The sequence below is a fragment of the Chionomys nivalis genome, chromosome 6 (assembly GCF_950005125.1).
Source record: "Chionomys nivalis chromosome 6, mChiNiv1.1, whole genome shotgun sequence".
Taxonomy (NCBI): domain Eukaryota; kingdom Metazoa; phylum Chordata; class Mammalia; order Rodentia; family Cricetidae; genus Chionomys; species Chionomys nivalis.
Genome location: NC_080091.1, coordinates 64,774,669 through 65,063,026, shown reverse-complemented (window position 1 = coordinate 65,063,026; position 288,358 = coordinate 64,774,669). Strand labels below are relative to the sequence as shown.

At 37.1% G+C, this 288,358-nt stretch overlaps 2 protein-coding genes across 6 annotated transcripts; one reads left to right on the top strand and one right to left on the bottom strand.

Annotated features, from left to right (window-relative positions):
- Window positions 1-14,207: 14,207 nt before the first annotated feature.
- Window positions 14,208-73,474, bottom strand: Dthd1 (death domain containing 1). Its single transcript, XM_057773039.1, has 10 exons — window positions 73,204-73,474; window positions 70,889-71,501; window positions 66,235-66,565; window positions 63,638-63,817; window positions 61,884-62,134; window positions 53,200-53,364; window positions 46,789-47,078; window positions 42,296-42,534; window positions 19,432-19,489; window positions 14,208-14,530 (listed from the first exon to the last, which is right to left on the bottom strand). Exons 1-10 carry the CDS (start codon window positions 73,472-73,474, stop codon window positions 14,208-14,210), a joined length of 2,721 nt encoding a protein of 906 aa, XP_057629022.1.
- Window positions 73,475-114,282: 40,808 nt separating this feature from the next.
- Window positions 114,283-284,186, top strand: Arap2 (ArfGAP with RhoGAP domain, ankyrin repeat and PH domain 2). 5 transcript variants are annotated; one of them, XM_057771582.1, is made up of 34 exons: window positions 114,284-114,792; window positions 126,244-126,298; window positions 129,671-130,704; window positions 145,928-145,986; window positions 147,115-147,191; window positions 148,031-148,122; window positions 150,230-150,580; window positions 166,884-166,953; window positions 175,171-175,291; window positions 185,443-185,621; window positions 198,639-198,754; window positions 200,614-200,813; window positions 204,255-204,340; window positions 205,015-205,197; window positions 205,629-205,803; window positions 206,229-206,363; window positions 214,711-214,855; window positions 215,729-215,831; window positions 216,485-216,683; window positions 216,855-216,918; window positions 228,277-228,440; window positions 232,392-232,604; window positions 235,725-235,830; window positions 238,470-238,617; window positions 241,244-241,312; window positions 243,742-243,816; window positions 246,641-246,758; window positions 252,831-252,959; window positions 263,258-263,385; window positions 270,090-270,172; window positions 271,116-271,151; window positions 272,898-272,961; window positions 278,242-278,376; window positions 280,629-284,186. In XM_057771582.1, the coding sequence occupies exons 3-34, from the start codon at window positions 129,809-129,811 to the stop codon at window positions 281,001-281,003; spliced, it is 5,094 nt and encodes a 1,697-aa protein (XP_057627565.1). In that variant the 5' UTR covers window positions 114,284-114,792; window positions 126,244-126,298; window positions 129,671-129,808; the 3' UTR covers window positions 281,004-284,186. The 5 variants fall into 5 exon arrangements, with proteins under 5 accessions (XP_057627568.1, XP_057627565.1, XP_057627564.1 ...); XM_057771583.1 differs by lacking the exon at window positions 114,284-114,792 and adding an exon at window positions 114,838-115,169; XM_057771581.1 differs by lacking the exon at window positions 126,244-126,298.
- Window positions 284,187-288,358: the final 4,172 nt, after the last annotated feature.

Here is a 288,358-nt window from a genome sequence, read left to right as displayed (position 1 = left end):
AAGGATCTATTTCGTATTAAAGTTTGTGAACCATCAGAAGTCAAGGGAGGACCCAGGAGGCAGATACTGAAATCATGCTAGAAAGCTGCTTACTGGCTTGCTCTGGACTTATGTTCAGTTCAGCTACCTTTCCTATTTCTCCCAAGGTCAACTTCCCAGGGATTGCAAGCACTACCTACAATGGCATGGATGCTCCCAATTCAATCACCAATCTGAAAACTGCCTTATAGGCTTGCATTCAAGTCAATCTGATGTAAGCATTTTCTCCATTGAAGTTCCCTCTTCCTAGCTGAGCCTAGCTTGTGTTATGTTGACAAAAAAAAAAAAAGAATAAAAAACTAAAAACATGTTTATGTTATTTTCTCTTTTCTTTTTTTTAACTGAAACTGAGGACTGCACCCAGGGTCTTGGTCTTGTTAGGCAAGTACTCTCCCATTGAGCTAAATTTAGAGGACTTCAGATTTACTTGTAAACTCATGAAAATCTGAATACAGGAGAGTGAGGTGTTGCCAATAGGGATTTTTCTCAAAGATAATTTCAATTTTCAGTCTGTTTATTTGATAAAGGATATAGTATGAAAGCCAGGTGCTAGTAACAGACAAATTCTGAGCCCAGTGTGCTTTATATACTGCTAGACAGGTACTAGGGTATTTACACCTATCTTTTAATTTGTTATCAGTAGTTTTTCTGTTTCTTCTCTTCATTGTGTACTGTCATGCTTTGAAATAGAAAGATGTGTGAGCAGTGCGATGTTTGCATAGAAATAACAGCACTGTTTTCCGAGACCAGTAGTAACATCTGAGACCACTCTTCCAGACTGTACTCCTCTTTTATTCAGACTTGTTTGTAAAAATATTCGGTTTGAATTTATTCTTTATGATTTTATATGATCCACAGAAGTCCTGATTTATGAAATTTTGTACTAAAAACAAAATTGAAGACAAAAAACCTGCTTATGTCTTAATTACAATAAATATTTTATGGAACAACTGAATTCCATTTTATCCTATTTGACTTCTCCATAATTCTATTTCCTTATAACTTTTATTAGAAAACACCATAATAAAATGATATGAGTACATGCTGGAGTATACTAAATGTCTCCAATGGAAAAAAAATACTTCATTTATAACATTTGTTGAGTTTGTGGTATAAATTCTGCCCGTACTTTCATTCACTGTGAGGTTGCTCATAGTGTTAAGACATCCTTCTTAGACTGCATCTCTGATCCTGCTCCTATTTTTACATCACTTTATCTGCCCATAGATGGGAAAGGGTCTCCATCAATAAGGTCTCATTGATGGGAATACACCTGCCTGCCTACACCAGTACACATTACCCAGCTCAAGGTCACTTCCTGTCAAGATATCTTCAAAGTCCCCTTTGCCAGATAAAGTTACATAGCTACAAGTTTTGGACACTCAAAGATGCATTTTTCTTCAGAATGAGATTTAATAACATAGATAATACAAATAAATATAAAATGTAAAAAGTCAATAGATGTTAACCACAGTTTTCATGATCATTATCTTTTTAAACATTTTTATGTTAGATGTTAAAAGAACAAATGTTCATTTATACAAGAAAGCTGAGCAGTAAATCCCCATACAAATAGTGATCAAATATTTAGAAAGCTCAAAGCTCATATCTTTCTCCAAGGCACCATGATTTATGTTCACAATGATTATTATAAAGTGTATCAGCAAGATCACAGACCTTCTGAAACTTCAAAGACAGATGAAATCGATCTGCTATGTTATTACTCTGTACTAGCCAATTTCCTATGTGATATAATTGGAATTTTCTTGTGAGTACAATATCAATTTTTAATAAGGAAAAGTGCCCTAAAATTTAAGAGTAAGGTGACTTTGGATGCAGGGAAAACAATAACTCATGTTAGGAACATATTCTGTTCAATAAGAATGTGGGTGAAACATAAGCAAGAACAAAGGAGCCAGGCAAGAAGCTTCCTCTAAGTTCAATAGGATTCTGACATTGCATTTTGTCTTGAACACTTGTTTCCCTCTTACTCAAAGAGGAAGTGAAAAGAGCAAGATAGGAACCTGCCAAGAACAGCATCCCCCAAAACTCATTTACCCTGACCTGGTTCCTGCAGCAGCATTATACCACCTCAGTCTTAGAACTTCACAAAACAGAACTTCTGTTTGAGGACTAAACTTCTAACCATGAGCATATGGAGGGCATCACATATTCAAAACACAATATGGGTATGTCTAGTCTTACCAATCACCTCCTTTCACTAGGAAATAAACATCATTTAGACCTTGGAATCACAGGATAGATTTCCTGGCAGTAAATGACATGTAAAATAATACTCTTTTTATTTCTTTCCCACTTCTGTACAGATTTTCTTAAAGATGGTAGAAATCAAAATATTCACACTCATTTATCTCAATATAAGACAATTTCTATTATCACAGAAAAAGTCTCTTTGACAATTTTATTATTATTGAGAATGTTAAGAGGTTCAAATAAAAGGATCATCTTTCCCTCACATCTCCAACATACTTGATTTTCCCTGTTATCAACATCTTTAATTGATCTGATGTATTTACTATCAACAATGAACCAAGAGTGACATAATGTTGACCTATAATTATGAAGAATAATACCAAGGCTCTACATATTACTCATTATCTGACCCTGTACTTTTGTTTTCTAAGATGACTACTCAGTTTAATTTTGATGTCAGGTGTTGAAGAGTTTTCCTCGTGTATTTCCAACAATGCCTCTTAATTGGGATTTGATTAATGTTTCTACATTACTAGACTGTGTTCTGGGTTTTACAAGGAAAACCCCAGATGAATAATCCCTTCATGACATCATATCATTGTACGTGTGATCAAAGAGGACTTATCTTTTTACAATTATTATTTATTTTTCCCCTCCACATGACAATTTTTGTGAACTGTTGGTGTTTTCGGATACATTTTCACTGGATTTCAGTGTGAATACATGCTGACTTAGCCTCAACTTATCTTTCTTCACTCATGTCAAGTTCACTGAGAAGTCAGTAGTTGTTATTCTTCATCTCCATTACTGTTCTTTGGCTTCTGTTTTATTTCTTTCTATAGTTTCCATCTTTGTTGAAATCTTCCATCTTTACATCCATATCCATATTTCCCAACTTTTCCTAGTGAATGTTACAATATCACCAACAAATCTTCTCTGGTGCTTCCTATGTTTTTATCATAATTGGGCTTTGCTTTGAGTTGTGCTACTTTCCTTGTTCTGCAAGATTTTTCCTCCCAGTCAAATTCCTTGGCACCTGCTAGGATATTCTTAGTAGTTAATGGTGACAGACAGAAGTAGGGTTTCTGAAGTGAACTAGCATCATGGAATCACTGACTTTCTAAGTGATCTCTGCCTTACTGGTTGCAGATCTCACATGATCTGATTCAAATTTCCCATTTATTCCATAGTGCATGCTGCATTTGCCTCTCCCTAGTTTAGTACATCTTAGCCTATGTTCAGTGTATTTTGAGGTTTACTACAGGAAACTAAAAGCTGTTTACCAAGAAAGAAGCACCAGGCAGACACTTGATCTTCCCCCAACAGGGATTTCTTCAGTTTTCCAGGCATTACTAGTAAGGAAGCTATTCTGTCTTGTTACACCAGCCTTTATCCTTTCTTCTAAGTTCCCAGTGGAGAGTCAAGAGAACATTTATCAGGAGGGTACAAATTGCTCCTTTGTTTCCAGTTGCAGCAAGCTTTATAATCTCGCACTTGAACCCACTCCACTTTTAACAATTTTCCTTAAAATTTTGACTTTAAATCTTCCCACAACTTACTATACAACCCTATGTCCATTCTGTGACCTTTTATGCATACCGTTGGTTATGGATTGTATATTTTCCTTATAAATAACTGTCCTTTCTTCAAATTCAGCCCAGTTTATAACATAAGATCTATGTTACACTCAAGAATATTTACAATTTTATTCTCGCTTTTTGAATGTAAACAATGTCTTCCCCACTTTTTATCCCTAAGCAGAAGAAAAAAGTCTCATTAATGTTTAAGTAGATTTAAAGACCCTCATTTTTCACTTAAAATATTTGAGTTTATTATGAGAATTCTACATACTGGACTTCCGGCGGGGGGGGGGGGTGCTGTGAACAGATTTTAAGAAACCTGGACTGAAGCCAGTTAATTGAGTATGTGGACTGTTATTCCAATGATATGAACTTTCTTATCTACAAAAAGGAAGATATTCCTCTCTCTTATTTTCTCAAGACTCTCCATAATTTTCCTCAGTAGTAGTTTATAATTGTTAGCAAAGCACATATTTTCAAAGGCTTTAACTTCATCTCTCAATTTTATGTAATGAAGGATTGAAATTAAAACCCAGAGATACAGATTTTTCTGGTAGCAAATTCAGTCTTGATCAATTATACAAAATGCGATTATTTAGGAAGTGGTGCTGGAAGTCCTAAAAACTACCCGAGCTTCACTGGGTGAAGAGTACTATGTTAACTCAACAACTTATCAAGGCTCTTAACAAACTGTAGAATCAGCTGCTAACTGGAATAACACAGCGGAAACACATGAGCCTTTCTCTAAATAGCACCCGTAGAATTAGAATCCCAAAATTTTAATAGGAAGTGGAATTTTTATTTTACAGGAAATGACTTCAGTCTGTATTTGAAGGCTTTCTTTTTCTAAATGTATTTTTAACTAACATAGAATTATATCCCTTTCCACACTCCATCCAGATCCTCCATGCTACCCTGACTGTAACCCACAAACATTCACACAACTTTCAAGTTCATAGGTTCTTTCTTTTAATATTATTGTTATATATACATGTATATGTATACAAAATACATAAATACAGCCTGCTACATCTATTTTTCCATTTGTGTGTATATATTTTTAAGACTGAGCCTCTCCATTGGATCAGTAAGTTGGCTTTATCCCTGGAACAAGATAATTCTTGTTCCAGCAGTTGGTAGTTGCCTTTAGTACTTTGTCTATAGTTGGGACACCACAAAAATTGCTCACTTTGATGTTATCATACCCACTGATCCTGGCTTTTGCTCTGATCTTTCTTCTGCAGCTATTTCCAGGAGAGACTGTTTCAGAGCAGACTTTCTGGAATTTGCAATTGTTATGTCCCTTCTTCCTTAGTGTCCCTCAGCCATAGATACGGGAGCTGTGATGGGATCCTGGTAATTCATTGACTTCTGCATATGCCCAGTTGTGATTTTCTTTGATACTTTCCACTTGTCAAGAGAAGTTTCTTTGATGAGAGGTCGTAGCTACACATCTTTGTTTGTATATGGATAAGAATTAAAATGTAGTAAGCTATTTGCTGGCCTAGCAAACTGATAGTAGTGGAACTTTTTCTAAGGCTCATGAACTCACTATCCCTAGGAATCTGGCTAGATTACCCGTACAGAGCTTTGTTTCTAACCTCTTCTAGAGTTTTGGAAGTTGCTTACAATGTACTTTCTGGTTTCCTAGGTAATATTATATCCTCCTGGAGTCTTTGATGGAGTTGAAGAATTTATAGTTATAGTTTTTCTTAGTTATGATAAAAGATAAAATAGTCATAAATATTGTAACTGTAATTCTTGCTTGATTCTTGTTTCTTTATATGTAATTTTACTATGTTAAGGTTTATTTCCTTTTTATTTAAAACAGAAAAGGGGAGGTGATGTGGGATTTCCCTCTGTATGATGTAAATACCATTGGTTGATAAAGAAGCTGTCGTGGGCCTGCACAGGGAATAGAGGTAGGCAGGGAAAACTAAACTGAATTCTGGGAGGAAGGAGGCAGAGTCAGAGAGAAACCATGGAGCCCCCACCAGAGACAGACGCTGGGAACTTTACCTGGTAAGCTACAGCCACATGGTGATGCACAGATTATGAAAATTGGGTTAAATTAAGATGTAAGAGTTAGTCAGAAATATGCTTAAGCTATTGGCCAAGCAGTATTTCAAATAATATAGTTTCTGTGTGATTATTTCAGGTCTGAGCTGCTGAGCAGCTGGGAACCACCAAGCAGCCTTCTCCTATACTTAAGTGTCCTCAATTATATTTGTATTTGCCATTCCCAGAAAATTTCAAAAATTTACACATTGTTCCTATAACCAATCCTACATTACATCAACAATACATTGCTTTGGTTAAAGAAACTCAAAATGCATTCTAACTTAAAGCACTGTACAGCAGTTTCTCTATGCTTTGTTTTGTTGTAGCAAATGAGTATGAGACTTTTGAGATAATCATTACTACTAGAACTGAATTTAGCAAAAAAATTACATTTGTAGTAAAATGACTATATGTCACATTCTTTCTTTTATTCTAAAATATTATTACTTAAGTACCATGCAAGGTGTTTTTCTCAATATGTAAAGGAATTTCTTTTAAAGCTCTTGCTGCTTGCTGTTATCCTCGATTTTGTGTGAGACATGGGGTCCCCCTTGTGGTTATATCGATGCATTTGCACCGACCGTTTGAAAAGGAAAGTCTCTGAAAGTGTTATAGACAGTAAAGTGAGGCTGGGGTCATTTCATGGTGGAGGCCCTCAGTGTCTGTACAAATGACCCCAAATGAGCCTAAAAAGAAATATAAATATAGTGCTTTCTACTTTAAGTCTTTTAGTGTGCAGAATATTGGAGTATAATTTAATCATTGAAAATGAAACAAAAAAGTGAATTCACATCAACTATACAATAAGTGGCTTCCTGAGGACTCAGCCCCTAGGCATGACCACAGTCAGCTCTTCTCATTTCAACACTGCAGACCTGAATTTCTTTCTTCCTGGGGGGACTGGGTGAGGAGTTCTTCCCCTGCTCCACCCTCTTATCTTGGCTCTGGGTTCCACTCTGCTCAGCCTTGTGAACAGATACATCTTCTCAAATGACATCTCCAAGGGAAAAACTCTTTGTAGTCAGCAGAGACAGAGTTTTCTCTGTTCTATTTCTTTCCTCCTATTACTCTTGGCACAGTGCTAAGTACAAAAGTTAAAAATTGCAAGAGTGCTTTGGGCAGGACACAGAACACAGTGAACACAGCCCTTCAACTTTATGAGCAAAAACATGACCTGAGGGACTTGGTGACTATCCATAGTAGAAGAGTGATTTAGAGGGCTAAGTTCTCATTGTATGAAACTGATTTTAACAACCATTCCACATGCGCCAGAATCTATTTGACCAGAAAAGAAATCGTTCGTAACCTGGCTGCCTGTGAAGGACTTTGCCATTGTGCTTTCTAGGGCCTACCTGGGGCTAAATCAAGCAAGATTTAATAGAATCAGCCACAGATTTATACTGACTTAATGTAGAACTATTTTGAAAATTACTGTGTTGGCCGGGCTGTGGTGGCGCACGCCTTTAATCCCAGCACTCGGGAGGCAGAGGCAGGCGGATCTCTGTCAGTTTGAGGCCAGCCTGGTCTACAGAGCGAGTCCCAGGACAGGCTCCAAAGCTACAGAGAAACCCTGCCTCGAAAAACAAAACAAAACAAAAAAAATTACTGTGTTATACAGGAGGATCATACAGATAACACAGATTGGGAAGGACCACCAGGGACACATCTGGAACACAGCAAAATCGGGTTTACTTACTCAGTTCAACAAAGGAGGCTGCACATCAAAGGGATGGTCAGTGTCTCATTACACGAATTAAAGAGTCATTTGAGTACATGGGGTAAGTTTATTGTTTTAATGGGCACAAATCAAAACAGAACTACATGTGCAGAGGTCAGCATCAGGTCTCCTGGGCAAAGTGGACCTCCGTGGTAACATTAAGTCTGAAATGGATATGCAGTAGCAGGCATAGAGGCCTTTCATCTGGACAAAACCTGGGTCCTAGGCTTGTAAATCGAGAATGGTTTTCTGTGTCAAAGAGGCTCCAATCCTCTAGGCAAGCAAGGGACTTTGTGACTGATACAATTTCAAGTGGTAATTCTTCTTACATTGGATAATTTGGAGTACAAAGTTTCTCTCTGTGTAAGGTATCTGCTGTCTCTTGTAGAGGATGCTTCAGAGGTATGATGTGTGGGGCAGTAGTGATTCCTATTAAATCTGTGATCAGCTTTACCTATGGCTTGTGACTGGTAGGGATAACTGTTAAAATCCACATACATTTTTCTCTTTTCAAACACGATATTTTCCCCACAAGGATATCTTGGGGAGAAAGGTGGAGCAGTTAAGAGTCCAGATTGCCTCTCAGTGTGTTCATATGTACTTGCCCATTCATTAACTTGTTAAAATACTTTTGAGTCCTTATTGTATGCCATGTCTTTTGCAAAACTCTGGGGCCGCACCAATTCACAAAGGCAAGGAATTGTGCTCAAGAAAGCTAAAAGGTGATTGGAAAAAAATATGCATCAACAGACATTTATAATAGTGTACAGACAGTCTGCGGCTGTACTTGCAGGTAAGGTTCAAAGGACATTAACCCTTTCCTGGGAATGTAGGAAACAGAAATACATTGTCAAATTTATAAGCTCTACAAGACTGATAAGTAGGTAGGGTACTAGCTCAGGGTAGAAGTAAAAGGTCTTTGAAAAAGAATCTTCTAGGGCTTTGGCTATTGTTTCTGTTTGTTTTGGGTTTTGAGGCAGGGTCGGTTAAAAGCACTGCCTATGCTTCCAAAGGTCCTGAGTTCAATTCTCAATAACCACATGGTGGCTCATAATCATCTGTAATGAGATCTGGTGCTCTCTGGAGGAAGAGACCTGGTCAGTCATCCTCATCAACTTAAACCATGAAACCAATACTGACGAGTTCAACAGAATCACCATATATGGGCTGCTTATGCATGCTTCATCATTGCCAGGACATAAATTTCAATTTTGAAATTTCTTCTTATATTGCTGAGGCTGGCCTTAAGCTTGATGTCCTGCTGTCTCAGCCTCCAGATTACTGGCATTGAGCACAGTTGCCACCACAGCCAGCTGAGTCCTGATGTCAGAGTTCTGTGTAATAGGAGTATCCGAGTGAGCAGGAGACAAGCTCCTGGTCTTTGTGTATGTGCACAGAAGAGGGCGCTGACTCACAGAGTGTAAACAAAGGTAACAAGTGAGTAAACTAGTTAATGTGCTAGATAATACACTGGAGAAGATTGGACGAGGTAGTGAGTCAAAGATCGAATGACTGACATGGCATCTCTGAAAACGTGCAGAACATGCTGTGACTTTCTGTGAGGTTAGATTACAGAAGCAATGCTTGGTTGAGCTGCTGGGAATCCCCTAGCCTACAACTGCCCTGAAACTGATCTCACCCACTGTTTCCTTCTTACCCCACGCTGTTGCATTTTTAGTGTGAGGGGACAAGACTTTGTACCTTCAATAAATCTCTCACTCCACAACAGATTTGGATTCCTCACTGAGATCAAATCTGTCTGAAGAAAAACAGTTTCTAGAAGACACCAATAGTAGCCGGAAAGTTTAGTTTGGAGCCTTCAGAACTTAAATACTCTAGGATTCCTTTTGCCTGCCCATACTTTACATCAAACCGAAGGTTGAGTCAAGTGCTTATTTCTTACCACGTTCACCTTCTCACTCACCCACCCCTGTCCTTATGGGGTAGAACCTTGTGGAAACCATGTCACTAGTCGTAGGATCTAGGGGATCTTTAACCACTTGGTGTGGAGAGAGAGATGTTTAATGTACTGAATTCATGAACCAGTTCAATTAAGTTTTTTTTATTAATTTCTTTTCTCATATATTATATCCCAGTTGCAGTTTTTTATCTTTTTTCCTAGCCCTGCCCCCATTCACTCCTCTTCCATTTCCCTTCAGAAAAAGGCAGGCCTCCCAGGGATATCAACCAAACATAGTAAATCAAGTTACAATAAAACTCGGCAGTTCCCATCATATCAAGACTGGAGGAGGCAACCCACTAGAAGTTAAGGGGTCCCAAAGGCAGGCAACAGAGTCAGAGATATCGCATGCTCCCACTATTAAGAGACCCACAAGAAGACCAAGCTACACAACTATAGCATATATGTATAGAGCCTAGGTTAGAGCCAAGAAGTTTCCCTGATTTTCGGCTCAGTTTCAATGGGCTGCTATGAGTCCAGGTTTGTTGATTCTGTGTGGTTTCTTGTGGCAACCTTGATCCTTCTGGCTCCTACAATCTTTCTTCCCTCTTCCTCCGCCCTTCCACAAAATTAACTGAGCTCAGCCTAACATTTTGTTGTGGGATTCTGCACAATCTGTTCACATTAGTTTATGAATGAAGCCTCACTGGTGAACATTCTGACAGGCTCCTGTTTTTGAGTATAGCAGAGTATCATTAGTATGATTTTTATTTTCCATCCTGGTTTGTTCTATCCTAGGTCTCTGAGCTGTCTACTCTCTGGTTCCTGGCCCTCCAGGGAGTATCTGTGGTGGGCTTCCTCTTGTGGCATGGGTCTCTAGTTGTATCATCTTTTGTTGGGCACTTCCACAATTCCTGTGCCATCAGGTTAGTTCTTTCTTTATGCAATATTCTACTTAAACTATCATAACGTCTTTCTGAGATGTACTAGTTTAGAAAAATAGACCTTTATCTGCAGAAGTTAACTCTTTTGAAAACTGAATTATGATGTTCTCAAAGCATTCATTACTTATTTAAGACCTTTCTATTTTTCTATGAAACACCTTGAATTTTGTACTCCAGATACAACCATTTAATCAAGATGACTATGGTTAAGCACCATGGGTTTTGTTAGCTTGAATAATAAATGTTGATTTTATCTAATTTGTAAAACAAGGTGCTCGATATTTAGCAAAATGATGTTGGTAGTAGGCTTTTCACTGGTGAAGCTGGTGATTAACGTAAATGGTAAAGCATCCTTAACCGTGAGTCATATAAAACAAGCATTAAGGTTAAATTAATTTTACCAGCCTACATTTCACTCTCACTCTTAGGTAGAGGAAAGAATGCATATGTTTAAAAGTATGCTAAAATAAAAATGTATGCCTATATATGCAAAGAATTTTCATATTAACACTGTATATGACAACCTGAAAATAGAATTCATTTCAATGTCAATCTAAAATAGAATATATGAATAATTTGCTGGGTGGTGGTGGTGTGTGCCTTTAATCCCAACATTTGAGAGACAGAGGCTGGCAGATCTCTATGATTCTGAGGCCAGCCCGATCAACAGAGCAAGTTCCAGGATAGCCAGGGTTACACAGAGAAGCATTGTCTTGAAAAACCAAAAAATAAAATTAATAAAAAGAATATGTGCATAATTTTATTTTTTCATAGTGAAATATTGGGTGATTATGCAAATGACCAAACTATGGCCATACACAGCAAAATGACTGCATCTCACCAGCATAAAATTGAAATAAAACCCAAACATCACAGAATACATGTCACATTTCTCAATTTAAATATTTTGCAAAATTAATGATGATATATCTTTCAGGTAAAACACTTAAAGGAATTGAAAACACACATAATTAAATAAGACATTAATATTTGAAACTATGAACTGCATACAAAAAATATGACTCCGCTTGTAAATATACACTGACATGTTTCTAGCGTGGAAGGTGAGGTTGAGATTTCAATAAGAAAGAAGTGGGATAATTGACTAAACATAATTAAAGAGCCTGTCTTAAAAGAAAAGGGAATGCATGGAAAGCTGGTGTGGGATTTTCATATGTATGCTGTGAATATGTTTTATTGCCATTGGTTAATAAAGAAGCTGCTTTTGGCCAATGGCTTAACATAATATAGCCAGACTGGAAAAGATATATAGAGAGGGTAGACAGAGTCAGAGAAGACGCCATGTCACCACTGCAGGAGACAGATGCTGGATGTGAGACAGAACCTTACCTATAGACCACAACAACGTGGAGATACACAGATTAATAGAAATGGGTTAATTTAAGATGTAAGAGATAGCTAAGAATATGATAGAATCATTGGCCAAGCAGTATTGCAATTAATTTAGTTTCAGTGTGATTACTTCGGGTCTGGGAAACCAGGAAATGAACAAGCAGCCTCTGTCTACAGGAAGCAGAAGCAATAGTTCAGCTGTTCCTCACAAGGAAGCTGGTATAAACTCCAGATCTAAAGAAAGAAACACAGCAGTTACCAAAACCCAGGAGAGTGAGGTTTCCTGGGGAGGAGTTTAGATTAGAAATACAGCTTTATATCCATAATCACAGGAAGGAAAAGTGGGACATAGTGTAACCAGCTCCCTCTCTCCATGTTTTTGCTAGATCTCTCCAGTGGGCACCCAATTGGAAGGCAGTGGTTCTACTAATTGATCCAGGTAGATTAGCACATCAGACAGAAGGCAGAAGCATAGGACTAGGGTGTGGCTGTAGGGAATTCTGGAACATTTTTATGTGTTTCCTTATTGTTTTAATGTTACAATAATATGAGAAATGCTTTAACACTGGAAAAACTATGTTAATGAGTGCTAAGGGATGTATGTATATATTTTCTTTTAAAATAAGCATTTAAAAGTATGTGAGAGGCCGGGCGGTGGTGGCGCACACCTTTAATCCCAGCACTTGGGAGGCAGAGCCAGGCGGATCTCTGTGAGTTCGAGACCAGCCTGGTCTACAAGACAAGCTCCCAAATAATCACAAAGAGGTTTATTCTTACTTATGAATGCCTGCCCTTACCTTGGCTTGTTTCTAGCCAGCTTTTCTTAACTTAAATTAGCCTGTCTATCTTTAGCCTCCAATCATTTATCTTTCCTAGTCTATATACCTTTCTTTACTCCTTTCTTTGTGGTTTGCTGTGGTCTTCCTATTTGTTGTCTCTGCCTGCCAGTCCACCTATACTTTCTCCTACTTACTGGGCATTTAGCTTTTTATTAGACCATCAGGGCTTTTAGGGAGGCAAAGTACCACAGCTTCACAGAGTTAAACAAATGTAACATAAAAGTGGCAGGATAAAACAAGCATTAAATCTGTCTGCAATTAGAAAGGCACTAAATATTTTACTTTGTTCTCTTTAGTTAAGAACGTAAACAAATATGCATTGTCCTTTTGGATGCTATGTAAAAGTATTTCTTGACAAATAACATATGACAGTCGACTGTGACTGTCTTAGAGAAGTTCTCAATACGCTTGCTGTCTGTGTAGCTTTCTTTCTGAGAATTTCTCTTCTTCTTTAACCCTCATGTTGATGCCTATATTAAAACATCTTTAGTTAATGCTACCTCTGCTTAATGCTGATTTTTACTTGTGTAATAAACAACCTCTATAAGGAATTGAAAGAGACCTTGGGTTACTGTACACAACTTCATTTTTTTCTGTATTGCTTCATTTCCCTGATAATGAGTATGAAAAGTCACCAATTCCAAGCAATCTTGTTATGAAAGAGCTTTTGGCAGAAAGAGGCTGAAGTGTTTTATACTACTAACTTATTTTAAGAGTTTCAGTGTCCTAAATTTGACATGTTTCTGCCTATCATTGGTACCTATTATTTCACATTGTCACGTGTGGGCTTCTGTCATCATGTAAATGGAATTGATTGCCTGGAGTCACAAACAACTAGTTTAATTTTATATAACAATTTTTAAAAGCCGTTCTCTAGATCATATATTTACTTCACACTTAGTAAACAACCTTGTCTATTAAACTTCAAACTGGTTGTGGTGATTTGCAAGTGAATGGCCCCCAAAGTGTGTGGCACTCTTAGGAGGTATGGTCTTGGAGAACACGTAGACTTGCTGGAGGAAATATGTCACTATGAAGGCAGACTTTGAGATTTTATATATGTTCAAGCCATGCCCAGGGTCTCAAACCATTTCCTGTTTCCATTGACCTGTAAGTCAAAATGTTGAACCCCCAGCTATTTCACCTGTATCATGTCTGCTTGCACACCATCAAGTTGCATCATGATGACAATGGACTAAACTTCTGAAAAAGTGAGCCAATGCATTTAAATGTTTTCCTTTATAAGAATTCCCATGCTCATGGTGTCTCTTCACAGAAACGGAAACCCTAACTAAGACACTGGGAAAACTCTGCTGCAAATGCCTGTAAGCCTAGCTGAACCCCTGGTGCTATTGGTTTCAGAAAACCCGTCAGTCGTCATTGAAGGTGCAGACGCCCAGAGATGCCTTTAGTTGTTTGAGGAGTCTCCTTTGTTTGCTCCAATCACTTCAATATCAAGTCAACTCACTTCAAACTGTCTTAGTAACTGGAAAAAGTTAACACCCAGTCTTTAAAATCCATGAGTCATTTTTCTAGGATAAAAGAAGAATCAACACACCTTTAATCGGCAGCCACATCCAACCAGGGCTGACGTTCCGTGAACACCTTATGCTCCCACTTGAACTTGAGCTCTTCTGCAAGATCACCCCGGCCTAGCTTGCGGAGATGGCGAGCCAGGAGGCGAATTTTGTCCATGGAAGTCGGGAGTGATCGTTTCCAGAAGAAAAGCAGGTCATGGATCTGCTCTGTCAGATCATCTGGGTGCTTGAGTTTGATGAGCTGAACTGTGCTGCGGCGCAGAGGAAGGGATGCAGTGAGGATCTCGACACCTTCTTCCGAGAGCTCCTCTGCCAACCAGTGAAGTAAATTATCCCAAAGAGCCTCTGTCAGGACACGTGTAAGGTTAGGTGAGGATAGCGAGGTTAGGATTCTTGTTTAGTCAGTTGCTGATCTAACGCTCCTCACCAGGTCATGTGAAATCTATCTGCTTTCAGGTCTAGCCTCTGAGAAAGGAAACTATGAGACTCCCAGGTAGGCTGCCGAATATCTGCCAGTACTAAGGTCATCTGAGGGTACCAGCTACTGCAGAGGCTTAGCAATGCTAGCATCCCTAGAAAGCAGAAGAGCTTGTTAAAATGATTTTTATACTCCATCCATATAATGATTGAGCAGTAAGTACTAGGGTAAGACGGGCATATGGTGTTTTTAATGAGCTCTTAGTAGATGCTGATGCTGGAGTCCAGACATGCTTGAATAGTACTGTGTTGGAGGATGTTCTCCAGATACAAGCAGATATTTTTTATTAGTACTAATATGATGAATAACTACATCAGCTATTTTCACAATTTTCACAGGGATATAACTACACATATATCCACAAAAGCCAGAGTACCCGGAATGCATTTCTATGGAAGGTCCTCTAACAAAAATTTCCAATGACCTCTGCACAATATAGACCTGCAAATATCTTGAGTAGATTTAGTATGATCAACACAGCTCTGACCAAGTCTGGAAACCTGTTCGTCTCTTGCATTTCTGATTCCATTTTGCAGTCATTATTTGTTGTGGTGTGTAATTTAGACCATCTGTCTGTGTAAGGTCCCCATGCCTTACTCTCTTCTATCACAGCCACTTTTCTCCTGGTTTGCATTCACTCTCACCTTCGACTACCTGCAAAAACTACTGAATGCACTTTCCTGTGGAGATTACTTAGGAAAAGGAGCAGATACAACCTTGTTAGGTTCCAAACAGTATTCTCCTAGCATTGGGCAAAGCACACATGTTGATGTTCACTGCACTTCATAGCTCTTCCTCTCTCCATGTCTTTCCCTCCTTCTTTTGAAATTAACAGGCATCTTCATCACCAGTCTCGCCAATAACTATTCACTCACCTAACCACAATCCCTTTGTCCTGTCTTGTGTTTCCAAAACAAATAGAAGCCAGGCTTCACATTTCATTTTCTTTCTTTCCCTTTTCTTTTCTTTCCTTTTCTTTTCTTCTCTTCTTTCCTTTCTTCCTTCCTTTCTTTTTGCATTGGTAAAAATCAAGACCAGGGTTTTCTCCATGATCAATTGTTTCTCTACTGCATCGTAGACTGTAATTCTACCACTGAGCTACATCCATCCACAGTCTGAAAAATTTTGTGCTTCATAGTCAATGAGATTCCTTCCTCCTATGTGGTCTAAATTTCTCAACATTATTACTTTCCTCTACACCCTAGACTTCCACAGCTCCAGTTCCGCTGCTCCTGTGTAGTGAGCACGTCCCTCTATCACTAGTAGCTATCTGCCATTTTCTTACTCACCCATGCAGAGTCCTTCCTGCCTTATCTCAGTGCAGCTCTAAAGGCTCACCTCTCTATACCTACGATGTTCTTAGAATCAACTTAGAATGTGTTTCCTCTTTCTCTTCATTGTTTCCTGGTTCCCAACCTTAATCCTGCTTTCTTAACATTTTCCAAACTACTTGGGCTTCCCCAAGTCATGAAAAATATATTGAATGCAACCAGCTATGCTACTTTGTATCAAGCATATTATCTGAGATGTTGACAAATGCACTTAGAAATCTTATTGTTCTAAAGTCAATTTAAAATTTTCTATACCAAGGACCAGCAAATTTTTTCTTCTGTCTTAAGCCTACTCAAACTGTCCTAGAGATATTTGGTTACTACTTACAGCCACTGGCTCTTAGTCTGCATCTTTTGTGACACCCATTGACCATGTCATCATCATCATCATCATCATCATCATCATCATCATTATTATTATTATTATTATTATATGCAGTAGCAGTATTTCATGGCTTCCTTCTTTTCTCTCTTTCCTCAGATCACTCTTCTCCCCAGTGTAACTCATTGCAACCTTCCTGTGTCAGTTCATATGAATTTTTTAAAGAGCATATTTTTTCTAAATCTAATTTTTATTCAATATTTGTGTATGTGTATGTGCCTATGGTTTACATATGAGAATGTGGTTGTACATATAACATAGTGTTTATTTGTAGGTTAGAAGATAACTGGAATTTGGAGTCAGTTCTCTCCCGTGGAGTACAGGGATTGAACTTGGGTCTTTAGGCTTACATGGAGAGCACTTCTACCTGCCAAGTCAACTTGCCAACCCGAGATATTCAATTTCTTATATCTCCCCCCAATGAATTCATATAATCTTACTTACTTACCTCTCTCTTACAGGTAACATACCTCAATCTACTATAGATTCATCTTTAGCTTTGATTTTCTTGAACATACTCTAGAATTGAAATATTTGCCTCTTTGTGAGTGATGAACTTATCTATATGGCTATAGAACAGACAACTGAGATACCATATTTATAAATCTGAAACTATCAACTTTTGGCCTTTTCTTCTTTCCAGCTGCCTGGGTCTTGATTCCATTTGTTTGCTTCTTTGATTTTTTTATTGTGGTAGTTTGACTGAGTAAGCTTAAACACTGCTAGTATTCAAATTTCTCAAAGCCCATGTCACATACTCTTATGCCTAAGTACTCTCTCAGCTTTACAGATTTCAAGTATTTCTTCTGATTTCCAGCCATATTGACACCCTATTAACCATTCTTTCTGTCATTGGGATCTTAAATATTTTACTTAAAAGACCCATGTTTCTTGGCTGGTGGTGTTATTTGGAGATGGAAGGATCCTTTGGAGGTGGAGAGTGGTGAGAAGTTAGGTCATTGGGCTTTTCTTGTTGGGGGAGCACTATGACCCTGAGGACTTCCTGTTTTTCTCCATTTTTTCCTGATGGGATGAGATGAACAAAACTCCTCTGCCGTATCTCACCACAATGTACTCTACTGCCAGAAAGTCATGGTGAAACTCAGCCAAAACAAGCTTTTCTCATTTTAAATATTTTTGACATTTATTTGTTTTGTTTCACATGTGTTCGTGTTTTGACTGTGTGTATGGCATACCATGTGCATGCAGTACTAACACGGGCCAAAAGAGGTTGTCATATTCCCTGTAACTGGAGTTACATATAGTTGTTAGCCACCATGTGGGTACTGGGAATCAAATGAGTTCCTTTGCATAAGTAACAAGTACTCTTAACCATTGAGCCCTTTCCCATTTTAAAATAGATTTCCTCAGTAATTCTGTCACAGTATTGGAATACTGACCACTACAAAGTTCTGTCTTCTTGCTGAAAGGAATTAAAGTTCTCATTCATATTCTTGCTATTAATTTTGGCTTGCTTTTGAATTTGACACAGCTAATAAGAATTTGAGACTTGATCTGATCTTGTTAATCACTTTTACTAAATCTATTGAAAGTCAATTCTATTGTCTAAGCTTTTTAATTTGAGTATTTTAAACACTTAATTGTTTCTTTGTTGTGCAGGCAAGCTGTGAGCTCACTGTGCACTGTGAATGGGGCAGAGTGCAGAATATTCTTCCCACAAGGTGGCCTTCTAGGAAGAATTGCATAAGGTATGATGAATGCACTGGAAAGCAAGGTCATGGAGGAAATGCCCTGGTCTGTTCTCATTAACCCCATGACATGGCCAAGATGATAAGACATAACACCAGGTGTATGCACTTGTATTTGCTTAATCTATCTGTAAACATCACCCTATCCTTTGTTTGCCTTAATAAAATTGAGAACTGTTTTGTTCGCACTACTCTTTTAGAATTCTGAAGCCTGGAGTCTCCTAGTTTGTCTCCATTCAGATCTTTAGAACATATCCTTTGTCTTTCAGACATAGCCTTCCTGGTCTTGGGACAGGTCAACAACCCAAGTCTAATCCCATCTATGATCATTCTTCCATCTGAAGCTTTGATGATACCTGGAACTTCCTAATACACATAATAAGGAGTGCCATGTTTTTGTACAATCTGATGGTCATTGACAACAACAAATACTGTGTTTTTATTTAAACATCAAATTTCTTTAAAAATTAACATCATTAAACTTTCTGAGATTTCACTCACTTCAGCTATGCAAACTTTGCCTGCTCTCTTTTAAAATGTATTTATTTGATAAATAATAATAAATAATAAAGTTTATTCCTATTCTTTATACAATGCAGATGAGGAGTGCCTGCATTTTCTGCACTAACCCATAAGGACTGCTTAATTAGGTTTCCGATTTATTCCTGGTTGACCTAGTAAAGTATAGTGAACAATATGATAAATTTGATGAGCACAAATTACAGAATTAGTAGACTTTACATAATTAAATAATATATTTAAAACGTAAATAGAATAAGCCTGTCAAGTCCTATTTGGAAATTTGCATCTTTGTTAAGTAGCTACATTCTTATTAATATGAAACCTAACTAATTATAAATGACCACAACCAAATCTTTTCCCTCTGGTTTCAGAGCTCAAAGAGCTCAGCATTACACAATGAAGCCTTCTCTTTTTTGTTGCAATGGAATGCACACCTCAATTTCATCTTTACTGACACCTAAGACAATCCTTAATTGACAACCGATACTGACACATGGAAATTGGAGTTGAAGTTGAACAATTTTGCAATGCTACAAAACTATAGTGTATTTACCAAATCTAGAATTTCTATGTGAGCAAAATGCTTTATAAAGCTCATATTTCTATGAATTACAATATAGTTCTAATCATATATATATATATATATATTTGTAAATGCTATTTGAGGTTACATGTACATGAATTCTCAAAGAAGTCCATTGATGGGTTTTCCTGCAATGATTAAGTGTTACTCTCTTACTTCTTTTATATAAAAGAACTCAGTTACATGTAAACTCTATGACAATAAAAAGTAATTTGACCAGGACAAGGAGAAGGGTCCTTACCTAGAGGGTCTGTGGACACTCTTTTGGTGCTCTGTGGTCGGTTGATTACTTTTTCATGCTGCTCAGAAAAGGGAAGCACAGTAAGTGAAGGAAGTTAAACACTGAAGAACAAGCTCAGTCTCCACCCAAACCTCACCCTTGTTGGCAGGACTCAAGCTGCACACCTTGCAAACTGAGACTGTGTGTGTGTGTGTGTGGGGGGGGTGTTCACCAGTAGTTCTCCTGTGTTAGCTCAAAGTACAACAAACCAGATGTTTCAAAAATTTTACACTTAGTCACATTTAAGCATCACCATAGAAACCACATGAAGTCCAAACAAAGCTAAAATTGAGGATAATTTGAAAGACAATAGCATAAAGCACCCCCTGAACTCTATGCCCAAACCATGATATTTCATAAAATCCATGTATGCCAAGAACTGGGCCTTAACACTCAACTCGGAACTTGGTACCCAGCAGAGATTGACACAACAGTTTATGTGAATGTTATGTATATGAGATACAAGAAACAGTTGTTATGCATATATCTTAAAACACATTTTTCATAACTAATCACATAGTTCATCATTCCTTTTGAAACTACCTGAATAACAGTTTGTACACAGTTAATGTGGAAGAGTGAAAAATAACATATCACATGAAGCAAAAATGTCTGGTTTTAAACAGCTAATTAGAGGCTGAGAAGCAATGTTTCTTTGAAGCATTTGACATCTCAATCTCTGTGAAAGATAGTTCTTAAGACTGCGTCACAAAATCTTGAACACAGTTCATTGCAGCTTCATCTATAATGACAAAAAAATGAATGACCAAGATTGTCTTAAAGAGGTGAGCACTACTCCAATTATGGAAGAGTACTTACTAAAAAACCAAAGACAAATAATTGAAGGACAAAGAAGGATAAAAATTGAAAGATGCCACTTTCTAAATAGAAGTGCCATAGACTATTATGCTAACTGCAAAACTTTTGTTTTGAAAAGTGACATATTCCAGTTTCTCTGAGATCATGTTCCTAAAATGACATTTTTTTCAAACATGGGAAAAATTGCTAGTGATTTCTGATAGGTAGGGATCAAGGAGACATGACAATAAAGGGGAATAAAGAGGGCATTGTGGTAATGAACTAATCCTGAATCTTGATGGTATGATGGGTATGCCATTCATCAAGCTATAAGGTAGCAGAGAGCTACACACAAACATGTATTGATGTCACCTTCCTGACTTTGACAATATACCGCATTTACATGGAGTACAGATGCTAAGGAACATTGGTTGTAGAATAAATAATTCTCTCTACTACCTTTCCAACTTCCTAAAAATCTATCTTTCCTTTTCCTTTTCCTCTCCTCTCCTCTTCTCTCTCTCTCTCTCTCTCTCTCTCTCTCTCTCTCTCTCTCTCTCTCTCTTTTCGTGTGTGTATGTGTGTGTGCAATGGAACTGAACCAATGGCAACATGCATACTAGCAAATGTTCTAACACCGAGGTTGAGGTACACTGCCAGCATCCCGTTTTTTTATTTAAAAAAATCCTACTTCACAGCAATGACAATAAGAACAATAAATGTACTATATGTCAATATGTAGCACACCTTATGTACTTAAAACAATAAGTTCACTGAATCTGAATACTTGCTTTGTAGGAATGCTTTTCATAGAAGTTCTATGGAAGAATATAAAACAAATTAAGAAGTTTCATAGGAGGAAATTAAGAAATAAATATATGTTCAGGTATATTGTATTGTACCACTTCAATCTAAATTAACTTGGATCTAACGACTATATGACAGACCCTTTAAAACTGAAATATAAATGTCAATTTATTTATACTTTTAAATTCAATTTATGTGTGTGTAAACATCTGTGTGTGCTTGCATGAACGTACACACTCAAACATGTGCAGGGACCCATTGAGGCTTTGGTATCAGATGCCATGAAGCTAGAGTTACATATGTAGGTATCTGCGAACCAACATATGTGGCTACTGGGATCTGCACTCTGGTCCTTTTGATTAAGCAGCAAATATTGCTAAACACTGAGTCATCTTGTCACCGCCATAAACAGTGCAACAGAATTTGCCTCCCCATTAATGGACCTTGCATGGACTAAGCCAATGGCAAGATATAGGTATCAAATTGCTTTCTTTCTTTATGTATCAGTAAATTTTTTCCTGCTCCCAGGATATTGTTCTTTGTTCACAGAAGTCTCATAGGACCTTGACACTTGAAAATGTTTCTGATGCCTAAATACAGAGGGGTTTTCACACATATGTGCATCCAGTTTTCCCATAAAGGATACAGTTTAATATTTGGGATTACAATATGATTACATTTCTCTCTTGGATTTCCTCTAACCAAACCCTCCTATATACACCCTATCCACTCTCCTTCAAATTTATGACCTCTTCATTCATTAATAGTTACTGCATGTAAATATTTCTATACATATATATTCCTAAATATAACCTCCTCAGTATGTATAATATTACTTCTGTATGTATACCAAGTGGTCAGTCTTGAAATCATAAGGGATGTTTAATGTCACCTTCCTGTGCTTTACTTGCCCCTCCCCAGTCCCTCTTACTGCTTACTGCTCCATCCATTCTCTGCATTGTGCACAGTTCTTGTCCTTACGCTATTTTGCCTGGAGCATTGCCTTTCAGACTTCCTGGTGTCCAGAACAGCCCCCAAGGCCAAATAGAGACTGCATGCCCTCATACAGTCTTTGTAATGATCCCAGTGTCCCCACACCATTCTTTACAGAAACAAACAGCTCCACTTTTATACTTTCTGCTTTTTCATTTTTTCTGCTCAGATGATACCAACCTATTACCCCAGCTACATACTAAAGGAAGCTGTGTTATTTTTATTAATAGCCTTTTTGTATGTTAGCTAGTATATTTTGGCATGTTGACTATAATTTCTTTATCACTTTCAACTTTCGTGGTACATGAAGATTGTTGAATAAATCAAGAGATGGCTCTAAGCTTTCAAAGTTTTTTCTTCAATACACTACTCTCTTACAAAGGAGACTAGCAACACTTATGTGGGGACATTTACCGACGACAACCCTCTTAAGGATATCAGCATAAACCATAAATAATTTGGATATGTATAGGTACATATTTATACTGCTATTTATAAGTCATTTCTCATAAAAAGTCAATAAAAAGAACTGAAACCCAAAAGAGCCACTTAGGCTTGAAGAGGGTATGAGTATTGAGTTTTAAGGCTTCTATTATCAGGATTCTAAGCACTGCTGACTATTCTTTCTGCCTAAGAATAATCTTCTTATTGAACTATTCAAGTTTACTAAAGAATTTAGCGGAGCTCATATCTGTGGGTTGAGTTGCTTCTCTGTGTAATTTTCAACAAACTAACATAGAGTTATCTTTTAAGCTCTCTAGTTTTAAGTCCTTTGGCACCTCCCATTTCCCCCCTTGTAGGTCTTTTCGCTCTCTAAGAACAAGTCTGATCAGTCTTGGCTTTCCTTGTTATGTTAGTATTTTCTGTACATTGACATCACAAACTGTTGTGTTATTGCAATATATGTACATATGCATATCTACATTGATAGATGGTAGGTAGATAGATAGATAGATGATAGATAGATAGATAGATAGATAGATAGATAGATAGATAGATAGATATCATACTGTTTTATAGACCCTAGAATTAATTCTTCCTAACTGTTCACTGGTTCTGTTTATAGCAATGGAGATTCAGACAGAGAGCCTGTAAAGCCTTTTAAATGCCATGGCTTGGGTCAGTTTAAGTCACCTTTTTTATCACACAAGTTTGGAAAGAACTGGGTGTCATTTTTGCATGTACGAAGGGTTTCTATAGCACTAACATTCTAATAGGTGAGTGTCTGAAGTTTCATCTGTAATTATGATGTAAACAGAGGTTTAGGTAAACAGAAACCCCATCAGTCAATGTCACCATTACACAGTAACCTCAGAAATAGTGTTCTATCCTGTGTCTCACAGCAGCTCTGCACTAAGCTATTGTGGACCATTTGAGCTTAGACAGTGCTTTGATCTGGAAAATACTCAGCATTTCAGTATCAGTTATGACTTACATCCATTGTAACGTGTTTTCAGGGAGCTTATGATGTTGCATTCAGTAAGTAGCCAAGCCAACATCACTATAGAAATGCATGTGTGAGAATAAAGGAAAAAACATTGCAGAGGAAGAATGAGCCATTGTGGGCTGGATTTAGGGTGATTTGTTTGGTGACATCATATTATCATTGTACCCTCCAACCTAAATGGTTGAATGTGGGTTATAGTTGAGAACAAAGCAAAGATGATGGGGTGATCCAAGTCCAAGTTCTACCACAATAACTGATAAAACACAAAATGAAGCTTTAAAAGGAAGAAATTCGGGGAAACTAAATCACTTAGACTATTTTGTACATGTCTTAAGTGGTTAAGTAGAAACAATGATATAAAAATATGTCTTTGAGACCTGGAGCAATACTCTATTTTAATTATACCTTAGGTGGTAAACTAACTTCAAAGGCATCTAGGAAAATAGTGTTGTAATTTGACAGATGTAGAAGTAATAAATGATAAATTTGTCTTATTTAATTTCTAGTGCATTCCAATTGGGGTTTTCGAAAGAAGAATATTTTTATCAGATAATTATGCTAGAGATTCCCTGTTCTTTTGAGTATCCTGACCCATTGACGCTGTATAGTAGAATGAATAACAGCACTTAATCATGAATATCAACTTAGAGGTCCTTATAGTGTCTTGTGGTAACAGCTATTTCATCTAGCTCTACCTCACACTCCTCACACTTCAACCATCTTGCCACAGATTTTTTTTGGGTAACCAAGTAATTAGTTATGTTACTAAAATACACACAAGTTTATTTTAGCAACAGACAATAGACGAAAGCATGTATCTAATTAGTATCTGTCTGCATATCTTTAGGATATATTTAATGAACTAGCAATAGATCCAAAATATATCTAACTAGTACTCATCTGCATATCTTTAGCATGGGTTTTTATTAGAAGCTTTAAACCACAAAACAGGCAAGTTCTGGATTTGACTGTTAAGGTAATTTGAATGAGAATGGCCTCCATTGGCTTACATACTTGAGTAATACTTGGTCTTTGGTAGCTGTTTGGGGAGCATTCGAAGGGACATTCTTGTTGGAGAAAGTATCACTAGGTGATAGGCAGTTATAAAGCTTCAAAACCCTTCCACTCTTTCCTGTGTGCTCTGTCTACCTTCTGCTGTGGAAAGGGTTATGAGCTCTCTGCTGTTGTTCTAGCTACATGCCTTCATGTCTTCACTCTGCCACCATAAATTTTAGCCCTCTGAAACTGTAAATGCAATTAACCATTTTATTTTATAAATTGCACTGCTCATAGTGTTTTGTAAGAGCAATAGAGAAGTAAACAATACAACTGCTTACTTTAATCAATTTATTTTGTGAGAATGATTCTTTAATAATAATTATCATTTGCATTAGAGCGCAGTTATAGCAAAATAATTGTAAGCCACTTTCTTAGGTTTGTAACTGACGGTTTACAATGATTTATTAATGATTTCATACTATAGGCAAGCTAGATAGACTTTTAATCAAATAAGTAATCTGTTATAAAACTAATATTGACAGAAATTCTATGATCTTTATAGGCTCATCATAACTGTCTGTCAAATAATAACTTATTGCAATATTGTCCCAGTCTATGCTTTGTAACATTATTTCATTCCAAAAATAAGACAGTAGTTTGATTAATTATCATTTCTATTTCACAAATGTAAACTTATGAAGTCAACATGGATAGGAAATTACAAAACTAGATTTAAAACCTTTTTTTTAAACTCTAATTAGAAGATAATGTTCTCTGAAACATATTTGGCAATGATTTTGATTAGTAACCATAGGTTAGGAGTTACTCTAAAGAATACAACCTGTAATCTTTGCAGCAAAATGCAGTTTCGTGAGTATCTGATGAAGTAGTTATTATGCATGCTTTACAGATGAAGAGAACAGAGTTAAAGAAAGAAAACAATCTGGTCAAAAATATCCATTCAAAACGACAGACATACCATTCAGCCTACTATCTATAATAAAAATTTGATCCCACATTTGTAACTGTAAGTTAAAACTTGCATATAAAATTAATATAGCATATAATTTTGCATTTAGTTATTCCAGTAACTTCTACATTGCGTACATCATTCATACATTTGCTTTGTATGGACTTTGCTTCTTTGGACTTGGAGGTAGTATGAGATGGAGGTTTAAAACGTGACTACTGGCACTACTACTCATTTAGTTGTGACCTTGAGCAAAATATTCCCTTTTTCCTTGGTTCCTCACTTTAAGCAAGAATAATAGCAACTGTTCCCCAGTGACGTTGAAAGGAGACACTGAATTATATCATGCCCCTTTAAAGCATGGCATAATATACAACAAAGTGCTCAAAATATTACCAGCCATGACTTGTTTATTCTTAAAAAATTACTATTTGCTGCCTGCTTAACAGGAAGTTCACTTATATAAACAAAAGGAAGCTCTAAAAATAAGTGCAATTAAAACAAAACAACATTGCTAAATTCTGTTGCTAGCCGAGATTTCTGAACCTGAGAACAATTCACAGCTAAGAAGGGAGTTTTGCAAGTGATAGAGACATTAACACCAGCCTGTGTTCTATTCACAAGATCAGAGGAAGGGACTAAAAAGAGAACAGCTGCATCACCAAGTGGATTTATTTTTTATTTTCGGGTAATGACATCACTCAGGATAAATAGGTATGGACAGTGTTTATGTCTTTCCAAGCTCTAGAGAAAACATTTTAATGGCATGGGAGTAATGAGTCACCAAGGGAGCTAGACTCTTCTACATCAGAGAAAGCCAGATCTGGCGGGTAGAGGGATGGCTGTAGTGTCTGCTCAACTGTCTGTAAGAGCTCTATCCCTATAGGAATAGAACAAAAAAAATCATACCAGCGTGTCCATGTGACTAAGCTCTTAAAACCAACATGATTATGGAAGATTGCTTCTGTTGTGGGAGCTGAGAATTCCCAGGTGAGCAGATTAACCACGATCCAAGACTTTACTCCAAAGCTGAGTTTCAACAAGAGTTTGGTTATGGTGTCTTGGAGGCCTGCTATTTTTCTAAAGGCAAATGGAAGGGGAGTGGATCTGGGAAAGAGGAGAGAGGAGCTGGGAAGAGTGAAGTGGGGGAAAACTATGGTCAGGATGTATTGTTTGAGAGAAGAATCTATTTTCAATAATAGATAAATAAGCAAATAAATAAATAAAATTGCTCATTCCCTTCTCGGGGGGTAGACAAAGACTCCAAAAGAGGATGGCAGAAGCAAAATGCTATGACTGGGTACTATTATGACCCTGTCTTTTACAAATCAGAAGAAAAGAAAAAAATGAGTTTCTCATTGAATATAGAACATAAGCTTGTTGGTGCTTATTACAGAGGAAGCAAATGTATTGTGATCAATTATTGTACTCACCCTTTAGAAATGTATTTGCAAGTATTTTTTTGTAGATAAAACGGTAGGTCATATTTTATTTTATTTAAAATTTTTCTACAAGAAGAAATAATACCATCAAATCAAGGTGTAAAATGATTGAAGAAATGCTTAGTAAAGTTCTTTCCGCATATTCTTTATTTTGTAGCACATTTATGTGTTTACACACCAGCATACCCAAAGATTTTTTTTAATATTTATTATGTATACAATATTCTGTCTGTGTGTATATCTGCAGGCCAGAAGAGGGCACCAGACCTCATTACAGATGGCTGTGAGCCACCATGTGGTTGCTGGGAACTAAACTCAAGACCTTTGGAAGAGCAGGCAATGCTCTTAACTACTGAGCCATCTCTCCAGCCCATACCCAAAGATTTTTAAATAAAGAAATTAAAAGGCACCATCATGGGCTAATAACCTGTGGTTGTTGTCACATAGACATTCTGATAACTCTATAATCAGCATAGAACTTCGCTGACAACCTATAAAAAGATGATCTGCACTCACAACGAAAGGAAGTACCATTCCATGGAGGGGCATAAAGACCATCCTGAACCTACAGGCAAGTAAAATCATCAGAGAACAAAATATCAAGAGCAGAGCCATTTTTTTCTTTTAATCTAGATAGATCTCAAAAGGAAATAAATTGAACAATTAAGTTTGGAAATGAAAGCCAGGTGCCGCCAGTATGGAAGTGCCCTGAAGCCTCACTGGCCTTGCTCAGACTCTTCTTTGTTTTAAGCCTATTCTTATTTCTATGCAGCAGGTTTTACAATTGCTTCTTCATTACTTTTACCATTGTTTAAAATTGAAGCTTAATTTTATTTTTTAAGGTATAATGTTATTATGCTTTTTTGACTAAGAAAAAAATGGATATGTTCCCTTACCTAGATAAATCTAGTCACAAAGGAAGATAGCGTTCAGGCCCTTTAAGAAGATGAATCAATTCAGGAAAAACTGAAGGAATCTAAGGAGCTTGGAAGGTGGGAAGAGCTACCTCTACCAATGGCTGCATTTGTAAAATGAGATGATACCTAGATAGTTCAGAAAACATAGAGGAGTATTTAAAGACAATCAAAATATAGTCAGTCTGTAATAGAATCCTCTGGGTCTTAAATTGGTAATTCTGGCTTCAGAGTTTCTCATTTGTTTTTATTGAAAAAAATGAGAAAAGCAGAAGATATGTTATGGAAATTAATGGAACATTTCACATATACCAGAACTTCAAAAATATTCACACTTGATATTATGAGTTTTTAAACCTACTCAGAATCCCAAGTTGCTTTTGCAAAAATCAGGTCTCTTTGACCCACAAATTCAGCTATATGAAAGGTGTTATTCATTTTTATAAAACTGCTCAAGAAAACAGGAAAAAAGCAATTCATTAGAATTTATACTACACCCAACAACTTTTTTGATGGCTCCACTTTAAGATTATACTCCTTAAAGATTTGTCAACCAGAAGATCCACCAGGGTGGCTAAATTCTGAGAATAATTATTTCTAGAATATTTTAAATGATTTTTGATTTCCTGATTTGTTTTATTTTGTCTTTAATGGGCTCATAGGTAGGAACAAACTTTCTGATAACAGTGAAATTAAAGTTACCAGAAAGGCTTGGACATTCACAAACATAGTCCTAAGTCTTACACAAAACTTCCCACAATAACCATGACTTCCCAGTCATGAGAGGCTTTTGTCTGTTAGCTGAGTAGAAAATAGATTAAGCTTTTGTCAGTTATTAAAACACATTTCAATTGTTCAAGATTTCTATTAGTATGTATTCATTTATTAAATAATGAGTTCAGTAAAATATTATTAAAGGCATCTGAGGAGAGAATATTAAAATGAATGAGGTCCTCTATCCCCAATAAACTTAGTCACACCTGGTGTCATGGTCAGGTGTGCTGACACTAGAATCAGATCAATCTGGTCTGTTGTACTATTAAATTAGATGGACTATTTCTCCTGAGGGGAAAATTTCACTGTTCATCTATTTCTTCAGCAATGTACGTTTTTCAGAAAACCATATAACATGGGTAAATGTTTAACCCAATTTCTATCGGAGTATGACAATCAGTATTACTAATTATTTTATATAAATAATAATTGCAATGGGCCACACATTAGCGTATGTGCACATACTTTGGTAACAGTTATTCCTCAGCATCTATGACCAAGTTTCCTTTTCATTGTTTAGTAGATGGTAGGGTTTCTCTAAGGAGGCGACAACAGTTCCAAGTGCAAAAGCCACTGCTAACGTAAGAACTTATGGCAAGAGATCTGGAAGTGGTCATAATTATGATGAGTAATAGAAATGGAGCAAAAGATGTTACTCAGGGCAAGGCATCTTGTAAAGGCTATAGGGGCAAAAGAATGGGAGTTGTAAAGGGCTTCAATGCCAAGGTGACCATGGGTATCAACTGCCTATTGAAGAGTCCTCGTAAAAATGATAAAAAAAAATGATAAATTTCTCATTGAACTTTGAGAAATCCCTTGCTTTCAGTTATGTAAAGGCTGGTCTAGAGTAGAAAATGGCACTGATCACAGGTCCTCAAGGGAAAATAGTTCCAGTGGGTCTATACTAAGAACAGAGATGAATGTAAATCTGAATAATAAAACACTGCACTGATCATACGACAATGGGTCACACCAGTTGCCAAAGGCGCCTTCCCACAGCTTCTTCTATTTTCCAATGTACTTCTATCTCCTAGCTCCACCCACATCCACAAGTCCTTGTTGTCTCCATTCCTAAACATCTGTGTCCTTGTTCTCTTCTTACCAACATCACCATCTTATCCATGAATTATTTAACTGTCTCTTTCATTTACTGATAGTAACTCATCTCCCGAATATATTTCCATCTATTACAATGATACTGCAAACAAAGTTTTACCATTTACTCTCCTGGTTAAATTTCTCCAATGGCTTGTTATAGTTATTCCTATTCTATTAAATACATATAAATTAAAATTAAATTAAATTGCTATAAAATTAAATTTAGTTTTAAACTAGAAACCTGGGGTTATTTGTTTATTATGTACTACATACTGTCTCTCTGGGTGGATGTTCTCTGGGTCATAAAAATCCATAACATCCTCCTGAAGAATTAGATAGGTGACCCAAACATGGAATTCAAATCCCTCCATAATCAATTCTCAACTTATTTCAATATGATGTTTCCAGGACTTTCACTCAGTCCTCAAAGGTCCCATTACATGTTCCTGAAATACACCTAGTGCTTTCCCAGTAGAAGTTTCTGTCCACACTGTGCTACTTTCTCTTAACCCTCTCTAGATTCAAATTTCTTTTTGGTATACAAATTATAGCCCACTTATTGAAGAGTTAACATCATCCATATATAAGCAAGAATGTACTATATATGCCTTTTTGAGTCTTTGTTATCTCACCTAAGATTATTTTTAGAGTTCTATCCATTTACTGTAAATTTTATAACACTTTTACTTATTGTTGTTTTGGGTTTTCATTTTCTTGCTGTTTATAGCTGATTAATAGCCTCTGTGAAAATGTATATTTTCTTTATCCATTGATATGTTGATGACAACTAGGCTATTTCAAACTTCTGACTATTATGAATAGAATGGCAATGAACATGTTTAAGCAAGTGTCTCTGTAGTAGGATGAATTGTCCTTTGGATATATGTCTACTAGTGGTATAGCTGAATCTTATGGTAGTGAGAGTTCCAGCTTCCTTGAAATTGTAAGAGCCAGAGGGGATGGAGGACACTAAGGAAACAGGGCTCTCTAAATCAGCATGATTTATCTGTGTTCAATGAGATGTGTAGATGTTATCTTCAGCAATAGAACCTTACTATCTATTTGTGGAGCACGACAACTGTCTTGGCAATAGCCTGGGTTGTTGGGAGTTACCATGCTGTTTCTTTGACCAACAACTCCATTTTATGTAACACATTCTAGAGCAATGGAGATTTCAATTGTTGGTGAAAGATGTCTCATTGGAGCTCTGTCTCCTGGGTTATTTGGTGATTCAATACCTACCAAGCCTTTGTGACACATCCCAAAGTTACCCTAGCACATGTTGTGTGACGAAACACTTTCTGAGAGAATGCAACACACATGACTATTTATCCCAGATGGCGAACCTGTGACAGACCAAAATGCTAATACCATCAAAGCCCTACTTGGTGAACCAATGAGATTTATTGGGTTCCATAGAGGAATGCAAGTGACGGGTTACTTACAGGAGGAGAAGCAACTCAAAGACATCTGCATCACAAGGTCCGGCCCAGCATGGGTGATAACTCACAAAGCTGAGAACCCAGAGCACACTGCACAGCCTGCAGGCAGCTAAACAGGTTGGAGAATCTCTGTCAGGTGCCTCAGCTGATCCAAACTTCTTCTAGCAGCTTGACTGGTTTCTGCTTCTTCCAGACTGGCATCAGAGGCTGCTTTGCTTATCTGAGAGTTCTTTGCGGCTCAGCTTCCTCCTCTGAGGGGACTCTCAGGTTTTATTGCTTACTCCAACAGGGGGAGGCCTAGTGAGTCCTGTCAGTTTTAGGCACTTTCTGAAGTTATTTTGAGTTATTTACTTCCTGTTTAAAGAGTTTCTCAGGATAGAATGCTTCAGTCTGAGAGAAAATGTTACATAATAGCAAACAAGATTCAGCAAGTCTCTGAAACAGTCTATCTCAGCTCTATAGGGCAATTTATCATAAGTCCTTTTCTGTGGATTTTGTTGTATTGTTGTATTTGGTTCCTATTTATCTCTTATATTGTTTTATAACTTTAAAATGTTTTCATCTTAAATAAAAGCTACCTTGAGGTTTTGTCTTATATCAGTCAAAACGACCAAGATCAATAAAATAAATGGCAGTTCTTGCTGACAAGGATGTAGGGTAAGTTCTTGCTGGTGGTAATGTAAACGTCTACAGCCATTATGGACATCAGCTTGGCAGTTCCAAGGAAGCTGGGACTCTCACTACCATAAAATTCAGCTATACCACCAGTAGACGTATATCCAAAGGACAATTCATCCTACTACAGAGACACTTGCTTAAACATGTTCACTGTCATTCTATTCATAATAGTCAGAAGTTTGAAATAGCCTAGCTGTCAACAACATATCAATGGATAAAGAAAATATACAATTTCACAGTGGCTATTAATCAGCTGTAAACAACAAGAAAATGAAAACCCAAAACAACAATAAGTAAAAGTGATATAAAATTTACAGTAAATAGATGGAACTATAAAAATAATCTTGAGTGGGGTAACAAAGACTCAAAAAGAGATATATAGTACATGCTTGCTTATATATGAATGATGTTAACTCTTCAATAATTGGGCTATAGTTTGTATACCCACAATGGTTGGGTAGGAGCAAGGAACTGGGTGGAGGAATCTCTCAAGAAAGGGGATATAGAAAAGAGGGCTATAGATAGATGGGAGAGTTGACCTGGAATGATGGAAAATGGAGAGAAGTAGAAAGAAGGTGTTAAAGAGTAATATATTACCTATTATCCAGCAGGTTTAGCTAAAACTAGGGCCCACTCGAGGAGTTGTATAGAAAACTAATACAGTGGAAGCGTCTTCATATATTTACATATATGAAAGGAATCCAAATTGAATAACCAAATAACCCGGGAGACAATGCTCCAATGAGACATCTTTCACCAACAATTGAAATCTCCATTGCCTTGGAATGTGTTACATAGAATGGAGTTGTTGATCAAAGGAACACCATGGTAACTCCCAACAACCCAGGCTATTGCCAAGACAGTTGTTGTGCTCCACAAATAGATAGTAAGGTTCTATTGCTGAAGATAACATCTACACATCTCATTGAACACAGATAAATCATGCTGATTTAGAGAGCCTTGTTTCCTTAGTGTCCTCCATCCCCTCTGGCTCTTACAAATTCTCTGCCTCCTCTTTCGCTTGATTCCCTGATCTCTGAGGGGAGGGATTTGATGGGGACATCCAACTTAGAACTGAGTGTTCCAAGCTCTCTTTCAGAACAACTTATCATAGTATTTTAGTTTATTAAGATCTTAGTAAATTTATTCTCTGACTGATAAAGGGTGGAGCATAAAGCAATGGATACATTCCTGAAATTGCCTTTACTATAGAAAACATATGGAAAATTCTAAAACTGCCATAAATTCAATGTTTCTACAAAAATCAAATTACCCTTGGTTTTCTGATAGACTTTAAAGTATTTATGTATGTGAGTGTGTGTGTTTATGTTTCCCTAACTTTTTTCTTATTATCCAGAAACAGAATAATAAATTCCACTTTTTCAAATAGTATTTTATTTATTCTAAAAATTGTACACACATATACACTCTATCTTAAGCATATCTATATTTCAAAGTCCCACTCCTTTAACTTTTTCCTGATATCCCCAAACATTTTCTTTCTAACTTTTTAAAAAATTTATAACCCACTAAGTGCAACACCCATTTGTGCTATTGAGGCTTTAGTTATTAATCCTAATTAATTTTTATAAAAGCACCACATCTGAAAATTGTAAGAAAGCTGTCTGTGACCATAAGCATTTTTCCTATTCCAGAATCTATTCATCTATTTACTTAAGAATACTTTAATGGTTCAGGCTGTTAGGAAAAATATGTTTTAAAAATCATCCTTGTAGGGTAGGAAGAATGCAATGAACATCCAAAATCAAGAGAAAGTGATGCTGCCGGCAAACCAAGGCTTGCAGCGCATCCACACCCTTCCGGTCTTCAACATGGTGTGCTATTTAATGTGGAGGAAGCGCAAATGCTGACAGTACCTTTTTTTTTTTTTTAACTAGAAGTGGTGTGATGAAATGTCATGAGTTCACAGGGGTTTTTTGACTGTTTGTTTTTTTGTTTTTAAGGAAGTTCAATCTCAGCAGAACTTGGTCTGTGTTCTTTATATAAGCCTGTCATTGAGGTATTACTGGGAACTCCAGTCTCAGGTACACTTCAGCCACGAGACTGAAGGCGTCCCTATTCAAAGCAAAACCGCTGAACAGGTGGGGGAAAGACAATGTAGTCACAGCCCAAGCTGACGAAAGCAACCAAATATCATATAGTCAGCCATCTGGGAAATTTCAGAAGCACACGCTCTAGCACCAAACATTCTAACCACTTCCTTCCACCCCAAAACTCTTCATCTATTTTTTAAAGGTGCTTTCTTTCTTCCAGCGTACAAATGCATATAATATCAATAGAAAGTTCTAGAGCATCTCTGAAAAAGCGTGTTTAAGGCACAACTGAGGAAATGATTTATAGGCAAACTATCGTCCTTTGTGGCCACATATTTTACACATATTGCTGACATAGTCATTTTTAGAAAAGCATCTTGATTACCAGGTACCACTAAGACCCTTTGATTGTTCTTGTGGACTTTGTAGCTACCATTGCATATTATCCATGATGATGTTTCTTAAAGGCATCGCAGAGGCTAGGAATCTACTGTTTTCTTTACCTCATCTAATACTCTCTGAGGAAGGTAGATAAAGAGGCTTCTCATCGTGAATTCCTCTTCAGCCCAGAAGTTAACTCACTGTTGGCCTTCTGTGACTGTCCTAATTTAACAAACATGCCACTAATTTTGTTTATCCTCAGATGCTAATATGTTTTCTTCTTTGACTTTTCTCATTTTCTTCTCTCACTTTTATTATCTGTAATATAAACTATATTTATTAATGCACTCAAGTAACCAGCATTTGTTTAACATGTAATCTAGGCCAAGCATTGCTCTACATCCGTGTTACTAGACAATGATGGAACAGAACAAAGCTTCCTGCAGTCATAGAGCTTATTGACAGTTTTACTGCTTGTCGGTGTTCCTGCAGCAAACCTAACACATGAGGCTCCAGTGCTTTAGAGGGAACAAAGTTAAAGTAGGCTAGGGAGGGGCTAGAGTATTGGATTAAGAGAACAGAAATGTATTACCTATTAAACAGATTCAGAGGAGGATTTAGAGAATGTAAAATTTGACCAAGCAATGAAAATTGATCTATTGGCATATAGATAGATATTAGGAGGACCATTTAGGTCAGAGTAATCACTAACACAGAGATTTAAATCAGAAGACTGTGGTGTGCTCTAGAAGCAGGAACAGAATAACTGTGGGATTGGAGCTGAACAAGTGAAGCAGATGAGATACAAGGATTTGGAATCAGTGGGCACCTAGGTCACATTGAGACTTTTGCAGTAGCTGTCCCTTATGAGTGGTTTGTAGTTTCTGGTCTCAGTATCTTCCAGCCTCTCTGGTAACATGGTCAATTAAGGTTAATAGAATTAAATGGAAATTCTCAAAAATAAAAAATCCTAAATCTTAAGGAACTTTTATTATACTAAATTATCAATTGTTCCATTTAATTGATAGTTGTGCTTGCTAATATCTTACTCTGTGTAATTTATAAAGTACAACTTTATCATAGCAACATATACATAAAAAAGCCCATTCCCTTAGGTTTTGATAATTTCTAGCACCCACTGGAAATCACGGAACATATTTCCATCACATGAGTGGAGCCCTTGCTCTAAGAGAAACAAGAATCATTGCAGGGTTTGCAGCAGTCATATGATCTGAATGATGCTTTAAAGATACCGCTTCCTAAAAACAAAAGATGGACCGCAGAGAAGCAAAGGAAGGTTTAGACTGTTATCATTTTTCTTCATTGTCATCTTAGGGGAATTTGGAGTTGCCTGGGAGACATACCTCTAATGTCTGGGAGAGTGGATACATTGAAGTTAGAAGGAGAAGGGAAGACTCACTCTGAATATGGGCTTCAAAATCCCATGCAATAGGGGTCTCACACTGGATTGGAAGGTAAAGTGGAGAAAGGAAGTTAAACCCTGCATTTGTTTCTGTATGACTCCTGAAACACACCAATGAGTGAACACCGCAATGCTCTACCTACCAACCACGCTTGTCACCAAGCCTCGGTGTCACGATGGGCTTTTCCATCTCTAACTGTGAACCAGAACAAATCTTCATATCTTACTTTTCACAAGGTATTCAGTTGCAGTGACAAGAGAAGTAAATAATATACGATCCATACCGGATCACTATTGTATATGTGGCCCTTAGCATACAAAACAAGATTTTATTAAGGAATTAATATATGAATGAGCAAAGTAGGAAAGTTGAAGGATATAAGATATTCTCACAAGCAGGAAGTAAACACACAAAAATTACAAATAATCATCATTGTTTGAGAAGCCTCACAGTGCATTAATATTATACCTTGTGTTTACTTGTGTGCAAATATGTATGACTGTATACACACATAACACATACTGACCTCCTGATGACACAGTGTGTCTTTGAGATGCTTATTTTTCAAATATTCTTGAAGTCTTGACCTTACAGGTAAAAAGAACATTCAGATTTTATTTACCCTGTAACAAATCACTTAGCTCTCTAGACCTTCTCAAGGTACTAGGGTGGACTTGTTTGTGGTAGAGTTTATATATTAGTGTGCTTTAAATTAGAATCATTTAAGGGGATATGGTTTTCGAACTGTTCTAAGTGGCGCTTAATATTATAGTGTCTTGTATTAATGGAAAGTAAGCCACAACATTTATTCTGTTAGAAGTATTTACTGTTTGCCTTCTGTGCATACTTCTATTCACTGAAAAGTAACACATTTTCATGCTGCTTATCTGAGCTGGAGGTATTTTTCTTACTCTAAATTTTGTGGAAGTAGTCTGTTCTCACGAAACAAAGGTCACAGTTTCAGTTCCCGTTGAGGTACACATTAGTGATAAAAGGGGAGAAAAGCTTCAGCAGCCACAGATTCCTTCTCAGCCCTGAGGAACTCATTTGCAGAGGCTTTGTGTAAAGCTATGGCCAAGAATGTGAGTCTGGAAAGCCCTGTACAAACCCATCCGGGAGGAAAGTAAAGTACAGATGGCATATTGATAGTCAATTAGTCTATGAAAAGCAGCAGATATTTAAGACACTCTATCTTTAACATGATGATGTAGTTTCAAGATGGCAAGTTTCAAGTTTGCCGAATTGTAACACTAGTAGAAATGACCTCATTGATCTAGTCTCTTATAAAGACACTCTGAAATTGTGCTGTCAGATACATGGTAGAGTTGTGTAGAAAAACCTGAAAGTTTGTGTGGTCAATCATGCCTTCCCAGGTGGAGAAACAAAGCCCTCCAGGAGAGATGTCTTCTAAATGCGACCGGAAGAGGACAGGGTGGAGGAAAGAGAGAAGGAAAGATGAGGAGATAAGAAGAAAAGAAAGAAGGAAGGGAGAGAGGGACGGACATTCTGAAATATTCAGAAAGTAGTTTCACAACATGCTTATTTAGAAAAATGCTAGTGTGTTCCCGCATTGGAGGATATCTTTTCTAGCCATGTGCTTTTGATCAATGTTATAGTACCAGGTCTGTTATAGTACCAGGTCTGTATTCCTACATATAGAGTGGCCTTCACACCCAATTTTAGAGCAGTTGGTTGTCTCTAAAATAATAGGGGTGGTGGCACTAATGAACCAGGAGGTATCTTGCCTGGCAGGTCAGTATTGCAGCAAACATGGTCTATAGCTGAGTGAGTTCACTTTCCCAGAAACTTGAATAGCACATACTAGCACTGTGGCTAGTTAGCAGAGGGAGGGGTGGAGTGAGGGAGCCCCACTCAGTTCCATTTTGATTTCTGTGTTTTATAATCAGAGCATGTAGTATATTCAAGATACTTTTTCAATATATTCTGGTAGGGAACCAAGAGCAATGATGATAGGCTGTTTTGGATCCTCTGAGACTTTTCTGGTCAACATCTCCTAGGGAGGCATCCCACATCTAATAAAGATTTTGCTTAAAAGCCTATGGCTTCTTAGAACAGAATTAGTCATCCATAAAGGAAAAGTATGTCCATTCCAAACTTTTTAAAAACTTATTTTTTAATTGTATGAGGCAAGGCCATAGGCTTTTACATGCTTTTACATGTACCTTTACCTTTTGGTAGCCCTCCAAATTCCACCATTTCCCCAATCCTACTTAAGTGTTTTCATGCTGATGCAGCAATATTTATTATTTATTTTATATTTGTTAATTCCCTGACTTAGTGCTTCCCTCTCAGTGTTCCTTTCTTGCTTCCTAGTAGACATTTATTATTTATTTATTTATTTGTTTATTTATTTATTTATTTATTTATTTGGTTTTTCGAGACAGGGTTTCTCTGTAGCTTTGGTGCCCATCACGGAACTAGCTCTTGTAGACCAGGCTGGCCTCGAACTCCCAGAGATCCGCCTGCCTCTGCCTCCCGAGTGCTAGGATTAAAGGCGTGCGCCACCACCGCCTGGCGACCTTTATATTTTTCTCCATAACTAGTTCTACTTTCAGTATGGGACAGATACATGGATTTCTGAGGAGGGTGGCTATTAATTCGGAAACTCATATTTGTTCAAAAGGATGAGAAGCAGTGACAAATGGGTGCTCAGTCTTAAACAACATAACACACACACACACCACACACACATGTGCACGCGCCTGAAGGCGCAGAAGAGAGGTCAAAAAGAAGTTAATGGACAGAGAATGGGAAAGTGAACCACATATTGCTGTCATCCAGATCTGACATTGTTCTTGCAAGCCTGAGCAGTAACTATGGACACCTGCATGAGACTGGGCTCTTGCAATTTCCAGCACGGATACAGGAGATCCTCATGAGGCCTAGTTCCTGCCTGAAGAGTGAACGACTGTTCACAGCTGCTAGAGGAGCATGTATCATTTTCTCTATGGTGCAGCCACTAGGGGACTAAATGGAAAGAAGACAGTAATGGGAGGAAAAGGAAAGGGAATCACAAGATAAAGGCGAGTACAAAAATAAAAACAATAAATAATTTATGTCTATCAAACAGTTAGAATTTAAAAAAAAGTATGTGTCTCCCATTTAAAACACCCATACCTTTGTACATATAACATACAAATGCATATATCTGTAATAGAATTTCTGAGGGGTTGATAATGACTCCAGAGAATGTCTAAAAGATTCTCAGTGAAGGCAATAAAAACAGTAATGTGGAAAAGCGTTCGTTGAGAAGGAATAAGCAAGGCATTGCCATGAAATGCGGTAACCAGAAAGAGATAAAGTACAGAATCCATTCCTGCACATATGAGGAACACCGAGCTTAGACTAGATGGTGAAGTTAGGACAGCTCCCTGGGAAAGGTCACACTGAGGCAGGGGTTCAAGAGGAAGTCAACAGGAGCAGGCTACTGGGTGAGAAGTGTGTGTCAGAGTCAGAGCAGGAAAAGAGCTCGTGACACATTTATGGTGATCACTTACAAACTCTCACAGGGGAAAAATGTCCATAAACTCCTAAATTGACCACCTTGGCTAATCCACCTTATGATTTCAAGAATCACACAGGCCATGGAGAAAATATGGATAACTGAAAGTTCAATTTATGTCACGTTTGTATTGAAATTCCTTTTTCTGTACATAAGCTCTCTCTTCCCACAGCTTGGCACAGTGGAAGTAAAGTCCTGGCACTGTATACGAGAAGGTCCTACTGTGCTCAGCTTTGTCTCCCTCTGATCGTGGCATAGCTGCAGAAGAACGACCCCGCTCTCTGGAAGAAGCATGCTCAGTTAAGCAGCCTGGGGAGCAGTCCTCATGGGCATTCTCCACGCCTAACCTTTATGTGTTAACGCACATCATCGCCTCAGGGTGACAGGCAAGGGCTTGCACAACTAAGCTCTAAGATCTTAACCTGAGAAAGTCCAAGGGTTCCATCCAGTCCGCAGTTGGGTTCCCTAGGGAAGCTAATGAGGGCTGTACACAAAGCACCTCTCCCGTGTAATCACACGTATTTCATGCCTGATCCGAGTCAGGTTGTCTTCTCACCAGTTAGGACAGGAACTGGGTAGGACAGACAAGGTCTAAATACAGCAAATAAACCTAAAGATGGTTGCAAGTTAAAAGATACCTAGTAGATGGGGGGACAAGGACAGCAAATAGCATGTGTGCAGGGACCTGAACGTTGAAGAGCCAAATACAGGAGATGATTCAAATTCTTCCTTCCTAGGTATTCTGAAACAATGTTTGAGGTGATGGCTAACTAATTATCGCAACTTGATCATGTATGTATCAAAAATTCTACATCATAAATATGTATATTTCTCAGTTACTGCTGATGGTGATTGAAGCCAGAACCTCACATATGCTAAACACATGCTCTATAACTTAGTACACCCCATATAGTACATAAATTATTATGCACATTAGACTCAAAATAAGAGCTAAAGAGACTGCTGAGTGGGCAAAGGAGAGAACCAGCATCCCCAAATTATCCCCAGACCTCTACTGTGGCATGTATATATATATGACACATAGGGACATACAACACACTATATATTATATGATATATTTAATATATGATATATATATAAATAAAATTGGGCTGAGTGTTCATTTAGATGACTATACTGTTCTGAACATTAAGCTCCTCTTCACGGAGGCTGCGTTAGTTTTGCTTTGGTTTGGCTGGTGTCCATGACATGCTATTTGCTAACTTTTTCTAATAGTTGGCCTATACTCTTTCCTTTTTTAAAAAACTTGGCCTAAAACTTTTAGGGAAAATCTAGATACCTGCAACTCTATTCTGCTTTCTGGTGTAAGAATAGAAGTGATGTCTGCTAAGAAGCAGCAGCAAAGTGATTGCTGAACACCTGAGGATCAGATTTCCTGAGTTGGATTCCTTCCTCTGCACTTGGCTCTAGGACCCCAGACAACGTGACTGAACCTGCTCTGTCTCCACTTCCAGTAACACAAGAACAATGGCACCGACAGATTCGGTAAGGATTTAAGGACAGTACATGTAAAAGCACTTAAAAGCATTTTTGTATTTTAGAAATTATGGTAATGGCTTTAACTGAAATGTGAATTTCTGCTAAGATATTTCTATCATCCCAAGCGAAAGCATTCCATTTCCTTGCTCTAGGCCAGTTTTCCCCTTGTGTCTAGTGGTTAAAGTCCCAAGAACAAAACAGGTTAGAAAAAAGTGACACAATCATCACAAAAGACCTACTGTTTTCAGCTTCCTGAGATGCTCTTTTTAACTTCTGGACAACTATTAAGGCATTATTTCTACCAATATCTAATTAGTTATAATATTCTAATGTACTTTTATGTACATGTTTTAAATACTCTATTAGGTTCTATTTATCTAGGAAAGTGCTAGGCCACAGAAAAAGGGTTTGAGATGTATATTTCAATTTAGCACTTACTTAAGGAAAAATAAGATTGATTTATAGAATATATTATTTAACCTGATCAAACCAAAATATTATAAATATGCCATTTCATCATTATAAACAGTTTATGATTCATTCAAATCTCTTTATTGGATCTATCTGACAGAGGATATCCCCTTTGAGATTAGCCATATATCGCTCCATGTTTGAGGATAGCCACGTGGGCAGTAGCTACCATTCCCGACAACACAGCTTCTGACTACATTTTCTATCTATAGCTCTGTATTAATGATAACATGTAGAAGAGCATGTCTCTTTCAGAAGTGCAATTAATATTCATTAATTAAGATCAGTACAAAGACTGATTGTGATGGTTTACACCTGTAATCCTAGCACTTGGGATCTAAGCAAGGGGATTTGGGGTTCAAGGTCATCCTCAGCTATGTAGTGAGTTTAAGTATAGTCTGAGCTATATGATACCTAAAAATGTACAAAATCTGTATATGAAAAACATGTTCTTTGATTCAAAACACAGACGGTAAGAATAGACTAAAATAATCTAGTTTTCTTTAAAAGTAACAAATGTCTTTGCAAGACAGTAATATCATATGATTTTTCAGATTATTTCCATTAAGAATATAGTTATACTTATTTATAGAAAGAAATTTCTTATACAATAATAAAATGTTTATATATTTTTATGTGTTTGACTTTTCTGGGAGATAGTTTCACCCGACTTTCTGTCAGGAGGCAGATTATCAACTAATAAAAATTTGTAAACGTGCTGGAGTGATTTAGTCTTAGTGAAGTTATTTTGATGCTAGTCCCATGATCTGTCCTTCAAGTACGTTCTGAAATGCACTCAGTGTTTTCACAAATGATGTCTCAGTTTTTTAGATGTAGTTACAGAAGATGAATGACATTGTTTCCATGGTCATTAACAACCTGTTGTGAAGAACCAATCAACTTCCATTGCTCTAGTGAGAAAAACTAACATCAGCAACAGCAGAAACCTGATACACATTCCGTCACTCTAGAATTGGCCCTGCCTACTCCTTTATCAAATTTATTATTATGTGTTTTAACCTTCTGTAGCCCTTTGCTTGCAGAACTGATTGTAATAGGGAATTACAAAGAAGCAACAAAAGTTGTTAGATAGGAAGATCAATAACTTACCTTGGGCAATTTCAATGGTAATTTGCAAACTGGCAACTGGTAAAGATTTTCATGAAGGGATTGTTCCAAGCTAGGGACAGTCTTCTCTCTGGGTAACTTATAAACCACAATGGCACCTTTATAATGAGGGCAGCTATAGTTCCCAAATTCATCCACCTCTTTGATGTGGAGTTCTAGCCTCGGTTTTCTTTGCAGGTGGAAAATGAGTTTGTAGTCTTTCCCATAATCCTTCCCATTGCCTAAAAAGAGATGCATTTGTCACCAATAATGGTTTTTGAAAATCCAAGTGACTTTTCCTTTATCAAATCTAGTGACAGTGATTTCCTATGCCGTCCTTTGTTAACATACAACCTAAGAGCAATGGCGGGGTTATTGTAGGTCATTAGGAAGATTTCTCACCTGTGATTGGACCACATATTCTCTCGAAGCTCTTACATGGAATTATTTTTGCTTTTCTTTTGCCTGTCCATGATTTTCCATCAAGAGACTTTTGGAGAAATATTCACATTTTCCAGTATTTAGAAAGTTTTCCTCACTTTCCAAGAATTATCTTTCTCCTCCTCTGTGCTGTTCTTATCACACTGTGCACTGCCATGACCTCACATTGAATATTTTAGTACTGCATTCTCCTGGGACATGTGGCTACTTAAGTGTAAATTAAAATTAAATTAAAGACCATTAAAAATTCAACTCTTTGACTTCCTAGATGATTCAATTATTTGTAAAGTTGTGCTTGCCACAATGAGTGATTTCCTGACTTCAATCCACAGATCCCATGTGATGGAAGGAGAAAACAAACCCCTACAAATGTCCTATGATCTACACACACACACACACACACACACACACAATGTTTAAAAACTTACGGGAGAAGGGGTGTGTTTCTTAAGAAGGGTTCACGTTAGTATTTTTTATGATAAATTGTTTGGAGTGATTAAAATGTGACCTAAATTGTAAATTAAAGTTTTCAGATCCCTTGAGTAAATCCAGGTGAGGTCTGTGTTTCCCACCCCAAGAATTATCAGAAGAAACAACACTACTCCGGTCCTAGTAAACTATGACTTAGGAAATTTCTTTGTTGTTGCTGCTGCTGTTTTATCTCTTCTTTCCCTGTGAGATTTACAATTACTTACAAGTGATGACTAATATGCAGGATACATACAATGTAGATAACCCTAAATTGGTTAAATTCAGATCTAGACTCTGTAACCCTATCATTGCTAGTCAACACCTTATAAAAATTACTAGTATCTGTAAAGGAATGTTAAAGGTCACATCTATAAATTAAATACTGATACAACTATTGATGATTTATCAGTAACAAATGGTTGGCCTTATAAACAACTTATGTAATTTTTAAAAATTTGGGCTTGTGTCGTTAAGAAAGAACACTATATTCTGAGGGCCATCAGTCTCTAATAAAAAGGAACAAAAGGTTAAAAAACATAAAAGGAATAACAGTATTTTTCCTCTTCCTCTAACACATATAAAGAAGTAAAAATGAAAGAGACATTTCAAACTCACAAAGGACAGTTTTGACTGGTTGACCTTTGGAGAGTGTTTTCCCTTCTCACCATATAACTCACATAGTCCTTAGTAGACAACTGAAACGATCACTATTGCAGAAATACTTGCCATGTTAAAAAAAATTATCTTTTGCGAGTAACTGGAGTTTTCTTACAGCAATACATAATTGTTCTCAGAAGCGAGGGTTACATGTCTTTTTTTATGTCATAGGCAATACACACACATGAAGAAGTGCTTTCCCTAGAAAAGTCAGATGAGGAAGCGAAAGTGCTAGTTATACCAGGAAACTAAGTATCCTGAAGCAGTGTCGCTGGGTGTTTTTTGATTCTTGCCCACCATCCACAACTTCTACGCAAAGGTCTACCAAGGTCTTACAAAAATGGCTCAATTACAGAAGTGACTCATTAACTGATCTCTTCAACTCTCACAGTGAAGCTAATTCTTAACAGAGCTGTGGTCTAGCTTGTCATGTCACCCCTCTGTGAAGCACTCATCACAACTGGCACAATCTTTGCAATGGTCCTAGGGATGATCATTCTTCATCTCCTGGTACCGCTCCTCGTGCCTTCTGATCCTAGGTGCTGGGGGTTGCATGGTGCCCCCAACTAGACTGCCTTCTTCCGATGGGGGTCTTTATAGAGAAATTCACATTAAGTGAGTAAATAGAAAGTGGCATCTGTGACAGGGGACACAAAAGAAAAGGTGAACATCTGTGAAAATAAAATAAGCAGGAATGATGTGATGAGAGAGAATAAGGAAGACTTCCTCGAACATGACCACTGAGAAGATGAAATGGGAGCCATTAGGGTTGGAGAGAAGGCATCAGGGAGGAGATGAAGGCCTAACAGGAAGAGGACACCTGCGATTATCTCAGCTTCCCAGATTTTGATGGAGAGATAGGGATCAGCTCTTTGTGGAGAGTCCTGTTCCTCCTAGATCCAGAAATTTCTAATGAGGATCCCAATATGAACAAGAATCTCCTGGAAATGGGCAATAGAAATAATATGGGTATCTTGCCTGCCTCAGTTTCTTTGAATGATAGATCATCTCCATCTCTCGTAGACAAGCTGGCATACATGCTGCCAGTCTTTCGGTGTCTTAATTTAGCATGGGACCCTTGTCAGTGAAAACAACAAGTTCCCTGCCTGGGAAGACAGCAGCTCAGTCCTGTTTAGCTGCCTCTTAGGTATTACAGAAAAATCATTTGTACCATTAGTTAGGGTGGAGTATTTCTGAGCTCTGACTATCTCTCTTTAGAGAGTTTCCTTGGGTTTGCAGTGTGGTTTCTGCTTTAGAAGTTAAGTAGGAAGGTGTCATTCACATCCTGCCTTTCTCCCCTCCTCCAATGACAGAGCTGCTGTATGTAAGAATGGAGGAGACAGTTTAGACTTGGAGATATTGGGTAATAAAGAGTCTCACTTATCCTTGTGAGGGCCAGGACTGGCTTCAAACCTCATTTTTTTTTGTGAGCTACAACTACCACATAAGATTTGGGGGCCCTTTTCTGAATGAGAGCTAGTAGGCATCATGGATTCAATGTTATGCATATTGATTTATAAATATACAACAATTACATCAAGTCAAGGGTGTAGCAAGCTTCCTGATTCAGAAATCTCCACAAAATTGGAAATTGAGTAGCTTATGAAAACAAACGTCCAGATGGCAAATCCTCTGAAGACCTTTCATTCTGTGTCTTTAGCTAGCGCTTTACTTTTCTTCTCTTTTCTTCTTTCACTTCCCCTTTCACTGCCTTTTATCTTCTTCACCTCACTAAGCACTCACTTCTCCCTCCCCTCCAGTACTTCCCATGGCTACCACTTCATTCTTTTCCCTCAGCACTCTCATAGCTTATACATTCTCTACAGTCAATAAAAGATGGTGTTGTGAGGCTTAGAGGACATCAGACAAGGAAGTCCCCTGAACTTCCGGTGAAAAGTATCTCCTGAGAATATGAACAAAACCTAAACCTGGCAGTCAATCATTTCTAATTTGAATGAGGTTTATAACAGAAATGAAATTAACACTGGGTAAATGTGGGAATGAGAAATCTGAGGAGTGTGTCACCCTCATTCAATATTCCTAAGCATCGTTTGTACCTCAGACCACTTTCCAAATGCAGAACACACTTCTGAGAATATAATTTAAAACAAGCAACATAAAACGTATTTTTATGTTTCATTTATGGGTCTACTGACCCATGCTAGTTTCTTGAAGGATACATTAAAGACTATGTAGATAACTGTCGGTGCAATGTAAGCCCATATAGTTCAGAAGAATAACAGACAGATGCTCCTGGACTTGTGATGCTGTCGCTTTCTTACAAATGTAACAAATTGAAAATATCATGTCAAAACCGCACTTAATATACTTCAAATACTTAGCACCATGGCTTAGCAGCCCAATATATGACAGAATATTAGTTCTTTCTCCTTGAGACTGGGTGACCTACTAAGACCTGTGACGTCACAGACTATATCATTCCTGAAACCACTAAACTGGAGAAAGATCAAAACCCAAAATGTGTTATTTCTACTTCAATGTCTATTACTATTGCTTACCATAAAGCCAACTTTTCTATGTCAAATAATCATAAGTGAGAGGTCACCTGTCACATGACATGCTTCTCAATAGATTATTATTACTGTGTGTAAACATTCACATTACCGAGTGGAAGCAGGGAGCATTTAGAAGAGAAGAAGCTGTCACAGGGAAGAGGTGAAACTAGTTTAAATTCATGGGGACAATCACGAAGAAGACTGTTTCTAAAAGAATGTCACTTACAATCTGTCTGTAAAGACACATGTGCTTCTTTGCAGAAAAAGAATAGTGCCTAGATAGACTAGTGTCTAAATGTTTCCTAAATTCTCTAAAAGAAAGTCTTTCTTAGTAATACAAGTTTAGGGTATTGCAGTTAAGGTTTGTGCTGTATAGCTCTAGACTATATAAGACAATTTCCTCATACTTACTTGAGCCAAATATGTTTCCAGTAAACCTTAAAAGAAGTTGTTCTCCTTCTCTTACTTGGAAATGTCTAGATGATTCTGGAAGTCCTCCAAACCCTTCCGAGCGCAAGTTCTTCAGTGCCAGATTTAACTCCTTAGAAGGTACCACTAAAATAACCACTCTGTGTGGATTGTCCTTCTGGTGGGACAGAACAATGCAGGCCGTGGTGCTGAGGAAGGCTTCCTCTAAAGACTTCACAAAAGAAACCAAGTGGCTATTGTCCACTGTGGAAGACAGGTGGAGCACAATAAACCTGTGTGAAGAGAAAGAGTCAAGACTCAAGGGGTATAAGAAGCAATGAAATACCACAGACCCAAGGAAAAAGTTACTTTTCTTATTTTTTTCCTTTTTATTGTTTATTTATTTATTAAAGATTTCTGCCTTCTCCCCGCCACCACCCCCCATTTCCCTCCCCCTCCCCTATCAAGTCCCCCTCCCTCATCATCCCTAAGAGTAATCCGGGTTTCCTGCCCTGTGGGAAGTCCAAGGACCAACCACCTCCATCCAGGTCTAGTAAGGTGAGCATCCAAACTGCCTAGGCTCCCACAAAGCCAGTATGTGCAGTAGGATCAAAAACCCATTGCCATTGTTCTTGAGTTCTCAGCATGGGATAAAAGTTACTTTTCTTAACTTGCTCTTAAAGCAAACATTCTGATGATCAACTACCTATATTAATGAGGGGCTTTAGTGAAATCCCAGGCAGTCAAGAAACTGGTTCATATCAGCTAAGTTCTTTGTTGTTTTTGTCTGTGTGTGTTTTACACACGTTGTTTGTGTGGGTGTGTACATCTGTACATTTGGTTGTGTGGGCACATGGATGTGCATTTATGTGGAGGTCAGAGATCAATGTTAGATGTTAGTTATCTCTCTATTGCTTTCCACCTTATTATTTGAGATATAATGTCTCATAGAGTGTCTTGGTGGACCTAAGAGAGTTCATCAGATCCCCTAGTCTTGCTGGCCAATGAGTTCCAAAGATCTGCCTGCCACCGCTCTCCTCAATACTGGAGTTGCAGATGTGAGCTGTCATGCTAAGGTGTTTGAATGCTGGGGGACTGAACTGAGGTCCTCTTGCTTGCATGGCAGTAACTTTACTGACTGAGACCTCTCCCTAGGTCTCAAGCTAAATTCTAAAACATAGTCTTGACTATTGTTGAGTGATTTATTCTTGCTCTGTAGCCCAGCTAGCCATGAATACACAACCGTCCTTCCTCAGACTGATGAGATTACAAGTCAGCATTACCTACCCCTTCTAAAACATAGCCTTAAAGTAATAATCCTGTATCAGTTGGGTTCTAGAAATAGTCCCTTGTTTTCATTATAGAGTCATGCATCTCATATCATTTCAATCAATGACTGACCGCACATATATATTTATATAAAATATATATAAGGGAGCTGAGAAACTCTATTGCTTAGTGATGTTGCAGTCTTAACACCACAGTACAAGCTTATTACCCATATCTCTATGGTGATGGTGGTATGAAAAAACTATTGCCCTGCCAAGTGTATGAAATTTCAGCAATACAGTTATGTACAGTACATGATTCTTGATGAAAACAATAAGCAACTATATCACTTCATTTTGAATTTAATATATTTTCTTATTAGTTTAGATTGTACTCCTATCTACATAAGGTTTGCCATCCACAAGGGACTCAGAAAAAGGCACTGCTATCATAAGAGATGGCAGTTCCAGCTATGTTGTTGCCCCGGAAGACCTTTTAATGGACAAAGTAAAAAGGTAAATATCAGTATTTGGGTGACTCTGATGCTATGTAGTCCTAGAATAATGTCAACTTGTGCCTTAAACTTTAACAACAAATTAAATTAAATAAATCTATATGGATTGGTTTATATCAGTAATTCCAGCAGTAAGGAGGTAGAGGCAGGAGAATTTCCATGAATGTGTAAATAGAAAGTTCCAGAGTGTACAGTGAGAGCTAGCAAGATCCTGTCTCAAACAATACAAAATAAATAAATGAATAACAATTTAAAATAGAAATGTGCAGAGAATGAAAAGGGTAGACGAAGGCATATAGAGATTTCTCAGTGGTTAAGATCACATTCTGTGCTAGTATAGGACACAAGTTAGGTTCCTAGCACTGACGTCAGGATGCTCAAAACCACCAGTACTCTCAGCCTCAAGGAATCATACACTCTCTTCTGGACTTCACAGATCCCCAAACTCTTAAAAAAAAATAAAAGAAAACAATGTAAGGGAAACAGTTATATAGCCAAACAGTATGTTTTTGTTTTAAGCTAATTGATAGTATAAATAATCCAAAATTCTAACATTTGAAATATATGAAATAATAAAATAATAATAAGCAATATTGTTTATGATTGAAGAAACATATAATATATTTAGTCTCACCTATGTCACAGTGTTTATAAATCATGTACAGTGTAGACTAGCTTCCTGGATTAAGATTCAGTGTTCAATGATATTCCCAGAACCATGCTCTGACCTGCAAGCTCCATTCAGGGTAAATGCACTATATAGGTACACTTTTAAAAACATCTTTTATCCTATATTTTTACTATGCTGAAAGTTGTTTGATAAACCAGCTATTTTATGTTTAAATAAGCTTCAACCATGCACTCTCAGATTTATTACAGACTAAGCCACTCAGGCTTGTGTAAGTATGCTATGTTCTTTATAAGAATGTGCAGTTGGCAAGGTTTGAAATTTTCACTATTCAGTAATTAAACAGGGTAAAGCACTTACACTCTGTTGCAGAGTATCAAAGTAATACTTCAAAGAACGGAAGCAAAGTATGTTCAAAAATTCTATGTCTGTAACACGTGTAGGTGGGGATGAAATACTAATCTTCAATCCTGTGATATGAGAATTTTTGTGACGGGTCATGTTTTGAGATTAATTTTTGTCCCACCCTAAATCTTATCCTCAAATACTAGTGCTCATGTAACATTTTATGTCACTACAAGAAGTGTATAAATTCTCCTGTGCCCATGTGTTGTAGAGTACTTCCCACTTTCTCTTCTATCAGGTTCAGTGTGTTTGGACTGATATTGAGGTCTTTAATCCATTTGGACTTGAGTTTTGTGCATGGTGATAGATATGGATCTATTTTCATTCTTCTACAGATTGACTTCCAGTTTTGCCAGCACAATTTGTTGAAGATGCTCTCTTTTTTCCATTGTATACTTTTAGCTCCTTTATCGAAAATCAGGTGTTCATAGGTTTGTGGGCTAAAGTCAGGGACTTCTATTCTATTCCATTGGTCGACTTCTCTGTTTTTATGCCAGTACCAAGCCGTTTTCAGTACTGTAGCTCTGTAATAGAGTTTGAAGTCAGGGATGGTAATGCCTCCAGACGATCCTTTATTGTATAAGATTGTTTTGGCTATCCTGGGTTTTTTGTTTTTCCATATAAAGTTGATTATTGTCTTCTCCAGATCTGTGAAGAATTTTGATGGGATTTTGATGGGGATTGCGTTGAATCTATAGATTGCTTTTGGTAGAATTGCCATTTTTACTATGTTGATCCTCCCAATCCAAGAGCAAGGGAGGTCCTTCCATTTTCTGGTGTCCTCTTCAATTTCTTTCTTCAAAGACTTAAAGTTCTTGCCAAATAGATCTTTCACTTCCTTGGTCAGAGTTACCCCAAGGTATTTTATGCTATTTGTGGCTATCGTGAAAGGTGATGCTTCTCTGATTTCCCTCTCTGCTTCCTTATCCTTAGTGTATAGGAAGGCAACTGATTTTTTGGAGTTGATTTTGTATCCTGCCACATTACCAAAGGTGTTTATCATACAACACATGGACACAGGAGAACACTTCCTACGTATAACCCCAGCAGCACAAACACTAAGGACATCATTGAATAAATGGGACCTCCTGAGACTGAGAAGCTTCTGTAAAGCAAAGGACACTGTCACTAAGACAGAAAGGCAACCCACTGACTGGGAGAAGATCTTCACCAACCCCGCAACTGACAAAGGTCTGATATCCAAAATATACAAAGAACTCAAGAAATTAGACCGTAAAAGGTTAATCAATCCAATTATAAAATGGGGCACTGAGCTGAACAGAGACTTTTCAACAGAAGAAGTTCAAATGGCCAAAAGACACTTAAGATCGTGCTCAACTTCCTTAGCAATCAGGGAAATGCAAATCAAGACAACATTAAGATACCATCTTACACCGGTCAGAATGGCTAAAATCAAAAACACCAATGATAGCCTCTGCTGGAGAGGTTGTGGAGAAAGGGGCACTCTCATCCATTGCTGGTGGGAATGCAAACTTGTGCAACCACTTTGGAAAGCAGTGTGGCGGTTTCTCAGGAAAGTCGGGTTCAACCTACCTCTCGACCCAGCAATACCACTATTGGGAATATACCCAAGAGATGCCCAAACATACAACAAAAGTATATGCTCAACTATGTTCATAGCAGCATTGTTTGTAATAGCCAGAACCTGGAAACAACCTAGATGTCCTTCAATGGAAGAATGGATGAAGAAAGTATGGAATATATACATATTAGAGTACTACTCAGCAGTAAAAAACAATGACTTCTTGAATTTTGCATACAAATGGACGGAAATTGAAAACACTATCCTGAGTGAGGTAAGCCAGACCCAAAAAGAGGAACATGGGATGTACTCACTCATATTTGGTTTCTAGCCATAAATAAAGGACATTGAGACTATAATTCGTGATTCTAGAGAAGCTAAATAAGAAGGTGAACCCAAAGAAAAACATATAAGCATCCCCCTGAATATTAACCTTCATCAGGCGATGAAAGAAGACAGAGACAGAGACCAACACTGGAGCACTGGACTGAAGTCTCACGATCCAAAGGAGGAACAGAATTAGAGTGAGCACGAGCAAGGAACTCAGGACTGCGAGGGGTGCACCCACACACTGAGGCAATGGGGATGTTCTATCGGGAACTCACCAAGGCCAGCTGGCCGGGGACTGAAAAAGCATGGGACAAAACCGGTCTCGCTGAACATAATGGACAATGAGGACTACTGAGAACTGAAGAACAATGGCAATGGGTTCTTGATCCTATTGCACGTAATGGCTTTGTGGGAGCCCAGGTAGTTAAGATGCTCACCTTAATAGACCTGGATGGAGGTGGGTGGTCCTTGGACCTCCCACAGGGCAGAGAAACCTGCTTGCTCTATGGGCTGAGGAGGAAGGAAGACTTGATTGGGGGAGGGGGAGGGAATGGGAGGTGGTGGCGGGGAAGAGGCAGAAATCTTTAATAATTAAATAAATTAATTAATAAAAAAAAAAGAAGTGTATAAATTAAGGTAAAGTCACTAGGATGACCCCAACTCAGTATTATTGCTGTGCTTCAAGGAGGAGTTTTTAATATAAAAGAAGCATGCAGAAAACACTGTGTAAGGAGGAAGAGGGCCATTTATAAGCCAAGGACAGGCTTCCAGTAGATTCTCAAAGGGAGCAAACCCTATAAAGATTCTGATTGGAGACACTGAGCCTCTAGAACTGTAAGATAATAGATTTGTGACATTTTGTTACAGCACTCTTGGGAAGCTGATATAGACTTGGATCCCAGAAAGGGATAAGTTAACCATTGTTTGTTCTCCAGAGAACAGAAGCTCTCATCCAGAGCAGGCTTCTCTCATAGACAAGGACTGTCAGGTGTAACTTTCAAAGCCAACCATTGTGGTATTTTAGAGCTCCCCTGAAGCACCAGGCTGGAGGAAATCCAACCAAAACCAGCTTTCCCATCATCCTCCATGGTTTCCTCTTTTTCTTTCATTCCCTCATATGGTCTTCCAGAAAAGCCTTCCTCAACTAGTCACTTGCCCTCTCATCTCACACTGTGTTTCTGCAAAATTTGGCCTGGGATAATCATAGAGGGAAGGTCGTCATTATGAAATAAAGCCTATCTTTAGACATGTATGTGATTGCCTTTCCTCATGAGTGTTTACTCCTCATGTACCTTAAAACCGTCTAAAAAGCTCCTTTAATGGGCCGTCTAGAAAACATGGAAATAAGAAAGCTAAATGAAGGAACTGAAATAACAAATTCAGGTTATATCTACATAGTTATGAGATGAGCATAATACGAACAGTTAATTGCTATCCTGTGGAATTTAAGAAATGAAGGTGCTGTTTTGAAACTATTTTGGTGTTAAGAGAAACCTATAAAAATAAACCTATGCTGCAAGTCGTTTCGAAAGTCCTAGTTAAACTATCAGGAGCAAAATTGCAGTGGATCCATGTCAATTGTGGTTTGCCTTTTAAGTGCACTCCAAAAGACAGCTTATGTTTCTATCTGAGTAATAAAAATATAATCCTTGGATTCCATTCCTACCCATTAATTACAGGCTGGAATAGAGTGTCATCGCCTCTGAATGTTTCCTATGGTCTTACCTCTCTAAGTGTTCACATAATTCAAAAGACACCAAGCCATTTTGGACAGTTCTCACCACAACGTCATCAATCCCAAACCAACCACTGTCTCTGCTTCTGAATCCTAGCAGTTTCAAATTTTCGCAAGTGTTGTTACCAGGTTTTCTGAGGGCGGCACTCTTGGTCCTATAAAATGGGAGCAGAAATGGGTAAAAGATTACGTAGCACAAATCCCACTTAAAACATCGACTTTTCATGAAGTGACTAAGCCAGTAATAACCCATCATGAGTATGCTATGTATTACTAATTACTTCTGACTTCAAGAATAGAAAGATGGGATGGTTATAGCTGTTGCTTACCAAAGTATTCATATGCTATCAGAGTATTACCTCTTTACAGCATGGACCATCGGGGCGGTACAAGAAGGTAGAACGAGTGAGTTAGGAGCAAATGTAATAATATTCAAGGATATTTGCAAAGTAAAATGCTGGTGTGAAAGAATAGATTTGAAGAATGAAATACATTTTACTAATGGTACAAAGAGGATTAAAAGGGGACTCTTAGAAACATAAAAAACCAAGAGATAAAGTGTGGATGCTTTAGAGATACTCAAGAATGATTTATAGCATGCTAGGTAAAACCATGGACTCCAACACTATTTCTTCTCCTGGCTAGGACAGAAGTCTCTTATAATGATAACTGTCATTTGTTATCATGTATAGTCATTTGGTTATCACATTAAAAGAATACTGTCTTTATTATAGGATTACATATGCAAGAATTGATACTTATGAAGCAGTCATTGAAAGTGTTAAGTGGTATTAATATTCCCATACAACTTTTTACACATTCTTAAATGCTTTTCGTGTTTATATAATATGTCCCTTCCAAAGATTGACAGCTTTAAGTACTGCATGATACTGCTTGCCAACTAGAGATCATTCAACAGACCAGTTTCTAAGAGTCAGGTAACATGGTTTCCTTTATTTGGCATTTGGCTATGCAGGAATGCAGAGACTGTGGCTTATCCTTTTCCTTTGGTGGCAATGCTCTGGACTAAGGAAATTAATTAAATGTGTGAATATTAAGAAGAGCATCTAGTTGTTAGGGGAATAAGGAAAAAAATCAATGTGAAAGAGACAATGGAGTCTTCAGAGAGTAAATAAGAGGTCTTTCAATGAATTATCTTCTTGCATTCATTTAAGCAGCATCTGTTCTTCACAGCCAAATATGAAAATCCATTGATATTGGACATTCTTTGAGGAAAATATCCTGCAACCTGCTGGGAGACAGAAACAATCTAGCAAGCTACTAAAATCAAGATTTCTTTCTGTCTCTATCTCTGTCTCTGTCTCTGTCTGTCTCTGTCTCTGTGCATTTGTGTGATGTGGTGGTAGTGGTGGTAGTGGTGGTGGTGTGTGTGTATGGTGTGTGTGTTTATAAGTAGAATTATAAAACTTACCTCAGTTTCACAGACCAATATGTCCCATGACTCAGAAACAAAGAATTGGTCCAAACCTAAATTATTTTGAAAATCCTCTATTGGTTTTTCAGGACTTAGAATAATATAAAAATTAGGAAAATTGGCTATCAGATGTTAGAATATAATCACAGATATAGTAGATTTTTTTAATCCCTGAAGCTGAAAATTAATTCACATAGGAGGATAGACTCACACTGAATCGTTCTAGAAATCAATTCCATTAAATACATTGCAGATCCTTCCCTAAACCCACCCTAAGTAGTAACTACACTTTTTTTCTACCAATGCTCTTAAGTTTCCATGAGACTGAAAAGTGTAGTGAAAGTGCATAGTTCCTGACTCAGGACAGACAATAACTTAAGTCAAATTGTGCATCTGGCATTCATGAACAATGGCCACTAAAATAGTGGCTAACCCTTTGCTTGAGTGCACAGTGGGGTTGCATGTCTCCATCAAAAGAGTTCAGTGGGACCACATAACTATTTCCAGTTAACTAATTGGAAATTAAAGAGGTATTTGCCACCTCGAGGCCATCTGGTGGTGCGTCTATCTAAAGCTGTTCTACAGCTAGCATGGCAGCCAAAAACTGTTTATTCTATGTTTAAGTACATGCATTATAAGTGAGAAGGAGTCTTTCATAGCCATGGAATGAGATAGAAAGACTTGTTATATAAGTATAATGAGATACAAAGGACTGTTGAGAGTTTCGTTATCTCTTCATAACAGGCTGACCTGTACTGTATGTTCCTTCTGGATCCAGTTATGAGTTTCTGAGATATTTGGGATAGGCATCCATACATATAAATGAGGGAAATTCCTATCTTTCTCTGACTTGAATTATGAGATGTAGTAGATATCATCTGCATGAGGTAAAAACATGTCAGGAAATATAACTGTCTGAAGAAAGAACACAAACGAGATACTATGTTTTATTCCCAGCACACAAAACATAAATAAATAAAGGTACAGCACTTTTTTATTAAAGACTTTGTTTGCTTTTCTGTGATCTAAAAAGTGTCCTTAATAGCCAAGGCTAATAGCATATACCTGCACTCTTAGTACTGGGGAGGCTGAGGTAGGAGAGCAGAGAATGTGAGGCCAGTACAGCTGAACAGCAGATACCAGAAGAGCTATATAACAAGAGTCTGTCTCAAAAACACAAGAAAAAACAGCCCTGAATTATCAATCAGAATGTGAAGAAATAGACACAAAGTATCTTTAAGTCAAACAACCACATTGTATATCCATATCTCCTAGGATTAACAGCTCTCTAATTAGACTATGCCCTTAACCACTTATGCACTATGAGCAAACTTTGAACAATAATGTTGCCTAAAAATGACAGGTACTTGGTCGAGATCAAAAAATGACAACATTCTGATGTTAAGGCATTCTCCAAAATATATGAACAAGGACTGAAGAGATAGTTCAGTTAGCATAACATGGAGAATGAGCATAGGTCCTGACTCCCAGGACCTATGACAATGACAGGTAGGTAGATATGCCTGCTCTTTTATAATCCCACTGGTCAGGAGATAGACATAAAGAATCCTTGAAGCAAACTGATTGGACAGGCTAGTTGATTCAGTCTGTTCCACATTCAGTCAACCATGTTGGTACCATGTCAGTCAACAAAGTGAAGAGTAATCGAGGAAGATACCCAACATCAGCTTAAGATCTCCACACGCATGTCCAGTTGTATACAAACTCTTACAGCTGCATTTAGGAAAAATTAAAATAAATAAAATATATACCACTTTCTAAAAATGGTTTATTTAAAAATGTTCATCTCTTCCCCAAACAGAATCAGGCTCTTTGAAGACACTGACTAAAATAAATATGCTACTAATGTCTAAGAAAACATGTACCGCATGCAATCACATCATCAAATTCTCATATCACATTTGACTTTCAGAACATTCCCTTTGTGGTTTACATAATGTATGAGCCTTTAAATGTGAATGTCATTAACGTTTTAGGATTAACTTTTTCTCAGAAAGCTAATTTAATTATTAATGTCCTGATTTTTACAAAGAACTTCTTTACTCAAAAATTGAAAACAATTCTCATTTTAAATTATGCATGTTTTGATGGAGCTGTTTTAAAAAGAAGTGTTTCATGACTATTACTTTTGTTAACTTGACACAAGACAGAGTTACCCAGGAAGAGAAACCTCAAATGCAAAATGTTTCCATCAGATTGTCTGTAGGTAATTCTGCAGGGAGTTTTCTTGATTCGTGTTTGATATGCAACAGACCACTGTGGGTGGTGCCACATTTGGGCAAGTGGTCCTGGGTTGTGTACAAGAGCAGGCTGGACAAGTTATGGAGAGAGGAAGACACCAGCACTCCTTGATGGGCTCTGTTTCAGTTACTGCCCAGTTTTTCTTCAGTGATGATGCACTATGGTGTGGAAGTGTAAGCCAGATAAACCCTTTCCTCTCCAAGTTGCTTTTGGTCACAATGTTCATCACAGTAATAGGAACACTAAGACAGAAAGTAAATGGACCAGAAATGTGTGTAAGTCATATTGGCTAGGGTGTATGACATACTGAGGAAATTCCGGTGGTCTATTTTCTACATAGTTTTGTATTTAGTTTGCAAATTCGTGATCATTTTCTGGGTCAAATTGTGCACTCTGAGTTTAATATTTGTTTACCAGTATAATCTCTATGGATTTCAATTCAATGATTGATAATGAAAGTTAAGGTTTATTTTTTTCCTTTTCCTGATTCAACTATTCTGTTTAAATGATCAAGTCATAAGCTTTTGGGGTCTTGCTTAATTGTCAATGTTCCTAGTCCCATTTACACTTATCAAGGACTCCATAATCTAATTTACCACATGTCTGTTCATGATAGCTGAGGATTCCTCATGATCTGTCAACATTAGAACAACCACCAGCTCATTCCTCTACTCCAAGCATTATTTTTCAAAAATATAAAAAACACTCTTTAAGGTTAAGTTCCATAAAAGTCAGGTACTATTCCCTGAGACTGTGCTCCCAAAGACACTGCATGCTAAGCACTAACATAAACGTTTGTTTTTTCAAAAGTGAAATTATATACATTGTCAACCTGTCTTAATGATCAGCATGATCTACTCATTCAAATTTCTTTATTTGTGGTTTTTTTTCTTCCCAGTAGGTTTCACAATATCTAACTTAACAAAGAAGAAATATTTCTATAATGCTGTACTTCATGGAAAAAGAACGGTGGTGACTCCAATCAATTTTTATTCAGAAATCTCTTGTTTCTAACCTGACTATTTATATACCCATCCCCTAGGCAATGAATACCGCATACCAAGGAGTATACAAAGGAGGTAACATTTGTTAAGATTCTTTTGGGTAAAGGAAAAAATAAATACACTTTACCAAACTATAAAATGAAGCAATTAATATTAATGCATGTTTATTAGTGCAGCAAATAGAGAAAGTAGAAAAATTCTATATAGAAGAAAAATCATCTTTACCTATTTTTTTCTTCATCTTAACTTTCTTTTTCTATACTACCAGTGAGCATATTTTTCAAAGCAACAGAAAATTTATTTTTTATGTTAAAATGTGAACAAACCAAGAATTTGATGTTGCTGTTTCTTGAGTCCAAAGCTCTTCTCATGCCAATGACCGTGCATTCAGAGGAAAAGCTCAGCCTACTTAGGGTTAAAAGTTTCCTTATCGCAGTGACACTAACATGGAAATCTCCTATTGAGTCGACTTGGACAGAAAGGTAATCCCTAGACACTAGGTTGATTTTGCTCAGACAATCTGCCAAGGAGATGGGATGATAGATGTGCAGCCCAGGGTACATTGTCTCAAGGCTGACATTACTATTACTGTATGTTTGCCAATTTTCCTTAATTCCTTTAATACCACATAAAGACATTCAGAAGAGTGTCCCTTTATAAAACGTTCTGCTTATAGTCACTTCAATATTTTATTTCGGTGAGTGGGGAGACATACTATTAAAGAGTGTTCAACTGGGAGGTTTCCCCTTGATTTTCCCAAACAGGCTTTGCAAATCATAGGAACTTACTACTCTTAAACGCAAACATTTTGACATGTTTGAAAACTTTACAAAACAATAGCTTCAGTTTTAATCAATGAAAAACATTCTATTTACTCCATAGCTGACGAAGCCAATGTTTCATAAACATTGTCGTTATTCTAATACGCGGGACTTTCCTGTATAGATCAGACAATACTAGCACCTAAGGATAGAACAGCATGCATATGTTTCTATCTAAGCATTACCATTTCTTTCTGAAGTTGATTCTCTAATACATATAACACATATACATATAACACAGAATGATAAGTAACAAGTTGGGAATGGGTAATCTGAGAGTCTTTCCTCAATAAAGCAAACTGATTAGATGATAATAAATATGATTTTTAAATATAATATTTTGGCTTTCATAAGACAAGGGACTAAAAAAATTCCCCAAATTTTCTACAATAAAAATATGTGTAAGGTCAGAGTTACAGCAGAAGAAACAATCAGACTGGAATGAAGGGATTTCCATATGGACAAACACCCTTCCAAAAAATCAAGAAATAGGAGGCAGCAGCAGTAAGCAATATCTGAATAAGCAGAATATGAGCTCTTCATCCTTGGGATCACAGGCACACTGAAAAGATGAACTTGAAGGTTTAGCATATTGAAACTTTTGAAAATAGTCCCTTTGAAGTAGGAGTTGGATCTCAACAGAGACAGAAATAAATGCCATCTGAGGAAATTGGCTCCATTTCATGCCAGCAGAAATCCTATGGTACACATCCAGGCATTCAAGTTACCAAATAAAGATAAAGAGCCATGACTGACAGTTTACAAAAGAAATGGCCACAGATAGGAATTCTCAAGACTACGGAGTAAGTAGCAAGGAACTATTAAGAATCTAGGAAATTTTAATAGGTAACAAATAGAAATAAGAGAATTTAGAAGAAGATATTATAAACGATGATTCAAATATCATCTTAAAAGTATTTTACAGCCGGGCGGTGGTGGCGCACGCCTTTAATCCCAGCACTTGGGAGGCAGAGGCAGGTGGATCTCTGTGAGTTCGAGACCAGCCTGGTCTACAGAGCTAGTTCCAGGACAGGCTCCAAAACCACAGAGAAACCCTGTCTCGAAAAACCAAAAAAAAAAAAAAAAGTATATTTTACAGGTCAGAATATTTTTAACAATGGGGTGTTTTGAACTGGAATGGGAAAAATTATATGTCACATTTCTATCTATCTATCTATCATCTATCTATCTATCTATCTATCTATCTATCTATCTATCTATCATCTATCTATCTATCTATCTATCTATCTATCTATCTATCTATCTGTCATCTATCTCTCTACCTTCAGCTGCTGAAGTTGAGTAACAAAATTGATGTCTATTTTTTCGTTCTCTATCATTTGTCTTACAGTAAAGAATGTTTATTTTCTCTTCTTGTCACAAACCAACATAGTGTTGCCCAAACTTCTGAAGCTGCAAGCATAATAGGAACAAGAATATAAATCTTAACCCAAAAAAATGATGGCAAGTCAATGAAGAGGAAGCATGTGGGTTCAGTTCATGACTGCATCATCTACTAGTTAGCAGACTTGCAATGGTTCTTCATGTCACTATACCTAAGTCTCACACTGATGCGGCAATGCAGGCAACAATATACAAAACAAATATGCTGCAGAAGGACTCTTGGGTAGTAGTAACTATTACTCTTGTTTTTCAAGACATGTCCTTTCGTGTTTAATGAATGGGAGTATCCACTTTTGCTTTCTCTGTTAGCAAAGAAAAATAATGCTAAATTAAAAAAATACAAATTAAAATCAGGTTTAAGGTCCTACAATATATTCTATTTGTTAGCCTTTCATTTTTTATTTATTCTGACTGGTGAATATATATATATATATATATATATATATATATATATATATATATTTGACTTTATTCATAACGATGTTTGATTATATAACTTGGGTAAAGGAATACACTTGTAAATAGATATAAATTCAAATTTAATAAATAAATACATAAATTTTGAGACAGGATTTCTCTGCGTAGCTCTGGCTGTCCTGGAACTTGCTCTGTATACCAGGTTGGCCTTGAATTCACAGAGATCCTCCATCTGACATAAGCATCACCACCACCCAGACATTTTAATTTATTTTTAAAAGATCAAATTTATCTTATTTGATCATTGAATGAAAAAATTATAAGTGCTATGTTGCATTCTCATAATTAACCATATCATAGATTCTTAAAAGGTTTAATCTTGTATCTATATTATTAATAAGCCGCATTTTTTCACAACCTGCATAAGATTGAACAAGGCCCCACTGAATGTGGATGTCAGTTGTGTGGCTCGGGCAGTTTGTGGGGCCACTAGCAGTGGAATTAGGATTTATCCCTAGTGCATGAACTGGCTCTTTGGAGCCCATTCCCTATGGAGGGATATCTTGTTCAGCCTAGAGTCAGGGCTGATGGAGGAAGGTCATTGGCTAATAAAGAAACTGCCTTGGCCCATCTGATAGGGCAGAATTTAGATAGGTGGAGTAAACAGAATAGAATGCTGGGAGGAATAGGAAGTGAGCTCAGACTCGACAGCTCTGTTCTCTGGAGCAGACGCCATGCTCCCCTCTCCCCGGCAGACACGACCAGGATGGACGTAGGCTAGAATCTTCCGGGTAAGCGCTCCTTGGGGTGCTACACACATGAATAGAAATGGGCCAAGCAGTGTTTAAAAGAATACAGTTTGTGTGTCATTATTTTGGGGCATAAGCTAGCCATGCGACCGGGAGCTGGGGCAGCATGAACACAGCCCACAGCTCCTTCAACACAGGGCGAGGGCTTGGTCCTGCCTCAAGTGATGGGACAGACTTTGTTGACTCCCCAAGGGAAGCCTCACCCTCTCTAAAGAGTGAATGGGGGGTGGGTAGAAGGTAGGGGGAGTGAGAGGACTGGAGGAAGAGTGAACTGGGATTGGTATGTAAAGTAAGATTGTTTTAAAAATAAAAAAAATTAAATGAAAAAAAGCATAATATTTTCGCATGACACAGTTTTGAGTCCATGAGAACTGAAAGTCTTTCCTGTTGTGGGTCAATAATGAGAACATTCTTCACACTATTTTCCTCCGATTTGTAAATATGAGCCATTGATTATAGTTAATCATGGAAGCTTCTTTGTCTCCCGTAAAATTCGTTAGCAATAGGAGGTCTCTGACTCACCTGTTGAAGTATGAAGGTGTTGGCAGGCTTCTGTGCATTGTGGCACTCTCTGGTCTCCTGTGATCTTGTTCAGACTCAAGATTCTTTTTTTCAGGGAGAAGGGAACACGGCAGGAACACTGTGACTGGTTTCTGAAAAGGATGAGTGGATGGATGCTGGATGTGAATAAGAGGACTTGTGGACTGTACTGAATAGGAAGAATCTTGATGTGCTTTTAAATACGACACCAGAGAAGGATCGACTGGCTGAATCTAAACAAAAAGGAAGGAAAAATATGCCCGTGGATATAACCTCAAACACATATATGCACACATACATTCAGAAGATGCAAGTGTTAGTATGTTCCTAAAACATTTTTTCTGTAAATTTAAGGGAATACATTGTTATGTTTTTCTCTGTACATTCTTGCCTGGAAATAGAACTCTTTATGTAAAAGCACACAATTGAGTAAAATCTCTTAAAATGTTGCTTCCTATTCACACATTCATGCACATGCACACTTAAACACACAAACTCATGCATGCACTCACACATACACACACACATGTATACACACTCACAAACACAAAACACATGTGTTTATTTATGCATATATATGTTTGTGTATGTGTGTGTTTTAGAAACACACTTAACTATAAACATCATGATCAAGAAAATAATAATGGCATTTCATGTTAGATCATGTGAACAACAAAAGTTGAATAAAAGCTACATTAGCTCAAAGTTTGCAGAAAATATTTTCAAAGGAAATACTGCAATCAGGCTTTCTTCCCAATCTTTCTCCTTACTTTTTGTGATAGAAAATAGGAGAAATAGGAAAGAGAGAATGGGGAAAACAAAGCTGGAATGAGAAGGAATATCATTGGAGAATATAAATCTTCTGGGATGTATATTGATATAGTATTACATGTTATGAATATAGTGCTTGTGTACATTAAATCATTGTTTCAAAAAATCTGATTTTTCTTTAGTAGATAGAACCCAAAAATCTAGGTAATAACCATTTAAACAGACTAGTACCTTCTTTTTTTTTAATTTCTTTTTTTTAATTTATTAGATTTTTAAAAAAAAAATACCAATCCAAGTTCCCATTCCCTCCCCTCCTCCCATTCCCTCCACACACCTTCACACCCTACCCCATCTAATCCTCAGAGAAGCCAAGGCACATTGCTTTGTGGAAGGTCCAAGGCCCTCCCTACTACATCTAGGCTGAGCAAGGTACACTTCCAAAGAGAACAGGAACCCAAAAAACAGTACATGCAGTAGGGATAAATCCTGGTGCCACTGCCAGTGGCCCCTCAGTCTGTCCCAGCCATGCGACTGTCAACCACATTCAGAGACACTAGTTTGGTCCTATGCTTGTTCCTTCCCAGTCCAGCTGGAGTTGGTCAGCTCCTATTAGCTCAGGTCAGTCAGTAGCTTCTTATCTTTATTAATTCATTTGGAAATCTGGATTTATAGAAGTGCCCCCAAATTTATCAGTAGTTGTTATATAGGTATTCATCAAATGTTTGCCAACAAATATAAACTAGTAATACATAAAACTATTTAGAAAAGCCTTGCAAAGAGAAGCAGAGATGTGCTTTCCGATGTGCTAAAAATGTTGACTGTGTCATTCAACTCATCATAGATGAGCCCAAGTACAAGAGAAGATGAGCTTTATGGCTACAGGAGAAACCTACATCCTCTGCATCTTTAGGACCATGCTTGACCCACTAGACAGGATATAATTGATTTCCCTTTTTACTTTTTACCTTTAGTTGTACAAGCACTGGTGAGCTGAAAACTCCTGCAGGATAACTGAAGGATACGCGGGCATCCACAGTTGACTTCAGAGTGAGCCCTTTTTTTGTTACCATGAAAGACTGTTTCTTTAAACACGACACTACTGAAAACATACCCAACTTGTAAATGTTCACGGCAGCACAAGCTCCCTATATGGAGTAAAAAACACTTTACTCAAGCAAGCAGTTAGAATTATTTTTGGAAAATACATATATAACACATATTCTGTTGGCTGTCAAAACAAACAAAATATGTGTATGCTACCCATAAAATCCCCCATGGTGTGAAGGAATCTCATTCACTGAGTGTGGATGACCCTCTCCTGAGGCAAAAGATAAGTAGATGTTAAGACTTTCTTAAGCTTGGTCTTTTCAACAGAGAAATGAGAAAGAAATGAATTTGTTTTGTAACAAGTTAAATCTTCATATAATAGGCAGCTATGACAGCTTCACAAGTTTTAGTTACTTCTGGAATCTTAGCCATTTTGGCTAGAATGATTTTCTTTTCTTTCTTTCTTTCTTTTTCTTTTCTTTTTTTTTTTGGACAGAATAAATTTTATTTGTAGATCTTGTCTAGAACTTCCTATGGTATTTTACAGAATTCTAGGGAAAAGATTTTATCACTTGAGCATTTTACTCTAACATTGCAGCAAATGTGTTGTTGGAAAAATTCTTCCTTCTGACAGATCACAGCATCTTCAGAAGCCATAATAAAGTTATTGTCTCTATTTCTTTATGCAGTTGAAACAGATAACTGCAGAGTATCACACTGCTCCTTTCTTGTGCATCTATATTCAAATAAATAATCATATATCTAACCATGCACTCATCAGTTTTTATCGTGCAAAATGGAACTGAGTCCATGAAAGAGAGGAAATGATCTATGTATGTAATGATCTGTGTATATAATAACCAATGCTTTAAACAAGGAGGCAAACTAAGAAGCAATTTTCTCTTTTCATGCTTCTCACAATACCAGCTAGTCTCCACCCAGCATGAGTGGATAAGAGCGTACGCACACACACAAACATTTCAGGGTTCTTCACAATGGAAAATAATCTATCATTTGAAAGCTGACTAAGGGAAACATTTCCCAATCTCATGGTTGGGAAAATTCTGAGCACAATGATCTGTCTTCAGTAGCCAGAGGGAAAGTAGTGAGAAGAAAAGGTCTCCTGGGAACAAGTGGTGGTTGCTGAGCACTGAGGCAACATTTGGCAGATACTGGGGAAACTAAAAAGGCTTTTGGGAATTAGAGCGTTTAAATGTCATAGGACCCACATAAAACTTTGGAAGGAATCCAGAATTCAAATGTTCCCGAGCTAAAATTAGCAGTAACAATCATTAGATTACTATGTAAAGAAAAGTACAGTTTTTGGTAGACAATGAACCTCTTAATTTTTCTTGTGTCTTGATTATTCATTTACAAAACCTCATTTGAGCCCATCTGGGAAAGGCTCTTGTACTGAGAGCGGTTTCTAAAGTACTTGTTATAAAGGACACATAGACTCGCCAAGATTAAGAAGCCTACTCTAGAGCAATGCTAATCAGACTCCCATATTCATAGGCGCCTAGTCTAAATCTAATAAGATGAATACAAATAATGAGAACAGATGTGGCTTTCTTATCTAACTATATAACCTAGATTTGATTTGTAAACAAACCATAAGGACAGAATATATTATTTGCATAGAAAAAGATTAACACCGTAATTAGTTAAAAATAAATTCAGTAGACTACAGAAAACCCATAACTTGAGTCCTCATCAACTCTCTAATACTAAATGTAGCAATTCTGGGTTCTGTCTCAGCAACATTTTAATTTTTGACATAGATATCCTTAATAATATTACAATAAAATCCATTTCAAATGGTGAAAACGTATTAACAACTCACTGTGTAAAGGTTTTCCCATTTTCTTCAGCGGTTTGTTTATTTAATTTTTGCCATATTACCAGGCAGGCATTACTATAATATTTTTCAAATAGAAAAATTGGGTCACAGAGAGGTGTCTTGATCCAGCTAAGCTCCACTGCAGCCAAATATGGAAACCAGATTTCTTCCTTTACTACCCACAAATAACTACCAAATATAGATTCTTCAATGCTTAAACTAATTCCACTTATAAATTTAATAAAGTAATCAAACCATGCACATACACAGTGTTTCCATTTTATAGATATTCTTCCAACTTGTGAATCATAAAAACCAAAACTATAACATCTTAAGATTCTAATACTTCAGTATAGGCAGTTGTCAAACACGTTAGATATGTTTATGAAGTTAGTATAAACCATGAAGTTAATTAATTAAACTATGATGTTGGTTGCTTTCTAGGAGACAAAATTAATATTTATTGAGTGAGTCCTAGGCCCATTCTCTATGACTATATTTTCTACTGTTTGGACCTCATAGACTGTATTTAGGAAAAAAATCATGAATGTTCTAACACTAATGTGTCCACACTTATACAATGCAAGAATTATTATTACACTACAACAGAATATTTTGAATTATAAGAAGAAAAGAAAAACAACAAGTGTAGTTGTCGTTCAGGCCCTTACTGACCTTATAACCACCCCTCAGTCCTTCCAGTGAATTTGGAGTTAGGTAGCTTGACTGAAAGGTTGTGTCAGACATTTTCACCATTATGTCTCTGTAATTTCCCTTATAGTTTGCCTTGAATGGAATCGCAATGCATATTGGGAATGGAATTTTCTTTTCCTTATCGGAGCATTCAACAGTGACGACATTGCTGACCAACTCTTCGTTATCACTCACTATAAAGGAACTCATGCCACTCACTATGTGGCAGTCAACCTGCTGCAGGACATAAAATGGGGCGGTAATGTAACAAGACACTTGAGGGTCAGCTCCATCACTCAGCACGTCAAGATACCTGCAGGGAAAACAAAGTGAGCTTCATTTTTAACTAGTGTATCCATGCACTTTATAGGCAAATGCACAAGGCCACAATGTTTGAGGCACATTGCTTGATGTGAACTTTAGCCCTCCCATTTTCTTTATCTTTGTACTCAAACACCACAATTTCCTCTAATATGGGGTGAAAATGATAATCTACTTCACAGGAAATTTTGTGTTAAATGTATTTTTCTACAGTAATTTTAAAGAACGATGTCCTCACATTGTAAGGAAGCTATCTATACTGTATTAATATTGGCTAAGAAGAAAAGCTATAATTGTTTTTGACTAATTTTATTACCAGAGTCATTGCTTTATTCCTCACTATTATTCATTCTATAATAAAGTGAAAAATAAATAATGTTTTTAAAGAAATGAATGTAACTTTGGAGAGCGATACCTTTATGGTTAAGTCCTCTAATATTGCAAGAATGGATTCTTTTTCTGATGATTTGAAAGTGAAAAACAGAAAAGAGAGAAGTCCCAGCAATCATCCAGTTTTACTGAAAGCAAAAGTACGCATACACATGCATGCACATGAACGAGAGAAAGAAAGAGAGAGAGAGAGAGAGAGAGAGAGAGAGAGAGAGAGAGAGAGAGAGAGAGAGAGAGAGGATTAAAAACAGTGCAGAGTGTATTCAGACTCTATACGATTAGGGGTGGCGTGGATTCACTTTCTTACTAAGAACTGGCTAGTTTGGGTTATTGCAGGACCCTGAATAACCCAGACAAAAAATAAAAGCTACCTGCTCCCTTTCACAGGTTCACCCCTGACTCCCCACCTCTCCTGGGAGACTTGAAAATTCTGAACAGTTCCTTTTGTAGGGAAAAAGGTCAGCAAGTCCTTGACTTGGAGAGGAAGAAGAATGAGGAAGTTGCCCATCTTAAATGCTTAAGTCTAAAGTACACTTATCTACCTTAAACCTGTCTTCCTGCCGACCAAGGATCTGTATGACTCCTATTGCCTCAAGAAGAAGTAATGAAGATGAAGTACAGAAATTGCTCAGGTACACTAGATAAAATAGTGATATTTATTTAATTTTTTGTACATTAGTCCTATTAAATAGGAATAGATTATTTCTAATCCTCAGATTATCATTTGAAAAGTTTATTGTAACTATTTAATTTTCCTCAACATCATCTTTGCAAAGATTTTTAGAATCTTATTAATTTGAATTCAAATTTGAGACCAGGCATTTCCTATTTGCCTCTAAATATCACAACCTCTCAGAATAGTCAGTAGTTTAATGCTTTCTGTTGGCAAGGTTTGAACCACAAAGTTTTATCTAAATTTGTATAGCTTCTGTGTCAAGTACTACTATCTTAACTATTTTACAGATAGGGAAACAATTAGTTTTAGAACTAATAGTTGACTCTGTGCATCTTTAGTATGGAAGTAGAAGCTCTCCAATATTGTCATGCCTTTTTCAAATCTTTCCTGAGTACTGACTACTCTATCCATTGCAACTTGACACTAATATCTAATCTATCATCTTGGGAAGTTTGAATGAGATATATTATTTTAAACCTCTTTAATACTAACTTAATAACAATTTGATCTCTGTGTTAATATCATCAACTTGGAGTTCTCTTCTTGATGATATTTATTTCACATTAGAGAAATAATGAGAACAAAGGCAATGTTGAAGATAAATGCCAGGATCTCTGTCATCATAGCATTATTATTATTATTATTATTATTATTATTATTATTATTATTATTATTTTGGTTTTTCGAGACAGGGTTTCTCTGTGGTTTTGGAGCCTGTCCTGGAACTAGCTCTTGTAGACCAGGCTGGTCTAGAACTCACAAGTGCTGGGATTAAAGGCGTGCGCCACCACCGCCCGGCCACAGCATTATTTTTTTCAGTTATACACTAATAAAGTTTTAGCTGCTTTTTGTTTACTGCTAGTACAACTTGAAGTTTACTATTAAATACAACTTACATTCTCATAAAGAAATGTAATACAACATTTAACTCATAGAGGTTTTCTATTTATGTAAACAATTCTGAACTTAGAAAAAGATCTCCAGCATGCTGATCTGTTTAACGTTTTTGTTAGAGATAATGATAATTGAGAAAAAAACATTATTCAGCAGAAGATTCAGTGAACCAGCTTCATATAAGTTCAGAAATGCTCTCTTCTGTATCATAGAAACAATCTCAGTGTAGCCAGCCTCTATGAGGTGTGGTTCCCGAATAACAGATAAAAATGTAAAGGAGATATGTAAGTAAATACATTCTCCATAGTGCTAACAAAATGTGACTTGTTTTGTTATTAAATAGATTACTCTGGTTTACTTTTCCCCTTTCTTTACACATTAGTACAGCTACCTCCAAAGGATGGGGCTTATGGAAAAGTAAAGGTTGAAAAAACACAAAAGTTCCCAAGCAAGGTTTTGTTTATCACATATACTTTTATGTGGTGTGTGATGGCTTAGTAGCCTGGGAACTGCAATGAAGAGTCATCTTCACAAATATGCAAGCCAAGCACATTTGGTTCAATGCCACAAAGGAAGTCACTAACCAGGGAACACCTAAAGGAGGTGTTAGAGGGAGTGGTGCAGGCAGTGACTCACTAGCTGGTGTTTTGAGTCATTTCTCAATGGGAGGATACGAAACATCAATGTTTTTCTCAAATGAAATGGGCAACCACATATTGACAATTTTAGAGGTTGTTTGTCAGGGGCAATAATTCTTGCAAACCATGCAGGTCTGCATGCATTGAGAGATTCATCTATAGAACTCATTAAATTCTCTTTGCTGTGGATACACTACTATCTTTCTTTCCTTTTTTTATAATGTCCCATGGTCAGTGTAAGTAAAGCACCTGCTGAAGAACATACACGCGGTGATGTTTTCCTGGGAACGGTGCTGTGCATCTATATAGTTGATCAGCAGCATGTTATGGATCCAGGTGAGAACAGAAACGAGGAGGGATAGGATTGTGAAAGTAGCTGGGCATTACGTCAAATAATATGCTAACATCAAGCTTAGTGTGAAATATGGATGAGTGACTCGATGCTAGGCCCTTCTGTGGATTGTCTCGTTTGCTATCAAATGCTCCACAGAAGGAGAAAGTACTCTTATAAGTGAGAAACTGAGACCAAAGAACAAATACACAGATAAAAAGAAAGAAAGGGAAAACACAAGTTGCCCAGGGACAAAAAGCTGACTCATAAGGAGACAACAAATAAAAATGAATTTTTTTTCTGCTCCCTAAATATTTTCCCACTATGACACATTGCTAAGGAAGATGTTGTATTTATATGGAAAAACATAATTAGAAAATATCAATTTATACGAATCAAGAATTATTGTTACCTTACAGTTGGGAGGGGGAAGATAGTTCATAAAATACCTCAGTCTTGTTCCCCTTTTTATTCCATGGGCTTTTAAAGTATTTAGGAAGAAAAAACAAAAGACTCCTGAAAATTTTCTGAGCTAAATAGATATGAGCATCACATTTGCCTTTAAGAATCCTGAAAAGCCTACCCACAAATCCCCTGGAGCTCTGAAGACAGAGTTTAAAGACTGATGACAATTATATTGAAGATATCCATATTATGTATTTTGTAGTTATGACATGTGTATTTATTGGTTACATAATCATGTTAGCAAATTGTCTTTTAATTTTTTTTAACATTCTGAAAACTCTTTTTTTCTATTAAAATTGAACTTTGTTTGGAAAAGTGTTCATGTTCTGAACAATTGTTTTGAACTACTAATATAACTAATTATTTTTTCACCAGAACACCAGTTGATTTGAATGTCTCCTGAAACTATGAAGAACAGAGTGATATTAGCAATAGCAGCTACATAAATCTCTGTGGGGTGGTTTTAACCTGAATCACTAATTTACAGTAACTTTTAGAGACATGACCCAAAATTATGAAACTTCATTGCATATTCCCTCATATCTAATATGTTGAGATTTTATCCCACAGGGAACTGTGTTAGGACACAGGGCCTTTGAGGGACCTAATTAGGTCATAGCACAGTCCTCATGCATGGGATTAGTGTCATTAATAAAGAAAGGGCCTTGAAGCTGGTTCACACCATTTGAGAATACAATAAGAAGGCACTGTCAGTGAATCAGTGAGCTGTCAGTTAATACTGAATCTCCTGTGCCTTGTTTGTCTCCCTACCTCTAGAACTGTAAGAAATTAGCTTCTTTCACTCAAAACAAACCAGTCTGTGGTAATCTGTCATAGCAGCAGGATGAAGGCATTTAGGAACAACAGAAATAAAAGTAGAAATAGGCATATATAAGCATTTCTCATGGTGCCTTTACTCACTCCTTTTCCATTATGATATTCTTTTGTTTTAGACTCTCTGACTCATTATGAAGACTCTTCCCGTCCTTACTGGAGACATCCCATGCTGTTGGGGATGTGGTAATCTCTTCTCCTTGGCTTTCTGAGATCTCTCGAGTGTCTCTTGCTGTTGTCTGCATTACATCATGAATGTCTCCCTTGTTGCCATTTATGTTCTCAGAAGTCATGTGTTCTATTTGTTTTTCATCTTCATTTTCTGCATTATCTGGGAACACTGTGCTCTGTGACTCTTCTTGCCCTATTACATTTCCACTCAATGATGCATTGTTTTCGTTTTCCCCTAATTCAGAATATATCTGAGTTTTATTTTCTTTGAACTGGACTTGGTTTGTGTAATGACTTTCCCCTGCATTTGCAGGAGAAACAGTAGCTGTTTCCATGACATTTAGTTCCCTTCTTGGAGCAATGTCTGTTGCTTTGGTGTCTTGAATGGCCGATATTGTCTGCTGTGGAGTACGGTCCTCATGCATGCTGCATAAATTACACATCTCCTTTTCTTCTTTCCGTAGAAGCATAGCAGTGTTCCCCAAATGTTCATTCATTCTCATGAGGCAGTCTATGAAAGCAATAATTTCTGCACATGTACACACAAAGAAAAAGTAAAAACAAAGTCAAATTATACTTCTGCACAGATGAAGAAAATATTTGCACACTTTGCCAGCTTTTAACACTTATGTAACTAGAAGGAAAGCAATCTCTGTTTTAAACATAGCAGCCAAAATTTGAAACTGACCCTTTTCGCCCACGAGTATGCCTTAAACTTTATTTTTTTAAAAAAACATGAGCATACTCCCAAATAGGATGAAAGCAACAACTCCTCAATGATTTGGTGTATTTGACAGTTGTTTGCCTTGGAAGATACTATATAATATCAATTGTCCATTTCAAATATCAAACATAAATTTATCTGAACATCCCAAGACAGGTTAATAGCAGAAAAGCAACAGCTATGTTATCTATGATGACACAGATGCTGTATTTTGTCGAGAAATTCAATCCTCCCCCTACTGAGCATGTGATTATTAAAATATGTCAAATTGTTCATTCAAAGAGTAACTTTGACCATATTATTCTCTGACTGGATCCTGCAGTGGCTAATCAATGACACCCAAACTAAGACAAACTGCTTTGATCTAAGCCGAAGCATCATCAATAGCTGAGTCACTCCACTTGTCACTCCATCTCGAGTTCATCCCAAGCTCTCATCTTTGCAGCTTGCTTCTCCAGCTTCTTTCCGGCTGGACCTTTCCATCCTCTCGTCTCTGAGCTGGGAGTCTGTATCTGATGTCCACACATCTCACTGTCACCAAATCACCTTGCACTAGTCTGGGCTTGCCTCTGCACTGCAGTTCTGACAACTTTGTCTTTGTCTTGCGTCTGAGATCCCATGTTTATTTTGAGCTCATCCCTTTTGGTAGCTGACTACTTGCCTTGACATGTCTAGGACTGTGTTCAATCCCTCTAGAGACTGACTGGTCCTAAGCTCCTGCTTCTGATCCTGGGGTCACACAGGTTTGGGACAGATTCTCTGAGGTTCACTATTTGTCCTTTGTGTTGTCTTCTTGGGATTCCTGTCTGATGAAGACTGTCTGCTCACCGTGACACTATATGTCCGAGAGCTGGATTTCATAATGCCACCCAGATATTCTGAAAACATTGCTGTTATGTTCATATTCTTCTGATGCTACTTTCTCCATACTTACTGTACTTTTTAGCACACACACACCTGGTCATATTCCTAGGAATTTACATCCAGCCTTCGGTGTGTAGGCATCCAGTTTCTTCTAGCTCATCCAGTCTTTCCAGTGTTTTTGTAATTAATAGGACTAGGCTCAAATGACTCTGGAGTTAGAACATGCTATTCCAATTTAGAAAAACTGCCTCTTCTGCTTTAATTAGTCCTGAACTTTTCTACCTCTAAGGCTTGGGTCTTGCAAATAACAGACAAAGCTCCTGAATTTCCAGTTGCATGACTCCAGTTCGTCGTTGAGGGGTCAGTTTAAATAGCACTATTTCCCAGCAGAGTCTAAATTTCCTTCCTCAAAATGTGATCCATCTACCGGAGAAGGCTGAAAACACTTCATCTGTGCCCAAGCAGGAGGAGCATCTGAATCCTGTGAAATATTGCCTTCCCCTACTTTCTCTATAATAGCAGCAGTCTCTTCTCGACAGATTCTACCTCCGTTGTGTTTCTATACATAGCTCCTCTTAAATACTGACCAGATGAGCATTTCAAAAGAAAGTATAAACCCAAGCAAACAAAATAAACTACTTGCCTTGTCTCCAGATATGTTGATTATCCTTGTCAAGTAATATATACAGCTGCTGGCAGGTGGACTGAAGGGTCCCCGCTGTGTGTTCCAACAGTTGAAGAAGGGCTTCATTGAGCCCTTGACCCAAAAAGATTACTGTGGCTACCCAAGTGGCTCCACCAGCCACCTCACAGAGATTATCACCCAGGAGCGCCTGCTTTAACATTTGGTTTTGTCTCCAAATCTGCTTCAATATTTGCCCTAATTTACCTAAGCCCATGTCTTCTGTATCCATTTCTAAGCTCCAAAAATAATATATTTGTCTCCTGCCAAGAAAACCTAAAGGTTTAGCACATTCAGACTTGGCAATGGTTATTTCTCCTAAAATCTCGGAGATGATCCAAGTCAGCTAGCCAAACATTCTTCTGCAACCTAAGAATTTATTCGGCTTGTTGTTGACGAATGAGAAGTTCCTAGGTGACCAGAAGAGGGGCGTTCCTGAGCCCAAGTGCTATTGTGTACACAATAGATTAATCACCGGGACAGAGTTAGCTCGCATAATCATATGTCCATGTAAAATTTACAAATTAAATATGCTATAGAAACCCCACATGCTCTTTCACTTTTGCAGTAGCAAAATATATATCCCAGGTTGAAGATCAACTTTACAATGAAAGTAAACTATTATTTTTTTCTTTTCTATTTTATTACAATACTGATAACAAAATTTATGTGTATATTTTTATAAATACTTATTAATTAAAAATATGTTTGCTTTAAATTGATTTTGGTATATAGAAATAAGATCTAGATACATAAGATTAGCTTTAAAATTATAATTTCTTGGAACTGGATGTAGCTACACGTGGGGTCTTTTTAACTTGCAGACATGTGCAAATATTTAAAATTAAATAAAGAGTCAAAAGAGGTCCAGCATAGTGACTTATGATTCTAATAACAGTATTTTGGAGTTAGGGGCAGGATGATTGCTTCAAGTTCAAGATCAGTCAGAGTTCCATAGTGAGACATAGTCACAAACAATCACAGCGAGATTTAAAAGAAAAAACTTTCCTCTGCTGGAGCATAGCCTAACTACCATGGTTTAGTAACTATAATTACTACTTTCTTGTAGGTAAGTGTACATCAAGATTGCGATAGGAGCTTGGTCTCTGCTCTTCCCTTTGATAATTTCTCTCTAATTGTGTCAAGTGCTTCTTTACAAAAAGAAAGCATCCTTGAAGATTGGCTTCCTCTGAGCTGCCAAGGAGTATTTACTACCACTATAATTAAAATTTGGATATAGTGTGTTCTCACTGTGATCCTGTCCAGTTGGCACATTATCCATGGGATCTTTGCACTGCAGAGCATGACACAGGGGAGGCTGAGGTGTACTGCGAACTGACTGCTTCCTCTCCTCCAACACTCCCTTTTCTAAGAAAAGAGAACACACAACCAAAGGAGAAAGGTCTGTGAGTTTAAAAACAACATATGTTCCCTAGAGGCCCTGGATGGAAATAAAATCTTTCCGAAGGGGCCTAGAATGCTTTTCTCCCACCAACAGCATCATTTCATCCCATGTGTAGAAGTTCTTAGGGCATCACTCAGGATTTGTGAACCACTGGGGTAAACAGTCCCAGGGAATGAAGCAGGAAGAATGAATGCTCAGACCTGTAGCCTGCACAAACTGTCATGGTACATAGATTCCAAAGGACAATGAAAAGAACACAGAAGAGTTGGGGGCTCCAGAATGCATCTCTTTTTAAGATAAGTAATAACTGCTGAGAGAGGAAGAAATTGTCGCCTGCTAGGATGAGTCCCTCATTGGGTATCCAATACCAAAGAGTCATCACTGAAATCATATACATATAAACAACAATAAATGGATTCAAGAAATTGTATCTATACACTTTTGTGTTTATATGTGTGCATACACACACACAAACCTATACACACAGGAAAGACAACAATAATTGAGGAAGACGGAGCTGCAAATTTGGGAGGGAGAGAGGGCACATGTGGCAAGGGACTTGGAGAAAAGAGAGCCAGGAAATGATGCAATCTTATTTTCATTTTTAAAAATTACAAATTAAGTTTTATTTTCCAGTGAAAATGTCTTTTTTGAAATTTTAAATCACATCATAGAAAAGATTACATTAAAGTGTTTTACGTTATTTTCAGATTTTAAGGCATGCTGGTTTGTATCTTACCCTGCTTTTTTGGCTAAGTCCTAAAATACATATACAATTTCCCAGATCATATACAAATGGCTTTTATTCAAGACTGAAAATCTTTCTTCAGTATGTACTGTGAGCCACGATTTCAGGCCGTTTGTGAGAGGCAGATACACGAATAAACAATTACAATATAATAAGCATATTATTAATACAGTTTAGACTGTTGAAAGCTAGATCCAAAACATGAAAGCTTAACTGATGGAGGTATTTAGATTAGGAACCTAAGGATTGCCAGGCTACAAAACACAAGGAAAGACTGTTTTTGGTTAGAAATTACCTTATTGAAAGAACGGGTATGAGAAATTACAGAGTGGCATAGGAGTAGAAAGGTATGGCTTTAGGGAAAAGCTTAGTCAAGAGGGATGGGAAACCTTGCATCCAGAATTCTGGAGAGACTAGTGAAATCAGAATTTGGTTTTGTGAATAGAAGGGAGAGGTTACATATTCTGAACCAAGTAGCAAAAATGATCAGTCTGTGCAGCATGCCACATATGGCCCTGATGTCATAGATTTAATTGTTGGGAGGCTTCAGGGTCTACATAAAAGCAGTTACAGGGCAAGCAACAAAAGCAGATGTCTTGAAAGCAGATTGGATTTGAAGTAGAGTACATAGAGTTTACTAAACCATCATATAGACTGAAAGAAGTTGAAAGCGCTGGCTATATACCTCTTTATTAACTGGTAACTGATTTAAAAAAAAAACATTTTTGGCAATGGAATAGAACTAAGCCATTTTACTTAGGTCACTTCCTAGCTGGTAAATGTATTAAGAAATATAAGAGGGACTTTAGGTTTGGTGGATTGGAATTTGATTGATTTTATGTCAGTACCTTTCAAGTTAGTTCAGGAAAATCATCGAGACTGTGTTGGAAATATAGCAAATATGGCAGAAGAGTATTGGCAAAAATTTGAGCATTTTTTGTAAATATGTAGTGAATGAATCCCAAGTATAGAAGGCAATGAAGAAGACCTTATACCATATATACTTTAAATATTGAACAAAACAATATTAAATACAAGATCATAGGTCTATTTATGCTTATTTCCTCATAGATGTGTGAAAAACCTTCTCTGTCATGATAAGAACGCTTGAAACCTTCTTCCCTAGTTCCAGCACCACTTGCTCATTTCAGGTCTACACTTGTGTTCTGTCTAGTTTCTAAAGAATAGGAAATGTTTGCAAAATAAAATCTACCAGAGATCATGCTGCATGCACTTGTTAAAGCAGGCATCCACATGCTTATGCATTTTGTTGTCAATTAATTGATGTCACTGACCACAAAAATCCTGACATTTACAGTAGAGACGCCCAAATAAATCAACTGCAAAAGTTCACCTGAATGGTTTTCACACTTCTTTAGACTCATCATTGCTGAGGCTTATTAAGACTGCTTCTGATTTCCTACTAAGCATCCTTTATTTCGCTAACGTGAAACAAATTAACTCATGGTCTTGAATGCATATAAAATATAAGGTGAGAACGATGATAGTACATGAAAGTACTCAATCAGATATAAAATCAGGGAATAGGATAGTTACTAGTAGTTTCTGTAGAGAAATAAAACTATAATAGCAGGATAAATTATTGATTCAAAACAAAGGATGAAAAGAATAAAGTGTTTATTGATGGCTAGTGGTGCATAGTTCAGATGTCAGCACAAGAACTTTAAATATAAACTATGTGTAAATATTGTCAATGTGCTTATTAGTTTTAAAATGTTTCAAAAGATCACAATATGGAGGAGCGAGGGACTTGTTGGAGGGTGGTGAGGAAGGAGTTTGAGTGAGAACTAAGAGTAATGGTGTATGTTTATGAAGACATGAAGATGCCTCGATAAATCTTACTATTATGCATATTAAAATAAATAACATAAAGTAAGTAAATAAATCAAATAGTAACAGTCAAAGTCAACACTTTTGGTTTTAGAGACAGATTTGATGCTCCTCTTTTTTGTTTTACTCTGCTTCTTCCTTGAATCCTCAGAAAAGGAGAAAGAACAATATATAAATTCCACTAGGAAAAGAAAATGAACTGTAGAAGAAAGAGGTCAACAGAGGCCAAGACATTTGAAAGTAGTGAACTATGTGACAGTGGAGGAGAATTGAAACTCAAGAACATAAATGGTGAAACACAGGCTGGCATTCACCAGAGATGCTCACCAAGTCCCAGCACAGGCAGTAGGTAGTTTTTGTTGTCACTGCTTGAAGCGGGCAGATTTCTAGGACCGGACCCCACCATCTGTTTCACTTAGTCAGGACACTGCCTTTTCCCTACTCACTGAAACTTGAGATTCTTTATATAAAGAACATCAGTAGAAAAGCTGAAGACCTTGTTTTAGCACCAATTTGTTGAGAGAGTCCATGCCAACCACAGAGCTAAGTGAAAACCTGAAGGCTTTGCTTTTTCTCTTTCTTTCTTTCTTTCTTTCTTTCTTTCTTTCTTTCTTTCTTTCTTTCTTTCTTTCTTTCTCTCTCTCTCTCTCTCTCTCTCTCTCTCTCTCTCTCTCTTTCTCTCTCTCTCTTTCTTTCTTTCTTTCTTTCTTTCTTTCTTCCTTTCTTCCTTCCTTCCTTCCTCCCTCCCTCCCCTCTCCCTCCTTTCTTCCTTCCTTCCTTCCCTCTATCCTTCCTTCCTTCCCTTGTTTCTCTCTTTTTTTCTTTTTCTTTTTTATTGGAAATGCATGCTTTTTTCACAAAATAGATTCTGATTATTGTTTCCTCTCCCCCAATTCCTCCAAGATCCCTTCCTCCATCCTGTTCCACACCCTCTTTTTTCTCTCATTAGAAAATGAACTGGCAATTAAAGAAATATTAAATAGCGAGAATCTGCTCTGTTGTTCTGCTCACCTCTGAGAGTGTAGATGGATGATTACAACCTCCTAGACGAGTCTTGGCCATAGCATCAACTGGGATTGAATCATTCAATGCGCCTCTCCAACTCCAAGCCCTTCAGAACCTGCACAGCCTGCATAAGGCTGTTCAACCAATAATGAGTCTCTTAGTCTTAAGCCCTACCTGTGAATGTCAAGCTTGCAAACAGTCCATTTCATGCCTCACTTTTAAATACGGGGAAATAGCCAATGATGTCAGGCATCTACAAAAGTCTCTAGAGTAAAACTAGCGACTAAAGTAAAAAAACCCAAATAAAGCATTTGAAAGAAATAGAGTCACAAAAATGAAGAGAAGAAAATACCAACCAGATATTTAATTTTATAAATTTATAATTTTATAAATACCAGGTACTTAAATTTATCAGACTCTAGGAAAGTGTACACCTTCTCCCATCAAACCAGAAAAGATTTTCTTTGCAAAAATGATAAATTTGTCTCTTGAGAAAGAACTCAGAAATTAAAAATATTAATGGAAAAAATTGAAACTAGTATATGGTCAGAAAAAAAAACAGTTAAAAAGACCTGTAGAAAGATCAAAGGAAAAAGTCAGAGATTGATACTTAGAGGTTGGGGAAAGGAGATTTAGTGAGATAGTCCAATTAATGTGAATTCTAGAAAAAAAAAAAAACAGAACAAATATAAATGTGTTCCAGAGAAATTACGGGTAAGCTCACATATAGTATAAAACAATGGTGAAGCCAGGATAAAATTAACTTTTGAGGAGGTTGTGCACTTATAGTCTACTGTGTAACACTGATATGACCAATATTTACAAAGCAAAAGTGATAAAAAAAAGATTTGTCATTGTTTAAAATAAGTATTATAAGCCTGTTACTAAGAAGGGTTCAGGAAGTGTTTATCTGATAAGTACATATAGGGAGGTATATGTGACAGCAAAAGCGCTTATTACTCAAAGAACCCTTTCTCTTTATAACTAAATATGCCAAAACACAAAAATTAATATTTAAGAATCTAAAGTCCTTGCCATATAAACATGAGAACCAGAGTGAGGACATACAGAACCCACATAAATGCTAGATGGGTATTCATCATGCCTGTGAATTCAGAATTTGAAAAACAAAGGCAGAGATCTCTGGAGCAATCTAAATAATCAGACTGTCTGCATCATTCATCTCTGGTTTTATTTAAGAGAACCTGCCTCAATGAATGAGGTGGGGAGCAATCATTGAAGACACATGGGGTCAGTCTTGGGACTCTGTACATTAGTGCATACACATACGCATACATACTTCTGCTCATGCACATGCAAACACACATGGGTCACACATAAGCATGCTTTAAAATGTGCTCTTCAATGTGATGGCCTCTGGAAAGAAGGCCACAAATTGAAAAGCAACTCTTGACTTCTTGAGACTGGTCTAGTGTTGCCTGGTTTGCTAGGCGCTGCTGTGAAAGTCACAGCTAACAGTTGGCATTCTCACATTGAAAAACAAAAGATCTTAATATAACCCCAATATCCTGCTCTGGCTTTCACAGCTAGAAGTTGGCAATCTCACATTGCTCACATTGAAAAAATTATATATATATATATCTTAGAGCTCAATATCATGTGGAAACAAGAAAAAACCAAGATCCCCATATAATCACATATAAATACAGGCAATATGGGATCATTGCCTAATCCATGAAATACCACATGTACCTTTCTCCTAGCATCTGTGCTAGCTGCTTTCAAACAAATGCGTCTGCAATCTCATTATAGTCTGGTCTTCCTGCAGAGACTTAGTGAGGATTGGGCATGGAGTGTAATTCAGTGGTAAAGCATTTGTCAGCACTTACCTAAAGGCCTTAAATTCCATTCTCAGCACCAAATGAAAAATAAATGTATTGAGACATTGATACATCCAATAAAAAGCAGAAATGTCCCCTATTTTACATACCATTCAAATTCAGAATGAAACGGTCTCCAAAACACCTTGTCAAAGCACATATCAGATCATCAGATGAGACACCTCACTGCTCTTCACAGCAAGTTTTCCCTCACTTAATTCATGGAACTTGGTTGTTCTCTTTGATCACTTTCAGGTATTCATGGTAGTCTTTGATAAATATTTGAGCATTTGAGATGGAAGGAACACAAGTTTGAGTGATCTATTGTTTTCCTTTAGAATTATTATACTATATGACTCTTTAAATGATATGGCTATATTCTCTAAGCATAAAGGTATATGCATACATTATGAAAGAACTTGATTCAGTCTTGTCATCCCTATAGATCTCTTGGCAAGGTATTAACATTGGCATAATATACCGCATCTGTGGAATTACTTCAAAGGACTTAACGTAGACTCTGTTGACTTTATAAAGAAAAGAATTATCATTTGAAAATACTTTGAATCCAGTGCCAAATGTTTAATAGTGAACAAAAATCTAATTGGCTGGACAAGACTTTCAGAGGTGGAGTGATCTGCAATTGAATGTGACCTGGAGCCAAGTACCTCATCTGAATAGAGTTCCAGGCACAAGCCAAAGCCAACAATTGTTTGGTGATTCAGACAAAGATGAAATGTCATAAAATTCCCACATATTCTTTTTAAAATATTACCATACCTTTCATCTATCTTTAAAACAAAACAAACAAAAATCTCTCTTAATGACATAAATATTATCAAATATTTTGAAACATTTCATAAACGTAAGAATCTTCTTACACAATTCCTAAAATTACAGTCTAAGGTTTATGAAGGTGACTGACTGGCTACTTGCTAGTGATTTTAAAGCAAATTAAACTACCCGAAACTCAGTTTTGTAGGTGTACATGCCAAAACGAAATGGTAATGGAACAATTTAATCATATATTTCAAACATCTTTCATTTTAGTCATTTTGTGCATACTAATGAGACACAGAAGTAAAATAGTTTGTTCAAACCAAGTCACCCAATTTGGAAAATTATAGGAGACTTGTTGACAGAGATGTTTTTATTCCTTTGTATGTCAGTGAATTCATGAATGTTTACCATTCAATTAAGCAAATTTACCAACGTTTAACATTCAAATATAAATGTGAGTGATTCTGAGATGGTTTTTTACATATAGATGTTTAGTGTTGAAACTTCATTCTCCTTGGGCAAGTTCCTCAATTGTAACAAAAAGCAACGGTTTATTCTATTCTGCATGTCAGGAGGTATCCTTGACTTGACAAGCAATTATGTATTCAATGATTTTATTTGCAAATATCTTTTCCAATGGCATTAATGGTCTCCAAAGGGAATGTCAGTGTTTCAGATTACAGCCTTGCCACCCTGAGTCATTGTTGTGTTTGTGAAGACTCTGACTTTGTACAGTCATGGGCTTATCACATGAAGCCATGAAATAACTTGCCTGTGAACTGAAAACTAGACAGCTTTCCCCTCTGCCAAAGTTTTTTGAAACAGATTTTCACAAGAGGGTGTGCCCAATGCATTGTCACACTGTCCTTTGCTGTCTCAGTGTTTTGAGTGCTTGTTTGGCCTTCCTTGTGTTGATGTTTCTCAGGCTACGATTGTGGGTTGGAACAACAGATCCAGGAAAAAAAAAGAGACACAAATGAATACAGGATATTTTCTACAAAAGCGAGGAAGAAAGTGATTCATATGTTTTAACTTGAACATACTTCACTTATTTCACCAGGTCGCTTCTAGGTGATTTTTGCCTTTGTATTCTCTAAGTCTTATCACAATAAAAGTTCTCTTCTACCTACCCCATGACAGCCTAGAAACTGTAATCCCAGACATACTCAAAGACTCCTCCCTTGAAAGTTGAACTGTCATCAGAAATCTGATTCCCTACACTGCAAAATATAAACATAAGATTTCCTCACACTGCCAAAAAAAAAAAATCTTCTTTGCAATAAGATAGTTCATAAGCATTAAGGGCACACTTACCATCATAAAACTGTCTGCAGTAAACACAAAAGCAATAGGATGCCCACTAACATGCTTGTCAGATATATGTGAACCTATTCAGCTCCATTTGAAATGAGCTGGGATCACCTCAACACCCCATCATATTCATCATGACCAGGAGAGTTATACTGTGTGTACCGCAGTGCACATGTCTTTCAGAAATAAAGTTCATTTAAGGTGGAAAATCTTTGACTCCTCAGAGATGCAATTAATCCTTTCTTAAACTGGTGTTCTCATCACCCATTTGACCAGTCAATTACCATCCTATGTAATCTCTATCAAATTATTGGCCATATCCAAAATCAGAAAAGAACATGGTTAATCTTTGATTCATATCTCTCTTTTCCCTTTCTCTCACTACTATGTTCAGGATTTTGAAGATCTCAGGGAGGAGCACTGTGGGGGAGGAGGAGAATCCATTTTGACCTTAGGCAAGACTTTTCCTACACAGACTTATCATCATTGGTGTGTCTTCTCTGGCCCTGTTTCCTACTCCCTTTTCCATTTCAACACACTTTCCATGTTGTTTTCTCCTTGCTGTCTAGCATCGCCCGCCAAAATCACCTGCATAAACCTATTTGTACTCGAATCTTGGCAGGTCCAAGATTCCTCGCAGGCATTATTTGAATATTTAAAGAATGACGTGCAACAGCAGTTCTTAGGGCTTCTATGCTGTGCCTGCTCAGGTACCTGTCAGCCTATGTGTTAGGTCTACACAGTGAGGTGGCATCGTAAGATACTTTTCTTCGCATTATTTTTGAGCACTTCCAGAAATAACATGATTATTTACCCATCCATTTCATATTTCAGAATTTGCTATAAAAATTCCAAGGAAACTGCATTTAATTTAAATAATTTCTCTTTGAACTTCTCAGGATAAAAAAATGAGAACAAGAATGAACTAATTTTATTCTCTGGAAGAAACGACTCTTCGGACACAGGCAATCTGGTACTTTTGAATGATATATTTGCATTTCACAGTAGACCCAGATAGCAGCCCCACTGTAATCCCAGATTCCCATATTGAATTAAATCTGATCTGGGTTATTTGGGTCACAGACGGAAGAAGTGTCCTTTCCGTGTCATTTCTCTGTAAATAGTGGGTGCCTTTAGCTTTCCTCTATAATGTGCATTTATTTTTGGAGCTCATTAAAGAGGTTAGTCAGTTTAAGTAGGTCTAGTCAGTAGTTAGGAGCAGAGGCTGAGCTTGGAAATGCTCTCTGTAGTATTATCTAACCACATAAACTAGGGTCCTTTTACATTCCTGGATGCTATCTGCAAAGGATTGAAGAGACTCATTTGAAATTCAGGCCTTTGAATCAGGTCTACACTTCACATGGAAAAACTTTTCATTTATTTTTATACTGTCATTTCTGAATGACAATATTTCATTTTAAAAGTAAACTCTCAAATGCACCATGAGCTTTATAAAAGCTGTGTCATCCAGATGTAAAGAGCCTGAAAATTTACTTAATCCTATAGACCAATTTATCTTCTTCAGCTAGCTCCTTTTTACTCTTCTAATATCTAAAACCAACCCCAGAAAATTTTAAAAAGTGCTTGTGAATTAATGACTAAGCTGCACTTTAGTAATATAAGCATAGATATCCATTCAGTTCTACAGATTGGTATGCAAGTTTTTGACTCCGTACAGGAAGTGGCCTTCTTAAGCTTTGAACGACTTAATTCTTCAAGTGCTTAATTTTTGTTTTAAGAGGGCTTGATGGTACTAAGAGATGCATATGTACATACATGCACACATAACACACATGTATATGTAAGTGTGGCATGTGAGCATGGATGTGCATGCACATGTGTGTTCATGTATGTGTGTACATGCATGTGTCTGTTGTGAGCTTGTGTGTGTGAGAGAGAGAGATAGACAGAGAGACACGGAGAGACAGAAAGAGAGAGAGAATGTACATGAGCACCTGTGTGTATGAGTACTCGGTTCTAGAACTCTTTTGTTTATTTCTAATGCCCAGGCGCATTGTTATGCTCACTCCGGGGAAAGCTGCCTCCTAGGATTCTATACTTTTAAAGTCACAATTGAGTCTAAGTCTTCTGATTTGAATGTTACAGTTTAACATTGTACAAGTGATTTCTAAAGAACTGATAATAACCGATGGGTTGAAAAGTACTATAGGATTTTTAAAAGATGTATTTAGCATATTCACAACATTTTCATTAAGAAAAGTTGATATTTAAAGGGAGGAAATGGATTCCTAAGTACTTTATGACACTTCACACAGTCTCACTTAAACAACACATTCTAAACTTAGTATCTGGAAAACAATTTCAACATTCATAGGGATTGAGAAAGTGAAACACAGGGATCTATGTCAAGAAAAATGCTTGAGAAGTAAAGCACATGCCCTCCAGTATTTAAGTTTTTCTGAGACTCATTGACCCAGAGGAAAGCTATTCACAAATAGGACTACCACGGACAATTTTAAAATGAGAGTTGGAATCCTTATCTTTGTGCAAAGAAACAGAGTCTGTTTCCATGACCTTGAAGACACACACTTAGAGCTATTACTTGATCCAACAACTATGTCAATGTCCTTTTGTATGATATACAAAGAAACAACACAGGATCAGAACAATGAGTTCCATGTGTTAGAGTGTGTCCCTTCTGTCTCCTTACATGATATGGTCTCTTTGCTGGGATAACGGTGAGAAATCGCCTACAGTTTAATGTGAGCTCTGAGCCGATGACAGATATTATAACTCCTTTGAGAAGAGCTTTAATTGGCAGCACCTGGGAGCTACTAAGAGCTCAAAAAGCAAGATTCCCGAGAACCATCCGCTCCAGAGAAAGCAGCTGTTGACCACCAGATTTCTGCTGCCAAAGATTAATGAAACTGCCCTCTCTTTACCGACACAGTTTTAGAGAACAAACACCCTAAAGTGGGCATTTTGAGTGAGTAAAATTGCATTTTTTAAAAAACAGAACCAAATATTGCCTTTCAAAAAAAAACGCAGAAAGAAAGAAATTAGTCATGTGTTAGAGTTTTGAAGCAATATCTAGACTAGATTAAGTAAGTACAGTAAAGGAAGGGAGGGTCACATTGGATACGAGCAACTGAGTACAGTAATATGTTCAATATAAACATCCTCACCAATATAAATAATCCTCACCAACAGTTTCAACCTGAGGCAAAGTCCCAACCTTAGGGAAGAGCTGTGAAACCACACATGAAACAACTATGTAAGTGTGAGGAAAAATCCAACAGTAAAACAACCCTCCTCCCGACCCCGGACTCAGCCACCATGAATGAACTGTGAAGGACCTGTGTCTCTCCTCATATGTTACAGCTTGTACTAAGCATACCCTGTTTCCACGGGAATCATAACTGCGAGACAGCCATATCTTAAAACAGAAGAGTCCTCCAGGTTATCTGTCAACTTACTTTTTATGACAATACTCTTCTGTTTGATCCTGAATCTCAACCTGTTAGACATAATTTCGTTTGCTTGGTCCAGAAAAGGTTTCATAGATACAAGTTTGAACAAAATTCTAATCACGTTTTCTGTGACCTACAACATGTCAGACATTGAGAGGGTTTTTCTTTACTCAAATCTGTTCTATCTGTAGATTCTACTAGAATTTCTAGCTCTCCCATATATTAAGTGTCCATGTGACTTTTCTTTCCATGATCATCCTATAATAATTTGGGGCTATAAAATGCAAAACTAATACTATCAGATAATCACCTGCATACCTTTGAGACAATTGTTGAAGCCCAAAGTATTGTGATGTTTTATAAGCCATAAATCAAGTATTGTGATTGTTTCTGTTGCATAAAGATATCCTTTTCTTCACAGGTCTGAGAACTATATTTTTTTTGGAAACCAGACACAATGGATCCCGCCAGTAGAGAATTCCCTTTACAAGGCTTCAGATAAAATATCAGTAACCACATCAAGCAGTGGTACGATACTCCAGAAAAAGGAATTAAAGTTAGTGAATCTAAATATGTGTACATATGTATATAGCATGCTCACCTGTACTCTATGAGTTGATGAGTGCTAAAAAATCCAGTTTTTGACACTAAATTGAGTAAAAGAACATAAGACATTTTTATCCCTTTAACACATTTCATTAAGCATTAGTCTTTCACTTATGTTGACTTATTTAATTGTTTAGGCACTTGATAAAACCCCCATTCATACATACTCTATTATATGCGTCACATTTCCTGTTTGTGTTTAGTCTACAAGGAAGTGCTAACTAGCTAGCAATGAAAGACTGGCTTATGTTATATAAGCTGCCTGTGTATATATACTTGCCTTTAAAGTCCTTTTTGTACTATTGGCAAATGAGTAGTTCTTGGCCTGTAGGAGCATGTTTAAAGATAATCCCATATTTCGCAACAAAGTTAATAGTGAATTCTTTCATGTGTAGTACTTTTGTTTATCTTGACTGTTAGAATAAGCATTAACGATTATGCTTGAAATAATGTAAATTGCTATACAGTAACTCTTGTTAAATAATTACTGAGACTTTTTCTTTTGTTATCATGCTTAAACATGGGTTTCCACATGATCCATCAAAAACATGATTTTAAATCAGTAATAGTATCACAAAATTATTGTGATGATGAAGATATAGTGGATAGTTTTGGTCATGTTCTCCCAAATAAATTAGATCTTTTCACTGCATAAGGATTTATTTTCATAATGCCAGATACTTAAATGGAAATTTGGGATTTTAGAACTCAAAAACTTTATTGTGTGAAATAATATTCTAATCTATTTTGGAAGGAAATGCTTTAGTCCAGTCTATTTCCTGAGAGTGTCTTTGTAAATACATAGGGCTTTTGAAACTCCCACAGAGAAAGACCATCTCTTTTTGCCCTTCCTGACTGTGTTCTCCCTGGATAATTAGGTGTTTAAGTGGAAAGATCTAAAAAAACCTAAATTTAGAAGGAGTTGTGCAGTTCTAAAACTAGAAATAATCCTTTAGGGCTCCCTAGTGAAGCTCCCTTGTTTTACGAACGATGATCCTAAAGAGAAAATGTCACCTCTTTCCAGCCAACCAGTTCCATGTGTTCCATGTGTCTTTTCTGGTCAAAGAAGGGGGTATACATTCTTTCTAAAAAAAAAAAAAAAAAAATTCTTTGCTATAAAATCACCAGATTAGTTAAACTGAAACTCTTGACTTCCTTACAACTCCCTTCAGTATGTATGTATATATATATATACATACTGTATATTTGTTTATGGTGTTGACAATGGAACTCAGGACCTTGTGAATGCCTGCTAGCAAGGGCAATAATCTCAGGCAAGAATTAATTCTTTCTAAAACATGTTTTAGTGGTGCATAATTGTGGTTTGTAAGAGTAAATATTATTACAATACACTAGAAAGTTTATACTCTACCTCTTACCCTGTGTTTTAAAACGGTCCAAATATCTAAGAATGCTTAAACTCACAAACAATTTATTACTACAGACAAAATGAAAAAGATCGGATATCATAAAGAATAAACAAAGGTAAGGATAATATTGGAATTGAGATAATAACATTTCAGATATGGAAATCAACCCCAAGTTTTTTAATCAGTAAGGCAGAAGATGTTAATTTTTTCTAATATAATTTTACCTTCTAGATCTGTTTATTTTTTATTTTGTCTTGTTGGAAAATTTTGTCTGTCTGCTTCTTGCAAAAGTCTTTTCTCACTGTTATTTTTTAATTTCTTTATTGAATCTTTGGGTCCTTCACATAATGCACCTCAGTTTTGTTCCTGGCCCTCCCATCATCCCCCATCCCTGCTGCATTACTCACATAAAACAAAACAAAGCAAGCAAGCAAACAAACAAAACAAAACAAAAAACAATGAATCATAACGGAACAAAACCCACACCTGAAACGCAAACTCTCTGCTTCTCTTTCTCTTCTGCCTCTCCATCACCTCTTCATCTTTATCTAAAAATATTACTATAAAGAAGAACGTCACCAAAAGAAGGTAAGAAGAGTATTATATTTTTTCATGTTTTTTTGTACTGATTTAAATTAAAGCGTATTCCTGTGGGGAGATTTCAAATCAAAGGACTATTAATGGAGATACATTATGATAAAGCCAACTAAGGCAGGGATATGTGTAGTACAATTTAAGAATGAGCAGTTACTGATTCCTTACAGTCCTATTTAAATATTAGAAGATCTGTGCCTGAGACCAGAATAGATCCGGTCTGGTTCATTCAATGTTCCCTTGTTAATAGTGAGCTAAGACAGATTTCTGCTCAAATGAAATTGCTTTTAATTTAATTGCTTTATTTAATTATTTGTTTTATTTGATTATGTTACTTATTGTGTTATTTATTTTATTAATTTACTTAATAAATTAACTTTCCCTATTCAATTTAACCCAATTAAGAATTGTTAAAGTTGACACACCTCCCTGGATATTCTCCCCATAATATCATTATTCTAAAGATCCAGTGCAGTGAGGAAGCTTGGAAGAGTTTCTTCATGGCTCTATCAGCATGGGCTCAAAACAGCAGGATGTTTCTCTCCTAAGTATAGAACTTGCTGGCTAGACCGGCATCTGTGAGGGAGAACAGGATGTGTGAACTCTAAGTGTAAACTGCATTTTCAAAAAAAAAATCCTTTAATTTAAATTCTGCAAAAAGAAGGATGTCTAAAATCAAGAATTCATTGTTGGTACACTAAGGGTAATTTTTAATTAATGTCGTGTTTACTAATTTTCCCTTTGGTAGAGTGTTGCTTCTAGTCTTGGTTCCTGGTCTTCTTTTCTTTTTCATTTTTTGTTGATTTTCTCTTTTTGAGATGAGGTCTCAGGTGACTTTAAACCCTCTATGTAGCCAAGGCTGTCCTTGAACTCCTGATCCACTAACCTCTACCTTTTACATACTAGACTTACACCTGTGCTCTACTGCCTCCTGCTCTATCTTATTTTCTTGCATGATGACAATTTTCCTTGTGAATGTGTTTATGTGTATACTTAAGAAAAGAAACTACCTATACCAGGCTCAACATATTTGACAAATTAGAAGTGGGAGAAAGGGGAGGGAGTAGGAAGAGCCTTGGCCTGATGTTGTATGAAGGAACAGTAAGGGGATAGGTGGCGTAGGAAGAAAGGTATAGAATCATGATATACAGCAACTCCCAGAAGTGTCTTCCTGGGGAGGACTAGGCAAAGTCTACACACCTCTTTCTAAGGTCATGATGACAAACTGGAGTTCAATTCCACCATAGTTCATCCTGGAGAACTAATGAGTTACTGGGTTGCCTTAAAGAGAATGGGTTACTCCAAAGCAGCTACAATGGAAACATTCCATTCAGAACAGATGTTGATTCTTCCATGGCTGTGTAGAGTGATCACTCTTGTCAGTTAATTTTCTTCGGTCAATGCTCTGCATTTCCTCCTGGAAACCAAGCAACGGCATGTCGTAAGGGCAGAATGACATACTACTGTTTGTGAATGGACTTGTTTGATAGTAAGAATGAAGATCCAATGATACTCACTCTCCCATTCTTTTACGAAGAAATATCATCAGTCAAGATGCCCAGTTGTGACTTTTACAAGTAGACATAGCTGCTTTTTGGAAGAATACCGTTGTTTGACTTGGGGTTAGTGTTACACAAATGGTAGGCCTTTCAATTTTAAGGAAATTTTCACGTGGCTATTTATACTCGGGAACACACTCGCCTAACTTTTATCACCATACCCAGACCTTGGCCTGGGGGTCAAGTTGAAAAAGGGGTTCTAATGCAATGAAGGCAGTGGGTTCCAGAGTTTAGGGACTGGGATCACTGGTTAGTTTTCCTCTCAGCAGTCAGAAACCTAAGGTAACTTCTTGTGGCATCCCCAGCAATGTACATATGATAGCCTTGATTTATCTTGAGAAAAATTGATCATACAAGTTTCCCCTTTAATCTGATATATCACATATACATGCATATATACTGTTGCATACACTGTTCAAAGCTTTACAGATTTACAAGTATTTTATTATTTCATTCTACAACTGCCCCATTACTATTCACGCCTTAAACTTAGTCTAATTTCTCTCAGAATCTGTGACAGGCTACTTAGTCTGATGAAGCTAAGAATGGTGGATCCTTTACTTATTATTAACAGATAAAAGAACGTCCAAGGGATTTGAAAATTGGAAATTTATATTAGTTATTTTGCCATTGATATGGAAAACTGTGCTGACAAAGACAACTCAATGAAGAAAGGGTTTATTTTGACTAATCATCAAAAAGGGATAGAGTCCATAATGGCAAGGAAGGCATGGGAACAGTCAGGAAAAGCACAGCTTTAGAGGCGGGAAGTTGGCTGATCACATTTACACATGCTCACATGCACAGAGACACATATACACAGAGGGGGGGGGAGGGAGGGAGGGAGAGAGGAACAGAGGGAGGGAGGGAGGGAGGGAGGGAGGGAGGGAGGGAGGGAAGGAGAAAGGGAGGGAGGGAGGTGGAAAAAACAGGAGATAAAGCAGGTAGTTCAGCAAAGCTGTAAACCTTCAACATCCACCCAAAGGGATGTACTCCTGCACCAAGGCTCTATCTTCTAAAGGTTCTATAACCTGCCAAACAGTACTGGCAATTGGGGATTACTAGTTCAAACACATGTGAAGATGACTGCAGACCGCCATCTCCAAACGTTGATTGCCAGGCAAATGAAGTTGGAAAGATAATGTGTTACTCAGTTGACTTCCACAATAGCTTCATGCCCCCTCGCTTGCATGTCAGGAGGAAGTTCCAGTCTGTTGGGTGTCCTGGTCAAGGGTGGTCTCACAGTTTCATCAGATACTTGCCTCTATAAAGGGAACAAGTGCCCATGACTTCCCCTTTACGGATCCAATTGGGTACCTGGATGATGTGTTTTTCTTTGACTACTTTCTAACTTCTCTTGTGCTCTCTTAAGTCTCCTCTCAAAGCTGTCCTTTTCCACTTGTCATTCCTGTTTGTTCAGTTTCTAAAGCACACAGTGACTCTGCTCCCCTGCCCAGTCCCTGACTCAGTACAGCAATTATCTGGTGAATGAATGGATAATTCTAGTCAAACCCAAAGACTGAGACCTGTGTAGGTTGGTTTCAGAGTTGAAAACCCACTTTTCTGCATTAAACCAAGCAGAAATAATAGAATCAAATATGAGAAGAAAATTTTTGTCAGTTGTTATTGAAATTTCAATCCCTCTCTTGATATATAAAGTGTCTCACCCATAATTTCTTAACACAATTGGTCATTCTGCCTTTTGTAATGCATGATGTACACCAAAATTTTATCAAAATAGAAAAGGATAATTCTCGTATGTACTAGAGCACTATGCTTTCATGTACAAGAAATGAGATAGCATCTTTCAGTAAACTGTAGGAATAAATTGTACCAGTCAAACATAATACTTCTGGATTTTTAGTGTAGATACTTAATATGTTGACATGTAAATGCTTGTATGGAAAAACATTTTTTGAAAAATTAGATGACTACAGTTTGTGTAATTTTTGAGAATAATTGTGTAACACATTTAAATCTTCTGCTTTCACACTTTACATTTAGAATACAAAATTACAAGTAGAAAAAATATTACTAATGGCACCTGGGTGAAAAATTTTAGGACCATAATGAGAGTCATGACTTACCTGTGAGAACTCACTCTATTTATATGTGAAGCCTTAAAGCAATCCTCTGTGTGCCTCTGTGTGATGTGTTTGGCCATCTGATGTTACTCTGGGTTTTGCTACAAGGACACTGAAGTGTCTCAAGGACAGAGAAGGCATAATAGCATTCTCCTCTCTGACCTGTAATACACAGCTTTTTTTCACACTTTGAAAATGCTCTTTATTGACTTAGTATGCATATTGGTATCACTTATGAAAGAAAAGTATCTTGTAGTAATTGAGATATAACCGAGTGCCATTAGTGATGATAGCTCACACCTGTAATCCCAGCACTAGGGAGACAAAGGTAGGTGGATCTCTATGAGTTTGAGACCAGCCTGGTCTACAAGAGCTAGTTCTAGGACAGGCTCCAAAGCTACAGAAAAATCCTGCCTCTAAAAACAAAACAAAAACAAAAAAAGCAAGAAAACAAACAAACAAAAAACAAGAAAAAACATACAGAATGTTAACTTTAAACTGGCTGCACTTTATTAAATATTGCTCAAATCATAAAGCAATTTGATCTTCAAGTTTGTAAAATGCTAGATGTTTAAGATTGGGTCACTGGGCAGTGGTGGCTCATGCCTTGAACCCCAGCACTTGGGAGGCAGAGACAGGCATATCTCTGTTGAGTTTGAGGCTAGCCTTGTCTAAGAACAAGTTCCAGGACCAACTCCAAAGCTTCACAGAGAAACCCTGTCTCCAAAAAAAATTTAAAAAAAAAGAAAAAGAAAAAGAAAAAAGGAAAACAAACAAAAGAATTGGATGTACTAAAGAAACAAACAAATCTGAGTTAAGTGTGTCTTCAGCTAGCTTTAGGTAAGATAGGTTGCTTAGATTTCCCCTCCCATTATGTACATACTGAGTAAAATAATTTTGAAATCATTCTCAGACAATCAGGAAAGAGCCAATTATCTCATTTCTTTATTTCTATATTTACTCTGAGAACTAGCTAAAAATCTTTTTTGTGTTTTTTCCCTTATTTCTTTTATTGAAAATCTATTCTTTTCTCATACATTATTCTGATTACAGTTTCCTCTCTTTACTCCCACTTCCTCCTTCATCCTATTATCTTTTATTTTGTCATGTTTTGTTGCTATCTCTTAGAAGACTGTTTTTTTTTTTTCCAATGAGAGAAAGAAAGGGAGTGGGTCTGGAGGAAAGGAAAGGTGGGGTACTTTTACTGGAGAATTGTGCATTTATCCTCATTCATTGTGGTATATCTGCAAAACCCTTGAATTAGAAAGCACTGAACACAGGGAACACCAAACAGGCTGATGGGATGCACCCTTTCCTCCCCTCTGCCCCTCTGGCAAGAGATATGATCTCTTACCCTCTGTCCTCACAGTCCTGGAGGTAGCTGATTCTGCTCTTAGTCACTCTGGGTTTACTAGAAGTTTGTTCATGGCCTCCAATATCCAATTCACCATTTCTTGTATAAACTCATTTCTGTGAAAGACCTCAGTAGGATACTTTTCCTCTCTACATCCTGTCTAATGCAGTCAGCATCTTATAATTTCTAGCATATGAAAGATGTCTTAGATCTCTTTATACATCTCCTTCTTCCCTCCGAATATGTGTTAGTGTTTCTGTGATATGTTTTAATTGTCCCGAAGAGGTTTCCTTTCAGCTGTCAAGACATAACAAGCCCTGCAACTTCTGTGTTCGGCTTCTTCCTGCTGAGAATGCAGGTCCTGTCAGAATTTCCTGATGATAGACATCACAGATTCTCCAGATGGGTCCTATTGCTCATTTAGCTGTCCTCACTCTGTTCTGGAAATACCTTTCCTGATATCAGCTCTCTGTCCTGCATTGTTTCATTTGATATGTTTTGCAAAGTTTGCTTCTGTTGAGTTTTTGTATCTTTCAGGCTTGTAGGGAACATATTTCTTCTTAGCAATATACTTAATTGAAGGTCTTATTCTATTACAGAGACCCTAGTCCTGGGGCTAACCTGAAGGACAGACTATAACTGATAGACCTTAGTGTTTTGCGTTACTCATGGTACAAGAAGAAGAGAGACCTCAGCCTACCCTTCTTCTGCTAGATTATCAATCTAATTTCACTTTCATTTTATCTGAAGACTTCATTTGAACAAAGAACTTTCTGCCATAAAATATTTTCAAAACTTTTAGCATTAACACTCCTCCATGTGTTCACAGGTTTCTTCTGAATCCAAAGACAAAATGTCTGCATTTTAAGAAGAGACATCCTTTAAAAGTATATACAAAATGTTATATGAGTCACAACACAGAATTCAGTATATAAATACATACATATATATTTTCTCAGGTGTTATATTTTGAAAAGAAAGTTATTTCCCCTTATTTATTTAAGAGTGTTGCTATTTGCTTGCAAAGTACACAGAAATTCAATGCCTATATTACTTGAAATTTTCCTTGCGGTTTCAAATAACTACAAGGTTATTTTAGAAAAGGTACATTCAGTGAAACCTCATAATGCCAGAATATAAGACAAGCTCTCAACCTTAAAAAGAGGTATATTTAATTCCCTGGATTTAATTAGCCAAACAAGATTAAATTAAGAGACATATTGAGCGCCCAGGATTCTAAATCATTACACTTTACATTAATATGTATTAGTTCCAAGGAGAAGTGAAAATTATATATGAAAGGATTTGCAAGTTATAAAGTATTAAAAGGAATGAAATGCATATATTTGAAGTTCTCTTCTCAATAAAAGTGAATACTGGAGGAAAAAAGTCTAAAAACGCAAGGAAGTGAATGACAACGTAGAAATGACAATGTAATTGTAGGTAAGTGGAAACCATATAAAGACAGGATTCAATTCACTTACCTGTCTCAAAGAGGCAAATTAATAATATCACTGTCTATTAGTGAAGATAAGCAAATGTAAAAATATTAATTTTCAAGCATATTAAACTTGCAATATTTTTCATCTTAATATGTTTAATATATGTTTTCCTTTTTTCAAAAGTATAAATTTCTACAATAGCCTTTATTCTTTTATTATATTTTATTCATTCTGATTTATTACATGTTTGCAGTGTATTTTGATCATATCAACTTCCCTACTCCTCTCTCTAGTTTCCCTTAGATCAACCCAATTGCCACAACTTCTCATCAACTTTCTTGTTCTCAGTAACTCCCTGAGTTCCATTAGCACACATGGATTTGTGGCCACCCACTGTAGCATAGGCAACCCACCATTGGCCATATGTCCATATGTCTAAATAAAACAACTCTTACTCTCTCATCAGTCATCAACTACCAATCACCTCCTCGTCTAGAGCTGGAACTTCATAAGGACCTCATCCTTGCTGAAGTCTGACTGCCTTGATCATTTAGGCTGTAATGAAGGTACCAACAGCTACTGTAAATTCATGAGTGCCATGCTCACGTCATGTCTACAAGGCCACACTTTCACAGCCCTCCTCCCAATCCTCCAGCTCCTGCATTGTTTTCCATCCCTCCCTTTCTGTAGTGTTTCCTGAGAGAAGATGATATGGATACCCACTTTAGGGCTCAGCATTCAGCACTCCCCAATTCTCAGCTTTTAGACTTGTAATAAGTCTGCATTAACCGCTTTCCAGTGCAAAAAGCAATTTCTCTGAGCAAGGTTGAGAGCAGTACAAATAATCATGAAATTTAGACTCCAGTTTGGCAACATGAATACTTGGTAAAATTATGATAGTGGCGATAGTGTGTTTTATCCTAAGTTCCATGACTCTGTAGTCATGAACTTTTGAGCAGATTTCCAGTACCAAGCTTGAATTCTCTCCTGTGAGCAGGCCACAAAACACAGAAAGCTGTTGATTACTCCTGTAACAGGCATGCCATTATTGCACCATAGTGCATATCCTGCCTAAGAGGTTGGTATCGTACCATGCAGAATTCAGGGCTATGTAAGACCATTGATGGCTTTTCTCTCCCATCTCACTGAATAGCACTTTTTTTTTTTTTTGGCATTTTGAAAACTGCCCAGCAGAAAGGAAGTTTCCCAGTCAGTTCTAGAGGGATTTCCATCTGCCTTACATTAGCGTGACTAGTGTCTTCTAAAAGAGTCTTTCCATCTAATCACTGTGTGTAACTAAAAGTGATACCAACAGGTTATATTGTATTGCTGGTCTCTGGGGTGTCCCCGAACAATACCTTGTAGAGTAGTAGCCCAGGTCTGACACTGAATTTTGCTTAATAATTCATGTCTTGTAAGGACATCCTTGTTCGTCATTCAGGGCTCCACTGTTCAAAATTATTTTTCATCTTTAAGCTGTATTTTAAAGTTTTCTTATAAAATTTTGTTGCGTGTGGCTTTTCGTATCTTAGTTTTAAGTAACCAACCTTCTATCTTCTCTCCTCTAACCCCATCCCAATGCTCACTTAAACTTTTAATATGCTGCATTTCCTCTCTTCCTTTCCTTCATGCCAAATATGTTCTAAAAACAATTTTAATTATAATTTTTAATTGGTTTGCAAGATGTATGTTACAATATGGCTGTTTTACACATTCTTCACTTTGTTAACCTTTTCTCCTGCCTTCTCTTCCCTGCATCCTCGCATCCCTATCTGCCCCCAGTACTTCCCTTCTTCATTTACATTTCATCTACATTCTCCTCTCTTTCCTGCCCTAACGAACCACCACCCATGGCTCATTTCTACTTGTTGCCCTCCGAGTGTACTCTACACTAAGTGCAAAATGCGAAGAACTTGAGCTAGGAACCACATATGATAAAGAAAATATGACATTTGTTTTACTTTTAAGCCCCCCAAATTCCATTGTAATATGTACACTTTTTTTCTTATTCATTCATTAGTTGATAGATGTATAGATTAGTTTAATTCCTAAATATTGTGAATAAAGCTTTAGTGAACATGGGCATGTAAGTATGTCTCTATAGAATCTTTTGGATGTGCTGTATCTTTTTGGATTAAGAATGAATTTTTGGAAAAAAATAACGACATCTTGAAATTCGCAGGCAAATGGATGAATCTAGAAAGCATCATATTGAGTGAGGTAACCCAGACCCAGAAAGACAATTATCATATGTCCTCACTCATAAGTAGCTTTTAGACATAAAGCAAAAAAAGCCAGCTTACAATTCACAATCCCAGAGAACCTAGACAATAATGAGGACCCTAAGAGAGACATACATGGTATACATGGGAAGTAGAACAAGACAAGATCTCCTGAGTAAATTGGGAGCATGGGGATCATGGAACAGGGCAGAAGGGGAGGGGAGAGGTAGGGAGAAGAGCAAAGAAAATGTATAGCTCAATAAAATCAATAAAAAAATTTTACAAAAGAATAAATTACTTCCAGGTGGCGGTGGTGCATGCCTTTAATCTCAGCACTCCAGAGGCAGAGACAGGTGGATCTCTGAGAGTTCCAGGTTAGTCTGGTCTACAGAGCAAGTTTCAGGACAGGCCCAAAAGCTCATCTGTAAGCTTTTTTGCTTTCTGTCTTAATCACCTTCAAAAGTCCCATGTCATTCTCAATCCTATCTTATTTTTCGGGAGTTTTAGCAAGGGGCATAGTTAGTCTGTAACAGATAGGATGAGTCTGATGATGGGAGGACTACGTATATGGGAAATCAGAGGGCAACAATTGGTTTCTCTAGATGACTAAAAATTGGAAGTTATCTACTGTATCCTAACTCATAAAGGCCATGTACATAAAAAGCTGTGTGATGCAGTGGATGGTTCTCACTCAGTTATTTATTTGCTGCCAGAATCTGAACAAATGAATTAAAATCCAAGAGATTCAAGTCCCTTTCTCACTATAAAATGTGGTTTGCTATGAGGATGAGATAGTTAATCCACATACGTGCTTTCTTCTGAACTTGACAAAAACTAAGTTTTCAAAAATATTTGTAAGTGTTATAATTAAAATAATTAAAGCTATATGTCAACTCTTTCTATTGTATAGATGAAATGATAGCAAATAAAAATCTCAAGTGTTTCTTGGAAGTTACATTTAGTCAGATAAAAGTTTTTAAGTATAGCCAATCCACCCCCACTGCCCTTTTATTAAAAATAGAATATTTTGTCACTTGATACATCCTGATTTCAGTTTCTCTTCCCTCAGCTCCTCCCAGGTCCTCTTCACCGCCTCTCCCATTTGGATCGCCCCCCCCATCTGTCTCTCATTAGAAAACAAACATATTTTAAGGGTTAATAATAAAATAAAATAAAAAATTAATGCATAGGACTAGGACAGAACAAACAGAAGGGAAAGAGTACAAAGAAAGACACAAAACCCGATAATAGATGCAGCACACACTTCTTTGTCTACTCAGGAATCCCATAAGAACACTAAATTGGAAACTATATCATATATGCAAAGAATTTGTAGGGTAAGAAGAGAAAAACATATAAATATAGTAAAATAAAACTATAAAAATTAAAAATAGCCGGGTGGTGGTGGCGCACGCCTTTAATCCCAGCACTCGGGAGGCAGAGGCAGGCAGATCTCTGTGAGTTTGAGGCCAGCTTGGTCTACAAGAGTTAGTTCCAGGACAGGAACCAAAAGCTACAGAGAAACCCTGTCTCGAAAAATCAAAAAAAAAAAAAATTAAAAATAAAATGAAATTTTAAAACACACATGCGAATAGGGACTTCCAAAGATGCCTTTTAGTTAATTTTTTTTTCAACTATCTACTGCTATGCCTGCGGCCTGTCCTCAAGAACAATTTGTTTCCCCAGTAAAAATCCCTCGAAGAAATCTAAGTTTTCATTTGCAAGTGGTTATCAATTGGGAATTATTGCTGGGTTAAGGATGGGCCCACTTCTTTCATCTATAATACTCCATTTGTTCCACACCCATGCAAGATCTGTGCGTCCTATGTCAGTCTCTGAGTTCAAATATGCATCAGTCCTTCCGGATTTAGAATATCTTCTTCTCCTGGTGACCTCCATACCCTTTGGCTCCTGTACTCTTTCCACCTCCACTTCTGCAGGTTTTCCTGAGCTCCAAGAGGAGAAATTTGATGAAGACATCCTTTTGTAAGGCTGAAAGTTTCAAGATCTCTCAATCTCTGAATATTGTTTGGCAAAGGGTCTCTGTATTTGTTCATATCTGCTGCAGGAAGCTTCTCTGATGGTGGCTGAACAAGGCACTGATCTATGAGTACAGCAGAATGTCATCGTGAATCATTTTATTGCTACGTTCTTCTAGCCGAACAGTAGTATTTAGTTCACTGTAGGTCACTGAGCTATTTAGCTTAAGGTCCTTGGTCACCCAAATAGTGTTCTTTTCCACGTCCAACTTGTGGAATGTGCCTAAAAGTCAAAGGAGATATTGGTTTGTGTATTAGTCATAGTTCTCTGGAGGAACAGAACTGATAGAATGAATCTCAGCTCTCTGTCTCTATCTCTCTATCTCTCTCTCCCATCCTCCCTCCCTGCTCTCCTCCCCCACTCTTCTCTCTGTGCAAAGGGGATTGACTAGAATGACAGTCTACCAATGGAAAGTCCAAGAATCTATAAAGTTTTTCAGTTTATGAACCCGGATGTCTCATCAGGTCTTTAGTATACTCCAGAAGCAAGATCTAATAATAGTGAAGAAATAGACTTTCCAGTCAGAGCAAGAGCAAGCAAGCAAAGAGAGAAATCATCCTTTTCCATGTCATTTATATAGTCTGACAACAGAAGGTGTGGCCCAGATTAAAGCTGATTTCTTTTCCACGTCAATAAATCTGAATTGAAAGTGGACTTTAAAGAATAATATTAAGGGTAGGCATTCCCATTTCAAATGATTTAATTAAAGAAAAATCTCTCAAGGAGTAGCCAGCTGTTTGGGTTTTAGTTAATTACATACATAGCCAAGCTGACAAGGAAGAACAGTCATCACAAGTCCACCTCTTGTCAAACTGACACACAATCATATCTCCTTATGATATACTTAATTTCCAAATAAAACAATAAGCACATCATAATTATGAATAACATGATATAACTATCCCAAATATAATCATAGGTAAATTATATATGCATACAGGTAATAATTCTCTAACATGATATAATTACCCCCACACAACCACAAATACATTATCAATTTTAGAATAGGTGACAAGGGAAATTCTTTTAGTATTAAAGAGCTTAAATATGGTAACTAATGATATTCTTTTAATTTATATTACATTGCTTGGTAAAGAAATCAAGGAAAAAAATTCAAATATCTGTACAGACACATTTCTAACAAAACATGACAGAAACCATCATGCCAACTGTAATCATTCTTTCTGCAACTGATCCTGTGGCAGTAGCTGGTATTTATAAATACCATTCTCTACTGCCCATTCTATATTTCCTCTAATCTCAGCAGTTTGCAGCTCTGTTTCTGGGTGAGTTATCCATACCCTCATTCCTGAAGGGTCTGTGCCCTTTGTCAGCCTGCAGTTCCTCCAGCATTAAGTTGTTGTGTTTTCCTATTGACTTAATCACAGGTCGTGTTAGCACCAAGATCCTAAACAATCTCTTGAACTCCAGACATAATCTTTTTTTTTTTATTTTCACTGTCGGGAAGCAATCCAATTTCGTCGATCAATAACCCCTCCTATTATTGCAATTCCTTCCTTAGCCTGTTGGCTTATGAGCATCAGAAGACCAAAGTGGGCAGGAGGCAGACTGAGATTCCAATTTGATGGAATGTTTATTGTGACTCCTGGCAGGTGTACTCCTCTCTGGACCCAAAACTTTTAGGCCAGCATAACTTAAAGGGAGTGAGAATAAGAAGCAAAATTTTTCCTGGTGGATCACTAGAGGTGATAGTGAGTGGAACTATTTCCCTTTCTACCCTTGATTCCAGGAACTGTGGATTTTGGCAATGGGAAAAAAGCATATCATATATTGGATGCTGATTCAAAGCATGTACTATCTTCTGGAGAACCCCGCCTCAACCCTTCAGTCTGCTGTCACCTAATTGGTGCTATAACTTTGTCTTCAAAAGGTCATTCCATCTTTCTATCAGTCCAACTGCTTCAGGATGGTGGGAAGCATAGTAAGATCGGGGGATTCCATGATTGTGGGCGTATGGTTGCACTTCTCTGGCTGTGAAGCGAATTACTTGGTCAGAAGCAATATTGTGTGGAATACTATGATGGTAGTGGCGGATACGACATTCTGTAAGTCCACAGATGGTGGTTTTGGCAGAAGAATTAGCTGCTGGAGAGGCAAATCCATAACTAGAGTCTTCATAAGGACAAAGGGCTGTCCTTCCCATGAAGGAACTGGTTCAACATGGTCAATCTGCCACCAGGTCACTGGATGGTCACCCCAAAGGAATGGTGACATATTTGGGGCTCAAGGTTGGTTTAGCATATCTAGCACTCAGCAGCCTTAGTGAGTAGAAATCCATATTGTTGAGTCCACCCATAACTTCCACGTCTTCCACCATGGCTACTTTGTTCATGCGCCCCCCCCCCCCACCGCTCCCAGGTAATATCAAGGATGGCTGTGGAAAGAGAACACAGAACAGGTCTGATCTACTTAACTGCTGAACTCCTTTGCTTACGAAGTCACCTTTTAATCAGCATTAACATGAGACACATAAATCTTTTGCACCATCACCCATTTAGAATAAGCTTTTTAGAAGTGATATCGCAACTTCATGCTATATCTAAAGCAAACATCTGAAATAGACAAAAATACTTATCTGTTTTAAGCATGTGAGTGTTTTGCCTGCAGTAGGTATGGGTACCACATGAATGCCTGGTACAAAAGAGGATGATAGGTCTGCTGAGCTAGAGATATAGATGGTTGTGAGGCTCTGTGTAGGCTCTGGGAATTGAAGTCTGAATCTCTGCGAAAAGCAGTAAGTGTTTTGAACAGAGAAGCAGTAGTTTTGAGAGTGTGGTTCTGTAAGTTTTGGTGTCTTGATGAAATGAATCTATGGAGTGCTAAATTAAATGGGATTAAAGCAGGATTGTTTTCTACACAAGTTCCTTGAAGACTTGCATATAGCGTGTGTCATTAAATCTACAGGAGATAGTATTAATTGAAGTGTTTTCCCAGGATTATTTAATCAAGTAGCCCCTTTCTTCCTAAAGTCTCATATAACATATAACAATCTGAAATGAGACTCAAGCTTGGAAATGCTACTTCTATGTTGCCAGAAGGGTCACGAGAAAGAGTTCTGTGAGCCTCTGCTAAATCTGTCTTATTCACTTAAACCATTAATACAGAGCTTTCATGACTTGGTTTCTCTTGTTCCTTAAACTTTTTTTCAATATTCTACATTAATTATAACAACTATTACCAGGGTCTGTCCTCAAGCAGAGTTCTCCGTTCTCTACTGTTACTGACATCCCTGGTAGCCTGTTAGCTATGAATCTTCATATGTTCAATGCCCTGACATGCCATCTTGCTTACAAGTATATTTACTTTGAAGTTACCATGATACAACTGTGGTTTATGGATGCCCTTCTTGGTAACGTAATTGACTCATTTTATTTTTTTTCTCATGAGCTAATATGAATAACAATATTATTTCTAATGTTTGCAAAAAGAAATCTGTAAACTAGCATGCAAATTTTTAGCTTGATTATAAGAAATCATAGCTAAATAAAGCTTTATTTAGTCATCAACAGGGATTTCAATCAGGATGTGCTTGACTATTATTATTACAATATGTGAAAATATGTTTAAAATACTGGCTAGAATTCTTTGAAGACCAGAATACTTTGAAGACTTGGCTCTTGTCATTGCTTCATATCATTTAGTAAGAAGATTATAGTCGAGTATAGGCCTGTGCACAGGACATATCTCACTCAGTGGAAGATGTCTATCAATAACAGAGATCAAAGCTGTAGTTAAAGTCTGTTATCTGGGCAACATTGGTGATAGATGCAAAAAATAAAATTTAATAGCCTGTTCCAGTTACTAGTTAAGCTAATAACACTATCTACAGGGAGATAGGCTGATGCATAATTATAGTGAACTAGCCTCTGTATTCACAGTGCTATTCATATTCAGTTGCAGCTCTGCAATTTACAACCCACTCTGCATAAGTAACTTAAACTCTCCTTTCTCCCTCCCTCCCTCCCTCCCTCCCTCCCTCCCTCCCTCCCTCCCTCCCTCCCTCCCTCCCTCTTTCTTTCTTTCTTTCTTTCTTTCTTTCTTTCTTTCTTTCTTTCTTTCTTTCTTTCTTTCTTTTGTTTTCAAGACAAGGTTTCTCTGTGTAACAGCCCTAGCTCTCCTGAAACTGGCTCTTGTAGACCAGGTTGGCCTTGAACTTACAGAGATCTCCCTGCCTCTGCCTCCCAAGTGCTGGGATTAAAGGCGTGCACCACCATATCCATCATAATTTAAATGCTTCTACCTTTAGGAACCACCAGCTACAGAATGAGGCCAATGATAGAGTGCAACCCCTAAAGCTGAGTATTGAAGGAATAGTTTGTCTACTAAGTTTGGGATTGGGTAAACTTTAGGAAGTCAGACTCCATACAAGAACATGCATGCACGCACTTCTACATTTAGGAAAGACTTCCATATTGACAGAATACTGTGTTGCTATTTTAATTCATTTGTACATTTGGCTAAAAGATCTTTGTAGCTGGCATTTTCTTTGGGTCACCAACCAGCTCCCAAGTAAAGACACAGAATTGTTATTTGAATGCTTGCTCTTATCTTAGCTTGTCCCACTAGCTCTATTAACTTAATTTAACCTGTTCATCTACATTTTGCCTTTCTTTCATTCTATATGCCTTATTTTCTTGCTTCCTCCAGGTTGGTTGATTGGCGCCTTGTGTCTCCCTGTCATCTTCGAAAAAAATGGCAACAGATCTTTATACAATTAAACTAATACAACACATCTTTACATGGTTAAAAAAAATATTCCACAATAGGTCTTATCTGTTATTCTTAATCATGCTATCCATAGAACCTAGGTAGTTTAAGGCTCAACTCCAAAGAAAGTTAGGAGGGGCAGTTCATCCCCCTAAAGTAAATACCAATTGTGCATGCAGAACTTTGCTAGAGCTGTGGAGAATACGAGAGAAGCTTGGAGAGGCCTCTGGGACAGTGGATTTATTAAACAAAGAATACTTAAAGAAACTTAAAAGGGATGTCAAAAGCTGCTGACTGAGTACTCCCAGCAGCTCCAACCCAAGCAGGCCTTAAAGTGTTTGTAGGGAGAGATGGAGTGGAGAGTTGAAAGGGAAGAATGACAACTGCACTCACAACCGGAAACATTGCCTTGTTTCTCAGTCTCCTTTCCCCTTGTCCTGAGCAGAGAGAAAGGAAAGGTGTTGCTCTTTCCATCCTACCCATTATCGTAGGACTGGCTTCAGTCTTAAAGCAGGCTTGTGGGTAAAGGTGCTGAAAGAGGGCCAAGGAGTTTCAGGCACAAGTAACTGATGCTGGTCTTGTATGCTAGACCAGATTAAATATTTCTATCACATAGCTTAGGATATTTTTATCATAGAAACAAAATCAAAAGTCATGGGGACCCATATATTCTAAGTAGAGGAAGAGGTAAGTTCAAAAGCAAATTGGAAATGGGACTGGATAAAATTCCGAAAAAGCATTCACCCATTTGATGACATTTGAGATGTATTGCTTTTTATTGGCAGGTATCTTGTGTACTTCGTGAAGGTGATAAGATGAATTAAATTGGTGCTTTTAAAACATATCACTTAAATCCGGGCAGTGGTTGCACATGCCTTTAAACCTAGCACTAGGGAGGCAGAGGCAGGTGGATCTCTGTGAGTTCGAGGCCAGCCTGGTCTATGACAACTAGTTCTAGAACAGGCTCCAAAGCTACCCAGAGAAAGGTTGTCTTGAAAAACCAACCAATCAACCAAACAAGAACAAAAAGCATTGCTTAGCAAGAACTGTCTTCATCCATAGCATAGAAAGAAGGAACTAGTTCCAATGCTGTTTGATTTTGCTGTCTCTGTACCTTGGGAGAAACAATGAGAAGCAAAAATCTCTCTTTCTGTCTTTCTAGTGCCCTAGAAACTGCATTGAGAAAATCCAGGCATTTACAGCTCAGTGAAGGCATAACCAGTACTTCCTTCATGGGAGAAGAAAGAACGGCTCAACCTGACATGAATATCATGATTTTCTTAAAAGACTTGCAAAACCTACTGGGCAGATGTTGTGTTTTGATTGCTAAACCAGAATGGAGTTACAGTAGTGAGGGTGTGAGCACTTCCACAGGAAAAAATAAACCATCACGCCGGATGCTAAGGAAACCATGTGGAGTGAAGGAAATGGAAGCTTGTGAGTTAGGCCTTTGAAGGTCTGCACCTGCAGCTAGATGACTTGAGATGGTGTGTCTGACTTCTCTTACAGAGGAGTTGTACCATGTGGTTTAAGAAGAGTAAGACTATTACCTCTCTACATGGGTATCTGTTTCCTCAAGTAAGAACACAGGTAAGGCTGTGTGTGAGTAACAACTGATGTACGAAGCCGGTGACTGAAGAATTTTTCAACCCATGTGTCAATTTCTGGAACTCTTGGCTGTAAAGAAATTAACTGAGTTAGCATCTGTATTCTCAGATCAATCAAAACTTTTGTGAATAGGTAGGACATTTTGATTCTTTTATCAATGTCCTTAACTATCTGCATAGACCTTGGACTTCTTCTGTACATATGAATAAGCCCCCAGACTCATATCTGCAATGTAGCTATTAATACATTTGCAATTGAACCTCCATGCATTGTAATTCAACCAGATGAAATATTTTCCATCAGGAATCGAACATTATATAAAATGCAGAAATTAAAGTAAGTCTGATTTTCCCTCTTAAATATCTCCAATAATTTTCTATTTTCTTCTTATAAAATCCCACACCCTGTATGTGGCCTGCAAGAACCTACTTAATTGTTGCAACCGCTCTTCCAACTTGTTCTGGTTTTGTATTTGCTATTTCACTGGGAGAGACCCTTTGTTTTTTTCTAGTTCCTCTAAGGTGCCTGCTTTCTGCTCCAAGGTTTCCCAAATGTTCTTCTTTGCCTGAAACATGCCTTTGCCTCCCCCAGGCAAATCTCACACCCACTCCTTCATTTCTCAGCTTAAATGTCACTTGTTTAAAAAAAGACTTTTTGGAGTTACCAATCAAAACTGTTCCTTTTCCTGACTTTTCTCTAGCATAAAATATTGTTCGTTCCCATACCATAAATGTGGGTCTTGGTCTGAAATGAATGGGCAGATTGAAAGGGATCAGTCAATGTGATGACAAATACTACTTTTATTATTTCAGACAACGTGTCAGACTTGGGAAATTGTGCACAGATTGGGATTTCCCAGGGTTTCTCAGCTAGGAAGAACTGCACAGAACTCTAATTCCTGATTTGGAAGCCCATGGAAACAGAAAGCAGAGATAAAGAAGCAGGGCCCCTAAGGCCAATGACTCTTTCCACATAGACCAGATATATTACCCCCATCACTGGGTAGACAGTGTGCCATGGGTGGGTGGGAGCAGGAACGTTATATTCTCCTACCACATGAGCACCCAAGATTGTGAGTAGCAGAAAAGCATTTTTTTTTTCAATTTAGAATTCAAATTTAATACTTGAAGTTAGACATGATGAATGATTATTTTAGACTTCAGAGTTTATATGTTTCAAATATCACAATGCATGTATATGTCATAAACAAAAGAGGCACATCAACATGTATACATGACATGGAAGATTTATTTATTTATTAATATGTGTTATATACATAGTATATATGCCATATATGTATATACATAGTTCACATACAGATGGCATATACAACCTGTACACATGTTAAATATTATTATTATTTGGGTGCTGCCAGCCTCTGCAATGATACCGTAGGCCCCAAGAGTATAATAAAGATTGTCTATTTCATTTTTTTCTGCATCTGGGACTCCTCATATCACCAAATATCTGTTAATATAAGTTGAATGTTCAAAATATTTGCTGTCTGATTTGGTTTAAGACTCAAAAATAGCTAAAGTGGATGTCATGACGATTGTACTGCTTCTCGTGATAAAACTATTGGTATTAAAAATTATTGTCTAGACTGTGTTTTTCTAAGATTTCTATTTTAGAAATTCTCAAGCTTAACTCGCTGGAAGCTTATCTTTCAATGATAATTTCAGGAAAATAATTACATTTGTAATCGCCAAGCTCCTGAGTCATCATCTCAGGGAGGAGCAGCATTTGAGGAGAACCCAGCAAAAGAAAGTCTGTCCTGACCAAATCAGTGCGGCCAGTTCTGCAATGTAGACTCACCCCTTATCACAGCAATGTCAAAGGGCCTTCGGATTCTTCAAGAGAAGTTTTCAAAATCTGCATTTTTATTGCCAAGCCCCATTTTGGAACTGATTAAAATTTGGTGGACTCTGTGGCCCAACACTTCCGGGGTACTTCCTGCTTTTTCTCTACCCACAGGCGCCTATGCTGTGACCTCCGTCTTCATTAAGGATGTGTCGTGGTGCACTCTCTTATCAGTCCTGCTCTTGCATTTCATCTACCACTTACACTGGTAACACGAGAGCCTTTAAACGCTTTCTTAACAGTGCAGTTTCATTGGTTCATAAGGAGTCTATTTCTATCCGTGGGTTTTTTTTTTTTTTTTGCCATACCCCTTATCTTTTTTTTTTTTTTGCTAAATGTTCTACTTGATTTGAAGCTTTCAAAGCTTTTATATGTACACCGATTAGCAAAAGAAGGAAAAAAAATGGAGCCAAATTCTCATACAGAAGATCAGACTGAAAGAAAAAGATCTCTGGTAAATCCAGCTATGAGACTGCAGAGGAAAGAAATGATACATCGAAATGACACAGAAATTGTCTGACCAGTGGGTGCAACTCATCTACAAATCCTTGGGACAACAGTTAAGTGATGTGGGATTCCCTTCTGTATGCTATAAATATGTTTTATTACCATTGCTTAATAAAGAAGCTTCTACAGCCTATGGCAGGACAGCATAGAGCATGGTGGGAAATCCAAGCAGAAACAAAGGAGGAAAGAAGGCAGAGTTAGAGAGATGCCATGTAACCACCAAAGGAGTAGCATGCAGGCACTGGTAAACCACAGCCTAGTAGCAATACACAGATGACTAGAGATGGGTTAATTTAAGATGGAAGTGCTGGCTAGAAATTCACTTGAGTCATCAGCCAAACAGTGCTATAATTAATATATTTTCTGTGTGATTATTCGGGTCTGGGCAGCAGGGAAACTAAAGCACAGCCTCTGATTACAGTTAGGTTTTGTGAAATTTCTCTTAGCAGTGACTTTTCTTAAGAGATGCCAGAAAATAGTAAAGTTTGATTTATTTTTGTTAGCAATTAAAGATGGGAGCATGTTGGCAGTTTTAAAATATGGTCTTTTTTTCTTATCTTCTACATACTTGTCAGAAAAAAAATTACTGTGTCCTAAACTATGACATGTAGTTTTAACAATTATTTAATCTTTTTACTATATATACCAACACTTTTGCTGAAATCATCTAGACACAGATGTATATCAGTACCTCGCTGTCCTGAAACCTACTGCAAACTGTCTGAAAATGTCTTAACTGACAAGCTCGCTACAAGTGTAGGTGTAAATAACTCACAGGAAGTGCTGACAATATATTTATCTATGGTCTAGTTCATTCGCACGTAAGCAATAGCAATTCCATTATGACTGTTGCCTGTCAATCCTTTTTAAGATGAAGTCCCGCTTTGGAATCAGGAGAGTATAAAAATATGTTTATCAGTATAACAAAACTCTCGGGTTTCGTGACTAAATGAGTTTCTAAAGTACTAGTTTTATGGAAAAACATTTATTGAGACAATATTTAATGGTGTTCTTTAAAATGTGTTGCTGTCACAATACCATCACTTTTTGGTGAATGGTTGGATTATCTGAACAAGTTCTGCAGCTGCTGTGTCTATTGTGGTCTGGGGGTACAGACCACTTACTGTTTTCTTGTGGTGAGAAGTTAAATGACACTTTCTAAGCAACTCTTACAGTAACTAAGAGCCTCAAGGAGTCTACTGAAGGTGTCAAAGTGTTTCAACTTGATGAAGCAAATATTTACCTAAGGCTCCACAAGGGGTACTTCAGGGATTATGAACAGCACTAAGAGGAGTGTCTCTGTAGCCAAAGTGCCCAGCAGACTGACAAGGATTTTCCACTCAGTAAAAACTACAGGGAGTATCAGGAGAGAATCCTGCCTACAACTCAGTGCCGGGCAACTCTTTCTCTCAGAAATATTAGCCTGTGAAAGAAGTCTGTATGGTCAATTTTTAAAAAGTTTTTAAAAATTAGCATACAAACCAATGTGTTTCATATATAATTTGCTTTGGTGGATCATCCCCTATTGCTTCCTTCTCCTATTCTGCCCTTTGCCCTGCATCCTTTCCCCCAGGAACTTCTTTTTAGCTAAAGTGCCACATTTACTCTGTTGTCTCTTTCGTTTTCCTTATAAGCCTGCTTCATAATTTCCAGTTCTTCCCATTTGCCTATAAATGTTTCCTTTCTGGTGGAATACTGTTAAAGAACTTTTTATATCATCACAGAATGTGGTGTGCAAGGCACAGGCCTTGAACCCATATCATGTGCTTTTGAACCCTGACTCTGTTATTTACATATGGTGCATTCTTTGCTAACTTTCAGTTTCTACAAGGATTAAAAAGGACATAATGACAGAACCTATGTCAAAATACCAAGATGAATCAAAATCATAAATATCCCAACAGGAGTCAGCATGTTGCCTGGGCCTAGCCTGCTGCCAAAGGCCACATCTGGGTTCCTCATCCAGTTGCAGCTGGTGACTGTGCTGATGTCTGAGGCCTGTGTTATTTCATGGAATTATGGGAACCATGAGAATGGAATCAGAGGACTATGTTGAGCAGGCCCTTCCCTTCGCTGGCCTTAGGATAGCTGACCCAGACCCTTGCTGGATGCTACAGCAATAGAGCTGGCTCAACTCCCAAGGGAGGGCTGGCCCCCACCACTCAGGAGAGCTGGCCCTGCCCTTCACTATGGGCAGAGGAGAGCTGGCCCTGATGTTAGGGGCATAGGGGAGCTGGCTCTGTCCTTCATCTGAGGAGGGAAGGCCAGGACAGACCAGTTCACTTACCACCCAGGCTCACCTTAACATCTACTCTGTATGGGGCCGGCTGGTATGAAGGAAATGGTCGTCTGGAACAATACTCACAGGATCTCTACGACTGGTGAGTTGGTGGCTGTAGGATATCCAAGAGCAGTCTCAGTGAGGATCCAGTGATGATGGTGTACTGTAAACCAAAGGCTTTGAACCGGACTAGAGATTCATTGCAATGGACAGTGGCAAATAAAACTGATTGGACAAAAGGGTATATTGCATGACACTGTGACTTCCAGTGCCACCAGGACAAATGAAGAGGTGTTACCAAGACCTGAAGGATGGATGGGAGCAAAGAGGGTCTTTTGCTGTTGTTGTTTCCTTTAATTCTTTTTTGTCACTGATGTTTTTCTCTTTGCTTTTGTTGTTGTTGTTGTTGTTTGCTTGTTTTATTTTGATTTGTTTTTAAGTTTAGTTTGGGAGGCCACTGCAGGGTGAGGAGTGGATATGGAGGAACTGAGAGGCAAGCAGAATTGGGTGCATGATGTAAAGTTTCTAAAGATTCAATAAAGAAATTATGGTAAAAAAAATAAAACAAATCACACAACAACAACCACAAAATAAATACCATAGCACCTCTTTGTTACCTTCACTTAATTAGCCTGATGACTTCAAAGGCCCAAGGTAGCAAACACAGCCTAAAATATCTTCCATCAGACTTAGTATGCACACAGAATTTGCTGTGGTTAGAATATGACATTTCTGTCACAGTCTCATATGTTGACTAGTTGGACCCCAGCTACCAGTACGGTTTTCGGAGGTGTTAGAAACTTGGACCATCATCGTTATCACAGCAGCAAAAAGTGAATTAGCACAACACCTTAGTGTGTTTTCCAGATTGGCCTTGAACTGCTGAAAGATACAGAGTGGAATAATATACTGCATGATCTTTCTTATATACAAAATATAGAAACGTGGTAGCTAGAGATGACACGGTGTCTTCAGAGTCTGAGAATCACTTGGGGAAGAAAGGGTTTAGTTGGCTTATCCTCTATGATCACAGTCCATCACTGAGGGACAGCAGCAGAGACCATGGAGGAGGACTGCTTGTTGACTTGCTCCCTATGACTCGCTCCACTTGCTTATATAACCCAGCACCATCTGCCCAGGGATGACAACACCTAGAGTAAACTGAGGCCTCCCACATCAATCTATAAAGAAAATGAAGAAAATGCTCCATAGGCCTGCCCATAGGCAATCGGATGGAGATTATTTCAAATGAGGCTTCTTCTTCCCAGGTGACTTCAGTTTGTGTGAAAGGGAAAACAAACAAACAACCTAACAGACAGACAGGCAGACAGACAAACTCCACCAGCAGAGACCCCATTCTGTGTGTATGTGTGTGTGAGAGAGAGAGACAGAGAATTCACAGAAGTGCAGTGTAGAACACTGGTTACCAGAGAGGCAAGGATTTAAGAAAATTGGTGAGATGCTACTCAGAGGATATAAAATTTCTAGTAGGTAAAATGGACATCAGGTTCATTGTATAATAAACAACTAAAATTAATACCAGTATGTCATAGCAGAACATCAGGGGATGTGTTCAAAGAAGAGTGGAGAACATAAGGTGATTTATACATAATTATCCAGGTAAATTTTTGTGTTAAATTATATGTTCAATAATATTAATTCTCAAAATATGAGTAGAAAGTATAATATTTATAAATTAAAATATTATTTTCTTTGTTCACAAATATTGTGAAATGTGTGTCTGATGCTTCTATAACTCTAAGTTCTCTATCTGGCAAAATAATATTGGACATTTTATAAAAAATGAAAGATTAAATTTCATGTGTGAGCAATTCTGGCTATCAGAAATATTTGCAAAGTCTTGAGAAGAAAATGAAACTTGAACTGAGTTCTTGGAGAAGAATGGGAGTAAAACAATTAATAGAACTAGATGCACTGAGGAGTTACCAGTTCCTGGGTGCCTTAGAAGTACAATCACACTATGTTCCAATAGTTTTTACTAATAGAGAAACCAGGGCCCAAATGTTAGTAGAATGTGTTCAAACTGCCTCAGCCCACATGGTACATTCAGCTCCATCCTGAGAGCAGCCTTTTTAGGTCCAGCTCCATTGACTTTACCAGAGACAATTCCAGAAAAAGGCTGGCTTGAAATTACTCCTCCATATGGTCCTATATGGCGCACCTATATGGTGGTGCATGTTACTCACCTCCTGTTTTGTTTAGGTTTCCTATTTGCAGATAACACGATTGTTTCTTCTTTCTTCAAGGAGCTGCTGACCTCATTGCATGAGCTTCTATAAGCACTTGGAGCAGCTGCTGTCGTGCAAGCAGCCAGTGGATGTTAGTGCTGCTGTGAGGTTATAGATAAAAGCGGATACTGGGAAGGAAAGTGAGAGAAGAGGGCGAGGAAGAAGGGGGTTTTCCATTCATCACCTCTTTCATGCCGGTGCATTAAGGGTACATAAGGGACAAGAGCAACAAAAACAGAAGAACAGGTTAATCAGTTCCATTTGCTCTGCTACCAAAAACCTAGGCTGTAGGCGTAGGGGCAGGTCACCTTGGCATAATTCCAACCTAAATAGGACATACTGGGAACAGATATATAGTCCAGGAGCCTGGCAGTCGACAGATCTCCATATCTTAATTCTTATAGAAAGTCAATTTCTTTGTCTACTTTGTCCTCTTATTGCCTCACTTAAATAATTTATGTAGTGCTAATACAGCCTAGATGTGCTCAATTTATCTGCTATTTACTGCTTAGCCTCTTTCAGCTTCGATTAAGCCTGCATTTATAAAACTGGAAGAATTAGTTCAACCCAGAGTTATGGCAGACATATAAAATATGTATTGGGCATTTGGCTAGCGACTGGTGATTAACAAGCAATTAATAAGAGGTAGCTTTTACCATCTTTCCTGTGTCATCTTTTCTTTCCCTCCGTATATGAGGATGCATTAGACCGGCTTAGCGCTTAGGAGCAGACAGTGGTGGAGCGGAGTTTTACTTGGCACCGATGCTGTGAAATCACTGGTGTACCTTGCAGCACCGAAATCTTCCCTGGGGAGACCACAGCATCTAGAGATTATTCTGTAGTTGTTTACCGCTGTATCTTCAGTGTTCTACATTCAAATTACCAAACAGAACCATGCAGGAAACTCCAAATAACCAAATGACAAACTCATGGAAAAAGATATTGTAGGAGGCCCCAAACCCTTATTATTTTATAAAACCAGCCTGGAAGAGTAAATTGAGGACAAGTTAAGCTTGACCTCCTGAGACACTGTAACTGATGTAAGAATAATTGTATAGTTATAACCTGTCTTGTTCAGAGAAGGATTTAAGAAGGCTAATGAAGATTAGGGGGAAAATATGTATGAACTATTGGGAAAGAAAGAAAAAGACACCGAGAATATAAAACTAAGACGAACCCAGGAAGAAGTCACAAACAGAAAAATTGTTACAGATGCCATGGAAAGCAAAAGCGAAAACACAACCAAACATAAACAATTCTGCAGGCTCTGGCCTAAGTCAAGGAAGTTTGCCTAGGAAGTGAGGCCTAGTGAAGCATTTAGCGCTAAAGAACCTGGGGTTTGAGGGGAGGGTCTCCCTTTGCCGCCAGAATGGCCTCACAAGGTTGGTGCTTTTGGGTGGCCTGTAGTCTGAAAGCAGTTGGTGATGTGGACTCACAGAGGCCTGGACTCCACTCTGTGAGCTTCGCCCATTATCTTATTTTCATAATAATGTCTGCGCTTCTCTGTAATTGCCTCACTTTCGTCAAAAGATTGAGTGCAAAGATAAGAACTTTCATGTTTTAAAGGGGAGAGAAATTCAGGTAGGTAATCTATTAAAAACAAACTAAAAAGCCCCAAACCGTGGAATGAAGCATGTTAGGGGGTGACCCTACTTGTTCTCAGGTAGGTTTCTAGGATGCTCTCTTTTTATCTTATCGCCAAGGCTAGACAAGGCCTGGTTCAGAGAAGAGAAAGTCCTTCTAGACTCCACACCCCAAGATCTGAGACCTGGTTACCCAGGGATAAGCCTCTGCACACTGACTTTAGGCTGCTCCTCAATTCATCCAGAAAAAGAGATCTTAGTATCTGGCCAGAGCGCAGACCGGAGAGAATCTTATAGAATGATTGGCAAATATACCGATTCCCGGAACCTGGAAAAACCGGTGTCTTAGATGAGTGTGAAGTTTGGGAAACACTGAGGCAACAGGGAAAGTTCTCGCTGGAGTAAGCTTCTGCAATCAGAGAAGGCGGCAAGGTTCCGCCCCTTCGGCCACCAGACCAGGTCAGAGCGCACAGCCGGGGCACCGGGCAGTAGGAGGCCAGCGAGGGTCCCTGCGAGAGCCCGGTCGCGGGTCCGAGCCCACGACCCGAGACACACCCTCCCCTGGTCCCCACTGGGCGGACGCGCTCCAGGTGGCCTGGGCGGCAGGCGCGGCCAAACGGCGGCAGGCTGACTCAGCCGCCCAGCAATGCTGCGGAACCGGGACGGCCTGCCCCGCCGCCCCCGCCGCTGAGCTCGGGCCGCCCCCGCCGGCCGCGGATCCCCGCCCCCGGGGCCCCGGGGAGGAAGCACCCGGGCGCGGCGCCGAGCACCTGGGCGGCCCGGGCGGGCGCGGCTTCCGGGGCTGCGTGCTCGCCGAGCCCAGCCGCGCTCCCGCCTCCAGGTGCGGCGCGGTGTCCGCCCGCCGGTGACAGCGCCCCACGGGGACAAGCCGGCGCTGCGCTGCCCAGGCTCGGCGGCCGCGCGCGAGGCGAGTCCCCGGGGTGGGCTGTCGGCGGTACTGTCCCGGGTGCGAGAACGCCTCGCCTTTCTGCGCTGCGCGGCGCTTCGGGGCTCGCGCAGTGCTCGGGCTCTGGATTGTGTCGCTTGGATCGTGCTCCCGCGTGTGGGCGTCGGAAAAGAAACCACAGCCGGTAAGTGATCTGAAGGCTGCACTTGCTTCTGGGATTTGACCCGCCCTGGTGATAATCCAGTCCACCAGACTCGGCCTCATCCCTACCCTCCCGTCCCCGACCGAATGCAGCCTGGGCGAGTTCCAGGCACTGAGTTTTTTTTTCTCTCTCGGTAGAGGTAATGACTTGGAGCCCCGTGCTCCCCCGCACCCTGCTGGTTACACATTTAAGACGGCAACCCTGTTAATTAACTTTAATTACAATCATTCGGCCTCCACCTGCCTGAACCTAGCACTGTACCCGAGGACCTTTCTAGAGTGCTTTTACCAGGCATCTCTTTTTCCTTTGGCGTGGGAAGCAGTTCTCGTGGGAGAACTGATGTCCATCTACTAATTAAAGTAAGTTTTATTTTACTTCATTCTGTCTTCTTCTTCTTCTTCTTCTTCTTCTTCTTCTTCTTCTTCTTCTTCTTCTTCTTCTTCTTCTTCTTCTTGTCTTGAATTTTTCTGTGGCTATCTGGATGGAGTTACTTTGTTTTGGAAGAAGGTTTGTGGAATAATTTTGGGAACTTTTGGTAATTAGAGGAAAAATATGAAAGAAGTGATAAGCCACGCTGAGTGGAAAACTGTCTCAGGCTCTTGTAAGTTGGTAGAGCGATACCAAGTTTGTCCTTGAAGTATATAAGTTTTTTTTTTGTCTGTATTGAAATAAGCTATTTTTAAAAGTACATTTAATCGGTTGTCATTGTTATTACCAATAATAGCGTTGTACTTACAAACCCTGTATTGATTCTCCCTAAGCGCTCTGCACCAGAAGTGTATGGAGCATTGTCTGTATGCAAGTGGAAGGTAGCTATGGCTGCAGTAACTTTTTAAAGAAAACGAGTATCTATAAGATTGTTATTTATGACTTTTATACACTTACAAGAGAAATGTGGAGGGCAAAGGCTCTTGTTATTTCACCATTTAACAATGTTTAAAAGAGAAAAAAAAAGTGGGTCGTGCAAGTAGGCTACATCCTAAAATGGAAATATCCCTTGGCTCCCATCCAAGGAGAGATTGAACACACATTTAAGGTGGGTCTTCACAACAAGAGGGTGTTATATTGGCTTGTTGTGTCAGAACCAAAGATTTTTTTTTTAATATAAAATGTACCTAGAGGGTAAGTCAAATGGCTTGTTAAAACAGATTTATGTGCATCTGCTGTCTTGTATATTTTCCTTCCTATGCATAGTCAGTCTATCAGATGGGTTTTATGGGTTGTCTGTGAAAGGAGAGGCCGGTGGTTCACTTAAAAACAAATTCGTTTTTTTGACATCTCAAGTTCCCAGCTGTGAGGCTCATGGGCACTCAATGAATGCTTTTCAGAAGAAACCTCTTTTAGTTACCATGGTTAAAGGGAACTCGGGTTATAATGAATTACACTTTTGAAAACCTGCTTCTGGATATTCTGGGATATAGACTTCAAGAGGTCTCAGAAGAAGATTTTGCCTTTTGTTTTGTTACTTTCTAACACACTTCCTTGTGGGGCATGCTGACAGGGACCATAAAATTCTCACTATGAGTGACAGTCATTGCCTTAATAGCTTTTGTTCTCACGTGTCCCACCCTGTCTTCAGATTTGTTTATTGATCCACTTATTGGGCTTTGCTTTTGCATGTGCTAGACAGTGCGGTGTTTTGTATTCTTTGTAGAACAGTAATCAGGTGGATTACTTCTTATTGGTGCTGGAAATACGCCTTAACTTTAACAAAGCACGATGAATATAAAAGTAGAAGGTATGGGATGTCATCTTAAATCATTTCTTCCTTAGACTTTATTATTTTAGATCTCAAAAACGTACCACTGAGGGCCTGGCTAGATGACTCAGCCAGTAAAGTTGCTGTCTACTAAACCTAATGACACAAGTTTGTTCCCCAAAACCCAGGATCTCATGGTGGAAGGAGAGAACTGAGTCTGTCAAGTTGTCCCTGACCTCTAAATAAATGCTGCGTCACCCCACACACGTACACACACACACACACACACGTAAATGTAGATAAAATGTCACCTAAATCTTATATATGTGATAGTAGTAAAGTCATTTGACTCACTTAGTTTTGTTTTCTTGATTGAAATAGCAGTGGTAGTCTCTCCTAATTGTCCTGTCTCTGTAGAAATTTTCTTGAAGTTTTAACTCGGCATAAGCAGACTTTCTTACATGTGCTCAAATGAGAACACAAGTATTCTGACATGGGTGAGGTGGGCATTTTGTTGAAAGGTATTTGTGAGAGGCAGAGAGAATTATTTTCTGACTTATGTGCATATATGTATGGATAATTGAGGGAATAACCTGGCATGGGATGGGCTTATTCCTAAAGGTAAAATATAAAAACAAAAGCAGGCAAACAAGCAAACAAGCCACCACTGGCTATGCTGTGTAGCTGAGCATGGGAGAGCAAGGCTCGCTCTGTGGACCAACACGGGAGACTGGTCTTTTCCTGGTGTCAGATGCCTCGAACTATAGGGGTGGAGATGGGCAAGGGCTGTGCAGAGCTTTTCACAGCATTCTCAAGAAGTGCAGACACTTCCCTTTTCCACCTGCCCGGCTGACATCACTACTTGTTGAACTCCAAGTCCATTGCACCTGCTCTGCCTTCCTGCTGTGGTTCGATGTTTATCTTCTCTCACTGTGCTTCCTTCATGGCCTTTGGTCTACTTTCAGGGGCTGATGTCTCCACCTGTGGCCTTTCCTCTTAGAAACCCCATTCAAAAGCTCTTACTCTGATCTCAGCATTCGCAAAGCCCTGACTTGCTGCAGTCTTTAAGTATACTTCTCGAGTTGATGGAAGACTTTTAGAAGGCCCCACCCATCCATTCTAAAGGATGGTGCCAGATCTCTGGGACGTGAATAGTGAATAAAGCATTATATTGCAAACCCTCTAAAGTCAAGGTCACAAGACTTGAGTTTTCCCATTGCTCCAGAGTAAGTACTATTTTGCATCCATCATATTCTTCTGAGAATGTTGTTCTGTCTCCCCAGTCCTTTTTCACTTGGACTGAGTAGTTTGTCTCAGGGCTGATTGTTTGTACCCATGTCATTTCCTTTGCTTATTGTCATGTCTACGCCTGATCTTTTTTTAAACTACTGGAGAGAAGACATCTTCACTTTGTAGCCCTTGACACTGTTCACAAGTGAGATAAGATGTACTGTTATCTCGAACTGAAAGTATTTCCCACTATTCTCTTAGAGAGAGCCATGTTCCTTAAATATTTATTGAAGAAATAAATGTAAACAAAGCGTCATATAAGTTCAGAGACAGTTGAAGTACTTGTCTTTTTGTAAGGACAAGAGACTTTAAGAATCACAGAACCAAGAGGAAGCTCTTGAATTCAGTTGGAAAAGAGGTCAGGGCGCTATTTATAAATGCAGAGAGGAAACATTCACAGTAGGCTATTTTGAAACATCTGGTTGTTGGTCTTAAAATGCGGCTCTTAAATTCAGAGGGATGGTGAATAGATATTTGTACTACAACATTGAGATGCAATGCACATTAAAAAGTGTGCTTATATGGTAACTCTACATTTAAAGGGCTTTTACTGAGCTGTAATATTGTTTCAGTTTTTGCCTGAATTGAACATTAAAGCTGTGTTTAAACCTGCCTGCCTCTCGGTTCAACATTTTGAAAGCCTTAGGTTCAGCTACAGATGTGCTGCAGACTCTTAGGGCCAGGAAAGGGCCTGTTTCCAATAGAAGCAGATCTAGGCATCGGAGCACATGGGTGAGCATCCACTACAGTGACCTGTGGCCTCAGCTTGTCGTTCCTCACGAAAACTGGGGAAGATAAACGCTTTCTTTGCTTGCTCCAAATCATGACTTTACTTGAAAGATTTCTCCAATAGAATTTAAAGGAAATTTCAAACCTCAACTAATTAACTTAAATATAGATGGGAACTTTGAGAGATACACTGTGACCAAGGAGATGATCCAGCACTTAACTATTAAGATCCTATCGAAAACACACGGAGGCAGGAGTTGGGCATGGGACAGTGCAATAACACCTCATACTAAGTAAAGGTGTTGGTTTCCCTGACTTTGACAAAGACACTAAATTCTAGATTGTAGAGTTGGGTTTTTCTGAATACACACTAAGTAAAATAAAAATATCTCAGAATAATCTTTTCCCTTGAGCCAAAAGCCAAATGCTTTGGCTGAGAATCTGGCTATTGGAAGATCAAGTTTCCCTTATTTTGCCACTAGCGGCTAATGACTAAAATGTTTGCTGTTTTCCAGAAACCATTCAAAGGGCTATGCACATATCCAAAGCATACCCCCTTGAAACAGCCTTGGGGGGCATGCATTATTATCTTCCCTGCCTATTCGAAGACAACAGTGAGACTCAGGAGAGAAAGACATTGTTGAAGTCCACAAAGGTTGTGGGCAGCACAGCTGGGACCTCTGGTAATCATTGTGGCCTGTGTTCTAAGTCTAAAGCCTTCTAGTCTCAAAACACTAATCGTGTCTGTGTCTCACTAGGTTAATAAAGCTGTGCTTACTACTAATTAAGTACTTTGTAGGTTTATTAGAAAAATAATTTACGGTCCTCTTTTAAAGAAAGGTGATATTACCGTGTAGGCCAAAGAGTTAGCACTCAAATCTAATACATTTATATTATATGATATAATTAAGTGTAATATTGATTAGTTAGATGAATTAATAATAGCTAGCACTCAACATATGATTTCAGTTTATATTAGGTCTATGTGTACATATATTTATGTCTATCTATCTATCTATCTATCTATCTATCTATCTATCTATCTATCTGTGTATGTGTGCACACGTGCGTGTGTGTGCCTCTATGTATGTATATCCATATGTATACATTCTTTTCTCTGTACTTATTTATTGACAATTCTGTAAGAGAATAGATATATTTTCCTAATCTTAGAAGTAAGGGCTCTTAAGTTTCAGGGAACTTAAATGATATTATAAAGATACCCAGTTAAAATGTAGAAAAACCTATGTCAGGGAGATGCCTCAGTGGGTAAAAGTACTATCCTTGCAAGAATGATGACCTGAACTCAATCCTGGGAGCCCACATAAAATGATCAGCTCAGTGGTTCCTGATAATCCCAGAACACCTACTGCTATGTAGGAGGTGAAGTACTGATCACCCTCCACCCCCAGAAACTCCTCAGCTTGCAAGCCTGGGGTATATATATATATATATATATATATATATATATATATATATATATGCAGCACAGCAGTGGAAACACATGCATGCATTCACACGTGTGCATGCGTGCATGTACGCACACATACACCAGAAATAAGGGGAGTGAAGAGAGGAGGAATGGATGGGGAGAGGGGAAAGAGAGAATAGATAAATAAAACAAATCAAAAAGTGGAGAAGTCTGGATTGGAATCTAGTGTGGGTGGAATTAATAAGGGATTAAGGGCAGATGGAGCAGGAAAAGCTCATGGACTGATAGTACTGCACTTTGAAGACTGAACTGTCAAAGGAGGAGAATAACATGTACACAGAGTTCATTGTGTTTCCTCTCCCCTGTCTGCTCTATCAAATTAGCGTCTTAACCATTTTGTAAGTGTACTGTTGATAAGTGTTAAGCCTGCTTACATTCCTGTAGAACAGATTTACACAACATTTTCCTCTTGCAAAAACTGAATTATTATGCCCATTAAACGGCTCCCTACTTCTCTACCCCTCTTTGGTGTTCGTCAGTTTACTCTTGATTGCTATGACTTCAGTAACTTTAGGTAAAAATGTGTTTATATGGTAATTTCCTTTCTATGACTGGTTTATTTTACTTGGCACAAAGTGGTAAAGACTCAACTTTGTGATAGAGTTTTCTTTCTTTCTCTGTGTGCATCTGTATGTGCTATGCATCCAGGTGTGTATACATGTTTGTATGTATGTGCAGATGTGTGCGTGCACATGCATGTGGCAATCTGAGGGTAAACAGAGAGACCCAATCCTTTTCTACCTTATTAATTCATGTGGGGGTCTTTCCTTTGAACCCGGAGCTGGCACCTTCTGCTACTCTAACTAACCAGTCTGACCTCAGGCTCCCCTGTCTTCTGTCTACTGAATGCTGAGATTATGGGAAGGCTTCTAATTCCACCTGGTAAGTTTCATGGGTACTGGAGACCAGAACTTAAGTCCCTATTCTTGGACAGCATGGTTTTTTTTTTTCCATCACTTGTATGCACATTTCATTATCACCTTCATCTGCCTTCATACACTGGGCTGCTCCTTTTGTTCTCATTGGAAATGGAGTCTTTTGTGTCATCCCTTGCTCTTGCTGTCCAGCTGTTTCCTTACTCTGACCACTGCTTGCTTGTTTTGTCACTGGAGAGGTTTTGGTTCTTAATTGTTTGACTTTGGCTGACTATTTTGCTGAGCAAATTTTACCACAGTTACCCATAAACTTTTTTTTTTTTGCAAGGGTAGGTGCAAAATAACTGTTACTAAATTGTATATTACCATTGCTGTATAAAATGCGATCAAAGTTTCTTCCATTAACTTGTTATTGGCTGTTAAATCTTTTAGGCAATTAATGTGTAAATGAACTGAGGTTTTTTTTATTTAAAAAGCTATATGGTCTCCTACACCCATGATCAACCTAAGAGTTCTGTAGTATAAGATTTGAGCTTACAAAGTATGGAATATAGTAATTTAAGCACTCTTTCCTACAATGCTCCTCAACCTATGAATTGCAGCCCCTTTGGGGATACATATTAGATATTTACATTATGATTCATAACAGTAGCAAAATTACAGTTATAAAGTGGCAATTTAATAACTTTATGGTTATGGGTCACCACAGCATGAGGAAATGTATATAAAGAGTCTCAGCACTGGGAAGGTGGGGAACCACTACTTTAGTGAATCTCGAGTGATCATGCATGGGACACCAATGAGAAGAACAATATGGCACTCACCTTTCTATCATTTGATTAACCAGAATAGTTCTGGAATCCTACCCTAGAATTTTTGCTTCACTGTTATCTCCTATTTTGCCTTGGGTCTTGGACTTGTTTCCCAAGAGAGCTACAAGAATAACAAAGGACCCTACACAGATGATTCAGAACCATGGGTTGTTGTTAACAGTATAAATCCTAGGAAAAAGGAACGAGGATGAATGTGTCTGGAGAAATGGGGTGGGGTAGTCGTTTAAATTAAGGTCATAGGGATGAGCAGATCATAGCCTGTGGGTGACCACATTTCAGAAAGATGATCAGATTGAGGGACTTGTCTTCCTATAAGGAGTTTAATTTTGCCATATACTAGGGTAGGTAAAGAGATGGTAGTGGAGAGGGATGCCAAGTGATCAGCTTTTGACTCATGGCCAAATATATAAGGCTCTGACAGTAAAGGAGTTTTAGTTTAGACTTTCAACTTCCTAGTCTGATTTACATATGGAATTGAGTAAAATGAAAAATAAATTCTCACCATCACTTTCTCTTGTGCTTTGTTGTGGGGAACAAAGATTGTTGAATGTGTTGTCTTTTTGGATACTTGGAGTTAATATTTCAGTTTTAAACAATGGAGTTATCTTTGTGCGCAAAGAACACGATGCCCATTGCTTATGACTATTCTTCACCAAAGCAGAGGGAACTGCATTGCACTCTGGTGTAAACTATTTGGTGCAGCATCCTCTTGATGCCTTTTCATCTTCCAAGGAATAAGCTATGTGTCCTCATTTGCTGGCACATTGAGGGCAGAAACACTTTTCTTTTGACCATCTATTGTTCCCACAACATATGGGGACTGATTTGTTGTAGGGAGTGAAAATTGGTACCATGGTAGGATATATTGCATCACCTCTCTTGTCTCTGCTACTCAGTTATTGAGCTGAGTAGAAATAGTTTCTAGCATCCTTTGTCTCTAACCCCGGGAGACAGTACTAATCTACTGGGAACTACTGTTCTGGAAAACAATAATCATCTATTGTTATTAGACTCTGTACGACATCTTGTAGGACATTAAAGGTTACATTATCCACTTAGTAGCTCCCATTTCATAGCTATTTTCAAAAGTTTCTCTTAATCAGGTGAACTTATGAGTATTAAGCTCATTAATTTGTTAAAATTGCAGCAGTATCTCACTCACCTAGAGTTAAAATAATGTCTTTCTTTAATGGATTAACGATATACTGAAGTTCAATTCTACAAACGCTTTTATCCTCTCCCTTAAGGAATTAGAATCAACCAAGGTGATTCCAGAGCTTGCCTGACTGACTGAGCATGCAGTGCCCTTGTATTTAATGAAGTGGCTGAGGTACAAACCAAAGGTGTTATTTGTTTTCTTTCCTGGTTCAAAGACATACACGATGATCCTCAGGGAAAGGGTGCAGACAGGTGAAGAAGAAAAGAGGGCTTCAGTGGCCTGGTTTTTCTTACATGAGGCAGGAGGAGAGGTTGTAGGTGCCCAGCAGATGATTTGGAATGACCCCCACTGATTTTCTACTGTATTTGATTCCTAACCTGAAGACCTCTTAAAGATTTGATGGATTGAACGAATTTGAATCTGTTCTGGCTCTGCTCCTTACTAGCTTGCTGACTTAGGAAGGCTGAATTTTCAAACAATGAGTACTTCCTACCTGCCATCCTGACTTGATAAGAGGTGTCAAGTACTAATTAAAATGAATTGGGCATAGTTAAGGTAATAGTAAAGAGTGTTGAATAGCAAGGCATGCTTAGCAGTGTAGAGGTGGAGGAAGTCATCCTTGAGAAGGAGCACGTTTGATGAGACCTTACAATTTAGGGCGCGAGCCATGAACTATGGGAATGTGGAGAATGCACTGGTATAGTTGGTATTTTCACTCTTTGGTCTTTGGGGGTCCACTACCCAGCTACCAAATAAATGTATGGAGTCTTATTGTTACTTATAAATGCCAAGCAGGCCTTAGCTTGGCTTGTTTCTAGCCAGGTTTTTTTTTTGTTTTGTTTTGTTTTGTTTTTTAAATTAATATTATCCCATCTAACTTTTGCCTCTGGGCTTTTTTCCTTTTGTATTCTGTCTATCTTTCTTTACTTCTTACACCATGGTTTGTTGTGTAACTGGTTGGCTGGGCCCTGATATCCTCTCTTCTCCTTTTCTTGCTCCCCATCTCTCTTCCCAGATTTCTTCTCCTGTTTATTCTCTCTGTCTGCCAGCCCTGCCTATACTTTCTTCTGCCTAGCTATTGGCCATTCGGATGTTTATTAGAGCAATCAGATGGTTTAGACAGGTAAAGTAACACAGCTTCACAGTTAAACAAATGCAACATAAATGAATGCAACACATCTTTGCATCATTAAACAAATATTCCACAGCATAAACAAACGTAACATATCTTCAACTAATATTCCACAATGTGCTTGTGATTGAACGAGATGGAAGTGAGGGAGAAAAAGGTCTATGTTAGGTACAGACTGAGGCCAATTGGTAGCTGTCACTGGAGCCAGAAAACCAGGGAATGTGAATTTGGAAAGTTGTGGGAAGTGTTTATGATGTGGCTTGTTTTACAAAATTAACCGTAAAGCTTCAGGGATTGAGAATCTGGTGTGTGTGCAGGGAGGGAGCCAAGAAAGCTATGGATACTGGTCCAGGGACCTATTGTCATAGTTGAAGGTAAATAAGATGGTGGATTGAGTGGTGACAGCAGGCAATTGAGGAGCTGGAGTTGGGTTCAGGATAGAGCATGGTAAGATGACAAAATTGTTTACTAGGTGACACATAGGTCAGGCTTATATCATATGAGTCTAAGTGGTGTTCCCCTTCTGTGTGCTTCCTCATTATGTAAATCAGGATAGCATGGTCATGCGCACAGTCATGTTTATAACACCCGTCATTTGTACCATTCCTCAACTCATGCTGTAGGATGTTTGTAAACAACTACTTTGATTGCCATTTATTGGGAAGCTTTAGAAGGTGATCAACAAATTGACAGAATGTATTATGGGAAAATAATAATGGGAAACTCTGACTTCATTCATGTGTCTTAGTTGGTGTTCTAAATAATTCAAATGTATTGAGACATTCACTTCTTACTCCAGCCCTACATGGGAGGTACAGGAACTACTTTATACCCATTTTCCTGTTTAGGAAGCTAAAGAATAGAGACACTACATACCCACATGCACAAGGTTTGTAGGTGGGGACCCATTATTCGATCCATGTCACTTTGGTTTAGACTTTCTGCTTTTATACCAAAGTTGCCCAAGGAATGGTCAGAATATGGCTAAGACTATGGTCTGAGTGTGTACATCCTCTCAGATCGTATGTGAAACCAGAATCTCCTAGAGTAACAGTCTTTAAAGGTGGGCCCTTTGGGAGGTGGTTAACTCACAGCAGTGGAGAATTTTTGGATGAGATTAATGAGTTTATAAAATGGAAAGAGCGAACTTCTTATCTCTTTTGCTCTTCTGCCAGATTGGAGAGCATGCCTGGGTGTAACATACTTCCCCAGACACTGCACCTCCAGGTGCCTTCCTCTAGGTTTATTGTGTTCCACAACTGTGAGCAATGTATACCTATTGGTTTTAAATTATCCATCCTAAGATATTTTGTTCAACTGCCTAACTAGCGTGAAGCAACTCTCTTAGTCTTTGAGATCTAACAGAAACAAGCCTTTGTTCCTTCTTTCCTCTACAGAACAACAGATAAATATTGCCTTCTCCATGTTCCTTCAATTACCTTTTAGGGCAGCAATTCTCAACCTATGGTTGTCCAAAGACCCTTTCACAGGGTTTTCCTAAGAAAACACAGATGTTTACATTAGGACTCATAACAGTAGCAATATTACAGTTATGAAACAGTAATGAAATAATTTTATGTTTGGGGTCACTATAACATTAGAAACTCTAATAAAGGTCTCAGCACTTGGAAGATTGAGAACCTTAGGGAATTATAGAAATGATTAGGATAACTCCTGTCTTCACATCCATCTATATCTAGTTCCCCACTGTATAAATGGTGTGGAACTCATTTAAAGGGTGGAGAGAGGTTAGGAAGGATGGTTTCAAAGCCAGAATAAAAACGAAACCTATGTGTGTGTGAAAGTACACGTACACGCTCATTCTTATGTTGTTTTCATCCCTAGTTTTTACCTTTCTATTTCATATGTATATATTCTTCTAGGTGGCAGGTCAAGGACGGCAGGCCAAAGTCTATACTCAAAGCTCTCTCTGCTGCAACTGAACATACTGAGTAGGGCTAAGGAGCCTGGTTCTTTTTTTATGACATGGAATAAGAACACCTTCCATGGACCCTAAACTCCTCTCTACACTTTAACTCTGGCCCTGCCATTTCTCTAATAATAGAAAGGAATCAAGAGTGGGGACTTATAAATAGTGAACATGAATTTGTAATGGAGTTGAATGCGTAGTATGGGTGATCACTAGGTCGTGTTTTAGAGGAGTAGCTTCTGGCACATGCTCTAAACCAATGCTTGAGTACATCTGAGTGTTTGCATTTTACAGAAAACGAAACTTAATCACCATTTTGGACCTGTACCTGAGTTCATGCTTCTAGGAGGTAAGGAATGCACATGGTCTGGCTTCAGATTTGTGTGGCGTCTTGCGTGTAGAGTGTTAAGAACATTTTTTCACTCACGGGAAAAGAACGACAAGGTGTGACTTGAGTGGGTTGGTCTAGAGAAGACTTGGGAGCTGTAGAGGACTTGGAACTCTAATTACCAAGTTTCAGTACACAGCCCAATCATGTTTGGAGGGTGTCAGGAGACATTTCTAGTCCTGCTATCTGTAAGTGTTGCTGTTTAGCAGATTTCCACACCAGTCCCTGGAGAGCCATTGAGTCAGACTCTGCCTTCTAGTAACCTCATGGAAAATCAAAGCACAGACAGGCTGCTGCTGTCTAATATTTAAGAGCATTCCCATCTCTTTGAATTTCATTACTTACTTTGGAGCTAAAGTCTCTCAGGAAAGATAGACACATATGAACATCCTTGGTTGCTCAGTCCTTGAAGTCAGACTGTTAAAAAGTCAGGTGATTGAAAGACAGATACAGTATTCAAGTGAAAAGAACTGCAAGGCCTGTGGGTGGAGAGCCACTTTCAGGTCCCCCAAATTGTCAATGTAGCCATACTTAGGACAGTGAATGATAGCAGAGAGATGGTTTTGAGTACATCACTATTGTATCTGTCCATGGCTCAAATACGAGGAAATAAAGTTTATTCTGTGAAAGGAAAGTCTTTGTGTACAAGAACACACACACACACAACAAACAAATCTAGCAATATAAATGTCTTTTGATCATTTCTATTCCTTACAGTCCAGTTCCATAATTCATATTCTAAGCTCTAGTCATAGATACATATGGAGAAAAGGGCATCCGTTCTATTTTAGGTGTCCAACTGTTAACCTTCATAGAGGAGGTACTACCTGCATCTTCAGAACTATACATGGTGCATAGACAAGCAGATACAACATATGCTAAAGGAGCAAAAATAACGAGCTCTCTGCCTCAGAGGAAAACAGTTAACAATGAGCTAAAATGAGTGAGGGACTCTATTAGACTGCTTCAGATAGTTTGATGAATGTAATAGTAATTATTAACAGGATTGACTTCCTACAAGGAAATACTTACAAGGTATAACACTTGGCATATGCTTGCTGCTTGCACCAGTAGAATCTACTACTATTACTGTTATTGTTGTTTTTCAGAGGCTAGCATGTGTCATGGCACTATAAGAAACTTCAGCTTGACAATTTCGAGACTATGATCTTTGATAATTCACTAACAAAGGCAATGAGGGATTTAGTCAGAAAGTCAGGCAAAAGTTATAATCAGGTCCTGGGCCGCACGCAGCACAGGCCATGAGAATGGATGAATATGTGAGTGAGACCAGTTGATATAACAAAATACACAGAGTGTGAGTGTGTGGCTTCAACAACAGAAATGCATTTTTCAAAAGTCCAGAGCCTGAGTCAAGTTGCTGGCTTGCTGATTCTGGTTCTGTCTTGTGAGCACCCTCTTTTTGCCACATCCTCGCTTGCGTGGGGTTGTTATGACCTCTCCAGGGAAATAACAAAGTCTGTGGTTTTTCTCATAAGGATCTAATCCTATTGTATCAGAACAGCATCATTTAAGTAATTAGTTCCAAGAGATCTCTGGCTCGGAATTGAGTCCCCTGGAAGGTGAGGGCTTTAGCATAGGAATTTTGGGGTGGAGGCCATAACTTAGTCTATAGCAAAGGATAAAACCAGTAGTTTGCCTGTTCTCTCTTTGTGCTTGATAAGGCAAGGGCTGGCGGGGGTGCTCAGGTCTGGATATCAGATTTGGGTGGCTGACTAGGTGGGTGATGAATACCACTTACGGAAAAATCTGAAATTTTCTTTTAATAGGTATATGTTTTGTTAAAATTGTTTTTTGTACTTATAGGCTTTTGTGAGAGCTGGTAACCATGACTATGACATTTGGGATTTATTTTACCCAAAAGGACAGTGCATCTGAGCCTTTAAAATCACTAAGCAGTTCATTGTGTTTATAAATTATAGCAATCTGAATTCTTATTTTGTACATTGTAAGCAATTAGTTCCAGCCAGTGTCCTGGGGTGGGGGGAGGAGGGAGAAAAGAAGAAAAAATAAGCACAATCAGCTACAAGATAGCGAGGTAGTGATTTCTTTGGCAGTGTGGGTTAGCTCCCTTCCCCAAACCCTCTCTGACACAGGCATTTCCTACTTTGCTCTCTGTTGTCTTATCTTTTCTGCTTCTGTACTCAGTGAAGGTGGGTGTTCTCCTCGGAAACTCTGCATTTAACAGTGTTTGTTTGCCGATCTTTTTACAAATTCAAGCCAATAGCTTATAACGTTTGTTCACTTGAACATGCCAAGTTTATCCAGTGACCTTTGGAGCGCATATAGCAGTTGTGGCTTCCAGACGTCCTGCAGAAAGGAAATTGCTTAGGGAATTTTATCTTGTTTGTTTTATTTATGTTATAACTTTTATATAGTTATTTTAAGCATAAAGTATAGATATCAACACATCCTTATATCCAGTACCGAGATAAATTAGATTTTTAAGAGGCTGTTGATTCTAGGACTAGTGGTACATACCTCTAATGGGGATTTAGTTATTCTTGGTTGAGTTTCGAGGTTCACCCTGTGAATATTTAATATTAATTCTTAGTCTTGTGCCTGACTGGCTGCTTACTATTTGATTTGAAGGCAATCCTTGGGAAGTTGCCTAGTAGCACCTGGAATTTTATTCAGGGAGTGACTATCCCCAGTTGTTATTGTATTGTACTGTATGTAAAATATTAGCCAGGTATTTATCTTGCCAGGCTGTGTGATTCTATTTTTTTTGAATCCTTTAAGTTTTGTGTTTTTTTTGTTTGGTTTTGGTTTGGTTGTTATTTTTTTTTTTTTTTTTTTTTGGTTTTGTTTTGGGGAACAGTATAAAACTGTTCCACAAATGCTTTGGGAACAGTCTTATCATTTAATTGTGTTTTCATCAGTTAAGGACATGAATTCGTCACATTGTCACATGCATGCATTGTGAGACTCATTTTCTTTCTTTTTCTTTTTTAATGTTAGTATTATCACAGCATTTTTGTCCTGCAGCTTTGTTGTAAGCCTAGAGATTGGCTTTCAATGCCACCAAAGAGTCCAATCTTAGAAGTTGGCAGTTGTCTTAATTTCTATTCTGTTTTCACTGGGTAAATACTGTGCAAAATTAGACTTTATTAGTTAAAGTATCCTGGGCTGAGAATGATACTTAGGGATAAAGTGCTTGCTTAGCATGTCTGAAGATTTTGGCTTGAATCCAAGCACTACTGAAAGAAATTGTGTATACAGTACACACACACACATACACACACACAAACACAGTATACATATTACATTTTATAATAATAAAATTAACCTAATTGTTTTTCTTTTCTTCAGGCTTGAGCATACGAACAGAAAACAGCATTGCAAAAACATTCTACAAAGTGATAGAGGAAAGAACGCATAAGAAGTACATCCTCGTGTATACCTCCTCGTGCTGCTTTTTAATACTCAGGTAGTAATGAAGCCACCATTATGTCCTCAGTCAGTGAAGTAAATGTGGACATCAGAGATTTCCTAATGAGCATCAATTTGGAGCAGTACCTCTTACATTTCCGTGAATTTGGTTTTTATACTGTGAAGGACTGCACATCGATAAATGATAGTGTGCTACACCAGATTGGAATCTCACCAACAGGACACCGTAGGAGGATACTTAAACAGTTACAAATGATCTTTTCAAAGATGCAAGACATCCCAATATATGCAAACATTCAGAAAGCAAAGAATGGCAACACCTCAAAAGAGCATCAGAATCCTCCATCTTCCAGCAGCAACACCTGCGCAGAATTTTCTGATTCTATTAGCGTTCATAGACCTGGCCTGACCCAGGTGGAGACGGTTACAATGAGTACCTTCGGTGTGGGAAATTGTCAGTCTCCTAAGTCACAAAATAAGCTATCCCTTCCTCCATGTGACCTGCCCTTTCCAGAAGAAGAACTACACCAGAATGTGGATTCTTCACAGAATTCTTTATTTGGTAGTGTAAATGTTAAAATAGATTCTTTGGTTACCCAGAAGACTGTGGATTGTACAGCTGGAGAAGAACAAACAGAAAAAGTCAACTTGATATCAGAAAATTCCATCAAGGCTCCTAGCACAAACCCTGAACATCTTCCCTCTGTGGACTATCCAACATCAGAAACACATTCTGGAAATGGTACTAATGGCTTTTTAGAAAGCTCCCCAGCATCCCCGTTCTTTCAATTTCAAGGAGAGATGGTTGTGAACGATCTCTATGTTCCATCATCACCAGTCCACACACCCATGAGAAGCCGGAGCAAGTTGGTCTCCAGACCTTCTCGATCATTTCTGCTGAGACATCGACCTGTACCAGAGATCCCAGGGTCAACAAAAGCAGTTTCAGGGAGGTAAAAACTATCACAGAAACATTATGTATTCAATGTGGGAGACTTCACTTATGGTTAGCGATAGTGTTTTCAGTGTTCTTTCTAAGGCTAACCTCTGTGTGTTTGACCTCTGTATATTTAATCCAGGCTTTCCATATTTTTTTCAGACATTTTTACCCCCATATTATTTGTACTGCTCATAACTCCCAGAGTCTGTTTCAAGTTCATACATATCTACTGAGGACTATAGCCTTTCCTTGTTTCACTGGGGCAACATCCCTTCTCCTCTCTTCCCCTGGATATTCCTTTATCTTCTCTTCTCATCTGGAACTGTGTTCCATTAGCATGGATCACATGTTTGAGTTGTTGACTCTTTCTCTCTACTTCATTATTTATTCTTTGGCAGGGAATGCATTCTTAATGCCCGTTTCTCATTGCCTGGCACAGTGCTTGGACCAATTAATAATTCAACACAAATCTGTTGAACTTGGAAGTACGTGTTCTAGGCAGGGGGATATAGAAAACAGAAAGGGTTACAGTCTAATGTTGAAGACAAGGGTAAAAATATGGCAGAAATACAGTATGAAGCAATGTTCATAAACCACAGAACTCAGGAACCCCAGTGAGAGGGACCCTACCAAATACAAATGGTTTCAGGTATTCTGCGGTAGCTAGGCAATGTCACAGAAGCAGACTTACAGTAGAGAGAACCTTCTACCATTTATTAGTAGGTGGGGTTTTTTACAGGGATGGGTTGGGTATGACTCACCCATCTTTCCACTGAGAGCTAATACCTATCTCTGCTGGACATTCAGATGTGATTCAGTCATGATAACCGCTGTAGAGCTTTTCAGACTTCCTGCACACACTCCAGACGGACAGGCTCCATCACAGTCTGAATCTGCGGCTGCTACTTTTTCCTTTGCCCTAGGGGACCCATAATAATTGAATTGTGTTTACAAGAGAATCGGTAACAAGACATCATTATATAGCATAGCAATGTAGCAATGTATGACTTGGTTGAATTTAAGTATTTCTAATATATTAGAACACAAAAGCTGAGTGGTGGTGGCACCTTTAATCCCAGCACTGGGGAGGCAGAGACAGGTAGATCTCTGTGAGTTTGAGGCCACCAAGTTCCAGGTAAGGCCCCAAAGGTACAGAGAAACCCTATCTCAAAAAGCCAAAACAAACAAAAAACATGAAATCTTTGAGGCAGAGACCCTAATTTAGTTTTCTTTGTCATGATGGGCCTGATACCAATCAATAGCAAAGTCTGGTGTTTGCTGGGAGTCAGCAGTAAAAATATCATCTATCAAATATGCCGGCCCTAGCTTGCTCTGTAATTTTCAGTCTGTTGTCCTTTCTTCACAGAGGCCCTAGATGTAGGGAGGGTTCACTCTGTGTTACTCAGGCGGTAGCAATCTGAGTTTAATTTTCTCAGGATCTCAGGGTCAGGAAACTGAGACTTCATTCTAGAGAAGTGCCAGTTCTCTCAGAGAGGAAGGATCCTGGTGTATACCAGAAATCAGTGTCACAAACAGTGACTAGCTTGCTCTATAGTGTTGAGAGCCCCACTTCATTTTTCTTTCATTTTTGCAATTCAGCATTTAGTTTTAGAAATACTAGACAACACATCCAAGGTAACTTGAGGTTAAAAATTGCCACAACTAAATACATGAGGAACATGTCTGTGTGGAAGAAAGAAAATAAACTGAGAAAACAGCACATTTCTCCTTACATACAGTTATTGGAATATGTTGATGGAAAATTTAGCATATGAAATATATATCTTGAGATAATAAAGGAAGATATTAGTATATGGGTAAAAACAGTACACTGTAAAACAAAAGTATAATATTATCAAAGTATTATATAATTGCACTAAAGGCATGTTTGTCACATGTTACAGTGGTTCCGCTGCTGGGTCTATTTGGGTGTGTGTACAACTGCCAGCCTCTTCTGCCCACCTGACTCTCACTCTTTCCCCATCATTTGTAAACCTATATTAAATATTTTTCTCAACAAACAAATCTCAGAAAACCCCTTTCTCTAACTATGCTTCAAAACCAAATGAGCTTATATAATTCTTTATTCAATTCAATAAGTGCATATCATTCTTTTATATCTTCTGTTCATTTTGCTCTCAAAGGTATAAAATAGTCTTCCACACAGGGAAGAAATCTGTTGTTCTTATCTAATATGGACTCACGTTACATAGGTCAGGCTGGTTTGGAACCTTCAGTCCTCCTCCCTCTGCCTCCAGAGGGATGGGGCTATAGAAATGCACCACCATGTCAGAGCCAAGGATTTTAAGAAATTCAAAGAGGACTAGAGATGACAGGTTTTGATTTTAACTATTCTGGGGCAGATAGATCCCTGTCACTGCACAGTTGGGCCCTATCCCCTTCCCACAACTGCAGATTTTTTTTTCCTCTTCTTTAAACATTCCAAAGGTGCTTTATCAAAAGATAGGCTTCTGCAAGCCATGCCAAGTATCAAACATGTTCATGAACAATGCACAAAAACCATTAAACCATAAAGGAGGAAAGATTACAGAATATATTTCTTTTAGTGGCTTCAGACTCATGTTTTTCCTTGATCAGGACTATCCTGCATGCAATCACAGGACACTCCCAGAATTCCTAAGGCAAACAACAAGAGTCTAGTTATTTTCTGCTCTAGGCTTCAAAGGAATGGCACCCACTCAAAGTGAGGACAGTAAAGGAGGAAGTTTGCCTGATACTGCCCATCCCCACCACACTAGACCTGCCCTCCAGAGAAAAGAACAGGTGTGAATTCAGAGCAAGTCAAGGCAGGAAGAGAAACAATTCATTGTCCTAGAATGTTAACTGTGTCTGATAAGTGAGGAGAGAGGACAGCGGGAGGAGACAAATATTATCTGCTGCAAAAAAAATGTGTGCAGTGACTTTTGGACATGTTATTATTTGACCAAAGAGAAACTCCCATTGTGTAATCCACAGCTGTATTTGAAGGGCCATATTATAGCACTGTGAAACTATGCATGTGCTATCTGTAACTCAGAAGACCACAAAGGACAGCAGAAAGTGGCCTTCAGGAAATATTTTCCTTTGCTCACTCCTTTGATGATCTCAGTACCTCCCGAGAGCTCAGATAACAGGCGTGCACCACTACACCTGGTTTATTCGGTGCAGATAATCATTTAATCCAGGGTTTTCTGCATGCTATGAAAACATGCCCAGCTGGGCTACATCCCCAGATTTCCCCATGCCTCATGCATGTGTATATTTCTCTTTACTCCACAATCAGGAAGGGGAAGTATTTCAATGACCAAGTCTAAAACCACACTGTGAACGGTGCACAGGCAGTCACTACTAGATTATTTATAACTAATCTTAATGTTATTTTACTTCTAAATGTTTTCAGATTTAATATCAAAAGGCTTTCATGTGATACAGAAATTGATTCCATCCAACAGAGTCAAAACTATACCACTCTGGCATTTGAACAATTTTAAATTAAAGGCACTTCATGCAGTTATTTAAAAACATTAGGTGGTAGGGCATTGCTCTAACCTTGACATTATTTCTTAAAAGCAGAAGGTGAAATTTCCCAGTGGAAGGAAAAGTATTCTTATCATCAAGGACAGAAGTGGATCACTAGACCCAGAGTAGTCTGTACAGACTTCATTAAAAAAAAAAAAAAGAAAAAGAACCCTTTGCTTTTGTTTACACTTTGCACAGAATTAGTTTCCCTTTTAAAACTGGCTACCCTTTGCCCCATTCAGTTTGTAAGGGTGCTCACTGCTCTTACCTTTTTTCTCTGTGAGGGTTCCTGTGCCAGTAATTCTTGTTCTTACTGGTGACGCTGTCTCCTCTCACTCCAGCGTCCATCTAGTTCTAAGCCCTGTTGGGACTCTCGGGATGAGAGTGCAGCTCCTCAGGCCTGTGCAATCCATATGAGCATCAATATTCTCTAAAACTTGCAGAAAGTAGCACATGCCACCTGACTTAATCCTAATGTTCCTTATCTCACAGTATCTGCCAGAGTTCCCAAGGGATTTGGTTTTGCTGTATGCATTCACAGTAGAGCTCTCTCGCACAGAGAATGCTTCTGACATAGGAAGACGTGTAGGCTTTTCCTTTCATTTAACTCTTCAATTTTAGCAAGTATTTTAAAACTAGAAGGCTATACAATAATGAGTTATCTATAATCTGGGGTAAAATTCTTATGTATGCAGTGAACTTTCTTTTTTTTTTTTTTGAAAAATTAGTATTAAAAAGTTGGGTTCCCACTATACCAACCTGCCAAGGTTACAGTAGAGGCGTACATACCATTGTGGTAACCAGTAGCTCTCTAATTAGATTTAAGACCAGATCAATAAGAGGGAAATCATATTTGGTATGGAAACCTACCAACTAGCCAGGGCTAGTGAAGTCATGGATTTGAATGAGGACCTATAGTTGCCACCAGCATAATCCCTGAATACTGCTGTTTTTGCCCTTATACCCAAATATGTGTAGTTATCACCCTTCATCAAAGAAAATTCTCAGTGCAACAGAGACTATTACAGAAAACTACAGCCGTTCAAAATGTAGAGTTGTGGAGCTAATCCATGGATACATCTACAAAGCAAATTTAATAACTAAGGGTGTAGGGACATAGCCCCACCCATTGGGGGCGTGTTCGCCTCGGGCTAATGTTTACGGATAAATCTGCCGGGCGTGAGCCCAGCAGCCCTTTTTTCTTTTGCTCCGCTTTTCCGGTACACCGCGGGAACCTGTGGTCCTGTAAGTTTATTTCCTTATTAAAGCTGTATATATCTATATAATCTGTCTACATTCATTTGCGCCACCACATTTGGCGCCCAACATTGATCTAACCCATTTTTAATATTTTGTGTAGCCCCACGAGCTGGCTTACTAGAAAGGATCTTAACCTGCGTCTGTCTGGAGTGGGAGAATCATGGCGACTCCCGACTCAGCTTCTTTCTCCCAGCATTCTCTTCTGTTTACTCCACCCACCTAAGGTTTGGCCTATCAAATGGGCTAAGGCAGTTTTCTTTATTAGTTAACCAATAAAAACAACAGATAAAATACAAGAACCACCTCCATCATAAGGGCTCAAAAAATATTGCAGAAGAGGGACCAGAAACATTAGAAGAGCTGGAGAGTCAGGGAGTTTGCTGTAAGATTGTATAGCCTAGTAATCTCAAAACCTGAACCCCTAAAGTCTCACTAATATGACTGCTTAAACATGATCTAAGCAAGCACAACAATGGACATGGCAAAGTTGAATGGAGAGATGGGACTCTGTAAGGCCTTACCTTATACAGAAAACTGTAGCGGAACTAAGGAATGCTGTGAACAGGAGACATAGACTTAACAAGACAAGAGTCCACCAATTTGTTAGCCAGCGCCAAATGGTCACGGACCTCAATATGCAGACATTACAGAGAGAAATTCCAGCCAGCCTCTCTCTCTCTCTCTCTCTCTCTCTCTCTCTCTCTCTCTCTCTGTTTGTGTATGTGAGCATGTGTGCATGTGTGCACACATTTTGTTTAATTGGTATTGAGGATTAAGCCCAGGGCTCACTGCTGGTTGCTCAAATGCTCTACCACAGAACCTTCCCTTCTTTATAACTTTTTTTTTTGAGAAGAATGGGATTGTTTTGTGACAGCAGACACCTACCAAGTTGCCCAGCCTAGCCTTGATCTCACTCTACTACAGCATAGGAGTCTTTGAATTTAGGATCCCCCTGCCTCATCCTCCTGAGTAGCTGATTTAACAAGCCTGTGGCACACTTGCAGGTGTGGTTGGTAAGCAAACCTTAATGGAGGGGGTATTGCTAAGTTAAAGGGGAGACAAAAGGAGACTTCCAGGAATGGGTCCAGATTGTCCCAGAATAGGTTATCCCCATTTTTTGGTCCTATATGAAGTTTTGAGGATGTGTTGGGCCTTCGCATACAGAGCAGGCAGACTAATATAAAGGAGATGTCACTGTCCTATAGGAAAGAAAAGTTCGCAGTCATCTTTGGTAGGTCCAGTTTGTCCTAGGGAAGTGGAGGTAGTTTTGCTGCAATACAGCTCTGTGATTGTGTCAGCCCCATGTGGTTAATGTGCCCACACCCCTTGCTGCCCCATGCTCGTCTAGATCTAGGCTACTTCACTTTCCTACTCAGAGATTTTAATTTAGGGAAATTGAAACCTGAAGGAGATCCATAACTACTCCAACTGACCCCAGGCTTTTGACCTTGCCGTGGAAGGAAAGGACGTTTCTGACTGGTATGGACGTGTCAGAGGCATTGCCAGTGACCCTGAAATTTTTCTGGGCTATAGATACTGCAGCAATATATTTCTAACATGGAGCTGTTGAAATATGAAAAACACAAATTTTAGAAGGATAAAGTGTAGGGATCAAATGCAAGCTTTTAATTTTCTGAATAATGGCTACCAGGGGCTCCTAAGAATGGTGTAAGAAATGGGATAGAGTGGGCAAAATCACTTTTCTTGCAGTCTAAGTAGTGTTTGTACCCAGCTAATATAAATTTAAGGGAGTCTAGTCAGTCTTGGAGTACACAAAATCAGTGTCATATTTCACATTCAGGGAAAACACTTTTTACTGAACAGCAGAGAAGTGCTAAGGAGTCTTAAACTTCAGCCGTGGTTCTTTTTAATGCTTTCTTTAAAACAGCTTATTTTTTCAAAATTATTTTAGTTTGTTTTCTATGTAGAGACCAGAGGACAACTTGTAAGACCATCTTCTCTCCTTCCGTTGTGTAGGTCCTCGGGTTCTCAGGCTTAGCAGCAAATATCTTTACCTGCTGAGCCATCTGTCTGCCTTTCTTGTGAATCCTCTGAAAAATGAAATAAAACAAAATAAAACCTAACAAATATTTCAAGATCTAAAATTTTTTAATTGAACACATATTTCAATTTTAAATAATAGAGTTATCCTTAGAGGATGAGAATATATATCCATAAGCTTAGAACTTTATTAAATTAAGAGGTCATTAATTGATACTTTCTTGTAAACAAAATGTGTCTTGTTTGAAAACAGTATACATCAAATTACAACTTGTGTTAGTCAATTTGAAATGTTTCCATGATAATATAGTATTGGGTGCTGCAGTCCTATAATGACCACTTGTTCTTAGTTTAAGGATATTTGTGAGATACTTACAGGTAGAGATGGGCTTGTGCTTTATAAATTTTACATTAGTGGACTATGCTGTAGGTAACTCAGCCTTAGTTTTCTGAACATAGATTTACCTGTGTTAGATAGATCTTATGTAACCTCGGGGCACTTTTAAACTGCTGCCTAAGGAATATGGTTGTTTCCCTTTGTGTTTGAAGTCTGCAATGTTCATTTGTTACCACGGTAGTAAGTGCAGTTCTATAAATGTTCTTTGAAATGAAGATCCATACAGGGTACGTGATTGATTATTTCTGGGGTTTGACTGCTTTGCTGAAATAGTATGTGTATCACTGCTTTTCTCAACAATTTCACTGATTAAAATATCTGTGGAAAGGGGATTGGAGTGATGGATCAATAGGTAAGATCATTTGCTGTTCAAGCGTGAAGCACTGGCTTTGAATCCCAAGTACCCATAAATAAGCGAGGCACGTATCACAGACCTGCATCATCAGCTGAGGTAGGCAGCTCATTGGTTCTTCTTTGCTCTCCACATGTTTGTCATGGGTAGAAACACCTACACATCCGTGTATATGCTACACATACACACAAATGCACACATACCACCATGTGGAAATAACTTCTATGGGCATACTGAATATTCATTGAATTAAGTCATTGTTTTTTCTTTTCTTTTTTATCCAATACTTTCTTAATAAACATAATAATTCATAAGTTGGAAAATAACAAGCATTCCAAAACTATGTAAAACAGAAACAGTTACCTCAAAATAATATGGAGATTAAAAAAAAAAGTAACAACTTTTCATAGTAGACCCAAAGTTTAGTTGGTTGAGAAATCATGTCAGCTTGCTTTGTTTTTCCTGGAGTCACCTGTACTCTGAAGTTTGTGTTTATTCTTTTCTGTATGGTTTTTAGATTTTGCCACATGGAATAGCTTGACCGTTGACCTCTTCTATTTGACTCCCTGTCTAACACTGTCTTGCCTGTGGCTCCCAATAATCCTGCCATAGTTTCCTCAGTGCTGGCCAATTTAGGCTGCCACCACTCCTGACTCTTACAAATCTTTGAATGTGGTGTTTTTCTGTAACATGATGTCTCAGTACTAAAATGAAGATCTTATGCAATAACTTTGATATAATATCATATTAAAAGATAATTTATTCCCCTAGTGCATTGTTGAAATAGTCGCACTATTACAAATAAAGAGAGTCCCTTTTAAGAACTTTCCAAAGCAAATGAACATCTTAGATTTACTGAAAGGACAAACTATTTTTCCCTAATAAATATAGTGACAATTGACTCATTTCTTTTTCTGAGCTCTTACATAACCCAAAACAATGGTGAATGGACTCATGAAGTAAATATCTTTTTAAATTTCCCCTTTTTTACTCCAGGAAATAATTGAGGGTGGAGATGGCCTGTCAGCAGAGGCCATGGCTTCTGGACACAAGAGAACTTGTCTCTGAGATCTGGGATAACAGAATCCCAGAGCTGACTGCACACATGCATATTTCCTATCTTATATTGTGTCTTTCTATACATTATATAATACTATATCAGGAAGAGGAAACCCTGCTAAAATTGGGCTTACTTCTCAGTTTTGGCTGAACTGTAATACAGTCCTCCTTTCATTTTATGTATTTTATCATTTTCTCCTGATATGAGCAGATAGCTGGAGGAGCCAGGCAGAGCCAGCCTTGAGGCTGGGCCAGGAGCTCTGATAATAATGAGTCACCTCTTGATGAGAGCACAGCAGTAAACACACCATGGAAATACAGGATGAAGGAGGACTTGTTACTGAGACAAGTCAGATGAGTACTGGGGACAACTCCCAAAGTGCCATCTCTCAGAATAAAGAAAGCAAAAGGCTTTTGTTACAGGAGAGATCTCTTAGTGCTTAACTTCTACAGGGAACAAATGTAGTTGAGAGACACAAAGGATAAAGTCAGAGTGTATTCAGCAAATCAGGCAAGTGCTCCAGAAGGAGACTGAGGCTTTCTCAAACACAGTAGCTTCTGTGTTATGAAGATTTATGAAACAGATGGTGTATTTGTGGGATAAAGGGACCATTTTTCCTCCTACATTATTGTAGACCTGATTGTCCTTGTAGGGTGTTTCATCCTCTAATCCTCCGGAAAAGCATACAGAGGTGGTGAGGATAATGGCGCTGATGTTACAGTGAAGGCAGACTCTGAGGGTGCAGACCCAGACCCAACACTAGCATGTATACACAGAGTGGTCTGGTATTTTATGTCTGATACATTGGGAACAGCCTTCTGGCATCCTCAGGGACGATCAACTACAATGGTGTACTCATGACCATCAGGAGAGGAGACAGCTACCAGGATAAGAGCTGTAACTTTCTTTTTTTAAAATATTTATTTATTTATTTATTTATTTATTTATTATGTATACAATATTCTGTTTCTGTGTATGCCTGCAGGCAAGAAGAGGGCACTAGACCCCATTACAGATGGTTGTGAGCCACCATGTGGTTGCTGGGAATTGAACTCAGGACCTTTGGAAGAACAGGCAATGGTCTTAACCTCTGAGCCATCTCTCCAGCCTAAGAGTTGTAACTTTCTGAGTGACACTGTCAGTCCCTCCTTTACTAGACTGTTGAGAGTTCAAGGTTGATCTCATGAGCATCGGTTGAGATATTCTCATACTTCAAAGATAAGACATTTTGTTATTTTTTGAGGGTTTTAATTGTTTCTAAATAAATTTTCAGTTTTTTAATGTTAGCACACAAAGGAATACATTTTTATAATGTTATCTTCATATATGTCATACTTTGTTCTTATTTTTTTCTCTCCCCAAAACCAACTTCCTTGCCCCTTCTCCATTTCTAGCAGGTTGTCTTCATCTCTAGTTCTTTTTTCTGCTTCTTTTTGAAAAAGACATTTTATTTTGAATTATGTGCATGTATGTGTGCATGTGTGTGTGTGTGTGTGCGCAAATGTGTGTGTGTTTAGTTGCCTGTAGTTCATAGTTGGATTATTAGCATGTTTATTACTGTTCTTGTTCATGTCATCTTTAGGCAGCTATGACCTAGAAATTTCATGTGTGTAGCTCTTCTGACATTTCTAAGAGACATAATCTCATAGAAAACTTCCTGTTACTCTGGATCTTATGGTATTTATGCCCTCTCTTCCACAATGATCCCTGGGCTTTATGTGCCAGAATTGTTTTATAGGTGTATTAGATGGGACTGGGCTCTACACTTTGTATTGTGACTAGTTGTAGTTGATTGTAATGGTCTATGTTGCAGAGAGTAGTTTTCTTGATGAGGGGAGAGAATCACATGTATTTGTGGGTAAAAAGATATAGAGTTGGAATGTTGATATAGAGTCTCCTTGACTCTGCCTTATTTCTCCCAGCATTCAGTTTAATTTTCCTGCCTAGCTTTATTCTGCCCTGCCACAGGCCAAAGCAGCTTCTTTATTAACCCATGATAATAAACCATATTCACAGCATACAGAGGGGAATCCCACATCATTTATGTGTGATTATTCGGGTCTGGACGGTCAGGAATCATAGAGCAGTCTCTGTTTACAGAATGTAGTTAGGGATTGTACTGGTTTATTAAAACGAAGGTTGTAGGTTTTCCTTCCAGATGCATGGCCTCACTTACTCTAAGTAGTTGCTTAGTTCCAGGATGATAAACGATTTCCCTCTTTTCGAGTGAGTCTTAAGACCAGTTAGAGAGTTGTTTGTTACTGCCAGGGCATGTATACTCATACTGAATCCTCAGAGTTATTGTGCCACACTGGTCATTGTTGTGGTTCATTGGTGCCTACTGGGGAAGGTTCTTTCCTTCCTTTGAAAACTTGCCAGCTATGCCTTCAGGTTTCCTGATAGCTAGACCTCAGAGAGGAAACTTTGAGGGCAGATTCAGCACAGATCCTCTGGGCCCTGTACCTGAAGTGTGTGGTCTCTTCAGTAATAGGGACTTATACTCCGCTTATGAAAGACAGCCAAATGTAATAGGAATAGCCTATAATATTTTTGGAGTCTCTAGGACAACAATGATCAAAGACTTAAATGAGGACTTGTTAGCCCTGGTGATGGGATTTCTGTGCATCATCACTCTTGTGGCAGCATTGTCAGTCCAGATAAAGAAAATTTCATTTTATACACTGACTTATGTGTTTTTTATGTATTTCACGTAGGTAGTTAATAGTTTGATTCCTTATGACTTTTTCAAATGTTCTTTCTGTTATTTTACCCTCCTTCTTCCTTCTTCTGTACTTGTCTCCCCCTCCCCATTTAGAGGCCTCCCTTTTTCCCATTTCCCCCCATAGATCCTTTGCACCCTGTTATTCCCCTCTATTGCTCCTTCACCCCTCCATTCTCTACAATGCCCCCCTTTTACTTTCCTGATTTCTGTAGTTCAAGGGTCATATTCACATCTGGATATTAGGTGCTAGGGACCTCAGAGAGAAAACATGGAATTGTAACAGAGACTGTGCTTTGGTTTCTCACCCACCCATACCCAAATAATCACATAGAAACTATATTAATTAAAACACTGCTTGGTTGATGACTCAGAAGTATTTCTAGCTATCTCTTACATCTTAAATTAACCATTTATATTAATCTATGTATTGCCATAAGGCTGTGGCCTACCAGTAAGGTTCTGGCTTCTTTCTCCTTTGGCAGTTACATGGTTGCCCACTTTCTCCCTGTATTCAGTTTAGTTTTCCACACCTAGTACTATTCTGTGCTGCCATAGGCCAAAGCAGCGTCTTTATTAGCCAATGGTAATAAAACATATTCACAGCATATAGAGGGGAGTACCACATCACGAAATGTTTGTCTTTCTGAGTCTGGATTACCTTGCTAAGTACAATATTTTCTAGTTTCATATTTTTGCCTTCAAACTTCATGATTGTCTTTTCCTTTTAAGTTGATGTTAAGAATTTGTATATATTTCAAACAAATAATTGAGCTGTAAATTGTGGGACGGTATCTGGCCTTTCTGTTTCATTCTTTTGGTGTTATGTCTAGTGTTTCATTATTGGCTTGCTGATTTGATTAATGGAGTTTTAGACTAAATATTCAAATTACAGATTGTGTGTCTTCTAATCCCACTCTTATTTGAAAATCTATATTAACTATTCTAACTCATTTGTACTTACATGTAAACTTTCAAGTCAATAAATCTTTTTAAATCCTGGTGGATTTTAAAGTCCACTGGAATATTATTTGGGTTTCTTTTTTAGAATTTACACACACTTACACACACACACACACACACACGTCCCATTATGGGAATAATTGACATCTTAATAACAGAGAGCCTTCCAGTTTATGAATGTGGTATATCTGTTGAAGAATTCATTTTTGTAGTCAGGTGGTGGTAGCATATGCCTTTAATCCCAGCACTTGGGAGGCAGAAATATGCAGATCTCTTTGATTTCGAGGCCAGCATGGTCTACAGGTTCCAAAGCTACAAAGGAACCCTGTCTAGAAAAACCAAAAAAAAAAAAAAAAAAAAAACCCAACAACAAAAACATTTTTTCTTCAGTAATCCTTCAGTTTTTACTGTACAGGACTTATTCATTAAAAATTAATTTAGTGATATTTTATGTTTGTATATACTATAAGAAGAATTTTAATTTTAAAAGTTAGTTTTTTCCAGTTGTTCACTGCTAATATGTCAAACTATTAGGGTTATTGACACTTTCTACTGAGATTTTTTGCTGTCCTGAATAGTTTAAGAAGAACCTGTGCTGACATCTACCTATTATCCCCATACTTAGAAGGCCTAAAGAGTATCATCAGGGCCACTAGTTCCATATCTTACTGGGATAAAGATCGAATTCAAGCCTGACCTGAGCTATGTAATAAAGCGCTGCCTTAAAGTGGCATCTAATTTCCACAGTGGGTGTGGTAGTTGGAACTCCCACCAGCGACAGAAGAGTGCTCCCCTTGCTCCACATCCTTGCCAGTGTGAGCTGCCACTTGTGATTTTGATCTCAGCCATTCTGACAGGTGTAAAATGGAACAGAGGAGGAAGTGATCTGGCAGAGAGGGGTGGTGGGAGGAACGACTGTGTGGAGGCGAAGGGAGGGGAAATTGTGGTCAGGATGCAATCTGTGAGAGAAGAATAAAAGTTAAAAACAAAACAAAACAGCAGATAAGCCAACCGAATACATATAGGATGATTCCTTTCCTTTTCACATATGCAGGTGCAGGCAATTAATATTAATTTGCTCATCTTGTTACTTAGGCTAAAGCCACTGCAATGCTGTGGACACAACCGATGGGAGCAGATCTGGCAGGAAAAGCATTCAGGCTTTAGTTACTGCTTTTTGCACCTCTTTTATAAAATGCCATTCTAGGTTAAAGAGGCTTACTGTTAGGTGTTGATAATTTTTATTATAAATGGTTAAGTCTTGTTATAGCAATATATTGCTGCATTTTTATTACATTGTTTTTCCACTAGCAAATAAACATTAATTTCTTAGCTTAAAATTTTACTTACTTATATTATTCTTTTTGTGGATTGGTGGACTTGATTTGCTAATATTTTGCATCTGTGTCATGAACGATGTTTATGTATAAGTTTTGATTGGTGACCATCCACATTGGGTTGGCAAGATAAATTGAGAAACAAAAATTTGTCATGTATTTCCCAATGTATTTTTTTAGGATTGATTTTATTTCTTTAATTATTTGAATTTACACTTGAAATATTTGGCCTTGGAGGTTTTGTGAGTGGATGACTCAATACTAAGTTTATTTATTTATTTATTTATTTATTTATTTATTTATTTATTTATTTACTTGGGTAGAGGTAGTGCTATTAGTTTTTATTTAACCTTTGCAGATGTAATGATTTGAATATATCAATAATATTCAGTTTGCTAATGCTTTGGACCTTTTCTTACTAATCTCTCTACAGCATTCTCAGGTTTTGTAGTAAGGTCTTTTATTTTCCATTCTGATATTGTTCACCTTCATCTTCTATGTCTCTCCCATTTTCTTTCACTGAAATTTATCCATTTTTTATATCCTGTAGAAGCCACCTTTTATAATAGTAAGTTTTAAATTTTGTTCATTTTCTATTTTATTGATTTCTGTTCTTTTGTTATTTCTTGGTCACTAAGTCCTTGGACAAATGTTTGTCAGATATAAATAAGCCTCCATCGTTCCCTTCAGATGCTTCAACCAAACTTTCTTCTAGCAGTAGGTACTTTATAATTTCTTTTGTCCACTCTCTGTCCTGCCCCATCATTGCTGCTTTCATGCTGTTGTCTCATTGTATGCATGTCATAGCTGACTTGCAAACTGTGAGGCATTTGCAGAAGTATTTTGATATTATGTTCTCAGAAAATATATTTTTGATAAAATAATATCAAAATAGCTACATAAATTTATCTATTCAATTAGTTTCTTTCTGATATATGTTAATAATTTTGAAATCAAGTGCATATGAACACGGACAGATATATTTTTTAAAAATTTTGAGTGTTACAGGTAGGGGATTTAAATGATTTGAAATATCTGATGAAATCTCTATCTTGAGTTGATGGAGGAAGGTCATTGGTTAAAAAATAAAGAAACTGTATTGGCCCATCTGATAGGGCAGAATTTAGATAGGCGGAGTAAACAGAACAGAATGCTTGGAGGAAGAGGAAGTGAGCTCAGATTAGATAGCTCTCCCCTCTGGGGCAGATGCGATGAAGCAAGCCACCAGGTCAGACATGCTGAACTTTCCCGGTAAACACACCTAGCGGTGCTACACAGATTATTAGAAATGGGCTAAATTAATACGTGAGAATTAGCCTAGAAGAGGCTAGATATAATGGGCCAGGCAGTGTTTAAATGAATACAGTTTGTGTGTTGTTATTTCGGGTATAAAGCTAACCATGTGGGAGCCGGGCGGGACAAAAAGCAGGCCCGCAGCTCCTACTACATTGAGTGCTAAACACAAAAACCAATTGGTGGATATATGTCCTTGATCTATAGTTCAAATCAGATCTACATTTGAGTATGTATGTTTCTGCTGAAATTCTAAACTTAGGAGGATGTATAACTCCAATATACATCCCGCATTTAGAACAGTATAATAACACAATTTTTCCTTTTGCTTTAAGCTATTTCCGAGACAGAAGATGTGCTACTACCTCAGCCGGAAAATCTTTGACACTGAAAAGTGAGTCTCTGCATCAAACTCTCATAAATTTGTTTGTCCTCAGGTGATCACCCTGAAGTAGAGTTAGGGTTGAGTCATGGCAGCAGCCTTCTGGCGGCCTAGGCAGTAATGCAGTTGACTATCCTCACTTCTGTACTACATTAGAACCTTAGAGATAAGTGAATACAAAAGAAATAAGCATTGTGATTCTTGGAAATTTGCACATACTTATATCAAAATTTGTTTTAAATGCAGTCTTCATTTATCTTTATTCAAAGGTATTTATTCAGATGAATTAAAAGCTTTGTGGTGGTCTGAGCTACAGAATAATTATGTCTGAAAAAATTTCGTTATGGTGAAAAGTTTGACAGTCTTGCTTTGGAAAATAGATAACTTATTGGACTTTTCTATTTGCTATTTGAAAATGTTCTTATACATTTTCCAGAACATTTGTACATATATATATATATATATATATATATATATATATATATATATATATATAGAGAGAGAGAGAGAGAGAGAGAGAGAGAGAGAGAGAGAGAGTAGCAAATGACTGGCTACTGTATTTTTGGAAAGAGTTGCCCTAGAAAAAGCACATGTTTTGAGGTTTATTTCCTATAAATCAATTCAGTTGGAAGATCCAGGATGTTTTCTTGAAATTACTCCTCTATGGGTCTATATGAGCTGAGAAGGGTTATGTCAAATGAGGTCTAAGGTTTTAAGTGATACTTAGATATTATATTATTGAACTGCTTACATTTGTTTACTCAGTATTAGACTTTAGATCCTTCCTCTTAAAATTTTCTTGGTATTTTGGACCAGCTTAAATGGCACTGTAGCAATTTCTGTTGTACATAGGCGGTGTGATCTTGATTACATTCTTATGGGTCTTGTAGGCTAGCAGGGCCATATGTAACTGTTTCTAAATCCAGAGTTAGTGACTTCATTGTCAAATGAGTGATATATATTAAGACCATGGGAAGAGTTGATTTGGGAAGTAAGAATTGGGCACATCATTTTGGACTCTTGTAGAATAATCTTTAACTTGTGATGTTGCTATAGAATAATTAAACAGTGCTTTTATATTTTTTGCACTCTTTCATCTTAATCATCTTTTTCATTGTCATCCTGTAATTCCCCCAAAAGATTCAAATGAGGATAATTCAACTTCCATCTTTCCTTATGGAGAGACATTTCTCTTCCAGAGACTAGAAAGTTCCAAGGTTAGTCTCATTCATTTTATTTTATGTTCCATAAGCAGTTATTTGTTGTGTAGCTTATCCATGCCTTTTCATTTGCCTATGAACTATTGGAATGGTGCTTTACTATGAGATTTGCGAACAGTAAATTTTCACCTTGGTCAGTTATGATAATCTATGCCTCTAGCTATGGGTTATGAAGACACATTTCACTCTGACTTCAAAAGTATAGAATACTACATTGAACAACACACAGTGTAACTTGCCACATTAAAATGATTAAACATTGATAAAGGATAAACCTCCCTAGGCTTTTCTTGGCCCTATCTAGGGAGACAGTCTTCCTGAGTCTGGAAGTTTCTATTCGTACATTTTATTCAGGTTAATAACTGGAGTTTTGTTTCCAGTACTTCTCCTCATTTACTATTTTATTTCTTAGACTTGATAAAAGAAACATGGGAGAAAATTACATATCAGAAGCAGCTAAGGAAGTAACTCAGTGGCAAAGTACTTGTCTGACATGTGCAAGGCCTTGGATTTGATCCATAGCTGCTCTCAATAAGATAAAACAGAAACAGCTAAAATCCACAACCAAACAAATCATACAGGGGCGTTAAAGTTTGTAAATTCTACTGTTAGTTGCATTGTTTATTCTTACTTAATATAGTGAGGTAATTTTAAATACTGAGGACATCAGAAATTGATGTTTTCATTTAAATTGTTTTTGAACTGAAAAATGATCTCAGCAATTAAATTTGTTTAATAAAAATCTCAATATTGTAGGTATTGGTAAAGTGTAGCTACACCATACATAATTAACCTAAATTAACACTCAAAACAATGAATGCATTTTTTTTTAACAGAAGAGATCTATAAAGAATGAGTTTTGGCCCCATGAGGACACAGTCAAAGAGGATGCAACCACTATAAGGAACTCAATCTTAACCAAGTCAAGGTATGCCTGTGACTGCTGATGAACGTCTTCACAGAACAAAAGGCTGTAAGATGTAGTTGTTTTACTCATTCTGAAGTGTTGCAGTTAAGAAAGGAGCTTATCTGGTCAAGTTTGGAGCTTTTCTTTCCTTCGTGGATGTTTTCCGGGCAGTATTCATTTTAATACTTGACCTGGCATGTGTAAAACGAGGAGTTGCTTTAAGTCTAGAAACTAAGTGGTATTTTATAGCGGATTATTTTTGTCTCCTACTAACTGTGTCTGTTCATCCTTGCCTAATGTAGGGAGTATGTCGTGATTATACTCACATGGTTCTCCCTAGAAAATTGATTTGATGTTTATTAAGCTTAGTTTCCTCAGCTCTGGTTGTGCATTATACAAAGCATCTTAAAGACACAGTAAGTTAAAAAGACATACAAATTAATATAGAATATCTCATTTATAAAATAAAAATAGAATATCCAAGTATTTTTTCTGCAATGAATTTGCTTTAAAATATACATTTAATGCATATTTGACTCTAAAGTTTCTGTAATCAGAGTACCCTCAAATATGTATTGTATATTTTGAAAACATGGGACATTCTTGTAAGCATGTAATAGTTTATTTACCATTAGGCCTTTGCTCTTGAAGATGGGCTACATGTTAGTACAGAAAAAAAGGGGACTGTTCAAAACCACACCCAGCTTAGAATTGTACAAATATAATAAGTCTTTTGTGTTAGAAATCCACTGTTAAGAAGAATACATGATGGCTCAGTTATTTAGGTAACACAGAGAACCAAACCCAGGCTTCCTATTTCTCTCAGGTGGAGTTGGGCTTTATGCTAGATTGTTACTCATATTCACTTTGCTTTCTACCTTAACTTTCCAAAGCTAATACTCTTGTGGACTTACTTGAGTTAACAATAAATAATGCATCCTTAGTAAGTAATAAGAATCTTTTATGATACAAAATGGGCAATGGATAGGTTACATGACTATTTAAGAATCAGTGTTTAGAGTCTTAAAACTGAAAGAGGTATTCTGTCTCGTTGATTATCGGAAAACTTCTTTGTAATGAGATTTACTTCATATAAATTATTGAATGTATTGTGTTGTTTCTGAAATCTGTAGGAATATGCTTAGCCTTTAAAAGGGCATTCCAGTGATTATTACACCCTATTCGGCTTTTGCCTTGTGATAGATAGTACCACTTGCTTGCTTGTTTGCTAGCAGTGTGGGTTGTCCTCTCGCATTGTAACCTTCTACTGAGCTGTCAGCCTTGTTCTCTGCTGTGCTGCCTTAGGGTGGAACATGGAGTCCTCCTAGCAGATTGGACATGTAGATTAGACAAGTAGGAACTCATGTCTTTAAATAGTTGAACCTGTGGTTCACTATGCTGCCTGGAGATTGAGTAGGATGTTTATTTGTGCTCTTTATGATGTTTAAATTTTGAAGGAAAAAGATGTTTTGCTTTTTCCTCCCATTGTTACATTGTTACCTGCACTTAACCTCCTAAGGATAGAATCTGGTTAAATTATATGTAAGACTTTTTATAGTGTTCACATATGTCATAGGATAATAGAATGTTTCTATTGAACTTTTTTTCTAGAAAAGGGATGTGAGTGTGTGTGTGACGGGGGGGAGGGAGGGAAAGAGGGAGGGAGATAGAGAGAGAGAACATGTTTGTATGTGTGCACCTGTATGCAGGTTTTCATGAGTCTAGAGACCAGAGGTCAATGTTACATGTTTTCTTCAATTGTTCTAATAAATTTTGTACTTTTTAAGACAGGGTTTCTTTATTAATCTGGTGCTCTCTGATTGGCTAATGTGGTTTGTCAGCAAGCCCAAGGGATCCTACTGTCACTACCTCTCCACTACTGGGATTATCGACACACATTGTTATTTCTGGCTTGTATATGGGTTCAATGGATCTAAACTCAGATCTTCATAGTTGAGTGGCAAGTTCCTAAAAATGTTTTTAAAATTACAAAATTGGGTAATTGAACAACTAAGACTTTGTGGCCTTAATTTTTTGTGGTTGGTTGGTTTATAAATTTTAAAAATTTAACTGATATCTTAAATTAACCACATCATTTTGAATTTGATTACTATTCTTTCCTATTTAGTATAAATGATAGCAGCAATGAAAATGCAAGTGGAGACAAAGTAGAAGATATTTGGATTCCTCGAGAGGATAAAAATACTCTCCCAAAGGACTCTGCTTCTGAGTCAGAATACTCAACAGTAGAGGAATGCTTCCAGAGTTTAAGAAGAAAAAATTCAAAGGCATCTAAGTCTAGGACTCAAAAAGCCTTCTACTTGGACCCCTTTAATAGGCACAGTTATCCTTTAAGCTCCACAAGTGGAAATACTGATTCGTCAACCATCTCAAATGTCATCTCTCCCTATGCCTGCTATTATGGATCCTCTGCAGTAAAGGTCAAATCTGGATGGCTGGACAAACTATCTCCTCAAGGGTATGCATTGATTTATTTCATTTCCTCGGTAGCCATTTTGATAAATTCAGGCTTATTCATTTCTAAATCTGCCAGTTTTCTATATCCTCTTTATACTCCAAAGTTAAACGTCTTTTTAATTTTTTTATTGATTTTTATTTAGCTATACATTTTTCTCTGCTTTCCTCCCTTCCACTCCCCTCCCCTTCTATCCTCTCCCATGGTTCCCATGCTTCCAATTTACTAAGGATATCTTGTCTTTTTCTACTTCCCCTGTAGATTAGATCCATGTATGTCTCTCTTAGGGTCCTATTATTGTCTAGGTTCTCTAAGATTGTGAATTGTAGGCTGTTTTTTTTTTTTTTTTTTTTGTTTTGTCTTAAACCATCCTTTATGTGTAAAAGCCACCTAAAAGTGAGTACATATGATGTTTATCTCTCTGGGTCTGAGTTACCCCACTCACTGTGATGTTTTCTAGATCTATTTATTTGCCTGCAAATCTCAAGATGTCATTAATTTTTTCTGCAGTGTAGTACTCCATTGTATAATTGTACCACATTTTCCTTATCCATTCTTCAGTTAAGAGACATTTAGATTGTTTTCAGGTTCTGGCTATGACAAACAATGCTGCTATGAACATAGTTGAGAACATGTCCTTGTGGTATACCCAAAAGTGGTATTGCTGGGCCTTGACGAAGGTTGTTTCCTAATTTTCTGAGAAGTTGTCACACTGATATCCAAAGGGGCTGCACCAATTTGCACTCCCAGCAGCAGGAGTGTTCCCTTTTCTCCACATCCTCTCCAGCATAAGTTGTCATCAGTATTTTTGATCTCGGATCATTCTTACAGGTGTAAGATAGAATCTTAGACTTGTTTTGATTTGCATTTCTCTGATGACTAAGAATATTTAGCATTTCCTTTAGTGTTTTTTAATCATTTTAAATTTCTCTGTTGAGATTTCTCTGTTTAGGTCTGTACCCCCCCCCTTTTATTGGATTCTTTGTTCTTTTGATGACCGATTTCTTGAGTTCTTTGTATATTTTGGAGATCAGCCTTCTGTCTGATGTGGGGTTGGTGAAGATCTTTTCCAAATCTGTAGGTTGATGTTTTGTCTTGTTGACTGTGTCCTTTGCTTTACAGAAGCTTCTCAGTTTCAGGAGGTCCCATTTATTAATTGTTTCTCTCAGTGTCTGTGCTACTGGGTTCATATTTAAGAAGTGGTCTCCTGTGCCAATGAGTTCAAGTGTACTTTCCACTTTCTCTTCCATGAGGTTCACTGTGGTTGGCTTTATGTTGAGGTCTTTGATCCATTCGGATTTGAGTTTTGTGCATGATGATAGATATGGATCTATTTTCATTCTTCTACATGTTGATGTCCGTTATACCAGCACTATTTGTTAAATATGCTTTCTTTTTTCCATTTTATATGTTTTGCTGCTTTGTCAATGATCAGGTGTTTGTAGGTGTGTGGATTAATATCTGGGTTTTCAATTTGATTTCATTGGTCCTCCTATCTGTTTTTATGCCAATAATAGGCTGTTTTCAGTACTGTAGCTCTGTAGTAGAGTTTAAAGTCAGGGATTATGATCCTTCGAGAAGTTCCTTTATTGTACAGGATTGTTTTTGCTATACTCTGGTTTTTATCCTTCCATAAGATGTTGAGTACTGTTCTTTCAAGGTCTGTGGAGATTTTTGATGGATTTTGATGGGTATTACATTGAATCTGTAGATTATTTTAGGTAAGATTGCCATTTTTACTATGTTAATTTTACCTACTCAAGAGTATGGGAGATCTTTCCATTTTCTGGTGTCCTCTTCACTTTCTTTTTTCAGAGATTTAAAGTTCTTGTCATACAGGTCTTCCACTTGTTTGGTTTGAGTTACTCCAAGATATTTTATGCTATTTGTAGCTATTGTAAAGGGTGATGCTTCTCTGATTCCTTTCTCAGCCCATTTATCATCTGTGTAAAAGAGGGCTACTGATTCTTTTGAGTTAATCTTGCAGACTGCTACATTATTGAAAGTGTTAATGAGTTGTAGAAGTTCCTTGGCAGAATTTTTGGTGTTGCTTATGCAAACTATCATATCATCAGCAAATAAGGACAGTTTGACTTCTTCTTTTCTTATTTGTATCCCCTTGATCTCCTTTTGTTGTTTTATTGCTCTAGCTAGAACCTCAAAAACTATACTGAACAGAAATGAAGAGAGTGAACAACCTTGTCTTGTTCCTGGTTTCAGTGGGATCACTGTGAATTTCTCTCCATTTTTCCAGCACATGCTTAAAAATCCTCTGTCCTAGGTCTGTAGAGTATTTGAAGGGCAGTGCTGAAGTAAGGCTTACCATAAAATGACTTCAAGTTATGAGTTCCACTCCAGTTTCTTAATTTTATCGTGTAACTTGATAATAAAATGTACTTTCCCACGTCCCACTTCATAGCAAAGCTAAACAGTACAGACAGAGTTATCATTACTCAGTTCATGCTATTTAGATTCTACTTGTAAAATAGCAGTGTTCTGTTTGAGAATAAAGTGCTATTGTAGTTAGGGAAGAGAACATCATTTTTTCAAATTTAGATCTTTGCTATTATTGGTCTCGGATCCTGATTTTTTCTTCATGTGAGTAAATGATAAGTCAAGGATTTTTATTTTACTTAAAGATTTTTAATGTTGGGCTGGAGAGATGGCTCAGTGGTTAAGAGCATTGCCTGGTCTTCCAAAGGTCCTGAGTTCAGTTCCCAGCAGCCACATGGTGGCTCACAACCATCTGTAATGAGGTCTGGTGCCCTCTTCTGGCCTGCAGACATACACACAGACAGAATATTGTCTACATAAATAAATAAATAAATATTTAAAAAATTTAAAAAAGAATTTAAATGTCTATTTTATATTTGAATACATATTATTAATATAGCTTTACTATGACATTTTCATATTTTGATTTACCGTTTTAGTTTTTCTATGTTTCTCAGAAAGTCAGAACCCTTAAATATAATTTTAAAACAAATTTATCATTTCAGACACTTACAAATAATATTCTTCCACATTTGCATTATATTGTACAGAGAAATATTTGGGCATGAATGAGATTTTTAATTAAAATTCTCTTCTGTCATCCCAACTTTTTGATTTAAACTTATTTGTTTTTCCTTTAAAAATTATTACATTATTTGAGGGTAAAATTTCTCATGTTTAAGTAGCTAGTATGAGTTCTGCTATGTGCAGTTTTTCTTTGTTGTTTCCCCATGACTTTTCTGCATAGCTTTGCAGAATAATTTTAGGAGCAAAGATCTATTAGAAGCAAATCTGCATAGTAAAAGTAGGAATAATATTTCCTAGATGGTAAAGCTGAACAGAATTTGAGTCTTGGTCAGGTAATTACTGACCATGAAGTATCTGTCCTTTGAGAAACAGATTTTAAATAGAATGCAGTATTGTATATCTCACTGTTATTTATGTTATTCTTTCTTCTGACATTGCGATGACAAACTACTTTCCTGTGTGCCTTTTCTCTTTTCCTTGTCAGTTGTCAGGATTATTGGTAAATGCATATTTAAATATCAGAAACAAGGACAGTATTCATGTATATAAATCATAGAATAAAGCAGTAGAAAGAAAAAGGAGCTACAGTACCTTCCAGTGTTTCATGTGTGTGAGGTATAAATGGTTAGGGAAGTGTAGGTGTGATTGCAAATGACCGCCAGAGGAGCCAGAGGCGGCTTGCTGTGGATTGCTCTGCAGATAAGGTTCCTGGCTGGACTGCAATGGTCCGCTGCACTTCATAGACTTTGATATGTTTATGCTCTGGGCACATTGAGAAAGCATGACCGTTTTTAGCCACCTCTGGGATAATTAGAGCGTTTTCCTTTTTCTTTTATCAAAACATTGATTTTTCCATTCTGCGAGAACCTGCCTACAGGGAGATGATGTAATTTTAGACTTTTTCATTTTGGGGAAAATAATGAGTTTTTTTCTGGCTTAATCATTTTCATTTGGGTAATAGTCTGAATGAAGATAAGAAAATATACAATATAGTTTTTTTCATGAGGTACTTTAAAAACTCTTGTATGTGGTAATATTTCTTTGACTTAAAAGAGATACTTGTAACTGGCCAGAAAACACATATTAGGGTCTATCTAGAATCAAAAACTTGCCCTTTCCTGGTTGGATTCATGGGCTTTTTGAGGCTGTTTATGATGCTCACTGATCTTCTAAGGTGACCTTCCTCTGTTCTCCCACTGAACTCACTGAGGTTTGATTCATGTCCAGTTTACTCTGGTTCATACTGTGCCAACAGTCATGATGTTCTAAATTTCGTAACCACACATAACAAAGTTTCCTTACATGCCCAAGTGGTAGCTAATTAAAACCCTATAGTTATATGTTTTCTCTTGCAACTGTTGAACTCATTTGATACAAATGGAACACAGATGTGATGAAGATGTAATGCAGTACATGAGGTTGTATGATAAAAAAAAAATTGCAAATTCATATGGGGGCGGGCAGTTTTTCTTCAAGACCCTGAAAAGCATTAGCTTGAGAGATGGTTGGTTCATATCTCATATAACTGTTGTACTTTGCCTTGCTGTATTCCAGACAGAAAAACAGAATGAAAAGTGAAATAGTAAAGTAGGAAAGCTACTTTCTGTTCTACTCAAGACAGAAGGACTAAAAAGAAAGAGAATTCTTTGGGGGGGTCTCTGTACTAGCATTTTTCTACCCAGAATGTTCTCACAGGAAGCATCATGACCACGCCCCTCACCCACATTCTTTTCTTTAATGCCGCATTTGTGTTTAATATTATAAAAGTATTTCTTCCAAACTGACTTTGATCATGTAATTTTCTTCTGAAGGCTTCATATGCTGTAACCTCTTGATTCCTTCGACATTACCTCCTTTGCAGAAGTCATTCACCGTACTTTGCATCACCACATTTTCCTCTCAGTAATTACCTATTACTGCATACATATTTAGTATTTGTCATTGAAAGAGCCCCTGAAAAGCTTTGTATTAAACATCACTTTCTTTTAATTTTTCTAGAACAGAAATGTTCTAAATCTACAAGGATTTGGTAATACAAGCAGATGAATTCAGTGCTGTGTTAGTATATAAAAATGTACAGGTTGCCTTGAAAGCAGGGGGTGTTCATTAGCGGGGCAGTGATCCCTTGGTGCTTTTGTAATTGGTTTCCCTTAAAGCCATATATATGAATGATCAAATAACAACATTAATAAGATAATAATTAATACTTTTCCAAGTAATATTTGCAAATGTCCTCATTCAGGAGTGACTTTTGAGAAGATAATAAAATATGGTCTTACTTTATGTGGTTGAATACATATTTACTTTTGAAATGGAAACAGCAATTTTGTAATTGTAAGTGTGAAAAACACCTACAATTTTATAAAGCAAGTCATTTGTTGTTACCATATAGCAGAAGAAACAATGAGACTTTTCTAGTAGAATTTAAATTATAAAATGTTAGGCAGGCATACTGGTATGTATCTTCTATCGCAGTATTCTGGAGGCAGAGGTAAATGAAACAATCCAAGTTTGAGGTCCGCTTAGTCTCTACAACAAGCTTTGAATTTGAATAACTTGAATGTAGTCCAGCTGAGACTAATGGTTTGGGGTGTATCTCAGTAGTAGACTGTCTGCCTAGCACACACAGAGTCTTGGCTTCGATCCCCCAATACTATAGGAAAAAAATATATGGAAGAAGCTTTAAAAAAAAGGAATCCAAGAGACTCATAAAACAGTATTGGCTGTTGCTATTCCCCTTGGTTTGCCTCAGAATTTGAAAATAAGTCCTTATTGCTGAAGACACCACACACTTTCGAAACAGGACTTGGATGAACAGAACGTGAACTGACCTGAAAGTTTCCTTTCTGAGGACTAGCTCTCAGTACCTGAAGGTGCTTTGCAAGCTCCCACGGAAGAAGGAAAAACCAGTAGTCCAACCCAGCCATAACGCCTGTAAACCACAACAATGATTAGCATAGCAAGATTTTCCCAAAGGTGCAATAATGCCACTTATATTTTGGAGGTGGGCACAGGTCACACATGTACCCAGCGGCTGCCTATTTGTTTAAGAGAAGGCAAGTCATATGTGTATACACAGCCAGCTGGCGATGAAGCCATGTACCCTAGAGGAGAGCCTATTATTGCATATTCCTAAACCAGCATAATTCCTAACTGTTCTGAATACTTATCCATATATACAAAGCTAAATGCTGCTTTCAGCCATAATCAAAGAAACTATTTTTTGAAGTAGAAAGAGACCATTACAGAAAGCTGTGACTGATTAAAATGCAGACAACTAATCACAGGGTGCCTAGCTCCTATACGTAAGGCTCTGAGAATATGGGACAAAAGGAGTTAGAAAGATTGTAATAGCAGCAAACCAGGATATCCATTGCAAGGTGCTATCTACTATATGTGACAAGTGAACTGCATCCATAAAATCACAAAAATGTGGTTACCTAAATAAGAGTAACACAATGTCAACACCTGTTGACATTCCAGCACAGATTAGGGGAAATCTGAAAACTCCCCCATGTAGAAGAAGAGCTATATGAAATTAATAGCTGCTGAGAGAGGGAAAATCAATCTTGTCTAGATACAATCTTCTGATTATCCTCTGGGGTGGTCAGACACACACACACACACACACACACACACACACACACACCCTCATTCACTCACTCACGCATGCTCATTCAATAATAACTCAAGAAGCTATCATGAGTTTGAGAGGGAGAGGAGGAGACAAAGGAGGAATTGAGGGAGAAAAACGGTTTGAAATAATGTAAATACAGAACTTATATATTAACTTTTCCAGAAAAAATATTAAAATATGGAGCTGTTACTAGTGTTTCAAGTATGACAAAACATGAATAAAACATATTTGGTGCTACTTGGTTTTAAAAATATCTGATTGGATTGTGAGGACCAACTCCCTCCCCACTTGTAATTAATAATCTGTCTTTTTTATACCTGTATAGTCTCAGGCATGAAAGACTGCATGTATTTTATCCTGCCATTTCTCCAGTTTTTAACTGAGAAGAGGAATGCAGGGAGTTCTAAAGGACAGAGAACATGCCTGATTGTGCTATACAGTTTCTAGGAGATGCATGTTGAAACCTTCAAGACCATCCATAATACAGACACACTTTCTACCATTTAACCGTACTCTTTTATGACTGTTTGTGTGTATAGAGTAACGATTTCAGTGTATTTAGAAAAGCAAAGATATATATTAAGGAATTCACATTTCATCTGACAGGATCTTCCAAGATTTTTTTTTTTTTTTAAATTCTGATGACTGTGTTCTCAAAATTGTTTTTCAAACCATGGGTCTGCCTGACATGGCAGCGAGAGCTGGGAATGATGAAGACTGAACAGATGAGGGGAGCACAGGAAGCAGTTGGTGAATCTGATTGCTGAGGAATGAATGGAGGGCTGCATACAGGATCAAGATGCCTCATTGGCCTTCCCGTAGCCTCCACTCAGGACAGCAAACAAATATCAAATGATAGACCATTGACAGAGAGGGGGGTAGAGAGTACAGCTGTAAGGTAGCAGGGCCATGAGTAATGCTTTTTCAAAGGTGTCTGAGAGGGAGGGAGCATCGTTTTTTGTTGGACACGGATACTACTTTGAAGTGGCATTTTAGAAGGAACACTTCTAAGGCTGTCAGGAGGCAGGTGCTGTGAGGAAATACTGCAGAGTGGGGCAGAGCAGCCGTGAGACCAGAGTGGTTGTTGGTACCATTTTATCATAGATGGAAGAAGAAAATGCTCCATGACTGGTGGTGGTGGGGGGGGCTGTCAGCGAAATTAGACTTCTAGTTAAATAGAGAAAAATGGGAAATGTAAAAAAAAAAAATCAGTGGTCAGATACCAAGGGAAGGTCAGATCAAACAAGCCTTGTGTCAGACCAGGTGAGTCCAACCTGTGACTTGTTTGGGAGTTTAGAATTCATGATGTTTGTGCCTTTGTTTGGGAGTGATTTCTCAGCCAGTGTCCAGTGACCTGGGCTATGCGAGTAAGGCAGTTTCCCACTCTGATGCAGGAATGTGGCTATCTCCGATGTCCTTGTAACACTTTCCAAACATAAGGCTGGCAGTGGAAGGTGACTGTGGGAATCTGGCACTTTTTTTTTTTTCTGACCAAATGTTAAGTAGCAATTACTTGGTTGAACCGAGGTTGAATCAAAATCCTTGATTATAATCATCTTTTTTATACTGGTGAAACAGCTGTGCATTTTACAAATGAGTTATTACCTGTAAAGGCTGAGACAAGAAGACAGAACACTTTAGCTGCAGTCTGAGGGGGGAAATAATTGCTTTTAGTTTCCATTAAAGTAAACTGACTAATTCAGTCTGACTGAAGAAAAATGCAAAAGGTCATGGGAGCCAGACAGCTAAATTAGAATTGCCAAGACTCTGTTCTTTCAAAATGTCACTCAAACCTGCATAGAACTCGGCACCTGCATTTCCCTCCTCCTAGTGTAAGGTGAAGACCAAGGTCAGCTTTGTAGGAGGATCCTTGGAGTTGACTCTTAATTGGTGCTCAGCAAACCTCAGTTTTCTGTCCCTTTTATTGCTGATGAACTTCGGCCTTGTTACTGGCAGGAAGTTCTAGTCATTTTCTTATCTTGGCAGACGTAAGGTAAAGAAGTCATCTGTTCACCTTGGTCTTGGAGAGCCCAGTCCCTTTGACTGTTCCTAGAAGCACATTTTTTTAAGTCAGAAAGTTTTCTAAACAAACAAAGATGCAGACAGAAATATACGGCAACTCTTCTTACTTCAGAGTTTATTCACACATGAGCATGTGTATATATATAGATATATATAGAGAGATATATACACATACACACATGTACATACACGTACAACTCAGGATTCACATGGAATTATGACATTTGTGACAACAAGGATATAGCTGGATGGTTCTGTGTGCAGTGAAATAGGCTAGGCCAACATTACTTAGATTTGAAATGTAAAATTAGTCTCCTAGAAGTTGAGTGTAGAATAGTGGTTACCAGAGGGAGAGAGTCAAGGGAGAGAGGGTCAAGGTTGCTCAAGCAGTACCGAGTTATATTTGGATGGGAGTAAACGCCGGTGTTTATGTCTTAGCAGTGTGATTGAATCAGCACAATGATACAGTTCAAAGAGAAGATATTTAGGAACTACCACAAAATTATACATGTCTAAGATGGTAGATACATTAATCACCTTGAGTTAGTCATAATAAATATATGCCTAAATGGAAACATCTACCTTCTACTTTATAAATATATACAAATATTAATGTACTAGCAAAACTAAAGTTCAAAAAATAAAAATTGGCCTTTCACCTTTACTTCTAAAACTCTTGCATTGTTAAAATTTTTTGCTAAACACTTTTTTTTTCCCACAGTATGACCTAAATGTAAGAACTGGAAGTTGGGTCTTAATAAAAGTCTGTTTATTTTGTTGCCCAGAGCATCTGGTGAGATACTCTTAGAAACTAATGCTTGGTTTTGCTTAAAAGTGAGGAAATGCACTTCGTAAAACTGCTGACATTTTATAGAAATACTGGAGAATCATTTTTCATCTACTTTGGTTGAAATTACTTCACTCTTAGTACCAAATCCTTTAAAAGCTTCACCCTTTGGAGAGGAATTAGAGACATGAATAACAAACTAAGATGAATAACTAGGTAAATAAAAATGTAGGTGTCGAGACAGTAGTGTTGTAGACAGACAGCCTGGATAGTTACAGAGCAGTGGCTCAGAAAGGACTGCATTTATTTTAGGATTATGCGAGAAGGCAGATGACATCAACAGCATGCTGAGTTTCCCTTTGATGTTATTTAGAATAAATGTGACATATATTCTGAGTATAGACACCATGATTCGTAGAAGGCATACATTTGACAAGATGGCTTCAGGGTCATTCCTGTTATGGATCTTAAAGGTAACAAAGTACTTCATAGTTTGTTAATGTTATTGCTTAGCATGCTTATTAGATTAAAACTTTTTATTTAAGGTTAAGGGTGTAATCTTTAAAAGAATAAAACAAAGACATGTGTAGTGACTCATGTCTTTTGTCCCCGCACTTATGAGTCAGAACTTCATGAGTTCCAGGCCAGCCCGGTCTACATAGTGAGTTTCAGACAAGCCACAGTTACATGGTGAGACCATGTATCAACTTCAAAACAAAACAAAATAAAACGTAATAAAATAAAACCACCACCGCCAGCAACAACAAGAAAAATCCCAAATCCTACTGCCCTTAACAGTGAGTTTAAAGGAGAGTACCTCTGTGTGACTCCTTCATAAACAGGGATTTAATTGCACGCATTTACACTGCTTTGAAAGAAAGCTTTCTAAGATACACATTTTGAGACAAAACTTGACAACAGGAGTGCAAGCTGTTTTTTATGAAAGCAATTGAAACTTCAAAACACCTGCCCTACCAGAGCTCAAGGGAAGAGTTTATAGAAAACTGGTGATACTTCACAAGCCTTATAAATTATTCTGAAAATGTTTCTCTTCAGAATGCTAAAAATAAAAGAAACTAAAACTCAGGCTAACGTACTTCCTGTCTGTGTTACGTTTATTCCCGAAGGGTCTGTGGAACAGTTTCCAAAGTTGAACTAACTTATAAACTATATGGAGGTCAAACGCTATCACTTCCTGCTCATTAGCAGCATGGCTGGGCTACAGAGCATTAGATGTCCTGGAGACTGTCGTGGGTAGCTGTCAAGAAAGCAGTGCTCAGGAAGAGAGTGTCTATTGGTAGTGTGATGGGGAGGGATTACATAACTTACCTGTGGCTCTGTGCCTGAATCTGTAAGGTAAGGCTAACATTACTTTTCTCCTTTGGTTGTTTGGAGGATTAAATGTGTTAATGTTTGTAAGTGGTTTGGCACAGTGCCCGGAACAAAGCATTATTGTGTTACTTACTGGAACTTTCATATTTCTTCCCCATAATGCATTATTATGTCTGATTTAACTTGCATTGCATCACACCAGGAACACGGGCTAACATGGCATTGCCTTTCATAATTCCATTTTATTGATTTTAGAATTTCATGAAGCCAACTAAATGCATCGTTAATGCTTGTGTGTGTGTGTGTGTGTGATATACATGTGTATATTGCATGTGTGTGTAGTGCACATGCATGCTTGTGGGAGTTTGTGTGGAGGCCAGTAATCTTTTTTGATCTTTCTTCTATATTTTATATTGAGGCAGGGTTTCTCATGTGAATCTAGAGATCAGTGATTTAGCTATTCTGGCTATCCATCTTGCTCTGGTTATCCTCCTGTATCTATTTCCCAAATGCAAGGATACAGATAAGCTTCCAGACCAATGTGCCATTTATGGGAGTGCTATAAACCTGACCCCCCAGTATTTATGCTTGAATGACAGATACTTTATCCTTTGAACCATCTCTCTAGTCTCTAGTAAATGAAGTTCCAAACATAGGTGTTACCACACAGAAAACCTTAAAGTACTTAAAATAATAATAATAAAAAAAACAGAGGGGATGTGTCTTATTAGACTGTCCTTCAACTAATAAATTTCCTGTCATACCTCTTCAGTATTGTATTTACTTACCATGCATTGTCATGCCCAGCCAAAATGAAATTAATTTAACTTTAAAAATAAAAATTTTACATTGGAATTTAGAAGCAAATACATCTCAAGATCTTCCTTTTATTCTTTTGTTGACATTTAACAAATGTCAACATTTGTTAAGTTTGTAAGATTGTGTTATTAAATTCAACTTTATATTTACTATGAAGTAGCATAAAACTACAAGAGGATGTAATTACCTTTTATTATTTGTCTTCTCATATATTATTATTAGAGTTCAGTATTGACATTTACATGCAGAAAATATCTCATTGGATATTGACACATTTAATCAGCAATATAGATTATGCAGTGTTAAGTCAATATTCATCTTATAAATGTATCTTATATTGATTATTTTAAATTAAATGAAAAATATCAATAAATATATCACTAACAAGCTATATTTATTTTTTTCCTAGCTTTTTATAACTATAATTGATAAACATAATACATTGTATACACAAGGGGATGATTTGGTACATGTACACATTGTGAACCAGTCACCACAATGAGCATTATTTACACGGTGTCATCTCACACAGTTCATATTTTCTTTTATCCAGTTTTGATCTACTTAAAAGCTATTCTTTTATCCAACTTTGTGTAAAAATTTATCATTAACTATAATCACTAATCTGTATGTTAGGTACCAAGAATTCACTCTTCTTAAAATTGCAAGGGTGTCCGTTTATGTGTAAAAACTAAAAAGTTGAATTCATGTAAGCAGAAAGTCCAGTGGTGGTTATTACAAACTAAAAACAGAAGGTATGGGGAGATTTTGCTTAAAGAAAATACTTACTTTTAAACTCTACTTGTAGTTTAATTTTAAATTAATGATGAGCTTTTGGAGCTTCCTGTAGGCACTCGTATTTTCGACTTAATTCAGGGCAGTCTTATAATGAGTTTTTTCCACATAATCAAACTGATCCTTAGTATTAAAAAGCAAAAATATAAAAGGAAATCATGTTTCTCTACTAGTTTCTGCTTATAATATGCAAATTTGAGTGTACTTTTTTCAATACAGTACACATTTACTGTATTTATATGTACAAACAGAATCAAAATGATTTTGTATTTAAGGATCTCAAATATAATATGGGAAGTGAATGACGCAAACAAATATGTAATTAAAGTTTTTGCTGAGTGTTATGATTAGTAAATTAAAGAGGAGAACAAGGGGAGGCTGAAGGACCCTGTCATGGGCCGGGTTGACATTTGGTTAGAATGGCCTTTAGGCCGAGAACTTGAGGACAAGAGGAGTGAGCATGTGAGGAGCTAAGTGGAAATTTCTAAGGATTGAATATGTTTTACAGGAAGGCCAAGAGGCAAGGAATGTTCTAGGGATAGACAGAGGCAATATGACTCAGAAGGAACAGTCTACGGAGTAAGTACCCAAAGGCTTACTACATGACAGAAGTGACATTTTGTAATAAGATAGCAAAATGCCTCATTTCTCCTCTAGAAGGGTGTTCTGTTGGCTACATACAACACGATTCTCATTCTATTCTCCACAGACCAGGACTTAAGCTTGCCTCCATAGTAAAATTCTTAGAGATTTAACAATCTTAAGAAAACTTGATTAAAAATTGATGAGCACATGAAATAGCTATCTGCAGTTGAGAACTTTATAGTTGCTGGGAGAGTCTTTCACACATTAAGACTGTTATATGACTAATATGTTCTGTTTCTTTTCCCAAAGCATAGGCCTTAGCCTTCTGGGCAGTGAGCTCTGTCTCCCCACAGCAGCCCCCGCTGCCCTCCACATTTTCTCCATTAGGCTCTAAGGCCTCTGGCACCTCACACAGGAGCAAGACAGTGCAGTGGAGGTCAGCCGTGCATTCAGTCCAGCATAGAACCCTAAACTGACTTTAAACTTAGGAAATTTTTTGCTGTTCTTTTGTCTGTTTGTAACCCAAGGGCATGTGCTTCAGCTTGAATTGTGTAGATGACAACATACGTAGTCAAGCAAATTGCTGAATGCTCCTGGCTTTTGAAGGAATTCTGTGAGAGCTTGTGAACCCAGGCTGGGGAAGTGGCTTAGCCTGCGAAGACCTTGTCTTTAGACTCATCAAAACCATGTAAAAAGTTGGACATGGCCACTCCCATCTGTTAGCTCAGATCTGGGGATGAAATGGGCAGATTCCAAGGGCTCCATAGCCCACAGTCTTAACACAAATGGTAAAATTATGGCTTAGTCAGTGGCTCTGTCTCAAAGAAAAAAATGAGATGAAGAGTAATAGAAGACACTTGACTTCGGGGTTTTACAGGCATGGACACATGTGCACACATGAGCAAGCATTCCATACATTTCCACACATAAAAACAAAGAATGAAAACTTATGGGTCCAAACTAAGGTGTATTAGCACAGTTTCTGACATTTTCACATGCGGCTCTTGCAGACTGTGATTGAATTCTGGGTTTTCAGAAATTCATCCACCCTTCTGCAATTCTTGTTTTAAACGAAGGTGATTGCATATGAATGAAGTGTGGATGTTTTCTTCTTCTGTCTTCCTGCTGTGTTTTAAAAGGACTGTGCTTAGTCATATTACTAGTTCTTTCAACCAGTGTTTGTGTGTGTGTGTGTGTGTGTGTGTATGTGTGTGTGTGTGTGTGTATGTGTTTTACTTGGGTCTTGATGTTCATAGTTGATCCTAAGTAGAGAATGAGGCATTTTTGACCTTTGTCCCTGTAAAGCAGAGGTGGGGTTTGGGAGGATGGTGTTCAGGAAGTGCACAAATGTATAAAGAGATTGTGATAACTGTTGTAGGAGGAACATTCTCTGGCCGGCTTTGTACTAGTTCATCAGGGAAGGAATTTTTGTGAAGGTGCTTTAAGAATAATTATTAAAATTAGTAAGAGAAGAAAGAGGCAATGGAGAAGGGCTTTAAGGACTGTTGTCCTCATAGATATCACTTGTATTTATTTTAAAATGGAAAATTTCATGTTCTGCTGAGCTCTTATATTCTCTTTCAATGTAAGGTCGTTAGGGTTCCACACAGACTTCTCAAGATCACTAATGACTGTTGGGACTGTGATGGAAGAAATTTGCCTTGTAAGAATAGGAGACTGGAAGAAAACTGTGGATGCAGAGAGGCTAGCTTATTCAAGGAGTAAGGAATGTGTGTTTACTGGTTTCTGCCTTACCTCGTATCTGTTAGTGCTGGGAATCTGGGAACCCTTGGATTGTTGGAAGCGAAAAGCCAGATGACTAACTCTGCTTTGAGAAGAGATAGGGTACGCCAAGAGACCCTAAGAAGGAGCTGATAGATGAGGGGATCAGGTGGAAGATGACTGGTAGTCTGTGTGGTTGTATGAGGCTAAGTCCCTGCATGTTCTTATTAATCATTAATTCAGTGTTTACATGTGAAATTGTTATATGCACTGGTGAACTTCATTTTTGGTTATTAGGACTGGTTGATTCAACAAATCCATACATTTGTTAATGATTAATATGGGAATATTTCTATGTTTTACACAAGTAGTAGACCTTTGGCAGGGAAACACTGAGAAGAAAAACTCTCCCAGGGCCAGAAAGTTCTTTTTCTATCTTTAACTCTTCTGAAAGCCACAGGAAGTATACCGACTACTTAAATGTGTTTAAATACTGCAAAATAGGAGGGAGGAGGAATGCTTGATGCTGACCTGTTTCACTTTCTGAAATAGGAGGTTAGTTTTGGTATCTATTAAAAGCACAGGGTATCTCGATGGCATCAGTCAAGGCCGGAAGTGTATAGAGGAGAAAGAAGGCACTCAAAATCTACAGACTTGAGTGTGTGGGTTTGTTGGGTGAGGGGACCAAATCAAAACAGAACCAAGGTGTGTGCACAAAGGCTTCTTAGTCATCTCTTGTAAAATCAGAAAGAGTCTTCTTTAAAGTTGAAATTCCAAAATGGAATTATTTTATTTTACCTTTGATTTTTGTGTCAGAATTTTAAACTACGTTTGCCTTTTTTTTTTTTTTTTTTTTGGTTTTTCGAGACAGGGTTTCTCTGTGGTTTTGGAGCCTGTCCTGGAACTAGCTCTTGTAGACCAGGCTGGTCTCGAACTCACAGAGATCCGCCTGCCTCTGCCTCCCGAGTGCTGGGATTAAAGGCGTGCGCCACCACCGCCCGGCCTACATTTGCCTTTTATATGATCCTCTTTCAACTGTATTCTGTTTAAAGAGATTGTAATTGACTCTAATTTAGCAGCAATTTTTCAATACATTTACTTTAAATCAATAAATCATATGTATAAATGCAATTGCCAAAGCCATATTAGCTTAACTACATAATATTCATTTGCCAAAGATCAAAGTAAAGTATGATATGCACATAAGCTTAGTGAGGGATGAGAGCATTGTGTAGTATGTTCAGTGAAGGATTATCTTCTTGATGGAATGTGGGTTCAGTGATGGTGCATGAACTCACATTTTGCTCAGCAGTGACCCTCATTGCTTTGATAGCAATGTTGCAAGTGATAGCAATGTTGGCATTATTTTTAAAATACATAGTTTATGTAACTAGAAAGTATTATTATTCATATTTTCCCTGTGTACCATGGCTATAAAGCTAGACCTGAGCATTCTTGTAGCCTCCTGTTACGTATATTCCCTAACAGAACAATGGAATGTACTCAATATAATGACATTACAAATACATTTAAATTCCACGTTCACAGTAATGGAATGTAAAATAACAGTTTCATTTATTTTACAGAAAACGCATGTTTCAGAAGAGATGGGTGAAATTTGATGGCTTTAGCATTTCTTACTACAACAATGAAAGAGTAAGTACATTTACAGTCTTCAAAGATTATTTTGCACATACTAAGTGCACTTTAGGAAACTTTAGTTAATAGTTCAGCTTGTTAAAGAATAGAAAATATATTATCAACATGAAAAGAACTGGAATATGACAAAAATCACTCTTAATTTAACTTTTCATAGCCATGAGCAATCAATTTTTTAGCTTATGCTTCTAATAGTTATTTATCTTATTATTTATCATCTTTTATAAACCATAGGAGATGTTTTTGTGATGTAAAGGTGAATACAAAATTGCCTTCATTTACTACAAATTAAGGGATGTAAATAAGTCACATTACAAACAGAAAATTGAGAAACAGGGAGGGGTTGTCTCATCCTCTGAGAGTGAGAAGTATTTGGATGAAATTCTGTTGACTATGAGTTTGGAAGAAAATAAGTTTGTATGTGCAGACGTGGTAGAGAATAAGAATTATGTACAGAGAGAATATACAAAAGCTCACATGAGAAAGCATTGGCTATTTCACAAAGCAGGTAGTGATTCCTGGTTATTTTATGAATGAGCTTTATGAGTGGGAGATGTGGGAGATGATGCTAACAGGATTGTGTAATAAGAGCCTACTGAAAATCTTGTCTGTTGGTGAAAGCAGCGGAGGAATATTCCTAGGGCAATCGAGTCACAATGCATAGCAGAGTTTTAGGAACGTTTTCTTAAGTTTTGAGGATGGCCTTCTAACGAGGCTCAAATATTTGTGGGGATCATGTATTATATCGGAACACAGTAAAAAATAGTTTCCTGTGTATATATTTGTCTTTGCCAATATGTATATGTGATCGTATGCATGCATAGTTAACCATAGCAAATTCTGTATTTTATACAGTTAGATGGTACACGATCAGGCTTCTATGCCCTAGCTTGTGCATGGGTGTGGGCTGAACCAACTGTGCATCAGAAATACGTAAGAAAGTTCTTTCTGTACTGAACAAATTCATCCCCTTATGCTCTAAATGAATAAGCAAAACAGTAGTTTACAAAGAATTTCCATATATAAGATATTATAAATAACAGGGAGTGATTAGGAATGCAGGAGGGTGAGTGCCGGATATATGCAGGCATGATACAGGTTTAGTTAAGGATTTACACATTTGTGCATCTTGGTGTCTGAGGAGTTTCTGGAATCAATCCCTCTCAGAAACGGAGGGACAGTGTGCTCAGCTGTTAAACTGAGAAGATAACCTCTGTATCACCCTTTTCACTTTTGTTTGATAATTTTCTCAGTGAAAAGGTAAAACTGATAAAATGAACCCTGTTTTAACTTATTAAAATGAGACCTTTTTCCTCCTAAAAATATTTTGTCTTTAATGTTTTAATTTAAAGATATAACCACATTCTTTTATCTATTTTATTTATCACATGCCAATTTAACATTCTTTTTCATTAGAAGTTTATACTTTATAATATTTGTAAATTTTTTGGCTTGAAGAGAGGTGTCTCTGCAAGGCAGAAGGTAAACATACTATAGACAATAACCTGGGCTGCAAATACACTTGCACCCATGTTGAGAGCAGTAGAAGGCTTCTTGTTGTTTGGTTTCATTTTTAACCTTGATCGAGTAACAAGTTGGTTTAAGGATCCACATGGTTTGCAAAGTGGTGGCACAGATGTTTTCATCATTATTTCTGTATCAGCTATTTATAGTTTGTTATGTGTGTATTTGACCATCTTGATGTTTCACACATGTCCATGATGTGCACAGTGAATTTGGTGTCCCTAGATCTGAAGACATCTTTTTTGTTGTTATTGTCGTTTTTCCCTTTTATTATTTTTTTCATACAGTACATGAGTCATGTTTATTTGCTGGTTTCCAAACTCCTCACAGGTCTTTCACACCTCCCTCCCTGCCCAACTTTGTGTTCATCCCCTCTTTTAAAAATAAGTTAAAATGAGCAAAACAAAACAGTAAGAAAAAAATACTAAAATAAAACAAAAAACCCACAAAGAAAATACTTTAGCTATTAAAGACTTGACTCATAACCAAAATGAAATCAGAGAAACTAATTTCCAGTTCTCTTCAACATCTGGATCTTTTTTTTGGCATTATTGAACTACTGAAGAAATGTAAGGAAGATTTCCTTGCCAGGTTTTTTTTTTTTGTTGTTGTTGGCAAATTTTCTCTAATCTCATTTAAGAAGGAAATTCTTCTTTGCTTCCTACTGAATTGGTTTTCTCTATATCATCTCAGAGCCCATCCCACTTGAAGTGGAGAGAGTGAGCCTGTTGTTATTTTAGATATTCATGCCACAAAGTTTGTTATTAAAAGTTTACAGTCATGTGATTTCCTAGAACTAATTTATCCAAGATTCGTTCTTTAAAAATATCCCAGTTAAATACCTTTGCAAACATTTCATGTACTTGCATCCAGATGACTGAAACATCTTGCCAAAATCTTCTACCATTTGAGAGTTGTTTCTTAAAAGGAGGCAGTTTTGCTGGTGCCCATCTGAAAAGATATGCACTTAGGGGTCACAGCTAGTACTATGGCTGCCTGTGCAGTTTAGCAGTTGTGTGGATAGCACATCGGAGTCATTGTATGCAGTTGGACATCAGGAGGTGGTGTGCAGAGGTTCCAATTTTCTGGTTTTCTTCCATGTTCCTCAGTGTTGTTCAATAATACCTCCATGAGGATGTCTCCATTTTATTACAGAAACAGTGTCATCCACACAGCCTTGATATCTGCTCCCCTGCTAGGAAATCTAACTCACCCTTGTTCCCACTCATCTGTGGGAAGAATTGCCCTGTGGTTGTTTCATCGTCTGAAAGTGGCAGATAAATGACAGATTTGACCTAGATATCTGTGTGGTACAACCTCCAGGGATGCTTTAAAGTTTCTTTAAGTAACATTTCACACTTCGGAAAACAGGCATTTTGAGCCTGCTATCCATTGAGGATTTTTTCTTTTCTTTTTTTCTCCCATTTTTACTTTGTATTGTCTTTATATTGTTGTTACAAGAAAAATATAAAATCAACCCTAAAGTGTTGAAAAAACACACAAGTTTTACATTGAGATCTCATAATGGATTATAAATGAATCATTAGATAACCTCTGGCTTCCTGAGGTTGCAGCAACACAGTATTTAGTTTGCAAAGTATATTTTGGTCACTTCTTTGGTTTCTATATTTCTCTTCCAGAAGTCATTACCTGTTAAACAGATCATTGTTATTTATAGGTATATAATTTTTTTCTTTCCTTTATTTTAACTCTAGCACTGTTTGGATTTTCTTTCCTGACAAATGGGTTAAAGGTAGCTCAGAACAAATTGTTAATTATCTCATTAGGAAGTTTTTCTAAGCTATTACAATTTTTAGTAAACTAAAGTTTGGAAAAGGTCCCCTAGATAACAATGTGTAAATGATTTTATATATTTAAAATTCCCCACTGTCCGGCATGAACCGTGACTTCTGTATAACACGTACACTCATCAGCTTTCCATAAAGATGCCCTGCTCCTTCTACCTCTGTCGGTTGCCTGGCAGTGGGAAGTTGTTCCCTCTCTCTTCACAGTCTCTAAAGCATTTAATGTTCATGATTTGACCTCATATTTCCATTTTAACTTACTTTCATTTCTAGAGTTTCCTTGGGTAAACCAATCAATGCATTTCTTTGTAAAGACCTCTATTAACATTGGTGGCATGCTTTGGGGGACTTGAGTACCATTTCTCTGCCATATTTTCTTTTTTTCATACGTTATTTCTTTCCTTCTGTTTGAACTTCTTTAGATGGCTCACCAGGTAAAATAATTGCACCCAAGTCTAAGGACCGGAGTTCAATTCCTGGGAATCACACAATAGAAGGATAGAATCAACCCCAGCAAGTTTTGCTCTTACCTGCACACATATGCCCACAGGCATACACTAAGTAAATAATAGTAAATAAATAATAAACAATTTAAACCATGTGTAAATTTTAAACATCATAGCATTGTCCTCTATAAATCTTTGTTCTATTTTTCTCCAGCGGAATGACAGTTGGATTGTAATGTCTCAGGAAGTCTATAAGAAGATAAGTTTCAGGAAGATAAGTTGAATAAGGGGAGGCAAATTTGGAAAGGGTGGTAACAAATGAGGCTTTATGAATTATTGTGTAGTAACATTTAGGTTCAGTAGAAGTGATAAAAATACATTCCAAAAATATAAAAAATTAGATGTCAGAGTTTGGTGATTGTGATTGATTGGACATGGGATTCAATCATTCAAAATATTTCTATAGCAATAACTCTAAGAGAGTTAGTAAGGGAAGTAGATGAATGATCTAACATCTATATGGGAAGACATCATTAATCAGATTATCACATTTCATGACACTTTAGATCATTATCTAAATTCCAATGTATTATTATAAAGCAGATATACAAGTTGCTGTTAAATTGGAGTGCTTGCTTTGGAGAGTGTCAGCACTCTAGAAGTGGTAGAACCTGAAAGAATGGAGCTGATAAATGAGCAATCAAAATTCTCCCCAGCTGACTGCATTCATGGACCGTGTTCACACAGTGAAGATCAAGGTCCCAGAGAAAAGTCACAGCAGAAAGAATTTTCAGTAGAGTGTAATCAATATGCTGAACAATGAAGAATTAACTATAAATGCAAAGATCATTCAGAGTTGCGAAATAGCAGTAGGAGCATATTGCCACTAATATATATATATATATATATATATATATATATATATGGTGAATTCATATTTTTTTTCTGGGAAGGATCCACTTGGGTCAAGGACTGTTCAATCCTATTTCAGAGAGAAGGAGTTGAAAGTGGTATTTTATTATTTTCATTTTTTTTATTTTACTTTACTTTTATTATATGTGTATGAGTGTTTTGTTCATATACATATCTCTGCATGCAGTGCCCATGGAAGCCAAAAGAGGGCATTAAGTTCTCTGTAACTGGAGCTACAGACAGTTGCAAGCCACCATTCCTGTGCTAGTCATTGAACCTGGCCTTCTAGACGAGTATCCAGTGCTCTTAACCTCTGAGCCATCTCATTCAGAAGAGTGATATCTCAGTGGACAAGGATGGAGTCAGGACAATTTTTCAGCTGATGATGTTTGAGGAACCTGGACAAAATTAGATATACTACTGATGACTGAAGATATGGGGGTCTCATTGAATGAAATGTATAGATGAGGAAGACATAGAGGAAAGGAAGGATGGAGGAAGGGCATTCCAAGTGATAGAGAACAATTTTAGGTTTGTTCACGGAAAGTTGGTAGCTGAAATGTGAAAAGGGATTTCTCTTAAGGAAGACAGAAACAAGAAAGAAAAACAAGGAGAAAAAAAAAAAACCTCAGTTATTCTGTGAGTGCTTTGTCTCTGATATTCTTCTCTGTGTGAGGTAGTCTATTTCCTTTCCTAAATCATGTGGAAATGGCATGTTCCTTGTTGGCTACGTGGGATGATGTGGGAAAGACAGCATGTATGTTGTATGCATTGAGAATATTACCAGAGTGTGAATAGGATTTTGACAAGTGCATCAGTTCAGGAGAGAGAGGTGAGAAGGGTGGAGGAGAAATTATTAATGGAAACAAAGAAGATACTGGGTAGAAAGGTGCATGTGGAGAAGCAGAGGGGACTCTCAGTAAGGGCAGAAGGAGATTGAGGGAGGGGTGCTCCCTGCGTGGGATGGAGGGGTGCTCCCTGCGTGGGATGGGATGGTTTATTATATTCTTCTCCTAACCTGTTATTTTCTGGTATGAATTTCTGCTCCTAACTGGAGTTTCTATAGTACGTTCACTTAGACTTTGTATTTATGTGGCAAAATGTTGGATGTGAATGGGATGAGATTTATTTTGGGTTGTGATTTCAAAGTATTTGGTTTCATTGATTCTAAGGTAATACAGAGCATGGTGGCAAACATATGTAGCAGAACCTGCTTCATGGTGCCCAAAAAGCAGAGATCAAAAAAGGACTGAATGCCAGATATAACCTTTAAAATAACCTAGTCTCATACATGCAGAGGGCCTAGGTCGGTCCCATGTAGGCTTCCTAACTGCTGGTCCAGAGTCTGTGTGTTCCCATGAGCTCAGGTCAGCCGACTCTGTGGGTTCCTCCCTCATGATCTTGACCCCCACAGCTCATACAATCCTTCCTCCCTTTCTTTAGGAGGACTCCCTGAGCTGGGCCCCGTGATTAGCTGTGGATCTCTGCCTCTGCTTCCACCAGTTGCTGAGTAAAGGCTCACTGCATGTGTGTGACAGTTGTATAGCTTGGTCTGTTTGTAAAGCTCCTAACAGTGCCTGTCCCTGGTGCTTGGTTGGCTTTTGGGAAACTGTCCTCCATGCTGGATTACCTGACCCAGCCTTTATGCAGCAGAGAGGAGCTTGCTTCTACCTCAGTTTGATTGCCTTGCTTTGTTCAAGCCCTTGGGAGGCCTTTGCCTTTCTGAATGTAGGTGGAGGAGGAGGGGCTGGAAAGTGGGTGGATGGGAGTTGGAGGGTGGGAAGGCTGATACTCAGACCTTCTGAGATGCGAGAATGTGTTTTTATACCCTCATATTTCTTGATTCTTGACAACTCTGAATACTTTTTTCTTTTCTTTCTTTTTTTTTTTTTGGTTTGTGTGTGTGGGGGGGTTTCTATTTCTCATGATATCACGTCTGTTATTTTTATTCTGTCTGATCAGAATTTTGCGTTTCCACTTAGCAATTTGGTGAAAGTTAAGTTTTCTAAAAGTCAGGATCAAATTTCACCATGTTTATAAAATGCTTCTCCAGATGCAGAGATCCACAGCTATGTACTGACAGAGTTCCAGGAGTCTAGTCGAAGAGAGGGAGGGGGATTATATGAGCAAAGGGGTCAAGATCATGATGGAGAAATCCACAGAGACAGCTGACTCCAGCTAATTGGAGCTCACTGACTCTAGACTGATAGCCAAGGAATCGGCATGGGACCAAACTAGGCCCTCTGAATGTGGGTGACAGTTCTGTGGGATGGGCAGTCTGTGAGGCCACTGGCAGTGGGACCAGGATTTATTCCCAGCTTATAAACTGGATTTTTGGAGCGCATTCCTATGGTAGAATACCTTGCTCAGCAGTGATATAGGATGGAGAGGCTTTGTCCTGCCTCAACTTGCCAGACTTTGTACTCCCCATGTGAGACCTTATGATTTTGGGGAGTGGATGAGGGGTTGAGTGGGGGAAAGGTGGGATGAGGAAGCAGGAGTAGGGGAGGGAGGGGACACTATGTTTGCTCTGTAAAATGGAAAAAAAAATCTTTTAAATAAAAAATTAAAATGATTTCTCAACACTTTAAGGAACTGCATCATCTTACTTGTGTGTTCTGAAGTTTGAATTCACTTCTGATCTTAAATTACCAGGTTTTTAAATGTATAATGAGTCTAAAGTTTCTTTCTGACAACAAAGCACAAGTATTTCATTCTTTTACTCTCAGTAAATCTTTGACATCATCCTACCAAATAGTTCTACGCAGAATGAAGATTGAGAGAAAGTGCTTAGAGTCTTGATCCTTGAAAGCAAAATTAAAATCTGTGCGTGCATGCCGACTGCCAGCCTCAGATGCACCTTTCCTAGTCTGCTGCTGGTTTTCAGGGACATGGTCTTTCACAGTTCAGGGTAGCCTTAAACCTCCCAACTCAACCTTCTAGATTTGGGGATTAAAGCTATGAATGCCCATGCCTGGCTTTTCTTTACCCATTATTCATTAGAGATTGACAAAAAAAATAAAAAATAAAAATTGTGACTCAGTGTGAGATCAAAGTTCACATCACCAGACCATTGAAAACGAGGTTAATTAATGAATCTACAGCCTCCCTTTGGTATGTTTTGTTCTCTCTGTACTGCAGCTGTATTTTGAGATGGTTCCGTGACAGTTCCTGTTCTGACCAGCAGATGCCTGCAAACACCGTGGAATCATTGTGAGCCGAACAAGTCAGAGCCTGTGATTCTGGGTTTAAGAAGTGGATATTGTTGGTCTCTTAGTGTTATTTTTATTCGGTGCTCTGCCTTTTAAATCCAGACAACTAGAAAATTGAAAAGGTCATTTCTTTTGAAAGCGTAGGACACTTCACAGTTTCCTTTTGCAGCATTGAAAATCAGTGTATTTGTTTATCTTTTCAAAATTTCCCGTAGAAATCATGAAAGAAAAACAATTGTGAATCCTGAGCCATTCTTTAAGATCTTCAGAATTTCATGTTCATCTCTCTTCATCTTTTTTCTCTAACTAATACAGGAGATGTACTCAAAAGGAATAATTCCCCTCACTGCAATATCCACAGTACGGGCTCAAGGAGACAACAAATTTGAAATTGTTACAACACAAAGAACTTTTGTTTTTCGAGTAGAAAAAGAAGGTAAGATTATTTTCCATTTCCTGCCCCCTTCCTCTCCTTCCTCCTCTTTCTTCTAAGAATCAGGCTGTGTAACTAACTCTGTGTGGTCCAGAACTCAGTGTTCAGTCCACAGGAGGCATGGCCTTGAACTCTGAATCCTCTGACCTTACTTCCCTAAGTCCTGAGAACTCAGGCATGCACTGTCCTACCTGTGTCTAAGATAATTACATTATTGCTAGCAAGATACATAGAACCCTTCATTTCTCACATATCACGTTAATAAATCAGGTAAAGAAAAAATATAAGGCCACATTTAACTCTATTGCTTACAAATAATTTACATTTAAAAAAGGTTTTTGAATATACAGTGTTAAAGCCTAAGTAAATTAACAAGTTAATTCCTTGTGTGGTTGCTGTTACATATAAGGATCTATTTTCTTCTTTTTTTTCCAGGAACTATTAACTATAGGATATTTCTTTAAGCTGTATATAGAAAACAATGAAAATTAGATAAAATATTCTCTCACAGAAATCATTTTAATGTGTGATTTTGATAATGCAAAATAGGTATTTAATGCTTAAAAGCAAAGGTCCTAATCATAACTACGTTGATTTTTAGGGAACTTTACACAAGGAGGTTCTTAGCTAAATGAACTGGTGCAGTAATCTTTAGGTTATAGACTTTGTCGTGGCTGTACTCATTGAGTTCTTTTCATGGGAATCCTCTACGGTGGGGCTCCCGGGGGGAAAGGTGACAGGTGGGGCAGAGAGACAGTGCAGCAGAGAAAGATGCTTGCTGCTGAGTGAGATAACGCGAGTTTATCCCTGGGAGCCACACCGTGGAAGGAGAGAATTGATTCCTGCAAGGTGCCTTCAGACTTCTATACAAGCAAAACACATGCACTTACACTTCTAAGTGCATGTATTTGCGAGCAGGCATTCTTGTGCACGTGCACACACACACACACACACACACACACACATAGAGGCATAAATGTGAACACAAAATAGAAATGTTTCTTTTCTTTCTGTATTGGGTCTGACAGTGTACAGCAGAGTATTCTCTGAATTTGATAGTACAGTGGGGAGAGGTCAGAGAAATTGCGAGTGTTGTGCTCTGTTTGCTTCTCATGATGTGCCATGGCTATAACCTTCGATAGCTTAAGATAATACAGGGAAGGCCCGATACTTAGTTAAATAATAAGAAATTTACTCCATTTTAGGAACTTGTTGGGATAGATTTATAATTGACCTGATTTTTTAAAGAAGTGATTACTAAGTGTGCCCTATTTCAATAATAATTGCACATAGAGCATATGTAATACTCTGTATATACCAGGCATTTTGCCAGATTTGGCACTGTAACAACAGTTTGCATGATTGTTGTTCTACTTTACAGACAGGGACGTCTACCTGTGGGTAGAAGCTACGGTAATGCTCAGTACTGTGCGGCACCCTTGCCCTTTAAACAGCTGCGCTCCCAGAGCATGTGCTAGCCGTGGCATAAAGAGTGTTCAATAAATATGTGTTCCTAGGAAGTTCTCATTATTACTGAAGGTAATCATGAGTGAGTATACCCAGCTACCTGTCAGTGAGCATTGTTTTTCAGACTTTGATTACTGATGATTTATGAAATCAAACTAGAAGCTTACGTTGCTACTGAAAACAAAAGCACCACACTAGGCCTTCCCAAATAGCATTAAAAAAAACACCAAAGAGTAGGGCTTAGTGGGTAGATACATACTGTATAACAAATCTATGTAGCTGCTGCATATGACCAATATAGAAAATAGTTCATATTTCTGTTGCTAGATATATACATATTTTTTAATTTTTAAATACATTTTTAACTTAATTTTATCACAACACTTTCTCCCTTCTATTTCTTCTGTCCAGGCCCTCCCAAATGCTCACCCTCAAACTCCTTCCATGTTATCCCCTTGATATCTTATTCTTCCCCAAATATTATTGTTACACATACATACACTCTCAAAAATATATAAATACAACCTGTTGTTTGTGTGTATATGGTTTTAGGGATAGTAGCTTTATATTGGATTAGCCAGTTAGAATGCTCATCCCTGGAAGAAGCTAACGTTGTTTCTCATCAGTCAGGGGTGTGGGCCTGTGAGAATTTTCATCTTTCCATGTAACATATCTGTTGGTGTTGCTATTGTTCAGCTCTTCTTTATGCAGATAATTCTAGGAGAGACAGCATCAGAGCAACAGACTTCTGGTATTATGGCTCTTAAAAATCTTCCCTACCCCCTCATCTACCATGTTACCTACGGCATAGATAGATGCAGGCTGTTATGGAGATGTATCTATTATAGGTGGACTTTTCATCATCCATAGATCCATTGGGTCTAGATGAGGATTTTGTAATGGTCTCCATTTACTGTAAAGAAGAGCTGCTTTGATGAAGGGTGATAACTATATTAATGGATGAGTATAAGGATAAAATTTAGTTTGTAGTGAGGAATCGTGTCAGTCTAACAAAGTGACTGTAGTAGAATCTAAGACCCCTGACCTCACTAGTCCCAGGAAACAGACTACCTTTCTAATAACAAGCATTAGTCCCTCCTGTGAGTGGACATTAAGTCTGATTAGACTGCCATTGGTCACCGTCAACATGTGACTGCCTTTTATGGATATTTTACCACTTTTATCATTGTTGTGGTTCATAGATGTCACATCTCAGTAGAATTAGTAGTTGCTTTCCTCCCTTGGCAGCTTGCTAAGTATTTTATGGTGCTATGGAAATTGAACTGCGGGACGGTGACTCCCAAAACAGTATAGACTATGGCTGTTGCCTTTGGTTAACTTTCACAGGTTGAAGGTAGGCTCAGGTTGCTGAAGCCATTGGACACTTAAGACACAGGACTCATATTATTTTAGTTGACTTAGTATTTGCAAGAAAATAACACTGGAACAGAAATCATTAACATGGCCCTCAGCCTAAATCTGGCCACAGAAATCTTGTTAGCCCTCAGTCACTCTCATTCATTTATTATATATCACCCCAAGGTGCTTGTCAGCCTTTACCGTGGAGTGTTTTGTAGAGCCTTGTGTGTGAGTAGCCACTTCTGCAAATCATAACTAAAAAATACCATTACAGTTTGGTGTCTTTAGCAATCCCACTATCTAATGTTTTGATTATCTGGGTTTCATAGTAAAAATATTGCTATTTTATTAATTAAATGCAAATTATATTAAAATAGTATTACTTTGAAAATAGTCTTCCCCAGAGAGAAATTTCATATTGACTCCTCTTGTTCTGGGGCAGAAACACTGGAATGGGTGTGGAGTTCATGACATTGTGGTCTCCAGTCATAGCTGAGTACAGAGGACTTTTCAGACAGATGATATTACTGGGACCTATCTCTCAGGGTTAGAGCAGAGTAACAATTCTAATCTTGTCCAATACTGTTCTGAGAATCTGTTCTTTAATGGTATGTGCTATGTTTCTGTCTATCTGAGCACATTGCAGACCCTAGGGGATAGGGGTCAGTCACTCAACTGTAGGCACTAGACAGTCCTGGAAGGGAGTTCTGACTCTGATACCCAGAGGTTCTTAAATGAAAAACAGTTCATTAGACCTGGCATAAAGAATATACTCCAGTTGTTTAGGGGAGTTACAACATGGTCAGAATCAAATTATGAAATGTTTCCTAACTCTCCATTATTTACCCTCCTTATTCTCATCAGTGGTGACTATCTGCTTCATTGATTACTTAATAGTATCAATGAAATCTTATAAAGATGTTTTAAGATCTTTGTAGGATTCCAAATTCCTTTAAAATATTGTATTATGGCCGGGCGGTGGTGGCGCACGCCTTTAATCCCAGCACTCGGGAGGCAGAGGCAGGCAGATCTCTGTGAGTTCGAGGCCAGCCTGGTCTACAAGAGCTAGTTCCAGGACAGGAACCAAAAATCTAGAGAAACCCTGTCTCGAAAATCCAAAAAAAAAAAAAAAAAATGTATTATGAATAATGTCTTTTGAAGACATTTAAAAAAGGAACATATAAATATGTATCTACTTTTCACCATAACTATGGTGGGACTTTCTAATAATACTATAATATTCTCCTAGATAGCTCCATGGTAAAGCAGTTGCTGTGCAAGGGTGAGAACCTGAGTTCCATCCAGAGCAGAGCGTATGTTTGTAATTCCACTGCTGCTACAGCAAAATAGAAAGCAGAAAAAGGAGAATCCCTGAACATTCCTAGGTCAGCTACTACATTAGCGAACAAGAGCCTGTCACAAACAAAATAGAAGACAAATACGAACACCCTAGATGGTACTCATACCATGGCAGGCACGCAAACACACACACACACACACACACACACACACACTGAATGTAAAGGCGTCTACTCCTCAGACATTTGACCAGCTTTAAACTCTGTGTCGCTGTGAAGTATTCTGTGGTTTGAGTGGCCATTCTGAAGCAAATGGGGACTTCTTTAGCTGTGTTCTGGTTTTTGTTTGTGAGTTTATTAGAATAAAGTGATATCACTTAAGCAAAACAAAACAAAATACTATAGGCCACGTATTTAGTTTTGAAGATCTTATGGGTAAGGTGACTGATTGTAATGTGTCTTACCACCAGTGTCCTCTTCATGTGTCTTGGACTCATATAATCAGCTTCCTATTTGACATCTCAGCATGGTCTTCAATAGTATTTCAGATGTCAGATTTTCAAATTCCTCTTTATACCCTCTTCACCAAACCTTCTCTTCTAATCTTCCTCATCAACAGAATTAAAGACTAGTGTGCTCAAGTCATGAGCTAATACTGTTTCCTTTCTTTATTATATATCATCTAATCAGTTCCAGAATTCTGTCACTTTGTCACTTTGACTTTGAGATTAAGACTAGATGCTGACTGGTTCTCAATCCCCACAGTGTCACCTGTTAGCTCAAAGCATCACTTTCATCTTGATTAGTCACTTTACTGATTCACTACAAGTATGTCAGAAAAACTATTCAGTATGAAAGTCTGATCATATAATCTCATTCCTAAGGTCCCATTGTCTTCTTTTCTTACTGAGAACAAGCGTAGGGTGTATGATGTACGAAAGCCCTTTTGATTCTTGATCTGGTATTGGTCTTCTTTCATTCCTTCCTTCCATGTCTTCTTCCCTCCTTTGCTACATTTCAACAACAAGGGACTCTTGGACCTGTATCTACAAGTCTCAGTTTCCTTGGGGCCACAGCATTCATATCTTGCAATGTTCTAGCCACCTTCCTGCTTGCTCCAGTCCCTTTTCTGAGGCTTTTTCTAGTACCCTACGTAAAGTAACTCTTCTCTTGCCCCTCATCCTCTGCTTTATGCTGTTGCAATTCACTTGTCACTGAGTAGTGTACTCTAGTAAATGTCTGTGCTTTTATGGCTTTCTTCCTTTCAGTGGAGTTTATTCTCTGTGAGAAAATGGTCCTGCTCCTCATACTCAGAATAAGCCCGTAGCATAGCAGCTAATATTCGTACAGGTAGTGGTTATCAGTTTGACAACACTTCTGGCTCTCACATTGATGGCTGGTTACACTGAAGGGTCTTTCTTTAGATAAGATCATATTAAAAGTAAAGTTCCTGGCTGAGTTTAATGGGTGCTTAAAATTCTAGCACTCGGGAGGCAGAAACAGGTAACTTCTATAAGTCGGAGGTCAGCCTAGGCTACAGAGTGAAGGATCTGGAGAGAGAGAGAGAGAGAGAGAGAGAGAGAGAGAGAGAGAGAGAGAGAGAGAGAGAGAGAGAACAAACCTCGCAGTGAAGGTTGAGTTACAGTTGGTGATTATGTTCATGGTGGTTTCACTTGCCCTGTGTCACATTCTCTGGTATCCTTTGTAACTAATGAATCACCTATGCTAAATTTTGAACTCAAAGAATATGATGTTTGTGTTGACAATTTGAACATTTCTGAGTCTTTGGTGTTTCTCAAAACCACAAAAATTAATTTAAAATTCATTGAAGAGATTGCTATTTTATTTGTCTACATTATAGCAAAACCACTTTTATTTTTTTCTGACTTGTAATTTTTCCCTAACTTGGATTATCATCCATGGAGAGAAGCCATAATAGGGAATGTTCCAGAAAAAAATAGTGCTTAATAAACTGCTACCATTCATATACAATCAGATATTTATTCTTAGAAGGACTCAACCTGGTAATCTGCCCTCTTAGTCACTAGAGGTATAGACCCCTTATACACAGGGGATTTCTGAATCTGTGTACAGTATCAAGTAACATATATACTACATTCTTTTCTATACATATATACATATGATAAAGTTTTATTCTTAAATTAGAGACAGTAAAAGAGGGCCAACAATAGCTTATGATAAGGCAGAAGAGTTATGGCAACATTTTTAGCAAAAGTTACACTAATGTGATCATCTATTCAAAAATATCTGAGTATCCTTTTAGCTTTTTCACTGAAAGCACTACACAGATCTCCTTGGGCATCTTGCAAATTGTCCTTTATCACCGTGACCACACTTCAACACCACCAGTAAGCAGTGTAAAAGCTTATGTAATACAGGTGCTGCATAGTCATGATGCTTTACTTGATAACTGAGATGACTACTTCATGCCTAGTGGAAGAACATCGCACACAGGGTGACTCATACACTGGAGTAGGGGATACCTCACGTCTTCAGTCAGAACAGAGTGGAATGACTGAAGGCTTAAGGCTTAACACACGACTAAGAATAACATGTAATTTAAAGTTTATGAGTTGTTTATTTCTGGAACTTCACATATTTTTTAAAACCGTGGTTCACTATCTCAGCTACAATAGCCCCTAGGTTGTCTCAAACCATATATCAAATAGAAAACAATTATTTGGTTTGAAAATTGTCAAAACATGTTTTCCTCATTTAGGGATGCACATTTTGTACAGCCTAAGACAAATGACTCTTACAATCTGTTTGATTCTGTGTGCATTAGCTGTTCGCTGTTTCTCTCTGTTTACTGAACTGGATGTTCCTGGTTTTTTTTTTTGTGAATGGAATTTGTTTGTTAACAACTTCATATAGATTATCAGCAAATTTCATCAATAAAAAGAATACACACACACCGGCGTACGTGCGTGCGCGCACACACACAAACACACACACACAGAGCATTCTCTGTATTCTCACTCCCCACTCTTTCTTAGTTTCCTGTCACCTCTGTTATCACACGGTACTCCTGAAGGTTCCCTTCCCATAGCCATGCCTAAAATGCTGTTTTATGACACACTGATTTTAACCAATACTCTGTCCGTGTGTATCCAAATATCCACTGGAACCTGGTGGCCTAAAAGTTTTGTGTACAACTAAAGATGACTGTGATTCTGCCAGAATGAACAGTTTTCACGAAGTCAGCAGTCAGGAGTAGGGCTCCATGAACCCTTCCTCAATCTGTGATTGGCAATCGACAGTCTTGTTCAGGCCCAATTCAGGTAGATACAGATATAATGAAATCATATTTGCAGTGGCTATCTCATATAGAAGAAAGCACTGCAAGTCTCTTATCCCCCTTTTGCATCTTAAATTTTTATCATTTTTCTGAAATGTTTTCTAAGCCTTATGAAATCGAGGACTGTTCCATAATAAAGAATAATTGCCTGGTACTGCAAACCCCACTCAAACCCCATGGCTGGGAAGGTCATAGCCCCTTACTACTGTGATATAGTTAAATAGTCTTGGCACTGAACTATAGTCCAAATATTTATGTGGTATATCTGTAGAAACTATAGTAGTGCATGTGGAGACATATGGATTTTCAATCTGCTTGTTTAGAATAAATGACAGATCAGTTCTCAGCCCCAAACAGGACATTCATTTCTTATTCTTTGTTTTTTTTTCCCCCATATATCAGAAAATTCAGAAGCTAATAATCCCAGGGATTCATCCGTTTTTTCAGTACTGTTCTACTATAAACACACAAAACATGCAGTTGCCAATTTAAAATTAATTACTGAGATATATGCTAAATGTGGTCTAAATGCCACAAAGCTTTGGTATATGTCATTACATTATATTTATATTTGAACCCTTTTATGAATATTCAGCAAAGCAACCATCCTTTACATTACTTGGTAAGACTATCAACTTCAGAAGTTGAGTGTAAATCGTGATAATTTAGAAATTAAGATTTCTTTTGAAGTAATTTTGCATTATTAATTAAACAGGAGTGTACCTCATGAGGAGACTTATTGTATAATCCACGGTAAAGTTGTGGATTCTCTGATAGGCAATCTTATGAGAAAAGAAGTCCTGGATTCCACAGTTTAGCTCTGGTTTCTCTTTCTATGAAAAATTTTGCCACTTGAGATTCCATTTTAAAAAAATTTGTTTTGATAATCTCTCCCCTGTTTGATTTGGGAGTCATTATTATTCTTGTAGATAATATTTGATTCCTGTTTTTTTTTTTGCGTTCTTTCTCATTGTGCATTTGACATTTATCCACATCTGTGGATCTTTTCCTGTTGAGGTTGTCTCTTCTCACATATTGTTGCTGCTCTGCTCATCTATCCCAGTGTCCTGAAAACGGGCAGTGATCTGTGAGCTGGATTGTCCTGCCATCTTTCATGGTCGTTTTATAACGTCAAACTTCCTCTTATTCTGGGCTGTTTATTTGGGGGATAACATCTGTGAATCAGCTATGCCTTACTCCCTTTAATATACTGACATTTGAATGTTCATATATTTTACTTTTATTGTACACTTGATATTTATCTTCTTAATCCTGAATTCCACACTCCCAGATTCGCCTGCCCGTCATAAACACAGGATTCTCAATTCTGTCTTCTCCTTGCTAATCATCTTGAATTGCTTTTCCTTTGTTTCTGTAATTCAAAGCAGAAAGTGGTTGTTTTCTGTCTATATTTCTCATAATTTCCTTGTAAGTTCAAAAATTATCAATATGTTCCTCTTAGTTAAGTCTCTAAACCAATGTTGGTTCCTTATGTTTTTTTCTTATGTTGTCCTTGCTCAGACTTCTGTTCTGACCTTCAGGCTTCAGTTTGGTTTTTCACATTGTCCCTCATTCTCAAGACCTATCTATCATGTGTCCCCCCCCCTTCTATGGTGTGAAATGCAGTTGTGTAGGAGTTGAAATAATTTTTAGTATAATTTTAGCACTACCTTTCTTAGTGACCTTCAGCAAATCACTTACCTCAGTTGAATGGATTCATATATTACTTGATACAATTTGTATGACATTTATTCACATCTGGGCCCCATTATCTGTTCAAATCTAACTTCACTTATTGTCTTGATTGCTCTTTGGAGATTACACCACATTTCTGTTCCCCAGTAAGTATGTGGTACCTGATTGAAGGTCACTTGGCTTGTACGGGGTAGTGTAGTATCAAGTTTTACTTTGTCAGCTGAGTTTTAAAGCCTTGAGTACTTCCTTATTTCGACTTTCTGTTGAGTACTGAACCTGCTTTCTTCTGTACACCATGGCTTCTTACTGTGGTTCTGACCAAGTAACCTGACAGACAACTTAAGGGAAAAGGTCTTACATTGGTTCATGGTTTCAGAGAGCTCAGTTCTTGGCCACTTTGCCTCAGGTTCTTGAGAAAAGCCAGCCAGAGGAGTATGGAAAATAGAAAGTTTCTTCACCTACGTACGGAGAAAAAGCAGAAAGGAAGAAAAACACTTTTCAGTGGGTACAACCTTCAACAGAAATACTCTTTGTATTGCTACGTCTTCCTGTTCTGACCTTCTATTCACGTTCCATAACTTCCCAAATTAGTAACACCAACGGGGGGAGATGAGGTCACAAACTCAAAACAGAACTCTAATTGAAATATTTCATTGCAAAATTATGGCAAATAGAAAACCTAATATCCTAAATCATTTAAAAGTGTTTCTCAGATGTAAATAAGGTCATAGGTCTCCTGGAGTTTTTTTCTGAAATGCTGAGCCTTCTTTGGGGTTGGAAATGAAGCCTGAGATGTGGTATTTCTTGAATGATTCTAGAAGCAGCTCATTTTACTGGCTCTAGAGCATCTACAAAATCTCTTCTGTTAAATTTGAGCTCTTGACTCTGCTGACAGTGCAATTTAGGCAGTGGTTGTGGGAAAAAAAAAATTGTATGTTACTGGTTTTAAAGCAAGAGGCTCTCATGTTAATGTTTCTATGTTTATATGCCTTATACATTTTCTCCTTTAATTTCAGAAGAGAGAAATGATTGGATCAGCATACTATTAAGTGCACTGAAGTCACCATCCGTTACTGCACAGTTGCAAGCAGCTATGGCACCTGAGAAATGTGGATATCTTGAATTGAGAGGCTACAAAGCCAAAATTTTTACTGTATTGAAGGGAAACAGTGTGTGGCTGTGCAAAAATGAGCAGGTGAGCTTTGTAACATTAATTGTAAATTACTATTCTTTGATAGTAGCAACTGTGTTTAGCTTTTAAGAGCTGCTTGGGTTTTTATTTATAATCTTGATGTTACTTTAAGTAATCCACTAACCAAAACAGAAAATCTGGCTGAAGGCTTTGTTTCAGGAAAGTATTTCCGTCAGACCTGAAGCTGCATGCCTCCTTTTTAGCGGACCGAGGAAGCAGCATCATTGAAAAAAATTGTTGAAATGTATCCTTAGTTGAAGTAAATATAGGCGTCAGAGAATAATTGAGAATGAATACAGACACTGTTGAATGGGACTAATTCCACATTTTTCTGATAGAAAATTAGATGATAATGAGAAACAGGTGTATTAGTTACTTTTCTGTTGATGTAAAAAGACCATGGCCAAGGAAACCTATGGGAGAAAATATTGATGTATCTAGAATAAATAAAAAGCCATCATGGCAGGAAGGCTTACCAGTGAGAATGGGAATCTGAGAGCACACATCTTGAACCACAACCCTGAGCCCAAGCCAGAGAGTGGATTAAAAGTGACAAGGATGAAATCTCTCTCACACAGCTGCAATGACCTGCTTCTTCCAGAAATGCCACACCCCTCACGCTTCTCCCAAGCAATGCTACCTGAAGACCTAGTATCCAAAAATCTGAGCCTATGTGGGACATGTCTCATTGAACCACCATACTAGGTCTTATTGTCTTTATTTTTCTTTGAACAGATGTTCTGTTTGTCATGAAACTGCTTTGGTAGTAGAACCCCATTAAAGAGAGGTGGGTATAGAGATATTTAGGTATATATATTTGCCACCATATAGACAAGCACACACACACATCTGCTTGTATACACATGTCACATATACACAGTATATGGGCTTTAACTGTTAGATGATTGAATTTGGTTAATAGGAAAAACTAGAGATAGTCTAAATATTTTTGTGGAGACTTGTAGATAAAGCATTTTTCGGTGTCATACAAGCTTTATACTTGATTTTGTAGTATAGACTTCCTTTTCTCTATTATTTTAGACTTTTATGTGTAAAAGAAAATCTTCCTCCTTAGGTGCTTAATTCTTATTTGAAGATGAAAGGGTGTATTTTGAATGTCTAATCTAAGGTGAATTCATTTTACAGTGGACTGTGATAAGGTATAGACAAGGCCTCTTTTTTTATTAAAAGCAGTCATCAACTTAAAACAAGCAGTAGTTATTATCTGATACTTCAGCTTTTAGCAAACTATTCTCAAACTTCAGTAGGAGTGTATTCATTATTGGGGGGGTATCTTAGGCAATTAGTTGTGGAAGAAATCATTGAGGGAAATGGGCAAATTACTGATGTGCATCTTTAGCATACTCTTAAAAATAGTAACATAACTTAATGGTATATATGAACTAGATGTGCATATTGTTTCTGAAGTCTCTGAAGTTAGTTGACTAAAACTTTTCTCATTGGAATTCAGGTTAAGCATTCATAATTTGCATGTATCTGTTTTGAAGTTACTCTGCCAAAATGAGGAATTCATTTTTTTTACTTGCACAGACCGAATACAATTCCTCTTATTTGTTTCATTGCTCACATTAGCTAGATTATCCGAGTTTGTTTTGTTTTCTAGAAATAATTTTTTTTTGAGTTTTATTAACCCTTTGGGAGAAAGAAGCTTTTTGTATGAAATTATTTCAAATACTGTTATATTTGAAAGCAAAATCTAAAATGCTTGCCATGGATCGAGTGCCAAGTTCTATGCTAATTAATTTATAAATATACATTTTTAATCTTTCCTATAATTATAGGATCCTCTCATCTGTGCATTAAAGATGAGTAAAATGAGGTCTCCATAGTTTGTGCGGGGCTAGTAGTTTGATCATGCTAAGCTTAATCTGAAGCTAGAATTTCTAGCTCTAAGCTTGTCTTCTTACTGAAGACTTGGTTTAAATCTTTTCTGAGATCCTATCTCTCAGAAATAGGCAAGAATTAGTTTTGTGACTAATTTCATTGCTCAAAGGTTTCAGGACATGGGCTCAGTGAATGTTCTGTCAGACTGTGCACTCTCAAAGAGATATGCTTATCTAACAGGGCTGTTTTATCTGCAAGGGTGAGATGCCAGGCAAGAGCAGCTACAGGTAATAAGCTCAGTGCTTTTACTGCCTTTTATTTGTTTGCTTTGCATTTTTGATACAGGATTTCTTGTAGCTGATGACCTTGAACTCTTGGTCCTCTTGCCTTTACCTCCCAAGTGTTGAGATTGCATTCCCTGTGCCATTATGTCTGTCCCTACGTTATATTCCATGGTTAGGCATTATGGAGAGGTCCAAAACATGGGGCATCAAATAAATTTGAGAACTGGAAACACTTCTCTTTACACAAGTAATGTAGTAAGGAGGCCGGTTGTTGGTTTCTGGCTGCTCAGCCCCAAAATAATCACACTGTATTAATTCAAACACTGCTTGGTCCATTAGCTCTAGCTTCTTATTGGCTAACTCTTACATCCTAGTTTAACCCATTTCTATTAATCTGTGTATCATTACGTCACTGTGGCTTACAAGCTAAAGTTCCTGAATCTGTCTCCAGCAGGGCTACATGGCTTTTCTCTGACTCTACCCTTCTTTCTCCCAGCATTCACTTTAGTTTTCACTGCCTACCTCTATTTCCTTCACAGGCCTAAGACAGTTTCTTTATTAACTAATAATATTCACAGCACACAGATGGAAATCCCACATCAAAGTAATTAAAATAATTAAATTATTTTAAAACAAATCAGTAAAGCTGGAATATACTTCATCTTTAGATAAGTACATATATTTTTCTTGTTTGTTTAGTCAGCTTTTTTCTCCTATACATTGAAGATCTTATACTTTACCTTTAAAGATATCTTTTAGGGTGTGTTGTTGAAGACGTGGTATTTGCATCATACTTCATAGTATGCTTCAACTTGACTGGTGGATAAGTTGAGCAAGTCATCCATGTTTTGGCCCCAAGAGTAGTACCATTTCAGCTTCCCATTTTGGTGAATGCCTTATTCTCCTGAGGAAAGGCATTTCCTGCTGATCTGTCTCCTAGGGAAGCGTCTGCATGGCCTGTTGTGATAGAACAGTCTTTCGTCTTTCTCCTCAGTACACAGGGTTTTCCCCAGTGAGGGGTGGGCCTGTTTGAGGAAATCCTGAATGATAGGAGTATGCTTTGATGTAAAATCTAAATGTTTGGACTGGGTGGTGGTGGTGCACACCTCTAATTCCAGAGGAAGACGGATCTATGGATTTGAGACTAGCCTGGTCTTCAGAGTGAGTTATAGGACAGTTAGGGCTGCAGAGAGAAGCCCTGTCTCAAAAAAAAAAAAAAAAAGACAAAAAAAAAAACCTAAAAGTTTTATACATACACCCCCACAAGGGTAATTTTCAAAGATTATGTTCATTTAGAAGTGTGATGTATTTATATTTGAAATCTTGTGTCATAGTTTTTGTTAGATCTATATAATGGCCACATAACAAGACATAATTGTTTTTATTATTTATATGCAGTGAATTCATTTTGTAGACCCCCCAAAACACTTCTTTTAAAAATGGAATTGGCCTATATCATTGTAACCCAGGAATCACCTTCAGGTTTCTCTCCATCAGTAAATACGTATTCTAGTAATCACAGTGTATCTAGATGAGGGTTGGCCATTCCAGAGAAATCACTTTTATCCTAGTCACATATGACGAGCCTGGGAGGGTGTAGTATGGGTTTTTAATCCTCCTCTGCTATAACTACCTGTCTCTGGCAGTGCAATTATTCCCATTAACAGGTGTCACCATGAAGGCAGGAGGATTGCTGCCTCCAAGGCTGTCATTACTTTGTTGAAATTTCAGAGTTTTGGGCCTATTCCAAATGAGTTGAGTTAACCTTTGGGATATGTGGCAGATACACATTTGTGAAAGTACCACACGTGACTCAGTAGAGAATTCAGAGTAACACACTATGAAATGATTCTCAGGGTTCTTTGCTTGTTTGTTTTTTTCTTCCTCTAAAGTGATAGGCATCCAGCAAAAGGGGGACTGAAAATCCTGCAGCCGGAAAATGTGTAAAACTTCCTTCACCTATGCTAATATCAATGAGCCTCTTATTTACTTATTTACCCTTGGGTGGTATCTTTTCTTTTCCTATTAATCTTATTTTAGAATAACCTTTGCTAGGTTGAACATTTTGAGATACCGATGTAGGAACTGACAAACATTGTAGTTAAAATGAAGAACATCATTATTGTGGTATAGTTTCAGAATGGAGTGTCCATAGAAAGTTGCACCTAATTTCAAAGGAGGCTGCAGCCTGTGCTTTGTCAGTGTTGCTCCCTTCCTGGAGTGTTAGTAGTTTGTGTAAGGGTTTGAAATGGTCAACCTTTCTGGAAATTTTGCCTTACCACACTTACTATAGAGATGTATTTTTATCGTGACTTCTAAGGCTTTAAAAAAAATCCAATGCTGATCTATTGGGGACTCACCAACGCCAGCTGGACTGGGTCTAAAAAAGTAGGGGATAAAACTGGACTCTCTGAACATGGCAGACAATGAGGGCTGCTGAGAAGCCAAGAACAATGGCACTGGGTTTTCATCCTACTGCATGTACTGGCTTTGTGGGAGCCTAACCTGTTTGGATGCTCACCTTTCTAGACCTGGTTGTGGGGGAGGACCTTGGACTTCCCACAGGGCAGGGAATCCTGACTGCTCTTTGGGCTGGAGGAGGGGGAGGGGAGTGGGGGAGAGGGAAGGAAATGGGAGGCAGAGGCGGGAAGGAGGCAGAAATTTTTAATAAAACAAAACAAAAAAAAATTTAATGCATCATTAGAATTTGGGTAAAGGGAAAGCCATTAGAGGTTGTTTTCATTTGCTTGATCCATTGAGTTCCTTTCACTCTGCATACCCAGAAGTTACTCTGTTTCAAAGATGGTTGTTTCCAGAGCTTTTCCTCCAGTCCCTAAAGATGCTTTCACAATGCCAGCCTCCCTGCAGGCACATCTTCAGTAATCTTTTTCTTTATTTCCTGAACCTGTCTCTAGTACTGAGACAAGAACACACATTTTTCTCACTTCAATTCACTGGGAACTCACTTTTGCCACAAACACTTTAATGGTTTTTGAAATTCCCTCTTCTTCTTAGGAGCAGTGGTGTGAGCCTGCCGGCAGTCTTGCTGTCCATCTGTACCGTGTTCTCTGACTGCTCTTAACTCCGGAAATAATAGATGTCAGCCTGTGTTTAGCAGGGGCTTCTGGTCTCCTGGCTGCTCAGTTCAAAGGCTCCCTGTCTCTCTTGCTTCCTGCACTTTACTTCATTAGTACGTTGTTGGAAATGAAACCCAGAGGGGCTCTCTGACTGCCTAGTAGAGAGACTGGAGGGGACTTACATTAAAGATAGCCTGAGGCCTTTTAGTCTTTTTCTTTCTTCAGTTAGACTCTAAGGAGAAGTGAAGGGGAAAGAGATGAAGAATTAGAGAAGACCTTTGTGAGAGAGGCAAATAACATCTTGGATACCAACAATGAAATTCTTTCCTAATCACCCTGTTGGAAAACAGTGCACTGCTCCCATCCCATAAATTAAATGTCACCACTTCCATATTTTTCCATCTTAAAACCCTTCCCATTTCATTTTTTCAATATTCTTCTATTCCTTATACCTGCTTGTGTTTTATGTACTTGTAGTGTGCTATAATTACAGTGACAGTGTTTTCATATTATCATTCCTCTCTGTTTAAAAGGACTTTGGTAATTGGATGTGTACGGTTTATGTTGTGGGCATTATGTTTCTAGATGCATCTATCTATTTGGGAAGAATTTAACAGGCACTTTTCCATTTCTGGCTGATATGGATGCATGCTCTCCTAGTGGAAACTGGAAACTTAGTCTGTGGTGGGAACAGCACTGCAACTTAGAGCCCCAGGAAATTGCTGACAGTCTCTGTGAAACATTGTTATCCTTCATTTTTTATCATGTATCTGGTGTGTATGTGTTCATACTCTTGTGGTATGTAGTCGCACGTGTGTGCGTAAAGGTATGAATACATGAGACCAGAGGTTGAAACAAGAGTCTTCCTCATTCTTTTCTAGCTTATGAATTGAGATAAGGTTTCTCAGTGGACCAAGATCTCACCAGCTTGGCTTCTCTCACGGGCCAGCTTGCTCTGGGGAGCCTCTGAATCCATGTTCTATATATGGCACTAGCTCCAGAATTCTAAGCAGGCTGGCATATACATGTGGTCTGGCTTTCCTTAGAGTATTAGACTGTCAAGTACTTTAACCACTGAGCCATCTCCCCATTCTTACACCAGCCTCAATCACTTCAAATCAATTCTCTTTTTCTCCCTCTCTTTCTATCTCTCCCCATCTCTCTCTCTCACTCTGTCCATCTCCCCTGTGGGTAGATGTAAATTCAATACATAATCCTACAATCATTTTAAGGGCTAAGGAAATGAATCAATGGCCAAAAGAACTTAGCAAGCAAGCAAGAAGACTATATGCATGTAACAACAAGATACTTAACCTGAACATCAGTATTTTAGTTTTCCTGCAAGGAAATGGGACAGAAGCCAGGAGAATCCTCAGAAACCTATGAGATAGGTAGCTTGCTGTGGAAAACAAATGCAGCAAAGAGACCTTGGCTCAAATAAGCGGACATAGAGAACTGACAGCTGAGGTGGTCCTATTGCCTCGACATCTTCACTGTACAGTAGACAGGCTACTTTCACAGACACACATATATACCGATAGATAGATACAATGACAAACACACAGAATTCCTCTGATGCTTTTCAAGTACCTTTTACATTTAAAATGCTACCTAAATGGGATTTGGAAAGATGACTTAGCTACGATTACTGCTCTTCCAGAGGACCATGTACTCTAGGGATACTGAGATGATTCCCAGAAGTCAACTCTCAAGGGATCAAGATAATGATGGGAAAACAGAGACAGATCCCAGCTAGTGGGAGCTCACTGGCTCTGGACAGCTTGAATTAATCTCATTGTATTTTTCAGTCTTCTTTGTTATTATCTTTTTTGTCAATTACTTTGAGCTCCTTATATAGTTTAGAAATTAAACTTCATGAAATATTTTCTGATCATTTGATGATGCTTCAATTTTATTTATTAATTTTATTATGTTGAAATTTTGTGCATAATGTAACTATCTTTAATAAACTCAAAATACACAGGTCCTCTGTTTCCTTCATTGATTCTTTTCTAAGCTATTTTGCCTAAAAAAGTGTAGATAACAAACCAGTATGTCTAAATGTCATAATTTTTTTCTGTCTTGTTTGTTGTCTTTTGAGTTAAGGCCTCAGTGAGTAGTTTTGGTTAGCCTTGAACTCACCGTGTATCCCAGGTTGGCCTCAGACTTGTGGCAATCCTCTTGCCTCAGCCTCCCGTGTACTAGGAGGTAGATACCAACACTTCAACATAATCAAGTATGGACATAATTTGAAATATGTGTGTTGTATTTGTTCCTGGTATTTATTTCTAGTGGGTTAGAATTTCAACACATGGACATGAAAAAAATTAAAGAAAACCGGCCTTTGGCTTCCGCTTGTTAATGGTTCCCTGATAGTCTCCCATCTCTTCCTGATGAGTTTTTAAAATATCATGCTAATATTAGCCTGTTCATTACAACCAGATGTCTTGCTTGGTGGGTTTGGGCAGCCATTTGATGCTGATTGTGGCACTGGGGTTCTAACTACATAAACTCATTTGATTAAATATCCTCAAATCAGAGTTTAACAAGAGGCTCTTCCTCCTCATGTAAAGTCCCTTGATGCTTTGGCATGGGGATGGAGCACTAATAGAATTTTAATTGGCCTCTGGAGGCTTGGTTTGTATGGCACAGAATGAAGCCACAGGATGTAGGTGGTGACCTCACACTCTCTGGGTTCTCTCTCTGGCCAAGCTCTGCATCTGGTGTTTCCTAGAAGTCTGGTGCCAATGTCATACAATGCCACATCTGTTTTCAACAAATGTTTAAGTACCAAGTTCTTAAATTCCTGGCAGGGAAAACCTAACATTCACTATTTTTAAAAATAGATTTGGGATTTCAGCAGATTGGGGGTTAACAATTTCTTCTTTAATTTCTCTCTTTAGGGATCAGCATTTCATTTTGCCCTTTTACCATATGGTTTTAGCAATTCAGAATTACTCTCACTGAATAAATTTGTATAAATGACTCATTTTAGTATCTTGGTCAATATTTGTGATAATTTTTCTGAATATTTAGTGCAGAGTCATTCCATGATTACAGATGAAATAAAATATTTTTAAAATATTTTATAAGTAATGGATTCTGCCTGTAAAACTTCTAAGTGAGAGCTTTCTGCACACATCAAGCTCCTTACTTACATTACTTCATTTAATTCTTATGACAATACTTTAAGGTAGAGTTACTCTGTTTACAAATAATGTGGTTTAGGTCGAGGTAGGTAGCTTGCTAATAGTTATGTAGCCAGGTTTCTTCCTTGAGTCTCAGTGCCAAGGCATTTTCACATTTGCAATGTCTGGGATCTGCTAAGCAACACATGTGGTCCTTGCTGCTGGTGGTAGTTTCCTGCTTTCTAAATTTCTGTGTTGGCCACAGAAATTAAATATAGAACATTGCTTACTCTACAAGCCCTCCCTAGCCCTTTGCATTTCATAGTATAGTACCCTTACCAGTTTTATCAGTTGGTAACCTTTTAAGGAGTGAATGTATGGTTTCTCTTGTTTTTCACTTATTTTTCAGACTGAGACTAAAGCTCACAATCAGAATGTAGTTACTGGGTAATTTTATTTTATTGTTTTTGAATATTTAACACACATATTTTATTTTACTTTAAAAAATCATCACATCAGCTCGTTACTTTGGAGTGTGTACTTTCTTGAGATTCACTTTAGAATAGACAATGCATTCCGTTGGCTTCAGATAGAAGTGGTAGATAAAAGAGATAGAGTTAGTGATAGTTAAGTACACTTGAGTGCCAGTCAGTGTGACTGGACATCCTTCTGAGCTTGTTTTAACTACATGAACTTGCTCCTCCCCAGAATGATGCTGAGGGAGCTACTGTCATTCTTGTTCTTGAACACGTGATGAGCTAAAGTTGGAGATGTGTCTGAACATTAGTTCTTCTTGGTGGCGTCATTTGACTGGTATCAGCTCTTAAGGGGAAAACTTTTTATAAGCACAGATATCATATTGTCTGTCCATCTGACTGTCTGTAAGTTGTTAGAGGTACTGAACCCGCAGCCAAGCTTTCTCTTTCACTGTGTTACAACTTGTTCTGTCTTTCCTTAGACTATATACTTCAGGTACCTTATAGTCTGATAGTTTTGTAAGTCCTAGTGTATAGGTTCTAGTAATATTTCTTGCATAATTCGGGTCTTAAATAAATACAGATTTTTCAGGATGAGTTTTCCTGCTTTGAAAGATAGTAGGATGCATGCTTCCAAGTTCAGGGTTTTTCAGACAATTACAATTGGTAGCCCTTTGTAAACTCCTGAACACTAGACAGTGATTTCAACAAGCATGACTCCAGCAAGATAATTTTTCAGCCCTGCACAAGCCTCAGAGCCCAGGGCAAATAGTAACTGAATTCCATTGTGTTCTTATGCTTGTTTGTAACCAACGGTTGTAAAAGAATTGTGCATATTTGGATTGTACTCTGTATTTCACTCTACCGAAGGCTTAGGGACATCCTTCCTTCCTGGTATCCTTGGGTCCTCGACAGGCTAGACAAAACGCTGTTTAAATTCTCTTAGCAGTTTTGCTCTGAGATTCAGTGGCATTATGAGAAGCTTAGCTTAGACTTTGGTTTTATAAAATTGAAGACTTTTATTTTATGGTTCTGCTCATTTTTCATGATGCTAATTCTCAGGATGTCAAAGAGAGATAAACACAGATAGCTTTGTCAAACACCCAGAAATGGGACATAGTCTGAACATGTTCTAATAGTCTGCAAGGGGACTAAATATCACCAAAGTATTCTTAATAAGAAATGCAGTTGTTTCCCATTCAATAGCTCTCAAGATCACTGACATTTATTTTGGTACCCTGCTTTCTATTTTACAGTCAACTGGTGCTAGTGAGCCATGCGCATCCTCTAATTACTCAGAACCATATGGCCATGGCAGACAGCTGATAAATGGGTTACAATTTTTCATGATAAGAAAATATCATCTTTGTCTTGCTAGGGAGAAATTTGGAATGCTGAGCTGACCCTCACTTTACCCGGAATTACAGCTTTAGATGTAGAGACTTTACGACTGGTTTGTAGAGATGAGGGGCCATCCATCCAGGCAGGAACCGTGGTGATGAACCTAATCAGTATCCATAACAGGTTGTCATTTCCACCATCTGCTAGTCTGGTGGTCAAAGCATTATGAGCCTTTATCCTTAGTATCACACAGTACTTGCAGGCCAGGCACCTCACAGAATACTGTGAACTGGCCTGATACCCTTCTCTTGTCGCAAGCTTCATTGTGGGAAATTGTTAGAAGGCCATTCCGTGAAGGCATACTATATTATCTAGAATATGTCCCTTTATCAAGTTTAGACAGCTACCTTATTTTGCTATTCTCATCTTCTTCATTTATAAAAGGGGCTTAAGTTTCCAGGCACATAACTTTGGGAGTTTATCCAGCATTTGTACCATGCAGCAGGGCAATTTATATGGATGATTAGGAATCGGTATCTTAATTTACCAGGTAAAATCAGCCCTGTGCTGATACGTGGAAAAGTGTTAAAACATGGCTGCTTAGAATAGTTTGATGTCCCTCCTCACTTGGTATGGTGCTTGTCATCTGAGACTAACTATAGAAAATGAAAACGTATCACCCTCTCATTCTAATTATTGCACAGCAGTCAACAGTTTACTGTGTTTTGCTTTTACATTGTTTTTAATTTTTTTATATTACTTTGTAATTTTGTATTCTTTATTCTTAAATTCGGCCTTTCTACCTTAACACTGTAAGTCATTTATTAATCTGTAAGAAAGTGTAACATTTTATTGATTTGTTTTCTAAATAATGATTTTTGATCATATCTATAAACCTTCACATTGAAAAATAAAAAATAGTGCCCAGGGGACTGAATCCGTGTGTGGGAGCAGTTACTGTGCAAGCATGAGGACCTGTGTTAGGATCTTAGGGCTCCTATGATAGCCAGGTATGTCCATATGTATGCCTGTGACTCCAGCCAGGCATGTCTGCACATGTGCATGTAATTTCAGCTAGGCATGTCTACACATGTGCATGTGATTTCATGCAGTCATGTCCACTCATGTCTATTTAACTACAACCAGGCATGTCCACACATACGCATGTAACTCTTGCCAGGAATGTATACATATACACACACACACATACACACACACGTCATGTGTGTGTATGTGTGTGTGTGTGTTATCCTGACCAGTCATGTCCACACTTTGAATGAAACTCCAGCACTGTGGAGAAGAGCAACAGGAAAATTTGGGGCTGTAATGCCACCAGCTTATCAATAGGTTCACTGAGAGACCCTGTCTCAAGAGAATATGGTAGAGAGTGCTAAAGCAGGTCACCTGGCATCCTACCTGTGAATGATAGTATCAATAGTAAATGCATTTACACAATGCATGACTGATGGCTCTTTATACATACATACATAGTACATACATATATGGGAAAATTGTTTTGTTGCAGTTTTCTCAACTAAGATTGCCTTAGTCGTAACCACAAAGACCTACAAGAAAGTCACAGCCCAGGGCTTCTTGTAGCTGAACTCTGGTGAGAGCAGAGAAGCACGGACGCGGACAGGAACAGGAGTCTTCACCATACTCATTTGCCCACAGACTTCTCAAGGACTCCATGTTCTAAAATGACCTGTTTATTTTTAGATGACTTTGCTAGATAATATGGAAAGATAAGGGGTGAAAAGTTTTCTTCTTATGATAGGTATTTGTATGTCCACATAGATAGTACTTTATATCACACAGATCAAAAGTGGGCCATATAGCCTGCATGTAACAGAAATGCATAGTGCTCTCCTTCTCCATGCAATGGTTACAGTGGAAAAGGGCATTCAAATTGTCTTTCCTTCTTATCAGCTTTTCTAAATTGTCTTTGCTGAGTTTCCTTTTTGAAAATGAAACAATGTTTTTGTATTTTCCTTTAGTATGGATCTGTTTTTCTTACCAATATTGAGGAGCTTCAGAAACATTTAGTCTGAATCTATTTATACAGATCATTCCTTCCTTGAGGTGGTGATTTAGCAAAATATGAAGCGTATTTATTGCTAATTTACCAAGGCCATATGATTAGGCAGTATATTGTCAACATTGTTGCTTTTAGAATGTGCTTTCCTATTTAATTTTCGATAGGGCACTATGAACTCAGTGCCTAGCGGTGATGAACCAAGGATAGTATTCATATCACAATGGTACTCTATGAGGTTTTTAAGAGTCCGATTGGAATATTGGAAATGTAAACCTGTCCAGCTAATAAAATAGCATTGCCTTTGAATGTAAATGAAGAGGATCACATGGCCCCACTGGGGCCGGTGTAACAAGATTAAGCAAACCCCAACAGCTACATATTTAGTTCATTTCCATCATACAAAGCTACATGCATATCAGTCGTAACTATCTCTTTAAGTCTTAGTTGGCCATCTTCTCTTATTAAGAGTATTTAGTTTACTTTCTAATGCCATTTTGACTATCCTACCAAATAAATGTTTGGCACATGACAAATGTCGATTTGTTAGTTTCCTTTGTTGATTGAATACAGGTAAATATAGTGCCCACTGTTCAAAGCAAGGCAGATATGTATGACCTTGTCTGTGTAGCATTTGTAAGAAAGACCTTGACTTACAATGTAGCTTAGGCTAGTGTAATGTTAGCATACTGCAAGAAGAACCGATAATTTCTTTTTCTAGTTGAGTCTGTGTAACTCTGTACATTTATGTAATAGTAGTTCTAGCAGTTCTGAATTAAGAAGACATTATGGTTGTGTTTTCAAAAGTGGCATTACGTTTTTGCTGCATACTAGGACTTTAAGAGTGGACTTGGTATTACCAGAATTCCTATGAATGTGGCAAATGTGAAGCAAGTAGACCGGGCTGTGAAACAGTCTTTTGAGATAATCACCCCATACAGGAGTTTCAGGTAAGCTATTTTCAAACATATTTGTGTGAGTATTTGTTTTTATGACTGCTAAAAGGCCTGGGTAATTTGTTTTGTAATTCTGGCAGTGGCATTGTTACATCTTTTCTTGTCCACATTGTCTAACTTACGAGGCTTGTAAGAAATCACTGTAAAAGTGGCTTGGAGAACTGTGAAAACTGCCAAAGGTATTTACATTATGAGTTGTGTATAAGCTGAGTATAGTGAAGATTTTAACTCTTTCACACTTAAAAGGAATGAAATAGTTTTGCATTTTGAGGGGGAGGGTTGTGTTTGTTTTCCTTTAGCCTAATCAAATAAATCCCGCTTTAAGATTGGTTTTTAATTACAGTTGCTGCAGTGTATTCCTGCCAGTGACTCAGAATCATTCTGGGTTTAATGGATCACATAAAAATATTGATTCAAATATTTTAACATCTTGATTTATGTATAAGGTGTATTATGTTTGAGTAACTGTGACATTGAACAATACTTAATGTACTCACCACGTTTTAATCACATATAATGGTTCCCTAGGTGTAATATGCAATATAGACATGGGTAATTTGTTGAGTTCAACTACATTTATGCATTTGTCCCAAATGATACAAGTCAGGTTGCTGGTGAGTCAGAGGCAATTGCTCTAGGTTTTTGGATGACATAATTATTTCTGAGGTACTCTTGAGTATCTCATACATTTTGTTTGTCAAAATATGTCTGTGGGGTCCAACTTTGATTAAAATGATCAAAAAATAATAAATTTTATTTATTTCATACTTGTAGATCTGGAGCTTGAATTGTAACTAAGTAACACTATGTTTTTCTAGCATGCACAAAGTCTTGCTTTTCACCCTGAGAACATTGCATATCACAGATGCACACACACACACACACACACCACACACACACACATGGCGGGGGGAAAACTGATTCCAGCCTCAGCTAAATAGAAATACTGGCTATAACTAACCTCTAGGAGAATTTTATTAATATTGTATTAATTATGTAATCATAAAGTTCTTTAGAAAATGCAATCCTGTAAGCCACTTATTTTATGAACCACTTAGAATGGGCAAATACCAATTATTTTCATTATACTTCAAGTCATTATGGTTTATAGAACAAAAATTTCAATATGACAGATAACTTACAGCAAGTTTTTTTTCTGGAGTAATTTGTAGATATTATCTATAATAAACAGTCAATAAATCTTTCTTGTAGGCAACATTGCTGTTTAATATCTTATTCCTTCCGTGAGGCATCCAGCCAATACTAAGAAATCAGACTGTGTCAGAACTGGCTAAAATTGAGTTAGAAAGCCTTTAAAATAGTAACCATTTAAAACTTTTCTTGTTTCTCAGTTTGCCATCTGGACAGTCTTCTAATTAAAAAATTCCATTTTTAAATCTGACAAAAATCACAATTTCTGGTGGGAGTTTTTTTTATATATATAATTTTAGTTTTAGACTACGATGGCATACTTTACTGGCAAAATTCTAACTGTCATGAAACACTGCCAGTCTCTTTTTGATTATTATCTAATCCATTGCTTAAGAAACATGGCTCTCGCTTGTTTTTACTTACCAGGGCAAGTCCGTGAATATGTTGATCAGGAATAACAAGTGTGTTAATTTCAGTTAGAGATGTGTGAGCAAGGCGATAGGGAGTATGGAAAATCAGAAGAAAAAAATGATTTGTTAAATTAGATAATTTTTAATAGAAAAAGACAATCCAATACTGTCCAGCAGGCATAATTTTAGCTGCTATTTAATTTGTGGCTGAAATGAATATGCAAACTGAACACCCTGCTTAATTGGCTTGTATAAGGGAGATCAATAATGCAGAAATGTTAATTGTTTCAGCTTTACAGCAGAGTCTGAGAAAGAGAAACAGGAGTGGATTGAAGCTGTGCAGCAGTCGATAGCAGAAACTCTCTCTGATTATGAAGTAGCTGAGAAGATTTGGTTCAATGAATCCAACAGGAGCTGTGCGGATTGTAAAGCCCCAGATCCTGACTGGGCATCCATCAATCTCTGTGTTGTCATTTGTAAGAAGTGTGCAGGTAATTAGTGATGAGCTATGCTCCTCTCCTCTTGGTGGCAGATTAGCACTGACTGTTCTCAGTCAAAAGGCATGATGTGTCCTAGGTAATCATTGTGAAAAGTAAAATGAGATTAACTTATTAAATAGAATACCATTTAGAAATATCATATAATTCCATATTCTGTTCTGTGTGGATTCAATAAAAATTAATTTTAACTATGTAATAATATTGTGGGGTTACTGGTCCATGCATAAATTATTAAATTAACATGCATAAATTTTCTTTTTTTGTTTTGGTTTTAAGATACATCCAGAACAAGTTTGTAAGCTTGCATTAATACTTCCAGTTATGGTCTAGTCATTTCTCTAAGGTGTATTTTCTTAGATTGACGATGTTCTGCCTCTATCCTTGTTTATTGGATCTGGCATCTCCTACAGTATGAACTTGCATTGGAGTGTTTCCCAACAGAATTGATGCTTATGAAAAGAGCTAGTCCTGCAGATGCCTTCTTTCTTGTGACCTTATACTTAGTTGTCTAGCATCTCAGTGTATCAAGGAGCCCTTATCTATATCCAACAGAGAAGATAGGAGTGGACTCCAGCTCTGTGAAAAGCCTTACTGAGTACTTGGAGAAACTTAGCTAACTTCCGTCTCCCAGACTTCTCCAAAGATGCCCTGACTCCAGCACACAAACACAGAACTTACCTATAATACCAGCTGTTCTGATGCTGGTCTACAGAGGGAGAAACTATATGACATGAAGTTCTTTCGATAAATACAGATATCGTTTTTACAGTCGAGGATGATAAGAGCAAGATTAAAGTTGACTAACAGGCCCAGAGACAGAGCAGGGAAGGGACTTCTGACTCAGCCTAAGCAGAGACAGTGAGCAAAGTAGCTCCAGCAGTTGTCTTGAACCTTCCATACTTTTGGGAGTCTGTCCCATACCATTTCTCATGATACCATGATACTTTCCTGACCACTTAATTAACATCAAAAAAGCAGAAGGCATCAACCCTGCTATGATCCTCATATAGTGTATCCTCTCTTCCTCTCATTAGGAGAGATAGCTTTGTTTTACTTCTGCCTATTCCCCTTGTGCTCCATCTCTTTCCTGCCTCCTTAGAACCAATTTATCACAACTACTCTCTAGAGTATTTAAACTCGTTTCTAGTTTTGTCTTGTAAACTTGCATCAGCCTACCTTTTTATCAGTGGTCTTTCTTAAGGCCCTTCCGTCCCTTCTTTGCATTGCTCTCTGTTGACTTTCCCTTTCAAACCTGAGTGACTTGCCTGTCTATACAATGACTAGCGCAGTTTATTTTTTGTTCTTTAACTTTGTTTTCCTTCAACATTTTGTAATCAGCCTTCTTTTCTCTCAATTCTGTACAAGTATTTGCTTTATTTTTACGAGTGTATTTTGTTTCTCAGTCTCCATTTGATGCATTCTTATCCTGTTTGTTTTCTCTGTGATATTTGAGATCTATAGCTAGTATGTTTGTCTTTGATGTCGATCCTCCTCAACTTCAGAAAGTCATGCTGTCTTGCTGTCTTAGTGGTCGTTTTCCATGGTTAGATGACCTCACCGCTTCATGCTGCTGAAGTACATGTGTACCTTGGACTCTCTTTTCAGTTCTCATTCTTTGTATCAGTGTTACCTATCGTTTGTATTGAACGCTCATCAAGAAGATGGTTTTCTCAGCCTATGAGAACCTCAGATTAGTTTTTCCAAAGATACTCAAAAAATAACACATCAGAAGTAGAACCACAATTGCTGCCTCGGGCCCAGTGTATAAATCTGCATGTTTTCATTTTTATCCTATACTCATGAGAAGGTGTACTGCCTAACTTACACTCAGGCCGAAAATGGAAGAATTAAGCTTTATGTTTTCTTTAAAGTTCACGTCATCTCATTGATGTTTCTGTCCTGTTCCTTTGCCTCCATTTAGAGCTTATATATTCTCTTTTTAAATATTTTATCAGTATTGGTATTTTTCCTGCATACATGTGTGTGATGAGGTGTGTGCCTTGTACTCATGCAGACTAGGAATGGGCACAGAGTCCCTTGAAACTAGAATTAGAGCTGGTTGTGAGCTACACTATGGGTTCTGGGAATTGAACCCTGGTCCTCTGGAAGAACAGCCAGTTCTATTACCTGCTAAGTCATCTCTCTGGTTCCCTGAACTTATCTGTTCTTAAATAGGCTGCTTTAGCAACTCCTTTTGCAACTCACGGACTTCTAGTGTTGCTTTAAGGCCATAACTAAAAGTACAAAGCAATGTGAACTCCTGCTATGGGGCATTGCGCTCTAAAGTGTTTTCACCTCTTTAATAAAGAAGGAAAGACCCTCTGATTTAGTGTTAGAAGGTGAAGAATCTTTACCATTCCTAGGCAAAGTGTCCTTAAGATCAATGAAAGTTCTTACATAGATGTTTTTCATTTCTGCTTACTTTGGATAGGTGCTTGTGTATCAGTTGTGACTGAAAGTTGATTTATACTGTACATTTGATGATTTAATTCTTTTCTTCCTTTCTTCAGAGGAAACAGTACCATAGGAAATCAATGTCAGATCTCTATGCTCATTTTTACTGTAATTGTCATTATTAGATTGTCTTGTATTTTCCTGGTTCATAAAAATAGCTCAGGAGTAGAGCACTTCTAACAGGTACAAAAAAAGGGGGTTGATGATCCCAGGCTATCTGAACACACACAAACACACACACACACACACACACACACACACACAAGCATGCACCTACATATGTATCTACACATATGTGCACATTATTTTTAATGTATAGTTTAATGGAATAATTGTTACCAATTTTGGTTGGTTATGCTGTTGGTTTTTCATAATCACCATGAATATTCCTAGTGCTTTGGGCATTTAGGAGAGTAGGTAATGGGATGCTTTAAATTCATGTTATCTATATATATGTATGCTATGCATATATTCCACATATGACCCATGTATATGCATTCACGTGGGTGTTGGAGGACGACATTCAGTGTTATTCCTCAGGTATACATTTGTTTTTTCACTTATTTAGTTAGTTTGTTAGGTAGTTAATTTAGTGAGAAAAATTCTCACTCTAACCTAGAAATTATCTAGTCAGCTAGGCTGGCTGGCAGGCCCAAAGGATCCACCACCTTCCCAGTGCTGGGATTATAAGCACACACCACCACGCCTAGCTATTTTTATGTGGTTTCTGGAGATTGAGTTTAGGTCTTTACATGTAATGTGAGTACTTTATTAATTGAACTGTCCCTCTATCCCTTACCTACACACTTGGGCTTCTAGGCTGGGGAGGGAAGAGATTGCTGGGAATTGGACGTAAGGACTCACACAAGCCCTTGACCACTGAACTATATTTCCAGCCCTCCTATACACATTTTAAAAAATAAGGCAAAATGAATTCACATTCAATTAAAGTGGAAATGTAATTGTCTCTTCCTTCAGGACAACATAGATCATTGGGCCCAAGAGACTCTAAGGTTAGAAGTCTGAAAATGGATGCCAGTATCTGGAGTAATGAGCTCATTGAGGTAAGTTCTGTTCACTGGGCTGTGTGAACAACGATGGGAGGAGACTGGCAGTAGGCAGTGCTTGCTTTTCTGAAGAAGTTTTTAGATGAAATTCTCACTGTGGTGTGCAAATGGCACACAGCTTCCCAAATTAGATAGTTATTTTTAAAATAAAGACTTCAGAGAACCTTAATGATACTCAGGATGTCAAGATGTGGCAACTGACGAAAGTGAGAATTCTGTTCCTTATTTTTTTTAACCCACATGGGAAAGTATTAGAAAAGGGAATGAGAAGATTTAGCAAAATTTAGCATTCTGTGTCTGGGCTATACTTTGCCATTATTCCACCGGTTCTGTCTCATTGTACCTGTTTCTATTTCCTCTCCTGCTCCACTGTCCCTCCTTAAGGCAGACTAACTGCACAACCTTTTAAATCAATCTGTCTCAATATGAGTTTGAAGAGTAAGGCAGCTTCTGGTGGTTTTGTGTGACCTGTGCTTAGCTTCCCAGCTGATGCTGCATTAGAACTAGTGTCTGCCACTAGTGTCTCTTGTAGTCTGTCTTGAGAATGCAGGCTTGCTTGCTCTCTCCTGTGTTTTATATTGAATTAGGTTTTAGTTTAGGATGGGAATCAGTTTTGCAGGTTCAAACACATTTAATGAAATTATGTGCATTCTTTGCCTTTTCCATTCCAGCTGTTCATTGTCATTGGAAACAAGAGAGCAAATGACTTTTGGGCTGGTAACCTTCAAAAAGAGGAAGAATTACACATGGATTCACCAGTTGAAAAGAGAAAAAACTTTATTACCCAGAAATACAAAGAAGGAAAATTCAGGAAGACACTTTTAGCATCTCTGTCCAAAGAAGAGTTAAATAAGGTGAATTAAATATAACACTATCTATAGATTTTAATGCCATATATCAATAATCAGTGTAGATAATCTAGTGAGCACTTTATTAAATTTTAAATGTTTTAAATCTCTTATCCCAGCTGCTACAGAATAATAGCAGCATAAGTTTTTTGGAACATCCGTGATGGATTGGAGGTTCACAAGGAGAACATCCTAGAAACCAGACAGTGGTCTGAGACTCTGAAGCCCTTACGTAGGATTTTAACCCACGCAGAGTGGCCATTTGTAGAGCTGACCTCTGTAGAGAGAGTAGACCCACTCCCTGATTCAGGTCATTGATTTTATTAGTATAGGAGAAAAAAAATACCTGCTTCATAAACATATCACAAACTTGCATTTCTTTTAAGAGCAGGACTCGCATTTACTTCCCATAAATGGTATATTCTTTTAATGGCCAGGCTCTGTGTGCTGCGGTAGTAAAGCCAGATGTGCTGGAAACGATGGTCCTGCTCTTCAGTGGAGCTGATGTCATGTGTGCCACAGGAGACCCCGTGCACAGTACGCCCTACCTGCTGGCCAAGAAAGCTGGGCAAAGTCTGCAGATGGAATTTCTCTACCATAACAAGTTCTCAGGTTTGTTCCCCATGCTATCCTGACTGCTCTCTTCAGACTCATACCTAAAAAAGTTGAAGAACAAATACATTAATTTCTTGACCAAGAAAATTATGTAATTACTAAATTACTGCTTTACAACAGAAAAAAAGTATAGGATTTCTATATCTTTTATGTCTTTTAATCTTATAAATGGAAGATTAAAATAGTTAATCCCACATAATCTTTTCCTCCAGAATTAAATCCAGTTTTCATATATGAATAATAAATATGGCTTAAGTGCTTATTTGTCAATTTTATACAAAGTGAAATAAATCTCTGTATTTATTTGGTCATTAATCGGGCCCTACTTTTCTGCTAGTGTAAAGCTTCATCACAAATTCCTAAACAAAAGGGAACATTAGAACGTTTCAGATTAAATTGTAAAACCTCTTCGCCTTTTCTAGACTTCCCCCAGCATGATGTTCATTCTGAGGGTGGGTCAAGTCAGGAGGCTGCCCAGTCCACCTTCCTCTGTGACTTCTTATATCAGGCTCCGGCTGCTGCTTCCAGAGTCTCTACAGAGAAAAAGCTACTTGAAGGTATCCTTTCCACTCATCTTACATTTTCTTTCTGGATAAAACTTTTTTTTTTTTAACCTGGTGTTTGCTCATCTGTAGTGATTATTCACCATTAATTCTTTGCAGTATCCCTTATCAGAAATGCTTCAGACCAGAATTGTTTTTAGATTTCATGTTTTTTGTTTTGTTTGGTTTTGTTGTTTGGGTTTGGGAATATTTTTTATAGCCTTTACTAACTAAAAGTTCCTAATTACAAAAAAAAAAAATAAATAAAAACTACCACCACCACCAACAAAAAAATCTCAAATCTAAAAAATTATAATTTGGGGGGGATATTGAGTCTACACTGCATTTTTTCCCAGATGTTTGAAGCACTTTTGATTTCAGATTTATTGATAGGCATATTTAAGCATTATTCTTTTAAAGTTATATAATCTTAAAGTAGGAATAAATTAGGATAAATTATGTATCATTAGATTTTTCTGATAAAAAAATCTTTTCTGTCAGGCTCTGCTTTGAGGAGCTGGTGGTCAGTAATTGGTGGACACATAAGGAGTTTAGACCAAGCTGAGGATAAGTAGCAGTTTTCACAGGAAGGAGGAAGGAGCCAGTAGTGATTCAGTATTTCAATCCTGGCTGTGTTATAGCCTTTTCATCTTGACTGCCATTTGATGGGGGACAGTAGGAAGAAATACTATTTTCTGCTTTAAACTTATATGCTTTCTTTTTAAACAATGCAATGAATTTTACTTTACTTGGCCTAAGGGATAATAAATGACAAGCTTCGCCAAATATTTGTAAGTACATATTATACATCAAATCTAACAATAAACTCTTTGCACAATACCCAAAACCAAAGTACTTGCCAATGCCTTTCCTGATTTCTAGAGTTTCCTAGAGCCATTTTCAGTCTTTAATTTAATAGATATAGTCAAAAACTTGACATAGAAAATTTTCTTTAAGTTTTTCAATACACCAATCTTGTCTAGACGAATACCAGGCTCATCAGATCTTTTTTCAAACATGCTTTAGAAAAATACCTTGGAAGTGAGTAATGCATATTTGACACCTTGAAATTTTATGCCTGAATCTTCCCCTTTAGATTTCATGAAATAACGAAATATTTGGGGGCATATTTTATATCAAAAGTGAAAGAAGTTTGTCTCTGTCTATGTGATTTAAGTTTTTATGGAGTGTTGGATTCAAGACCTTTGTAGATACTAAACTGATTTGCCTGTGCTTGGGATCCCTGCATACCATAGTGCAGTGTTTGCATATTGCTTAATGTCTTTGTCACATATATTCCTAAGCCTCTGAAGATTATTTTTATATTACATCACAAGAATGTTCTGTAAGAAGTTGCTGCCTAATATTATTAGGAGACACTGACAAGAAAAAGAAATACGTGTACATTCAGTAAACATATAAAACATTTTAGTTATTTTTCATTAGTGATTGGCTTCGGTCTGTGGGTTCAGCCCACATGGATAGGAGATATGGGTGTCATTATCTGAAAGTTAAGTAGGATTTTTTTCCATCTGGAATGCTTTTCTAAAAGTTATTTCAAGCAGAATCTAAGACTTAGTCATATAGTACAGTAGACATTAATTCATTTAAAAATTGTCTCCTGCTAAGATATTTTTGAGTGTCTTTTTCTTTCTAGTTTATTAGTATGTTTCACGCTCAAAGAATTATCTGCTGACCCCAGTCCAGCTCTACTTCCCCTCAGGCCTTACTTATGCTGTAGTACTGTAGCCTTTTTGTCTACTTATATCTGTCTTAGCTTCCCTACAAACTTAAAAATAAATAATTACTTCCAGAGTAGAACTCAGATCCTGATCATCCATTGCTCAAAGGCATTCAGCAGAATCCACTGCAGACTGAGCCCTGGTACTTGTATGTAGGGCCTGGGAATTATCTTTTGTTCCATTCTTCATTTTTAGGCATTTCTATAGAGGCTTCATCTGTTTCTAAAATGGCTGTATTCTTTCCTTCAGCCCCATCTGGAATTCCCATCTCTAATTTGATGGTATCTTATTTTTCAAGTGTTGGTTCATTGCCACATAACAAGATCTCTTGGTCACCTTATGCAAATGTCCTCTACACTGTTAGATCACCATCTTCTGAGGATGCTGTGCAATTGCCTTCCATGAGGAATGAAAGCCCAGTCATGCATTGGGTTTCTCTGTTTTGTTTAGTTTCATTAAATATTTGGTGTCCAAATCAATGTTAGCACTGAGTTACCACATGATAAATACTTGTGGGATGAATGAATGTACCTTTAAAAAAGTTACTAGCAGCTTAAAAAATATCAAAGTCCGAAGCATGAATTTACAAAGATAATTCAAAGGGAAAATACAGACACACAAAATACAAGACAAGGTGGAAGCTGCCTTGTCCTGCTACTCTGCCCCAGGGAGAGGTGAACAACTGTACAAACTTACTTCTGCTCCGCCCTCCCAAGAGAGTGAGAGACAACCCTCTACTTCCTTATAAGAGATCATGTCCTCACACAGAAGCCACACCCTAAGGCCAGTACCCCAAAACTATTGGCAGAAATGAATTCCCATGACAAATGTCACTTATTAGTATTTAGTCTTTGAGTGTATGTGTGGTTTGATGATTAACTAGTAGTTTCACTAGAGTTTGAAATTACCAGTCATCATCTAAGATTAAAAAACATTAATGGATGAAATTTCAGAAAAATGCATAAATTTAAACCTTTTATTAAAGTATTTTATATTTATATTATTATGTATTGTTAATTTTCCACAACACCTAATTCATAATTTAATCTTCATGTATGTTTTGGAAAATATGATATTCAGGGTTCAGTATTTTCTAAGTTTCAGGCAGACATTGAGAGTCTTGTCATGGATAGTCCCACTCCCACAGAAACGGGAAACTTTCACATCAAAAGATACAGTTGCTGACATAAAGCATATTTTGTTAAGAAAAAGCTACTCCAAGAAGCAGCAGCTGAACTCTGAATAAGCGTGTGTTTCTGGGCCTGTTATTGGCACTCTCAAGATTCAGCAGTGTTGTTGCTGCTACTGTTGTTGAATGCCAGCTTTATAGGAAGAAAATGAATTGTTTGGAAAGATATAGAGATTAAAGTGTGGCTGTCACCTTTGCCTCTGAAAGGCAAGCGCTGGACAGTACCACTCCATCAGCCCTTGTCAGCACAGGCAGGAAACAAAATGATTAAACACAAGGACAGGGGTCTGAGAATAAAATGCAAGCATTCTTCGGAGTGACAGAGGTTTCACATTGTCAATGCAGCTTTTCCAGATCTCAAGTTCTTGTAGCTTTTGCTTATGAAGACAGATATGTATTTTGCTTTTTCTTTTCTCGGTTTAGTGTTCATGAAAAGAAAGATTGATAGCCTTGTTATACCTCTGTGTAGAGCTGAATAATAGCATCCTGATTTTGTTTTCCGTTTCCCTTCCTCAACCGTGTGTGTTTTCCCTTGGTATCTGGCTTTGATTAGTTTGTGCAGCCTTTGCTTTTAAAAAAGAAGGTGGTTGACAGGGTTTAGTTGAGGCTCCTATTTCATTCTGTTTATACTTAATTTCATATATTAACAAGGAATTTTTAAAGTTCTTTATTCTAGGAAAAGCCTATGTTATTCACTTCTTTTAAAAATTGTTTCCAAGGCCAAACTATATTTATTTAAATGAAATAATCGCTGATACATGTTTCCCTCATAAGTGGAAGCTGAATATCATCACTTTTGAAAGTTTAGAAAATGACTTCATCATTCTGGAAAATAATAGCTTTCCTTAACTACCTCAGATTTATTGTGCACATCCATATTAAAATATAGGACTTCTCTATCACAACACTTTACAAGTGGTTATATTGTTCAATCATGTAATACACATGCGGGTGTTTTGCTCAGTGGTTAAAGTGTAGCTTCCAGATGTTACCTGATCAAATTCTCCTTCCCTCTTATAGTAACTACTCATGTGACCTGGGGAAGCTTAGTTACCTTCCCTATGCCTGTAAAAAAAAGTTCAAGACAGTGGTTCAGACACAGAACTGATGTCATTCTGCAGGCTCAGCAGATTCATACATATAAAATGGGTAGAACCTGTATGGCCTGTGCACATGATCCAGACTGATGGAATTGGAGATGAGGGTAGGGGCTATGAGGGCTCACAGTAGGCACAGTGGCTTGGGGATTCCTGTTTGCTTCTAAATTTAGGTACACTGTCCTCCGGGCTTTGTTTGACCATCCCAGCTCTAAACTAGACCATCCATATCACTCCATGGAAGGCTAAAATAGATTGTCTGTACAATTGCATATAGGGTTTGGATAAATCCTATGTGAATGTTGTCTCAACTGAAGAGAAATTAAGAACTCCATCTTTCAGTCTGACCTCACATACAGACTCTTCTCTGTTAACCAGCCCAAGTCCCGAGAGTAACCCATTATATAGCCCTGATTTCACTTTGATGGACATTTTGCAAAAACTGCTTTTGGTTTCTATAGCAGAGAAGGTTTTTTCGGGGGCATTGGCAATCACAATTTCTTGGGTTTTTATTTTTTCCCAAATCAACAGGAATGTCAAGATTCCCTACCTCACCTTTGCTATTCCGGATGCTCGAAGAGAAGAACCATGCCTCGCTTCTCTGACCTCTGGTGCATTTCTAAAGCAACTGATGTCATAGATATGAAAAAAAAAAAAAAAAAAAAACAAAAAACAAAAAACAAAAAAAAACTGTAGGATGATTTTCTTCAAGCCCTCACTACCGTGGAGCCCCTCTTTTAAAAGATCTCCCATTTGTTTGCTTAGAAATTGCCTAATTAGATTTGGGATTCACATTTGTTTTGTGTATCCATCCTTTGGGCACTGTGTGTTTAAAGCCTTTGAATGGTTCTTAGTTGTTTTAGGAGAGAGGAACAAACTCTTGAGTCCTGGAGGACAATGAGGGACTGATCTCTGCTGGGTACTATAATGTTGTTTTCCATTTCCTGCTGCCATGTGTAACCTGATCATCTGTCCAGGTAGGGTATCCAGTGTCTCTTTCTGTGGCTGTGTCCCCCTGGTGTTTCTCAGGAGTCTGGGTGGTTTTAGCTCTGAATCTGTGTGCTACTGTGGAAACCTGCTCCCCAACCATAAAGGACTACATTACAGAAGCTGTGAGAAGGATGGAATTTTCTCTCATTGCTCTCCTCTGGGGATGGCCTGCTCCTACATTGCCACTAATGGGGCTACCTGACTGTTATCATTCCAAACACATTTCCCATTAAGGGGATTGTAAACAGCAGTAAGGAATTGGTGGAGAAGAGTCATCTCTGGCACTGTATGTGTTTGTGATAGATGTTGTGACATTTTCCTCTGAATTCTTTTATGAAGGTTATTCTTGCAATCTGTCTTTTCAAATCAGTTCTTGAACTCCTTTTGTTAATATGTAGGCTTTATTTTAAAATATTTTAGGGAAATATTTAAAATTTTTTCATTTAAAAATTACTGGTCTTTCATGATTTTATTCTGTAATGGCACAGGATATGTATTGTGACTCAGAAGTTTGAATCCCCGGAGTAGCACATTGCCTTCATCTAAGAACTGACCATGCCTGTTCACATTCTTTTCCAGTGACCATGTAGGATTTATTCTGCTTGTTGTTCCTGAATCTCCTTCTCAGATTTTCTGAGTATATCAGTCCTGCCAGCCTCAGGGTTTTGGCTATTGTTTTGCCAAATGCTATATCAACTTTTTCTCAGTTTCTCATCGCCATTCTTCTTTAAGGGTCCAATAGAGGGATAAAAGAAAATTCAAGAGACAAGTCAGTGTATTTGTTATTTCATAGTTTTGATTTAATTTGAGGTTTAAAGAATCTTAAAAGAATGTATGAAGAATTTCCATGTATGTATAATGCATATAATACAAATATTTGTGTTTTAAAATGTTTTATCCTCATATTTGTATTTTTCTCTCTGTGTGTGTATCCTTCTCTCACTCATGTTTTTAATTTATTTATTGTTTACAAAAGTTTCCTTTCTTTGAATTACCTCAGCAGGTATTTCTTTACAAAGAACATTTGTAATTATAATAACCATAGTATCAAATGTAATGTTGGAAATCCTCCTATGTCAAGGCTTCTTTTTTTCCCAATTATTTTAGGCAGAATGCTTTCTTTCAAGTTTAACATTTAAAAAATAATATCAACATTTATTGATTATGTGACTCTCATGCTACTGTGAACCTACAGGTTCACAAAATGTCACAGAGTTAGTGTCATCAAGCAACAGAAATATAGCCCTTCATACTTTTGGTGTCCAGTGTTACTCCAGCATCACTGACTTAAAGTCCTGGTGTCCCCAAGGCTGTCCTGAGGGCTCTTGGACAACCACCCTTTCGATGGTTTCTTTTAAGTGATTGGAGTCAGTCAGAATGCTGAACTCAGTCTCTTGCAGAGTATTCTATGAGTCTAGGTGAGTCCTGACTCTGATCTTTTATTATATGTGGCAAGATAATTGACAGCTACTCTATTTGGTGAGTGACCCGTTGTGTAGCCCTGCATTCCTGTAGTAAGCATTACTGCAGCTTCAGGAAGTGCTTGAGGCATAATTTAGAATCCGACTTCTTTGCTCGCTTTGGAGGAAGAGACCCAGTTTTCTTGTATCTCAGGAGTGATATTGCTTAGGAACTTACTATGGGGTTGGGTGTGAGGGTAGAAGATGGGGGTGGGGAGTGGAGGAGGGTGTGGGTGGGTGAGGGTGGAGGTTGGGTGGGTAATGGTGGGGGAACCCTACCTGGACAAACACAAGTTATTTTCTTCTCTTCTCATTCTGTACTCATGAGGTGTGAGCCCATCAACCCTATCTGGAATCTTGTAGAACATTGTTTAATTCTTCTTGATTGCATTTATTTGAATGTGCCGTCTGTTGTCTTTCAGAAGAATCTTTTTTTTTTTGGTTTTTATGAACTGTAGCGCTCTCTCTCTCTCTCTCTCTCTCTCTCTCTCTCTCTCTCTGTGTGTGTGTGTGTGAGAGAGAGAGAGAGAGAGTGTGTGTGTGTGTGTGTGTGTGTGAGAGAGAGAGAGAGAGAGAGAGAGAGAGAGAGAGAGAGAGATATGTGGGGAGAGATCCCTCCTTTGAAATTAGATCTAGTGCCCTACAGCACCATTGACTTGGGGGTTAGGAGAGGAATGGGAATGGATTCATATTGGATATACTTTAAATGCTTTTCTTTTATAAATAAAATTACAAACAAATTTACATGGGGTGCAGTGTAGCCTTCCATCTGATGGAGATGAGCTGTAAAGATGAGAACATGGAACAAAAACCAGTGAAAGGCATTCCTGTGCATGTGAGGCATGTATGCTTTGATTCTAAGCGTGGCTCATTAGCAGTTTTTAGATTCTGGCTTAGGGTCTCTCTCAGGTTCATAATCTCTGTGCATGTATTCCTCTAGTGGAGGTTAAGTTGGCTGTGTTGAAATTGATCACTCTTGGGCAGCAAGAAACATACATTGGATCCAGAGGAGTTAAGGGGTTCCTTATACTTTCTTGTTCACTTAATTTTCCCTGTCTTCCTTTTCTGCTAATCTTTACTCTTTCAAATATACTGATTAAAGTAATCTAAATCCACAAAATTCATACTGAGTGTATTCCACAGTTAAAGCCATTTCTGTGACTTCCATCTATTGACCTGGTCAAGGATTAGCAACTTTTTTTTTTTTTTAAAGAATCTCATAGCAAAATTTTAAACTCTGTGGGTCAGATAATTTCTGTCCTAGCTTAGTTCAGTCTTTGTAGTGGTCAATGAGCCACAGGCCACCCACAGGGAACAAGTATCACTGTGTACCAAGAAAGTTTGATTGTGCCAGGTGATGCTGGTTGGATGTGGCCTCTATCCATGGTGTCCTGATATCTGTAGGAAGAACTTGAAAACTCCTAAATAACACACTATGGACATTGTAGATTCTGAACCCGGCTTTTACAATAGATGTGGTTTTAGATTTTGTTCTATTTTTTCTTCCCATAATACTTTGTGAAGACCTCGGTCTTTGTGGCTCTGAGGTTTTAGGTTTTGTTCTATTTGTTCTTCCCATAATACTCTGTGAAGACCTCAGTCTTTGTGGTTCCGGAGCTCTTTGGCAGACTTTTCACTTTATGAATTGCCCTGCTTCTCTGGTCATCAATGTCACATCCATTTTTGTCTGGAACATTCTTTGCAGTTAGATGATAATGTCTCTGAAAGCAAAAGTGTATCAGCTTTATATCTTATGAGTTGGTCTGATGTTTCTTTTACAAAACAGGGAGTTTGTCCTTTTCTTTATCTGAACCCAATTATGATTTGTTTCTAAAAGTTTATACTATAGTTCAATTTATTATTTGCCTTGTTTTAAATTCTTAGAGACAAATAAAAAGTGGTGTGTTTTGGAAGGCGGCTTCTTGAGTTACTATGAAAATGACAAGTGTACCACACCTAATGGCACCATCAACATCAGTGAAGTTATATGCTTGGTTGTCCATAAAGAGGACTTCTATTTGAATACTGGGTATGTCTATCCTTGAGCATCTATGTGGGAGGTGAATGGGATTGGTAGTCCCTGTACCAGGTGATGAGCATTTAGTTACCTTTCCTGTTTTCCATTGCTTCCTGTAAAAAGATTCTACAGTATCTTCAAACTGGTTCATTTAATCTGAAATCACAGGAAATTTTGTAAAAAGTAGTTATTACTATAACATTCCATTGTTGATCATTAAAGTACTTTTGCTTCTATAATTAATTTGAATGGTGGACTAAAACCAAAAATAATAACATTTTTAAAGAGCATCTTATATAAAACATGAGAAAAGAGAAGATTCCATGATTATTGGCTCATTTTAAAGTAAACAGAATATCAGATGAACACTATCACTGAGTAATATTCACAATCCTTAAATATATTAATTATCATATTAGAAAATAAATTTTAAGACATATTTATGTACTTTTGTGGTCTGAAAATGTTTAAATTAAAAGATTAGGAATTATTTATATAATATATTTTACATACTTAAAAACGTTAAATGAACCTCTGAAGGATTTTAGAAACAGCCTGAGAGATTTTGACATGCAAGTTTTGCACTTTGTTTTGTAGAATAGTTAATGAAAATGTATAAACATTAAAATAAATATGGTTTTAGGAACAGATATTTTAATAATACTTATAATAAGAGAGATTTTACAGTGTTATTTATATTAAATTACAAAAACTCTACTGTCATTATTACATAATTACCAATATATCCTACCTATCAGCTGAAGGTGCTATTTTTCTATTAAAAATTTTTCAGTGTTACATATAGTGATTCTTTTGATTTTGAAAGTTTTAAATTACACTCATTTATTCTGTGTGATGGTGTCTTCTTATGTGTGCTTGCTGTAGGCCAATCTTTGTCTTTGAGATCTACTTACCCTCAGAACGTGTCTTTTTGTTTGGAGCCGAATCATCTCAGGTTCAAAGAAAATGGACAGAGACGATAGCCAAGGTATTTAAATTTTGTATTTTCTAAGTCCAGGAAAGATCCTTAACTTGAAGTCTTTAGTTAAGGTTCAAAGATTCATGAACATTTTAGCTATAATTTTGAAAGAAACTTTTCATGTTTTCAAAGATGACCACCAAAAAAGGATAAAAACAATACTTCTATGGCCTAAAAAAAAGACAAGAAATTTATATAGAACATTCATAAAAATCCTTCTTAAAGATAATTCTGTATTATTGATGATTAAGGTACAGTCTTCATTGTAAAGCCATTTTCCAGCCTGTGCCTTCTCATGGGTATGTTATTTTCCAATGTCCATGAGGAAAGGAACGGATTTAGCCAATGATGTGAATGGAGCACATATGAGAACATAACCTTTTCTACAGTTCCATGAACCACGGAAGAAGATTTCCCATGTTTCATCTGTACTAAGAAAACAAGGGATACAGTGCTGTGGTTCGAAAATACGCGTTACCTGTTTACTTTAAGTTTCATAACATAGTTTTTTTTTTACTAGTTATTCTGAATTTGGCATTTGCTTAGCAATCTTTAAAACAGGAAAATAAAGATAAGTTTTCCATTTTTCCCTCTATCTGTAGACAGGGAAGGGCCTTCCTATTTTCACTGTCTTTCTTACTTTTCTGTATTTGTCTTAACAGCATTTTGTTCCCTTTGTTGCTGAAAACTTAACAGAAGCTGACTATGATTTGATTGGTCAACTCTTCTACAAAGACTGCCATGCCCTGGACCAGTGGAGGAAAGGCTGGTTTGCTTTGGACAAGTCTAGCTTGTGTTTTTGCCTTCAAACACAAGAAGCTCAGGAAGAGAGAATGCACCTAAGAAGACTGCAGGAGCTAAGTAAGAGGACACCCACCCCTTCTTGTTGGAACATACCTCCCAATTGCATGTGGTGATGGCAGCTTCACAAGGAATTCAGAAGCCTTAACCCCAGACTTGTGACTAAATCATATTAATCGTGTATCTAAGCATATTTTAATATTAAAAAAATTCATCCTTTTATCTCTCTAGCAATCAGCACAGTGGTTCAAAATGGAGAAAAATTAGATGTGCTACTTTTAGTAGAAAAAGGGAGGTAAGTACCCTTTTGTCTTTTTGTTGTTGTTGCTTTGTTTTCTATTTCTCAGAGAGTAGGTTATTTTGGTAAAGTTCTTAAGGGAAAAACCATTATCTTAACATTTGAGAAACTCTTATTTATAAAAACTGTGTTAGGCTTTCATCATAGAGTATAGCAAAAAGGTACAATTTTTTCATATATCTTATGATAAAGTAGCATGATCGATTTTTATAGTTTCCTGTAGATCTGGGCCATGCTCATTTAGGTATATGATAGGAGCTTGATGATTGTAGGTTGTATGTTTAGGGTCTACAACACTACAAATGGCCTGTGCATGTGAGTCTTTCATAACTAGATCTTGACTTCTTGAGTCCCCTTAGTTTTTCAAGAACTATTAACATCTCCAATGCGTTAGGATGCTTGAACTGTTAGGGACAGAGTGATACAAAAATAAACTCTCTACTCTCATAAAGCAAGTACTGTCGTGGGGGGAATGAAACAAATAAATAATAACAAAACCCCAAAGCAAACACTCAAGAAAAAAACTATTCTTTATCATTGCCTATCAATTATAAATCCTCTGAAGGAAAATAATCAAGTTAATGAAAGAGAGCTAACGAGATCAGTATTGTGTGTTAGTGAGGGTGAGAGCACAGATATCATGATGGAATAAATGTCTGAATAAAGTGAGGAGTTCTGTGATCTAGCACCTCAGATATTGTGTTCCAGACCTGCAGACACTGATACTTGAGGATCCTGTTACAAGTCTGAGCTTGTTATGTAAAAGGGGTGTTGTAGCTCATGGGAGAGGGAAAAAGACTGAGAAAATGGGAAGAAAGTATTTCAAACATATCCCTAGGACTTGATCATTTAAGACACTGAAAGTCATAGCATGTAATTTTTTTTTATTCTTAGTATAGTGATATAGGACTCAAACTGGATAGTGGAATTATCTCATTTATATTTTTGAAGAAATCTTTTACCTTAACTCCTCATGAATGACTTTGGGGAACAGGACAGGAGTCAACTTTAGTCAACTTAGTCCAGTGAGTGTTTTGTCATGGAGTCAAGCAAGAGATGGGTTATCTGATAACCTAAGTGTTGATGAGTGGTTTGATGTTATCAGGAAAGAATATGCTGTGTTGGTGGATTAGATCAATGCTCTTCTCTAGGATGGCTCCAGAGTTTTGATGACAACAATTACCTGAATAATGGTGCTGTTTTAGGGATAACAATACATACTAAGTAGAGATAGGATTTTAGTAAGGTTGGAATAACTGATTAAGAACTCACTTTTGGAAAGAGCAAATGGAGATGTCTGTTAGATAGCAAGATGAAAAGTAAGAAATAGGAAAGAATTAGAGTAAACTAAATACAGTGATATATTCATAGCTAACTCATTTTCCTTGACTCTTCCTGAAAAGTTACCATTTATAACGCAGGCCATTTAAAATAGCTGCATTTATTAACAGCTCACACCTTAGTGAGGACAAACTTTCAAAGATGTCTAGAGGATAATGAGATTACAGAGATAGGATATTTGACCTAGGAATTCAATATGTGCAGTTTCTTTCATGATGGAATGGACTTGAATGAGTTCAAAGAATAAAAAGAGACCAGAAGAGAGAAGGATTAAAGGTATAAAGGGCCCAACATGAAACAGTTATTCCCAGTTAAGACACACTGAGGAGAGCTGATGAATGATGTGGGACCTTGAGTCCACTCTACTTGATACTGAGATGTTGCTCTGTGAACTGGAGGTCAGGGTGAGCCCTGGGTAACTGCATGAAAAGTGTTCCCTTATTCATCTGTCTCACGCTTGGCTTGTTAAATATTTCCATAACTGTTGAAAAGCTGATTTAATGCTCTGACAAATAATAGAGTTTTATCAGATTATTTTCTTTTTTATCTCTTTTGGTGTCTTAGGTCTTTGGTAAATAATGACTGTAAGCTAAAGTAGAGTGTTGATGGCTGATAAAATCGTTGCTTTGGAAAAAAAAACAACTTTCAGGCACTCAGGTAGATGATGGCGTGAATAAGACAGATTCAGGGAAGCCAAGCAACTGCAAGTTTAACCTTTTATTTTTTGTTCCTATTGTTGCTTTGCTATTATCATTTTCAACCAGAAACACGAATCATAAAAACTTAATGAATTAATTTCACACATTTCCCATACCTATCTACCTTTGGTTAAAGGGTATAAATCCATTAATATTTCTTAATGACAAGATGGAAAAAGAATTCTCTAAACTGAAAAATTTCAAAGATTGATAATAACCCAGCATATATAGTTCCTATTTAAATATATATTTTAGTCTGCTTGATAATTATCTCTATATGCATATCATGAGTGTATTTAGAGAGAGGAGTATTGCAATAATATTTTCCACACACAGAGCAATTTTGCTCTAAAAAACTCTAAGCAGAAGGTAAACCAGATGGCCTCCCTTTAATGTGTATTCTATGTGTTCTTTAAAAATTACTATTTTGGAAAATAAAGCTTTGGTGATCATACTTAAGGGTTTCTGGTGTGCAGGCTGGTGCTGTACCTGGGATATGAATCTGTGTCCTTTACAATGTCTTGTTGTAATTTCTTTGTGTAAAAAAAAATAGTCATGGTTTGTGTAGATTTCGCGAGTTAGTGAATATCCAGACCAAGAGGTCAGAAGGCATTTTCCTAGACAGTTGATCCTGTCTCCACTTCACTGAAATACTCAGCAGACTACAACACCTTTTTCTCAAAATTAGAAACTGTCTTTGCTCTCTAACCTCCCCTCTCTGTGCTTGTCTTTCAAATAAGCCGCTTTCTTTCCTGCCTTTATGTCCCAAAGCTGCATGCACACTTGCCAGAGCCACCTATCACAAGTCTTTGCTGAAAGGCTTTGGGTATATTAAACAAAGGAAATAACTCATCTGTGTTATCAGAAACAGGAGGGAAGATGGTTTGCTTTGCTGTGTTTTTGTTTTCAGTCCCCTGGCTGACCTATAGGAAAGTACATTGCACTTGATTGCTCCCAAGGCTGATTGCATTTCGGTTTTAATTTGCAAATCTCAGACATAATGAATCTAACACTAGGGAATAAACGCCATGTCAATATGTTCCACGGTTTTGGAACAGAGGACTTTGCTCAGTTTGGGAGATTAGTACCCTAAATTTAAGATCCTTATTTTCTATTAAATTATTCTGTATGTGCTTCCTCTCCCCCTGGATTTGTGCTTTATGAGAGAGGTTATGTTAGTGATCCTCCTGAGGCTAAATTATCTTAAAGTGGTTTCTAAATTGTGCATGTAATTGCAAATTAAACAGTAGCCCATTGCCCACAATATCAGCTTGAATGCTTTTGCAAAATTTGTGTTTTAATTCTTAGCCGTGAGTTCCTCTGAATTTTGCCCAGAAAAAATGAGGGGGTATTCTTTTCTCTTATGACACCTACAGTTATATTTTCTTTTAGAAAAGGACTATTCTATTGAACATTTAAAATGATTTTATGATAAAGAAAATTTAGATGAATGGAGTGTGTTGTTATAAGAGGTGAATATTAAGTATATATTGTATTTGTTTCAAAGTTTGTTTTCATTCACAAGTATCTCAGTACACCAGAATGTAAGGTTATTGCTGTACTCTCAATACTTGAAAGGGTGAGGCAGGGGGATAATAGTGAATTTAAGGTGATACTGGGCTACAAAGTGATAACCTATCTTACAAAACATAAATAAATAAATAAATAAATAAATAAATAAATAAAATATAGGTGAGTAAAATATAGCAAAATAATAAAACTGTCTCTTTTATCATATAATAAGGAGGATAACCTCCCCCATAAAGGATAAGTACAGTTTTAATAGATCTTGCTTCCAATATAAGTACAGTGATGGAACTGAGAAACCGAGGTTTTGAAGAGTTAGACAAAACAGGCTTAGAGAATTTGTGTGGACTAGGAAGAGATGCAGTCCAAGTAGGACTTAACCTTGACAACTTGAAGACAAAAACTGAGGCCGTGGCTTGAGAAGACAGGCAGATGGCATATTGCATTTCCAGTTAAATTAATTCCTAAGCCTTTCAGGACCTTTTCAAGAATGCAGAAAACATCCTCCAAAAGAACATTTTAGAAGTTATTGTTAAATGTGAGGACATGGGTTCATTCTGCAGTCAGTGAAATATCAACAAAGCTCTTTTCTCACATTCCCTGTACAAGTGTTTGTCTGATAGTGTGAGAGATGAGAGTGAAAAGCTGGCTCTATCCTCCTTGAGGAATCAGGTGGCTTGAGGCTGTTTATTGAGCTCTGGCTTCAATATACAATTTATTTATAATAATATTTTTAATTTATTATTCTTGTTGATGCCACCCTGTATCTGAATATTTTCTTAATAATTAGCATTTTTCTTTTTCCTTACTAAAATTCCATTTCTGTGTCCTGATTTCTTATCTGAAGGAGTAGAATAAAATAAAGTATCTAAAGTAAAAAGTAGATGTTAGGGTCACACTGCTAAATACAGTGTGCCAGACACCTGTTTCTGGCATCCTGGAATCACTCATGGCTCATGCTGTTCCTCTTTAAATAACTAGAAAGCTTGACAGAATAGAGGAAGCAACTGTTTTCAGATTTTGTAACAGTTGGTATTTCTGGAATATGATTATAGAAAGAAAGGAATCAAATGAGGTGAGCCTTTAGGTGGTCTTGGCTTTCTCAGATACGTATGGCACAGAGAATGGGAAACCCAGGCACGATGTGGTATATTTTAGACATAGGAGTCCCAAGCGCCTGGCTTCATAGGATATCAAAGCAGAAGGAAACATGTAAAGCTTGGATGTCTTTGTACGTTTTTTTTTTTTTTTTTTGCATCCTTTCCTCAGTACTTATCTGTACACTTGCAGTGTGGACATCTAAGAGGTCAGGCACAAACACCTGCTGTAATGTCACTAACGGTATAACGTTTAAGGCACAGATAGTAGTTGTGTATGTTCAAAGGTAGGCTTTAGATGTCTTTCTTTATCCCTCTATACTTTATTTACTGAGTCAGGTTCTCATACTGAGATTGGAACTTTAGGGTTTCTCAAGCTTATCTAACCAGTTTGCCAAGGGATCTGACATATTTACCTCTTGAGTATCAGGTAGGCCACCTTACATACTGGCTTTTGCATGGTTGATGAACTTGGTCCTCACAATTGTGTGGCAAACACTTTATCCACTGAGCCATCTCACCAATGACAGATAATTTTTAAAATAAGGTTAAATTATACTTACTCTATATTCTAGTGAGTTAGCTTTGGCATATTTACATAAAATACATTACAAGGTATAGCTATAACAGTACAATGGCTCAAGACTGCTCCTTTTCTAAAACTAAAACCTGGGAAGAGAATAGGTATTCCCTAGTGAAAGAATGTATAAACAAAGTTTGTTGGATACATACAAGGAATACTAAATAATTAATTACTATTCTAAAGATATCTATGCTAACAATATAACTAAACCTTAAGAATATTCTGCTGAATAAATGAGACCAGATGTAAAATGTAACAGCATGGCCTTTTATTTATAGAAAATATCAGCTAAGGGTCTAATATTTGACAGAGAACTGACCAGATGTTTTCATGGGTGATGTATAGAAGATAGGATCCCTTCAAAAATTATGTGGGAGTTTTGGCAATGATGGGAATGTTTTTATGCATTGATTTTGGTAGGAGTCACATGGGAATAGGCATTTGTAAAAATGTTTTGACCACACAATTAAAATGAGTGCTTTACAAATCTAATGAGCAAATGTCACTCACAGAAGTAAAATGTTTCATCTTTTCCCATTAGAAACAGAATGCCTACTGTGGTGGTGATTAATGTGCTCTTCTTTGAGAACTTCCTTAGGAGCTGGGAACAAATCTGCAGTGAGCATTTCCAGATATCTTAGAGCTATATCTTTTACAGATATAGAACACTTTCCAAGGCAGAATATATGCCTCCTCTCTCCCTGTGTGTCTGTCTCTGCCTCTTTGTCTCTGTTTCTTTCTCTGCCTGTCTCTGTCTCTCTTCATCTCTGTTTCTCTCTTTCTCTTTCTCTCTCCCTTGAAGACATCATATTCTCTATATAGTTCAGGCCAACTCTGAACTCAGAGTTCTGTCTGCTTCTGTTGCCTGAGTTCTGGGATTAAAGGTTTACACAACCACACTCAGTAATGATTCTCTTTTTAAAAGAAGAGAGATAGATATTGCTGTGTTCAAATAGGACCAAGTTACAGATTCCTTCCAATACTGTCTTTGATCTAGCTTCTTCAGGAAACCATATTTTGTGACGTTGTCAAAGGAAGACAAAAAAGAAGTGACTTTAGTGTCATTTCTAGAACAAACATGTCTTGGAACTGAAGACCAAGAGTTTAGATTTTTATTTCTTGAGCACAGGATCATAGACTAGGTGACAGTTGGCAGACTTAGAAAGTTCTTGACAGTTGATAGCTGCTAAGGGAGAAAGAATCAGTTTTTCTCAGAGACATGGCTCCTGAGAGGCTAATCATCTCCAGTAGATGGCTCTGTATCCATGTACATATATATGGGCTGCACTAAGTGAACTCATTGGGTTTAAATGAAAGAGCACATGATGTTGGGAGTGAAAAGGAGTGGTTGGGGGTGGGTAGGGGAAAATTGTAGGGGAGGAATAGGGGGTCAATATGATCAAAGCAGACTATATGCATGTATAAAGTTCTCAAAAATAAAAATAAATAAAAAACTAGCTTCCCAGACCTTCCTTATCCTTGGGCCTCAAACAAATATCATCTTTGCTTTAGTTTGCTTTTTTATAAATGAAGAGTATTTCAGACAGCTTTCCCTCTCTGTGGTTCAAAGCTCAGTGCAGAACACAGTTGACACGCTTCAGAAGTTAGTTCCACATACCCTGACTCTAAGGGATGAGTGAATCCTTTGATTTATATCATTTGTTTCTTATAGCTACTATTTTGAGCAGGGATATAGGAATAAAGAGACAAAATATTCATGAGTTTTCTAACTAAAGACAGTTTGATGTTTTAGAAAATATGACATAATTTATACATTGGTATAATCATATATTCTCTGTTCTGTGTAGACATTATCCAAATGTATAGGAAAATGTATTCCAAGTCAGTTGAGCTTTCCCAAATTTGGCAGATCTAAGCTTACATACATTATCAGATGCATTAATAAACAGGCTTATTGCTAAGTACACATGCACAGCAGAGGGACAGAAGCAGATTTTTTGCCTTCACTTCAAATTATGTTCTTGTACAGAGTCTTGTTCTTGGTATTGTCAAAAATTTTTGCATATAAATGTTACATTTCATTGTACATATAGGCAAATGGCTTGTCAGCATATCTGTGTGGTCTATAAAATACTTTATATGTCTTGTTATATACTTTTGCATCTTAAATGTTTGGAAAAACTGGGATTGCTGTTTTTGTTATATATATATATATGTCACATATACATATATATGTAGCTATGATTATTAGACTAGTTTATGCATATCGTCTCTGCTTTTTTTTTCCTCATTTTTTTTTGAATTTTTGAGACAGGGTTTCTCAGTAGTTTTTGGTTCCTGTCCTGGAACTAGCTCTTATAGACCAGGCTGGCCTCGAACTCAGAGATCCGCCTGCCTCTGCCTCTTGAGTGCTGGGATTAAAGGCATGCACCACCACTGCCTGGCCGTCTCTGCATTTTTTATGTGTATTATTCTTTAATGATCAATGACCATATTTCTGCTGCACCCATAAAAGTTTTCATTTTTCTATAAATTCTTAGGCTATTCTTTTTTTAAGTCATATTTATGGTATATGGTATTTGCTTCTCAGCTTTAGTTATTAATGGATAATTTTTTGTACAGTCTCATTCATTGTTTATTTCAAGAGACTTCAGGTTCATTTCAGTTGCCTAAACTCAAACCATTATAAATAATAATTCATTTAGATATTTCAACTTTAAGAAAATTGTATGCATTAGGCCTAGGACTTGACTTCTAGATTTTATCAACTTTCTTAATTAATAAAAACAAATTAAATGTTTTCATTTGTCTGCAATTTATTTTTTGGAAATTGTCAATTATAATATATAAATCGGCTATGATTAGAGTTTATCAAAATAACTTTTTCAGATATTGAGAACACACTTGAATATTTATTTGAAATTCTTATTCAAAATGTGAAATGATAGTTTAGTAACACTGGAAGATAAAATGTTGGTCAGCATTTACGTTGAAAATATATTATGATACTTTACTCAGTATGTCTAGATTTCAAATAAGCAACAGAATGGAAGATTGTTGAGCTGATGCAGTTAAATGTCACCCATCCCATGAGCTGTAGTAGAAGATATATTTTAAGATTCAGTGGTTGACAAGTTGACACTGGAGTTGACTTGTCATTGCTTGTTCTAGCCCTTACTAGTTCACAGGCAAACAGCTAACCTTCCATTGTAGGATTTCTCCTGACTAAAAGGAAAATTCAGAGGTTGAGATATTCACAGTTAGTGACCGAATTATACTGGTCTTAAAGGATCACTGTTACATTTTGAATTTGTTGCACTGGCTACGAGAGTACTTACCCTTTGTATTTTCAAGGATTTTAAGTCATGCTGGCCACTAAATTCTGAATTAAAATTATTGAAATTAAAATCAGAAAAATTATTACTGTCTTTACCTGAATTAAGAAAAACAGAATTTTAACTAGGTGTATATATGAAAGGTTTTGCTCTTTTTGGAGATAATTTGCTCTGATATTTCATGTAGATAGAAACTCAGAGGTATGAGGCTTTGGATGATGTATGATAATATAAAGTTAAAGCACTATAGAACAATTGGACCACTTATCAGAATTCTTCAAAGAGAAAATTACAGAATCTTTGGGTCCGGGTAGTTGTGGTAGAAAATGAAAACTGTAGATAAAGATGTCAGAAAGCAGGAGCTGAGGATTACAGGCACAAGGGTTAGGAAAAAGTAATTCCAGCAATTTCAGAATTGTCTTAGAGTGCTGTTGTTGGCTTTGTCTTCCTGGAAGAGCATTGAAAGAAGAGAAAAAAAGGAAAGGATGGCAGATTTTCTTTTTAGAGTCACAGTGAGTGATGTTGAGAAATGTGAAAGATTTCTTCCTTTTCTCTGAGTCACCACCGACACACCAAGATTTCATTAGCTTGTTCTTCTCTTACTGTTGCTGAATCCAAAGTAGCCAAGTGAGAGCTAAAGAACAAGACTGAGGAGTGTGTGCCCCTTAGAGTAAATATACTTGAGATGCATTGGTATTTCATGCTTTAAATTTTGTACTGAGGATAACGTTTGGAGATGCATACCAGCAAATGCCAGAGACCAGTCTTGGGCAGAGACCAAGTACCATTTTTGCTTGTCTGTGCAAAGTTTGGTATCTCACCAGTAAGTTGCACAGAAACAGCAAATGGTAAAAGAGAGCTCAGAGCGACTATTTATTTGAAGTGGACCTGTGACCCATAAACCAGGGGAGACATCAGGAGCATCTGAAATCCTCACCTGAGTGTAGTGGGAGCTGCGGGCCTCTTCCCACAGCCTGGCTCATGGCTGCCTGGCTAGCTTATGCCCCAAAATAACAACACACAAACTGTATTTATTTAAACACTGCGTGGCCCACTAGCTCTAGCCTCTTACGGGCTAATTTTTATATTTTGCCTAACCCATTTTTAGTAATCTGTGTAGCACCAGTCATACTGGGAAAGATTCAGCATGTCTGACCTGGCGGCTTACTTCATCGCGTCTGCCCGGGAGAGGGGAGCATGGCATCTGAGCTCACTTCCTCTTTCTCCCAGCATTTTGTTCTGTTTACTCCACCCACCTATGTTCTAACCTATGAGGACCAAGCAGTTTCTTTTTTAATTAACCAATGACCCTCCTTCATCACCTGGGTGACATCATTGTTGGGGAGCAGATATCTGTGCAGCCAAAGATGAGATGTTAAAAGAGTCATAGTGGAAAACACAGGCCAAGGCATGAAGACCTGTCTATTGCAAAAACAAAAACTTTAAAGACAGAACAATTATCCTAACTGGTGTCATTGATCCCATGTTTTTGAAATGGTATTCTGGTGGTAGTAAAGAGTAGAGACTTAAAAGAGGGCACCAGGAAAAGAATTCTGCTGGGGGTTTTGGTGACATCAAAGAGAGATGCAAAATTCTGAAGTAACAGAAGAACTGCAAACAAAGTGAATATTTCAGGTTAAACAAACCAAAAAGAGAAAAGAAGAAAAAATAAGTTCATATTTTTGTGGAAGTGATTGGTAGGAGATACTAAGCTACAATTATGAATTCTATATTTCAGAAGAATCATGTGGAATAGGTTCCCAGAACAGTTTCACAAGAGTGAAAATTTTTACATTCTTGTTTTTTCGTAGAGGTACCCCAAACCAGTGTTTCTTAGCAAAATGCCTTGGGGCATAGTTATAATATCTGTGAGGTGTTCGGCTGTATGCTGAGCTTTGTGTTATCAGCATTTCCCCAACAGTGATACTGAGAGCTCATCTAAGTTATAAAGAAAGTAACTGATGTAGCTGTGTTTTGAGTTTGGTATATCTTTTTACAATCCCACATCATATTTAGTTTGATTTCTTTGAGCATCATCTTGCTGTATAGTTGCTGCCAGTCAGGAACTCCCACTGTGCCCTCGCTTCTTTCAAACTTGTGGTCCTCCTACCTTCCATTCCCTCCCCCAAGACTGGGGATACAGACCTGTGCCAAGAGACTAACTCTCCAGCTGCTCTTGATCTTAGCAAGGTGTCATTCGTGAAGGCCAGTTCTAGCCTAGAGATCTGGACTTAGGAGTCTCTAATAATGTGGAGCAGGTGAAAGGACCGTCTTAAGGACAGGACTGTGGATCACCTCTGGAGTTTGTAGAGTACCAGAGTGCCATGACTTCACACAATTAGGCTATTTAGAAAGAGGAAAGGAGATTGGGGTAGGAATTAATGACTTCAGAGAATGGAAATCTGAATAGGAAAGGCAAATCAGATGTTTGTCTTGATTTTTACCCCCTTTTAAAGGCAATGAAATCAACAACTATGAAATCCTTTTGGTTAGCCGGAAATAGAAACTTGGAGGCACTGGTGAAGTTTGCCACAGTGGCTTTCACTGTGTTATTGAGAGATGGAATTGGAGACCTAGGGACTTGGAAGAGTTGGAAGACTGAATTGGTAGTTTTCCTCTGTTCTATGTGACCTTAACTGACAACAGAGGAACTGAAAGACACCCGGTGGGTGGAATGTAAAGTAAAGGGCTTTTGTTTGTTCTTTTAATGTGTGAGACAAGATCACATTTATATGGATTTTAGGGTAATCTGTGTAGAGAGTAATTTTAAGTAAAGCAAAATTATAATACGAAGTGCTTCTTAAACTTCACAGAACGCTGTACATCCATGGGCATACCAAGTTGGATTTCACAGTCTGGCATACTGCAATTGAAAAAGCAGCAGGTACAGATGGTAACGCATTACAAGATCAGCAGCTCTGCAAAAATGACGTCCCCATTATTGTGAACAGCTGCATAGCATTTGTTACACAGTATGGTACGTATCACAGGATGTCTATTCAGCTCCTAGAACTTAGTGGTACCTCCATGGGAATGAATCAGTGCCTTTTCCCTTTGTGAGGACACCAGTGAAGACTGAGAGCACAGTCGCTGCTCAGCTGGTCCCACTCCTCCCAGCCACACTCATTTATACTGGGTAATCCTTTCCCACAGCTATGTTGGTCCTTCATGTCTGTGAAAAGGCTATGTAGCCCATTAAATAAAATAGCATAAAGTACATAAAATTAGTAAAGACTGCTTTTAGTGGTAAAAAATTGAGAACAAAGCCAAGAGAAAGTCACCATGCTTAAGTGTGGTTTGTAGAAATAGTAAAATCGTGGAATAATATACAAAATGATGTCCTTTCTCTTAGCAAGCAAATAAATAAATAAATTAACTAGGTGTGTGTCATTCACTGCACAATAGTAAGAGTTTATATTAAGAAGGATCATTCATTTTAATGATTGCATTATTTGCTACAGATGCTTTTATGAATACTTAGTAGGCAAAAATAATTTGATCTATACCTCTTTGTCAATTCTCATTTTAGTTTCATGTGAAAGTTTATCTGGAAAATAATCTTTATCTTCATTTTTATTTTTAAATTATTATGGATCCACAAAGATATATACATCATTCATATGTCTAATAGATATAAAGTATTTATTTATTTATTTATTTATTCATTCATTTATTTGTTTATGGGACTCTTTGTTCAAAACTAGGGACTTGTGCAAGCCAGGCTAGTACCCTGTTGCTTATATATACTTGGACATGCATATTGAATATAATGTGTTTTTGACCTTTTAACAGATAGATAAGTGACATTTATGCAAAAATAAGCCAGATGTAGAAATGAATAAAATGATAGTATTTCTAAAGTTGTATTAACTTTTTATTCTCTTAGAATTATAGGTGCTTGGGGTGTTTTAAAGAAGAAATAAACAGTGACAGAAACATAGTAAAATACTGTGTTGTTAAGAAGTGTGCAGGCAGAGTGAGAAGTTCCCCTTGGATCTCACTCTATATATGAAGTTGATGGCATGATAGATGACAATCTGTCAGAAATGAGCATTCCGATAAAAAGATTTTTTTCAGAAATTGAATTTATAATGTTTTATATTTATTTATAAAAAGCTCTTTGGCAACAGTGTTGCCTTAAGTATTTTACCTCAAATAAAATCCAAGTATTTTTTTTTATTTTCAATATTCATTGTGTTTGTACTGTATATATACTGAGATTATTCACATAATTGTATGTGTGGACCTTACTATAGGGTTTTCTTTGCTACCATTGTGCACTAACATGTTTCTTATCTGCTGTAGTCCTCTTTATTTCAGAAATGGTTGTATTCACGTACTGTGTTCATCCATGTTAACTTGGCTGCATTTCACAGGGATGTGGGGGCACATACTGTGTTAGCAAGGGCATAAGCTTACAGCAAACTTTCACATCACATTAGTTTCATAGTGGCATAGCATCCTTTTGAGCTGACTAATGATTAAACTAACACAGGTAGTCCCAGTGTAACCAATTGAATGTTTCTCTGGGGAAATCACAAGTTTCCCCATGGTGTTTATTTGAATTTAAAACAATTAAGCACTAGATGGTTTCAACTATATCTGGTATATTATAAGAACTCTACAACTAACACAAAGTGTATCAACTTCTACTCTAGAGTAATAAAGCCAATAAGTGATTGTTCATATTTTTAGTAGAATATGGGCTAAAACTGTTGTGTACTAAGTACCTACATTAAGATTTGATAGGAATTTGAATGCTGCACAGAGCTCACAGTTTGCAAGTGTCTGCCTAAGAATCTCTACAGTAGCAATTATTTTGAATGTCTTAGCCTTTGGTTTAAAATATAAAGGCTAGTTTTCTGTGTTTTCCATGTTAATATTTTGAACTTTACCTAGTTCAAAATGTATTATGGATTTAATCTTTAAATCAAGTATAGTAATTAAATCTTGGAGAAAGTTATTTCAATTTATATATACAATTATATTCAGTACTTTAAAACATTATTGTGTGTGTATATGTTGATGCTACAGCATGTGTATGTAGGTCAGAAGACAATTTGTAGGATTCACTTCTCTTCTGCCTGTGGGTCCTTGGGATCAAATTCAAGGTTGCAAGCTTGGGAGCCAGAAGCTGTTAAAGTTGTTTAATTACTGGGTGTTAGAAATACCCTTAGAAATGGATGTTGTCTCTCAGGCACATAGTTAAAATTACTTCCTAGAATTTACTTATTTTTGTAGTAAGAAGCCGTTTGCCAAGTGCCTTTTGAGTTTTCCAAAATACTGTTCCTGCCAGTTAAAAGAAAAAAGCAGGACTTAATATATGGCTCCTTGACTTTTAGGGGCTCATAGATTTATGGCTTAAACACAAACCCATGGGCAGATAGTTATATCTCAGTGTATAAGATTCTGTGATAGAGAGGCTCATTGTTCTACAGTGTGCATGGCAGTTTCTTCTAGCATAGAGCATATAATAGATAACTTTATGGTTGTCTGTTTAGGAAAATGTGTGTAGAGTTCAATGTGCCCAGAGTGTAGCATGCAAAGATAGGATACATGCAAGAGGCATGAGGTTAGTCCAGCTCTGGTAGATTTTTAATTATAAAATTGTGTAAGTTTTGTCTACCTGCATGAGGAAGGTTACCTCTAGATATTTAGGCTTCTGACAAGACTAGCAGACCTATATTGTCATCATCAACATTGTAAAGACAAATTAGGCCTGCATAAGAACATTATAATGTAATGAGGAACCCAAGACACAGATAATAGCATATGAACAGAAGGAAGAGTGATTTTTGACATATTTTAAGTGTAATGAGTTACAAAGATTCCGATGTTGTATAAGGCAAGGAAAAAGTAAAGCCATCTATTGAAATTGAGGAGATGGTTTTAAAATATGATTGGAAGAAGCTGATGAAAAAGGTAGAAAATAAATTTCTTTAGGGTTTTATCATTTCCTATAAGGTTATAAGTGGTATATGTGTCTGTCTCTGTATATATGATGGCATTTATATATGTGGTGAATGAAATTTAAGACATAAAATCCAGGTAAAGACAGGTATGCTATACATGGGATGATAAAGATGGATAGGTTCATGCAGGAAATTTTCTAATGTAGTAAAAAGAGAATAGAATTAAGATTGAAGAGAGAAATAGATAGAACACTGGGGAAATCATCCTAGAAGGAGAGAAAATAGGCATAAGATCATGATCATAAGATCATCAAAAAGCCATAAGATTAACAGAATGTTGGCAGCAGATCCTGAGGGCCTGTCAAATGCTCCAAGTGGTTGTCATTATCCAGAAACTGGAAGACATCTAGATCATACCACTGATATGCATAATGACAGTGCTCCAGAAGATTGCCTGGAGTGACTACAGGAATCAGGGCACATAGAAAAAGAACAGTGAATTTAGCTTGGCTTCATAAGGAGAAAGATCTGGGGAGGAAGCAAAGGATTTGTGTGTTTGTATCACCACCACCATCATTTTTTACCTCTGTTCTGCCACTAATCACTGCCTTGACTTTGAGGGGTACCCAATGAGACAGTGAGTCGGGAACATTGGGCAAAGGTATAGGTAGACACAACAAAAATAAATAAGTGTTGAGAATATAAGAAATGTTCTACAAAATTTTATACTGTTCTGTCCAGATGTAGGCAAGCTTGTTTTCTGAGACTGAGAAAATTCTTCTTGAGGTAGAAATGCCTTTGCAAATGATAATATGGAGAACTATAGAGAGCTGGGGATCAGGGGGTTTATTCACTGGGTTTCAATTTAAAATTGAGAGGTGCAAGGTTTTTAACTTCATATCTGATGACTTATTTTGTTCATGATCTCCACGGAAGAATCTGTTTTTTTTTCCTAATATATCAAAATAGGTTATGAGTTAAGATACTTCTCATAACTTTCTACATGTTTCTCACAGGGTTAGGATGCAAGAACATTTATCAAAAGAATGGTGATCCTTCGCACATAAGTGAACTCCTGGAGAGTTTCAAAAAGGATGCAAGAAGTGTTAAGTTGCGAGCTGGAAAACATCAACTTGAAGATGTGACGAGCGTGCTGAAGAATTTTCTGTCTGACATTGATGATGCGCTTCTCACAAAGGAGCTCTATCCGTACTGGGTCTCCGCATTAGGTAACGCCCTTGGGTCAGGACATTTTGCCTGCCTTCTAATTTAATAATTATGGCTTTCTTTTAAGTCTTCAATCATCTGAAAGCTAATAAACAGCATTTGATTCTCTTGTCATTTACCCTACCTCTTGTTAGTAAAACTGACAATGTTTTTGTTCATTTTCCACGGGTTCCACATAATAAGGTAAAGTTATATTGTATCATATAGAAACTTAGGGGATGAATCTATTAATAGACCAATGGTTAATAAATTCTTTATTTGGTCATGTTACTTTTACTAAAAATTGTTTTGCACACATTAATTAAAACTGTCTCCTATGTTGAACAGAACAACAATAAGAACATTTTAATAATTTTACCTTTTTCTGTTTTATAGGTTTTATTCCATACTTGTAATAAATATAAGTGTATCCCAATACTCTGGAGGTAGAGACAGGTGAATCTCTGTGAGCTTGAGGCTAGCCTACCAATACAGTTCCAGAAATGCTAGGACAATACAGAGAAACCCTGTCTGGAATAACAAGCAAGCAAGCAACAAAACACAAGGATTCTTGTAGTAGCACACCAATTATTTATAAAATACATGAATATTCTAAGAACACTGTTAAGTTTTTTGAATTGTTCTTTATAGTTAATTTTAATTTTTTTCTTGTTTTTATTTACTTATATTATATAATCAATCTATTACCCCATAATTGTTAAGCTAAAATACTGCATTTTGCATATTCAGTATAGTGGAGACTGTGGTACAAAATTGTATCACCCTTTCAGTGTGCATTCTACTTTAATTTCAGTATCAGGATCATCTAAATTTCTATATTATGTTACCACATAATCAGCAGGAGCTGGCATGATAGTCAACTTGGACTTAGGTTCTGCCCCAAGAATTGCAATCCCAAGATTGTGTTCATAATTGAATGATTTACACAATGTATTTTGATCATATTATTTTCTTTCTCTCACCTCCTCCCAGATCCTCTCTATGTCCCCACCCACCAAACTTCATGTATTCTCTCTTTAGCTCTTTCTATGTCTCAGTGAGAACATCAACAACAGATTGTGCACTGTGATAGCATGCATAAAAGACTTGCACAGGTTCAAACCAGACAGATTCCCAGCACTGATATAGGGTTGTACACATAAGGTCCCACCCCTAACCAAGAACTGTTTGTAATTGGTACCTTTTGGGAAAAGGACAGGAAATTGACTTTCTCCAATAGAGTATCATTGGCTACATCACGCAAACTCCAGGACAGGGTGCATTACCAGGAGTAGATGCCAACACAAAATGGGCTCCATATGGTTTGTTTTTTGTATTTGTGTATGTGTGTGTTTATGTGTGTGTTACTTTGTTTGGTAAATTACCCGAATTCTGAGTTAAATGGTCGTTGTATACCCCTGTCCTGTGTGTGTGTATGTGTGATGTATGCATGCCTATGCACGTGTGTGGGGATGTATGCACATCATAAGTTGGTGTCAGGTCACTTTCCCAATCACTTCTCACCATATTGTTTTGACTCTTGCTGGACTTGAAGCTTTCTAATTGACAGTATTGGCTACCTAGAAAGCCCAATCAAACTTGTGTGTCTGGCTGCCCATGCTAGAATTATGAGAACACACTACCATGCCTGGCTATTGTACATGAATGCTGACAATCTAAACTCAGATATTCATGATTGCACAGCTGGCATTCTGCCCAAGAAGACATTTCTTCTGCCCAATCACCATATTTTTTTTATATGACCTGGAATCTTTCCCAAATTTTGTCTTCTAATTGCTTTATTTTGTAAATATCTGTTTATATTTATAAAGTGCATGAAATGTCTTCTAGTAGAATTATTGCTTGATTTAAATGTTATAATGTTAATTGGATTTTATTGAATAAATGAGATTGCTTCTAAAGCCTTAAACTAGATGACATGTAGGGGAATGTTTGGATTATCCTGGGATACCAAATAATTCTAAATTTGTTGCGTGATTTGGGTATTTTCCCTTCTTGCTTTTCTGGAGTCATCTCTGGGCACTGCATTTCCTTTGATAGATCTCATGTGTGGCTTGAATGAGCACAAGAGACAACATTTGGGATTTTGAATGTGTCAGAGTTCCTGCCTCCCTTGGGGATCTTACAGAACATTTCCTGTGACTGTAGACATTTAAAGAATCTTTGGAATGTCCCTGGCTCTTGAGTACTAGCTAGGTAGGCAGGAATTGGAAACACCTTGCTTCCAAAGGTCACTGGGGATTGTACCAGGGGAGTAGTTGCAAAGCCAGTGGAAGTTGTTGCTCTGAAGAGTGGTTGGTACTTCCCATGTCAGCTGATACTAGTTTGAACTGCCAATATAATCCACCTGAATTCTACAATGGGAAACGTTCCCAGTTCTCAGTTACTTCAGAGATTTGTCTTCTACAGTTAAGAGGAGAGAGGGCAATCCTCCTTTCTCATTTGTCTTTTGATGGACCAGTTAATTTCTTTTCATGACAAAGGCACAAGGCCCATTATCTCAGAAATCTGAATTATGGTATTAAGATCTGTACATCACCTCTATCACCTCTTTCTCATTGTCCTTTTTTTTTTTTTTCCTGAGATTTGAAGGCTGTCTGGCTGGTAACAGGCCCCTTATGTAGATCAAACAAAGAGTGGAGTTCATAGTTCTGCGATGTCTTGTAGTTTTGGAAAGATATTTAGGGTTTCATATGAAAAAGGGGTCAGAAATACCTTTTTCAAATGCAATTGATGAAATCCCTCTATAATCAGATATAATATACCTTTGACTTAGCTTTTCAATGTATGATGTATAATGAAGCTTGAATAATTTGTAAACTGTACTCCTGTTAGGATGTAAAAGTCCATAAAAATAGGCTATATAAAAGGAAAAAATCCTCTTACCCTCCCATTTTGAAAGTGCTTAATTTTAAATTGCATATTATAAAAACTATAGTATATGACTGTGTGATGTGTTTTCTTTTTTTAGAATTACAGACAATTGTGTTAAAAGTTTGAATGTTTACTCTTGAAACCTGCTTGTATCATTTATATGCTTATAACTATTATTTAAAAATAATATTGGGAGGTAAATTTTTGGTAGAAATGACTAGTTTAAATGTAAAGAATGTTCTCCCTAGATACACAAGATGAACAAGAAAGAACTGAAAAATACAGAGCATTCATACGAACTCTTCCAGGGGTCAACAGAGCGACGCTGGCAGCTATAATTGAACACCTTTACAGGTTAGTGGACTCCAGAAACTTCTGAGCATGTTAGGGCAAAACCACTGTCACTGTCTTTGAAACTTAAAGTTGTGTAGCTGAGCTTCCATATTTTACATGAAGACTTACAAATCTTAAAAAAGTTACTTTACACTATGTTTTTGTAATTAAGGTATAATTACAGTTGAGTATGATGGTGATATTCTTAAATCAGTAAGAAATGGTTGGTTGGATGCAGCTACCCCCAACCCTGCCCTAACATTCTGTTAATAAGCAGGACATTTAAAACATTTCCGAGTACAAAGTTGGAGAAGATAATGTGTTGTTTTTATTGGTCAGTAAATAAAGCTGTTTCAGCCAGTGGTTTAGTGGAATAAAGCTAGGCAGAAACACTAAACTGAATGATGGGAGAAAGAGGGCAGAGTCAGTGAGATACCATGTAGCCTCCTCAGGAGGAGACAAACACAGAAACCTTGTGGAGTCTGTGTGACTGGGAAACAAAGCAGCTGCATCCAATAAAGGAGGAGGTCATGAATGCTTTGTAAGTCATATTAGCTGTTTGATTTTATAAGAAATGACTGATATAATCTGGTTTAGCATACTATCTCCTGTAAAGGGAATACTTGCGAAGAGATAGGAAAGCCTCATAAGGAAACATTTCCTTGGGCTCTGATGAGAAGGTCAGAGTAAGACTTTGAGAAACTGGTTATGAAATAATGGGGAGCAGCATCAGAATACCAAGAAGTAAAGAAAAAAAATGTTCAGTGTGCACAGTTATTCCAGAAATTAATCAGAGAAAATAAGTATATTGACAGCAGAAGAGGTTCATAGGAAGGATGATATTACCAAAAGAGGCTCAAGAAAGCCAGGAATTGGGCGAGGTCATCAAAAGTGGGAGTCACCTTGGATGCAGTCAGATTGATAAAGATTCTAATTCAATAGCTGCCCTAGATAACAGCTCACTTCTGCTATCAGTAGCAGCCACTTAGTTCCACTCACCACGTATTCATTACGCACTACAGAGTAATTAAAGCAAGAGTCTCCTACTGAGATTCTGAGATCCGAGGCACACAGATAGACACAGAGATCAGTTTTCTAGATGTTTACAGTGTCATGTGATAAAAGTGCAGAAGTGGTCTGGACCAGCACTTGGAATTTTTAACTCTTCCATTATTAAATTCCAGATCCTTTTCATCTTGTAAATCATCTATGGTGATTGCAGTTTCTTTGTCCAATCTCTACTATGCAATTTTACACTTCATTATGGATTTCTGACATTATCATATATAATACTACCATGTTTACTCCTTTTTGCATGTATCAATATTCTCTCTCTCTCTCTCTCTCTCTATATATATATATATATATATATATATATATATATATATGAGAGCACCTTGCTCAGTCAGGAATAATTTGCTCATTCTTGGAGTGTGTGTGTGTGTTTCTAGTGTAATTGAGTCGAGAGTCATGTAGCTGCTCTATATTCAGCTAGTGAAAACTCAATAAGGTCATGAGCAGGCACTTGTATTTCTTCTCGACATTTTTATCCTTGGAACTCTCCCTTGTGGAGGTGATTGCGGTTGTGAAGCACTGTTAACTTATATCAGTGAATATTTATAGTGCCCTTTGCAATACCCAAAGGTTGTAGCTTACTGTTTAGAAGAGTTAATTTACTTGTCAATATCTATTTATTTAGAAAGGCTCGGGGTGGGGGGCTGAAGAGATAGCTCAGCAATTAAGATCACTTACTGATCATTCAGGGGACTCAGCTTCCATTACCAGCACACATATGGCAGATCAAAATCATATGTAATTCCAGTTCCTGGAGATTCAATGCTTCTTCAACTCTGTGTGGGCATATTGATAAATAATAAGCAAAGACATTCTTGGTAGTTTTCTAAGATAAGGATGGCTGCATTTTTTAATTATGCTTTTGGTTATGGAGATGCAATGATATCCTGTTTTGAACTGGATGAACACCTGTTGGGAAAGGACTTGGAAGTCATAAAGAACCATTTGGAGTTTATTCTGTTAAAGAGAAAGTAGTTGTCTCATCAAGTCTAGTTTAGCATAGCAGCCCCTCTGATGGGATTCTCTGGTTAATGATAAATGACAACCAGGAAACAGTTTCTTTAGCTCTGATAAGAAGCTAAAGTGTGTATGACCTGACCGATGGTGCATTTTGTGGCAAGTGTAGCCTTTGCCTGTGAACTGACATCCCCCATTACAAGTTCAGCAAGTCCCCGTGGAGCCTGCATTATCTTGACTTCTTGCCCCTGTGCTTCTTTCAGGTTTGGTTGCAGCTACATACATCATTTCTAGCCAGGACTTTACTCATTTTTGTGCTCTGCACATGAGCTGTTCTTTGGTTGCCACTATTTATGTATAGTCAGTCTCTGAGCACTGGAGGGGTGGAGGGGGTGAAAACAGTGGGGATTTAAAGACTCCTTTTAACAGTAATTTTGCTTCTGTTTTTAAGTAGACTGTGAGTGTCTTTAAATCCCCACTGAACCTTTTATTTTGAAGAGCTTTATACAGTGTGTGTGTGTGTGTGTGTGTGTGTGTGTTTTAAAATGATAGCTGAGGATTTTACCTTGTATTATGATGAAATTCTTGAATACAAGTATGTCATAATGAGATATACTTTTCCATAACAGGGTTCAGAAATGCTCAGAAATCAATCACATGAATGCCCATAACTTGGCATTGGTCTTTTCATCATGCTTATTTCAAACTAAGGGACAAACTAGCGAAGAAGTCAATGTAATTGAAGATCTAATTAACAATTACGTTGAAATATTTGAGGTAAGAATTCTAAGCCCTCTTTTCGTTACAATGGATTAGGCATCACGGCTTGCAGAACACATTCCTTTTTGCAGGATGTTATTCAGATCCTTGTGAATATTTAAAAATAGAGACCATGAAGGATAGTTTGCTTTGAAGGTCTTAGATATAATTGGATTTAAAACAGTAACCATTTATTTAAAATGTAGCAGCTTTTAAATATTTTCACCATCTGTTGTCTGTTGGACAGCCTACTATTTACAGGGCCTGTGTATGTTTTCTCCTCACTGTGTATATGCATTAAGTGTGTCTACTGAGAGGTGTGAAGTTAGGAGTTTAACAAATTCGGTGATCAACAAAAGCCTGTTAAATGTTGCTATTGAAATCACCCTGAATGTTTTTAAAACTCTACTCCAATTGGAGGAGGATTATGAAGCATTATCTTACGGCTTGTACTGAGTCCTCACATGTATTTACTTCATTTTTCAGTTGGCGGGTCTCTGAAATGAGCATCTTTATGTTTTTTAGTAAACTATTAGAATAGGAATGTTTTTATTGTTTAATGAAGATAAAATATGGGAAATAAGGCCAGGCTTTAGTAATTCTGGAAAAAGTCCTTTTCAATGTGTATAACTCTCACATCCCCTCTTTGATCTAGAGTCTTTCAGAGCTTGCTCAAATGATACTTTCTCCTGTTCTGTGGGTATAGATGTTCCAGATGAAACCAGATGAGTCAATGCGACCATTTAATAATCTTGAGAAATTTTACTATTATTATTATTATTATTTAGTTTATTTATTTATTCTCCTCTCACATATTACATTCCAACCAAAGTTTTCCCTCTGCCCTCACCTCCCAGTCGCTCCTATCCTCAGACACCCCCCAGCTCCATTTTCTTAGAAAATAGCAGGCCTCCCATGGATATCAACCAAATATGGAATAAGAAGTTATAATAAGACTAGGCACATATACCCTCATATCAATGCTGGGTGAGGCAACCCAGTAAAACAAAAAGGGTCCCAAGTGGAGGCAAAAGCATCAGAGACATCCTAACCCCCCACTATTGGGGATCCCGCAAGAACAAGTTACACAACCATAACATATATGCAGAGGACCTAGGTCAGACCCATACAGGTCCCCTGATTGTAGCTTCAGTCTTTGTGTGGCTCTGTTAGCCCTGGATAGTTGATTCTGTGAGCCATATTCTTGTGGTGTCCTTGACCCCTCTGGCTCCTATAATTCTTCCTCCCCCTCTTCTGCAGGATGCCCCCCACCAAGTTCTGTCTAATGTTTGAGTGTGGTTCTCTGCATCTGCCCCATCAGTTACTGGATGAAGCCTTTCTAATAATGATTATGCAAGGTTCCCATCTATGAATATAACAGAATATCATTAGGAATCATTTCATTGACTTTCTTATTTTTCCCCCACCAGTTGTGTTGGGTTCTATCCTAGGTATCTGGGCTTTCCAGCCTTTGGTTTCTGGCCCTTCAGTCACATTTTTAGACTCCAGGAAGTTTCCATTGCACTAGGTTTCTACTTTGCCTCCCAAAAGCTCCTCAGTTGCATTGCCTCTCCCTTTCTCCTCTGACACCTGACTCTTCTGTTCCCATCTCCACTGGCCCCATGTTCACCCATATTATCTATTCTATTTCCCTTTCACAGGGAGATTCATGCATTCCCCCTTGAGCCCTCCTTGTTACTTAGCCTCTCTGGGTGTATGGATTGTAGCATGACTATACTTTTCTTTATAGCTAATATCCACATATAAGTAAGTACATACCGTGTTTGTACTCCATCCATTTGCCTGAAAGTCTCATGATATCATTTTTTTAACAGTTAAGTAATACTCCATTGGGTAAATTATTGTATTTTCTCTATCCAATCTTCTGTTGAGGGATATCTGGTTGTTTCCAGTTTCTGACTATTTTGAATAAACTGCTATGAACATAGTTGTGCAAGTGTCCTTGTGATAGGATGGAGTGTCCTTTGGGTGTGCCTGGAGTGGGACAGTATTCCTTACCAGAGAAAAATGTAAGATTTTACTAATGTAACAGTTTGTAATTTAATTTCTAGGAGAGTTCATACCAGAACTGCCTTTTCTTGTGCTTTGGTCTCTTTCTCATTTTCTCCTGTTTGTCAAGTGTTTTTGTTTTTTTTTGATCAATAGCAGCTTCTTTGAAATGACTTGATGCTGAGATACAATAAATGTGGCTTTACATGCTCTCTTTATTATGCTAATAAAGCTAAATGGTTACCTTCCTAGTGTTGTTGAACTTAAATTTTTACTGAAAGTTTAACAAGCCCTTAAGGAATTTTTGTTTGAGTGATGAGTCTTGTTTCTCACCTGCAAGCAATTTCAGACATTTTCCATGGGAACCTGTACTTGTAAATCTCTATGGTTTTCCATGAGTAAAATCTACAGTCTGATGGGCCAATGTCAGAGCATGTTCTAAGCCCTATGAGGCTCAGTTGGCTTCGTGTTGCCCAAATTGTGGGGCTCATGTGATCAAGATGATGATAATGATGACATCCTGGTCTCTTTACAGTTGGTCGTTACTTAAATTCCTGAGGAGCTAGGTGAGAAAGAGCACCTTTGCTCTGTGTACTTTACATTATTAGAATATCCCAAATTATATTTTAAACAGGTTAAAGAAGACCAAGTCAAACAAATGGACATAGAAAATAGCTTTATAACCAAGTGGAAAGACACTCAAGTGAGTAGTAAGAGTTAGTCTCTAAAGACTTAAAAACCAAATGTTCGTAAATACATTTGTTGTGTGTGTTCAAGTTACTATTCGATGTAGAGTGAAAGAGACTGGTAAAAGACTGGGGCAGCTCTGAAACCCGATGCATACATGCAGAAAGTATTAATATAACCTTAAATATTGAGGAAGCACTGGTTATTATTTACTAAAAACAAAACACCGTTGCCTATGGCAGTGGATTTCAAAGGAAGCATTTAAAGCCAAAGAAATACTAGACTAAATTGCAAAATCCCACAGCATAATGATTTTATCCCTTATGATTAGGAAAATATAAATGATTTCCTATATGCTTCTGTTCTGCACGCTCTCAGATGATTGCATTAATGAGACGGTTTCTAAGGTGACCTGTGTAATGCATACTAACTTTTGTCTTAAGTCTGCTTTTCTAAATCCTGTCTTGCTTTCCTAGTCACATTGCATTGGATTTGTGTGTTCAGGATGCACCATGCTTTTCCAGGGTGCTTTATCTTGTTTGATGAATTCACTGGAACGTCTTAAGGTTGATCATTAATCATCTTCTGGTAACTAGGAATGATAATTGATTCAGGGTTTCACTGTAAATAATAGAAATGGGTCAAATGTACTCTGTTCATAATTACACTCAGATAATGAGGCAAATTCCTGCTTATTAGTCGGACTCAAAGTTTGCTTCAGTCCTGAAACGTCTGCTTCTAATTAAAGGAATCATTGCAGCTATCATTCTACATGAAGCAGATGAGCGCATGCTTAGATTCCCCCTGAACTAATACTGTGATACTAATTACTTAACAAATGATTACCTCCATTTTACCGGATGTAATTAATCCAACTTTTAGAGGAGTTAGGTATAACACTAAACTAAAAAAAAATCTGGCTTATTTTCAGTGTTTATAATTCTCACTTGGTGTAAATGTAATTCGGTCCTGAAATGAAGGACTGTGAGCCTGAAAGGAAATCTTTGTCCGTCTGATCTGTATTGCTGTTGTCTAGGATCTGTTTGTATTTTGCAACAAAGAAAACAGTCTTAAACACCTTAAATTTACCATCAGTGAATCAATTATATATAAAATAAATTGAGAAGACCTAGGAATAATGTGGAAAATGGTTATTTCTGCTTGGGTCTTGCTTCACTCTATTTAAAGCCCCGTTTTGGAGTATTTGTTGAGTGCTTCTGTCTTCATCCTGTTTTAATTCTTAGCTTCTTAATTACTTAACTGCTTAGCTACTTATTGGTTCACTCTATATTCTGTAGTGTGTGTTTTTTCATTTATATGATGTTTTCTTCTTGCTGTGATGTTTATACAAACAGTGAAAAGCACACATGGTAGCTGCATCTTTCTCCCTAGAAGTTGTATGTAACTCAAAACTGAGAAAGAGAATTTGGAAATAAGCTTTTTTTTTTTTAATGCAACATAGTGATAAAATAACTAAGAGTGCTTTTTCAAAGTGCATTTAAATCTTTTTCCCTCGGTACACTTTAATCTTTCTTGCTTATAAGATTTTAGACTTTTATGCCAAGGATAATTTAGCATCAGAATGATTACATCTCAGGATGTTTTTAAATCATTGGTGATAGATATTTTTAGTGGTTATACAGTGGACTTCTGAAAAAAAAAGAAAGGTCAATGCAAATTAATTTTTTGGTTGTTATCCTAGCCTTTAACGGCTGAGCCATCTCTCCAGCCCAATGCACATTATTTTTATGTATTGATATGTATCTTTGGCCAATGTTTAGTTCTGTTGGTCTATTCTGTGCTGATTTTTACTTTTCCTTTTTACCTGTAACTTTACTCTTCGTCTCTGTTAGAGCATGTAATGACACACATAAGCATTCTTAGATGCTTCAGCGGGAATAATAAAGCTAGCTTGTCCACCTCATTCTATTATTTACTTGTACTTTTCTCACAAAATTAATTTTTTTGTTTATAATTTTAGCTCAGCTTTGATTACCATGCTTTCCCATTTCAATGTTTGAATGTGTTAGCTGCATGAAAACTTAACCAGGGCCTATTTTGTCTTTTAAGATTATGTCCATATGCACTAAGAGCTTTTCATATTCTGTGGCTCTTAATCTCTTGTTGTCAAATGCAGCCTACATCCACCCTAGAGCCATTGCTTCAGTATTTGAAGCTACTAGGGCCTTGATCATGGCATAAAAAATTCAGACTATGAATGATGTTCCTATTTATGCCACTTATTCGGTATAATAAATGTGTTTGTCTGTAAGAGAAGAGCACGCTTTGAAATAAGTACCTAATAATGCTGAACAGAAGAACTGAGGTAATTTCATTGCTGTACATTTTTGAGGTGGGTGACAAGCATTTTGTAACTCTCTTCAGTGCTGTGTGTGTGATTTTGTGACATAATTATGTGTGCTGTCTTCACGTCTGCCTTCCTAGGTGTCCCAGGCTGGAGACTTGTTAATTGAAGTATATGTAGAAAGGAAGGAACCTGACTGCAGTATTATAATCCGGGTGAGTCCTAAGGTGTAAAGGGCTTTCGGAATGCTCAGAACCGTGTCTGCTGTGATATTTTCTAGTGTATTTTGTATTTTAAGTTCTCTTCCCTTCAAACAGTGACTGGCAGCAAGATTGATCTTTCCTAGCAGGACCCTCCAGGAATTTGGTATTTTAATTATTTGGAAGAGAGCATCACCTGTGCATGAGTTTCGATTTTTCTGCAGATGCTAGAAAATAAACTGAACTCAAGTTCTTGCTTCTCCCTTTCTAAAATTTTAACTTAAGGCAAATTATTTACCCTGCCTTAGCCCCCATTTTAACAATAAAATGAGGAAAATTTACAGTATTAATATTGTATCACTGATGGAATGACTCATAAATCAAAAAGTATGCACATAGCAAATTATTTCCCAAATTGCTATTTAATAAGCAGCTATTTTAGTATTATGAATGCCCAGTCTCATTTCTTATATTCCAACATTTAAACTTAATCTTAGGTAACTCTTCCGTTTCTTTGAGCATAATTAAAAATAGGTGTTTTCTGTAGTATTGTCCTCGATAACTGGTCTTCATTAGGGGCAGTTGCAGAGCTCCTACATGTTCTTACTTGGTAAGATGATTGTTGCTGAGTAAAGAATACATAATCTTCTCTGTAGCAGAAGTTCGCTTTATTTTCTCTTTTAAACTCTTAAGATGATAAATATATTGCTACTATTAACTCAAGTAATTCCAGTGGTTATGCATTGTGACTATATGCCATTAGTACCTTGCTTAGCACATGGAGCTGGAACATGATCATGGAGTCTATGAACAGATCTCGTAGGAGACATTTTCTCTTCACTAGTCACATCATAGTTCTGATGCTGAATGCTTGACTGTGGTCATAATGGAGATGAGAAACTATTATAAATTAAATTACAGACTAAATCTACCAGAAGAATCTATTATTAGTGCTAGAAAGGATAGAATACATGATTTAACTGCATATATATATATGTATATATATATGTTTTTTAAGAATATATATTCTTTGAAATCATATTTTAATTTTGTAATTCTAATGAAGTTGTATTAAATGTTACAATTATGCAAAAGTTCCTATATTTTCAACTGTCTTAGAATAAAAGACTATTCAATTCCAAACAATACCAGAAAGCAGAACAACAGTAGCAAACTATACAACAATAATCAAATAATCACTACCATTTGTATATGGCTATAAGAGTGAAAAACCATGTTGCAGTATTTATACTGTTGATTTTGACCTCAAGCCCTGGAGGCATATGATACACCTTGTTTTGGGAAATGGAAAATGGAAATTAAAGACATTAAGGGCACATCACAGACCTGGATCATCATAACCTGAACCTAATATTCATTATACTGCTATTTACATTTCATAAATTAATGCTTTCCTGAGTGTGGAGTTCAAGGCATCTCCTACTACCTACTTCCCAAATTTCATTTCTCACTCACTGTTAGTCTATTAAAACAGTGCTATATTTCTCTTTAAGAAAATCTTTCCAAGGAGAAAGAAATGACTCATTAATCAGAAGTTCTTCTATAAGACCCTACTTTGATTCCCAGAACCCACATGATAGTTCACACCATCTGTAACCCCAGTCTAGGGAATCTGAAACCCTCTTCTTACCTCAGAGGACTTCAGGCATTCAAGTGGTGTGCAAACATTCATACAGGAAAAGCATGCAAACCCACAACATAATAAAATTAAAATTATAAATATTTTAGAACAATGCAGATTTGAGCCATCATGGAATTATTCACCTGCTTTTTCATTGCTTCATGTTCTCCACTTTTACAGATGCTGAGATCCAGTGTAAGTTTACAATTTTTGTGCTTCTCTAAATAGAAAAGTAATATGTTTAATTACTATATCTCATAAATTAAACCCTGAATTTCATGAAGATAGAATGAGTGAGTTACCTATAATCTCTCTGTGTGTCGCTCTCTCACACACACACAAACACAACATGGACTGATGAGCAATTCTAAGAAATTTTAATTTAGAATATTCATGCAAACTGACTTATAGTTGCAATATTCTAATTATTAATATGTCTTCTGTTTAACAGTATCAGTAAATTTTAACTAAAGAAAACCCTGTTTTTGTTTTTTTTTAAATAATACCTAATCAAGATTGGCAAGACCCCAGAACCTCAGAGTCCCTGAAAGGGTGATAGGCTCATACAGTGGCCTTTAACTTTGAGGTGCTTATGGATCTGGGCCCCAGGCTGGAGCTGCAGATTCTACTGGATCCTGAAATAAAAGCTTGAATGCGCTCTTCATGTTGGGATGCCACCATCTGTCACTTGGCATTGCAATGAACACCACAGACACCAAAACCCCAGGGCTTCTTGGCATGACAGATACGATTTAATCATCTTCACATTATTTAGGGTCCAGGCTGAATAAACCAAGTAACTCTACACTCTTGATTATAGAAAGACAAATGAAAAGTTTTACTGTGAGAAGATTATCTTACTTCTCCAATGAGGTTTGTGTGTGTGTGTGTGTGTGTGTGTGTGTGTGTGTGTGTGTAGATGGATGGATGGATAGATAGATACATATATAGATAGACAGACAGACTAGATATATATTGTGTGAGTGACCTAGTTGCTTACTAAGAAAAATAGTTCTTCCTACAGTTTCTCTATTGCAATATCTCTTTGACTTGACATTACAATGTATCTTGTGGACAAAAATCTCACCATGGTGTTTTGCTTGGTCTTGTTGAATCATGAGATGGGGAATCTGGTTGCCCTAGCACAAGACTACTTCTATGTCAGACATTGTTGAAGACATTTTCCTTCTCTTACAGATATCTCCTGTAATGGAAGCTGAAGAGTTAACTAATGATATATTAGCAATAAAAAATATTGTTCCTACTAAAGGTGATATTTGGGCTACATTCGAAGTCATTGAAAATGAAGAGCTAGGTGAGTGGCTTTCGTGCCAGAGACTGTTATATTCCTTACAGAATGAAGTACACTTCGTGACAAGCCATTATTAATATTTGCCGTTTTCCAAATATTCAGATCTCATTGTGAATTCCACTCTACCTCTATGCCTGTCTTGACATATGTTATCACCACTTGAGGTTGACATCCTATGATGCTTCTCATCAGAATAATTACTTCTTTCATTAACTATAATAAATAAGTATAAAGCAATAGGTATGTTTGTTGCTGCCTTATCAAATAATGTTTCTGTTTATAAGAATAAACAGTTTGATTTATAACAATATCATAAATGTCACCTTCTCAACACCTTATCTCTGTATGATCTGTATTTACTAAGAACAAAGGATGCATATTTAAAAGATTATTGCTCACTCCAAATCCATCATTTTTGATCTAGCAGAAATCTCTTTTGGCTGTTTTTTTTTTTGTTTGTTTTTTTTTTTTCTATCGTCAGTGTATCACTTTGTCATGTTTCCTCACAAATAAACTGAAGAGTTAAGAGACCATCTCAAACACCTTGACTGTCCTGGTTGTGAAATGCTGAATAAGCTTAACATTCTAATGACATCATTTGGTTTGAAAGACCTCTAGGGAAAAAAAATAAGATGCAGAATTTTGTTGTACCTTGACCATCTGTCTAGCTGGTACCTACTAAGGTCTTGGGACCCTTTCAAGTGTAGCTGTCAAACTGCCAAATGGAAAAACCTTGCCACCCACAAGCTCAAGAAAAAATTAAAATTCATGTTGAACTACCCCAGGGTGCATGATTTGGAAGATTGAAGTCAGCATTGGAATGGAAGGGGATTAATATGCGCTCCTTCATCTCTCCATCTTGGTATTTTTATTCAGCTGATTTTTTTTCTTGCATAATTTCTCAACAATTAATGGGACTTACAATATGATATTATCAATATGTCTTGTCAAGATACAGTATTCCCTAGTGCTTGGGTGTCAATTCTCAGTATCTCCTTCATTAGACGCTGTCCCCACTGGACAGAATTGCTCTAGCAAGTGACTCCTGTGACCCCCAACTGTGAAACTCAGCAGAGCTGTTTCAGCTTCACTCTACCTGACATTCTGTGCCATTGATTGTTAGTGACCTTCTTTTTTCCCTGTGGAAATATCCAGTCTATTTTCAGGGCTGCCTCCATGTTCTTCTTGATTCTTCAATCGTTCCATAAAATTTATACTTTCTTTTTTTCTGTCTGTTATTAAAAAGTGTGTTTGTCTCTATGGATGTCCTTTTGTTATCTTTTCTATTTTTACATATTCTTTGTGCTTGACTAGCATTGGGAGATGGCAGTTTTCATGGGTACCTTTGTTCTTGGTCACTCACTGCAGCTGACTACTGGCCACCTGATTGCCTCCCTTAAAGTCTAGACCCAGTGTCTCTACAGTGACCTGCATTGGTGCTCATGCTACCTGGCTTAATAAATGTTTCATAGTAGATGTAAATAATACATCTTTGGTTTAATTTGGGGTTGCCTCTGTTTTTCAACACTGCGTATTGTAAATATTAGCCATAAATTTAAAATATTACTAAATAAAGCATAGTATATAGCTAAATGATCTAGAGTCTTTTGGTTTTTTTTTTTTTTTGTGTGTGTGTAAAGAAATCACTTTGATTCCCATACTCATTATATTTGTGGGTAAAAGATATCTATTGACATTATTACCAAGATTAACTGTGTAAGTCACAAATTGGGTTATATTGTTCCATCACTAAAATCATCTTTTTATTGTTTTCTCATTCCCTGATTATTCCATCATTTTGACCTTCCACAGAAATTTCCAGACATGGATAAAGCATGGAGAAGTTCTTTGCCTGGAAGAAATATTGATACTTTCTTTTGCAGTTATCAATGGAATCCTCATTTTTATCTTTAACTTATAACCTAACCTATATTATTAACATTTAAATGTGTATTCTGTTCTTCTGTGATAGAGACCAAAAAGGCCTATTAATTTCTGTTTATTTATGATTGGTCTCTATTATCCTTCTCCAGACATTTCCAAACTCCTCTCAAAAGTCAAATCCACAGGCTTATGTGTCGGCTGTGATCATACCTATGACTCATTTTTTTTCTGTTGAATTTCTGTCCATCAGCTTTCTGTCACTGTAACAAATATTTGTAATAAGTCATAAAAAAGGAGGATAGTGTTGGTTTTGTTTTTGTGTTTGTCTCACCACTCAGATATTTCAGCATGTGCTTTGTTGACCTTTGGTCTTGTGTGGGGCAAACCACCTTGATTAGGAGTGTGGAGCAGGAAAAAGCTGCTTGTTACTTGATAATGAGGAAGAAAATACACAAAGTTAAGGTCTTAGTCTCTCCTTCAAGAGCATGGCCCAATGAGCTAGCATCCTTCCCTTACATCATACTTGACACAGGTTTCAATATATCCTGAGGGAACCCATAGTTCCTGACCATATCTTCAACGTATGAACTTTGGATTTCATTCCAACCCTAGCTGTAAGAGAGGGTTTTTGTTTGTTTATTTTTGTCTCCATCAGCAACTACTCTGTTCAAAGCTATGCTGTGGTTTTAGCACTTAACCCCAAACTGATCTTTCCTTCTCTATGTCATGAACTTCTAAAAAAGTTATCGGTTTGAGGAGCCTCATTTAGGTAGACTGCACTGAGGATTTGGGCTTTATGAAGCAAGTACTTCCTGTGCAGCAATATGATAACAAAATATTTCCTTTCCGTTGTAAATACTGTGGTATCAGAGATCCATGTGCTTTTTATTAATATCATTTCATACTCTTCTCCTCACCTATATGTAAAAGACTAATAAAATACCAGTAGGGATGAAGAGTGGCTTTTGCCCTCCTGAAATGGCCCAAAGATTTAGAAGTGGAAATGCCATAATCATTTGCTGAAACCTGTACAAATCAATATCAGATAGATATCCAATGATAGAAGCTGTTATTTCCAATGAACATCCACTAGCTTTCCTATTGAAGTAGATGAGAGTCATTCTTTGCACATGAGTTTAAACCACTGATGACACTTTTTATGAAGCTGGAGAACTTCCTTCCTACCCCGTTCTCTCTTTACACTGAATTTTTGTCAATATGCATGAAGAAGACAGTATGAAGTGCTGTTTCTTGATAATGTCCTGCTTCCACATGATATATGCCCTATCCTATGCAATCTGCCATGACCCAAGACTGCAAGTATCACCATCAACAAACATATATTTATAACTATATAGTCTAACAGTGTTTGATACCTCAATCCATTATTCATGAATTTTCATTCCTTTCTTTTTTTTATTAAAAATTTGCGCCTCATCCCCGCCTCCCTTTTCCCTCCCCCTCCCCCCACTCCCCTCCACCTCTCCACCTCCCTCTCCAGTCCAAAGAGCAGTCAGGGTTCTCTGCCCTGTGGGAAGTCCAAGGTCCTTCCCCCTCTATCCAGGTCTAGGAAGGTGAGCATCCAAACAGGCTAGGCTCCGACAAAGCCAGTACATGCAGTAGGATCAAAACCCAGTGCCATTGTCCTTGGCTTAAATTGGAAAAGTGTATCATTTCACAATTGGAGTATTTAATGGTCTGTAATATTTATCTCTTCATTTTCAACTCTGTTTTTTATTTAGGAAATTAGATTTGCAAAGTTTTCATCCTCCTCAATTATTTCATACAGTGATCCTATTCAGAAAAAAAAAATACACTTAAATTTTGTGACAAGAATTAGTTATCTACACTTTAGCAAACCTGTGTCTCTCCTCTAACATATTTCAGTACAGTGAGAACACAGTTCCATCTATATGGAATCTGCTTATAGTTGAGTGTAATAGTGACCCTCTTTGGTATAAGTCTCCCTAACAGTTGGAAATCTCATTACCAACTCTACTCCATGGCTCATCCCCTAGTTCAGTACCAGTGTGACACCTGCCTTGTCCCCCCTACTGTTCAATCATCATTGTCCTTTCATGTAATGTTTAAACTTCTGCTACTGTTTCTTTACCAGAAAGGAAGAGCAAACTGCTTCTTTTTTTGCTAATATTTCCTTAGTTTGGACTCAAAAACATCTCTGTGCTCTCTTCCCTTCCAAAAATTACATATGAGAAACCAGCATGGGAATCTTACACAATTGACCAAAATAAACATAAGGATTGAACTTAAAATATCAGGACTTAAGTTTCAGTAGGTTTAAAATTCAAATCTCTGGATCTTGCTTTAACTTATTAGATGATTAGGAGAAAGTAAAATCTTCTGTGAAAAGTTCCTTTACATATAAAGTAAGGTTACTAATACGTATTGAACTGTGCAGTCGTGAATATGTAAATCATGATTGATATATTGTACACAATGCATACGGTATCTGCATGTGGTTTTTCTATAAATTGACGGATTCTAATTGGATCTGTACTATCAGCTTACCTGTAATTTAATCAACAATTGTGTAAAGGGAGCACTTACTATGATTAGATTTATTTTGTATAAATCTACTTCCAATTATATGAGAAAGCGTTTGTGAGTCTATCTGTTAGATCAGTCATTGACTTATGACTTAGACAAATTATGAGCAATTTTGACCATTGTACAATTTTTCCGAAAAGATTTGTAAAAAGCAAAATTAATCTAATACAAGCAATCTTCACTTTTTTGTCCTTTGTCTGGTTTTACAAAGACAAATGTTTTATTTATCTAGCAAATATTTTCTGTTAATTTATGGACTATGAGATAAACTCACAATGGACTTCAGCCCTGGGATAGTTACTGAGACTCTACTATGTAGTCAGGATTGTGCTGTGTGCATGTATATCTTTACAATGCATGGTTAATGGTCATTATGATAATAAGTAGGCATGCTTTAACAGGCACAGAAGGAAGAACGACATTTCCATTTATGGACAGGGAGCCAAAATATTAATATTACTCTCTCTTTTGGGGACCTGAGTTTACTGATGACTTCTTTCTTCTTAATTAATGAAGCCATAGCAGGAGAGGAGGTGATGTATTTATTGTTTACTGTTCAAGATTCATCAATTTCAATGAGAAAAGTCACAGATCACGGCCTTAGCATGCTAGTCTTTATTTGTTGTCAGCATTAGTACTTTAACTGCACACATATTCCAGGGTGTTAATGTGCTGTACATTTGGGAACTGAAATACTTGCTCAATACACAGCTGCAGAGCTGGGAAAGAGTAGTGGCATCTTCATATTAGAAATTCTGTTCTGTCTGCTTCTTCATTCACTGCTAGCCCACTATGAAAAAGTTTGCATATACTTAGAATATGCTTAATGCACACACATCAATATTAACTAACTGACATATTTAATCCACAACTAGAGCTTCTGCATGAAATTTTAATTATTGTTATAACTGGCTTGTAAAATGCCATGCTAAGAATGTGTGATGCATATTTCTAAGGCAAAACATATATGGATTAAGAGTCATCAAAGAGATTTTCTTCAGATATCATTTAATTCCTTGCTTGTAGGCTTCTTATATAGAGATAATTTATAATATCAAAACAAGGTTCATATATTTCTACTAATAATTAAAGTAAAATAAAAATGTACTATTTCTTATTTTCAAATGTTCCTGCAACCATATTTTATGATTTGATATTGATTCACTATGAGAATACTAGCTATAAATTATTCACTATTATTGACTGGAAATTAAAAGATTGTAATCTTATTCAGATAAAAAAAGATTAATTTGTGCCTATTAATATTGGGCAAGATTAATCTGCTAGTTCTCTTAAGGTTATTTAGTTGCATATGCTAATAGGAATGTTATCTAAATTAAAAACAGACTAAGACACATGGTCATTGTTGTAAATGAGATGATATCTTAAAGGGAGCATGTCTAAATTTTAAAACAATTGTTGCATAGATTAATTTATGTTTGGACTGAATGTGTTACCTGTCTATGTATTTTGGTCTCCTGCTTGCAGTTCTAGTCCTATTACTGTTTAATGAAAAATGTTTATACCGTTGTATATATATATCATTCCATGGGATGTTTGAAAACCTGTAATCATTTAATACATTTTTACATTAGTTAGTTTAACTTGGGTTTGTATTTACAGAGCGTCCACTTCACTACACAGAGAATGTATTGGAGCAGGTGCTTCAGTGGAGTTCATTAGCTGAACCTGGTTCTGCTTACCTTGTGGTGAAGAGATTTGTAACCATCGACACGATTAAACACTGCAGAGGTAGGCATGCTTCCTTCACATTGCAAAGGTTGTAAAAGTTCAGGTAGCTGTGTTGGGAGCTGAAGCATAGTTATCAAGACACAAGTGGTGTCTGAAAATGGGGAAAATGGAGTAGCAAAATACAGAATCTGATTCCATAGTATTGTGAGGAAGTTTAGTGCGTTGCACTGTGGCTGTAGCTGGCTCATATGATGATACATGCAAATGTTCTGGAAGTAGTGGATTGTGTTTCTAAGGGTAGTTTGTGCTTATGCATGCGTGTTATAGTTTTTAGTTTAAGGTGTCTTTTTTTTTTAATTTTGTTGACATTCATTTCTGGCTATTTGAAAACCACCAGCCATCTAGCCTCTGAGATTGAGGGTTTTATAATTCTCATTTATTTAGATGATTTTTAAGATCAAATAAGCACAAATACAAGGACATAACAGTTAACTGGAAGAATCACAACAGTGTTCAACAAGAAATCATCTAGCACAGCAAACCATAGACAACTGTCTCTCAACATGTACAAGAAGTCAAAAGCTTGATCTTGAAACTTTTCTGTTGTGTTGTCATCAACTGACAATTGAGAGAACGTTTCATCTTGTCTTATTCTTAAAGCAATCTTCAGAACTAAGCATTATATCTGTAAATATAAAGTTACATACTACTTTGATAAGTAATGTCAGCAATAACCATTATTACTTATCATTCATATATAATTAACCAAGCACTAATCGATATCATAGGTCATTTAAACTTCTAAAATATTTTTTGTTATCTAAATGTGAGTATGTTTGGCTCAAGTCCATTATCATCTTCAATTTCTCCCCTTTCCCATTTACAACTTATGGTTATTTGAGTAAATATTTCTTTGAATGCTTGATCCCAGTTGGTGAACAGATTTGAAAGGATTAAAAAAAAAAAAAAAAAAAAAAAAAGAATAGCCTTGGAGATGTGTCAGTGAGAATAGGCTTTGAGGTTTCAAAATCCCAGGTCAGGCCCAGTCTCTTTTAAGTTATCAGATACTTCTCCAGCATTATGCCTTCCTATCAGACACCACCCTCCCTGCCGTATTGACAGTGGACTAAACCCCTTGAAGCTGTAAGCATGACCACCGTTAAGTGCTTCCTTTTACAGTTGCCTTGATCATGGTGTCTCATTAGAGAAATTGAAAAGTAATTAAGACACTTTTTTCCTCCTATCTTTATATGTTCTCTGCCTCTGTCTGTCTGTCTGTCTGTCTGTCTCTCTCTCTCTCTCTCTCTCTCTCTCTCTCTCTCTCTGTGTGTGTTAATACTCACTAAATCCATTTAGTGCCTGTCTATATGTATATAGACAAAGGAGCATCTACTAAATCATAGGCAGCCTCTCAAAACCTGCATCCCTGAAGAAAACTGACTCTCTTCTCCCAGCAGCCATGCATTGCCAGTAGCTCATTAGACAGGGGTGGGATTTCGTGAAATCCTCCCCCACTCACACTGGGATTTTCTCTGGTTTAATCATGTGTAACTATTCTGCATGCAGTCCCAGGTATTGTGAGTCCATGTGTGCAAATGTGTTGTTATGTCCAGACAACATTGCTGCACTGCAGGCTTTCCTTTACTCTCGGTCTGCTCCAGTCGGCTACCAATCCCTGGTCCCTGAGAGGAGGGAATGTGGCATGAAACTCTTGGGCAGAGCTGCACACTCCGCAGTTTTTGTTCTCTGTACAATAACCTATCGTATATTTCTGTGCTAATTAGCTCTTCTGCAGAAGAAGCTTCTCTAATGAGGGTTGAGAGATACACTTGTCTATGAGCATGAAGATAAGAATTTCAGCACCATTTATCCCTGTGTCCATTTAACATCAGAATAGTACTAGGTTCAGCTCTAGGGCCTTTTAAAACCTTTTTTTAGAAAACTGTATCAATTTTCATATTATTTTATTTTATAAGTGAAAATTAGAGAAAGTAATTTGCTCAACATTCCACAGTTAGTAAATACCAGTTTTGAAAACAAATTGTTTTATTGTCTAATGATTTTAAAAATTAAAACTAGAAGAGGTGGTGGTTGAAGAGCTTTAATTGTGTAAATGTGCTCAGTTGAATTTTCACCTCATACATGCTCATCTGTCAGTGAGTTCTTAATTTCAACAAAGCTTCATATGGTAGTTTCTAATTTCATAGTAAGGTCTTTTATATTTTATACTAATTCAGATTGGTTTTCTCAAATGGACTTTTTATTTTCAATCATTTAAATAAGCAAATAAATACTAATTTTAGTATAGAAACTTAGCCTTCTACAACCTTTTTCTTTAAATCTCTTTACCACCCCCATGTTCTTTTAAAGACATCCTTCTCATATCTGATCATATGAATGCAACAGACATCCATGTCACAGTGTTCTCAACTAGAGGAGGTTGTGCCTCCCCCCAGGAACGTGGCAGGATATCGGTAGACCTTTGTGAGCATCACAGCATGGGATAGTGTGAGGAACTAGGAGTGTCTGATATGCAGATGCTGGGTTCTGCAAATGAGTCGGAAACGCACAGAGAAGTCCGCGCAGTTGATTTTCTAGATCAAATGGCAGTGGTGACAACTTTGAGCATCTTTGGAGTGCTTTGTAGCTATTTGTATTTTATTCTTCTTTAACATGGAATACAAAAATTTGTTAAGAAAATCTTGAATTAGCTGTGTAGTTTTGCATTAAACATAGGCATTTGCAAAGCCATGGGTTTGATTTCCAGTTCTCGTAAGATTTAAATATTAAAGAATCATGATTTTTATGAACCATCTCCTTTTAAAATTGTGGAATATATCAGATCACTTCATGTTTTTAATAGAAATAATATTTCTCTCATATCCAGTGTTATTCTTTCAGTGATAATCTTCTTTTAATATTGTCTAATTGTCCACATTTCCAGTTGTTTAAAATTTACACCTCCATGCAATATCTCAGCCAACTCAGAGCTTCTCTGAAGTATCTTTTAGTGTTGTGATTATGTGATTTTAAAAGAATACAAGGAAGCTGGTGTTGGTGGTGCACACCTTTAATCCTAGCTCTTGGGAGGAAGAGGCAGAGCTCTGTGAGTTCAAGGTCAACCTGGTCTACAGAGTGAGTGCCTGAACAGGCTCCAAAGCTATACAAAGAAACAGTGTCTTGAAAAACAAAAGAAAAGAACATAACAAAACAAAATATGAGGAATTAAAACATAGAGGGTTATGATAGGAAAAGAGGTTTTGTGCACATGGATAGGGTACCCAAACAGGACTACCCTTCCTAGTTGTTCAATTGTGAAAAAAATCAGGAAGGTACAGATTTAGTTGAGACCTGCTCTTAGAGCACTAGTAACAAACTGGATCTTACCTTAGGGCCCCTGGTATTCCATTGTATCCTCCTGATGGTAGGAGTCAGTACTTGTGTAAAGATCCCTGTAATCATTGTAGAACTCAAGCAGATGAAACATCCCTAAGGTGGCATTTTTAATTGTATCTTTTATTCCTTAAAACAATTTTTAACTTTAAATATATTTCGATTTTATTCTGCCCCTCCCCGAAGTCTTTCAGAGCCTCTCCCTTCTCCAACCACCCAACTTAAGTTCTCTCTCAAAACCAACCAACCAACCAACAAACAAAAGTCCAATACAAAAACAACCCTTTCAAATCAAGAAAACAAAGTAAAACAACACCAGTCCATGGACGTGAAAAACCTATACCAGATGGCAACCAAATAAAAGTACATACCAAATAAAAAAAAAAAAAGAAAACTATGGTGTCCATTATATGTTAGTCCACTACTCCTGAACATGAGATCTGCCCTGGAGTGGTTGATACACCAGTGTCACTACATTGAAGAAAACTGACACCCACACCCCCTCCCGCCGCCAGCAGCTGCAGATGGTAAACTTTACTTCAGTTGTTAAGCTTTACCCTAGTAGCTACATTTTTATTAATCCAGTCATTGATTCTTTTTCAGACAATTGGATGAAGCATTCTTTCAGAGTACCATGTTAGTTACCTTTGGTATTAATCTTTTATTTTCTGCTTTTGTCTTAGAAGGGTGGAAGCCACGGCACAAATCTCTACTCCCATATTATCCCTAGTTCATTTGTCAATGTATTCGCAGCTGTCTGTGATTATTCTGTGTGTAGGGCATTCTTTCTGAAATTAATATATATCCAACAAAGCGAATGAGATCCTAGAAACGTACAAGAAGTAAATGTTTTTAATGAAACATTTTCTGCTTGTTATTTTGGGCCACAAATAGGAATTATAAGATGCTTAAAAGACTTTAACTGTTTATTCCATAAATTTTCCATTAATGTTTTAAAAGAGTTTGATTGATATTCAGATTGTTAAAGCAAAATAGTTTCTTCTATTATAGTTATTTTTACATTTTATTACATGTTGAGATTGTCTTTTTAAATTGGCTATAGACTTTTAAAAAGTCAGTTTCTTAAATAATGATTTTCACCAATGAGTGTGTTTTTCAGTAATCTTAATTTTCTTAATGTCCTTTATATATTGTGACAGATTTTGGATGTGTTAGGTATTCCGTCTCCTTTATGTCTGTTGGCAAATGTCTTTTTAGTCAAGTGACTGCCTACTTATTCTAGAACCATTGTTCCATTTGTAATATCCATTACACCCTACAATGTGTACATAAAAATAATATAAGCATGGCTGTTGTGGTTTCACTAACAATTTGTTAACATAAAACTTTCATTTAAGAAAATCAGAGAAAAATGTAGAACTCAATAAAAATCAATTTTTAAAAAGGCAGTGAAGGAGTGATATTAAGGATATTTTTGCCATTGTTAAGATTTTAAAAATTCTTAATGACCAAGAAGATATCAATGCTTTGAGAACAAGATTAATCAGATGTAACCACATTTGCTCTAAGTAACAGATAACTAATGCTTCTATCGCTCATTAAAACAAAGTTGGCAGAGTACATGCTTAGCAAGTGTGAGACCCTGGCTTCAATCTATAGCAGTTTTAAGGAGTTGCACTGAAACATCCTTTGCTAATTGTCTTTTCTTCCCTAAGTATTTGACCTATTTCATTGTCACTGTCTATTTCTTCTGTAGCATTCATTCTAGATATATGAGTTTGCCTTGCATTTTATTGATTTTGTAACAGTGTTTTTTTTCATTATATGAAATAAGCATATATCGTGTTTCCATCACTTACTGAGTTTAGAACTTTATTCTACAATGTTTGCTCTATTATAAGGATTTTGATTTCCTCAGCTGTCCTACTGTACCGAAGCCATTTAAAATGTAGACATCATAAGTAGGCATGGATTGTAGAATTGTGCAGCATTTAATTACTGCTCATTCATTATAGGTAATGAGATAATGTAGTTTACTTTTAGACAAATACATGGAGTAAATATTTTTCTTCATTACTTAAAACTCTGTGTTTGTTCAGGAATGGAATTTAATTTCTTAGAATCATTTAGTGTCATGGGCATTGTTGTTATGAGTTAATTAACTCGAAAAGAAAGATAATAATCTTCCTCACATTTCATTTCTCCCCTGTGGGTTAAAAGTTGAAACACTGAGATAAAGAAAATGAAATTTCATTTAAGTTGCTATTTAGACTTTATCATAGTTATTATTCTAAGACTGTCTTTTATTGAGTTTCACTTATATTAATTTTAAATTTAACCTTCTGTAATCTTCCAGATTAAGTAATTTTATATTGCTGAAACATATTTTAATAAAAACTTTTAAATTGCTCTAATATAATTTACTTATAGAATCAAATCTTAACGATAGGAATATAGAAGAAATACTTTAAGCATGTAACGTGTAGCCCACTGAAGATCCATGCGTGTTTGTTGATTTATGTTGCTGTATATAGCAGATGCTTCAGTTGCAATTTGTCTTAGAACGAAGCAGTCCAAATATAATAGCTTTTGGAAAACTCACACTTGGACACTTAAAACCTTTGCTATTAGTAAACTTAAGAAAATCACAGCAAAATTGAGAGTATGAATCATAGTTCAGTTAAATTCTTTGTTTTCCACTGTCCATGGAGTCTTGCTGAATCCACGTATGTATACGAGTTTGAAGAGTTGACCTAGTCCGCTTCCAGCGGAAGTCTTGAAGATATATGATAATGGTCTTTGGTTGTCACTGTAGACTGGGACTGTCCAGATATTTTCCGATACACTAATCCTGTAGGGAAGAAACCAATTGTAAGTTTTATTAGCTTTCTGTTTCATGCTGGAATCTGTAACAGGAAATTGAATGGATTGTTAGGCAGCATCTTTACACAGAGGGAAGAAAAAAATCTAAATGTCCAAAACCTCTTTAGTGTAGGACTACAAATACAGATTGCACTGAGTGACTATTATGGGTCAAAATGCCTACATAGTGCTTTCAAGCTCATAAAACTCGTCTCTAGTTATCTTCTAGTGAGGAAAATGTCATTCTTTGCTTATTCTTGTCTCAGTATAGAAAATAAAATTCTATGTTAGATGTTAAGATATCTGATTTCTAATTGTAGGTCTATTTTCAACTTGTCAGAGAACCACAGTAATCCCCAACTTTCAAATTTATAAATTTAATAACATATCTACTTTTTTATTAATTAATTTTTTTATTTATTTTACATCCAAACTGCAGTTTCTCCTTCCTCCTCTCATCCTGTTTTTTTTTTTTTTTCTTTTGCCTCCCTTCTAGCCCCTGCCCTTCGAATCCTCCTCTGTTTCTGTTGAGAAAGGGCTTGAGACTCACAGAAGGTGCAATAGATAAAGCTTTCAAAATGCTAAAGGACTATTTATACCTTTATGGTTATTAAGAGAGTGCTTAAAACTGTACCCTGATTTAATATTAAAAAATGTATCGCTTGCTATGCTAGGTATTTTTTTGGAAACAGTTTATTTTGATTCTGTGTAATAATAAACACAGCATAGAAAAGCAATTATTTGCTTTCTGCAGTTTTAACTTCTAGTATGAATTGGAAAAATCTCTCTGGTGCAAATAGCCTAAGAAGTTATATCACAGTGCTATTTATTTATAATTTAGCTATATATATATATATATATATATATATATAAAATCTAACTGTAGAATGATACTATTTCCAAGCAAGTAACAGATAGGGGACTTTATTCTGGGAATGGCAGTATGTGCCTGCAGTCACAGGTCTTTAAGACATATGCAGGAGGATGATAGGTTTGAGAATAGGCTGGAATAGTGAGACCTTGTTTAAAAAAAATCAAACAGGAGTGGTGATGATTAATAGACTAAGAGACAGTTTAAATATATATATATATATTTAAAATATATTCATATTAAATATTCATATTAAAATATGAAAAGATATATATTTCATGTTTTACTAACCACTACAGAAATTAGACAAAACCTTTTTTCTCTTTTCTATATATAAGTAAGTCTTCTTCATAAGTTAATGGAAAATATGAAGGAAGAGGAGAGAAGAGAGAGAGAGAGAGAGAGAGAGAGAGAGAGAGAGAGAGAGAGAGAGAGAGAAAGTTGGCACATGCAAGAGAAGACAGATTACATTTAGTTAGCTACTATATCCAGGTCAATTTCTTCTTACTGGTAAAACTAAAATATACTTTGAAGGAATGCTACACAATAAATGGAATATTGTAATTTCTCCATGTAATAAGAAATACACATTTACTGTGCAATTGATATTCAACAAAGGGAAAATGAGTAAGTTTGAAGTTGGAAGGTGTTTTGGACATTGCCTACAAATATTGGCCAAATGACTTGGCCGTAGCTTATTTCACTCAAAGGTGCTGCCGGTTTATGTCCTTCTGCATTAATAAGCATGGAAAGCTTCAGCAAGGGATTATATTTTCAAATGATGTCACAGCTTGAAGAACTGATCTTTCAAACTAGAGCAGAGGCATATACTGGTTTTAATAATCTAATTACTCACAAATGAATATCCCAGTGTAATTGGAAAATATACCAGTTTGTTTTCTTAACTACATATTGTAACGAGTAACTTCATTTGCCACTTAAAGGATCATGTATGTGGGTTTGTGTGTTTTAGATACTGCATTGACTATCTACGGATAGTGGCTTATTTTTTCCCTCTTCCCGTTTGTCCATTTGAATTTAAAAATTATGTTCTTGTACATAACATTTTAAGTAATTTTTCCTATTGAGTTTGGGAGTTAGTCACTAGAAGTTACTAGACTTTACCCATGCAGAAACTAGAGCATGAAGACATTCTATAACTCCATATAATTATATATAATAGTACATATTATAATATAATAATATAATGTAAACTCCATCAAGGAACCTGCTGGTAAGTGGGAGAGCAAGCATTAGGGTCAGGACTTCTCCTGAGGCAGCCTAGCTTTCAGCCCTGAAACAAGAATGGATCACTCAATGGGATTTTAGTCACAGATACAATCTATAAGTCATCAGAATTTCTTTCTCTCCACTCCATACAGAACATATTTTATTAGTTGTAGGAACACCAGTTAGGGAATTTGTAATTTTATGTAAAAACATGGATCAAACCGTTTCTAAATCTTATGTTTTAGAGCAGATTCAGTTTCATGGCGTACCTCTTCTGTATTTGTATATCATCTTTTCTGTCATGTTATATGCACACATTTGTTTTGTGTGTTTTTGCAGCAGCAAACAACTTTCCCTTCAGGGCAGAAGTTCTGCCTCTTCTTTTATGGATGTGATTCTCACCCTCCATCCCCACCCCACACACACCAAAAGTAACAGCCTAGACATGAACCATGGAAGAGAACTCTTAAAAATTGTGATAAGGATGTTGAGGTGTAGCTGTCCACAAGTGAGGGCGTCTGGTGGGGTTGCGGGTGGGAAGGACTCAGTTTTCTTTAACGGGCTGGCTATTGGGAGTTTGACCATGCTCCAGGGAGTGAGTATATAAGCAACACAAATTGAATTTGTGGGGTTTTTGTTTTCTTTTTCTTCTTATTTTGGGGGAGTTCACAAGGATGGGGAGCAGATCTGGGAGGACTGGGAAGTAATTGTGATCAAGATGCATGATATGAAATCCCTAAATAATCAATAAAAATGTTAGTTGTAAATAAAATTATTTTTCTAATAGTAAAAGTAGTAATTCAATAGAATTTGGGGGAAGCATTTGTTTTCTTACCTGAAGTGCTAACCAAACAAGGTTTGCTAAACTACAAGTACCCCTGCTGAGTGGCATTGAAGATAATCCGGTGTTAGGATTCCGTTAGAGGGAAACAGATACTAAATGAAGTAGTGTCTGTTAGTGTATAATCTGGATCGTTCTCTGGGAGACTTAGTGCTTTGGAGAGTGCTTTGTCTCTTTAGACCTGTTATAATAACAAAGGTGAGTTAGATGATTTACCCAAGTTTATCACTGAGCAGTTTCCTCCATTAAAGCAATTCTGTGAAATAGCTACTCCTTTCAGTTGAAAGTAAAAATACACATAATGCATCTTTCCAAGTCACTTTTCCCAATTCTTCCTTCGTGCAACACTTTCTATCCTTAGACATTTACATAGCATCATGACTAGTATTTATATGCTTGGCCACATTATCTGTGAAACCCAACTTCTGATTGGGTAAATAGAACCCAATGAGAGGGGTGTGGCTACCCTGGTCACTATGTGTCATTACAAACTTTATTCCCTGAAAGCAAGTGAGTAGCATGAAGTATCATTCTACTATGAAAGACTCTAAGGATCCCAGTCCTCTAAAGAAGCCACAGTGAAAAAACATGAACGGGTGGATTTAACTTTACTATATTAGTATATTTTATTTAATATCATGTATTCAAAATATAATCATTTCAGCTTGCAGCCAATGTTTAGAAATCTGATCTTGAGGCTACCACAATGGCCCAGGAACTAAAGACTCCTGCCAGCAAACATGAGGGTCCGAGTTTGATCTCTAGATCTCACACAAAGAAGGGAGAGCTGGTTCTGCACGTTTACCTCTGGCCTCTATGTGTGCTCCATGTCCCTACTATAATAAATGTGTATTTTAAAAAGGAATGAAGTTTTCCTTTCTTAAACAAAATCTTTAATATTTTAAAATATATGATGCTGGAAAGGTGCTTTTGTGGTTACAGCATTTACTGCCTTTGGATTTCAGTTCCCAGCAGCCATAGTGGGCAGCTGACAGTCATCTGCAGCTCCCGCTCTAGGAGCCCTAATGACCACCTCTGGCTTCCAACAGCACCCACATTAGTATGGCATATATTCAAACAGACACATGCATGCAAACAAATAAAAATAAGTTCTTAAAGAGAGAAAACACAAATGCTTTATACTGTGTCTCCAATAAGTGAAAATGGACCCAATTTCCAGAAGTCTGTTTTGTTTTACAGAGAAAAGTATCAAAGAAGGTGCCTTAAAACTCAAAGAAGAGCCATCTAAAATACTGTCTGGGAATAAGTTTCAAGACCGATACGTTGTTTTACGAGATGGACATCTCTTTATTTACAAGGATCCAAAGGTAATTGGATAAGCAGCATGTGAATTATTATTTTGTGTAGATATTTATGTCTTTATCTGACACTGGTCACAGCCATCTCTCTTTAAAACAACATTTGAAATACGCTGATGACTTCCTTCAATGTCTGAGATGTAATGCCAAAACATTCGGTAACTTAGTCTTCCTGTCGCTTTTCTGTGTTGTTGAAAGAAAATTACTTCTCACTGAAGAGGCTTTAAGTACGTTAACATAGACTATCGTATAAATCCGCATCATATCCAACAGAGTTAAGAGGAAGAGTGTTATATTCTAAAGGCAGAAATAGGCTTTGGGTGAGCTAATGGAGATTAAGTGAAGAGTGGTGTAGAAAAGACAAAACCCCAATTCTATAATGAATGTTAACATCTTCCCTATACCCTTGAATAAGTATCATATTTATTGGCTTCTACAGATTATTCCCTGTAAGTTCTGAATTTATTTAGGACATATGAAATAGCATGGAGAACTAGATATTTTAAAAGCAGAGTTAGGTAAATGATGCAGCTATAAAATACCGAATTTGGTGTCAGAAAATCTCATCTTCGCTAAGAGTTAGTGATGTGAATAAGTAACTTAACATCTCTGCCTCTCTTACAAATGTGGTGATTATAATTCGAGTCCTATAGAGCAATCACATCAATTTTTAAACTAAAATACGTATGAGTATTTTTTTGAAATATGAAACATTTTTGATAATATATTATCATAACAGTGTACTTATAAAGATACCCCTAAGATTAGGTAAGTTGCAGAATAAAAAAATAATGTTCATAATATCTGTATCTGAAAAAATGATTCATGCAGGATGTTAAGGGTAATTCTGTATCCCAAGAAACACATCCCAGTAAGCATTTAAGAAGAGGATTGAGCAGATACTACATGAAGGAAGCTATAGAAATGACTCATGAGCATCTAAACCTAGAGTTCAACATCATTAGTCATCATTAGAATACAGTTTTACCATTTGTTTTGATGAGAATCATAAGTGACATCTCCAGTTTAGAGAGGAATATAGAGTAACTGGGGGAGGGGCATAAACAGTTAGTGGAAAGGTAAAATCCCAATGTTATGTAGAGTTCTTTAACAGTTTCAAAATAAAGTTATTCATCCACCTGCCAATTATAACCTCCAAGCACCTGTAAATGAATGTTCGTTGGCAGCTTCATTCACAGATGTTTCCATAAATAGGAGAATAATGTATTCGTAGATAGAAAACTACTTATGATATTTCTAGTAGATGTCACAACATGGATAAACAAAAGAAGCACGACAGTCAATATGGAACCCTGTGAGAGACCATTCTGTTCACTCTGTGGTGAAGGAACTCTGCAAGGATTTGCTTGACCTAATGCACTCGAAAAGGAGCCCGACTGAGGATCACAGGGTTGATGTTTGCTGTTGTGATTCTCTTCTCTCTGCAAAAATTTTTAAACTTTTAGAAATAAGGCACTTATGTGTTTTGAGTTATGCAAATGGATTTTAAGGTTCTTGAACCTCAGATTTGCATTTGTGAAAATCAAAGCTGGACTTTACAGTTGATTATTTTAGTGATCTAAAACATGGGCTGGTTTAACCTTGTCTACTTTTCTGTAATGAGCCATCAACCTTGTTCTGATTTACTTGATCATTTATCTTCCATACTTGTACCGTTGGTGAAGAGGCTTGTATTCATTGCATATCACCGAAGGACTTTTAATAATCAAATTGAATATTTTTGTCCAATCAAGGTTCTGACTCTTTCTACTATACACCAACAGAAAGCTCATAAGAAGCTAATATTTTAGTATTAATTTCATGAAGGAACAGCACTGTGGTCTCAATATCCCAAAATAATGAGAGCGTAACTACTGTATGGCAGTAGAATATGTGGATTTACTGATTTCGTGGAATATTTCTAAAAGCTCCCTGCAATAGGGACTATCACTATCCCTCCTTGATACATGAAGAAAGTAAGTCACAAAAACTTTACATAAATAGCCAGAAGCTATATATCCAATGAGAGGTGAAGACAGAATCCATTCCCAAATTTCAGTATTGTTCAAGGATTATTTGAGAACAATAAATTAATATTATGTTAGCTCGGTGTTTTGGCTGAAAAATTATTTAAATATGATTGAACCTTTTCATCCAAATAGTACTAAGTGTACTTAAATTTGACCGTACAGTGGTTGGAGAGATGGCTTAGCAACTAGGAGCAATGACTACTTTTCCACCAGTCCCAGATTTTCTTCATAGCACCAGCATGGCCATTCACAAACATCTGTATCTCCAGTCCTAGGGGACCAGACACCATCAACTGGTGAAGGTGCCAAGCACTCCCACAGTAGACTGACATACATGCAAGATCATCTGTAATATCTCATGAATAGGACTTCAAACCATAGGGACCACAGTTGTAGAATATAGTTTGGTTAATAAATCCTTAAAGTCGATTTATCCCACCAAAATAAATCTATCCAGCTCATACATTCCCTTACAATCAAGGACAGCAGATCAGAGATTCTTTCTTTAAACTCAAAATGTTTTTTTTCTCACCCCTGATTTTACTTTACTCATTTTTTTTAATACCACACGTCTGTCAATATTGGTTATTATGCCATTGCCAGTGCTAACTCTTCAAATGATTGACCATTAAATAAGCAATAGTAAAATCTTTCTATTTATTTGAGTAAAGATTTGACTCTGGGACAGTTTCCACTAATATATGTGCCCTGTATACATTCAGAAAATCATTTCCTGAGAAGGAAGCAGGAATTATAAACTGAGAAGTATACTTAAAGCAACTGTTAATTGGAAATAATTTATGAATGTTCATTAACAACAAATTAGGGTAATACACATGGGAAGATAGATTTGTTTTCACAGGTTTTCCATGCACAGAAAATGTTAATTAAAATATGTTCAGAACTGATTTACATGAAAGGTGAGAGGTTTCAAAGAACATTGCCATTACACTGTTAATAGTGTGAAAAAATGAGTAAGGAAAGGTAAAAAGAAAGCAAATGAGTAAGGGGGGGAGTATCCTTAACAGTTGCATGAACTGATAAGCAGACTCTCTTTTGCCTCAGGAATATTTTTGAAGTTCACTTATTTATTTGCTTGAGTTAATGACTTCATATTGAAATATAGTAACTCAAGCAACACATTGTAGATGCCATTAAAGTTTAGTTTATTGGCTTTATGGAGGCATTCCCCAGGAATTAGACATACCAGAGGGAGGGGTATCATGCCAGCTGAGTTTTACTTTTATAAAACTTTCCATTGGGACTTTTGCGGTTCCTTGCTATGCATGTTGAGTTGAAACATCAAAACACACGAGACTTTAGGGTGTTATAAAGTGATAAGCTTGCATGCCAGGAGTGGTGTGGGGGAATTTCAATACTTTATACTCTTTATCTACAATCAGAAAGTCTTTGAAATGCAGGCAGTCTTGGACTTGCCAATGTCCCGGATAAGTAAATACCAGCAACATTCGGTATGGGCATTCTAAGACATGCATTCTCATGCCATTGGAATTGCTGCCCTTCACTCTACTGTATAGGTAAGCATGGCATTGTGTAGCAGGGATTAGCCAACTAAACTTCTGGGGAGGATATAAGCCTCAGTTGTAGTATGATTTAACCTTTACAAAGGTAACCAGGAATCAGCTTATTGCAGGCAAGCCTAGTGGCCAGCTGTGTGTTTCTTGTGCACCATCTATAGAAGGCTTCTTAACTGCGGTACCTCATGATCACACAAAAAGCATTTAATTTTTTAAAATGTTTGTTCCTTGCAATTCAACAAGTTAGCAAGTCATAAGATCAATATAAAAAAATCAATCCTCAGTTGGCTTTAGAGAAGAAAATATGTCAAGTATTTTTAAATGCCCTTGACAAGAAATAGAAGCTAAGAAGGAAACTATAAAGCTTCACTGATAAAAATTGATTTAACCTTAGTGATATTGATTTCTAACTATATTGTAATTCTCAAATGATCACAGTTCTATTTTTATAACTGTGTAAGAATGGTAGTTTACCTCAAAAGGAAAATAGATAAGAAAGCATGAGCTGGCTTTTTCCAACCCATTCCATATGGTGGGATGCCTTGCTCAGCCTTGATGCAGGTGGGAGCAGCTTGGTCCTGCCTCAGCTCTAAGGCTTTGTTAACTCACCATGGGAGGCCTTACCTTTTCTGAGGAGTGCATGAGGGGGTGCACTAGGGGTGAGGGGGAGTGGTAAGAGTGAAGGAACTGTGGTTGGTATGTAAAATGAATAAACAATTCTTTAATTTTTTAAAATTATGAAAAAATTGCATGTATTAACTATGGACATTTGTTAAATAAATTAGAGTGAACTAGTTGTCAAAAAAATACTTAATTTAAATTTTTACTTACACTGAAGAAAATTTCAGGTTGATAAAAAAGTTAAATATTTAAAAATAACAACCATCAAATTTTACAAAACCATGAAAATGAGTTTCTGCCAACTGTACCAGAATATCTTGAATTAACAAAAGCTAAAAATGTCTAATCTCAGTATTGTGGTACATTTCTGTAATCATAGCATTTGAGAAATGGAAGAATATGGATAAGGTTATACTCGGCTACATAGTGAGTTTGGAGTTTGAGGTCACATGAGAGTCTTAGTGAAAGAATAATCAGTTTGTTTGATCTCATAAAAAGCATAATTAAGGCAAACAGGAATTGCAATTGAACAAGACCTTATTTCCACATAAATATGTTAAGTCCTAATAAAGAGAAATAAGCAAAGACATGGGTATACATTGTTGGAGAAGAAAGCTTTATCTTAGATTGGTTCAAACAGCTTTCTTATAATCTATGCTTCTGTTACTATTTCAGGTCCATAATGGCCAATTAATTAATGAAATGTGTGTGCATATATTTTCAGTGATAATAAGAAATAGTGCTAATACTGTGTAGGTATAAGTTCCCTATATAAATTTCAGGGCTCAGTCACTGCCAGAGGCCACTTGCCAGCAGGGCATGAGTCCTCGCTTCCTTCTTTGTTACTTTCCCTGTAAGTGTTTCGTCTGAATTCTCCTGAAGTCAGCTTTTAACATAGTGAACATAGCTCCTACTTTTTATTTTGCAAGTTTGATTGGTGATAAAGAAATGACATCACAGTGACACTTTAATACAGAGCACATGCTGAGCTTTATTTGATCTTTGATGTGTTTCCCTGGCATCCTAGCAAATATATTCGTTGGAATTTGCATGAGGCTGTGTGTTCTATGTTTACAGAAGTAGCTACTTACTGTTAGCTCATTTTATACCAATCGCTAGACAAAGCTTGATAGGCCTTTTCGTTGTTGTTAACTATTGCAATAACTTTCCACAATAACACTTTGGTTGCACACTCACTTTTCTCAGTACTCAATCCAGATGGTAATTTTATTTTTCAACTTACAAAGAGAAATAGTGCAAAATCACAAATTTGCAAAACGCAAAATAGTAGATCTATGCTATGACCTCAAAAATCTTTGTTCTTATTTATGAATTCTATGTTCCTATCAGTTTAAAATGATTTCTTCGAAAATTTTTAGGATACGAAGAATTGTTCATGATAAATTATTTCTGTTTTTTTAAATAAAATCAATTGTTCATATCTCCAGATAAAGAATAGAATATATGTGATTTTTTTAAATCCAATTTAAAATAGAACATGATGCAACCGTTAACCCTGTAGACAAATGATGTGTGAAAAATATATGCAAGCAGCTGCGAAGTTCTTTTTTTATTTTGGAAATACCTTTATTTAAAAGCTTTATATATTATTTTGATTATATTTTCCCTCCTCACTTCTACTAACCCAATTTCATGTTAATTCTTCTCTCAAAAAAAAAAAAAGTAAATAAAGCAGGAAAAATAACATGGAAAAAAAAGCTCTAAATTAAACAGAAAAATACACTTAAAATTAGGAGATGGTATGAAAAAATTACTAGAAAGAAAAAGAGAAAGGATACTCCATTGGAAAAATTATATTTCCTTTCCTAGCAAGCACCAGTAACAAATAGATTTCTGGTTGGGGGTTGGACGCTGTGTCCATTTCCTTTTCTGAAGACTAGGCTTTGATTTGGTTTATCCCTACGCAGTTCCTGTTGGTTCTGTCACAGTCTCTGTGAGTCCTCTTGGGTGTAGAAGATGCTGTTTTCTTCAATGCTACACCACCTTTCTCCCTTGTTATCATTCCTCTCCTGCAAGCAACATTTAACATCCTTTGAACGCTTACTGAGGCAGATACTTGTGTTCAGTGGGGTATGAAGAAAATGTAAATGATCCAGAGAAAGCACAAATTCCTCTTAGAATGTACTTTAACAAGTCATTTTTGGTAATTTTCATCGATGTAACTACTTAAAATCATTTAATATGTGTCCCTGCATGCACATAGTCTGTTTTCCCTAATTGTAAAATCCATCATTTATAAAACTCTTTTATCATTCAATGATAAAACCTAACCCAAAGCAATCTGACATCTCGACCAATATTTGCGTCAATTATGTTGTTGTACATTTGCTACTTAAATTTATTTATTTGATCATATTATAATCAGATCAGTGTTAATTTTCTGAAACTGGAATATGGTTTTAAGTGTGGGACAAAATAAAGAATTCTAAATGCATTTATTAATATTCTACAGAAGTGTTAAAAATATTAACTTAATTACACGTTACACTTTCTTTCCTTACAGAGCAGCAAGCACGACAAGATGTTTTCTCTCAGCTTGATGAAGTTTTATCTTGGTGTGAAAAAGAAAATGAAGCCCCCAACCAGGTAAAGGCTGAAAGGAAAGGGGCAAGAAGGAAACAAACCAAACCAAACAAAACAGAAATTAAGTTGGCTGAAAGGCTTAGGGATGAGTGGCATTAGTTTACCACCTGTGAATCCTGAAGTTCTTCATCTGTACTTAGATCTTTAAGTGGGCTTTGTGAGTATATGACAGGGCTGATATTCCCACTGTGGGAAAGATTAAGCTCCTTATAGACTGCTCTCTGCCCTGGATGAGTCGGGAAATCTCAGGTGCTATCAGCCGCTATCAGAACAGGATTCCTTGGTCTCCCATTCCTTGACAGGACAGCGTAGTGTCTTCGGTATAGGGAGGAATGGTCCAAGCACACTAAATAAAGAAATCACAGCCTCCTCCAACTTTCTGATGGTTTACTTTTAGAATATTTTGATTCTGGCGTTGCAATTTTCTCTTAGCTCTAAAAATATGAACCTTCTTAAATATCATGCCTTTTTAATATTTAAAGAACACACCATTCAATTTATGCCATACTTTTTTATCATAGTCACTTTGATTAACTAAGTAATATTATTTTATTACTCCAGAAAACTCTTTAAATGATCTGTGTTCTCAGATTCCATTACTTAAATATTTTCTTACTTTCACCTCCATGTTTAATTTTTAAGCTGAAGACATATATATGTATTGCACGTGCATACACACACACATGATTTCAGCTATTTTCATAGATTATTTTCCTTAGTATATTTATCATATATTTGTTGCTATAGCAAAATGCCTGAGACAAACTCTTTAGGATAGCACAAATTTATTAATGCACCAAATATCAACATTGATGACTAAATTTCAGAGGCTCAGGGTGTGGTACTTGGCTGAGTTCTGTTAAGAGGCCTCCTGTAGCTGCCTCACATCAAGAGATGACAAAGGCAGGGTTGTGTTTAACATATTGTTTGTGTTCCTCTGATGCAGTTGGGGATTGACCGCATATTCTGAAAAACACCACTGGTAAGTTTCCTGGCAGCTTTTTCATTTTATATAATATTGACAAATTTGAGTAAAGAATGACACTAAGCCATAGACAGTACTACAGAGAAGCAAAAGGAAATAGACTTAGTATTAAGTTCAGTTAATACATCCTTCCCAATGTCTCTTTCAAGAAACTATATCTCATTTTTTTCATAGATAGTATTAGAATCTAGCTTTTAGGAGATAAATAGGCAAAATTAAGGATCATTTTTTAAAAGGTAATATCCTAAATTGAAACTTAAAAAGAATCCATAGTCTGTTTTCAAAACAGCTTCCTCTTGTGTTTTTTCATGTTGTCTCCCTTCTCCTGCCTGTTTCCCAGATCGCATCTAAAGCCTGCCGCTCATTGACCTCCTATGTCTAGCTTGTCTCCAGGTTATATTAGGTTGGACACTTCCAAATCCCTTCTTCACCAAGTCCTAGGGCCAGGGTTTCTTAATCTATGTGTTTTATGGGGAGTAACTTTACTCCTACACTGTGACTCTGCTTTAGTTTTCTACTGCACCCTTACACAGATACCACTGACATCTCTCTAGCGACCATAGAAGATGATTTCACATTTGCCTGGTGATAAAATAAGACAGTGTCTTAATGTTAGGTACATTTTTTAAGACGAGCCTCTCCGCAGAAGCAAATAGTTCTAATCAGACCAAATTAGACTGAATAAAGGATGCCCACGTTTAATGTACCTCTCCCAGGGTGACCCAGAAAGCATGGTGAGGGGATGAGAGAGAGGGAGAGACCCAGAGTCCACTTATTCCTTTTCTGAATGGCCGCCTAAATAGCCTGTGGGAGTGGTCTACCACTTGGTGGGCTTTTTGACCCTCCCTAGTGAGGGATCACTGCTTGGTGGGCTTTCCAAGAGGTGGAGTCCGGATCAAGGCAACTCCCGGGGTGGGGGTGGGGGGCCTTGAAATGGAGCTTCCTGTCCCATTCCAGCTCCAAGGATGGGTGCCAGAGGCTGGGGTGACACTTTCACCCAAACACTTAACAAGACTAATGAAAAAGGAAACAAGCTTCAGAATATCATATTTTCCAAATGACTTGTTTTTACTTATTATTGATAAGTCCAAGAATGTGAAGAGTATAATTTCATTGAAATGTCCATTATTTCATTGTAACATCAGGTACAAAAATCTTCCTCTCTAGAAAGTGACCTTTTCTCAGCCCCTCGAGACTCCCTGAACCTGCACCAGCTATTTCTGGGTTTTGCTATAACATGCCTCTTCGTTTCTCTTACTGTGCTGTTTATTTGTTTGCATGGCCCGCTTCCCTAATGTACTGTGCAAAGCTTGAGAGCAAAAGCTGCTTTATGGAGGGTTTTGGTAAAACATTAGTGAGTGAGTGCCAACAGACACATCGTGATGTTTATTTGACGAAACCATGTCTAAGCCCTTTCTAAAAAAAAGGAAGTTTCCACTCCATGAATGTGCACATATGTTCCAGTTGGAATCTCTGGGGGATTAGATGCCTTCTTGCCTTGTGCCTGAAAACACTGAATGACACTGACTTTGCCTTTCCAAAATATTGCTGATTATTGTCCTCGTGCCAATTGGAGGTGTACTTCCCAGAAGACTGGACCCACTGCTACTGACACAGTCTGTGTTTGATTTCATTAAAACACAAATTTGAAAGAGTTCAGAAATAGTTTTAACTATTCCTAACCACAGTGTGGAAGAGCAGCTGTCTTTCACAAGTATTTACTGCATAAACCTTATTTTGTAGGCACCTGTGTTGTGACAGTTTACAAGCCCAGAAGGAGTGGATGGCCAGTATCTTTATTGCCCAGGTATGATATCTGTTATGACATCTAATCTACTATAAGCTGCATTTAAAGGAAATGCTAGTATGCTTGTTATTTTTATTGAATTTATGTTTATAGTGTATACAATTGGTACATTTCACTTAAATATATTTTTACATATCAAAATCCAAATTTTTCTATTGCTCTTTGAGAGAGAAGACTATTTTGACTGTCTAGGCTTCTTGTTCCTTCCAGCACAGGGCCCTTAGGCTTAGGGGGAATGTGCTATTTCAGATAGTTGCCTTGGCTGAGTTCTCACTGCTCTGCAATGACATGCAGATCTTCATAGAGAAGTAAGCACTTGGCCTTCACCTCTCATCCTTCCTCCTCTGTCATTACAGAGGCAAAGCTAGAAAAGTACATTTCTTTGATACCTCTTCTATGATAAATACTTTGTCAAAATCAAGTATTCTATCCATTATGATTCATAGTAGAACCTGGAATTTGTTGAAACTGTTCCTTGAAATAGTGTACACCTCTCAGAGTTTACTGAGACCCATCGACCCAGCTTCACACTGTATCTTCCACTTGAAGGAACATTCTCTTGACAAAGGGTTAAATAGGCCTATTAATGGAAAGGGTTTGTTTTTCAACCATTTCTAGCTGAATTAGCAGCACTGCTTCTCACAGAGCATTAGGATGCATGGCTAATGAATAAGTTGTCACTATTGCTGTTCAGATGCATTCATATTTCTTACAATGAAAAAGTTAGCTCACTCCCAAATCTAGTTCTGTTTTGTTCTGAAAAGCATTTCCCTGTGATGTAGTTTCCTAATTTCTCCACTGATGAATAGAGATGCCACTTTTAAACTTTTTCACTTTATCACCAAACCACTGTTCTGTAATATATTTGTAGGGAGAAAAAAAGTGAATTGTTAACATTTGAGTCATTTCTTCATCTTGAAAAACTAGATACCTGTACTATACTTAAAAACCAAAACTCGAAATGTGAAGTATTTTGTCTAAGTTGAAAGCATACACTCAAAAGCTATAACAGTATTTGTTTACAGCACAATTAAACTGATGTTTTTATTTTCAGAATTGGAGTCAATAGACTTCCATATTGAAAGTCAAGGAATGAAAAGTACTTCTCCATTTGGAGCTCTCATTAAAAGCATATGTATAATTAGTTGTTTTGTTTGTGCCTTTTCTGCTATATTGTAAACTCATTAAGAATGATTCTTCCTTATTTGGCTCTCTTATACATTTGCCTCATGGAGCCTATAGTGCTTTCCAAAATGTATACTAAGAGTTTCCAAAACATGAAAACAATGACTAAATAGACATATAATTGAATCAGGTCTGAAGTGAAATGTGTGATACAATGAAGCTAATATGAATTGGGAAAGGAGGTGGTGTTACTTAGGTAAAAAAGAACACAGGTTCAGAGTAGTTCTCAGGGAGTGCATTTCTGAAAGGGTAATAGGTGAGCTGAGTTCTGTACAAGGGTTGGAGGCTGTTGCTCTATGGATGAGACCAAGAGCTCCAAGACTTGAGGTGACACCACAGTGAGTTCATTTCACAACTGTCCTAAACATATTACTAAGGGAGGATATGAGACAAGGAAGGTGTGAGAGCTTGATTAGAACTTGAAATAAGGAAGGATATAATTGCAGTGTTTTTAAATTGAAAAACCATTATTGAGACAGCACTGTAACATGAGACCTGAATAATCACACAGAAACTGTATTAATTACAATGTTGTTTGGCTTATGGTTCAGGTTTATTCTTAGCTAGCTCTTACAAAATTAAATTAACCCATTTTTATTAATCTATGTATCACCACAAAGCTGTGGTTTACTAGTAAGGTTCTGACATCTTTCTCCTTCAGTAGCTACATGGGCGTCTCCCTGACTCTGCCTTTTTTCTCCCTGCATTCTGTTTAGTTTTTTTTCACACAAACCTATATTCTCCCCTGCCGTAGGCCAAAGCAGATTCTTTACTAACCAATGGTAATAAGACATATTCATAGCATACACGGGGGAATCTCACATCACAGCACAGGAGGAAACAGCAAGAACATCTGTGTGACACATGTTCTTAGGTGGAGACACTGTGCAAAACATAAAGATTGAGGAATGTTTTAGAGATAAAGTGATTTTTTTTAATTCATTGTCTATTTAGTTAGAAGTAGTAGTAGAAATTAAAGAGGACCCTAATATTTTACTGCTGAGTAGTACTCTAATATATATATATATATATATATATATATATATATATATATATATATATATATTTCATACTTTCTTCATCCATTCTTCTATTGAAGGGCATCTAGGTTGTTTCCAGGTTCTGGCTATTACAAACAATGCTGCTATGAACATAGTTGAGCATATACTTTTGTTGTATGACAGGGCATCTCTTGGGTATATTCCTAAGAGTGGTATTGCTGGGTCCATGGGTAGGTTTATCCCGAATTTCCTGAGAAACCACCACACTGCTTTCCAAAGTGGTTGCACAAGTTTGCATTCCCACCAGCAATGGATGAGTGTGCCCCTTCCTCCACAACCTCTCCAGCAAAGGCTATCCTTGGTGTTTTTGATTTTAGCCATTCTGACAGGTGTAAGATGGTATCTTAAAGTTGTCTTGATTTGCATTTCCCTGATCACTAAGAAAGTTGAGCATGACCTTAAGTGTCTTTGGCCATTTGAACTTCTTCTGTTGAGAATTCTCTGTTCATCTCAGTGCCCCATTTTATAATTGGGTTGATTAGCCTAATTTTTGTGTTTGTAACAAGACTTATTTTTTCCATTGAAGTAAGGCTTTGTTGTTGTTTCATTTTCACTTGAGTTTCTTTCTGAAATGCATATGGAAAAGCAAATTTTCCATAATCTGAGATGTCATGTTTTATACAACAGATAAGTACTATGTATGGGGTACCATGTCCATGAAATTGGCTTTTTCTTACTTGTATGTTCATAGGGAGGTCTGTCTATCTTCTATTACATTCACTGGAGAGGCTCCTAGAGACTCAGAATAGCTCAGTCTTAAGTACAATATTAATAAATTGTAAATTTGGCGTATGTTGACATCTGAATACTTCATGATTTTCAATTTCAATAATTATGGAAATTTTTATTTTTCCCAGGTTATTGACTACAGAACTATTATATCCTGGCCCACTAGGCAATTTAAGTCATAATGGAGAAAGGTTACTTGCAATCAGAGCAACTGCTGATAGCAAATGAAAGGAAACTGATAGCAAACTCACTTACATGGCTATGTATGTAGGACAATTAGAATATCTTACAATATAAAATTATATATTTAAGTGATTAGTGATTTTTTTTAATTATATAAGTGGGTTTAGCTCTGTGAGGCAGGAAAAGCTGTTAGAAATTTTAGGGTGAGGGAAAGTAATATTCAAACAATGAGGAAACTAGTTGTCCTATGGCAGTGTTTACTGTGAGTTTAAAGTTAACTCTAAAGTGAAGATGGTCTATAGAAAAGTCCTCTGTATTTTCTAATCCATCAATTACAAGCAAATTATAATGAAGTTCAGGGCTTTGAAGAAACAAATGTAAATAAAAGGAAAAGAAGCACAGATCTTGAGGAAAATTATAAGGAAGTAAATTTACAAATTCACCATGCAACCCAAGTCAGGATATGAAGGACAGGGAAAAGGAAGACATAGAAGAATAATGATGGTAAATAGCATCAAGGGTGAAAAGTCAAAAGAATATCTACAGTGGAAGCAGAAAAGATAGAAAGGACTAAGTTGGAAAGTGGAAGCAGAAAAGATAGAAAGGACTAAGTTGGAAAGTGAGAAGCAGAATTGGAGATTGGCAGTGTGGTTATTGACTGTGCTGTCAATAGTACAATACCCAACTTGATAATCTCTGTTATGTGACTTATGAAGTCACTTACCAATAGCTTATAAATGTTAAATGAAAACATTCTCTAAACCTGGAAACCCTCCCCATTTATCTCAAGAAATTGTAAGCATAATTTACAAAGTTCCTGAGTACCTGCTTAACCTGTTATCTCTCAATTTTACTTGTTCAGAATATCCCAATTGTAAAATATCAAAAGTATTTTAACCGTATTTGGAGCCCTGACATAAAAAAAGTAATGTAATGAAGTTTGAAACGTTTTATGAATGGAGATAAATGCCTCCATGATTTTAAGAGTATATATCAAGTCTGACAGTAATTGGACCTTTACTGTAGAATGTTTGAGGATTAAATGAATGTATATATATTGGTAAAGGCATAATATGCCCCTCATTATAAATTAGAAGTACAATATATTGGCTACAATGTCAATACATCTGGAAATGAATTATTTGCAATAAAACACTATGTTAAAATCCTAACTACACATAAAAATTTGTTGGTGTATCTTAAAATTTGAGCAAAATAGTGAGGTTTTAGTTATATATAATTAGAATTTATTTTTATTTCATCAAATATCTGAAAACTCATTTTACTTTGGTATTCATTGTTTGTTTCTTTAATAGATTGCTATCTGAAAATCAATTTGCCTTTCCTTGCTTCTAAAATGTTAATCTACCCTAGGAAATAGAAAAATTCTTTAAATACCTTTTTGTATGTTTATTTTGAGGATTAAGCACTTAGAGCTTACATTTTTACCTGTGGGCTTTATCCCCCATTAAAAATTGTTTTGCTTTGTTTTTTTTCTGAGCATGACTATGATGGTGTCGTGGACTTGAATTCGGTCCATAATTTGAGGACAAATGCACCACTCTTTCTGTTATAGAGTGATTTTCACTATAAATGTGTGTGTAAAGGGTAGCATTTCATTGAAATTCAATTAGATGGAAAAGCAACATTTTTCAAAAGGTCACAAAATAGGGCTAATTTTTTTTCCAAATATCCATGCCTTAGGTCAATTTGAGATATATAAGAACAAGTTATTTTCATATTAAATTCACCTTTGATATAAGCAGGAAATGTGTAGTTACTTCTATTACAGGGCTTAGAAATACAGACAAGTACATTATTTTTGCTTTACAAAAAGACTTGCCATTTTTCTCCAATCTTTTCTACCATTTGCTTTGATAAGTAGTACAGAGGGCATGTGTTTGAGAGTTAGAAATTGAACTGAGACCTCAAAGCTCGGTTCACTTAAGAATTTCACATCCTGGAGCCAAGTGCCTGCCAGAGTCAATGTGGAAGTCATTACAAATGGCATTCTCACAGAAAGTAGATTATTTGGTGTGGATGTGTGGGGAGCCAAGTGACTTATGTGGTGTAGCACATAATGAAATCACACACCAATGGCACTAAATCCTTATTTCCACAGCATGAGAATGATATATGGCCACCAGCTGGAAAAGAACGAAAGCGTTCAATAACCAAAAATCCCAAGATTGGAGGTTTACCTCTGATTCCCATCCAACATGAGAGGAATGCATCCCAGGCCCAGAAGAATATTGAGGTTGGTTATGATTTTGTTTTCTCTTTTTTACCTCCACTGTTTATTTTCCTACAACTTAACATGGCTGAGTAAATTAACTACCTCATTGGCTTCAGAAGCCTACCAGTAATCACTTTGCACAGCTCAATGATGTCCAAGGTTCATAATGCGTGAAGAGAACTGTGTTGGTAACTCTCTGCTACTTGCTTTAATCCCATTCACATTACATATACATGACACCACTCCTGGTCTCTCAAGTAGCCAAGCAATTTTACCTATTTATATAGACACCGTGACTGCAAATCTGGTCTCAAATCAATTTCCCAAGATTACTTATATATCCTTTGAGTAAATATGGAGCAAAAATATGCCTAAATCATGTTACAGATACCTTAGTCTAGCATCACAGTCCAGACTTGGAAACTTGGGATGTTTTAAAGGAGCCACAAGATAAATTCTGAATATTTTTATGAATTAATATGAATGATTTGAGATTTTTCAAAGAAGTGAGTGTGTTTTCCTTTCGCCGTCTTGTGATGTTGGAGAATAGAAGTACTGTTTCTGAACAGAAAGCTGGGGCTCTTGGAAAGGAGCATGGCTGCTTACTCTCAAAACTCACTTTGGGAATGACCCTTGGCATAGTACCTTACTGAATTTTTCAAAGACAAAAATTAAGAAACAAACAAGTAAAAATAAACCAACCAACGTAAAAGGTCATATAAATTATACATTCTTTGAACTTTAATTTGGGCTAAGCTGTTAGAATTAATCTTTATAAATACTGTAGTGAGCATATATTGTATACATGTTTCTTGTGCCAGAATATACTTGAAAGCTGGCATATGTGATCTTGCCTCACTAATGTTATAAAATGAAAAATTAAATCTCTATGAATCTATGACTGCATCCCTGTTGATTCTATAACTAGAGCTTTTGAAAGTAGTCTACTTTGCAGGGCTGTGGGCTACTTAGCCAATCAAAAATCTAGATTACATCTCATTAGCACTCGGGCCGGGGAATCACAACTTGATCCAGTGAAGACATTATACAGTGGGCATTTGCCTTTCAGTGACCAGTGTCTCCTGACACTGCCTTGTGACCAATAGAGAAACAAAAGATAAAATTTTAAGATTAAAAATACATTAATCAGTATCAGCTGTAGATAAATAAATCTACAACATATTTCCTAATCTCAAAACCTTAAGTATAATTTTTAACATGCCTAGGATAAAAACAAACAAACAAACAAAATACAACAAAAGACAGATAAACTAAAACTGGGAAGAAATATTAGAGTTTCTCATAATAATTCTATGAACTATTAATTGCTAGAAAATATATGAGTAATTAAAATAAATGAAACAAGTTTTGTACCTTTTTGTTATTCAATAAATTTGGCTAATAGATTTTTTAAATATCCTAATACTTTAAAAACACTAAAACTTACTTTAAATAGTATAAAGGCAACATTAATCAAAAATAAAGTTTTTCATACAAATCATTAAGAACTTTTCTATAGAATTATATTGGAGTAATACAATTATATAAAAGATATAATAATAAAATGCCCAAAGATTTCTTACTTTTGGTTTAAAAAGGAAAGCAGTTTAACGTTACCATGTAGAATGTGTTTTGAGAAATAATGCAGTCATGTCATGACTCATAGGCAGGAAATATTGCTTTTCAGAGTAGTTCTTGGCTTTCTAGAAAATGCCGACTTGTTGATTTTTTTTTTAAGTGCTCTTGGAAAGAAGTTGTATTGAATGCCTCATCCAGGCAGGGAAGTTTTCCTGGAGACTTCTAACATTAGATTGATAAATTAGTAAGTAGTAAGACAACTGAAGAAATCTAGAAATGAACATCGTTGGCCGTGGAAACTTCTTAGGAAGAGGCGAATGTAATATTTAAGATTTTATAAGCTTGATACTACCTGTGGCACACTGGCTTCTAATAAATTGTGAACTTTTTCTAAACTTTGCATCCTCGGTTCCTTCCCTGTACGGAACTAGTAACCACTACTTTGCAGCGTTATTAGTGGTAACTAAGTTCTGCTGCACGAGAGGATTTATTAAAGTGATGTCTGCCCTGTTAAAAAGAAAAACAAAATCTAGACATGCAAGCTGCTTAGAGCAAAATCAAATTCGAGTATGTATCATAGAATACAATGAACTATAGAATGGGAAGCATCAACTGTTTGCTTAGTGTATTTTGTAAATATCAGTTGTCTCAAGTATTGCTTTACTGTGACATATTTAATTTTCCACTAATTTTAGAGTGCAAGAGCAGAACTTGAAAGACTGCGACTGTGTGAAAAGCATGATCGAGACTTTGTGGACCCCAGCTTAAAAGACAGAGCCTCCATCATAGCCCACTGCTTGGAGCACAAAGATGATAAACTTAGAAATCGTGCCAGAAAACATCGCAGTTTCAACTGCTTGGAGGACACAGAGGCAGAGATCCCACACAGTCTACCAAAGGGCTATAAAGGTCCAAAGACTCCGAAGAAGACTGAGGACAGGAACAGCAAGGCAACTTTAGACCACGATCATAAGCTGCCATCAAAGGTCATCGAGGAACTTAGTGTGGTTCTCCAGAGGTCAAGAACCCTTCCTAAAGAGTTGCAGAATGAACAGACATTACAGAAATAAATAAATCATCACACAAGTTATATTTTTTTAATATTGTGTACAATGTGTGCAAACTAGAAATCAAACTGTAATTATTGAGTTCTTCTATCTAGACAAATTTGTCTGTATATAAGATATTTGTTTATGTATACCCAAGCATTTAAAGAACATTTTAAAATATGTACATATGAGGTTGGGTGTAAGATCAACTTTATTTTGGTCTGGAGACTCGTAAAGTTCAATTGTATTAACTGTAATAATTTTTGGGGTCACTATAAGTGGCCAGATCTTTGAAAGTAGATGTGTAAGTGAGGGTAATTTATGAGCAGAAATCTGTACTGTATTGTATAAAATGCTGTGTGTACATGAAGCCTATGAAATTGTATCATATTTTGCACTTTGAGAAGGCTTGTATATTAAGTTGCCATGTGTTTTTAGGTTTACATAGGGTCCATCTTAGGGAAAAGAAGGGAAATGAGTTCAAAAGGGGAGAAATATTTCAGTTGCTGTTCAACCTACATTGGAAAGAAGGACAAGACGTTAAAAAATATTCTACTAACCAAGGAGGTGACCTAACATTCATTCTAATTCATTGAGAAACAAAGCATGTTAAGGAAAAACTGCTTATTATGAAAAAATCTCAGTGTCTTAAGTGTTTTCAACAATACTATCCAGCCAGCTCATGGCAGTGGTAGCACGGGTGTGAGTAGATAAGCCCCAAGACATGTTCAGTACACCAGAACTGTCTGTCAGTGTTCACTCAGAGGAACTTTGCACTGAAGAGTGCGTACATGGACCCAGCATGGATGTCATTTACACTGTTGCTTCATGCTGGGGATTCCTTAGGGCTCCCAACTGTATTTTTGGTACGAACACAATTCATTACCATGGGGTCTTTTGCTATTTTTCCTTTATTCTATGTTTTGGCTGTTGTTGATGTTGTTTCATTTTGAAATGTAACATTATAATGTTTGCTAATGTAACATTATAATGCTTCCTTCTGCAATGTCAGTATCAACTGGAAGTGTCAATGTATGCCAATGGCTGCCTTTACGACATTTGCAGGCAGGCACTTCGCGTTCCCCTCAGTCTTTCCTTTCTACCGGTGGAAATGACATAGCCCTGCATTTTTGTTGCCACATAATGATGACATACAGATTTGACAATTTTCATGAGTCAGACTACACTAGCTTATGAATAATAGTTCCTGTCAAAGACAGTGCTTTTGTTAAACTGGAATTTACATAGCAAATCTTCGTTCTCAACACTTCTTAGTCCTCTCCTATAGCATGTACTAAAGCCCTTATTTCAGCCACTCTCTCGCTGGTAAACGAGGATATGAAGCACTAAGTCTGTCTTCACTCAGCTATGTTAACCACTTACATTTGTTATAGCAGATACCAGGAGTAAGTGGTATGTAGTCTTTAAATCCAAATAAAATGTTAAATGAAATAATAAGTAAAACTGCAGGGCGGTTTTATGAGTTGGTGTCACTACTGTGGACTCTTTCTTCAAAGAAGATATCATGTTGTTTGGAAAGGAAAAATTAATTTTAGTAAACTTATTTCTGATAAGTAATGATATTTATATTTTTATGAAATAAAGGGACATGGAAATAAATATCATTGGCCTTGTTGGGGAAGTGCTATACTCTTGGAACTACTCTACTGGAATTTCCCCTGAAAGTTGAGCTTAAACTCTGATCACTTCTGTTTTTCTTCTTTTCATGAACAATTGTCTTAATTTTAAAAATGTAACATAAGGGCTAATGGCTATATCTCACAGATTTTTGAGTAAAAATTAAAATAGTTTTACAAGTCCATTAGAATATGACTCTTCTATTTTTTCATTCCTCTCAGAAATCTAAAGTTATTTTGGTGAAATGAATCAAGTACTTTATCATTTTTTTTCTGTTTTAAAAAATTGAATATGATGCATCTAACAGTCCTTTGTCACCTTAAAAGCACATCAAAATAAGTGTCCTTTTATTTTAAAGGCTGGATACATACATGTATTTCCTCAAAGGACTCAGTAGTACTCACTTTCATTTCTGTTCCCATAAACTCAGTTGTCAGCCATGATCTGTAACGACATTACACAGAGGTTCATCAAAATGGCCCTGAGACCTGAAAGCAGGATCAGTGAAGGCAAGGCTCTGACTTGCGTATAGATGGGCTGCTGATTGCCCTTGCTCATTAAGTTTGTCAACTTTAATTCTAAAGTGCTCAGAGACTGCATATTGCAGAAGGGGATGCTATAGAAAATGGGAGTTTCTCTTTAACATCTGATTATCATGTGTGAAGATGTCTCACACTCTTACCAGCTTATCAGAATTTCTTCCAAGACATTACTCAGTAGAAGTGAGACTTGGTCGTAAAATGGGAACATTTTGCCATCACATGCATCTATATTCATTGCTAATTGGAAACCACACACTAATGAATCCTACAGATTACTAAAGTGTGTCTTTTTAAAGCATACAGTTATTTTGGGTTAGTAAATTTTAAAGTGTTCACAACTACATTGTCTTTACCTTCTCTACCATGACTGCATATGTAGGATGTAAAATTTTAATAACCCATACCTTCTCAAAGTTACAACTTTAAATAAAATTATTGGTTAAAATATATTTAAGTCACAGTAATAACTGCTTCACACTTTTGTGACTATATTGTGTACGTGTAAAATTTATTCATGCATAGACGTGCATTTTAAGTCAAGTATATTAGGTAAATAATATTAATAGAGTGAGGACCAATCTATAGTAGTTATTAATGTGTTTCTATAGTTGTTATTTTATCCAAATAGATATTGCTGGCTTTCAAAATGCTTCAAGAAGATTTCTTTTCCTTTTGTGCTAACGTGCATACTGATAAAGCTAATTTCCACATTGCATTGGTTGAAATGTCCTAACAGCTCACATTTATCCTTAACTATCAAAATCTCCAAAACATGACTTACTTTGAGATAGTTCTTCTCAAGAGTTGCTTGCGTTAACAGAGACCATGAGAATGTGCTCTGTTCTGTTCTGAGAAGTTCCCTTGGAGGACATTAGGGCATCTACAAAACAAAGTGGTTTCATGGCCACCAGAGGACCAATGTATCTCAAACTCCGTTTCTTGGCCCTTTCATGTCACCTCTTACTGCTTTCTATGTCATAAATGTAGGGGAGAGAGATTAAGCAGGTCATTCAGCTCATGAGTGACAAACTGACTAACACTATCTTCTTAGTATAGTACAAGAGTGGCATTAAAGCTTCTGAAGTTTCAGTTAGCAGAAAAAAAGTGAGTGTAAAATTTGTAGAAAACTTGTAATACAAGGGTACATATATTACCTACAGGGCACCTGCTTAAAAAATAAAAATCATTTTTTAATTTTTATCATTATATATATATTATATATAATATGTTATTGGTTTTATGTGTTATATATGTGTTGATATATGCTCTGTATTATATGTTTATATATAACACATTAAAACAGACGAAAGTGAGAACAACAGTAAGGTGGTAAGTAAATGTCCCAATATATCATTAACCCCTGGAAGTACGAAATAAATACTGACATCAACACCTATTTTATGCCTTTTGGACATGTTTTTAGTTTAAAACAGATGAAGAAAGTAAGAACCTGAAGTGCATATATGCTTTCCATAAAGACACTAATTTACAGCAAAACCGTTATCCCCAAACTTCTATAATACAACACACTTTATAGCCAGTAGCTTTGTTTCAGATAAACACATTTTTTTTTCTGTGAGTGAGGTCCTTCATCCAGGGAGATATAAATGAATAAACTCTTCTCTTTCTAATACAATTAATTATAAGCTTTGTGATGTCAAACCCAAAATTGCAATCATAGGAAAAATTGTCACCCTGGACTGAGCAGGCAGAGGTGTTGAAAAGAGTAAACCAATTTTTCAAATGTGCCATAGCAAATGACATACCATCACGTGCTTTCTACATATGGCTATCCCGATGAAAGGGTTTTTATATTCATATAAACAATACTACAAGACAATGAATATAACCACTATTCTTGAATAAATTTGAATCAATTCTGTATCTTAACAATTTTTTTCCCAGATAGTCTATTGCCATTTTAAAAAAGTGAGCAGCCTTCAAAGAAATATCTCTTCTCTATTAAATAAACTTAGGCTCTGATTCCTAAGAATATTATGCTAAATTAAAAATTGTCTCTTTCTCTGAAATAAAAGTGATATTACAAGATAGAAGGATCTAAAGGAAAATGAGTTATTCATTTTCCCCCAATGTAAGAAAAACAGAAATTAAACATCTAAATAATATTTTAGAACTTACTAGAATAAGTTACATGTTGAACGTAAGTTTTTAATAGAAATATTTATGTTCTTGTAAGTATTCTTTCACAAAATCTCTTGGTATAATTTGTACCATGTGTGCATTCATAAGCAAAGCATACACACTTGACAGTTAAATAAGAAATTATTCCAGATTTTTAACTCATTACATATTATCCAGGTAAGAGCTTTACTGGAAAGACTAAGCCTCAATCAGTGACAAATATTGTGACTATGTTTAAAGAATCCTTCAGTAATATTAAAAATTTTTTTTAACTATTTCAACCAATATAATTCAAACACTATAAATGCTTAAATAATCTTTAATATAATTGATTGTTCAAATGACAATCAAAACTAGGAGTTATCAAATATGTTAAAAGATGTGACCTACAATCACTTAATTTCATTAAACATCTATCCTTGTGAGCTGAACAACTACGGGATTCTTGCCCTTTCTGTGAAGAAACAGCTATTGTTGAACTCTCCAGGCCACAGTCTGTAAGCCCCTCTAATAAAGTCATTTTAATGTATATAGATTCTTTCTATCAATTCTGATTCTCTAGAGAAATCTGACTAATAAAGATTGTGGTAGAATATACAATATATTACAAACTTTAAATGTCCCACAGTTTTTAAAATTTCAAACACCTCAAAAGTTCAGTCTCTTTAACATACTCAGGGGCTCTCTAAAATATGTACTCTCTTAACTATGGGCTCCTATAAAATCAAAATTAAGTACTACTTTATTCAAAGTGGAAAAAGCCAATATACAACTACAGTCAAATCAAAGTAAAACCAATCTTCAGTTGTGTAAATAACTGAGAATCCAATATCTAAAATTCATTGACAATTTTCTGGGTTGCAACGAAGAGCTTGGACAGTTGTCCACAGCAAATGTAGCCTTTCTCCTAGGATCGTGCCAGCTCTACTTCACAGATGCCTTTGGAGTTCCTCATATAGTACAGGAACCTCAAAATGCTTAAATAATCTTTAATATAATTGATTGTTCAAATGACAATCAAAACTAGGAGTTATCAAATATGTTAAAAGATGTGACCTACAATCACTTAATTTCATTAAACATCTATCCTTGTGAGCTGAACAACTACGGGATTCTTGCCCTTTCTGTGAAGAAACAGCTATTGTTGAACTCTCCAGGCCTCAAAAACCAGGACTCCACTGCAACTTGAACCTTAGCCTCTCCTGAGCTTCATTCAGTTACCCTGAAACATGATGCTAAGGCTCAGCCTCTCTTCTTGATTCCTTCAGCTTTGGGGTTTGCACTGCTATTGAGACTGCACGGTCACCAATGGCCTAGCATGGCCTCTGAAAGTGATGGGCTGTCTTTTGGAAGTATAAGCAAAATTAATCCTTTCCTACCCAAGTTGCTTATGGTCCTAATATTTTATCACAACAATAGTAACCCTAAGTAAGACAAGGATATTAACTGGAAGGATAATGATATAGCTCACTGTAGTAGATAGTAATATTCAGTACCTTAATCAAATTTTATGCTGCATACACATACAAACATTTCATAATTTCAGGTGGACACAATATATGTATATTCCACTTTATGTAAATTTTATTTGAAAAAACTGCATTCTGAAGTACTGGAGGCATTTTAGGGTATGTGCATTGCATCTTAAATGGGAAGCAACAAGGTTAATTCTTGGACACAAAGGCAAGATATGGGAGCGAGCATGATGGAGCAAGCATAGTAAAATGTCATTGCTAAAAATTAGAGTGGTAGACACTGGCTAATTAAAAGTTTCATTCAACTTGACTGCATCATGAATTGTTTACATAATGAAAATTGGGGAAGAAGAATGAAGCATTAAGGACTTTATTCCATTTTATGTCAATATATGTATTATTTAGCACTAAATTGCATTACGTAATTTAAAGCTGTCTTTTCATATGTACTCACTGTTCATAACAGGACAAGTTGCTTCTTACATGTGTTTCTTTTCTAATCAATTAACACTAATTTGTCTACTGCTGCAAATTGCATTGACAGTAACAACTTAGAATAAGTTAGTATTTGCTCTCTATAAGTCCAATAACTTGCGGCTTTCATTTGTTTTTTCTTTTTGATGTATTCTAATTAAAAGCTATTAATGTCTATTTCCTGGCAATATTGTTTCTATATTCATATTCAAATTACTTCAGTACTGATATGCATATTTTTTCTAATAAATGTCACATTTTATTGCTTGTTTTTTCTGTTTAAGAGTTTAATGACCTTGCTGAGATATAAAACATTTAACTTCCAAAAATTTTTATTAAACCTCCAACATTTGACATGCATTGTTTTCAGTGCTTTAATGGTAAACATCAGAGTAGAGGTCCAAAAACTGTTTGTTTTCAACATAAGAAAAAGTAAAAACTATCTATCCAGCTATCTATCTATCTATCTATCTATCTATCTATCTATCTATCTATCTATCAATCTATCCATCCATTCCATTCCAATCTATCTTTCCATCTATCTATCTATCTATCTATCTATCTATCTATCTATCTATACATATATATAGTTGATTTTTACAAATATTTAACATAGATTCATGGAAACATATTCAGGGAGTGCTTATCAGTTATATTTTACATAAACAATTGACTTTCCTAAAGAAACAGTGGTAGTTTTACAATGGTACAGAGTTAAAAATTAAGCTATGTTTTATTTTATATTATACTCTATTATATTATAATAAATATATTCTTGAATAAGATTTAGAAATACTTTTGAGTTTTAACTCTTAGAAAATGAAACTATTTGATTTAGTTTATATTTCTTAATCCATTTATTTAGACATAGATTTATAAATATTGATTTTAAAAAACTCTCAAAAAATCACTTCATTTATTTAAAAGATGTTTCAAAGATTAGGCAAGAAAAGAATGGAAAGCAAAATGAAAGAAAAAGGGAAGGAATTAAAAAGAAAAACAGGTGCAGTTAAATGTATCCTAAGGATGTGAACTAAGAGAACAAGGAAACTACAAAACAGAATTTACTCCTGATCCCAAAGGTTTAAATCCTTTGAGCCTTGCT

What these genes read in the sequence shown, in the direction of transcription:
- Dthd1 (XM_057773039.1), bottom strand. Translation starts at nt 73,474, where the DNA reads ATGGATACAGAAGACATGGGCTTAGGTAAATTAGGGCAAATATTGAAG. An exon ending in CAGTGCTTGTACAACTAAAG is followed by an intron (nt 62,135 to 63,637) that starts GTAAAAAGTAAA and finishes CTTTTTGTTTAG; the next exon opens with ATTCAGCCAGTCGATCCTTC. An exon ending in ACACCTTCATACTTCAACAG is followed by an intron (nt 53,365 to 61,883) that starts GTGAGTCAGAGA and finishes CCCATTTTATAG; the next exon opens with GACCAAGAGTGCCGCCCTCA.
- Arap2 (XM_057771581.1), top strand. Translation starts at nt 129,809, where the DNA reads ATGTCCTCAGTCAGTGAAGTAAATGTGGACATCAGAGATTTCCTAATG. An exon ending in CTACCATAACAAGTTCTCAG is followed by an intron (nt 205,804 to 206,228) that starts GTTTGTTCCCCA and finishes CGCCTTTTCTAG; the next exon opens with ACTTCCCCCAGCATGATGTT. An exon ending in CACGATTAAACACTGCAGAG is followed by an intron (nt 252,960 to 263,257) that starts GTAGGCATGCTT and finishes TTTGTTTTACAG; the next exon opens with AGAAAAGTATCAAAGAAGGT.